The sequence below is a fragment of the Meleagris gallopavo genome, chromosome 11, assembly GCF_905368555.1.
Source record: "Meleagris gallopavo chromosome 11, MGAL_WU_HG_1.1, whole genome shotgun sequence".
NCBI lineage: Eukaryota > Metazoa > Chordata > Aves > Galliformes > Phasianidae > Meleagris > Meleagris gallopavo.
Genome location: NC_139414.1, coordinates 533,798 through 818,518, shown reverse-complemented (window position 1 = coordinate 818,518; position 284,721 = coordinate 533,798). Strand labels below are relative to the sequence as shown.

At 46.4% G+C, this 284,721-nt stretch overlaps 8 protein-coding genes and 1 long non-coding RNA gene across 25 annotated transcripts; 3 read left to right on the top strand and 6 right to left on the bottom strand.

Moving 5' to 3' along the window:
• The first annotated feature begins 4,197 nt into the window (after positions 1 to 4,197).
• On the top strand, positions 4,198 to 26,385 carry KLHL24 (kelch like family member 24). 3 transcript variants are annotated; one of them, XM_010716347.4, is made up of 7 exons: positions 4,198 to 4,280; positions 12,775 to 13,762; positions 17,593 to 17,777; positions 18,359 to 18,477; positions 19,533 to 19,721; positions 20,120 to 20,308; positions 21,419 to 26,385. In XM_010716347.4, the coding sequence occupies exons 2-7, from the start codon at positions 12,843 to 12,845 to the stop codon at positions 21,617 to 21,619; spliced, it is 1,803 nt and encodes a 600-aa protein (XP_010714649.1). In that variant the 5' UTR covers positions 4,198 to 4,280; positions 12,775 to 12,842; the 3' UTR covers positions 21,620 to 26,385. The 3 variants fall into 3 exon arrangements, with proteins under 3 accessions (XP_010714649.1, XP_085089443.1, XP_010714650.1); XM_085233317.1 differs by lacking the exon at positions 4,198 to 4,280 and adding an exon at positions 7,803 to 7,976; XM_010716348.4 differs by lacking the exon at positions 4,198 to 4,280 and adding an exon at positions 8,345 to 8,864.
• Positions 26,386 to 26,488: 103 nt separating this feature from the next.
• YEATS2 (YEATS domain containing 2) lies at positions 26,489 to 68,072 on the top strand. 8 transcript variants are annotated; one of them, XM_085233309.1, is made up of 30 exons: positions 26,489 to 26,887; positions 28,532 to 28,629; positions 28,735 to 28,827; positions 31,664 to 31,906; positions 33,595 to 33,710; positions 34,808 to 34,969; positions 36,622 to 36,733; positions 37,742 to 37,786; positions 38,752 to 38,938; positions 40,533 to 40,772; positions 42,614 to 42,772; positions 44,985 to 45,088; positions 47,348 to 47,455; positions 48,568 to 48,726; positions 49,928 to 50,186; positions 50,963 to 51,124; positions 52,651 to 52,763; positions 53,952 to 54,107; positions 54,789 to 54,962; positions 56,676 to 56,874; positions 59,185 to 59,316; positions 59,551 to 59,649; positions 60,621 to 60,732; positions 61,663 to 61,736; positions 62,498 to 62,577; positions 63,478 to 63,679; positions 64,830 to 65,056; positions 65,284 to 65,358; positions 66,758 to 66,831; positions 67,634 to 68,072. In XM_085233309.1, exons 1-30 carry the CDS (start codon positions 26,788 to 26,790, stop codon positions 67,740 to 67,742), a joined length of 4,173 nt encoding a protein of 1,390 aa, XP_085089435.1. In that variant the 5' UTR covers positions 26,489 to 26,787; the 3' UTR covers positions 67,743 to 68,072. The 8 variants fall into 8 exon arrangements, with proteins under 8 accessions (XP_085089435.1, XP_031410952.2, XP_085089438.1 ...); XM_031555092.2 differs by having other exon boundaries at positions 48,553 to 48,726; XM_085233312.1 differs by lacking the exon at positions 42,614 to 42,772 and having other exon boundaries at positions 48,553 to 48,726.
• LOC146543586 (uncharacterized) lies at positions 26,900 to 28,135 on the bottom strand. The gene is made up of 2 exons (XR_014885653.1): positions 27,715 to 28,135; positions 26,900 to 27,250 (listed from the first exon to the last, which is right to left on the bottom strand). It is a non-coding gene; the product is annotated as an uncharacterized LOC146543586 (long non-coding RNA).
• Positions 68,073 to 72,038: 3,966 nt separating the features above from the next.
• Positions 72,039 to 79,087, bottom strand: MAP6D1 (MAP6 domain containing 1). 5 transcript variants are annotated; one of them, XR_014885425.1, is made up of 4 exons: positions 78,180 to 79,087; positions 75,742 to 75,859; positions 75,471 to 75,663; positions 72,039 to 73,885 (listed from the first exon to the last, which is right to left on the bottom strand). XR_014885425.1 is itself a non-coding variant. In XM_085232681.1 (3 exons), the coding sequence occupies exons 1-3, from the start codon at positions 78,593 to 78,595 to the stop codon at positions 73,859 to 73,861; spliced, it is 615 nt and encodes a 204-aa protein (XP_085088807.1). In that variant the 5' UTR covers positions 78,596 to 79,083; the 3' UTR covers positions 72,039 to 73,858. The 5 variants fall into 5 exon arrangements, 4 of the variants coding, with proteins under 4 accessions (XP_085088807.1, XP_085088808.1, XP_085088809.1 ...); XM_085232681.1 differs by lacking the exon at positions 75,471 to 75,663 and having other exon boundaries at positions 72,039 to 73,939; positions 78,180 to 79,083; XM_085232682.1 differs by lacking the exon at positions 75,471 to 75,663 and having other exon boundaries at positions 72,039 to 73,936; positions 78,180 to 79,083.
• Positions 79,088 to 80,409: 1,322 nt separating this feature from the next.
• PARL (presenilin associated rhomboid like) lies at positions 80,410 to 91,860 on the bottom strand. 3 transcript variants are annotated; one of them, XM_085232676.1, is made up of 10 exons: positions 91,735 to 91,860; positions 91,464 to 91,662; positions 91,263 to 91,403; positions 89,564 to 89,612; positions 87,722 to 87,817; positions 86,024 to 86,173; positions 85,531 to 85,601; positions 84,286 to 84,387; positions 82,704 to 82,801; positions 80,410 to 80,713 (listed from the first exon to the last, which is right to left on the bottom strand). In XM_085232676.1, the coding sequence occupies exons 1-10, from the start codon at positions 91,779 to 91,781 to the stop codon at positions 80,599 to 80,601; spliced, it is 1,068 nt and encodes a 355-aa protein (XP_085088802.1). In that variant the 5' UTR covers positions 91,782 to 91,860; the 3' UTR covers positions 80,410 to 80,598. The 3 variants fall into 3 exon arrangements, with proteins under 3 accessions (XP_085088802.1, XP_085088803.1, XP_085088804.1); XM_085232677.1 differs by lacking the exon at positions 86,024 to 86,173; XM_085232678.1 differs by lacking the exon at positions 91,464 to 91,662 and having other exon boundaries at positions 91,735 to 91,858.
• A 2,415-nt stretch (positions 91,861 to 94,275) lies between these two features.
• LOC100544298 (claudin-15-like) lies at positions 94,276 to 110,577 on the top strand. Of its 2 annotated transcripts, XM_085232679.1 has the most exons (6): positions 94,276 to 94,404; positions 94,810 to 95,085; positions 104,442 to 104,606; positions 104,749 to 104,830; positions 107,981 to 108,091; positions 109,390 to 110,577. In XM_085232679.1, the coding sequence occupies exons 2-6, from the start codon at positions 94,866 to 94,868 to the stop codon at positions 109,487 to 109,489; spliced, it is 678 nt and encodes a 225-aa protein (XP_085088805.1). In that variant the 5' UTR covers positions 94,276 to 94,404; positions 94,810 to 94,865; the 3' UTR covers positions 109,490 to 110,577. The 2 variants fall into 2 exon arrangements, with proteins under 2 accessions (XP_085088805.1, XP_019474450.1); XM_019618905.3 differs by lacking the exons at positions 94,276 to 94,404; positions 94,810 to 95,085 and adding an exon at positions 101,502 to 101,811.
• A 737-nt stretch (positions 110,578 to 111,314) lies between these two features.
• DUSP28 (dual specificity phosphatase 28) lies at positions 111,315 to 113,093 on the bottom strand. The gene is made up of 2 exons (XM_019618849.2): positions 112,609 to 113,093; positions 111,315 to 111,543 (listed from the first exon to the last, which is right to left on the bottom strand). Exons 1-2 carry the CDS (start codon positions 113,017 to 113,019, stop codon positions 111,415 to 111,417), a joined length of 540 nt encoding a protein of 179 aa, XP_019474394.2. The 5' UTR covers positions 113,020 to 113,093; the 3' UTR covers positions 111,315 to 111,414.
• A 579-nt stretch (positions 113,094 to 113,672) lies between these two features.
• Positions 113,673 to 116,594, bottom strand: LOC100544144 (dual specificity phosphatase 28). Its single transcript, XM_085232684.1, has 8 exons — positions 116,422 to 116,594; positions 116,123 to 116,237; positions 115,712 to 115,865; positions 115,096 to 115,352; positions 114,727 to 114,812; positions 114,328 to 114,419; positions 114,095 to 114,213; positions 113,673 to 113,980 (listed from the first exon to the last, which is right to left on the bottom strand). The coding sequence occupies exons 1-8, from the start codon at positions 116,583 to 116,585 to the stop codon at positions 113,909 to 113,911; spliced, it is 1,059 nt and encodes a 352-aa protein (XP_085088810.1). The 5' UTR covers positions 116,586 to 116,594; the 3' UTR covers positions 113,673 to 113,908.
• Positions 116,595 to 120,275: 3,681 nt separating this feature from the next.
• GPC1 (glypican 1) lies at positions 120,276 to 280,944 on the bottom strand. The gene is given in 9 exon segments (NM_001303227.1): positions 120,276 to 120,592; positions 121,029 to 121,204; positions 122,320 to 122,453; positions 122,991 to 123,110; positions 125,314 to 125,444; positions 129,129 to 129,294; positions 140,034 to 140,425; positions 199,474 to 199,632; positions 280,759 to 280,944. Coding segments are annotated over 9 exon segments (1,653 nt in total). The 5' UTR covers positions 280,916 to 280,944; the 3' UTR covers positions 120,276 to 120,374.
• Between the last annotated feature and the right edge of the window lie 3,777 nt (positions 280,945 to 284,721).

The following is a 284,721-nucleotide window of genomic DNA, read 5'->3' as shown; positions in this document are numbered from 1 at the left end:
TCCTAATGCTTGTAGGAGGGAGCACTCATTTGTCTGAGGTTGCCTGTTTCCAGGTACCAGCATCCAACGGCAGCAGAAGAGGAAGTTTGAGAGTTCTACCTGAAGTCTCAACACTGCAGTCACTTCCCGATGCTGCTACCTGATGCTGCGGAAAAAAGAAGACCCTGCTGGGAGCACACAGCCACTGGCAATACTGACTGCTTAATGCAGACGGTCCCTGTGTGTGGAAGCAGATTTGAGGACTGCACACTATCGGGGCTCATCAAATCAGGACCCATTTTCTTGCTCAGTGCAAAGATCACTGAGGCCTGAGATAACCTGACCAACCCTGGGAAGTTTCTAGATTCCTTGTCTGTGTTTTCAGTACCTCAGTACTAATGTTCACTAGCTTAAAATAGCATGTCCTTATTTTAGCTGCAGGGAAACTTGATTTTTGTTTTTGAAAATATATTCAGAATTTATGAACCCAGTATTCTACAAACTGCAAGCTGGCATCTTTGTATCATCACAGTCATACTCCCTCTTCTGCACCACTGTCACCTTCCATTTCAAAACCCACTCCTTGAGTTTTCTCACATCCCTGCTTCTGGGCAGGTGCAGTTTGTTCAGAGTTAGCAAATCAGCCTTAATTTTGGGTCTGCCCAACGAGAGGTAAAAAGCGCCTCCTATTTCAAGTTTATTGCAATGTTATTCTGCTAGCACTGCATTCATTATATTTCCAACTTCTGCTCTCAGGCTGGTTTTGCTGGGATGTTTCTGCAATAACAACTGCCTCCATTTATTGTTTTCTTAGGTACCCTGTGACAGATATGCGTTGTGCTAAGGCTGAGTGACTCCAAACCGAGCTTTCACCTTGTGTGGAAGAGAGGTGCCAGCAGATCAAAGAGTAAATACCAGTTTATATGGGTGTAGTAGCCAAAGTCTGGCTGTTGTCCTAATCATATTGTTCCCCTGTGCTGTTGGCTGTAGAGGTCAGGATGTTTAACCCTCACGTGTCGATGGGCCAGTTAAACTTGAGAAATCTTTTATCCCCTTCTCACAGGCTTTTGAGGGAGTGGTGGAAGGAAGCTACTACTTAAATAAAGTGTTTATTCTACTTGAAGAAGTTGAATTGTAGTCTGGGGGTGCATTACGGCCACTCCCAAAGCTGCAGGCACAACAAGCTGAGGCATCTCTTAACTGGAGACTAGGGATGGAGCAAAAGGTAAGACTCATAAGAAATGCAGTAGGTCTGGGCTGTGGTTGCTGGTGAGTGCCATAACCATCCTTCCCCATTCACAGTAGTCTTTTCCTTCTCTCTGGAAGAAGGACCTTCTTTCCTCAACAAGTAGCTGACACTACTGCAGGTTTTTAATGAGAACAGGCAAGAGCTTCCTCTTTTCACTCTCAGGATACCCAGCCTTTGAAACAGAATTGCAGCTGTTATTTCCAGTCCCTGTAGTTTCTCTTGAAAAAAGAAGTGTCCCATTTTCTTATAACTTAGTCCTGTATTTATCTCAAAAATGTTCTGCCGGTGTTACTCACAAAGAGGTTTTGTCATCAGCATCAGACTCCCTCGTGCTTTAGTTTATGTAAGTAGCAAGATGCTTGGGACACTTGCCTAGTGCTGCCTGCTATGCTGCCCATTGGAATTTAAGAGCATCTTCTCTGTGTTATTAGTTAATGGCCATTTATGCACGTATAATTCTCCCTCTAAGTAAATTACGCCTTTGATCTCTGCAAGAGGACAAAAGAAACTGTGGTCACACTAGAAGAAGTAGAAGCCTGCTGTCTTTAGTGATATTTTCATCTCATATTTCTTGATGCCCTCCATCTGCTGCTGCAAACAGGCCCTGATGTCCGGAGTGCCAAGGTAAGAACCAGCCCCCAAACAAAGCAACACTGCTGTAGTTCAGGATCTTGTGTTACAGCTTGATAAAAACACATCCACCAAAGTAGCACTTGAGATGAAGGAGAGCAGTCCTGCATAGGAAGGGCTGGGAAATGTAGGAAACTGCCATTTATAGTGAATTATATGGAGCACTGTGTTACAGTGTGTGTTTGATGCTATATTGGGCAGGAAGGACATCGGTGGGACCGAAACTTCAGTTCTTGGATCCATTCAGACAATATGGTAAGCGGCCCTGTGAAATGGTGACAGCATGGTCCCAAAGCAAGGAAAACAAGTCCAGTTTCAGGTTTTGTTGAAGTGTGAAGCAGTGCTGACTTTTTTTTCATGAAGGCTTGTCAACCTCAGACACTTCTGTGCACACATACCTAACTGATGAGCTCACACTGTGAGTGAAGCTCCAGAACTGTGACTGAATTTTGCTTTGGGTTTTGGACTGCCCGAAGCTTAGAAATCCTGGCCCCACAGTCAGCACGGTCCTTACATTCCTTGTGATGGATTTTTGCTGGTTTGTAACATGGATTTCCTCCTCAGGTTGTAAAAACTCTCGGCGTGTTATTTGGGAGGGCCTTAAGAAGAAAAGCCAGCGCAGTGATCTGCGTGCTCTGCAGGCACAGAACTGCAGCCTGCCCTTCTGACCACGTCCAGCCCAGCCTTGGGCTCCTTCTGCACTCCTGGCAGGGCCAGGAGTGTCAGACTGGAATCCCCCACGGACACAAAGCAAAAAACAATGTGCAGGTGAAGCCAAAACTAAACATGATGAAGCCAAATGAGATTTCTCACCACAAACAATGACAGGGGAAAGGAGCTGCTAGCTGACAAGGGCCAAAAATAAGGATGCCGTTACCAATTATTACTACTGTTGGAACATGAGTGCTTTTCACTGGAGAAACAAAATTTGTGTAATTAATCATCGGGTCTCCTTCTCTGACGTAATCACTCTGGCATAATCACTCTGCTGCCTGTCAGCCACCTGCTGCAGAAAGCAGAAATTTACATATTTTCAGTAAGTAAATATGTAATCTTTTGTCAAAGTTCAACGTAGTACAGCCCACACGTGCTCTCCTGTATAAGAGCAGAATATACATCTGTCTCGTTTCCAGCTATGATTTTCCCCCAGAGCAGTTCCGTTTAGCTTACAGCTGTGGTTTAAACTTTCAGCCTGATGGTGAGGAGAACAGTGAATGCCTGATGAACTCTCATATTCATATAAAAATATCAATTATAATGCTCTGCCTGTTCTGCATCATTGTTACAGCAGTTGAAGCTTCATGCTCATTTTGAGTTGGCTTTTTTGTTTTTTGGTTTTTTTTCAACTTTTCATCATGATGTCTTCACTGTCTCTTCTGCAAGAAATCTCAGCTTATGTGATATCATTCTTTAGGTTGCTGGGCAGCTTTCAGCACCAGTCACACATGGAGGGGTCTCAGCCTTAGCTGTGCATGGTGTAAGCAGAGCTCAGGAGCACGGCTGTGCCTTGCTTCACTGCTTCCTGCTGCCTGCACGGGGATTGAGGTGTTGGGTTGCTAGCAGAATAGTCGAGGGATGGAAAAATTACCACTCTGAGCACAAATTATGTTATGGAAATGCACATCTTCCTAATTATTACCAGTAGTAAAAACTATTACTGCATTTTAATTAATTGAATTATGAATGACCTAAATTTAGAAGCAGTAAAGGTGAATTGTTCATGTCCTTATGCAAATAAAGACACTGCACGAAGTGCAGTGATGTGAAAAATAAGAAGTGGAAGTGCTGAAGGAGCTGCTGTGTTTCCTGAGGTGGGCAGGAAATTGTCCAAGTGTGCTTCAGCTGCCTGCAGAATGGATCTGAAGGCATACACTTAGGAGCACGCTTGTGGCTAGGTTTTGAAGCTGGTGAGAGCAGTCTTGGCATAACAGAGCTGTGCTTTCTGCCCATGAGTGCAGCAGATTCCCAGCAGCAGAATGCTCCCAGCACCCGGAGCAGCACGGCTGGAGCACCATGGCTGGGCCTCTCTCAGCCAATGCAACCTCACAGGATGCTCACGCAGGCTGAGGAGCACGGTGGCAGCCCGAGGCCTGCAGCCCTGCCGTGCCCCAAGCCTGGCACGCCGTGCTGCAGGCTGCCAGGAGCCGTGGGGCTGCTGCAAAAGCTCCTCGAGAGCTGTCACGTCGGGGCTGTGCGACGCATCAGAGCAGCTGTCTGGAATGTAGGGCATTGGGACAGCAGCGCAAGGCTGGGCGAGCAACAGCGCTTCAGGTTTGGAAATAGTGACAGGTCCTTGGGCAGGCCGGTGCCGGGCCAGGAGGAGGAGCCAGGCAGAGCTGCGAGCGGCTGGAGCGAGTGGCAGCGGGCGAGGGGCTGCGGGCAGGGCGAGGGGCCGCCGGCTGCCTGGGGCTGCGGAGAACAGGTAATGGGAGCGTCTGTCGCTGCTAATTGTACCGCTTTAGCCTTAGGAATGCTACTGTAGGTTGTTTGGTTGTTTGGTTGTTTGTCTCTGCCAATCAATAATTACTTTAAAAAAATGTGATTTTCCCATTAAAAGAAAATGGAGAATTCTCAGTATGCATTTTTCCGCTTCTGTGATTCCTGTCCCAGGGAAAGACAGAGCCAGAGGAACTCATATTCTTGTCAGTGGACTTCAGTGCTAGAGGAAAGATGGACGTTAGGTTTGTTGTAGGAAAAAATACATAAATAGCATGAATATAACAAGCCTCTAAAGAAATGAGACGAATTTGCCTTTTTATTGCTTCCTGTCTACCATAACAACCTGTTCCTCATTTAACTTCTCCTCCCCTTTTAAAAAAAAAAATAGCATCTCCTACATAAGAGTGTTTAATCCAGAAGGCTCAGAAGGCATTTGTACCACATGGACCACAGTGGTAGTTTACACCTTCCACTCTTTCAAGATCCAGCAGCATGTTGGCCCTGCAACGTGACCAAGCAATGTTTATTACTGGCAGCTCCCAACTGGCCGATCTGAGTTTTATGGTCATTTCTGTCTAATGATCATGCTCACAAATAGGTGGGTAGGGAAGGCTTGGGATCAAAGCATAAGCCACAGATTTCACAACGTTTTCTTGGCAAAACAAGGTGTTGATTTAGCTGCTGGCTGCAATCTGCAGACCTTCATTAAGGTGTTCTCCTTATGATGACTCTGATAGCATCTTCCCTCCTGTTTCCATGGGACAGCCCTCAGCCCAGCAGCACAGCCTCGGCTGGCACAGCGCTGTGAGCAGGTGGGAGCCATGGTGGAGCGGCGCACGGCTGTCTCCTTTAGGGGTATCTCAGGCCCAGCAGCACCCCTATTTTCGGCCTCAGAACAGGTGCCCAGAGCCTTGTTTACAAAGGACGGGCAAGCAGGCGTTGATCCTGGGGGGATTTCACGTGCCGTTCTGAAGCAGCTGCCTCCACACAGCAGCTGTTTCCACATCCCCCTGCCCATCCCAGCAGGGCGGCCGCTGTTTTCCAACTGAGCATGCGGGCCTCCAAAATCATGTTTGCTTGAGGCCTGTCTTATCTTCTGCTTCACTGGCAGACAAAGATTTTTGCAGTTACTTGGGCTGGAGAAGGGATTTATTCAACTTGTGAAGTGCCTGAAGGACTCAGATGAATTGGCGCCCTGCCTATTAACTGGTCCTGGTATTGGCAAATGGTTTAAAAGAGAGCGGCTAAGTGTGGCTGGAGGGCAAAGCTGGAGCTCTGCTGTCTGGTGTCTGCAGCAGCACAGCACGAGGGAAGGCGTGTGGTGCAGAAATGAGTGCACAAGAACAGCTGGCCTTGGTGGGGGTGTGAGGGCTGCAGTCGGGCCGTGGTGGTCCAGCAGGCACTGCAGCACTGCCATGTGAGCTCGGGCGCTGTGCTGCAGGTACTGCCTCGTGCCTGTGTTTGGTTGGTGGTTATAGCTGCTATCTGTCTGCCTCTTCTGCAACAACAGCCCCTCAGGTCTTGCCCTGTGCCGCTAAAAAGAGCTCAGACAACGCTGTTTCTTTGTTTCTCCCTAAAGGGAAGCTCCAGACAAACGCCAGCAAGTCCCTGTCTTGCCAGGTTAGGCATTGTTTTCATGCTCTCTTGGTGCTGTAATGGCTGTAAAAAGGAAATAGTTCAGTGTTTATAGCAGCAGTGATGCAATGCTTGTTCTTTTCAGCTTTGGGATTCCACTCCCATAGCCTTCTCCCAGGCCTGGGAGATGGGAGATACTGGGTGGAAAAAGCAGACACCTGCTTTCTGCATGGGAAGACTGTTCCCATGCGCCTTGTTTTGAGGCTCTTAGAAGGGGTGAGTGGCTGCTGTGAGGAGAGGTAAAGCAGGGCTGGCGTGGGCCAGGAGCCTCCAGCTTTCCTGTCTGCCTTCACTCCTCATTCCCGTAGAACCCCAGGCTGCCCGTGGGCTCTCTGATGCCCGTTGCTGCCCGCTGTTCCCTGGGCAGACTCTCCTTCAGCCCTGCCTGCTCCTAGGTCACAGGTCTCAGGCTGCCCATGTAAACAGCTGTCCCTCATGGCCAATACTGACCAAAAGAAAACATGGATTTTCTTTGGTCTTTGTGTTCCATGTGCATTAATCACCTGAGAGTTGTCTGGGCTTTGCTTAATTTTCTGAATACCTGGTAGGGAGCAAAGGCACTCACACAGCAGCGGAAAATTCTCAGGGCCATGCCGGCACATGGCTTCTTAAAATAGTGAACGCCTTCAGCGGGAGGAATGCGCTGACCCGTTTAGGTGGCATTGCTGAGCTGTGTGTGAGAGCGCCTGCCGATGCTGGGACTCAGACTCAGCACCACCAGAAAAACACAGGGATGCTGCTGGGCGTGCGCTTCTAATTTTAGCTGAGAGCCTTCCTATGGCCGGCTGGAGACAGCAACATCCCTGACCTCTTCCGAAAATACTGAATGCTGAACAACCGATCTACCCTGCTAAGAAAGTATTAACAGAGCTTTACAGAAATGAGCCATCTTTAATAATTGGCTTCAGCCTCCCCGCAGCAGCTGCTGTGCCTGCAGCAGCGGAGGTCCAGCCCTGTGGGTGACCCGCTCAGCACAGCCCCCTGCTCTCCATCCCTGCTGGTGCCAGCCCTCGGGGCTGGAAGCGCTCGGGCGCATTATGAGCGAGTTATGAAGCCACCGATTGCCCAACCAAAGTTTTTAATTATTATTTTCATTCTAAGCACTCCATTTGCCCTTTTCACACATGGTACCCTTGCCACGTGCGGTTTAGTCGTAGCTCCTTGGGCCATCCCAGGACACCTGCTCCTCCCTGCCCACCATAGCCCCTTAATCTCTCCTGTTTCTGAGTCGAGCCGGGCAGGGCCGTCAGAAGGGCACACGGGGCAGGAGGGTCTATTTTAAGCAAAACATTTGCTTCAGGCCATGCGCTTTTTAGAGCCACATTTTTCCTTAGGCCATATGCTTTTAAGATCTGATGTCGCCTTTGTAATAAGAACTTTAGCTTGTTACTATTTCTGTCTTTGGTTACGGTGGTGCACCTGGACGGAGACGTGGGGGGGGTGGCAGCCTCCGCCGATTCTGTTTTGCTGCTGATGCGGTCCCAGCGTCCCGGCAGCAGGCAGCACTGCTGGGTGGGAGCAGCGGGCAGCCTTCGAGGAAGCAGCGACCGGCCGCATCGCTCCTGGCGTTGCGCAGGGCCTCGCTCGGTGCCCGATAACGAGCTTCATTTAGCTCCGCACGTCCCTGCCCTCGCCTCACCGCCGGGCGCCGCGGCTTTGCGAGAGTTCTTTCGCTGAAGGGCGGAGCAAAAATAGCGCACATCCCGCAAACAGCCTGGGCCGCGGGGCGAGGAAGGCCCAGGCGGCTCAGCGGCGCTGCGGGGCACAGCGCGCCTCCGTGCGGGGAGCAGCCGCTCCGAGGGCCGCGCAGCGAGCGCCGTTCCGGGCAGTGAGCGCCGCGCCGCGCCGAACTACAGCTCCCAGCGCCGCCGTCACGTGCCGCAGGTCACGTGCCCGCCCGGCCCCTTTGTTTTGAGCGGCGCTGGCAGCGGCCGGCGGCACCCGAGAGCTCCGCACCGAGCCGGGCCAGCGGACGGCGGCACCGCGGCGCGCGGAGATCCCGGCCCGGCCCTGCTCGGCTGCGGGTGGCACCGAAACCCGGAGGGTGAGGAGAGCGGCGGGAGGGCGCGCGGCGGGACGGCCGGGGCTGGAGACGGGCGGGACCGCGGGGAAGCGCGCGGTAGAGCTCCGCTGCCGGGTCCCGCCGGGAGCTTCGTGACCCCGCTACGCCTGCGGGCGGCGGGGCCGGCCGGCAGCTCGCAGCGGTCCGGGGTCGCCGCCGCCGCCGTTTTGTAACCCCGCGTCTCCCCGCGCCCCTCCGTGCCCCCGGGCGGCGGCGCGTTGGAGCCCCGCGGCGCGGATTGGGCTGCGGGCGGGGGGGGCGGGGCCGTGCGTAGCGGGGTGAAGGTGAGCTGGAGGGCGCGCGTGCGCGTGGCGGCCTCGGGACGGGGGGGCGGCGCGCGTGTGCGCGCAGGGGGCTGTGGGGCGGCTGAGGGGCGCACGCCTCGGCCCCGCTCCGGGCTCTGCAGTCACGGCCCCGCGCGGGGACGAAGGGCGGCGGCTCGGCCGTGTAAACAGGAAGGTGGCGGCGTGCGCTGGGAGCGGCCCGCGCTTCCGGGCCTGTTCGTGCCCGCGCTCCCCGGCTGCGGGCGCCGCGTGCCCGCGTTGGCGCCGCTACGCGCGGTCCGCCCGCGGCCGGCCGGGCTGAACTACCCCGCGCAGGGCGCGCCCGAACGCCGTGCACGTGCTGAAGAGTTTTGTTTGTTTTTGTTTTTGCCGCTCGGTTTGGGGTATTTCGGGCCTCAATTAATCGTGAGTCTCACGTCCAAATCAGTTCCTGTTTTTGCCGGGTGATTTTTGAGGGCGCTCGGGCTCGCTATGTGTCACAGCCTTGTTTATTGCTGAATCTTGGCGTTGCTGACATTTGTAACAAAGGACTTCTGCAGTGCCGCTAACTGTACCTGTTGGTCAGCTTTGGATTCTTATTGCCGAGGTATTGCTATTTATCGGGAGGCTTCCATCGTTCTGACACTCCTGTTAAACCAACCACAAATGCTCCCTTAAAACGAACAGCTTTATTTTGCTGTGTCGTGAAGAAGGAAGAAAAGACGCCGTGTTTGGTATTGGTGGAAGGAAAGCCTCTGCCTCTTCCTCCATCCTGCGCTGTGGGTTAGGCGGCGTGCCATCCCTGGGGCTGTGCCGGCCCTCGGTGTGTCCCAGCCGTGCCGAGGGACCCGGCCTGGAGGTGACTGGGCGTGGGGTGGGAGCTGCCTCCGTGTGCAGCAGCACTCGGCCTCAGCAGCTCCCAGGACTGCACCCCGTGGCAGCATGGTGGTGCCGCTGCTGGAAGCCTCACTGGCTGCACGGAGCTGCTGCTGCTCTCTGTCCCTTCTGCGCATGGAGCATCTTAGTTCTGTGAGAAAAGGAAACCCTAACCTGCCAGCAAGCTGGTAGTTGTTAGAGCTGGGCTGAAAGGGGGCATAATGCTTCAAAGGGTGGTGAGTCACTGAAACAGGTTGCCCAAGGAGATTGTGGATACCCCATCCCTGGAGGCATTCAAGGCCAGGCTGGATGTGTCTCTGGGCAGCCTGGTCTGCTGGTTGGTGACCCTGCACATAGTTGGAACTACATGGTCACTGCAGTCCTTTTCAACCCAGGCCATTCTATGATAATGCAGCAGGGGAAGGACAAGTTTGGTGCAATGTGAAGTTGTTTGTACAGGAGCCTCACTGATACAAGGTGTCAGGGCAGAGGTTCTATGGACCTGGTGGCCTCTGAATTAGGGCTTCAGCTATGGGATGTTTTTGAGGAACCTCTGGTGCAGCTGAGCCTCCAGGCAGCACTGGCTGTGAGGAGGCAGAGGAACTGCCTGTTGGTGAACCAGCTGAACTTGGAGGTGTGTGTGGGAGCATCTGTGTCAGAGGCAGTTCGTTTGAATACACGGTCTCTGTGGCTTGTTTAAGGTCCTTCCTGGCTTGTTTAAGGTCCTTCCTGGCTTGTTTAAGGTCCTTCCTGGCTTGTTTAAGGTCCTTCCTGGCTTGTTTAAGGTCCTTCCTTGCTGCCATTTACTCAGGCAAGCTGTCCAGTGCATTTTGTCCATTTAAGACATACAGAGCAAGGAGTGCAAGAAAAGCATACATGTGTCTGATGGAGCTCCACAAATGACAGTGTCGCGGAGTCATAGAATGACTTAGGTCAGAAGGGACATTAAAGATCACGTAGTTTAAACCCCCCTGCCATGGGCAGGAACACCTCCCACCTCAGGCTGCCTAGAGCATCATCAGCCCCGAACATCTCCAGGGATGGGACACCTACAGAACTTCTGTGCACAGCAATGCCAGCACACCAGTGCCCTCTGGGTTAGGAAGAAATTCTTAACATCTAACCTAGATTTCCCCTCTTTTTTTCAAAGCCATTTGTCCTTGTCCTGTCACTATTGGGCTGTGTAAAAAGTCAGTCCCCTTTCTGCTCGTAAGCTCCCTACAAGTACTGGTGATGGTCTTATGTAAATATTTGCTTCAGCAAATGTACAGAAGTGACTGGACAGAAATTAAATCTTATATTCAAAGCAGAAATTTCTTCATTGGAGTTCAGTTATTTTTTTCTTCGTTGTGTCTTGTTTGTGACATTACAGTATTTAGCCCCTGGAGTAGGTTTTGCTCTGTGGATTTTTCTTTAGTCTCCTGTTTCTTTAAACCGTCAGGGCATTAAAAAAAAATACACAAATCATTTGGTGACCAATAATTTGGTGCTATTCCTAGTTTCAAGTATAAGGAAGGCAGTGCTTCCTCCAGTGAGCTGTCTTAGCCCAAAGGCCTTATTTTCATTTGTTGGTGATTGCATCATGCAGTATCTTTGTAAGTCTTTAACTCCTCACAGAAGAAAAAGCCCAGCTCTTTTTTAACAGTCATAGTTTCCTTCCCTCTCATGCAGTCTGCTGGTGTCCCAGTTCTAACTAAAGACCTGCTTTGTTTTGGAGACTCTCCATTAACTTGAACAAAACAGTGATTTAAAGCCGTGCCACCAGAATCAATCTTTTAGGGTTTATATTTAGATTTTCTTTGTTACATTTCCCTTTTCTACTGCAAATGCTTCACTTCTGCCCACGTTCCCGTGCTGAGTAGTATGGAATTGACTGCGGACTGCTGGGTGCTGGCAGCACAGCCGTGGAGGTGGTGATGGCGGTGGCAGAGGCTGTTGTTGTTCTTGGTTTTTATGTGGGCTGTGTCATTCCGGGCAGAATGGTTGGGAAATAAATTCCTCGGACAGAATATCTGTTACAGATCAGGCTGCCTTAATGATGCCTCGTTAGCTGGTTGCCTCAGAGAGATTTTGCTAGATGTGCTCACTGCAGCAGTGTTTGTCAGGCAGTGCAGTGACAACTGAGCCCGTTTTAATTCGGATTAAATGAACTATTCTGTAGGATAAAGGAGTCCACTGACAATCTGCCTTGTAAATGTGTGTGAAGGAGTTTATATGGAAGGTTTAGAAAAACCTTTCTCAGTGAGTAGATAAATGTACAGCACACCTCCCTGGTCCTTGTAGAGATGGTGCCTTTGACAGGTGCTGTGTTTATGTAAGGTAGGAAGGAATGGTTGGTTGTGTTCTGTATTAAGCAACGGTGCAGGCAGACTTGGATGGGGTAATGCAGCTCTGAACATGCTAACGTGTCAGGAAATCTAATCTGTGTTAGGAACTGATGTTTACTGACTCTCTACATTGGGAACAAGGGAAACCAAAGCACCTCCTCAAGTATTTGCAGGAAAAAAAAATCCATGAGTTTTAAAATAATTCAGGGCAGGTTCTCCTAGACATGCACATAGGAAGTACCTGCGTGTGGAATGGTATCCGTGTGAGAGCTGGGAAGAGCAGCCCTCTGCTGGCCCGGAGTTCTGCTGGACCAGTTCAGTTCTGAGTTCAGGAGTGCTGGTGAGCCGTATTGCTGCCTGACCCACTGACCACATCGCCTCTAATATCCAGGATCTGCACAGTCTGTTGTGTTTTCTTCACCTAAAAATTTTAGTTTTGGTGTTACTGGCATTTGAGCAATTTTTGCTACTCCAGCACTTTGATAATCTGTACTGGGAGGGATGTTGTGCACTGTGTACTTAAAACTGAAAAGAAAGCAATGTTTTTGCTAGTAATTGTAGTTCTTTGGAGAACAGAAGATTTCTTTCCTCAGTAAACTTCCCTTGATTTTTAGCTTCAGTAGCTTTATATAATGTCATTCTCTATCCTGTTTTGCAGTTCTGTTTTAACAGTTTACATTTATTATTAATTCCAGCTTAGGTTATTAGTGAGCTAATTTCTAGATATGGGGAGTGGAAAAGTGAAAACAGTGGTCAAGGCTGTTCATGGAGATAACTGATGGCTGTTAACCACTGGCAGTGCGTTATAGTATTTGCGATAACAGGTAAAGGAGTGATTTATCTCAACTCAATTTGTATATTGCAAGTTTCTTTTTTTTTTTCTCCCCCACCTTTTTATTAGTTTGATGACAGTGTTACACGAAGGCTCCAAAAGCCAGAAGAGCCCAAGCTCTGGAGCTTTGTGCAGGAGAGTCCTTGGTTTGTGTCAGTAAAGCAGTCTGCTGAAGCTGAGCTCCCATTTCACTTGTGTTGAGCTCTAGTCCTATGCTAGCAATGCTGGGATGTTCAGAATTTGTCAGCCCTGACAGCTGTTCCATGTATAGTATACAGATAGTATACGGAGTACGCTTTGTGTTTAACATGGAACAGATGGCGCTGCCTTGCCCTGCCAAGGTCACTTGCTGTGAGATATGGGTCAGCCCCGGTAAAGGTGGGAAGCTGTACTGACTGTGTGCCCCACGGGTGTCTCGGCTGTTTGTCGTGATGGAGCGAAGAAGATACCAGACTGACTGCTAAGTGTTTTTAATTTTTCAGACCGTAGCACTGCGGAGAAGAAACTCGGCCAGCTTTTCTCAATGACTCTATAGCCAACTGATGTAACAATGGTACTAATATTGGGACGCAGACTGAATAGAGAGGATAGTGGGATACGAGATTCCCCTGCAACCAAGCGGAAAGTTTTTGAAATGGACCCAAAGTCGTTGTCAGGCCCTGAGTTTTTTGACTTCTCCTCGGGATCATCGCACGCTGAAAGCATTCTGCAGATCTTCAATGAGTTCCGAGACAGCCGGCTGTTCACGGACGTCATTATCTGTGTGGAGGGCCGGGAGTTTCCCTGCCACCGCGCGGTGCTCTCAGCCTGCAGCAGCTACTTCAGAGCCATGTTTTGCAACGATCACCGAGAAAGCAGGGAGATGCTGGTGGAGATCAATGGCATTTTAGCTGAAGCTATGGATTGCTTCTTGCAGTACGTGTACACCGGCAAGGTGAAAATCACTACGGAGAACGTGCAGTATCTGTTTGAAACATCAAGCCTCTTTCAGATCAGCGTTCTGCGCGATGCCTGTGCCAAGTTCCTGGAAGAACAGCTGGACCCCTGCAACTGCCTGGGCATCCAGCGCTTCGCAGACACGCACTCGCTCAAGACGCTGTTCACCAAGTGCAGGAATTTTGCGCTGCAGACGTTTGAGGACGTGTCCCAGCACGAAGAGTTCCTCGAGCTGGGCAAAGATGAGCTTATTGATTACATCTGCAGCGATGAGCTGGTGATCACGAAGGAAGAGATGGTGTTTGAGGCTGTCATGCGCTGGGTGTACCGGGCGGTTGAGCTGCGAAGGCCGGTGCTCCACGAGCTGCTGACACACGTCAGGCTCCCGCTGTTACACCCCAACTACTTCGTTCAGACTGTGGAAGTGGACCAGCTGATACAGAATTCCCCAGAGTGCTACCAGCTGCTGCACGAGGCCAGGAGGTACCATATCCTTGGCAATGAGATGATGTCTCCCAGGACTCGGCCACGCAGGTGAGGGAGTTTTGTATTTGTTTTTTTATTTTGTACACACTCTCCTAGAAAAGAGTTATTTGCATTTGATCTTGGTTTGCATTCTGGAGCACTGCATTTATACCTGTGTACTTCCCCACACTGCCTAGATAGAAATAAGGCAAGTTTTTACAGATAAATGAAGGTATTCTACGTCGCAAGTGAAATATTTTTCATATTTTTAATGTTTGCTTGATGTTATCTTAATTCATGCAGTGGCAGCATCTTGAAATCAACTTGCTATGCTACAGCAAGTAAGCCGTTCCATTTTCTGACATCCTTTCTTTTTTTTGCAATAGTCACATAAGCATGCACTGTGTTGCAAACAATATGGATGGGGATACATATACAGAGGATTTACTTGTTACGTTGTAAAATGCTTTAAAAAATTGCAGTAGACAACAGAACAACAGGTTGTTAACTACAAAGAAATAATATCTTTCATTTTTAAAGAATTATGAAACAGTTCATGAAATATTTCATGCTTATTCCATGACGTTTTAATAATCCAGAATTACTGCTACTTAATGATGTGTTACAAAAATACAAACGGTGACTGAATTTGTGAGAGGAACGCAATTAATGGCCGATGGTGGTTATGGTCTTTCCTCCCACCCCAAGTATTTTCCCAGAAAAAGCCTTACTTCTCCACATAGTTGACACAAAGGTTTATTAGCTGATTTAAGCTGCAGTTTTAAAATCAGGTGCTCTGTGAAGGCGATGCTCTTTATGAGCCCCTTGCAGCCCCGCTGTCGGCTTTTTAAAGCTGTGCAGTGCTGTGGAGCGTCTGGGAGCTTTTGGTTTGCTGAAGTTCAGGAGCTGGGAACGCTGGTTTGTGAGGAGTTCCCTGAGCCGGCTCTGAGGGAGCTGTAGCAGTGTCTTTGTAGCATTCCAGCTTGTAAATGCCATACCTTGCCTAATGCAGGTGATTTCAGGCTGTCTTGTGTTTCTTCGTGCTAGGCCTAATAAGCAGCAGCATGAAACTGAGTAGGCAGGAGTGAGAGAAGTCATTAAAAGAGAAAAAGCTGGCTGGCCTCCCAGCAGGAATTATTTCCCCTTTTCTAGATTACATTCGTGGAATAGTTCTTTGTCATTTGTTTCTGCCTATTTGTTTGCCTATTTGTTTCAGTTGCCTATAGCAAAAAGAGGTGATGTTTTAAAACAGTTACCAGGTCTCCCCTTGCCCATGTTTTCATCGCAGCTTTTCTGGGCATTTCTTCGAGGTTTGGGGAGCGGAGGACATTGGAGAGATCTTTTCTTTCTTGACTTCTTCCGATTCCTTTTTTAATATAAACTCTTTCTAAAAGGAAATAGGCAGTAGCATCAGAATCTCCCAAGCGAGTGTTTTGTCTGAAACTTACGGAAACAGCATACGATTCCTTGTATGGACATGTATGCAGTTAAAGTGTAGTCTACTCATTTTTAAAAAAACAGCGTGGATTTTTTTCACAGTTTTTTTTTCTTTTTTCTTTTAATCTTTTTTTTGGAGGCTAGTGAGGAGGTACCTGAGGCACACAGTGTAAAACATGGGGTGACCAGCTCGTTTCAGTGCTGTGTGCCTCTAGACTCTGCTGACAGACACAGAAGGTCTCACTGAGGATCCTGTGCAGTTGTGTACCTGCAGTGACGTACTCACATATTAAGGCTGGATTTCTCTTGTCCCCTGCTGGCTGTGTTGCACAGCAGGTCAGTGAGCACTGCTCAAGCAGTGAGCAGTAGCAAATTTCCATATGCAAAAAAAAAAAACAAAAAACAAAAAAAGCTGCCAACCGGGCTCTTGCTGTGCTGTGGTTCAAATTATCTTTAGATTTTCGTGTTCCCATGAATTCCTTTATCACTCAGTTCCTCTAAAGCTGTCCGATAACTGAATGCTCTCTTTAACTGGTAAGAAGCTGCTCCAGTTACAAACGTTTTGGCGCATCTTCTTTGGCTACTTGCAGACGTGTTCAAAGAAGGTGGGTGGCTCAAAAGAGGTGACTTTTGATTCCACTTGACATTTCTGTCTTCCTGTTCGCTACACAAGTCAGTACCCAGGAGAAGCTATACTGACAGGAGGCATGTAGTCTCCCAGACCTAAGATGGTTTTGAATGGAATCTCTTTAGATTACTGGAGGTTCTTCAGTGCAGCTGACGTGGTGGTGCTTGGCTCTGTCCCCTAGGCCAAAGGGCTGCATGCAGCTCAGGACCCCTTGGAAAGCTGCTTTAGCAGTGCTCTGGATAATGTGATGCTGGCAGCTGTCTCCCGTTCCCCTTTGTCCATTCTCTCACCTCCTCACAACTGGAGGGTCTCCCTTGGAACTTCCAGCTCACCTCTGTTCCTCCCCTCATGCTGTTTCCTTTGAGGGCTGTCAGGAGGACCCCCTGTACCCCTGCTTCACATCTTATCTGGAGCTGCAGCTTCTTCTAACCTCCATTCACAGATATCATTAGTTCATTTGGAACTAACTTTAAAACCTCTACAGTGCAAGACTTGTTCAAGGAAATGGAACAGAGCAAGTATTTCTTAATTGAGGAAAGCGTATGGCTACATAAGCACTACACCTACGTAGGATATTTCTTTTTCTTTGGATTTAAAACGTTGTGCTAAACTAACATCCCCTTTAAGGAGCACAGCTCTCATAACAAGCCCTCTTCAATCCCACATTTTTTGTTCAGCTAATTTGAAAGTAAATGTTGACACTTCAGTACAGTAAGCTTTTCAGTAAATAGAGGGCTTGGTTCTAATCTAAAAAGTAATCTGCAGACAAACACTTTTTCAGCATGCAGTTAGTTGATATCTAGGCTTGCCTCTGGGCAGGTTGTGAGATTAATAACTTGCTCTTAAGAAAACTTTTCTTTCCGTGGGTACTGCCTTAGAGGTACAGAAAGTTTTCCTCTCCTGCCTTTTGAGAGATTCCTTTCAGAGCTCTCTCTTTCATTTCTCTTAAAAATGAATACTTCAAATAAATACACAGAAACGGAGAATCAACATCACTTCAAAGCTGAGCAGCAGAAAAGACTGTTCTCCTGTCCAGTTCAGGTGTGTAAAGTGCCTCCACAGATGCAAATCTTCACTGTGTAATCTTTCTTACAGTGCCTTTTCAGTACCTTTGCCTTTGTGTAAGACAGAAGGGTGTATTTTATGTGTGGTGACAAGGAGGTAGAGGAGTGAAATGGTTTTGTTCGTGATGTTTCAAAGCAGGGAAATTGTCATCAGGATTTATAAGCTAATATATGTATGCATGAGTTCAAGTATTAGGAAATCTGGGCGCAGATCATACGAGTTTTAGCTCAAATGCAGTCATAAAGCAGGGTGGGTTTTTTTGTTTTGAGACAGTGGGATACTCAGCAGTGTTGTGAATGGGATCTCTATTCATGAGGATCAAAGTTAAAGCACAAAACAACAACGAGGCTTACTAAAAGTAAATCTTGCATTATTTTATGATTACTACACAGCAGACCTTGAAATAACCTCAAAACGTTCTCTCAAATGGAGAGAAGGGATGAAATTCATTCCTAATTTGATTTGCTTGTAGAAGATGGTTGACTCTCTGCATTCAAACATGGACTAAAATATAGTAGATTTTTCTACTGTTTTTCTGTGAACACAGAGTACATATAATGCAGAAGCATTGGGTCAGAAGGAGAATGAGGGTGGAGCAATATGAAAGCTTTGCAGACTATCTCATGCTTACTTTCAGAGTTCTTGATTTCTTTTTTGGCTTGAATTTTCTAACTTTTCTTTTTCCAAACAGTTTTTGAAGGCATTGTTATTTGGCCTCCATATATTGATAAGTACCTCTTACATCTGAGTTTTGTTTTCCCTTTTTTAGGTCAACTGGTTATTCTGAGGTGATAGTTGTTGTTGGAGGCTGTGAAAGAGTTGGAGGGTTTAACTTGCCGTACACCGAGTGCTACGATCCTGTAACAGGAGAATGGAAATCACTGGCCAAACTTCCAGAGTTTACCAAATCTGAGTATGCAGTGTGCGCCCTACGAAATGATATCCTTGTTTCAGGTGAATAATCCTTCCAATTCCTTCCAATTTGAGCATCTGAGTTGGTAATCCACGTATGCCAGCCCTTTTTAGATACCCCTCACTTAGTCCTTCTAGGAAGGATTGATCGTATGGTACAGCACACGTTAGTTTAAGCAAAGAATCTGTCTCCTCAGGTTTGTAGTACCTTTGTCATTTGAACAGTGTGTAAAAAGCAGGAGATGGTACATGGATCAAAGAGAGGGAAGCAGCTCATGTTAGCAGTGTTCCCCAGGGCACAGCAGCAGTTAAGATTCCCATTTTGAGAGTCTTGTCCAGGTAGTTACACTCGAGGAAGTCCAAAAAGCATGAGCAGAAGCCATTAAGGTGCATTCTGATCTCAAGAAATAATCTGATGTGATAGCAGCATGTTGCTGAGAGAGGGAGGTTTACAGAAGTAAAACAACTTATCTCTGTTTTCATGTTTTGAAATCTTCTGAAACTGACTTCAGTCAAGTATGAAAAGAGTATAATTCCACTGCCCCTGTAGAGGGGCATGACAGTAGCTGACACTTCTCATTCTGGCATTAATTTATTCAGACTGGCATATTTTTGTTTTAAAGGTGGAAGAATCAATAGTCGGGATGTATGGATTTATAACTCTCAGCTTAACATTTGGATCAGAGTTGCCTCCTTAAATAAAGGCAGATGGCGTCATAAAATGGCTGTTCTTCTTGGTAAAGTAAGAGAAGTACATTTATAATTCCTTCAGCTGGGATGTTTCATATGTGTAAGAAAGTAGTGGAGAAGACATACGTACACGCTTAGTACTACCTTGTTGCACGTCCCATTAAATCATATTTCATATTTTCAAATAAGGTAATATTTAAAATAATTGTGCTCTTGATCAGTCATTCACTGTCCTTGGAACTGAAAATCCTCAAAGTTTTTTTTGTGAGCTGTCATCAAAATGTCTCAGCTCCAAGTTCTGGGGATTTTTTTGCAGGCAAAGAAATGTATCAGAACTTGCCCACGTTTAAAAAGTGCTCTCAAAATCTAAATGATCTATGCTGTTTTTAAGAAAAAGCAGTACTGCTTTGTCTTCTCTCCGTTCTTTTATTTGGTGTTTTATAGTGAAATTAACCTGCCATGTTACTGTAAGGAAATGGAGATTTATTTGTGCCTTAATGTGAAACTAGTACTTGGGATCAGCTGACTCCATTAATGAAAGTCAGGGAGGGGCTGTGTGGGTTCCCTTGCAGTAAGTTTTAGAGATGGAGGAAGGAGGGCAGGCACAATTAATAATGAGATCTGCTTCTTATGTATGAGAGATGCCACAGGAAAGAAAAGGGGAATTTACAAACTGAGAGGAAGTACTTTGTAAGCAAGTAGAAAAAAGTAAAACAGAAAAGCAGAGGTGTGTTCAGGTGCACTTCTGCAGCTGCCCCTGCTGAATGTGGCCTTTCACTTGCGAAATGCTGAGAAATGCCTTCTTTTGTAAGTGTCATTCAAATAGTGAAGTTCTGTTTCTGTTTTATTATAGTATGTTTTCAATGTCTGTTTGCATCGTCTTTCTCTGTGTGACTAAATGGAAACTCTCCTGGAACTATTACTTTTAGGCCACATTCTTCTATCCATATGATATACATATATCTTTTTACAGAAGTATCCCCTCAAGTGAAAGCCTAAAAATAAAAAGTAAAAAAAAAATGAGCATTTCTGCAGCATTACTTTCATAATTGAATGCTGTAAGGACTCTAAAAAGGAAATGATGGTCGTTTTCACCATTTTGCCTAGGTGTATGTTGTTGGAGGATACGATGGGCAAAACCGCCTGAGCAGCGTGGAGTGCTACGATTCCTTTTCCAATCGATGGACAGAGGTGGCTCCCCTCAAGGAAGCTGTGAGCTCTCCTGCAGTCACCAGCTGTGTTGGCAAACTGTTTGTGATCGGCGGCGGTCCTGATGACAACACGTGTTCTGACAAGGTCACTTAACTGCTCGCACCTCTTATATCCACAGTAAAGAGAAATGCTGGTTTGAAAATGATCTGTTTTAATTGGCTTTGGATGGAGCATGGAATTGGGAAATTACAAAAATACGTAGCAGGAAACAGTAACTTATTAGCATGCTGTTACTTTGGTTTCTGTCGTGGACATTAAATGTGCTGTGTGAGGCTTAAACCAAACTGTCTGGACAAAGGTGTTGAATACAGACCACACAAAAAGACTCATACGCACGCCTGTATTTGTATGGACTTAATTTTCTTGGTGAGGTACTGCCCACCAAGCATTGCTTCCTTCTCTGTCCATGTTACAAATTGTGGGTGTGCCACGCTATAATTTCAGGTGGGCCTTTAATCTCAAATGCATGTGTTTGTTTTCAGGTTCAGTCTTACGATCCTGACACTAATTCTTGGCTGCTCCGTGCAACTATCCCTATTGCAAAAAGATGCATTACGGCTGTGTCTTTAAACAATCTGATCTATGTTGCTGGTGGACTCACCAAGGCAATATACTGCTATGACCCAGTTGAGGACTACTGGATGCACGTACAGAACACGTTCAGCAGACAGGTAATTAAACACAACAAGGCCTGTAAACGTCTGAAAGGTATTGATTTACATGAATATCTTGGGAGGAAATTAATAGAAGCTTATTTAAATCTCTTAAAATTGCATCTCTTGATTCCATCCCTGCTTTACTTCTTCATCTATATAGTAGACAACCTCAGAGAAGAGACTAAACTAGTAGGTTTTAAGCTGAGAGCCAGTGTTAGCCAGCCCAGTCTTTGAGAGAAGTTACTGTTGGACAAGAGGGTAACAGTAGACTGGATAACATTTCAAGTGCCTAGAAATAGATCTCTGTCAAGCCCTGTTACATTTTTTTTTATATAAATTGAAGACAGTAATTTTCTTATAATTGATTCTAGACATCTGTCAGTATTTTTTGTTGCATTGAAAAGCTTTGAAATGTGGATAGGAATACTGTACAGCACAGAAAGTATCTGACTTGAGCAGTGAGAGCCATGTCACTTCAGTATGTGGAACACTTAACAGCATGTGTCCCCCTCACTAATAAAGTGTATTTGTGTGTTTTATCACTTTTCCCTGTTTTTTTAAAAAATATCTGTTAATCACATCCGCATCTGAAATTTGTACTTTTTCCAGTCCTTCCCTATTTTCTCACTACTTTCTGTTCTGGTCCCTATTTTACTTTCTTTGTTGCAAGTAAGACATAGTGTTGTCATTTCTCTATTTTCTTAGTCGTGACCTGTTTTTTTTTTTCTTTCTCCCTTGTTTACTCCTCCAAAGTGCTTCTACTTGTTCCTTTTTTTTTTTTTTTTTTTTTTTTTCCTGCTTACTGCAGTCCTTCTGAAATCCTCTGCTTCCCTCCTGCCTTTCCTTACCTCAGATATGTAAACGGTCAGCTGTACTCCACTGCATCCTTTGTGCAAGCTATGCAAAGTAAAGGCTTGGACCTGAAAAAGCCCTTTCAGTAGGATTGTGTCACTGCTTTCTTCACACCCTGTGCTTTCTGCATTGGCCCTTTGAGAAGGGAATGGTATGGACCAGTCTGTTTACAAACAGTAGTCACAATGCTGTCCTTTCACTGGGGTGGACGTGCATGAATTGAAATTTCTCTTTTTCAAATAATCACGTATTCCTTTGTGTATTTTGGAACAGGAGAATTGCGGCATGTCTGTGTGTAATGGAAAAATCTATATCCTTGGTGGAAGACGAGAAAACGGTGAAGCCACAGACACTATTCTTTGCTATGATCCTGCAACGGGCATTATTACAGGAGTAGCAGCCATGCCCAGGCCAGTATCGTATCACGGCTGTGTGACCATTCATAGGTATAATGAAAAGGGCTTTAAACTGTAATTTTTTTTGGAGAAGAAGAAAAGGAGAAGATGATGGCATGAACAAATCCAGTAGTCTGCTGCAAGACTGATTTATAAATCCAAAATTGGGAAAATGCCCTTTCCCTACCTAAGTGTCATAAAAAAATTGTATCCTGTGCCTTTTTGGGGGGAGGAAAAAAAAAAAGGCGGGTTAATTTAAGTTAAACTAGTCTCTTGTCTACAAATCTATCTAGTAACCAGACTGTGATCAGATGGTTGTCCTATGTGTGTTTAGTAATTAAATCTTGGAAGCTTTGTAGGGAAAGTGCCTTCACAAGCACTTGTGCCTGTGTCCTAAATAGGGATACCTACAAGCTATTTCAGATTCTGCTAATTGGAAAAGTACATAGACAAGTAAATCTCAAAGAATTATCCAGGATAATTACCTTCAGTTAAGAAACAAACAAACAAACAAACTTGTATGATTACAATTTATATGCAGTGCATTCTCACAAGCAGATTACATGGCTTAACCAAATAGATTTTATTTCAGATCATGCATGGTTTGAGATTTAAAGGAAAAGCAAAAACATACAAAAAAAAAAAAAGACTATTTAAGCTCCATAGGACAAATATTAGATAAATGTTTTTCTCTGAAGAAGAACAGCAACATCTTGGTTGTTTAGTGAGCGAGGACTGTGTACCTTAACGCTATGGACCTCATTCGTAGTGTTGTTAAATGCCTACCAGAAGTGCACAGCTACATAACATGGAAAACCAGTGACTACCAGAGTGTAGGTATGCTCTGTGAAACAAACTTGGAATCCTGGTTTTTAACTTCCTGAATAGTATAGATGAAGCCTGAAAGTTGCTGGGTTCACTCCCTGCTCGGTGTGAAGCATCTCTAAACTGCTCACGGGATAAAGAAGAATGAGCTTTGGGTTCTGCTGCTGTTCGTAATGGCGCCATGAATGGCCTGGTAGTGGAGCTGGGGACTCAGTCTGTGTCCGACAGCAAACAGATGTGTCTTCAAGATCTGTCATCTGAAGAGATGATTCAGTTACCCACCAAGTATTGGTCTTTCTTCAGACAATCACTTCAGCGCAATTCAACTAGTGCAAAAGCTGCTTGGCCACAGATCAGGAGTTCTGAAGGCCCTTCATGTCACTAGAAAAATAGCTGTGGAGCTGTTCATGTAGCCATGAGAGGATAACTCCCACATAACATGTTTTGGCTCATTTTGTAGCCAGCAAAGCACGTGTATTTCAACCTGGATTTCCTTAGTAAGGGTATTTCTTTTAAGTCCTCTTTATATTTCTGCACTTGGTCTCTTTATTCCCATTATTCAGCTGTACAGCTGAGGCACACAAGGTCTCGAAAACTGAAATAGCACTTGAGAGCTGGAAAATGAGTAGGATTTTCTATCTTCTGATTTCCTATTAGTCAGCAGAAAACTCGGGAACTCCCTTTCAAAGGAATTCTGACAGCAGCCAGTAGGGAAGTTGGTCAGTGCCAGGGCAGAGAAAAGCATACGGTTTGTGCAGAGGTGAGCTGGCTTCAGCATTCTGGTGTCCATGCTTACTCAGGAGGGTAAAACAAGCACCATCTCCAGAACGCCGTTTGCTCTGCTGGACTTTCTTCACCATCTCTGTTTCTTCTCGAGATGGAAATTCTGACCCTCAGTGAAGCTGTGCCAAATCGGGAGTCATCGTTTTCAGTGCCACGCGGTCATGACTTTTAAAGAGCACTGGGAGCTGCACTTTGTGATGCATTAACTTGCAACCTCAGGAAAGGACACATTTCAGTTTCTGGCTGAATACCAAACACTGCTTTGTATATGTAAAGAATATTGATAAAATACAAAATTCTGCATATCAATGATGTAATTAGGAATGAGCCCCATGTACATTCACATTGCCCTACATAGGAAGCCATTTGGTAACCTAAGACAGAACTTAGATACAAATGGAATCTTTTTCTAAGTTTCTTGTGTGTCTGCTCGCTGAGTGTTGTTCAAAAAGGTTATTTTAGTGCCTGTGAATAAGGTCCACTGATAGCAATGGTAATTGCCCAGTAACTGATACGATATACTAATACTGTATATAACTCGTGCCATCATTGTAAATGAAAATGTAAAAAATGATAGGAGCACTTCATTAGAGACGCAGTTTGAAAAATATTCTTCCTTCCTCTGACTTCCTTCATGTTTATATTAAGATTTGTGATGTTGATTGTCATGCTAAACTGTTTTTAAGCGTTCTTGATTCAGTGTCATTTATGTATAGGTATCCTTTAGTCTGTTTACAATACTGCACTACCCTGTAAATAGTGAAATACTGCTTTTCATGGTTTTGAAAATTCAGTTTAGAGTTGCATTGTATTTTCTTAACAAATTATGTACCGTTACCTATTATTTTTGAAATTGCAAGTGTTGAATGAACAAGTAAATGCAGAAATGTAGATGTAGAAAAAAACTTTCAGTTGCAGTTCTTGGGAACCTGTATGCAAAGCCAGGCAGTTAGGTGTGGAGCATTGCTAGAGTGGCAGTTATTCATGTAGTCATTTCCTTAGAGCAAGCAGACACTTTCTTCTTGCTTTTTGAGTCTGATTTGCACTTAAGAATTGCTCTCATAAGAACTGTATTTTTAGATGTGGTAGAAAAGAACGATTGAACCATGTTTGCAGAAGGATACGTTATTTAGGAGGCTGCCTTCCTGAGGCACCTGTTCTCTGATGTGTTTCACCTGGGTGTAGATGGAGTCAAAGTTTAAACCTCTCTGCTCTCTGGCTGACTGCAGTTTGTGATTGAGCCAGTTGATTTTTTTTTGTTGTTTGTTTTTCCTCCCTCAGCCAGGGGAGAAAGTTTTGAATGTCTTCCACCATAATCAAAAGATTTGCATCATAAATGGTTATAGGTTTAGCATCTCCAAAGCAAAGCAGTGCTGTCAGTCTAACTCTGTGCAGGCACAGGGATCAGGTCTCCCCAAAGTGCAAATACGTGCAAATATTAAGTGCTGTCTAATATCTCCTTCTGTTAAACAATTAATTATCCATTATGTATTCCACACTTAAAAAGAAATTAGAGTAAATATTTTCCTTCTGTATTTTGATATCCGCTACATCCTGTTCCAAAGTTCATGAGATACGTCCTTCCATTCTTAGCAATGTGATGTAAACTCAGAAGAAAGTTAATGTTAATTTCATCCTGGCTTTGGGCAGGTTCTGTATGGGAAACGTGGGTGCGGGTGGTGCCTTTCTGCTTGTAGCTAGCCCGTGTGCCCTGTTGTTCCTCGACTGCCAAGCATACGGCGTGGCCTGGTAGTCAGCCAGTTTGACTGTAGGCTCCCTTCTTGCTTGTGCTTATATAGGCATCATTTGTGGATTCTCTCCTGTTTGTACCATTATACAGCTCATTTCCCAGGGTGGGCCTGGTACCTTTTGTGAATTGAGCTCTGTGCTTCCTTATTTATAGCATTGTAAGTCCTGAGTTGTACTGACTTATTTTTTTTTAATTGGCACCAGTGCAGCTCTCACTAAAGACTGCTTATTTTCACTGTGAAGCACAGATATGTTTAATGTGAATGATGCTGATATGGATCCCTTGACTCAGTTGACTCAAGCTTTTTAAACAGGATTTGTAATCCTCAGCGTCTGAGAGGCTGATAGTCTAGGAACAGGAGGTGCTCACTTTGACAGAGAAGTCAGGCAGGACCACGCTGGCTGCTCCAGCTTCTCAGGTAGTTGACATCCCCTATGGTAGCAGCTACAGTTGCAGTCTCCAGTTTCCTTTTGCAAGCACTTCCAAGCACTGCTTGGAGCTCTCCCTCATGGGTAGGTGAAGCTGTGAGCTCAGCCCCACAGAGACCAGGTTGAAGCTTATGGGCTGAGGGACGGCAGAAGGAAGGGCAGGGCTGTGCCTTACACTGGCTTTGCTGAATGCAGGCTGTTCTGCATGGCCACAGTTTGCAATTCCTGAAACTCAGTTGGTAAAACTGTTTTTGTGCTCGTTAGCTTCCCTAACTTGGAAGGGTGCATGCTTGGGTGACGTCTGCTGGGGGCAGCGCTCAGGAAAGGCAAAGGTTTGTTTTTCTGAACTTTTTATGCCAGCACTGAGGATGGCAAAAGCCACTTTTAGAACATTTAGGACTCAATCACAGGGAGGTGACGTGAATGTTTTCATCTGAACGTGGGCCCACCGTCAAGAAAGAGCAAATAAAGCAGTCAGTGAACACGTGCCCCGTGTGCGCTGCTGGCTGTCCCACATGCACGGCCCTGAGCGCCGTACTGCCCAAACAGCAGCAGGTCTTTTTTCTGCTCAGGTGCCCGTGTGTGAGCAGCCTGATTTTACTGGTTTTACTGTGACGCTGTTACGAGTGATGCAGTACAGTACTGTAACTATGGCTTCCTTCATACTGAGTTCCAAAGAAAGCGTTGTTAATTTTGAAAATCTCTGTGCCTTGAATTCATGTCTGTTTGTCTATCATGGAGAAGATGGCCTTGGTCAGGGCCAGCTGCTGCTGTTCTTCTGAGAGAGAGAGAAACGCTGCCGCCGCCAACAAGAAGCGCAGCACGGCCTGCGTTTGGAGCACAGACAGAAAATGCTTCCGCAGCACGGCAGCGCTGTGCCGGGTTTGTTCCTCTGCCGTCTGCTTCTCCTGGTTGTGCTGATAGCGGGAAGGCGGTTCTGTAACGTAGCACCACTGCAATAACAGCTACCTATTGCATTTAAGCATATTTCTTGCATAAGTTGTTGTTTGTTTGTTTTTTTTAAAGTTCGATGTACCTAATAAACATTTGCCTTTGGAACGGCTGCCTGTGCCGCGTTGGGGCTGCGGGGGAAGGGCACTGAGGGCGGGGCTGGAGGCGCCGTGTCCCCGCTCCGCCCGTCGCTCCGTGTCCGCCTGCGCGGGCTCCTCCCCCTGAGACGCGGCGCGCGGTGATGGCGGCGCTGCGGCGGGCGGCGGGACGGGGCGCGGGGCGGCGCTGAGTGCGGGGCGGGGCGGGTGAGAGAGCGGGAGGAAGGCGCGAAGGAGCGCGGCAGCGGCTTTGTGCGTGCGGCGGGGGGAGGGGAGCGGCGTGCATGTGGGCTCCGCACCGCCCCGCCCCGCACCGCCCGCGGCCTGAGGGGAGCGGCGGCGCCCGGAGCTCCGCGCGAGGCGGAACAAAGACCGCGCCCCTCCGCGGGGCGGCGCCGGCACCGGCAGCACCATGTCCGGCGTGAGGAGAGCCCTCGCCGAGAAGGACCCCGACTATGAGGAGATCGCGGTGGCGCCGCCCAGCAAACGGCACCGCGCCGCTGAGCAGTCAGGTGCGGGGCGGGGAGCGGGGCTGCGGGAACGGGGCTGCCTCGCGGCCCGCAGCGCGCCCTGCGTCTGCACGCACGCGTCTGTTGGCTGCGTGGCTGTATCCTAATCACGGCGCGTCTCGTGGTTTCTTTCGGGTCCCCTCGGGCTGCGCTGCTCGCTGCAGGCACCTGGGGCTGCGCCGGGTTTGGGTTTCTCGTTTCTTCGCTCTTCTCCTCGCTGGGGCATCGCTAACCCCCGCAGCAGGCACGTGCCGCTCCGCCGGGCGGGGCCTCGGCCTGAAGCTCTGCGGGAGGACGGGCTGAGCGGGGCGGAGCGGCGCGGGGAGGAGGAGAAGAGCTGAGGGCGGCCCGGCAGTGCATGCAGGGCTGTAAGGAAGGAGGGGACGGGTCTGTGGTGGTTAATAGGGCAAGGGGAAATGGCTTCTAACTAAAAGAGGGGAGATCTCGATTGGATATGGTTTTTACGAAATGGGTGGTGAGGCGCTGCATGGGCTGCCCAGAGATGCGGTGGGTGCCCCATCCCTGCAGACACCCGGGGTCAAGCTGGACGGGGCTCTGAGCGCTGTGGGTGTCACTGTGCATTGCGGAGGAGTTGGACGAAATGACCTTTATAGGTTCCTTCCAACTCCAACAACTCCATCACTGAATTCAGAACAAGCCCTGAGCGCTGCTGCCTCCTGCTCTGCTCAGAGGCAGCCTGGATGTGACAGGGATGTGACAGGGATGTGGCTGTTCCTGGCCTGCCCTGCGGTGCGTGGCTGTGCACCAGCAGGTCGGATGGCCATCCCCAGAGGTCCCTCTGGCAGCAGCGCTGCTCTTCCAGGCCTTACCTGGGCCAACAGGCTTGGGTGTCTTGATTCCCTCTGGTTCAGCAGGAGGGGCTGCACGAGGCTGCCAGCAGCGGGCTTTTCTCCATGGCCCATAAGAGGTGTGTGGTCACTTGCCTCGTGCCGATGCTAAGCTCAGTAAGTAAGTGTGCGTTATTGCTGCTGCACGATGTGGTGTAAACTTCCTGGATATGAACTGGGCTGGAGACAATGTGTACAGCACTCCCAGGCGCACAGCAGAATGGACCTGCATGTGGTGACAACACACCAGGCTTTTCCTTTTGCTGCTCACGGCTTTAGTGAGACAAAAGTAAACAAACCAGTCCTGTTCTGCTCGCCTCAGGCCTGGAGAGGGACAACCTGCCTTCTGCGTAGGCCAGCTAGTAGAGATGCATATGTGTCTTATGAAGACAAATTACTTTTTTTTTTTTTTTTTTTTTTTTTTTTCAGAAAAAAATATCTTTAATACTGTTTTACAGAGAGAGTGGTGAGGCACTGGAACCAGGCTGCCCAGAGAGGTTGTGGATACCTCATCCCTAGAGGTGTTCAAGGCCAGGTTGGATGGGGTCCTGGGCAGCCTGGTCTAGTATGAAATGGGGAGGTTAGTGGTCCTGTATGTGGCAGGGGGGTTGGAGATTCATGATCCTTGAGGTCTCTTCTAACATGGGCCATTCTGTGATTTTGTGGTTTTAGTGCTGAAATTATCAGTCCAGTTTTTGCTCAGTGACAATTTATCTGTGTGTTTTTTGTTTTATTTTCAAGTGAGGCCTCAGAAATAGAACAATTTCCTTCTTTGTTTTCCATGTGTGGCCTCATGCAGCTCGAGATATTGCTGTGCAGAAGATTGAGACAATTATAAAAGAACAGTTTGCCGTGGAAATGAAGAATAAAGAACATGAAATTGAAGTTATAGATCAGGTACAAAAGATTTGTCTTACAAAGTAGTTGTAAATCGATGCGCTGGGCTTTTGGAGGTCAGTGCAGCAGGCGCTCCACGTTGTGTGTTCTCTCTTCTTTCCACAGCGCCTGATTGAAGCAAGGCGGATGATGGACAAGCTGCGTGCCTGCATTGTGGCCAACTACTACGCATCTGCTGGGCTTCTGAAACCTGGAGAGGTAAACACCACGTGGGGAGCAAAAAGACTTTGGGCAGTATTTGCAAAGACTGATGTGTGGTCTGCTGGTTATGGAACTGATGTTGGGTTTTAAGGTGCAGTTCATGTTCTGCTACTTCAGAAAACTGCAGCTGGGATGTCAGTGGGAGGGACAAGCAGTGTCCCTGGCTGCCCCCAGGTGCTTGGCCAGCACAGATTTCCCTAATGGCCAAGGTGTCTGCTAGCTGCTTCCTGAAATCCTCCGTGTGTTTTGCGGGTTGTGGCAAGAGAGCACCGCACTCCTCCTCTGCCTCGCAGCTCATCCTTGCTTATCAACCTGCAGGGATCTGCAAGCTTCCTCATCTCACCAAAGGAAAGTGGAAGTTGATGTATTTGGAACTTGTCAGGGAAAAAAAATAAAATTCTGGAGTCACGAGCAGTGACATGAAAGCATCCTCCCTGTTCCCAGGCAACTGTTCTGGTAGTGGTGTGGTTAACAGCCTGAAAGCAGCAGTAAGACAGGAGTGAACCAAGAAGCTATCACAAAAAGATAACAGCTGCATTAAGAAATACAGCAACAAAACTCCTCCTGGTTAACCCTCTGGTTAAAGGCTGTAGCACCTCTCCTATGAAGACAGGCTGAAGGAGCTGGGCTTGTTCAGCCTGCAAAAGAGAAAGCTGTGGGGAGGTCTCATTGCGGCCTTCCAGTATTTAAAGGGAGTTTATAAATATGAAAGAAATCAGCTTTTTTATACAGGTAGATACAGACAGGACAGTGGGGAGTGGTCTTAAACCAAAGGAGGGGAGATTTAGGTTAGATGTCAGGGAGAAATTCTTTACTGAGAGTGGTGAGGCATTGGCACAGGCTGCCCAGAGAGGCCGTGGCTGCCTCATCCCTGGAGGTGATTAAGGCCAGGCTGGATGGGGCCCTGGGCAACGTGCTCTAGTGCTTCATCTAGCAACTGGCAGCCTGCCTGTGGCAAGGGGCAGGGAATTGATGATCCTTGGGTTCCCTTCCAACCCAAGCCATCCTGTGGTTCTCAGCAGTGTGTCCTTAGTGCCTGGTGTTGTGGCTGACATAGAGTTGCACTGCCAGTTTACTTATTTATTTCAATTGCCATTGTTTCAATCAGGGAGTTACCTGTTTTCCAATAAAAACCTGTGCTGATATTGAAAACTGTAGATGTGTGCTGAAAGCTCAGGTTTTGCTTGAGTGCCTTCAAAATTTCTGTACCAAACAAAGGCTCTGAGCTTCAGCTCTAAGCTGAGTTTGCAGCAGCACTGGGCAGCTCAGGCATCCCTCCTCTGCCTTTGGTTTTTGTGTGGGTGGCTGAAGAATTTGATCTAGGTTCTGCTCTTTTGAAGTACTTATATCCAGTGTCATCGCATGTCAGCAAGAGCCCGTTCTGCCCCCTGTTCCTTGCTTGCTCTGCCATGCAGGGTGTTTGTCTCTTTCCTTACTGAGTTTCAGACTTTCCTTTAAAAAAAAAAAAAAAAAAAAAGTTTTATCATGTAAAGTGTTCCTAAAGCTCGCTGTGTAACCTTGTTGTGTTTCTTCTCCATAGTTGTTACAGGCTCCTGCCTAGTGTAACTTGTGCGATTGCATTTTAATTTATTTCTAAAACTCCTCGTTTACATCCAAGCTAAATCAATTCTCTATTTTTAACTTGTTACTAGCTTCTTTTTGTGGTTTTTAATGTGGCATTAACTTCTTTTTGATTCTGTTGTCAGTTATTTCTGCCTTTGGGAATCTTTGCAATTTAACTCTGTGTGGTTGTTACATAAATACTTTGCAGATCACCTTCTTGCAAGCTCCCAGTTTCTGATCTGTTTTCCTAAATATAAGCAGTCCCTCAGCCCGGTGCAGCTGTGTGCTGGGGTGTATGATTAGTGAACGAGGCCTTGGTCAGTTCACTGGATGAAACGAGCAAAGTGGGTTGGTTACTGATTTATTTTGCCCATGCCTGGAAAACTGATAGGATTTCTATTCTCCATGCTCCAAAGCCCAGGTTCTGGTTTCAGAACTGCTAAGTTCTGAAGTTGTCTAAGTTCTGGTTGCTCATGCCATGTGCCTGATGGGCACCTGGGAGGATGGCTCTCTGATGAACACCAAAGCCCTGGGTGCAGGCAGTCCTGCTCAGGGCTGGTGTCTGTTTGCATGCCACCTCCCGTCAGGATGGCAGAAGTTGGATCAGGGACTGTTAGGGATTAAAAATAATCCTACAAAGGGGAAAAAAAGAGATCAAGCCAAGTCCCTTTTTTTTTTTTTTCTTTTTTCTTTTCCCTCTGTTTGTGACCAGCCCTCGGTGTTGGGCTGTGTTGTGCAGGCAGGGAAGAAGAGAACTTGTCCTGGCCAGGGCTGCAAGGAGAGCTACCAGTACATCCATTGTGACAGCCTTTGGCTTCATGGGCTGAGTCTGCCTGCTGCTGGCAGAGGGCTGCCCCTGCTCACTTAATTGGTTCTGCATCAAGTGGAGGTGACAGGGAAGTAGGGCTGGCTGCTATGAGCGCAGGGGGAGTTGTGCAGCTGTGTGGAGCAGGGCGGTTGGGCCACAGAGGAGGGAAGTTGTTATGTCCTGGGCACACTGCAGGTGTTCAGGTGGCTGCAGCCCTCCTTGCTGCCACCAAGTGCATTTCTGGGAGCAGAAGGTCTGCAGGAGCAGATTCAGTCTGGGATCCTGTTTCTGAAGAGCTGCTGTAAGCTTTTCTCTTCAGTTACACACTTTTTTTTCCTGTGAGGCAGGTGATGAGGTTGTTGCTGTTTACGTGTACGTTGACTTTTTCCTTTTTAGCTTAGCCTTGTTTGATTTGGGCTGCAGGGAAATAATGGCTGGTTTTGTGCCTGGCCTCTGTTGCAGGGAACCAGATCATGTGATGCCACCATTCTTAATCACCCTTCCATCAAGAAGTTTCTGGAGTCACCCTCTCGCTCATCATCCCCTGCTCACCAGGGCTCGGACGCACCGTCAGCCAACCACTCTGAGAGCGACTCTCTGTCGCAGCACAACGACTTCTTCCTGGACAAGGACAATGGCAGCCTGGACGCAGACGAGCGGCTGGCAAACAGCCTGGACCAGAGGCAGAGCAGAAGTGCTGGCCGGGTAAAGTAAAGTGCGAGTGGTGGTCATGTTACTGTAGGGCCGTCTGGACTCGATGCTGGCACCAGAAGCTGCTCATGTTTTTACCTGCCTTGCTGAACGTTTGTTTCTTACCCCCTCCAACTACTTGCTCCCATTTCAGCTTGCCCTTGCTGTGAGGCTCACCCAAGTGCATGTGTCTGAGCTAACCTTACACAGCAGGAAGGTTGAATGGGCGGCAGGTCAGCATTGGTGTTGGTGCTGCTGCCTACTGCAGCCTTGGGGCAGGAGGTGTTGTGCAGCTCAAGCCAAGGGCTTTATGCAAGTGGAAGTCAGACTGGGAGGGGCAGAGCCCGCAGAAAAGAGCAAGACGTGTCATTTCCTGCAGTGTTCTTAAGAATCTGGTGTGGCTGCATGCAGTGGTGCTGTTGCCTGTCCCTGGAGGGACAGAGTGGCTGTATCCCAGGTGACTGAGTTGAAACTGCTCAGTGCTGTGTATCACACTGTCACAAATGGCTAGCATTCCTGCAACTGAAAATCTTGTGATAATGTGGCAGAAAAAGAATTGACTCTGCATCCAGCGAGGAGTGTGTGACACCTTGCAAACAGAGCAGCAGCCTGCTGAAGCCCTTCTTAGGGTTCATAGCAGAAAGTGGATACACTCTATGTGGACCCTCCTGCATTGTGAGCTTCCAGACCAGTGTAGGTTGTTTCTACACAGGGGGCTTTGGTGAAGTAGTTGTGTTGTGTGGGTGTAGCATGTGGCATTGCATCTTTGATGGACACAGCACAGAGGCAAAGGGGTGATGAGGAACAGAAGCCATGTTAGGCTTCCATCCTGCTCTTGCTCCAGTCTGGGGCATCGCCAATGTAATGAGGTAAGGTCATCCCTCTCAAATCCTCTGTTTCCCATGTCACGCCTGTGGGACAGGTGCTCAGGGCAGGGCACTGCTCTGAGCTGCATAGGCAGCAGTCCTTGGTCTATATAAGCTGCTTTATCCAGCAGGCACAGAAAAACCTCTCTTTTTCATGCTGTGCAGCCCGGGTGATCATGGCATCACATCAGGCATTCCAAGCACTGCGTAAGAGCTGAGATTGTGCTGCAAGTTTGCTGGTGCTAGTTTTATGATGCCCAGGTGTTGGGGTGGATCTGTAGGCTCTTGTGGGTATCAGTGACATATTACAGCTGGTTCCATGTTTATTTATGTGGAGCTGATTCTTTTCCCAAACTTGGCCTTGATTCTTCACTGTGGAGCAATGCTGAAGGCCCTCAAGGCAGCATGAACTGGGAATTGGAAAGGTTCAGGTTTTCAGCAGCTGCCTGTGGGAGACTGCCTTGATTTCTGATGAGAGACACAAATGGTGATTCCTTGGCAGTGCTTAATTTCATTTGTCAGGTAATGGTGCATGATTTTTCAGACAGCGCAGAAGTGTTGCTTTGAAACCCAGACTGGAGTCATAGTTCAGATCCATGGCACTTTGCATAACTTGCACCAGACTAAGCCATGCAGATCCACATTACTGGACACAATGTCCTTGTTGTGTGCTGAATTGCTTAAATGTGCCTGAAGAGCAGTGTAAGTGCAATTTAGGGATGACTCATTGTTGGCCTCTCATCTACAAAATTTAACAAAATCTTACTTTTCTAGTGCCAAACAGAATAATGTTTAAGAGGAACGTGTGTTTGCCTTACTCTTTTCTTCTACCCCCAGGACAGTTTGGGTGTTTCTAGCTCCCAAAAACCAGGACAACGAACTGCTGGGCTGTCAAACGATGAGACGTCACGGCTCTACGTGAAGAAAACAATTGTGGTGGGCAACGTCTCCAAGTTAGTATCCAGAGGCTTTGTGGTGGCCTTCGTTTCAGGATCAAGCAAAATAACAGGTTAAAACTAGGAGACAAATAAGTTGATGGGCTGTGGCAGTGTGAGGTGTTGCCCTGCAGTGATTGTACCCAAGGTTGCCGTCCCTGAGCTGTTTGGCTGGGGAGAGAGGTGTTCTAGTAGCTCACATGAATAGAGATTTTAAAGTCTGTTTCTTTCAAGGGGAGTCTTTCAGCTTTGCTATCCAGTTAAAAATCTCATGTTTTCCCATGAAAATTTTGAAGAACTGGTTGTCTTAATTGCTGTTTCAGTGTGTCTGTGGGGATAATGTATGTAACAACAACAAAAGGAACAAAACCAACCTCCCACCACCGTCCAAAAAATCCAACTCAAACACACAAAATTATCAGAATGAGAAAAATTTTATGAACATATAATGTAGTTTGAAGAAATAATTTTGTTTTTATTTATTTCTCCCCAAAATTTAAGACAAGTAAACATACAGTTAAAAAAAAGGCATTGATTTTTAGGAAGCTGAAGGCAGGTCAGGGTTTTAACTCTCTGTCCTTGCACTGCTGATCAGTCTCACAGCAATTAGCAAATGTTGGCTGATTTGACTTACTGTTAGGATTGTGTCTTGAAAAATCTACCTAATCCTGGGACTGGAATCAAGTATGGATCAAATGCTAAATAATAACATTTTAATATTTATGATAGCAGAGTTGCTGATGTTCTGGACCAGCTTAACTTCTCGATACCTCACAAAAGGGGTTTAATGGTGATACAGTATTAAAATTAAGCTTTCCTAATTAAGAAGCACGTTTTTAAACAGATGAACTTCATATGACAGTTGTGCACTAGAATTGAGGAGAAATACTGAAAGTATGGAGTAAATTGAGGGGTTTCTCTTTTTTTTTTTTTTTTTTTTCTGTAGGAGTTTTCTCTGCAGAATCTGAATGGTCAGAATATAGAATAGGAAGCAGAGGTATACAGGGACAAGGAACACATAGGCATTTTACCTTGCCTAATTTTTTTTGCCTGATCTTTGCCAAAGTACTTCTGTCCATTTGAGATTTTTGTATTGTGTTTGATTGCTTTGCCAGGTACATTCCCCCTGACAAGAGAGAAGAAAATGATCAGTCGACCCATAAATGGATGGTGTACGTTCGAGGCTCTCGGAGAGAACCCAGCATAAATCATTTTGTCAAGAAAGTTTGGTTCTTCCTACATCCCAGTTACAAACCCAATGACCTGGTGGAAGTAAGGTAATAAGGAGTTCTTTCTGTTATTACTCTAGTCTTCATGTTTGCCAAGCTTACATTGCCATGTTTCTTAGATCAAACTTCCCCTTTTTTCCTGATTTTTCTCTTGCATATCTTACTTGGGCCTCCAGTTTGTCTTGATTTGCTCTTAGCATAACAGTAAAAATAAATCAGCTTTTGCGTAAAATATACTAAACACTTGTTGGATTTCCCTAGTGTCAAAAGCATTTATCAGTTTCATTGCACTCTCTCCTTGTGAGGTGGGTATCTGTATGCATTGGGCTGTCCTCTGTGCAGGTTGTGCTTGTCAGAGCACAAAGAGGGGTCCTCTGCCTGCCTCCCAGCACAGCGTGGGGGAGAAAGAGAAGTCTCAGAAAGCTGTCTGACCGGTAGCTTTTGTGCCAAACATACATAGATCATTAAGTTTTGTCCTTTTCCCAAGTATTTCTCTTCCATACTGAGATCCGTGACGCTGACTTCATGCTTTGAAGAACCAGTATCCCATCAGTATAAAGGTATTGGTGCTGCAGAAACAGGGCAGCTTCTCTGTCCTTTCCCAAGCTATAGTCAGAATTGTGATCTGTAGAGATCAGCGAGCTTGGTTCTGTGTCCACTAATGCAGAAAAATGCCCTGTCTATTCTTCATTCTTGTTGCTTTGGACAAGACAGTGGGAGAATACCTTCAACCTACTTGGTGTTATTCTAAAGAAATTATTCTCCGAAGGATGGTCAGCTGCCTGTCTGGAGGAAAATGGGCAGACAGATAGCATGGCTACAGGATGGCAGCTTAATGCTGGCAGAATAGGGAGCTGCCTTTCAGCTTCAAAGACATAGCTGAGCTGAGAAGTGTTGGAAAGGCTCAGTAATGATTCTGAGGAGGCGATGCTGAGCAGCATGAAAACAATCTCCTGTATATTTCTGGTATAAAGCACTAAATGACACTTGGCTGCTATCTTTTTGTGCCTTTCTCAGTTCCCAGTATCTAATGTCAGTGCAATTTCTCTTCTATTTTAGTTTCCTCTAGTGGATTGATTTCTTCTTGTCACATAATCCCACTCATTTCAATGAACATTCATGTTCTGGACTAAAAATAGCATTTAAACCTCTTGTTTCATTGCAAAGATGCATTTGAATTTACAAAAGCAATATATTTTTTAAAAAGTCATGGTGAATTCCCTTTCTTTTCAGATTGGAGAATGACCCTGGTGGAGCTGGCTTTTCCTTGCAATCCACGTATTGTTTCATTGGCTTTAGATCTTTTTCCTGCTAGATAGGGAAGAGCAAGAAGAGATTGCAAAATGTTGCACTGAAAACTCAGCTTGCAGCAGTGTCTTAGGAGCTGACTTTGGTTGTTTCATTTGTTTCTGAAATAAGTATTTTTTACTTGTCGTTATGCAGCTTTTTTTAACGTTTGTGTTCAATATTCTCTCATCCACCCATTACAGGATCTTCTCTGTCCTGTTGTGCAAAATAAAAGTAGGTTTTCAGCTGTCCACAGACATGAGAATTTGTGGTTGGATTGCATTCTCTCTGGCAAACAGCAGGCCTGAAGGTAGCTTTAGCTGTCAATTAGCCAAGCAGTCTTTGTTTTCTGAGAAAGAGGCTTTTGGAGGCTGAACCCTCTGTGCATGCATCATGTGAATCATTGTTTGCAGGGAACCTCCGTTCCACCTGACCAGGAGAGGCTGGGGAGAATTCCCTGTGAGAGTCCAGATACACTTCAAGGATAGCCAGAACAAGAGGATTGATATCATACACAATTTGAAGGTATTTGACCTGAATGCTTCAGAGAAAGGCAATGAAGTGAGCTCCTGCATAATCTAGAGTGTCTGCTTGTGTGCGTGTTCATGCTTCTGCCTCTCTCTGTGTTTGTCCTGCTGCTCTTTTGCATATAAATGGTTGTACTGGAGAATCAGAAGAGGTCCAGGAAGGCCTCTCACCCTGCCTGTATTAGAGGCCATGCTGTAGCCAAGAATCCCAGCTTTGCAGACAGACAGTATTTACCTCTTGGTTCCCCCCAGTATGAGATTTTTAGCATATTCTCACTGGCTTTAGCCTGACAAGTTGTTGCAGGGTCATCTATCTTTGGTAAAGTAACTCCTGTGTCCTTTCTGTTCCTTCTGCACTGGCTTGTATCAGCCACAGATTCTGTCTGTTGGTAGAGTAGGCAGGGAGGGGCAGGGATTCCTGTCCATTCCTTGTCTCCAGTCATTCACCTGTCCTGTGACATTCAGTAGGATTTGGAGTATGCAGCAGTCCTGGAAAACTAGGCCATTGCTTTTGTTTTACTTGTAATTAGCAGTGCCTGGCATTAGAGGCATTAAGTCCTGAGCTTGTTTATTTTGACGTGAGCCGCATGATTAGTTTCATTTAAACCCTACTTGCAATCATGAATTTGCTGCTGCTGTAAATTCCTTGTTCCAGCCATGTGTCTGAGTTTCTTTTCTTATTATTTACTCATATTTACCTCAGGAATGAAAAAGGGTGCCCTCAAATGCTACCCTTGGATTAAACGGGTTGTCTCCCAACAAATGCCGTTTCCCTCAGCTTTTCTGCTCCCTACTCTGTCAGTGCAGGCCCTGGGTTGTGGTTGGCTGCTTTGCAGGAGAGGGTCCTTAGCAGCACGTGCATTTCTGACTCTGTGGTTTAAAAAAATAATGTATTTCTGCTCAACTTCTGTAGTTCCAATTTCTTTTCGAGCTGCTTTGCTGTAATTTACAGTGCAGTGTATTGCTTTGCCCTTGTTAATCTGAGCCTCTTGCATTGTTTCCCCAGTTGGACAGGACTTACACCGGCCTGCAGACGCTGGGCGCAGAAACGGTGAGCCAGCAGGCGGTGGGATGGGTGTGATAGCTGGTTCCATTCAGGGTGTTTAAAAGGAAATAAGATGCAGAGGACTAAGCACTGAGTCCAACTCATCTGTTTTCACAATTTCTGGAATGAAGATTTTGATCTGTTCTATGAAATGCTTGCGACACCCTGTTCGACATGACAGCGGTCATTTTCCCATTTCTAGTCCAGGGAAAAGAATTTAACATGTACTTCACCTTGAGATCTTGTTTCTTTGCGGGGCCTCTGGTACCAGGCGTCTCCCTTTCCCTTCTGATGTGCGCGGGTCTCATACGTCAGGATTTAAATTTAAGATTTTGCCTAGCTGTCCTGCTGACATCTTCCAGTAGCTTAGGTACAGCTTCTGCCTGTGCCATCTTTCAGTAACTTTGTGAAAAAACAGCTCTCAAAGCTGTAAATAAAATAAATGAATAACTCAGTCTGTTATACCCCTAAAGTTTTTCTGTTATTTTTCCCCTGTGCTGTAGTAAATGGAAAATTTTTAATGTGGAACTACATTGTTTTAGCTTTTCAATTTGGAGTAAACATTAATGTGAGATGACCACATTATTCTTCAAAAATGTTTTTAGATTTGACAGTGTAGTAGTGGTGTTACTAAAAAGGCAGAAGGCAAGCTGAGCTCTGGGCCGGCCCCGAGGGATTGCCTGGGGATGGGCTCTGTGCTCTCACAGTGTTTGCTGCTCAGATTTCCCCATGGATGCTGTTTTACCAGGGCAGTGTAGTGATGTGGGATTCTTGTCCTGCACCAGGTGCTCCTGGACCTCTGGGAAGCTTTACTGAGATGAATGGGAGTTTTGTGCAGAGCTGGGGGGAGGTAGAGATAGGATTCCAGCCATTATAAAGTAGTTGCAGTGAAAACGAAAGACGTGGCTGTTTTTGCTCTCTTTACCTAACTACCAAATACCAATGTCACTGGTTTCACCTGTTTCTGGAAGGTTGTGGACGTGGAGCTACACAGGCATTCCCTTGGTGAGGAGTATCTCTTCTCCCAGTCTTCGGAATCGGACCTTTCTGATGCTCCAGCATCTTTACCACTGCCATTGAGTATCCCAGCACCAGTTAAAGCTTCTTCACCAATTAAACAGTTGCGGGACTCCAGCCCAGATGCTTCTGTTGACAAAGGTAAAGCAAATGGGTACTGGTGAGATATGAGTCCTTGGAACTTCATCTCTTCTGGATACCTTCTCCTAGTTGTTTTCTTGGCTTAAAGGGTATTCCCTGCTCCTTGCTTGTCCCAGGTGGTTATTTTATTAGTGCACAAGGAAACACAATTCAGAAATTGTAACTGTTTGTTCTCAGTTTGTTTTTCAACTTGTAGTTTGCATAGTGGGCTGTTTTTCTAAAATCAATGGATGTAGGTATGTGTGCAGCACATGGAGTTGGACAAAGGCTGTTTAAGATAACTTGTACTTTTGCATACTGTTTTCAGAGAGCTGCTAGGTTTCTGAATGTTCTGCAGACTGTGTTATGTTTGATAGTCTAGTGGTGTGTTCAGTTATTTATGTTTGTTCCTAACATGAGATGAGCTTGAAAAAAAAATCTTCTAATGTAACTGAGGTGTTGAAAGGACAGAGCAAAAAAGATGCTGTGTTTGTTTGCCTGAAGGATAGCATCTGCGCATCAGTCTGGTTCTCACCTTCCCCTATAAGGTCTGGCAGGCAGTGCCCTGCAGTGTGCCAGTAGTTGATGCTGCAGCATCATGTGAATTGCCTGAAGCAAGCTGGGTGCTGTCCAGGTGGAAGCACTATTCTGTTTTTAAATATACGTGAAATAGGAAAAACTGCATCTCTGTTGGCATTTAACTTATTTTTCTGGAATGTACAGTGTTAAGATAGGCTTCAGTTCTCTGGGCTGGGAAAAAAGAGTCTTTGATGGTTCACATGTTTTGATATGAGAAATTTGCTGGAAACAGCAGCTTTGTATTTCTAAATATGATCAGATAACATGACTATATTCCTTTTGTGATCTATCCTGATTCCTGTATTAAAGGAATGACTGCAGTGCTCATGGTTTGCATGATGCATTCTGTCAGGGGCATTGTTGTGGCTCAGCAAGAACTTCTGTTGTTTAAGTGCAGTGTTTTCTCATGGAGGCACAGCCAAAAAAAAAAAAAAGGGGGGGGCGGAAAGGAAACAAATGTTAAATGCACAGGATTTTATCAAAGCATGAAGATATGCAGTAGCTGTAGAAGAGGGAGGAAGTAAACTTGCCTCTTATGCTGACTGGCATCAGATTAATTGATCTCCTTTTACCTCAGGTAAGTCAGGTAAGACTTTATCCCAGGTCAAAGACAGTAGTTGGACTCCTTGTACTTTTACTCCAACAGATGTACTGAGGGATTTCCTGTGAAGGAAATTTGCCTTAGCTGTGTGGAACCCTAACTGTGGTCATGGAACTACCAGCAGATTTTGGTCAGTGGAGGGGCCTTTTCATAAAACGTGTGCACACTGGCTGACGACCTACCAAAGCTGAACAGGCTGTGTATGATAGTGTTTTATTCTTTGGTTCAGGGACAGATCCGCCAGGCTTGCTTAGGAGGAAATCCATTATCACCCTTTCTCCCTTTTCAGCACCTCCCACCAGCTGCTGTCTCCTTCTTTCCTTCCTTTGTGAAGGTATTTGTTGAATCCTAGTTATGTTTATGTAGAGAATCACAGTAAGGCATTAGGCCTCTCAACCTAAGAATTATTTTTCTTCTTTTCCCTGTTTTAATCAGGATTCCCTGGGAATGCTGAAACTGAAAGACATGCCACGTTTTATTCCCTGCCATCTTCGATAGAACGGACTCCCACCAAATTAGCCACACAGAAAGTTCCCTTTGGCTCTCATGGAAATTCAGCCTTTCAGCCTATTGCAGCTAGCTGTAAAATAGTGCCTCAAGGTCAGATTCCAAGCCCTGCAGAGTCGCCAGGAAAATCCTTCCAGCCTATCACCATGAGTTGCAAGATTGTATCAGGTGAATGTTAGTTTACATATCTGAGTGCTTCACTCTGGAAAACCAGAGATTGAACCAGTTGGACTTGTTTTATGTCCTTTCCCTGCCTGCCTGTGTTTGAACATCAGGCGGTCTAAGAATTAGAATGAGGAGCTAAACACACTTAGTAAGTGTGAAATGCTTCACATCAGATCAAAAAAGGGATGAGAACTTTTCTTTCCCTGATAATGAATGATTTTAGGTATGAAGATCATAGTCTTTAACTGGCCTGCTACCCACAGACAGGCCTAGGCAAGGATGCTTCTTCCATATGTGCTGTTTGTATGTGGGAAGAAGCCATTCTTCTTCCTCCTTCTTCTGGACAACAGGGATTGATTAGAAAGAACTTAGTTCTGATTATTGAGTGAAGAATTTTCAACCTTGTTTGCACAAATGGTCCATCTTGTACTTGTGATATCTCCTCAAATGGAGCGACTTTGGTTTTCCTCTTCCAGAGGTGCACCCTCTGGATTAAATTTCCAGCTTGCTGGAATAGGGTGCTCTTTGGATAACTTCTCAACCAGTGGTGGCCAAGGTGCTGTTTATTCACTTAGCTTATAGAGCTTTCCCTGCCTGGGCATGATGCCATCCACTGGAAGATACTTTGCATCAGAAAGTTTTTACGTACAGCTCACTGTGTCATGTGTGAAGGTGAGAGATGACCTGCTACATTCCTTCATCCTCTCTAACCTGAATGTCAGAAAATGAAGCACCAGCTATCACTGTATGTTTTCTGATCTGCTCCCACATAATTTTTCTCAAGTATCAGGATGGGTTTTTTTGTTTTTAAATTTCAATATTTCTCTGTGACATCTTTTGAGTAGTAGTGATTTATATTTGAACCTATGCCTTGTGCTTTCTTCTTTCTCAATAAACTACTACTAATCTTCTAATAAGCTCTGCTACTAATCTTCACTCTACTAATTCTTCTTTTTCCAAACCTGTCCAGAAAGCAAGAAGTATAGTGCATTCTATCTTTCTTAATATCCTTGGATTATTCTCTGTTGGCTTTTGCTATTTAAATGTTTCTCTAAGCATTTCTCCGAGACTGCTGTCTGCTGAGAAGCATCACCCTTCCAGGTTCCAACAGCAGCTTATAAAACATAGGGATTATTCATGCTCCATTTTAATAGTCAATCACTGCCAAGAAAGCAGGTTAACAAGCAGCTGAAGTTTAGTGTACTTGCTGCCATCTTGTCACTTTCTTGCCTGTCCTTTTCTCTGCATTTCTCGTTTACCCCCTTGTGCATTTTTTTTTTCTTCTGTTTTTCTCTCTCTCCTGGCCCTCTTACCCCAAAGTTGCACATTTGTCTTCAAGGGCATCTGCTGTCATGAGAGCAGTGAAGAGACAGGATTGGCTTGGCCTGCCTGCTGGCTGCTGTTTCACGCAGCCTTTTTACATGAACTGCTTGGTCCTTGGTCTGGATGCCCGCATTCTGGGCTCCTTGAGGGAAAGAGAGCGCATATCAAAGAGCTCAGCTCTCTTCCTCTATTTTCTTGGGTGGTCTCGACTTAACAGTGAGAATGTTGTTAACCCACCTCAGAATTCAAGGATGGACTAGGTGGCTTTCTAAGATCCCTTCGAACCCTGTATGGCTTGATGGATAAAGAATGCCCAGGATAGGTACCAGCTCTTGTGCTTTACACTCCTTTAACTTTCGTTTTATTCTGTCTCTTCTCCAAGCTCTGTGATCTGGATTAGTCTTGGAAATGCATCCTCAAAGACATTCCTTCTCTAATCGTTTGTTAACGCACTACCACTGCTGTATTTTTGTGTTCTTATAACATTGATGAGATAGAAGCATTGGACTTTTTTTCTGAAGGTTCTCCAATATCGACCCCTAGTCCATCTCCGTTACCTCGTACCCCAACCTCCACTCCGGTGCACATGAAGCAAGGCTCTACTAGCTCAGTCATTAATAATCCATATGTTATTGTGGACAAGCCTGGACAGATGGTTGGAGCAGCAGCCACAAACACAGGTGTGTAGTGTGACCCCAGAAGGCAGAGTGACTTAGTCCTACACATTCTAGTTTACTGTCCCTTTCAAATGACTAGTGTAATCGTGGCATTTCAGTCTGGAAGTTTGGAACGGTACTCAGCAAAGAGAGGATGTTGTTTTGCTTAAGTGTCCTGTAACACAGCTGAGAGTATGTCGGAGTTGACTTCAGTTTCATTCAGGAAACAGCGCATAGTGTAAAAATTCTTAACAACCATAAAAGAAAGGAGAGAAAGTAATAAAGACTGTGTGGTGAGTAGAGACTGAAACAGACAGTGCACAGGTGGTTGGGTAAGGGCTGTGTCTTGGGTACGGGCAAAGAACATGGGGAGCATTGAGCAGCTTACAGATGTGGTTCTGAGTCCAACGCAGGAGATGTGAGCCATAGCTCTGCGTTACCGGAGCAGGTGTGGTGACCAGTGGTCAGGAACTGCTGTGTTTCAAAGCACGTGTGTTTGTGTAGGTGTCTACTTACTGGCATCTCAGGATAGTTCTTAGAACCAGGTGCTGAACTGCAGTGTCCACGTAATGCTAACTGTTCTTTGGACGTGGCTGGAAAATGCCAAAAAATCCCTTAACACTGCTGATAACACAGCTGTCTCATTGTGTCCAGTGTCCTCACAAAAGGAACTAGTAGGGAAAACATAGCAGTAGCTGAATGTTTTCAGTGTATTTGAGGGCTTTCCTGATATGTTGGTTTCACTAATAGGATTTTTGTTTTTCTTTTGCTATTTTTTCCTGTTTCTTCCTTACCTACAGCCTGACTCTGTTCTGCTTACATGGTTTGTTGTGGCTTGGTGACTGTCTTGTTCTCCTAGTAGGGAATTTTACATGGAGAATAGGATTGTAGAAGCACCAGAGGGTGTGAATATTGAAGTCCAAATGCCACTGAAGGTGCAGTTTCCCACTACATCAGTGTGATCCAAGTACAGACTGGCCTGAAAAAACTGCCTGCTGCCTGTCCCTTCCCTTGTGTTCCTGTCACTTCACCCTGTCCTACACAAACCAAATCAGATGGGTGGCAGAGCAGAAAATTAGTGCCCTCCCCTCCCCTTATTTTTTGTTGTTGGCACAAGCCCTGTGTGGAACTGGCTTTCTGGCAGTAGCAGCTAGATAGGATTGAGTAGAAAGTGATATTACAGACAAAATAGTTATTTTCTATACAACTTTTGATCATATCTAAGAGGGTAACACCTGAAACTTCATGTTTTGTGGAAGCCAGCCTTTATGTATCCCATTGTTTTGAGAAATGGCTGCACAGTTTACTTTTAAATGTAGGTGCAGGTTGTAATGCAACCGTGTGAGAGTCTGTGAACTTGTTTTTACTGTGGTTTTGGCATCTCTTTAACAAAAGAAGCTACAAAACCAGGCTAGTAGCAGTAACAGAATTGCTGCAGGTTGTATACAATGCTGCTAATACAGGGCAAGTTTGTCACTGGCTTTTACACTCAGACCCTCACCTGCATAAGGCAGCAGCTGGGTACTGTGGCACACCTTTCCAGGAGCAGATCCAGGAACTTGTCTTCATCTCTCACTTCCAGTTCTTCGTCTTCCCTCCCTTCCTCTCATTACTCCTCACCCAGTGTGTCCTTTTCTGACCTTCCTCTTTCTTCCCATGCCATCTTCCTCCACATCCTTCTCAGTGCCATGTCTAAGGCTAGAGCAGGTTCAGAGGTTTTCAGGGCAGTAGAGGGAGCTACATTTGTGGCAGCAAATTCTAACTTGGGAGCTTGTTTACTGTTCTATTTCTTGTAGTTCACCTGTAGCCAATACGGGCAGTCATCCAGGAGTATCTTCCAATTTGCAACAGACAGCTCTGAGTGAAGGGAGAGTCTGAAGAGAGGGTCTGGGCTGCAGACCCTCCACGTGGAAGCTGTGCTAACCTCCTGGAGCTCCAGAACCATGTGGGGTTTGGGGTCCAACTGGAGGAAAGTAGAAATGGGAGACCTCCAGTACTGAAAAATAGTCTCCTTTTTCATTCCTACAGGTGATGGGAGACAAGGACCTAGTGTATTTGTAATGAAAAGTAGTTTGTTTTGTGCCCATGCCAGCACCCACTGATGTCCCTGATTATGTTCACCTCATGGACAATAGAGAGTTGAGATGAAATGCCTCCTTTCTGGTTAGAAGGTGTCACGATGGGTGGCACTGCTGCCTGCCCTGCCCTGAAGTCTGCCTTGTTTCCCAACACGCAGGGAGCCCCACCAGCAAGCTGAGCAACGTTTGTCAGGCCTCTCATGGGGCTGGATCTCCTGTACCGAAGAGCCACGGGAGCAGCTTTGTGACCTCAGCTGTCAAGGTAATGTTCTTATTGGGGCATGCTTCCCATTAAGGGCACAGCTTTCAAAATGTCTCATCTGCTAAAAGAGCTCTTTTTTTGGCAGACTAGGATCTGTTTCGCTCTGTTAATGACAATATATAATTAAACCAGATGTGCCTACTTCAAAAGCTCTACTTGGTTTATTATTTTATGCTGCAGCTGTTCCTAGCAGTCTGAAAATAGGTAATTTCCTGACTTTACAACTGCCTACGTTTAGAAAAATAATCATGCAAATAGTGGAGTAACTGAACCTGTAACCAGTGATGAATAGGGTTCACATTCTGTTCTGCAGAGCTCAAATGTACAAAGCTGATCTATCAGATAAAATCCTTCCCTGCACAAGACACGGGAGAGGTATTTCTGACAGGCAAGCAGCACCAGTGAGCCTCTGTCTGAAAGCAGCTGCTGCTCATGGGAGCTATTCCCTGTCGTCATGACTCAGGAACCTTAATGTTGGTTGTGGAGAGGAAGGTTTTCCAGTCAGCTTGCAGAGAGCAGATTGTTTCACATTTGGAACTGAAGTGCTTCCCACATCTGTTAAGAAAAATGTGTTGAAGATTGCTCTCTGAAGCGATTGGTTTGGAGCACTTTAAATGTCAGGTGCTGGCTGGCTGTTCTGTTTCCAAAATCTGTCAGCTGGGTTTTACTTAACTGTTAAAAGTCACTTGTTTTATACTGGTTTGGGGCTGTTCTTTTTTGTAAGGTTTTAAATGAGTCAGAATGGGCACGTATTGTTGTAACAGTTGAATTCTGTTGGATTCCGTTAAAATCTGAAGGTATTTAAAACAAAAGAAATCGTAACTCTGTGAGTAGATGTATTTATGTCCATATGTCTTCTGGTTAGTGGGAAGTTGTAATTTTGTGGTTTGTTTAAGGGGGGGGGATGTCTGGTAGTTCAGTGTGATGTTATAGGTTGTGTTTCACTTAATGCTTTTTATCTCTTCACTGCGTGCTAGTTTCCTCTGTATTTTTTTTTTAATGACTTAAACCTGCATTTCTTCAGTCACTTTAAAATGATCAGTATGCATGCTGCTCTTGTTAAGGGCTGGCCATGCCTCTAACTTTGTCTTCACACCTCTTCCTGTTTGCTGGCAGTGGTTTGCTCTTGCTCACCATGTAGCTACACAACTGATCTGGTTGAAAGCTCATCTGTTTTCACCTGTCTGCACTGGCACAAGGAAGGCAGGAATATTGATTTAGTGTCTTGAGGATCTTTTGGCTGTGTTCCAACCCAAGGATGGACTAAGCAATCATGAAACCACAGCCATAGATTTCACACTGATCATAAAATAGTGCAATTATTTTAATTAAACAAAATATAACCATGCCATAATTCCTCAAATGCATTTGACTCTCTACAGCCACAGATTCAAGAATGAAAGATGCACCATTTTGCAGGTGTGAAAATGTGGTTTATTCCACTAGATACCCTCTCTGTTAGTGCCAGTTCATGACTGGGAAGACTATGCTGTCATCATCTGAGATGATTTTGCTTGCAGATGTAAATTGAACATTTTTTCCCCCTTCATGACCTGTTTCTTTTTGGATACTCATCTCTGAGGTTGCACACAGAACTGTACAGTAGCTGAGTTTGGCAGGGACCTCTGGAGATTGTCTGTCCAACTCCCTTGCCCAGATTGCTCAGGAACGTGTCCAGTTGGATGTTGAGTATCTCCAGTGTTGAAGAATCCCCAGCCTCTCTAGGCAGCCTGATCCAGAATTCAATCACTACTTTAAAAAAAAAAAAAAAAACTTATGTTTAACAGAATGTGTTGTATTTTAGTTTGTGCCCACTGATTCTTGTCCTTTCATTGTATACTATTGAACATTGTCTGACTCAGTCAAGTTCTCACCCTCCCATCAGTATTTGTGTCCATTGATTAGATGCCCACTCAGACTTTGACTTGAGCGTATGCCAGCCTGCCTCAGTGTTACAGGTCAGAAATGCTTTGTCTAGGAAGCTGGTAGGGTACCTGTCTGTTTCTTTCATTTGTGTATGATGTGGTAAGAAACAGTTACTACTGTTGGAGGTGTAAATTGACAATTTGCTTCATATGTTGTGTTAAGTATGTTACATTCCTGTTCCTTAAGTGTTGCTTGATTTTTGGAAATGGTTTATTTGTACGGGTAATTCGGAATTGCCCAAATTGTCCATGCCACCCACTGTTAGTAATTTCTTCTTTTATTGCTTTTGTTGGACATTTCACCAATTTTTGTGCCACATCTTCCTATTTGCAGCAGGAGGATTCCCTGTTTGCCACCATGCCACCTCTTTGTCCCATTGGGAGTCATTCCAAGGTGCAAAGCCCCAAATCAGTCACTGGAGGACTTGGAGCTTTTACAAAGGTATTCCTCTTGGCATCTGTGCCTGGACAAGGAGCCTAGTTTTACCATTTCATGCTGACGTGTGCCACAAACTGTGTAACTTCCAGTGCATGTAGAGCTTACTGGAGCCAGTGTGTCTGGCTGCCGAGAGCTCTCTAGCCCCTCTCTAAAGATGAATCTTAATTTCTTTTCCTGTGGCTCCGCTGTTCCTGTGATCTTTCCTTTCATTATCTCTTTCATCCTTTCTTGTTCTCCTTTGAGTCACTGTCCTATTGAAGCTGCTATTTTTAAAGGCTTTATTTGGTGAGATACAATATAAGTAAACAGTAGTACATCTATCTACTCTTACGTTTTGTAACAGTTTCTTACAAAATGCTGTGGTGATTTCTGAGTGTCAGATGTTGCCATTTGTGAGTAAGTTTCCTTAGAAGTTACCATCTTAAATTTGTTCCCAGTAATACTGGATGATCAAACTGAAAGGTGAAAGAGTGTTTCCTTCCAGTTACAGAACCCACAGCAATCTGGTGGGGGAAAAAAACACCTGCCAACCCAACAGCCTTTCTTAAGTTGCTGATCTTGATGATTAGATTTATGGCTTGTCCCAGATAAAATCATAACGTCTTGAAATGTTACACACAAGAGAATAATCTATATCTGGTTACGATATCTACAGCTATAATATCAATTATGATTTTGCAAGGTGGAAAAAAAGGACATTTGGAGCAGGGAGGTGCTTAAGTATTTGAAACCTTACAGTATTCTGTCTTCTTTCTAAGATGCAGGATACCATTAGTAGGACTAGTAGTTATAATGCTACTAGAAATGTCTGTGATTCTTTAATTTCTGTGAGCATCTTTCAAAGTGGGAACGCTGGCTTAAGTACAGGCCCCCTCACATGCTTGTGTGTTGGGAGTAGCCCTCACAATAGGCTTGGGGGATGAGTTAGGGTTCACCTGGTGCTGTGTGAGAGCCATGTCTGAGTTGCTGACTGTTGTGTGCCTGTTCCTGCAGGCAGGCTGTTCCAGAAATGATTCCCGGTGACTTGGTGACTTAGTTGTTTGCTTTTTGCTCTTTGTTTGGTTTTTGTTTTGTGTCAACTTTATTATGTTACTTAAAAGGTGATAATAAAACAGGAGCCAGGAGAGCTGCCCCAGCAACCCCAGGTGTCAGCAGCAGGGCCGACCACGCAGACCTCTGTGCAGCAGTATGTCACAGTAAAAGGAAGCCACATGTTGGCCTTGTCACCGCAGAAGCCAGCTGTGAGCACGAGTGAGGGGACAGCACAGTCCAAGGTATGAGGCACTTGGGCATCTTTGGCTGTCAGCCTTCTGTCTTGCCTTGTAACACCTCGTGTTTCTCTTGTGGCCATAGGGTTGGTTGTGCCTTAGGCACAGGCAGCAGCACTCTGGGTAGCTAGTTTCCCACGCGCAGAGATAGCTCATATGTGCTTACCTCTTGCCCTTGTGAAGGGAGCAACGTACACAGACACTACTGCATTTCATTGCTTACAGAAAACATTTCCTACTCCTCTCTAGCCCTTTGCAGCAGTGAGGAGGAGGCTTGTTTTGAACTGGATCCTGACAACCCAGAAAGTTGGCTGCCGTTATCAGCTTTTGCTGAAGCTCATCCAGGTCTCTCCATAAAAGGAAGTAAATTCTTTCCTTGGACAGCAGGCCTGCAGCAAAAAAAAAAACCAAAACAAAGCAAAAAAAAAAAAAAAAAAAAAAAAAAAACAACACAACAAGACAAACAAACAGGGAGTAGGGGTGAAGGCTGGTCCACAGCTAGCATAAGGTTTAAGTGGTGCTACGCAAGTGGTTACAGAACTGATTTGATAGGGATGATACAACTTCTTGGGAGGCATAGTAAATGTGCACTGACAAGATGACAGGCATGTCAGAATTTCTCTCCTTTCTTGCCTGTTTCCATTGTGGAGATTGTGAAATTGTGTGCTGACCACAATGGACTGCATATGGAGGGTTGAATTTTTCGTAAGAAAGTACATATTTGCATTGTGCTTTTTACTGCCTTATTTGCCTGTTGGAGCAGGTATGCAAACTCTGTGTTTGCCTGTGGATATATTTCAACACAGAAAATTAAAGCGCTCTGCAGATTCTAATTTGAGGCCATGGTTTGCCCAGGGAGTCTGTTCCCATGAACGAGTTGAAATTAAATCTCTGGATTTCCACTAAGGCAAGCTTTATCCTTAGTTGGAATTAATCCATTGCTTGTATATCAGAGAAAAATAAAGTCGCCCTTTGATTTGAACGTATTTAATCTTTTGTGGGTACTTGAAATCCTGGCTGTGTTTAATAGCTTATTGCTCTTTACCTGGGGTTGGCCTCTTGCCAGCCCAGTTTTGTTTCAGGATAAAGAACCTTATACACAAGTAGACCTATACAGATTATCCTGAAATACTTAGAGGTGAAGGCAGCGTACCAGTTAGAACTTGAGTGGTTGAATGGCACATCATGCAGTACTTCTTTGTTGCAGGTTGTTGGTGTTCCAGTTGGTTCTGCTTTACAGTCAACAGTGAAGCAGGCAGTGGCTATCAGCGGTGGCCAGATACTTGTGGCAAAGTCTGGTTCTTCAGTGGCAAAGGCTGTTGGTCCAAAACAGGTTGTGACTCAAGGTGTAGCCAAAGCCATTGTGAGTGGAGGTGGAGGAACAATTGTAGCTCAGCCTGTGCAGGCTATAACAAAGGCGCAAGTTACTTCCACAGGTGCTCAGAAAAGTACATCACAAGGATCAGGTAGGGTAATTTTGCACCTTGTTAATGGCTCACTGGGGTTCTGTAATGATTCCTTCACATCTAAAATAATTGTGTGATGGAAAAACTTGAATAGAAAAATCTGTAGTGTGGTAAATGTTAACTCGTTATCTGCAAGAGGGGAAGAATGCACAAGTACATTACAGTATGCTCTCTTTAAGGAGGAGAGTACTTGTTTCTGTGAGACCTGCAGTTACATGGGCAGTGGGTGTTTGGGGTGCCCTGGGATGTGGAGATCAGCAGGATGTGCTGGGGAATGGGCTAGAGACCTGATGAACTTTCACAAAGCCAGATCTTGTACTCCTGTTCTGCCCACCACTGCGGTCCTTAGACGCTCAGGGGGCCCCAGCCAACAAAAGCCCAACTGTTCTTACTACATCTCCCATCTTGCTCAGTGCCTGCAGTTAAGGGAATTTGGGCAGAAGCATCCAGCCTGGTTCTGCAAGCAGCTGGCTTTAGCTGCATGTTAGCTCAGACTGGACTGTTTGAAATGTGCTGTGTGGCCTGTAAACTTAAGCCTGCAGATTCCACCACTGTATTTCTTTGGCCTGTGACCTGCAGAGGTTTCACTTATTCTTTTTTTTCCTAGACCTATTCAAAGTGTCTGCATCACTGGTGGATTTTATCTGCTGTTACAGCAGCTAAACATGGTTTATTGAAGGCTAGATACGTGCGACTTCCAGTGCTTTCATTCTGTGCAGATTTTAATGCATGCTGGCCTCTTCAAGGAGTAATTTTGTTTTATTCCTTCTTTCTAGTGATGGCTACACTGCAGTTACCAGCCACCAACCTGGCAAACTTGGCAAACTTACCACCGGGCACCAAACTGTACCTCACCACCAACAGCAAGAATCCTTCTGGCAAAGGAAAACTGCTTCTCATACCCCAGGGAGCCATACTGCGAGCCACAAATAATGCTAGTTAGTCTTGCAGGGAAATCTAATGAGTTAAATAATGTAATCACCACATAATTAATGTTTGCTGTTCTTGCTATAACGCGTCCTCATTCTGTGAAAGCAGTAACAGAAGGAGGTTTCTTTGTTCACAACAACACAGAACATGGAGCTTGTTAGGCCCGGATTGTCAAAAGTGCCTTCTGTTTTAGATGGTACTGCTTTACATGTAGAGCTCCCAATATCTGTCTTTCTGTGCTGAAAGTAGTGCAGATTTTCTCTGAGCTCACAAAGAACGATTGTCTTTCACTCTAGTTTGATATACAGGGAGAGATGCCTGCATTTTTATAATGTTGAACTGATGCTGGTTTGAATGCAGTTTTGAAAGCTATTAGTAAGTAATGGAACGAGACCCTGGAAAACAAGAAACATAAACTAGAAGGACAAGATAACTATATCTGGAATAAGAGAAAGAAATAGATTTCAATATTGATAAAAGGTTTGATTTCAAGCTATTGACACCAGCAGAAATAATTTGTTGTTAATAGAGTGAAAGCAAGTTTGGTTCAGAACAAGTTTCATGCTTGCAAGTATTGTGAAATACCTGGAGAACAGCGTTGCTAAAATTGTCCTGAGGGCTGATACTTTTTTTTTTTTTTAATAGTGTGCTGTTGCTATAGGAAATGTTTTATGAGTCTTCTCTAGAATGCTCATCTTTGAGGCTGGGGTAGATGGACTGGGTGCCAAGTGTTTGCTTGCAAGTCTCCATCTCTGATGTGAGAGATAATCAGCTTATTATGTACGAAGGTAAACACCAGCAGCATAGTCACAGAGTGTCACTGAAAACATGGGTACTGTTGATGGTATTCTGGGCTGTAGAACTCATGATGGGAGCCTCTTTGCTTAAGATCTAGATGGCAGTCCAATCTTGACAAGTAAACGCTCTCTCAAGCCTTGAGGAAGAGCAAATAGTTGTGATTTATGACAGAGCCATAGTGTTTTTCAACCTTTGTTTCCTAATGGGAGACTACAACATGTCTGTGTCCACTCTCTCCCTCCTGGAGGCAGAGCAATATCAAAATGTTGTGATTCACCACCAGTTAGAGTCCATGATCCAATACTCTGTGGTAACAAAACTGCATTGGAACAGCAAGCAAAAGTAAAATTAAGAAGCTGATGGGATTTATTGTGTTTTCAGGGCTTTTGCTGTAGATTCAGTACCTGCAAAAGACTGACAGAAACATGTATATCTGTTGTACAGCATTTTCTTTGATAGAAATTTTACAACAGCCCTGAATGAGCTTTCTATGTCCTCATTCTCCCCATGTCTCCCTTTATTCATTGCATTTGCTGAGCTTTCAGAGAGCACAGCAGCACATCTGAACTGTGCTGTACTGAGCAATTATGGCATTTATTTCTGTGTATATTCAGCTATATAACATGCTGCAGCAAGCATCTTGCAGGCTGTTTTCAGGTACTTGTATGTACAGGAGTACTTCAGCAACTGACATTGTCTGGTTGCAGAAGAGCAAAGCCTTCTGTTCTGGTTGCAGGTCTCCAATCTGGTGGTTCTACAAATAGTGGAGGAGGAGGAACCCAAAGTACAAGCAGTAACTTGTCACAGCACCTCACCTATACATCCTACATCCTGAAGCAGACACCCCAGGTCAGTGACACAAGCGCTCTAGCTGGAGCAGATGGACATTTCAGGCTGCTCTCTAGCAAGCCGTGCTGTTTTCTCCTCTGTCAGCACAAGTTACTATTGCTACTTGTGCACCTCTGCCCCTTGCCTCCCATTACAGAGTAGCACCCCTCATTGTTCGGCTCCTTACAGACTGAGAAAGTAGCATGGAAGGGTTTTTCATGGCAAGCAGTGGGTGGTGTTGAGAGAAGAATAAAGAGCCTCTGGTGGAGCAAGGGAGGGGGAGCAAAGGTCTCCAAAATAACAGAGGTGACTTGACAAAGATAATATAGAAGAGATATCTTAAGTGGTAGGTTGTGTAGGAGCTGTAGGAAAGCTGTGCAGACAGGAGAATGAAGGAGTTGTTTGAGAGAAACAGCAAGGGTGAGAAAGGAAGAGACGTGACTAAAGAGAAGATCACATGAAGGGATCTGTGCATGACAGCGAGTGAATGAAGGCTTTGAAGAGGAGCAACTAAATAATAATGTAAAACAGGAAAGGAGGCAAGGCCTCAGATTGTTAGGAGCGTGTGCCTCCAGTTCTAGCTGTGATTTCTGCATGCTGAGTTCTGAATGTGTATTGCCTATGGCAGAAGTAAATACATTTTGAAGTGAAAAGATAGCACTGTTTTGATTTCTGCTTTTTGCCTAACCCAACAGTAGTCTTTCTGATCTTGCAAGTTAAGTAGTATTTGTCACAAAGAATAAACCTGAAGAGCATGAAGTGTGTTAAATTATGGTGCTGTGTAGCTGCCTCTGAGGATAGCTTTTTCACCCTTACCCTTTTCATCAGAAGGTGTTCTGCACTGGGAAGGCTATGCCCAGGTCTGGTTGCGGAATCCTCCATTGCAATTAACAGTGCAGCAGAAAAAATGCTTTGTGGCAATGGAGTGTTTCCTGTCTTTGGAGGTGGAAACTCTCTTTCAGACCTCATGCAAAGATACCAGGATGCCAGACTTCTTTAATTCCAAGTATTTGTGTAGAGAGAGAATGTCAATTAACTTCTGCTTCAAGTAGTATTTTTGCATCACAGAGCAGTTGCAGATGTTGCTGTTCTGCTTAAGCTGCAGGCTTGTAGGTGTACTGACAGTCTGTATTGACACTCCTAACTTGTCCTGTATTGACTCTTAACTGTGGTTTCCAAGTGCTGAATTGTGCCTTATTTCTGGAGCAGGGCACGTTTCTGGTTGGTCAGCCTTCACCTCAGAGTTCTGGGAAGCAGCTCACTCCAGCATCGGTTGTTCAGGGCAATGTAGGAGTTGGAGCATCTTCAACGCAAGGACAAGCATTAAAAGTGATAACTGGACAGAAAACTGCTTTATTTACACAGGTAACCTGCAAATGATGTGTTTTTCTTGCCATACAGCATTTTGTTGGCTAAAGGGTAGGAATCACAATTGCACAATATGGGAGCTTTATCCCTTTGGTTCTTCTCTGTACAGTTACGATGGTGGCTGTGGTACAAAAGCATATGAAGTATATATGAAGATGTTCTTGTAAGTAAAGATGTTAGACCAGGCTTTGTCAGCTTTGTAGGTGTTCTCAAAGTGGGTCATGTCTGAGCTTAGGTTGCTAGCTTGTAAACATGCTCTAGGATTTTGTAATGGTAGGGTATTAGAGGAGTGAATATGGGCAGATGCAAAAATGTGCTTAAATATTTGAATCTAGGAATGAGTCCTCTGCTTAATCTCTTAGATGTATTTTACCTTGGTCATTTTCAGATTCCTCGAAGGCCCTTTTTTAAAAAAAGTCCTCAATCTCACCAGGAGTGCCCGAGATTGACCATCCAACACTCAAAAGCAGTAGTCACATTTTGTTTGTTATTTTTTTCAAGACAACAGTTTGATAAAGATGAATCTGAATTTAGTAATTTTGTTGCAGTTATTCTTGTTGCAGAAAAGTATAAGAAGATGTTTTCCAGTAATATAAATGCCATTTGTTTGAAAAACAAAGAAAACCCAACAGAAACAGTGTTGCAGCTTTTTACCTTGTGCTGAACTTCTTTCCAAAGGCTACAGCCAGCGGACAGACATCACTGATGAAAATATCAGACGGGTCTCTGAAGTCAGTGTCTGCCTCATCCCAGCTCTCCAAACCTGGCACCACGGTGCTGAGGGTATCAGGCGGTGTTATCACCACAGCTGCTGCTCCTGCTGTGGCCCTTCCCACAAATGGGGTGGCCCAGGTGAGATACAGTATTGCCAGTGTGCTGTAATACAGCATCTGCACCTCTTAGTTTATGTGTATTCTTCTTTCCAGCACTGTTGGTTGATCTGCCTTATAATTGTGTTCCGGTGCAGAATGCGGAAACTCTGTTGCTGTTCAACTGCTTGCTGTTCTGCCTAAAATACCTGTAAAGGAAGAAGAATAGCTTAAAGCTTGTGCTGTTTTTAATGCTGCTAAAGTTCTTTTAGGCAGGAAATGCTTTATCTGAAACACCTTTTGCAATAATACAGATTTTTGGCCCTTTAAGCTCCGAATCTGTCCCTGACAGGAGAATGTAAAATGCACATCTGCCTCCAAGTAGGGCAGTGAAAGCAAGCAGTAATTTGACTGTAGGCCACTACTCTGAGATCAGACTTCTCACAGTGCTTAAAGCCCAGTCTGTCATGAACACACTTCACAGTGGCCAAGGTTCACTGTCCTTTTGGTTCTGACTGCATTCAGGGGATGTTGCTCCTCTCTGCCTTGGGAAGTTATACAGTCCAGAAGGAACAGAGATGCTCTGTCCTGGAGTGAGGTTGAAAGTAAAACATCTGTGTTCCTAGGGTGAGTGGGGATACAACCATTCGGTGCAGGTTGCCCACCTGGATGGGAGATGGAGTTCATGAGGTGGAGAGGAGACAGGATAGAGGAAAGTGTAGTTCACAAGAAGGGTTTCCCAGAAACTTCCTGCTTCTCCTGTGTGGGGAGCAAAGATTCACTAAGCTGCCGGTTGAGACCATGGTGCCTTGGAGAACTGAACCCTGGCATCTATCAGGGTTGTATTGGTTATATCAGTGTATCTCACTTTAAAGGCTGACATTGACTTTAAATGCTACTCACTGTTCTTACAGCTGTCAGTGAAGCTGCAAAGATTGGAATTTTCATCCACCTTCTTTATCTCAAGCTCCCCTCCCCTCCTGGTAGTTACAACTGTTACTGTTGTTACTACCACTGATCTGCCCACCTGTCCCTGTGTGGGTCACAGAGCAGCCAGGATACCAGGATCTGCCTGAGGACTGGATTCTGAGTGTCCAACAGCCTTTCCAGCTCTGGTGAGCAGATGTGGAAAGTCTCACATCTGTCTAACCAAAACAATAACACTCCGTGTGTCAGCCATACTCATTTAGATGAATTTTGTTAACTGAAGAGCAGAAGAGCTATAGTCTCTGTGAAGTTAAGGTGTTTTACTCGCCAGTAAATGGCAAAAACCATGGCAGTGCGTAATGTGCAAATTATCTTAAAGATCAATGTTATTCCTGTTCAAACTTCTTTCAGTGAGAGGAAGTATATAGAGGATTTAGGCAGTGTTTGACATTGTAACAAAAACGTGACTTCCTGTGTGAGTCAGTGGAGACACCTGCATTAACAGGTTAGCTCCATTTCTCTCCTGGACTTTTGAGCAGTGGGGAAATATTCCTGGGCCAGATTGCTCATCTGGAGGTTTACCTGCTTGCTGGTAAGGGGGCTGGCTCCAGGTACCATCAAAGCAGTTCTGGGGTGCACGACATAATGTTATTTGTTCCTATTCTACACTTACCATCATTGTGTATGGACTTTTGGATAGGTGCTTGTGAATTTGTTTCTTAATGGTGAAGGCTTTTGCCTTTGCTATTTCTAGATATTCCTTCTTCTTGCTTATTGTTGAATCATCTATGAGATGAGAAGGAACATTACTGCTTTCTTCCTTATGCAGCAAATAGATAATGCAGGTTCCAGTTCATCATCTTCTGGAGCTCCTGCAGCAAAGACATCTGGACAGCAACACCAAGTCTGTATAAACCAGACCCAGTCTGCTTCATCAGTAGCGAGCAAAGCTGCTACTTCTGCTGTTGTAAGTGTTGCTTCTCTGGTGACTGCATCAACGCCTGTGACTGGAAAAGCTGCAGTATCAGGTATTAAGCTCCATTTGTGCCTTGCCTTTATAAAATTAGAATTGAGTATAAGTTCTTTGGGTGTCTACAGTGTAAAAAGAAGTATGTAGAGGCATCTGCATTTGTGAATGGGTGAAACTAGAGCCACACTTTCTAAGCTGTATCTTGTCTTAGCCAAAGAGTTGGCATCCTAATAAAGTGCACTGACTGCATCTGATGCAAATAGCAGTGCAAGATGCCCATCAGTATTGGAGGCAAATTTTAGCTTTCATTCCAAATACTCTGTAGGTGGTGCCTTTCATGTGTTCAAGAATACAGTGTACCATGATGTTGAAACTGTCAGGTTATCAGAGATGCTGCAGTCTCAATTCAAGTTGTGAAAGTGAACCTCCACTGAAGCTGAAGGAGCTGCTTAAGCAGATCTTGGCTCTGAGGCTTTGCATCCATTCTGTTTGGGTTGGAAAGGAGAGAGTTTTTGATTAAGAGGGGAAGTGAATATTTTAAAGTAAAAAAAAAATCAGTTGAGTCCAATGAGGTAGATCTGAGCTGGAATGTGTCAAATTAATAAAGATGAGGCAATAAAGACGGACTGCCTGTATGTAGGGTGTTGTTTTCCTTTAGTTTTATTGTCTTGCAGTATCTTCTGCATTATGGAGAGCAAATATAGCAGGTTTAATTTGATCATCATGAGTTAAAATCAGAACATTTTATTTTACCTTCTGATTTACCTCCTGGAGTGTTCCTTCGAAGTTGCTTCTTACTGAAGGAGAAGAGTAGAAAAAATAGAAATAATAGAAAAAAGGGAGAGGCCCTTCACGTCACTTACTATGTGACAGTGTCTTTAAAACAGCCCTTCTCATTTCCTTTGTACACAGACTTCCAAAGTCATCCTTCTTTCATCACTCTGTGTTTTCCAAAGCTTGGGAATAAATAACGGAAGCTGCAATTCTGCAACAAGCAGTTGAACATTTTCCTTTTTCCAAACAAAGTAGAAAGGCTTTTTGTTGGAAATGTGCCATTTTAAATAGCTTTCAGATTAAGGCTGCTGTATAGGTCCAAGAGTGTATCATCTGGATTCCCATCTGTCAGAGGTAGAAGAAAAGGTTTTGCCAAAATGCGTAGCATTATAGATTTCATTCTAAAAACATAGGCTTGTATTTAAGTGAGTCTTACGTTGGACTGTAATGTGTAAAACTGAATTGGCAGTGCTAGGTTAACCCAGTGTTCAATGTCTCAACTATGTGTCTTTCAAAACCAAGGGATGTCTTCACCGTCCCTTGCACGTCTGCTAACTGGAATGCAGTTACACTTCTTAAGCAATAGTGAGATATTAAAAGGGGAATAGAAACTTTCTTGAAGCAATTTATGAGTATAAATTACTACTGTGAAATATGGTGTTCACAAATGTCTAAAATAGCAGCCTGTTAAATGCCCATAATCTGAATAGAAGTTTAATTAATCAGAACGTTAAATAAAATTGTACAGAAAATAGCTAGTTTACTAGTGGAAATGATGGATTTAGGCCCATACACAATATTAGTGTGGAGGAGAGAGCTAGGGAGCAGGAGCTGAGTGCTCTTCACTCGTTGCCCTATGGCACAGTCTGGAGCTGTGCTGGTTTCCACCAAGGTGATGGGATGCTGTTGATACCAGAATGTCCTGCCTGTTGTTTTAGCCCTGGCTAAAATCAGTGCTTTGTTCACTCCTCCCCTTGATATGCTTCATAGCTTGGTCAGCCATCCGTACAGATGTACTCAGTGCCCGTAGCAAAGACACGGGACACTCAGTTCAGGTATCTTCTTCATCAGGCCCTCTGCAGAGGCTTGGGTTCATCATTTCATGGAAGTGTGGTTGGTTGTGCTCCACTACCTGCAGCTGAACTGCAGAGGTGTGTGTGGCACTGGCAAAGCACAGCAAGGGGCTGAGTACAGCAGAGCTGTTGGTCGCTGGCTCACCGGGCACTTGAGCACAAGGAAAGGAGAGGAGAGCTGCAAGTCATGCTCAACTAATTTTGTCTTGTTCTGATAAGAGTGTTCAGCTCTGTGCTGAGCCTGCTTCGTTCGAAAAGTTTGTGTTACATCAGCATTTGTTTAAGATTCATTCAATAATGAGGAAACTGCCTTCACAAATATCGGTGCTGTGCAGCATATAAGGCAACCCAGCACTTCAGCAATCATCCATGTCAGCAGAAATTTGTCAGGCAGACAGTTCACTGAACTGTGGCTTATTAATTGAGTGCCATCCTAGTTCAGGCAGAAAGGGAGAGAAATAACTGGAGATAAGCAAAATGGTGTGTTTTATTTAACATTTTGTCTTCCATTCTTCTTACAGGGTTGCTAAAAATCCACTCAAATCAGTCTAGTCCACAGCAGGCTGTTCTGACAGTTCCCAGCCAGCTTAAACAGCTCGGTGTTAACACAGCTTCTGGAGGTGTTCAGACAATACTCATGCCTATGAACAAAGGTAAAGGGCAGAGGAGGATGACAGATGGTGTTTGAAAATCCCCTTTGACACAGAGTAGCTCTTGGTCACTGTTGGCCAAAGTGGTCCGAGGTTACAGATAGAAGAAAACGTAGCAAGGAGGCTCATCCCTAAAATTTGCATTGCAAATATTTTGTTGATTCTCAGTATGGTTTTTTGTCAGAGCTTCCTTTTTTTCTTCCTTTATTGTCCTAACTGTTTCCTGTTCCTCTCCAGTGATACAGTCACTTTCTACCAGCAAAGTTTCAGCTGTGACAGCTGTCACATCAGCAAGTATGGCTGTCTCTAGTCCCTCTGTGGCATCCATCACTAAAGGTAACACAGAGTTTCTCAGTAAGATAAGCAGTGGAAATGTTCACTGCTGCTTTGTGTGGGAGGCCTGGCTCTGAAAGCAGACCCTGTGACTGTGGTTTCTTGTATTTCTGTTGTTAGCAGGGTTTAAATGAAGTGTAAAATGGCATCTGGGGGCTGGGAAATTAACAGTTACTTCCTCCTTGACAAAACCCATAAATACATGGAGGAAAGATGATGATGTTCTGTAAGGCTACTGTGAGTGCAGTAAACATTCATTCTTTCAATCTGTCACTGCAGAAATGCACTGAGCAAACACGTTCTTTATTCTGAGGACAGCAGTGACTGTGATAGTGACTGTGCTCAAACTTACTGGAGAATGTAAACAGCAGTGCTATTTCTGCCTCGTGCCAATGCATTAGGCTGAGTGGACAGTCACATCCACACACCTGCACAACGTTCCAGCATCACGCATTGCCAGAGCTGAAAGTTCTCTTATTGCAGAACTGTTGTGTGTCCCATCCCAGGTGAATACCAGGCTGTCTGGCTGTTCTGAGCTGAACATCTCTCTTCTGCTGCTCCTGAGTTCTGTTGTAGATGTGAGAAAATTCACTGGTGCCACTTGAAAGTGCCACTTCTTGCTATAACCATTAGCAGATTTCTGTCAGCTACTTGCTTACCGGAAGACTGGCATACATCTGTAAGCAGTTCAGTCAGTCGTGTGCAAAACATCAATGACTTATTGTGCACATGCATGTATTCTAAAAGGGATGAGATATGAAAATGTTGAGATTTGGAGGGGGAGCTGGTCCTGCTGTGGTGGTTTTCTGTTAGCACAGCTGAAGGGTATATATTCTTCATGTGTAGCAAGTAGAATGCAAACAAGAAATGATGTTACTTAATGTAAGACATCTGGTATTATTGAGTCTCGCTCAACACATTTATTAAGCTGATGGCTGCTTTTGTCTTCTGAAACATGTTCTGTTTCTTTAAAGTTAAGATGGAGCCTGATTCAACGGGACAAAACTGTACTTCTGTGGGTACTCAGGAAGGGCAAGCAGCAGTGAAAACAGAAGAGAATTCAGAACTTGGGAACTACATTATCAAGTAATTGTTTGTCTGCATGGATTTCTGATCTTAGAAATTCCAGGGGAGATGGAGGTGTCCCTAGGAATTCATGCAGCATTGTTAGAAGCTTGACACTGACGTGAAATCTTCTGTCACGTGTGCTGTTTTATCGGTACTAATCCTGTTGGCCAGCATTTGTTTCAGAGAGTTGAAACAATTTCTTTGTTAGTGGATTTGTATTCAGGGCTTCTGGAAAGGGAAAAAAAAATACAATTAAAGATTTGCCGTTCTTATGGGGTTTGCTAAATCTCAAGCTGCTAAAACCTCTTTTATCATCCCCTGCTTATACAATTCCCATTGCTGTTCTGTGCTCTTACCGAGGTCAAACTGTGCCCGGTAAAATGCAGATTAACAAGGGAGCAGCTGAAATAAGTAGAACGGTCTCTCTTCTTGCTGCTCTAGTCTTGATAAGGTCATATATTTCTGTAATTACCCAGTATGCCAGCTGCCTTGGTTCAGAATTGGAATTAGATAAATATAATGGGACTATTTTGTTTCACTGATGAAATCCAATGCTGTATTCGTGGAAGTACTCCTGAGTGGTCTTTCAGTACAAAGCAGAATCCCATGCACTATCCCACATTCCTCATGGGACAGCTTGTACTAACAATAAGCTGCTGCTTATCCCTCAAAATACTGTTGCATCTTACGAGATGCAGGGATTTCTTCCAAGCCTGCCCAAAAAAGGCTGTCTTAAGTTTCTTCAGCTTGACAAATGAAGCTGCAGGTGTGGATGCTTAAGAAAGAGGAAGGGCTGCTTGGAATACCCTCTTCGAACATAAGTTTACCCTCACGTTAGTACTGTTCAATGCCTTGGGACCATGGACTTGCAGTGATTTTGGAACATTTTGCGTATGTTTCATTACTTCCAACAGCGTTCTTCATTGTGATTCTCTTTATCCCTTGCAGCATAGAATATTTGGAGAACACCCAGCAGCTTTTAACAGCCATAGTGAAGAAGGTTCCATTAATTGCTGAAAAAAGTAAGTGGTGGATGAGAAGGCTTTGCTTTTTATTTTCAGAGTTTTTTTTTTATTGCCAGGGTTTCAGAAATACTTTCAAATGTGGCAACAGCTCAAAATTCAACACTGGAATTTATTTATTTTATGTTTTTTCTTTGTTTTAACAGAAGGTGGTAGCTTACACTGAAACATTCAATGTTTATAACTGTATTCCTCTTCCTCACATACGTAACTGAAAAGCTCCTTCTTTCCTGGTAATTAATGCACTTTGAACAGTGTTCCTGGACCCCAGGTATGCAGACTCTCTCAAGATGAGTGCAGACAGCAAAGTAGAAGCAGGCAGTGCAATGTGGCTTTCATTACAGGGGATTTGAGCCCCATCCTTTTCTGTTTGCCATGAAGTGTTTTAAATGTTTTGTGTTTATTGTAAATTGTTGGCCAATAGATGTCTGTGTATTTTCCAGTGGAACACAGAGTCTGACCAATAAGACAGACTTACAGGTCTATACTGTTACATCTTGGGGGGAGTGGAGAAGAAGCTTAACCACATATAGCATAGCCACAGATATCTGTGTATCCTGACCAGAATTATGCTGTTTCTACATCCAGAGAACTGTGTGTGCTGCACACATCTGTGCTGGTCTCAGAGCAGCATTTGTAAGTTAGTCCTTGGTCCTGAAGCAGAGTCATGCTCCTTCTTGCCACTAAACAGCATCGAAAGTAGAACTTACTTTACTGAACTTAGTAAAACCTAATTCTGTTTTTGGTTTTGTGTTTTCTAGGTGAAGATGTAAGCTCTTATTGTGCCGGTTCAGTGGAACAGTATTACAGCTGGAATATTGGGAAGAGGAGGGCAGCCGAGGTAATCCTCTTCTCTGTTGTTTTGTAAGCAGTCATTAGTGAAACAAGAGGGATTTCTGAGTTACAGAACCTTCCTTACTGCTGGCTGCCCTTGTTTTCTGAAGCAATTTGTTGCGTTTGAAGTGGATGCACTCCTTACTGATCTTTGGGTAGTGCTCCAGTTTGTTGTTCAGAGCCTTCCTCAGGCAGAAGGGACTCTGAAGGTTATCTTCCAGTTAATTCAAAGTTAGATGTTTCTGAAATATTTTAAAAAACATAATTTTTGCAAATTTGCATGTATTGCTACTTTATCCTCATCATTCCTTCGTGGCACGTTATGGGCATGGGAGTTTTCGCCATGTAATTTGTCCACTTTTTTGTGAGACTGTGGCTGCTTTCCATCAGAAGAGAATCTGAGAATACTAGTACTGAAATGCTTTGTCACAAATTGTTCAACAGCAATAGATAGTTAATCTGGATCCGTCTGTATTCTGGCTGTTTCCTCCTGTTTTGTAGTAGTTTTATCCTTTTGCTGTGGACCTACAAGGAAGGTGGTAAAACTGGTAAGATCATGTGCTGTAGCAAACGTAAGTCAACAAAGTTAAACCAAAATTTTGGGAAGCATTGTTTGCTCTAGTGGATTGCTTTCATTATGCATCTTAAAATGTTATTTAGGAGAGGAGACAATTCAAGTCAAGGCAAGTATGTCTGGGCCCCCGTAAATGTATGTCACTCTTCCTTGTTTAGGTTGGATGAGGAAGAGTTTCAGTGACCTGCCCAGAACTGGCAAAGATTAGGATAGTCTCTTGCATTTGCTTTTGGTCTTTCTTTGTCACCCTTACTTTCGAGAAAATCATGTTTCAGGTCATAATCCAGCCATAAACGTTTCAGCTAGTATAAGTTTCCCCTTGGTTTGTCACAGTGGCAACGAGCAATGACTGTGAGAAAGATTCTGCAGGAAATCATAGAGAAGCACCCCAGGTTTCACAGCATTACACCCCTGAAGACAAAGCACGTGGTGCAGTGGTGTCGATGCCATGGCTACACTCCTCCTGACCCTGAGACCTTGCGAAACGATGAGGACTCCATTGAAGATGTGCTGACACAGATAGACAGCGAGCCAGGTGAGCATGCAGGCACAGAGAACTCCTTTTTGCCACAGGCACTGTTGGTGAAATCGGCCCAAGAATGGGTGTGCTCACCTACAGGCTGCCTTTTCAGGAGAAGAGATTTCTTACTTTGAGTTTGATTTGTTTTGTTGTTGTTGTTTTTGTTTTGTGTTTTTGGCTTTTTTTTTTTTTTTAAATTCACTCTGGAATAACATAAATTGGAGGTTGAAATGGCAAGCAAGTGTGTAAGTGAAGCTGTCCCTTCTGCCTACCAAACCTTATGTTCTGTAGAACCTCTTCTGGATTTCACTGTGTTTGGGTGCCCTTTGAGACCCAGTGTGCAGAAAAACATTAAGAGAGATAATTCCAGACCTGCAGTGTAATCATTTGCATGTTATTGGCAAGTGGCCTCTGTTCAAAGACTTGCTGTGCAAACTGTGTATTAGCTTCAGGTACAAAAGATTGTCTGACAGCAGCAGTGTGAAGCACAGGTGGGGGTTAGTCTAACTCCAGAAGTGTGGTGAATTGGCCTGTGTGAAGCTTCACATGGTGCTACTGCAGCCTGTATAGCTCTACAGGTATAGCACTAGAGTTCTGGGATCTCAGTACTCAGCTGTAGTCTGTGTTAAGCATACATCTGTGGTTTCGGCCATTCTCTCAGTGAAGCTTCCTTGTTTCACCTGTAATCCCTTTCTCAAAGCTCAGTGTTCTTAACCTTCTGTAATTTCATTGGGAATCTGTCTTCTAAATTATCTTCAAACAAAAATGCATATATATGACTGTACTTGTCACAGTGTAAAAAGTGATGTAGTGCTGTGTGGTGCCTACACTGTACAAATCCAGGTCTCTGAGCAGGTTGAGGAGCATCAGGCTGTCTGGACAGCTGTCAGAAAGCTTCTTTGAGAATGCTTCAGGGGTTGTCTTGTTAGAAGTGCAGCCTTCTTGATTGGTGTGGGGCAGATGAGAGGGAGCACCGAGAGCGTAATGAGGGCGTAATGAGAAAGTTCTCAATGGCATTTTGCTTTTTTGTTCATCCGTATGTTTGACAGGAATTACAAAAATAACTGTTAATTATCAGAATTTCTTATCATACTTTGCACGTGCATCTGTTTGTAAGCAGCTTTCCATAATATATCATTTGTCTAATTGATTGCTTCTTTTTCAGAATACCCTTCATCTTACAGCAGTGGTGAGGATCTGTGCCGAAAACTAGAGCAACTGCAGCAGTTTCTGAAACAAGAACCCGAGCATGAAGAGGAAGTAGATGTTCTCAACTTCAGTGAGCCTTTAAAAATAAACATTAAAAAAGAACAGGAGGAGAAACAAGAGGAGATGAAGTTCTATTTGGCTTCCTTGCCTGCATCAGAGTTTGTGAGAGACACAGCAGAGAAGGTAATAAGTGAATCCTAAAGCTAATAAGGACTGCTTAGTTGTGGCTTATTTTTTTTTTTTAATTAAATGAGATTATGATACTACTGGAAAGCAGTGGGGAGCCTGCTCACTTGGGCTTTAAATACCCTTTATCATAGATTGTTTCTGTTATATCATTGTCATCTGTTCTGTAGCAAAATGTGAGTTGTGTTATTTGATGTGCTCTCTTTTTTTCTTCTGTTTTATAGATAGGAATTTCCTTTCAGCCTGCTGAGGTACAAAGGAATGTTTATGCATCAGTCATAGAAGATATGATTTTAAAGGTAAGAAGTTACTTCACAATAAAACTTTCTATGACTGTGTTAACCCAGCAGTGTAGGAAGAAAAATGGACTGTCCAAAGTAATATGCAGAAGAGATGCAGAGTCTGATGTCAGTGTGTGTGCACATATAGAAAGATACGTAGCTGGACAAAGAGAATTGTGTATTTCTGTGTGTGTGTTTCCAGATTCCTAACTGATCTATTGACTTGGACACAAGATAGTGATTTGCAGATTCTGACCTCCAGTAAGATACTGGCTTCTCTTTAACTTTGGAATTATCTCCTTATTTGTCCTACCTTTCAGAACTGTAAGGGGAAAAATCTGCCAGCGTTATTTAAGACTTGAGTATTTTATAAGAGGATTAGCTGTTTTTTCCTAAATACTGTTGAGGTTTTTTTTGCCTGTGTTGTCTCTACTGGGAGACCACTGAATGCCTGAAGTCGGCAGCAATTCTCCCATGTATGAGAAGCCTGTCATACTCAATTTCAGAGAAACATTCTGTTCAAAGTTTTGGTAAAAAACAGTCTCTGGAGTTAGAGTTCTCAGGGTTGGGCTGAAGGCTAAAGCAGATTATTTTTAGAAGTGCTCTGTTGTATTTCAAGCCTAAGATGACTTTTGATGTTTATGCAGACTGTTGCTGATCAGCAGATTGGTTTTCTAAAAGCTCACTGATTCCGGGTTACCTCGTATGTATGTGTGTATGCACACTTCTACTCATACTGTTTCTTACTACAGTTGAAGTCAGTTATGGATATATCTGGGTTTAGACACAGCTTTAACCATCAGAATGCTCCAGTATAATTGTTGAGTTATACTTCAGCTTTTCTGCGTGAAAAATCCCAGAAACTTCTGCTTTGATCTTGAGACAGGCTCAGAAAAGCCAGTAGCCCAGATTAATGTTGCCTGAGCCAAGTATGCAGTGCATACAGTCGCTGTGTGTCTGCAGTCTGCAGTCCAGGGTGGGCAGTTCTTGTGTAAGTGTCCTGAAGCAAACCTGGTGGGCAAAGGGAAGAGCTAACAAGCAATGCTGAGTCCCAAGAGAAGATCTGTTGTCCGCCGTGTATGGAGCTTTGGTGTGTGAGTGGCCTTTGAAATGCAGACCAGATCTGGCATTCATCCGTCCTGCAGTGCACAGGTGCTCTGTGGGTGCAGAGAGAACCAGGCTGGGCAGTCGCAGTCATGAGCTGCGTGCAGCTATAGGCCTCTTTCTGTTGAATACCCAGTCCTTAGTGCTGTGCTAATGAAAGCCTCCTGGGTGTCCTGACCTGCTCCCTGCTGGCTTCAAGCAGGACTGAAGCGAGCCACATCTTTAGATGTTTGGTTATACTGATGCTCTAGCAAAAAGCATGTTGCTTTCTTCTTTGCCTAATGCTGTCGCCTAATGTTGCCTTTTGTCACAGGCCACTGAACAGCTGATGAGTGACATTCTGCGGCAGGCACTGGCAGTGGCATATCAGACAGCTCCTCACAACAGGTACAGCACTTGGGCCACTTAATGCCAGCACAAAACATGGAGCTGCGTGAGGAATTGGGTCAGATTTTGTATGGCTCAGACCACACGAGCGAGGGATTTCCATGCTGTGGGACTGTGTGTGTGCGTGAGCTGGGTTCTGGGAAGATGCAGGCCTTAGGAGGGGTTGGGTGTCATCAAGTTCATAGTGGCAAAGGAGTAGACATTAAAAACTGAGGCAGGATTCTCTGGTATTGCCACGCTCAGAGGCAGATAACTTGTTTTAGCTGAGCCATAATGGAAGGATCGTCCCCTATCCAGCTGAGGTTACCATGAACTTTCCCATGGTCTGCTAGGACTTTAACAACCCAGATACTGTTGATCTTGATGAAAAACACTCTAGAGTGTATTTCATGGATATGCTCTTCTATGGCTCAGATACTGAGTGATTTTTATGATAACCATTGGATTGCATTTGATTCATGTTTGGCAACATGGAATTAGAAGAATTAGGTCAGTGAGAAAGTGCTTAGTTTAACTATCACTGTATAGAATATAAAAACTTTATTAATATGTGCTTCAATATATATAATGTAAATTGGCACTTCATTTTACTGTGCCAGTGCCCAAGATGTTTCCCACAGCCACTTGGGAGTGGTTCTTCTGTGCCATGAGATTTTAATGTCTTGTTTTGGTCTGTTCCTCTGGCACCTGATTTTTTTTATCCTGTTTCTGATTTGCATTTTTTTCTTCCCCATTAGTAAATGTAGTGACTTGCTGCTTTATGTCTTTGTGTTACAAAAAAATTGTGATGCATTCCCTGCAGGACTCCTAGAGAGATCACAGTGATGAATATTCACAAAGCCATCTGTAATATTCCCTTTCTTGACTTCCTCACAAACAAACACATGAAGATACTAAATGAGGAACAATGAAACAGAGCAGCGAAGATGCTACAGGAAAGGTGAATTTATGACTGAAGCTGGGAAGACAAATCCAGTAGGACACTTGTATACATTTATAGCATCGGGCTACTATCTTTTACCTCCAATTAAAGATGCACCTTAATGCAACAAAATGATGCTCTGTTCCAAATCACATTGTTAAATGTCAGTGTTTACTTGGTGAGTGTATGTTCAGTGGCTGAACAAACATTGTCAGTTTGCATCAAGTTGCTAGCTATGAGAGGCTCCACGGTCCTGGGCCCTCTGACAAGAACTGTACTGATGAGATTAAACTTTTTTTTTTTTTCTTTACAAAAGAAATTATGCTTTTTGATGCATACTACGTGCCAGTTGGTTCCCCATGCAGTGGGCAGAACAGTTACTCTGTCACTTGGAATGTGAGAGAATTCCACGTCAGCTTTTAAAGGTGGGTCATTTGAGCAAGTGGATGGATTGGTTGCTCAGGGTTGAGGTGGGGGAGCAGAAGGCTGATGGTCCCACCAAGTTCTGCCAGTCCTCCCTGAGTATCGTGTGTGTGACTGGGAATACAGCTGGGTGGGCTTGTTGTCTGCTTATTCAGCTGGGTGCAACCTAAGCAGGTAACTCCCAGCCCCTTCAGAGCAGCTGTCCCATCTGACAGTTCTCAGTCTCCTCAGAGAGGAGGGTGGACTGGCACATGCTCAGTCAATATGAGTGAATCGTGGTCAGGCTTGGTAAGATGGGTACGGCTGCTTCTGCATGAGAAAGGTGAAGAGTGTGTACAGTATTCAGTGTCTGTGGGCTTGGATCGGCTGAAACCTTTGTTAGCCCAGCAAGTGCCTCCCCAGGCTGCTGTGAATTTTGGAAGGCATGTGCCCAGCTTGCCGTGCTGATCTGACGACATTCACTAAGAGCCAGCTTGGATTCTCAAGTGTCACTTTGACTGAAGTTCTGAATTCACAGAAGCCTGATGAGGTCAAAGAAATCAGAGGTTTATTGTTTATGGGGACCTCCTCTGATAGCCTGACTGCAAGGAAGTTCTGCTACTCGTGCTAGGACTTCTGTGTCTCAGGAATGTCACTGCTGCAGGAGATGTGTCTGCAGGCTGGCTTGTGACACCTTTCTCAAGGAAGCTTTGATGACAACACCCAGACTGCTCTCTCCCACTGCCAGCCCCTGGATGCTTGCTCATAGTGTGAGTAAGCCATTGCAAGTTGGTGGGACTCCTGTTGGACCATCATGCTCTCAGATGCGTGAGGCAGCATTGTCAGGTGGGTGGAGCGTGGGTCGAGCAGCCGGAGACTCCAGTGCTCTGATCTATGCTGGGTCTGCTGCGTGGCCTTTGATTTAATCACTCCGTGCCTCAGTTTCCCCATCTCTGAGCATGGGGAGCAGGATAACCTACCTCACAGGGATGTACTGAGGCTTCTTGCTCCTGTTGGTGCTGTGCTTTGACAGCACAAAACCTTTTATAAACATTAAACTGCAATTATCTTCTCTGGCCTGAAGTGGGAATAAATCTTCAAAATGTTACCTTTTGGTGCTTTTTTGGGGCTGGAAGATGTGGTAATGCCAGCTGTATGCAGGATCTGTGGAAGATGGGTGGTGATCTCAGGCTGCCAAGGAGAGCTGACAGCTGGGTGCAGTTCTTGATCTGCAGAAGGTGCTGTGTACCTCAGAAGAGATGCTGTTGTTTCCTCCAACGCGGATAAAGCCAAGGTCTGCAGACAGGCCCCTTCCTAGTTCATGAGAGCCGATGGGGCAGCTGAGTCTGCTTGAATGCAAGTGGCAGAGCCTGGCCTTTGAATCTAGGAAACTGACGGATGAAATCCAAAGAGCGTTCAAAGAAGGATTTGGGTTCCCTGGAAATGTTATTTTTGGATGCTCTGGATTCAGCGGACAATCCTGGCTTGTTGGGGTGAGCCCAGCACAGGAAGTGCACAGCTTAGCCCTTGGTGTTGGTTTTTGCAGGGATCAGTGCGAAGGGGCTGAGCGGTTGTGATTATGTCTGAGCTGTGCAGGGGGGAGTGCGGGGAACTGGGGCTGCTGGCCCTGTGCTGTTCATAAGATGTGAGCTCCAAGTCCGTGCTGCGCCCAGCCTCCTTGGATACAACTTTTACAAAAGGGTGTTTTGGAGCTATCTGTCACTGTTGCTGTGACGGGGTGTGTAGGAAACAGCCTTTGTGCAAATGCAGCCATGCTAGGATCTGCTGCAATGACGCATGCGTTCCCAGCCCCCGGCTCCTGTGGGCTTTGCTCTGAGATTTCAGTGCCCAGAGCAGCGCTTGAGAAGCCTCAGTGTGGGCATCTACAAATCGTGGTGTCCTCGCCCATGTCCTGCTGTTCTGCAAAGAACAGTTTCAGTGTGGGAGGCGTGGGGCAGCTCTGCAGCAGAGTGCCGCTACCGCAGATTGCTACTGAGGCGTTTCAGAGCAACTACGGGCTATTCTGCTGCATTAATAATTGATAGCATTTGTTGAAGAGAAATAAAATCTGTTAGAAAATAACACATTTGTCGTAGTGCTTCGGATGTAGGAGATGTTTGCAGTATGTCTTTTGAAAAGTGGTGGGAGGAAAATCTCGTTGGCGAGAAGTGCCTGTGCGAATGGCTTGGGATAGGGGCACAAGTGAGAGACCTCTCTACAAACGTGGCCCCTTTGTAATGCTGAGTGTTTGAATCCTTCATGTTATCTGTATTATACTGTATAATTGTGTAAGATACATATGTTTACAATAAATTCTTTTATTAGCTGTGATGGGTTTGTCTGACTGGTACCTGTCACTCCGAGTAAGTTGCTCCGAGCCCACAGAATAAGGGGTTTTGTAATGCCCTGCCCTCATGTTCATAAACATATCTGCAGCAAAAGGGCAGCCTTGTGGAGGTGGTGGAAATGTGATGATGATGGTTGAGCTCTACCCACTGACACGCGCTTCTCCTGCTTTCCCTATGCTCCCTTATTAGCCATCCCTTCTGGCAAGAAGGGCCTCTGCCGATGGCTGCCAGCTGGCTCCAATCCGTGGGCATATCTGTGTCCTGCTCTGCTCCTTCCCTGTTAGCAAGGGCCTGGAAGCATCGGGCTGAGCTGGAATGCGTGCCTGGGAGACACTGGGCCATCTGCCTACGGAGGTGAAGTCCTTTGCACTCATGGTCCCTGCGTGCTGCCCTGGTGCTGCGAGAGGCTGCGCTGTGCTGACTGCACTGTGCTGACTGCATTGAGCGCAGCTCTGGCCTGAACAGCTGCGGCCTTCTGCCGTGCACCGGGCTGCTCCTCCGCATTGAATGGTGCTCTGAGGGCCAGAAAAGGGCAAGTCAGGATGAATAAGGCAGAGGTAGGAAGCTTGCAGCTTCCAAGAAATTTGTGTAAAGAGAAATGCAGTTTTATAAAAGGAAATGTGGAGTGGGACCAGAGGAGGGCCTGCTGAGCACTAAGGTGCTCTGAGGGCTGGAGCACCTCTCCTATGAAGAAAGGCTGAGGGAGCTGTGCTTGTTCAGCTTGGAGAAGAGAAGGCTCTGGGGAGACCTCATTGCAGCCTTCCCGTGTTTAAAAGGAGCTTATAACCAGGAGAGGAACTCACTTTCTTTTCAGAGGCTGATAGTGACAGGACAAGGGGCGATGGCTTTAAACTAAAAGGGGGGAAATTTAGGTTGGGTGTTAGGAAGACATTTTTTATTCCGAGTGGGCAAGGTGCTGCTGGCACTGCTGCCCAGAGCTGTGGGTGCCCCATACCTTGAGGAGCTCAGGGCCAGGCTGGGTGGGACCCTGGGCAGCCTGAGCTGGGGGGGGGAGTAGTGGGGGATGGAACTGGATGATATTTGAGGTCCTCCAACCTAAGCTGTTCTGTGTTAAACACAGACCAGTCATTAGTGTGCTGCCTGGGACCTTTCCAAGCTCAGGCAATGAGTGTTGTTCTGAGGCATGGGGTATAGTAGAGCTTCACCCCAGCACACAGCCATGCAGGAGTTCTGACCTCACAGCAGCTGTCCCTGCACAGCAGCATGAAACCAGAAACCACGGTCCGGAGGTGGTAAGTTACAGAGCTCCAGGTATAAAACTTCTCTTTTAAAGAACATCTCTCCATGCATCAGATAACCAACCATTGCCTGAAGTGTAACTCAGAGTTGAAAAACTTTGCTGGATGTGAATATGAACCCAGAGCAGCTGGGAAGGCAAACAGCAGTGTGAGAGGGGTGCTGGGAGGTGCCAAGGGCCATGGAAGTGCTGCAGGTGGGGGATGCAGGGCCACACTATCCTGCGGAGGCTGAGTGCTCATGTCTTACAGTGTAAAGAAGCATTAGGAAGGAGCCAGTAGCCAAAATATGTCTTAATTTATTAAATTAAATCCAGTCCCTTTGATAAAATACAAGCTCATTATATTCTGGTTTACAACCAGGTTGATGTTTTTAGAAATAGGTGAATTAACAAGATAGATGGGATAGGCAATTTTTTTTTTTTTTTTTTTTTTACTTTTTCTGATAATAAAATCCAAGATTGAAATGAACCAAAACTGAACAAAACAACAAAACAGTTGAAAACGTTACAAAGAGATTAATCGAGCAGATTCACTTCTTCTTAGAAACGTGCCATGCAAAACCTTTAGCTGAGTTTGAATGCTTTGAGTGCAATTTCTTGAAAAAATGAGCCTCCTGAAAAATGGTTTCGGCAAGCACTGCTGTTACTGTACATCCTGAGGCCCAAAAACAAGGGCTAGAGGCCAACACCAACCTCTTCACTTTCACTGCTGCCAGGAAAGCCAGATTCTCACCTAATGCACTGAGAAGATGCTTTCTGCATGAATCCTGTGTAACATCCACACTCTAATGCTTCCAGTGCTCTTCTTATCAGTTACCAGCACCTGTTGCATGTTTGCAGAGTCCTCAGACCTCATTAAATCTGCCATTGGCCTCAGCTGGGGGAACGTGAAGAGAGAATCCCTGTAATGAGCCCGTGTGCTCACAGATTAATGCCTTTCTCATCATTCTGTCTGAGGCGTTGCCTTTCATTTTAGCCAACGTATTGGTATCTTTTGAATGTAGAAAGGAAAAGTTTTGCATCCTTTTTTCCAAAATAATCGGTAAAAACAGGAACTAAGGAGCAGACTCGTCATATTGCAGTAAGTCTCTGAGATAGCAACTAAAACCATGGGGGTCTGGATGAACAGAGGCTAAAAAGGATGGTTTCTTAAAACACACCTCCAATATCTCAGCAAAAGCTAGATCCACACTGACCTAAAAAAATGAGCTTTAGAGTAATGCCACTGAAAACGGCCTATCTTAGCAATGAGGGATGTCATACATTCTATGCTAACATTTTTCTTTAAGAAGAGTTTCTAAGTAACATTCACTTCTGGTTGCTCCTAGCACTAAGATTAACATCACCAATAGGCAGGCAGAAACGTAGGCATTTCAAGGCAAAACTTTCTACCTTGCATATGCAAAGAGTTAACATTTATTAAAAGTAGAAGCACGTCCTCTTCCTTAAAGGATCACAAACTGCTTTAGGTAAAATCCAGGTGCAATATTTACATCCACCCCACAAGTATTCTACACCCACCGAAGCTCAGTGCGCTCACTGCCCTGCACACACAGCTGCCCTGCACACACAGCCCCCCAGCACAGCAGTGCGGAGCTGCCAGCGGTTCCAGCAACCCCGGGGGTTCAGAACAGCCCTCCTTGTGCTGGGGTCCGGTGCCGAGGTGTGTGCAGGAGGCAGCTCCACGAGCTGAGAAGTCAGGCAGGTGCTCCCTGCCCCGCGCTGCTCTGGGGTTTGGTTTTAGTTCTTGCTCCTGTTTGTGACTTCTCCCTCCCGCTGCACACAGCAGAGCAGAGGGTTGCTGCACGCCTTGCTGGCTGTGCTGCCCCGTCAGCCTCCCATCGTGCCGCCGGCTGGCACGGCGAGGAACCCGCTCCCTAAGGAACCGGGTCACGCCTTGCCGCGTGCTTTGCCGGCTCTGAATGGAGCGCTTTACAATCTGCGCACTCACAGAAGGACAGTGCCCATCCCCGATCGCTGGAGCCGCTCCTGCTGACGTCGGTTCTCTGATCCCAGCGCTCCTCGTGCAAATTGCATAGTGACGCATCCAGTCGGAAGCAGCGCCGTGCCGCTGCCCGGTGCGAGGAAGGCCCTGCGTCACACGTTGAGGATCCGCGACGGCGCCTGGAAAACAGCAGAAGGATTGGGGGAGAACCTGGTCTTCACCTCTGGGATCTGCTGAGATGAGAGGAGAGCAGCATTAGAGCAATGCAGGGTGCAGTTTTCCGCACAGCTCGGGGGCTCTGAGCATCCTGCCCACCTCTGCCCCCTCCCCACAGATGCCCACAGGCAAACACCATGCCGTGCCACTGCAGGACCGGTGCTGGATGGAGGCAAGGAGCTGAGCAGCACGTCTGGATGTCAGCTCTTGGGAGAAGGCTGCCAGGGCTCTCAGTGCCCAAAAACAGAGCCCTACAAATGCTGGCTGTGCCAGCTATAGACCTGCAAGGACCCTCGTGGGGTATGAGCACTTCGGCTCTGGAAGCGTGCAGAGATAATGGAAGTGATCAAAACTCTTGTGTCTCTGGAGTCAAAATTTCACCCTAGTGGGTGCACCTGTTGTATTAAGAATGAAGAACAGGTGGGTGCTCTGTGTCTGCATTAGAACCCAAAAGATTTGAGACAGGAGCTGCGTGCTCAGCCCAGGACTGGGGGTATCTGCCCATAAAGAATGAAAACCCTGCTGGCTGCTGAGGATTCTGACAGCACCATCCTGCCAAAAATGATGAGGCCACGGGGAAAAAGCCATTGATCTGTTTGTTGTTGTTGAGCTGCTTTGCGTTTTCCATTCCTCCGGGGATGCATCTGACGTGCTAAGGAACAGAAGCGGCATCCCAGCCAACCTGTCCTCCGCTCAGCAGCAGGGCAGCCAGCGCTCCGAGTCCTGCAGGCAGCTTGACAGCAAAGCCAACCTGGTCGGCAAAGCCATGGGCTTCAGGCAAGAGGGGAAGTCCAAAAGGCCAAGAGTAAACCAAGGGGAGTCTCACTGTCTCACTCCTATCAGAAATGGTGGTTCCTTGTCACCTACTCAATTTTGTATGCCCCTCCTTAGCTGCCTGTGCCCAAGATGCTGTGAGGATCTCCAGCTCCAGCACGTGGGGTCTTTACACAGCCTGTAGCACAGTGCCCTAGGTGACATGTGTTTCCGTCTGGGATTTCACTTTTCACTCTCTCTTCCTTAAGAAGTGGTAGAGACTGTGGGGTTCCTCTGGGACCCCATCTTTGGGATCCTGTCGGTAGGCTGCAAGCACAGGAGGGCTGCATGCCTTAGAATCACAGAATCACCAAGGTTGGAAAAGACCTCCACGATCATCTACTCCCACCATCCACCCACCACCAGTATCTCCCACTAAAACATGTTTTGCTGCCCCTCTCCTGACTTCACCAAGAATAGAGAACTGCCATTTCATGGCAGCTCTGCCCAGGACAGCTGCCAGCCTCCACATCTCCCACCAGTCCTTCTCTGTTTGTGACCAGCGGGGATGGCAGGGCAGCTCTGCTGGCTGTCTTACAGCTGCCTGATGCACAATATCACACTGCAGCACAGCACAGAGGTGCTCCTCCAGAGGCAGTGCCCCTGCAGCCCCTGCTGCCAACACCCCCTCAGCCCACGCTGCTCAGAGCACAGGGGAAGCATCGGTGAGGTTTGCAAATGCTCTCTTTTGCCTGAGGTAAGTGTCCCACTTTCCGTGGGTATCGCTGCACATACCCATCCTCTGCGGAGGCCGTACTTTGCCATCTGCTGATTAAACATTTCTTCCTCGCGTTCTCCAAGGCAAAGATTTGCTTTATGCACGCCTCGCTCTCAGGCTGGGTGCGGGCGGGCTGCAGGCTGTCCCTCTGGAAGCCAGGGCTGGGCACCCAGCAGTGGGGCACGGCTTTATTCTGCACACCTCACTCCCCTAACAGATGAGACATTCCAGATGTGCATTTTTGGGCTTTACCCACACTGACTTTGGGATTAAAAACGTGTTAATTACCTTATAGTCTGCCTTGTAACTTGTCTCCTGAACAAAATGGTCATCTGGGATAATGAAGCCTTGCTTTGTCTTTATGGGCTTGGATGGTTTTGCTCCAGTCCAAGGGCGATACTCTTGCCTGAAACAAGATGGTTGAGACAAAAGAGCCCATAAAACACAACAGATTCATTGACTGCCTCAGCTCAGAGCGGCTGCAAACCCAGAAGGCAGATTAGATATTGCTCACAGTGCTGAGCTTATCTAAACCAGGAATAAAAGAATGGAGCCTAGAGGCCTGAAGCTCAAAAAGCCCAGAGATGCGCGGGGCTGATGGGCTGCCCTGACTTCTCTGTTATTCCTGGCTCACTGCCTGGCCTACGCTTCATTCCTAAGCACAGTTCCAGCCTCACAGTGCTGCCCCTCGGCTAATTCATAGCTGTGCAGTGCAGCCCGGGGTGCACCTCACCTGGGGACAGAGCAGCAAATCAACTAAATTATTGCTAGAAGATGAAGTTAGCATCTCTGCAGCAGGTGCTCCGGGCCAACCAGTGCCCTGGGAGCACAGCCTTTCTGCAAGCAGCACCTGGCAGCACACCTGGGATGCTCTGAGCAGCAGCAGCAGGGTGAGTCCTGCCACGCTGGGCATTGCAGAGAGACAGTGTGTGCTGTGAAGCCCTTCACTCTGTGCTGGCCTGCCTCCATGCCCTGCAGCCCAGCACTTACAGCACTCTTCCATCGCAGTCGGCATTTCAGTACCTCGTCTTTATGGCATGGTTTATTTGCCCAGTTAGTAACCAGTGGAGGTCTGAGTGACCACATTATGGTCCCACTCCTTTTTAAGAAACAGAGGAGACAGCTCAGTTAGCAGAGCAGAGGTAGCTCCATGAGCTGGCCTTTCCTCCTCCACTGCACTCATCTGCTGACACCAGGGAAAGCTCAGCAGCACTTCTGAACATTTCTCACCTTTTCCCCCGTCAGACTCAAAGCCGTGTGTGCAGCCCGGGATCCCTGCCAGCAAGGCAATGAGCTGTGGGATCCTGCCGGATGAGAGCTGGGATGGGAGTGGGAAAGGAAGAGAGGGGGTGGGAGAGATGGAGCCGGAGGGTACGACCCGCATGTGGGAGTGAGGAGGAGGAAAGCTGAAGATGTGGCTGCTTCTGTCTCAGCCATCGCCATAGTGATGTCAGGCAGTGCTCATGCCTCAGGAAAAGGTGGCTCAGGGAGGTGGTTCTCCCATCTTCCCTTCCTTCCCTTTTTCCTCAAATGTAGGTTTGGGTTCCTCCTCACTTAATGCAGCAGCCCATGCTAGCACAGCCTCTCCCCACCGCATGCTGTCCTCACATGGCTCTGCCTCATTCTCCTGACTGGGGCCTGCAGTGTGTAGTCAGCCCAGCACCCAGCCCTACAGCGAGTCCTACAGCCAGCCCAGCCCAGCACCCAGCCCAGCCCCTGCACTCCCCAAACAGCATGGCAGACCAGGGTCTGCAGGACTAACTTTCCCAGGCAGCAAGATACTTAAGGGCATAAAAAGAACACTGAGCCTTGGCTAGAAGCGCTTTACTTCTGTTATTTGGGCTGTGTTTCAATATCTTGCTGGATGAGGGACGAAGCTCTGCAGGGGTGCCCACAGTTCTTCACAGTGGGAGCACATCGCACTGTGCAGCCCCATCCCTCTGCCTATCCTGTGTGCCCCAGCTCCCCTTGCAGAGCACTGACTCATCTCGAGCCTGTAGAGCTCCATGCGAAAAGCTGGGGTCGCACGGAATGCTCTGGAGAGCAGGCTGCTACGCTGTCCTTCCACCCTTCGGGTAGATTTCCTCGTTCATAATTAAAAATATCCACTTTTACCTTTCTTTTGGCTCTGGGAAGACTCCCACAAACGTCCCAGGAAAGGTTATCAGGGTGTTTGCCTTCTGCTAAATGCCCTGTAAGCCCGGTGGGTCAACCCAACGGATCAGCACGATGGGTCGGTGCGATGGGCACGATGGGTTGATGCGATGGGTTAGCCCGATGACCGCACCGCATAAGGGAAACACACAGGTGTGTTTGCGGCTCAGCTTCCTCCCGTTCCGGACAAGGAGCGCAGAGCAAGCTGCAGCAGGACTCGCAGAGCGAAGTCTCACCGACGCATCGACGCCGCCCGAACGCCACAGGGCTTCACCGCCGTACCCGCGCGCCCCACCACAGCTTCCCCCTCCCGCAGGATCCCGCTTCTGCCACGAAGGGGGAACCCGGCGGAGCCCGGCCGCACCGCAGCCAACCAACACCAACGACCTACGGGCGGTGCGGAGCGATTTCTCCCCGCTCCCCTCCGAGAGCGCGGCGCGGCCCCGGCCCGACCGCCGCGGAGAGGCCGCCCAGGGCTCCGGCAGCTCCGAGGGCATCGCCACGGCCGCTTCCCCGGCGCGGTGCCCGCCCGCAGTGCCCGCGCTCCGCCCCGCCGCCCCCGCGTGCCGTACCTGTAGGACGTGGTGGGGCCGCCGTCCGCCCGCGGGCGCCGCTCCGGGCGGCCGATGCCGGGCAGGGCACGGACAGCGCGGGTCGGGGCGGGCGGAGGCGCCGTCGCTCGGTGGCCGCCGCTGCCGGCGCTGACCCAGGGGCGGGCGGCGCGGCGCGGGAGGGGCCAGGCACGGAAGTCCCGGCGGTACTGCGTCTCGGCCGCGAAGGGCTCCGGCGGGGAGCCGCGCGCGGGGCCGGGCCGCGGGCGGGGAGCGGCGGCGGGCGGACGCGGCGGCGACGGCGGGGCGGGCGCGTCCTCCTGCTCCTCGATGTCCGAGTAGTTGCGGATGGTGAGCGGCACGGCCAGGTCCGACCTGTCCAGCTGGCTCCAGAAGCGCGCCAGGCAGCACACGCGGCTTATGCACGGCCAGGCCATGGCCGCCCGCGGCCGCCCCTCCTCCCGCCGCCCCCTCCCCGCTCCGCCGCCCCCGCGCCGGGATCGCGGCCGCACACGTGACCCCGGGGGTGCCGGGCCGGGGGGGGGTTTGTGCGGAGCTCGGGGCAGCGGCGGGACGGCCGGAGGGGCGGGCGGTGCGGCGGGACGCGCTGCTGCCCAGCTCCCCCTCCCGCCCCGCGCGGAGCTGCCCCGGCACCGCGCCGCCCCGCAGCCTGCCTGCGCTGCGCGGAAGGCGAACAATTGCGGCTTTTCACGCTGAGCCGTGACTCGATGCTCTTGTTTTTCCCCCCGCACAAACGCTGCCCGCTGTCTCTGCCAAGCAGCTGCGCGATTACCGCGTTGCGTTTCTCATCGCAACAACGAGCTCTTTGAAGAGGAGGGAAGAAAGCCTTCCCCGCACCGTGGGCCTCTCCCCTCCTGCCCGCCCGCTGCTTACTGCCCCGTTCCCGTGCCCCGCCATCCCGTGCCGGGTGCCCCACCGCACTCTCCAGCACCCACCTTCCCCTCGCACTCTGAACGCTGCGGAGCAGAGAAGGCTGCCGGGCTCTGGCGGACGACGCCGCGTAAAGGCTCAGGTGCAAAATGACACCAAACTCGCTGCTCGGCAGTCGGAGCGCTTCTGTAGCGTCCCGCAAGCGCTACGTGCTCCCGCACCACAAGCACAGCGAACCCAGACGCTGAACAGCCTCTAAAAGGGGAACGGCGGCATCGCGAGCCGCGGCTTCTGCGCTGCGCCCTCCCGCACCGCCCGCCCGGTGCCATCTGCTGCTGCCGGCGCTGAGCACCGAGCTGTGCCGGCTCACAGCCTGCAAAGCAGCGTGCTCAGTCCTCAGTGTCAGAGGGAGGTACACAGGAGGGAGAAGCGAAAGATCAGAGCTCGCTCACTCCTGTTTAGCAGTGTTTATCCATGCAAGAGTGTTGTAATGTACAAAAAGATTTTGTAGTCTGGTTTTGTAGACTGGCTTGCAGTCGGAGATGCAGTGTGCATCAGCACACCTGGAAGGATGGTGCAGCCTGGGGAAAGCTCAGCCCCCACCTGCTCCTATCCGAGTGGGCTTTCGCCCCTTGCAAACATACCCAAAATCCAATTTTTGCTTTCATTTGTATCTGCGGAACATTGCCCACAAACCATTCTCCTCAGGCAGCTGCTTCTGCTTACAGCTGTACTGATCTTGTGCTCCTCCATTTTTGCTGAAGCTTAACAGCAGATTCTGAATCAAATATTACTCCTCCAAAGTTCTTACAGAAAACGAGCAAGACTTAAAACAGAGGAAAAGCAGTGAAATATCTAAAACCATACTGTAAGTCATTTTTCCACTGTACGTAATTATGAAACAGATAAAAGATCCTGTCAGTAAAGTCTAACAATATACAGCAGCATCTTGGAAGCAGACAAATTAAGACAAGCTGAATGAGCCGAGGAATAAACCAGCATGGAGGCCTTGGCTATCTGTACAAACCATTCAGTATTGTTTCAACGACTTCAGGTTCAGCCCAGAGGAGACCGCTGGCTTTCCCACTCAGCAGGCAATATTTCAGCAATGGAAGTTCAGCAATAAAGCACATGGAAGTCCAAGTCCTGCCATGCCGCATCTAACCCACACCTTCTAGAAAAACAGCCAGCAATGGGCACCAGGGGATGATCTGTCAGGGAAGATCCCTCAGATTTGCAAACATTTATCTTCCCAAGTATTAACCAACTGTACAAACATCAGAATTCTTTTTGGCAGAACTTTCATCCACTTTATGGCTTTTTCATTGCTCCTTAAAAAAAAGTAAGACAGAATGCTGGCTCAGAGAAATAGGGTAAAAAACTTTATTGTTCCACCTTTGTCAGAGGTCCTTTTCTAGTGATAGGCATTTCTATAACTGAAGTTAATGTCAGGCCTCTAAGAAGCTGAGGTTTCTAATGTGGAGTAGCAAAAAACCCTCCCAGATCAATCTCATGCCTTCAGTACGGCAGTTGCACAGTGGGATTAGGGTCAGTTAGATCTTCCACCTCCTTTTCCTGCATTCCTTGTCCTCATTTCGTGCCAAGCTTTCACCAGCGGCTCTCTGTTCTTCCATATGAGCTCATGGCCGTAAGTCACGTACCACCTGAGAAGGAAAATGCCAGTCAGAACTAATTGCAACTTCTCTCTGCAGCCGAGGAACAGACCTACTGCTAAAGGCAAGTAACTGCTTGCAATAGCAGACAAGATAAACCAAGGCAGAAGTAGCATTTTTGGAAGGTGGCAATGTTAGCTAAGCCACTTGTCCTCTTAACTCCAAGAAAACTTCCTAACGTTCTTGTGTATCACAGTCTTCAGCATGAATGCCTTTCATGCCTTTAATTTCAAGCCTTAGTGACATAATTTAAAGAGATACAAAAAACTACTTTCATGTAACACTTAAATGTAAAGTTACTTGTGTTAATCCTCCGTAAACACTAAGTAAAAGGTATTCTTGTACATAAGCACAATGCAAACTCCCCCATTATAACTGCTCACACTCCATTCAAATAGCTTTTTCTTCAATGAAATAAATAACTGATCTGCTGGAGTGCTCTGGATTGATTTATACTCATGCGGATACTTATGTGGTTTTGTATAAGTGATTACACAAGGGAGGTTATGGAGGATAGGATGGGGGAGAGGTTGAACCACATAACAAAATAATCACTGAATAGAATGTATACATAAGAGAGAAGGAAAGATGCTTGTAAAACTTGAGTGCAACTGCTACTCTGAAAAAAGCATCGAATTTTTGGTATATTTGTGACTGCATTTTTAGCTGACATAAATACATTACCTGCAAATTTTCAAATGCAATGTACAGAGTTGCAACAGATATTCATCTCAAAGAAAAATCTGATCACATCTCTTTACCAGACTCTTCTAAGACCTTCCCTTACCAGAGAGGAATATGAAAAATAGTGTTTTGTAGCTGAGAATCTGCTCCATCAAACAGCATTACTGTGCTTTGTATCTGTTGTAGTTTCCATGGAAATGAAGAGGAGGCATTACTTTTGGAGTGACCTGCTTATACGCAGCCCAAGGCAGTTCCTCTTCGCTCAGTGCCACCCAGGCAAGCCAAAAAGCTGGACAGCCAACCATTCAGTAAATGAATCTGTATTACTATGAGAAACTGAGAAGGGAAGGAAAGCAGGCTGTGCAGGGTGAAACTTTCCGCCAAGCAGCAGCAAAGGCAAACCTGCCTGCAGACCAAACTAAGCACCCTCCAACCAGACTATAGCTTTCAGACACACTGTGAGAACAAACATTTAGTAATCACTGTGCTCTCTGACCTCAGGGAAAGTGGAAGGAACAATGTTCTACACATTTCCACAGGAGCCCGGGTTCCCTGATAACCTAGGGAATGCTGCAGAATAAACCCACTGGACACACTTCTACAACAAGCTATAAACTCATTCTTTATCTGGTCTCGTTAGACATCAGGTAGGCTTTCAGCCTATGTTTAAAAACACTACTAGCAATGTTAAGACAACAGTGAGTGCAATAAGGGGAAAAACTCATTAGTTAATGTGGTTCAAACATGGAACAATGCAGAACTGTTTGCTACAAACTCGCTTCTAGTAGTTCTTCACAATTAGGCTACAAATACAAAAGCAGCAACACTGAAACACAGCACTAGGGGCTGCTTGAAGAATGTGGCCTCAGTTCATACTCATTCAACTCTAAACTGGTAATCAGAAATAAACATTTCAGACTCAAGAATTTTCTCAACTGTTCAACTCCAGAAGCATTTTAATTTGTTATACCATGTTTTGTGAGAATCTGTTCTGCCCTGTGACTCTTCAGTGTGCCAGGGAGAGCAGGACAGAGAAAGCCAGCCCAGCTCACAGCGACAGGGCAGTCGGACGTCCAACCAAGGACAGCTCAGCTCAACTTCCTTCAGTTCTAAGAATCTGAGAACAGTACTTTTCCACACAATTTTAAGACATTCTAAGAATAACACTGACTCCTCTTCAGTGCTATTCAAGACAACTTACAAAAATAAATAATAATAATCCCCAAAACTTCAGAGATAAGCTATGTATGTGGGGGGGTGAAAATCTGCCTAGGAGGGATTTAAATGTGACACTTACATTCCGAATAGAGCTCCCCCTAGATGTGCAGCATGGTCAAAAAATCTCCAGCCCAGAGCAAGCCCTGCAGTGTCAAATGCAATTATGGCTTTTAAAGCCTGCAAAGGAAGAGAACATGGAACAGACAGGATCAGACACAGTACGTAATGGCCACTGCAAACCTTCATATTCTAGCAGAGACTAAAGATCTGGATTAAAAAGCATCTCATAACCTTCATATCAAAGCAATCACTGTAAAAATGTGTTTTACGAATGGATGTAAGCTGCTAGCTGTATTGTGCTTTTAAAATACAGTCATGAGGAAGTGAGGAATAATGCTGAGGAGGAACATGGTCTTCCCAAATAACAGCTCATTCCAAGAGACCAACAGGAAGAAAATGAATGTTAGGACAATGCGTTCTTTAATTAGAATTTCTTTCCTGGATGACATGTGACAAGTTAGAATAGCAGCTTTGTTGCTGTATCAGCTCTGTTATTTTATTACAATATACATGAGTTAGGCTACAAGAGCACTTACAATTTAGAAATTAAATGGTAGAAGTTCTTAGTAAAGGCTGAAAATGTTCTGTGGTTTACACCATAACAGCTGGTGCTGTTCTTGTTTTACTGCTGTAATGCAAACTTCCTCATGGCAGTGCTGGCTGTGGCTCTGTCAGCAATTCTACCCTGGTGATCTTTTTCAGGAAAGATGCAATTAAAGACTAGCATGCAAAAAAAAACAAAAAAAAAACAAAACAAAAAAAAAAACTCACATCCACCCAAACAGAAGCACAAGAAAAACATAGGCTGCATTTACCACACAAACACAGCTGACAGAGTTCAACAAAATATTACAATCACAAATCTTGAAATGACAAAGCTTAACTGCTCTAAGTAACATAAGAAAACAACTTTAAGTAGTGGACTAAAGAGGATTAACTTATTCTCCCTGTTCACTGCAGGGCAGTTGGACTAGACGGCCTTTAAAAGGTCCCTTCCAACTCAAATTATTCCATGATTCTGTGATTCAAGCAAGTCAAGCAGACACAAAAACCTTCTCCTAAATGGTGCAGTGGCTGTGTCTAAAAGCATTTAATCAAAGAAGGTCCTTCACTGAAGGAAAGCCCCAGTAGTTAATTTCAAATCCCAAAAGTGTTCTTTTAAGTATCAACAGGAAGCGTCCAAACAAGGAGGCAGGTGTTCCTAGACTGGAGTGTTATTGCCCTTGAAGTGAAACTCTGCCTTCCCAATCTTGAAGAATTTTTCTCCAAAAAGAGAGTCTAGATATTAGGTTAAGTTAACCTTGTTAACAAGGTTAACTCTATTAACAAGTGCTGCCACACAAAGTACCACTCACCAGAAAGACATCAGAACAGTATGTGTGCACACATCCCTCCAACAGATACACCTGAGTCCTTCTTAGCTTCCTTCACCATGGAGGATGGAACCTAGGATAACTCTAAACTGACTGCACACGTGTATGTGACTGCTAGGCCTTTTTCAAAGCCAATTTAACATCTTAGAGACATGAATGAAGAAGATGCTTTGAGGTGAAGGGCAGTTAGAGGAAAAATATTTTTCTTTGAGGTTCAAAGGTACTTACGTTTCCTGCTGTAAACGTGAACATGGGAAGAAATATGATGGCTAATTTTGCTTCTGGCATCTTTGTACAGACAGCTGCAAGGACAGTCATTATAGCTCCTGACTGTAAATACATTAAAACACATAGCAGTAAGCTGAGATGTTACATGTGGGAAAAAAAGAATTCTGCACCTGAATCTTTTTCCTTTTGATTTTAGTTTTTCTAAATGCTACACCACATAAATACCACAGCAAATCTGAGAAAAAAATCAGGCTATTTAAAGACAACTAACATTAATGTGCTTTCAGCAGGAAACTCTAGAAATCTGTATACACACATTAATCAGACACAGACATCTTAGATAATGGAAAACAAAGCAAGGAAAGTAACAGAGGGACAGGAACAAGAAATCTTTTGTCAATGAAACAGGTCTCTGGTCTGTACTAAACTGACTGCAGGCTTTTGTATCCATGGAAATGTTCAAAGCAAAAGATGTGAATACCACAAACTGATGCAACATTGCAATTTCAGTAAGCTAAGATTAATAAACCTAACAGAAATTGTTCTAGATATAATTTATTCACAAGATAAAGGGAAAACACACAGCACTAACAAAAATTCTAATTTAGAAACTGCTCATTAAATTATTCCTTCCCATTGAAAGCAAGAACCCAACTTCTGTCTGTTTTTCAAAATTTAGGAAAATAAGAGAAGTGTGTAAAACTCACAAAGGGCCATATTGACTTCAACATTATAGCTCATTAAGTGTTCTAAAACACTACACTACTGAAAACACCTGTACAGAACAGACCTCCTCAGCCCACCTCATACCTTTCAAACGGTGAGACTTCTGCCCGGACGGCTGCTCTTTCCGCACTGTACTCCCTAGAGGTTGCACTAGCAGCACATGCCAATTCTGAATACATGATCTCTTTCAAAAGTATTGTTTTTCAATTAGAGAAGATCATGACACACAACTATGTAATAACACAAGTTACAGAACTGGACTATCTGCTCAGTGCCAAGACCTGCTGTCAGGTACTCATTTACAATCCACTATGATTACTGTTAGTTCTGGGCTGTCACTGCAAGAGAGCTTAAATAACTGAAGAATATCCAAGCTTCTATCTGGTTACCTGGGCTTTGGTAACCCTTCCTAGTTAGTTTTCATGATCCAGAATATATTCTTTTAAGCAGATTAAAGAATATAACATGCCACATAGCTTCACAGAGTACACAAGATCTCTTATATTCTGAGATACTCACAGCTCCAAGGGATGGTTCAAACTTCCCCGTAGCCATTTTAGCAACATAACTGACAAAAGTGGAGATAACCCCTAGAAAGGAAAAATGCCCATTAGAAACAACATCACCACTGACAAGAATCACAAAGCTCAACAATGTTCTCTCTAAATTTTGCTAAAGAAAGTAGCTTTTTGTTTTGTTTTTGAACTTGAATGAACAGTCAACTTTTCCCAGGTAAACCCCATGAGTCCACACTGCAAGTATTTTGGTTTGGTAACCAAGATGACTGAAAAAAGAGAAACTTGTATCTCATAGTAGAACAGTAGAAGCCCAATACATTACAGCCATCAGCCCTTTGTGTGACAGCAAGTAAGCAGTGTAGTTAGTACAGAGCAACGTGTGGCACTGCACAGTTGCCATCTGTCACTGCACACTTATTAACCATGCACACTTTACTTGCACAAATATGTATTTATGTTTTCAAAATGTTGCAAATGTATGTATTTCACATTACCAGCGGAAAGATACACTGCAATGAACTGCTCACATCCCAGAAGAGAGACAACACTGCTGGAAAAGCTCCATAAAACATACATATTTGCTGCCATGTGGAAAAGAGAGAAGTGACTAAACGTAGAGAGCAGCATGGGAGAACACAGGGCTTCTACAAAAGAGAGAAACAATTAATGAAAAACAAAGTTAGTGTTCTAATTTGTTTCAGCATGCATGTCACACAGACTAAGAATTTATCAAGAGGCACTACAGGTTAATTGTACTTTGAATCCTCAAACACAAACTATGTAATAAACCCACGAATGTAACAAGTTTCAAATTCCAAAACCTTCTGAACAGCAGAACATATGCCTGAGATACGCACAGCTACTTTAGGTACCTATTAGGGAACGTTTCACATAAAACCTCAATCTTAAAACACTTTTTGTGTGCTTTGGAAAGACTTATATATACACACATAATAGTGAAAGATTATTAGTATCTTAAGATGAACATCTATATGAAATTATTTTGCTAGGGAAATTGATTAGTAAGAAGTACCAGCTCTTCTCACTGCAACAATAGCCTTGAAAATATAAAAAGGCCAAACAGCATGTTTAAAGATCAACACTGTTTCAAACGGAGTGTTTGGACTGACTGATCTGGATTAAAGCTGTCTTTGGTGCTAGAGACTATGCAGGGAATTCACTGAGTTTCCACCTCAGTAAAAATAAAGAGGACAGCAGAAACTACTTTCCCAATGCATATTTGTTTGTATGGGGCTGCTGAATCACGGCCTGAACCTCTGATTGATCACCTGAGGTGAGCAGTGAGTCAGCCACAGGAGCACAGGTGAAGACAATTCAGCTGTGCTGCAGGAAGGGGTGGAGAGAGAGGCTGCACCTCTCCTAGAGTCATGTAAGAGCTGACTGCTAGTGGGGAAGGATCTCTTCTGGAGATCTGCTCCACTGGAGTTCATCTCACAAGCCCAGGATAGGGTGAGTGACTTTCTCTCATTACTTCAATATAAATTATATTAGCTAAGCTCCTGGAGACACACACAAACATACACACACACACCACACCATACACCACACACACACACACACACACACACACACCATCTGTATATCCATTGATTATACATTGTTTCATACTTTCAATTCTTTTCTCTACAGTGAAAAAGAAAGCTAATTGCTGTGTTATTTAATACTAGTAGCTTCTTTTCCTGAGCTCAAAACACTTCACACATATAGGAAGCTGAGGGTATTTGTTTAGTTTATGTGGTTGGTTGTTTTTGTTATCCAAAGCCCAGCTTTGAAATCAGGAGACTGTACATAACATACAGACTAATGTCTGTATGAATACTGAGATGATCAGCATTCTGTGCAGGGAAGCAGTAGGGCTTGGTGTCACTAACTTCAGTGTCTCTTCACCTTTAGAAAGGCAAGAACTTCAGCCCACTGAATGCAGGAGAAGGCCAGACATCAGATAACTATTCTGACACTGCAATACTTAGAAAAGCACCAATGGTGGGGTTTATTTTTGACTAAAATAAAAAATCAGATGAATTCAGACAACATGATATGTTTGGGCATGACTGAGCTTACTTGCAGCTTCATCACCAGCAAGCACAGTGTCATCCCAAGCTTTTACACTATGTTCAAAGGCCCTGATACACACCAGTACAGAAAAGTCACTCAAATTAGTGTTTACTTACTGGAGGATGGATCTGAGGTGAAATATGTAAACATAATCCGTCGCATACCAGGCAGCCTCCATAGGCAGAATATGAAGACATTTGCAGCTATAATACCTAGCAAGAAGATAAACAGTATAGAAACAGACTATGAATATAACATGCTGTAATACTGTAATCAAGAGTATGCTCATAGTAACCATTCCTCCCCTCACTATTTCTTACTTTATAAAGTTTAGAAAAAGCAGTGAGAAATATGGAAAGTTCTAATTACAAACCTTATAAACAGAACACATAACTTCAGCTGGCATATTTTAACATACAGTTTAGCAAATGCAATGATGCAGAAAATCTGTACTGAAGACACTCACTCAGCACACCTCCACTGCGCTGTAGAATCAGTGAATGAAGAACCAGCTGTTTCTTGCCTCTCTAGCTACTTCTTCCCAAATACCTCCAGCTGGCTGACAGATACATCCAACCATGCACGGAGAGAAGGCTACAGGAACCACATCAATACTGCATGGTAACTGTTGAGTCATGGCCTGACCCACTGATTGAGCACCTGGGGAAAGGACCCAGTCAGCCCTGGGAGTATGGTTTTCAGGGAATTGTAATGATACTGGTTAGGCATCAAGTATAAAAAGCTGACTTGGTATTGCTAAGGTACAGTCCTCTTTGTGAGATAGCAAATGTACAGCTTTTTACTTCATAGATGTTTACTGTGATCTTATTTAAGAACATGAATGATTAAAAACAATAATGAAGCAAATTTACTGTTTCTTGTTTAGAGTGCTTTCTCTATTACTATTGAAGCACATTGGCTTTACTGTTCTGAAATTGTTGATAGTTCTCTAACACCCCGATGCAGCATACAAGGAAAGTGTTTCCTCTAGTAAGAAAGCCTATCTTGCTACAGCAAATATCTAAATGGCTGACCGGCTAGAATTTAGCATGTTAGATTATCTAAGTGATGAGAGATGATCTAGAGACTGCAGAATATGAGTCGTCATTCCCCAGACACAATATCATACTTCCATCTGAACCATCACCTGGCATGCTTATTGAAGAATAATTAAAAGCACTCTATAATGTAAGTAAGTGACACAGCATAGTGTTACTTAAAAGCTATTTCTAGCAGCCTGTTAATACAAACTGTAAGACATCTAACACTGGATATGGTTCAGCTATTTTATTTGCATCAATTTCTCCCCAAACATTACCTCTGCTTTGGGGATTTCAGGTAATGTTAACCTAACCAATCAAAACCACATCCCAACCAAAGGGAGGAACACTGCATAGCTGCTGCTTGTTTACAATGCTATATCTGTAAAACAGCAAAAAATTATCACAGAATTATCACATCCATCCATTGGTGAAATAATAAAACAAATACAAAGTATTCCTCCCTGTGGTGGCAAACAGTCATGTTACTTAACAGACGACGTAACTCCAGTCAACTTCAGTTGGATGAGAAAGCCCCACAGTTTAGGGGCATCTCATGTCTACCTAATATTTAAGATAACTCTTACAGAATTGCATGTAGAAAGAGAAAAGCACAGAATTAGCTCATACTCCTTCTAAAAGTATTTGCTGTTTCTCACAGTTCCTCAGAGATGTGTTGTGGGGGAGGATTCTAGCTAACTTCATAATTTACTTACAGTGGTGCAATATTTTTATGCACATAAAATACATTGTGAGAAGGAAGTGTAGCAGAAATAGTGTAAGTGCAAGCGTAAGTTCACACATGCTTGGTGCCTAACAACCTAAATGCAGTAAGAAAGCCATCTGTTTCAACATACTGTACCTGTTTGCCATATTTCTCTTCCTGTCAATGTCTAATACTTGTAAGCTAACACAAACCTGTCACAGTCCGCTGACCCTCAGTCAGGTTATTCCACCAGCTGTTAACCTGAAACAGAATTGGTATTTATCAGTGCTGCTGCAGAGCATCTGCAATTTCAAAAACAGTTGCAGAAGTCTATGAATGGAAGGTGTATGTTTGAAAGATGTCTAGTAAATCAGTTGCAGATTTCTGTACTTCTTCCTGGTTCAGCTATTTAAGTTGGCATTTCCTTACTAGGAAATCTAGGTTATCTATCCTCCTTCCTGACAAATCTACAGGTGGATCACAAATTTTTTCAAAAAAGAGAACAGGATAATATCACTTTGTACAACTCCACAGGTTACCTCTGCTTGTACTGAAGAAGGATCTACTCCATAATGCTTACTTTAGCAGATGAGCCAAAGTTAGCATAAATCCATCCCTAAGCCTCACTCTAACAACACACCACCCACCTTTCAGAGATTCCACTTTTGTGCCAGGGTCGCTTTTGCAGAGGTGGCTCACAAGATGTGGATACCATTCCCCCTTGCGTCCAGCTCACCCAGCCCTCCTTCCAGTTTAAAACCCCTGAAAAAGTTTATTTTGAGCTCAGTCAGCCCACACACAAATTCCCTCCCCTTTTCCCTTTGTGTGCTTTCAGAATGACTTTGGACAAATATTTAACTGACTGCTCAATGACTTTCCAGCTGTATTAATGAGTACATAGTCAGAGAAATCAGCTATAGGCTGGGAAACAGGTGCAATAATGCTATTAAACTATTCTCTATCTGATACCAGAGTTACAGCATTGTGGTTTTGGTTTAATGCTCTGGCCCAGGACACAGATGATACTGGTACATCCAACCAACTCCTCTGTTATGAAGACACTAGACTAACATCACTTCTAGTATTATAACAAAGTAGAATGCCCTCGGAATCTATGGGGACAACACAAATCTTTGAAAGTGGAACTCATCTACTGAGGAGAGAGGTTGGGAATTCAAACCTATGAATAGGATAGTTTTGTTTTACTTCTAGAAAGCTAATCAGCAGGTCTTCCTCCCCAGATTTTGAAGGAAAACAAAAGTATAAAGCTGAAATGATTTAAGACAAAGGTGTATGTGCTGAGCAGATCGTGTCCATTGGGTGCTTTTCACTGCGCACCACAACGTGCACAGTGCATGTGGCAAAGCTGGCACTGTCAAATGCTATCCAGGATCCTTTGCTGTTCCAGCGCACAGCCATGCCTCCCAGAGAAAGAAGAATGAGTGAGCAGGTGTGGGCTGCCACCAGCCACAGCAGGGACCTCAGCAATACTGGTGTTATTTTAGATTTAAATGCACCTAGCTGAAAATAAAAGGGGCTGGTAACTTTTGGGATGCCAACTAACTGCATGAGTATTGCACTACTTATGCTGCTGCTTACAGCCCAATTCAAAGCAATGCACGTGGAAGAGTAAGCTTTCCTTACAAATATCTCCTGAATCCTCATATTTGTAGGGTAGAATTAAAAATATCAATGCAATTCAGAAGCCAGAAGATTAAATAACTCATGCTCAAGGTTCAGAACGTGAGCCAGCTCTGTCATCTTTGGGAGTTGACATCTGGAATGCTTAGGAATGGCAGCTGTTGTAGTTTTTCCAGCGCCGGAGAAGCAGAATGTAGCTACGTTAGATATTTACAAGCTACTACCGTGGCTCTCTTCTCCCTTTGCCGGCCCCGCACCGCGGCCCCGCACCTGCTTCCTGAAGCTCCCCCTCTTCTGCGGCCGAATCTTATCCAGCCAGTCGGCCCGCGCCTCCTCGAAGTAGCTCTGGACCCGGGACTTGAGCGCCTCGTACTGCCAGATGGCCGCCGTGCCGAAGGCCGTGCCTGTGAACTGTGCCAGCGGTCAGCAAGCGGGGCCCCGCGCCCGGCCCCTCCCCCGGCCGCCACTCACCCCCACCGCGAAGAGCAGCGGCTTCACCAGGCGGCGCGGCGAGGGGCGGCCCCCGCGGGCGGGCGGCGGCGGGCACAGGCTGCGGCGGGGCGGCGGCGGGACGGGCCGCGCCTCGGCGCTGCCGGCGGGAGTCTGGGGCTCCTCGCTCCGCGGCCGCACCCGCCGGAAGCCCCGCCGCTGCCCCAGCAACACCGTCAGCCTGCGGAGAGAGAGCGGACAGTCACCGGACCGCCCCGCCGCCGCGTCCGCCGCCCGTCCCTCCCGGCCGTACCCGTGCGCCCGCGGGTCCCAGGCGCGGGCCCAGCACCGCCACGCCATGTTGGGGCCTCCCCGCGCCGAGCGCTTCCGGGGCGGCCGCCGCCATCTTGGGGGCGTGGCACCGGCCCTACCCGCCGCCACGTTGGGAAGGTCGGCCCCGGCCGCCATGTTGGGTGCGGCGGCCCCTCCGGCGTGCCCGGGCGTTACGATCTGTGCACGTGACGTCAGCGCTCCGTATTTGTAACAAAATCAAAATAATTTTTTTTTTAATGTAAAGTTTGTGTTAGCTTTGCAATTCAGAGTATCTTATTACTTTTTTTTCCCTTTTTTTCCCCAGAGACCTTATCAGGAGCCTGTTGTTCATGTGGCTGTCACAGCTCTCTATTAGCCCCGTTCAGTCCATGTGCGGCTTGGCAGTGGGAGCCGTGGGGCCGCCGCCTCAGGTGCCCACACAGCACGCCTGGCCTTCTGCTAGCAGAGGTTTTCTTTGCATGCCTGAGAAGAACAGGCACAGAAAATACTCAGTAGGACTGCCACACACCGTGCCTCCAGGGGTTGTCTTTCGTCGTGTATTTTTCTTGTCAGCTGGTGAGCCCTTGTGAACCTAATGAGGCTCAACAAAGCAAAGTGCAAGGTTTTGCACATGGGTCATGGTCATCCCTTGTATGTATACAGACTGGGAGAAGAACTCCTTGAGAGCAGCCCTGCTGAGAAGGACTTGGGCGTCCTGCTGATGAAAAACTGAGCACACACCAGCAGAGTGTGCCTTGCAGCCTGGGAGGGCAGTGGTATCCTGGGCTCCAGGTGAGAGGTGGCAGCAGGGACAGGAGGGGATTGTCCCTCTGCTCTGCCCTTGTGAGGCCCTACCTGCAGTACTGTGTGCAGGTCTGGAGCTCCAGTGCAAGAAAGACACAGCTGTTGGAGAGGGTCCAGAGGAGCCACAAAGATGATCAGGGGGCTGCAGCACCTCTTCTATGAAGACAGACTGAGGGAGCTGGGCTTGTTCAGCCTGGAGAAAAGAAGGCTGCGGGGTGACCTCACTGCAGCCTTCAGTACCTAAAGGGAGCCTATAAACAAGAGGGGAGTTAACTCTTTGAAAGGGTAGATAACAGCAGGACAAGGGGAAATGGTTTTAAGTTGAGGGAGGGAAGATTTAGGTTGGATGTCAGGGGGAAGTTGTTTGCTGTGAGAGTGGTGAGGTGCTGGAACAGCTGTTCAGAGAGGCTGTGGATGCCCCGTCCATCCCTGGAGGTGTTCAAGGCCAGGTTTGATGGGGCCCTGGGCAGCCTGGTCTGGTATTAAATGGGGAGGTTGGTTGCCCTGCATGTGGCAGGGGGGTTGGAGATTCATAATCCTTGAGGTTCTCTTCCAATTGGGCCATTCTGTGATTCTGTGATCCTTGGGATCCCTTCCAACCCAAGCCAACCTATGACTCTATGAATTGAATTGAAATGTCACCTAGTTTTGGTCCCCATATGCCTTTTACTATTGAGGAATGCTTGCATCCAGCATGGAGCTTGTGGATGTTATGTTACCTCTGGTAGGCACATTAGGACTGGGCTGTCATTTTAAGAGTGGGGGAAGGACTCCTACAGTGGTATCCCTAGTCCTTCTAAAGAGTCGTAGAATTTAGGTGCTGGCTCAAGGATGGTTGCTCATTTGTTTTTTTCTTTTTTGTGAATCTAGCTTCTAAGTTTCCTCACTTTGAAGCATACAGTATTTTAAATTGCAGTATTTTAATGAGTACTTTGTGTTAACAGCTATGTGCTACCCACCATTGTAGGTTAATAGTTTCATCTGCTTACTGTCAGGAGTAAATTGTGACCACATGGGTCATACCAACATGACAGGCAGAAACAATCACTTGAACTGTGGTATAAAGTCTGCTTGAGTTTACTCCTTAATTTAAATTTATGATTTATTTTGCATATTTTCTGTTGTCAGTTGTGTGTGCTTTGAAGAAGTTACGCAGTCACTTAGGAGAAAATTATGCCCTCCCCAGTGGCAGATTAAACTTTTATGGTGGAATACACATGCTTTTAAGAGCAGAATGTAATCCTGCTTTCCTTGCACAAACAAATTTCCATTGTGTTACAAACATTTAAAAGGAATGATTATGGGAGGAGGCTTGAATTCTTTTTTTTTTTTTTCCCCCATCATGCTGGAACGCTGTATTCCATTGCAGTGGGGGCTTCATCCCAAAACAAATGCTTTCTGTGATTGTTTGCCTGTTTTATCATAAATGCAGGGCTCTTTCTGAGAGGACAGCATTTTGGTGGCAGGTGCAACAAAGGTGTAAATAAGTTATCATGGAAATTGTAATAATATTTTTCTTGGAGACTGTTGATGCATCGGCAGCTCAGTGGCACTGACAAAGCAAATTATATACCAGTGATTGCTTGTTTTATCTGGGCACCTTTGATAGCAACTTTCATGATTTTGTTATGATTTTCTTAGTTGAGTTGTCCATTTCACTGAGACGTTGTAGCAAAAAGGTGCATCTGGGCCTTTGTGCAACGGTTAGGCAATGCTTCGGCCACAGGTCCTTGATTTTTAGAATGGGGGGAAAGGTCCCAAAGAGTACAAAACTTACCTTTCTGTTTGATCAAGCTGATCCACACAGACTGCTGACATTACTGTCTAGCAGGAAGGTAAATGTGGAGATTAGAAGCGTATCATAAACGTAAGTATCAAAATTCATTTCACTTAAATTTGTATTGATAGGCATTGTAATCGGGAGACAATTTATGAAAGCATTTGGTATCTTTAATTTTAAAAGAAGTTTGAGTTAGCAAACAAGTGAAGAATTGATGACGCATTGCAGATGTAAAATAGAGAATTCCTCATGTTGATCTTCTGGTTTGGTTTTGTTGGTATTTTCTGAAATATGCATGTATGGTAATAAAAGTTCTCCTAAAAAAATACTCAGATGTCATAGAATATTTGAGTATCCCAGTTATTTAATGAGATTTAGATATCAGTTCTACGTTTTTCTTATACAGTAAGTTAGTTTGTATATACATCTTTCTGATGTTTTCCTAAAGAAAGGTAAATCCACTTTCTGTACGTGTCTAAACTGTTTCAACAGGTTTATAATACCAGAAATTGTGGGAGGCTTCTTTAAAAACAGCTTCTGTCAGAGGAATGGCTTCGTCTTCTCTTCAGATAAGTTCACTGCTGCTGGCTTTAGCCGGATTCACCGTTTTACTTCTCACTACCATGTCCAACAGATGGAAAATTTCTGGCACCACAGCAGTGCTGGTTCCTTCAGAGTGGATTTCCGAAGGTCTCTGGATGGACTGTGGAGTCACTGATTTTGGAGCAATACAGTGCATGAAGTTTCCTCACATGTTGAGTTCAGAGAGTAAGTGTGTATATGTATATAAAATCCAGAGATGCATTTTTGTTCTTTCTTTTTGCGCAGCATATTAGTGCAGTTGGACTGCAGGTTGTCACGGAGATTCTAGTATGGAGAGGATTTGTCCTTCAGTACTTTCAGACAGGCTGAAGGACCCTTGAGAAATCCATATGCTTTGCCCCACCGTTCAGCCCAGTAACTGCTGTGCCTTTGTTACCATGTCTATTTTGGTTTTACTTGGTCTCATTCTTAACTACAAGCAGACAATATGTCAGTAAGCGCTTTAGTGTGAGACAGGACTTGGATATTGCACCACTAATTTGACTTTGTGCTAAATCTGTGTGTTTGTTCTAGAAACTTTCAGAGGTGGCTAGCTTCAATAAAATATATCTGTGCAAGTAGTGCTTTTGCGTTTTCTGAGCTAAAATGTTCTGGTGTAGTTGGACTGCAAACAGAATTGTTTTCCTAGGAACTGAAAATGGTTTGTTTGGATTATTCTGGATTTTTAAAATATTTTTCTATAAACACCCTTTTTATGGTAAAAGATTAGGAAGGATTGACAGTCTTCCCCAGAAAATGGAGGTTGGGAATAGTTATGGTATAAACTTGGACAACATGTGTCTTGGTAGGATTTGAGCAGAACTTTCCATTTATTTGTTTTCAGTATTGTGCGGTCACTTTGTCAGTTATATTACTGAATCATTTCTTATGTCGTTCCCCATTTTGTGGATCTCTAATCATTGCCATCACTGTTTTTCTAGATTCTTTCCAGTTCATCTGTTCTCAATGCACAATGTTCAAACTGGAAGCAGGTCTTACAGATAGCACAGACTATGAAATCTTGCCTTTCCTTACGCAGACATGGACTCCACCACAGTCAGAACTGCCTAGCAGTGTAAGGCAGATCTCAAAAACGCGGCTGCCTGGAAACTGTCAGGATTCAGGATTTTTGTGATTCTTCCTCAGGCCCCTGAATACAGTGACCTCATTTAGTTCCAGTTTAAGTATTTAGCGTGTTGTATTGAGGCCAGAATTTGTAGCCTCAAAAGAAAGGAAATCATATCCTAAGGATTTAAAAATCTCTGCTCATTGAGTCAGAGACAGTGTCAGCTTTTCCTGCCTTTCTGCTACCCAGAGTCGGAGTATTCCTCTCCAAGACTTCCTCTGTGTAGATATCAGTTTGCCCAAAATTCATCTGGAAACTGAGGTGTGTTTTCTGGAAAGCAGAATGATGGGATGGGACCAATGGTTCTTCTGTCCCCGTGTGGGGTAGCAAGCTGTAACAGATGCTTACGACGACATCACAGCTTTGCCTCACCTAACAAGCAGGAGCAGATGTCTCAGCCCTGTTAGAGAGGCAAGCAGAGTCTATATCAGACAGTCTCTTTGTTTTTATTTTAATGCAGTTTAATTATACTCAAGATGGAAAGAAAATATTCACCAGGAACAGACAACTTCCTGGTGGATTAAGCAGCCACCTGCCCTGGGGCATGTCTTCCCTCCTCCCTCCCAGAACTGTAGGAGAGGAGTCCTGGCTGGCAGGGCTCAGGGATCACCTTCAGCTGTCACCTAAAAACAGCACAGGGTTCCTTGTGCCAGCTGACAGATGCGTTGTATGGCTGTCTGGAAGAGTTACTGCTGTCTGTCATATGACAGTTTCTCTTCTTACAGTCAGTGGGTAAGTCAGCAATACATATATATGTTTTATTATATATTTGTTTATATTTGTTTATATATGTGTATTATATATATGTATATTATATAAACAAATATATAATAAAACATATATATTCATATATATATATATAAACATGAAACAAATATAAACAAATATATAATAATATATATATATGAAACAAATATACAGAAGTGATCAAAAAGGTACAAGCTATTGTTGGTCAAACATTTAAAGTGTTAACATTTTCAGGTTTTTTTTTTTTTTCTGTATTGGTTGATATTAAAAAAAAAAGACACAATTTCTGCCTGTAGATGCTATCTCAATCATATTGCATGCTAATATGCCCTGTTATAAGAACATTGTATACTGCCTATACCTTGGTAGGACTGTTAGCATTTCACTTGCAACAAGTTTATACTATTGTAAGGAACTTTCCAGTTATTTCCATTTGCTGCACTTGGTTTTCATTGCAGAATGGTTTTGGAGAGCACAAAAATAATGTAGAAACCCAGATACCTACTCAAAAACATAGCTGTTCAAGTCTCCAGCTGCAGAAAATGCCTGAGTGTGTTGCTGCAATGGGAGAGTGGCAGATACTACTGCGTAAGGTGTGAGCAGGTGGATGATCTGCTCAGCCTGATGGCATAGCCCAAGGAGAAGGTGGAGAGATTAAGGAGCATCAAAGAGTGGTGAGCAAGAGGTAGACTGGTGGAGCAACTTCCTGCCTTACCTACAAGAAAGGCACTGGGGTGATACACCCAAGTAGTGGTGGATCTCCTGCCTTGTCACTGTCAGGCAAAGGAAAGGGTCTAAGAGATGGGGAGAAATGGAAGCAGGTCTCAGCCTGGCATCGCAGGCAAACTCCCTCCCTCCCTATCCTGCCTTTCCAGGTGCCCCTACGTAATAGGTTTGAGGCTCTGGAACTCGAGGGACAGGTAAATGAGGAACAGTGGAAGGTCCACCCTGGATATTGTGTAGGAAAAGGCAATTCACTCCATGCCTCAAGACTGCCTCCACCGAGAAGAAAACAATGGTAACTGCTGTAGGTGGCACCTTTCTGAGGGGAATGGAGTGCCCCATATGTAGGTCAGACCCTACCTGTAGGGGAGTGTGCTGCTTCCCTGAGGCCTGGGTCAGAGATCTTACCAGAAAAACTTCCTGCTCTGGTTTGCCCCTCTAGTTATTATCCTTAACAGACTGTTCACGCTGACAGCAATGAAATCACTGAGAGAAGCCTGGGAGCTGTCAAAAGGGGCTTCAGTGAATTAGGGTGGTTAGCGGGTGGAGTGGGAGTACGGGTGGTGGTCTCCTCTATCCCGTCATGTGGCAGGCTAACTATGACTTAGTTGCCTTTACTGAAGCATGGTGGGATCATTGCCACAACTGGAGTGCTGCAGTGAATGGTTATAAGCTCTTCAGAAGGGATAGGCAAGGAACGAGGGTGGCTGTCTTTGTTGGAGAATGTTTCAGTGTTGTTGAGCTTGCAGCTGGCAATGATAAGGTTGAGTCCCTATGGGCAAGGATCAAGGAGAAGGGAAATAGGAATGACATCCTGGTGGGGATCTGTTACAGACAACCTAGCCAGGATGAGGAGACAGACGAGATGTTCTCTGAGCAGCTGGCAAAAGTTGTGCGATCATCAGCCCTTGTTCTCATGGGGGACTTCAACTTCCCTGACAGATGCTGGAAATATAATAGAGCCCAGAGGAAGCAGGCTAGAAGGTTTGTGGAATCTGTGGAAGATACAGTTTCCTGATGAGCAGGTTCATGACCTGCTGGTCATGAACAGAGAAGGACTGGGAGATGTGGAGGTCAGGAACTGTCTGAGGCAGAGCCACCATGAAATGGCAGAGTTCTCTATTCTTGGTGAAGCTGGGGGGGTGGGGAAGGGGCAAAAAAACTGCTACCCTGGACTTTGAGGGTGGACTTCGAACTATTCAGGACACTGATAGGGAAAACCCCTTGAAAGTCCATCCTGAAGGGTAAATGAGTCCAGGAAGGCTGTATACTCCTCAGGAAGGAAGTCTTACAGGTGCAGGAGCAGGCTGTCCCCTGTGCTGTAAGATGACCCGGAGGGGAAGAAGACTGGCATGGATGAATGGGGAGCTTTTGGTGAGACTCTGGGAAAATAAGAGTTTACCTCCTATGGCAACTCAGGGAGGGTACCTGGAAGTTGCTAGCATATGCAGGGGACTGAAAGAGCTGATGGAGGTGATTGTCAGGCCTCTTTTCACAATCTGTCAGTGCTCAACCAGAGAAGTCTCAGATAACTGAAGACTTGCTAATGTGACATGCATCTGTAAGTAGGATCATAAGGAGGATCTGGGGATCTACAGACCTGTCAGGTCGACCTCAGTGCCAGGGAAGGTTATGGAACAGATCATCTCGAGGGCGATCATGTGGCATGTGTAGGACGACCAGGGGATCAGGCCCAACCAGCATGAGTTCATGAAAGGTGAAGAGGAGACTCGAGAGACTTTATAGCTCTCTACAACGCCCTGAAAGGAGATTGTGGTGAGGTAGGGGTCGACCTCTGCTCCCAGGTAACAGCAATAATTCAAGAAGGAATGGCCTCAGGTTGCACCAAGGGAGGTTCAGATTGGATAATAGGAAGAATGTTTTCTCTGAAAGAATGGTCAAGCATTGGAACAGGCTGCCCAGAGTCAGATGGAGTCAGTGTCCGTGGAGGTGTAGTACTTAGGGCACAGGTTAGTGGGCAACATTGGTGGTAGGTGGATGGTTGGACTAGATGATCTTGGAGGTCTTTTCCAATCTTAATGATTCTATGATTCTGTGATTCCTCATGGATGAAACTGAGCAGGGAAATGTGCTCTAGGAATGCACCTTATTACTTAAGCCATTGGGGGCATTCAGTTCATCCAACCAGCTGAACCTAGTCTGAGGTAAAACTCCTGTCCTGCATAGTGTAGATGTGAAGCTATCCATGCCAGTTCTAGTCTGCTGATGCACGTGCTACAGCACTGTGCCATTGGTAAGCTCACTGCTAGCCACTGGAATTTAGTGAACAGTCCTGTATTCTACAGCACTTCTTTTTTCTTTCGAGAAGAGTGGCTTCCTTAAGGGAATGATTAAAATGCCTGGTGCCATGTATGAAAAACTTGTGCATTCTAAATCTATGCTTTAATCTGTTCCTCTTATATGTGTGCTTTACAAGTGCATGTCAAAATCGCCTTTTTAATAGCCACTAGGAAGAGATAACTTCTTTAATTATTTTTTTAATTATTATTTTTTAATTCTTGACAACAGTATGAAATTGGAGGGACACTTGATTCAAATTCCTAACTAAATTCAACTTTAGAAGTCATATGAATAGAAGTGATTGCTGAGGTCACCAGAATAACTTCTGTTTGTGAATAAATTAATCTGAAACTCTTTGAAGGGTATTTAACAGGATGCAGATACTCCAATATACTGGCACAATGCATTCATTTTAATATGCTATCATTTTCAAATTGCAATGATTGAGCAGAAAGAGGGGATTTTGGAAAAACCTCCTGAAAAGATCAATTCTCAACACATCGCCATCTGATTTCTTTGAAAGATTGCAAGCTGCTCAGGGTCATTCTGGCTGTGCTGCCAAATCTGTTCTTATTTAAAATAATGGTAAAGATGTTTTTGGCTGCCGAGGAAGGAAGATTATCACTGTGGCATGGTAGTATCCTTTTGCAGCCAAACCTGCTGACTTACAGCATCAGCTCGAAGTGACCACTGAATTTTGGAAAAATAGATATATTTGCTTTAGGCAGGTTGTGGCTCTCTCAACAGCAAATCGTTTTGGGAGTCTTTGTGTAGTACTGTGACTTTTTGTTACCACGTTGTGTGATAGTAAAATGGTTTTATGAATAAACTGTGACTCCATTTCCTGGAGATAAGAGCAGGTTATCACTGCAAGAAATGGTTAACCCTACTTGGATAGACGGACAGTTTAAGTTATAAACATTAGTGGGTGATGTGAATTGAGTCTAGAAGTTTGTCTGATCAAGAGCAGAAGCAAATAAACCAAGTTTAGCATACTTTCCTTTGTCTAGAATAGATTTTTAATACTTTAATGTTCTGACAGATGCAATTAACTGGTATGTATTATTCTCATATAGCTATTTTCCTTCATCATTTTACTCCTTTTGAAATAGGTCTGTCACAGTGGTACATCCTTATATTTCATTTCCATGGACTGTACATTATCACTGTTTTATTCCAGTGTAAATCGGTCTATTTAAACTGTATAGTTTAACAATAGATCAATAAATTGTGAAATATTAATGAAAATCAATCAACCACAGTCTTAACATTCCTGAAAGAAGCTGGCAGTATAGTTGCTGTTGCTCACTGATGACCATAATTCCAAAAATATGCTAAATTCTCTAGCAACAGAAATAAGTTCATATTCTCAAGCTCTCTATCATAAAGAAGATAACACAAGAAAGCTTTTTTTAAAATCTGAGGTCATTAAGCAAATTAAATTACAATCAATTTTAGTCATATGTACACCATAGTTTATGGCAGAGAAGGAGAGACTTTCTTAAAATACTCTCTAGAAATAATGGCTAGAATTTCTAGGCTGAGACTAAGACTAGACTTTATCACTTCCTATTTGAAAATTAACATTTTTAGTAGTTTTTTAATGTTAATATCTCTACCATGAACAACTCCCAGTTACTGCCATAGACTGTAAGCCTTATCTCTGGGGTTGAGCAAAGAGCAAAGGTAGTCTCATTTTGGAATGAAACCCAGAGATGAAACAGCAAGGAGGCTTCTGAAATGCTTCACTTGATGCTGATCTAGTTATAAGGATATCCAACAGTTACTACTCACAAGCATGTCTGCTGCGCTGGAAATTGTTGGTTTCCTTTTGTGTTTGGTTGGATGGGCCTTTATTGGAGGTACCTTGCCACATAGTTACTGGAGAGTCTCCAGTTTACACGGCAGTGTGATCACAGCATCTACGTTGTATGAAAACCTGTGGAAGAGCTGCGCAGAAGACAGCACCGGAGTATCCAACTGCAAGCAGTTTGGCTCTCTGTTTGCTCTGCCTGGTATGTGACTTTGCATGGTCTTGTTACGCTGCTTAAGAATTGCTGGGAAAAAGTAGCAAGATTTTCGTTTTGGTAATCTGGTTGTAATGGAAAATAACACTGACTTCCTGAACAGAACAGATTTTGCAGGTTAAAGCAATACAAAGCTTTGAGTGGCACTATATATGGAACACGTAAAGAAAGGCTGTAAAAAAAAATAAAGACAAGCACACATCTGACAGCTTCATATCTATATGGAATTACTGCATGGGCATTCTTTTGCAATAGTTGATAGCCAATGTTATCTGGAGGTTTTTTTTTTCATAAAGTAGCTGTCAGTACTATTTTTTTTTATCTAAAAAGTGCGTTGTGGTTTTTCACTGCTGAGATTGAAAACTGTGTACAATGGAACAAGTACAGCAAGTATATGGTTTAAATTAACTTACATGTTAGAAATTGGTAACTACTTGTTGGATGTGGTTCTAAATATCAGGAAATTCAGGTCTGCTGTCTCCTGTACTGCCTATCAGCCTGCAGCAGAATCGTAGCATGTCCTCAGGTGTTGAATTAAGGCACTATCTGCAGATAGTGAGCATGCTTATAGACAGTGAAGTTAGCTGTTATCCATCTTGAATACTTCAGATTTATCCCAGATAAAAATGTCTTCCTAACTAGTTGAATCTACACTGAGAGGGGGGTAGTCTAAATAGAAAGGAAGATACTCCTGATGTGGAACATGGGATCAGTGGAAATATGGCACTGAACTTTTTTCTCAGTCTGAAATTATTGACCAACTCTGAAACAAGCATAGCAGTCCTGTGAAGCTGTCTGTGCCCATTCATAGGGAATCTTATGTTTTTCTAATAATTCTAATAGTTACCTAACAACCCTTCTAACAAATTGTTATCTGAGAATAGGCTCTAAAATGCATGTGTGTATTAAGAGGAATGTAACATCCTACATAACTCATTAGAATCACCAGTAGCAGAATAATGGCTTTCTCAGCAGAATGCTTATGTGCTTGGTTCATTTATAACCCTTTTAAAGGGCTGGTTCTTAACTGACTGTCCCTGAGTCTGTACAGCATCTCATCATGGATGTGTTTACACGGGTTGTTGTCTCTCTGTAGAGCTCCCTTGTGTGGGTGTGGGCAGCAGGGCCACATCAGGTCAGGATCTGGAGTTACTGATGACAAAGTAGGTTTTAAAGCCATCTGAGGGAAGCAGAAAAGAGCAGAAAAGAGCATTGTGAGTGCTAACGCCAAAGAGAAAGACAGGAAGAAAGCTCTTGGAGAATTACCAAGAACAACATGGTATCAGCAAGAGAGAAAATAGGGTGAGGTGGAAAGTAAATCAATAGGCCAGGCTCTGAAAATGAGGTTGTGAAGATCAGATTTGATCCACTGAAGAGATCAGTTACTCTGTTGAGGAGATGACAGTATACCTGAGGAGTAAGTATGGGGAGAGGGAGAAGACAAAGCAGCTTGCAGAACTGAGATAAACTGAGAAGAAAAGGCTTAAGGGGAGGACAACTGAAAAAACAAGAAGACACAGAATGGCACAAAAGGATGAGAGGACAGTTGGGCAAAGAAAATGGGGTTGGTGTCAGTAAGGGCAAATAGTGGGACCTTCAAGAAAGGCTTGTAGCTCTCATGGGTATGAGCCAGGGCATGGTTAGTTTAGGTGTGTATGAGAAACTTATCCAGTTCAGACCCTAATTATGCACTGTTAGAGCCAAGACCCATCAGACTTGTGACACTCGGCACGTTTATCTCATTAAAAAGGTGCTGAAGTGTCATTTGAACCAGAACCTACTAAATTCAGGCTGCCGTTCCAAGAGCCTGAAGTCCCTGTCTGTCCTTCCTTGTTAGGCTGGTTAATAACTGATCCCAGTTATTTAGTGATACCTAAGTGCAAAAACTGGGAGCTTAAATGATGCAGAGTTGTCAGCAGAAACAGAAAGAAAGCTTTGAATATGTTTCAGTAGCTGGTCACAGACTCTGTAACATACTCTCACCAGCTAAACGTTCTCTGCAAAAAACAGCAGGAGAGGCAAGCTGCAGATCTTGGACCAGCTCATCCCCTGCTCATTACCCATTCAATTTAAAGTATCAGAAAGTACACTGCTAACGCCAGCACCTGCTTTTTCCATCTCTTACTGGAAGTAGCAAAGCAGACTCTGTCCAGGATATTTTCCCAGTCTTCCATAGTGTCACCTTGGTTGGGATCTGGAGTTCAGAGGTGTCCTGTGCACTCAGGTCTGTAGGTAAAAGGAAATGACCAGAACCAACAGGCTGGAGATGTGTACCTGCACCTGCAAGTGACCTGTCTACTGCAACGTGTTTTCACAGGACTGAAGGATGTGAGCTGTGAAGTGTTTGCTATGCTTTTGGGGGTTTACTCAAGCTCCTAAGAGGATTTACTGAGCCTTAAAGTGTAAGCGTAGTTCAGCTCTGAATTCTGATCGACTGTATACAGCCCTCTACGTTTTTGATATTTCTCAGAACTGAATGACAAGGTTGGACAAGATTCATTCATTACTACTTCTATTAATTTTGTCACTGTCTCTGATCTGTTACATTTTGTCAGTATAGGGTTAATTTAATTTCTGTATAGTTCCTTATTTGTTCTCTCTTTATCTGTCTCGCTCAGTCCATGTTCAGGCATGCCGTGCCTTGATGATCATTTCCATTCTTCTGGGATTCGTTGCTGCCGTGGTCTCACTGCTTGGTTTAAAGTGCACAAACGTTGGGCTGAGTGATGAGGATGAAAAAATGAAGGTTGCTGTCACGGGAGGATTTCTTTTTATTTTAGGAGGTAATGCTGAGGCTGAAATAAAAATGCTGTCAGTACTTTGTATTGCTGTCAAATGAGACTAAATGAATTGAACACTACTGTTGGATTAAAGACATTGAAGGACTCACTCAGCTCTGCACTTTTTAATGTTTTTTTCTGGCAGGTCTCTGTTCGATGGTGGCCGTTTCTTGGTATGCTGCAATGATTACTGCTCAGTTCTTTAACCCATTATATGCTGGAACCAAGTAAGTTAATAGTCATACCAGACTCCAGTATGCGTTAGGTGGCAGGATTAGCCTCGGCTGCTCCAGGGTTTCAAAACCTGGATGGATCCCAGTGTGCAGCCTTAAAGAAGGAAAAAATTGTCTTCAGGGGAATTTTTCACCTCAGAGATGTTTGCTGTTGGATGGAAGGGTGGAGAGGTCTCCTTTGGAAGCTTTAGTGAATGTGTGGGGTCTGTCAACTCCAAATTTGCCTTGGATTATTGGCACAGAGTACTCTCTCGTGCTGGCAACTCGTGACATTCAGTTTGCAAAATACAGAACTGAAGTTAATAACACTGAAGTTCCTATCAAGAAGTGTCTTTTATCTACTTGAGCCAAAATAATTCCTTTCTTCTTGTATCTTTGTCTGCACCCTTGTCTGTTCCCGTGATGACCTGTTTCCTCTGCACATGTACTCTGATATTACAAAGAAAATTCAAACTCAGATTTAGTGAACAATGGTAGACTTACTATCATTTTTGAAGGCATTCTTACACCTATATGAAATCCCTTTTTCTTGTTGTTTTTTTTTTTTCCCCACAATCCTACCTGTTGAAAAAAAAACAAAAGTATTCTTAATCCTCAGGTTTTGCATTTAATCCACAATGCAAAACATAAATCTCTTTTGTCATCAATGCATGCAGCATCACAGTGCTGTCATTATTGGCCCATGATCTTGGACCTCATCAAGGTTTGTGGCACTGTCATCCCAGGTTGCACACAAACAGCTTTTGAGATATAAAAGCCCTTGGTCTGTTACAGAAGCAGCAACTTTCAAAACTAAATGTCTGAGGATAACTTATCTTGTTCAAAACTAAACATCCACTGAGGATGGCTTATCTTGGTAAATAGACCTATAAATGAAGAGCAAGTGTGGGGGTGGTGACTGGGCACCATTAGTTCCTGAGATAATATTTGAAGTGCTTCATAGCTTTTCCTCTTGAGGATCAGTTCAGGGATAGTAGGATGTGAAGTGCTTCCTGGTGAATCATAGTACTTGAAGCAATTGCTCTCCTTATGCTTCCAAACAAGCACTTCCAAAGAAATCGCCCTTGTAAGATTTTTTTGCTTTATGTGCCCTTGAGAGCATTATCTGAAAAGTAATAAATATGTGAGAGGACCAAAAAAAAAAAAAGGAATGGTTAGGAATTGCAGAACAATTTGTAGAACAATTTGTAGAACAGCCATCGAGTTTTGTAGTTACGCTATAGTTGCTGGGCTTCCACATCAGTTTTGTTAATCATTACTAGATTGTTTGCATTTGGTTGCTGAAGATTTTTTTTTTTTTTAATCTAAACTTCCTATTTAAGACTATCAGTTTATTGAAGAGTTCTTAGGGAATTAACTTTGAATGTTGGTAAAGCTCTGTTTACCCACGCTCTGTTCTCTTCAGAAAGTTCATCCTCCTTGGGCTGTGTGAAATGGGTTTAATTTCAATTACAGGGCAGTATTAATCTTCAGTCTTAAGAAGGTGGAAAATCTGCTTTTTGGATTGCTTTTTTTGGTCTGACTTCAGGCAGTTAGTAAAATTAACCTCTGTTGATTCTTAGAGGAATTTCTCATATAACTGTGAAAGGAAACCTGAGTCATCCCCTGGATACATCCTATATATGCTTTCCTTTGTATGATGTGTGCAACATTCCTGACTTCAGACAGTTAGTGATCAGAGACCATTGCTTCCACAAGTCAGTACTCTCCTATTCTTCCTTAGTATTCCAGCTTCCTCCCCAAACTTTTGTTTGTTTGTTTGTTTGTTTGCTTGTTTTGAGATGATGATCATCTCTCTCTTCTGTTGCATAGTCTCTGAAACACTGGGGACCAGAGCTCTGCTTGGGGTTCCAGTGTGCAATGGGAACACCGCAGAACTTCCTGGTTCTGGAGTCAGAAACAAACACTTAAATAACGATTTGATACTTACAAACAGAAAGGATTTCCGCATACCTGGTTTCAGTATACCTTCCGTGTGGCCCATGACAGTTATTTTGCCTTATACTGGCCATGCCACTGACATTACTTTGCCATTGCTGTCTGTCATAAGAAGCAGCTAGCCAGAGAAATCAGTTTTCTATGGACACAACACTGGACCACCTGTAGGCAGCTGTTTGTATAGAATTTGTTCTTCTTTTTTAGTAGGACAGCTGGGAAAAGGCTATTGTTTATTAGGCAGTCTCATAACAAACTTACATGTCCCAAAGAATATTCAGCACTCTCTGCAGTTCTGTGTGTCTGAGCTGCATTTAGGAGCAGTCTCAGAATGAAAAAGGATAGCTCTCCATTTTACTGCACAGGAAGAGACTCTTCAGAAAATCCCTCCATCCAGCCCTGGAAATTCATGGATAAAGAGTTTGACTCAAAGACTAGACGTGTCTGAGCCTGGGAAAGGCAGTCAGGAGTTTCCGTAAGAAAGAAGTTTTTATAACACAATGCACAACACACTGGTACCTCTGTCATCTGAGATCATAGAATGATAGAATGGTTTGGGTTTGAAGGGACCTTTAAGATCACGTAGTTCCAATCCCCTGCTATAGGCAGGGACACCTCCCTCTAGGTACCTAATATATGACAGAATTTCTTTCTTGGCTACGTCTGTCACATTTGTGCACTGCACCCAAATACCAGCTAGGGGGTAATTCTTAGTGTTCTTCAGTATTTGGGCACCCTCATCCAAGTGGAGACTGAAGAGGAAGGTCTGATGGAGAAAGCTGATGAGTCACATGAATGACCAGACCGCCAATATGGAATTCAGCAAATGTAAAGGAGCATGTAACTTTTCTTTTTCCATCTCAAATTATTCATACCCATTGCTCTATTGGATTCAGTGTTAAGATTCAGCATCTCTCTTTATTATCAGAAACTTATTCAATGTTTGCAACTATTTATTGCTACTTATTATATTGCTTAGCACTTTTTGTTGTGCACTGATTTGGCAGAGCACTTGAATATGCTTGTAAGAGTTCTACTGAACAGGCACAAAAATAGGTCTGTTCTCCTCTGTAATCTGCTGAGGTACCTTTCAGATAGCTGACATCTATCCAGAATGGAATTTGCTTGGATGATTTGTGTGCTTTATGTCTCATTCTAAAGTAATGGCTTCGTGATCTTGTTATATGCATAAAATCTTTTGTGTTTCAGATATGAACTGGGAGATGCTCTGTACTTAGGCTGGGCTGGATCTGTTCTTTGTATGCTTGGTGGGATCTTCCTAACCTGTTCATGCAAAGGGAAGGAAAAACAGAAATACAGGTAATCTTGAACTTGGCAGTTCAAATAGTAACTGTCTGTTATATATCATTTTCTGTTCTCTCTTTCGCCCTGGTTTGAATCTGCAGCAAAATAAACAGGAAAATCTACCTATTGAGTCAGTGCTCTGGAATGTCACAGACTTGTGGTGGGTGGTGATGCCGTACCAGGCACTGATGTCTCCCAAACACTGAATTTGTTGGTAATTGGCTGCAGTCAGCAGTCACCTATAACTAGGCTTTGGTAATTCTGATGGTGCTTCTGAGATCTATATGTGACGACAGTGTGCAGTGAAAGAGCCAAAAGAAAAGTGTGTCAAAGAATATAGTGTACTGTAATTAAGATCTCCTGTAATACTCACCACTATTAAAATGCTCAAACCCCATTTATTATGAAGAAAATGTAGTGGCATTTTCTTCCCCAAATTGACTGCTAGAAGCATGTGATGTTTCCTTGTTTCTTGTGGAACATTTTACATCCAGTATGTTGAGCGTGCATCAAAACAGAAAAATCAAAGTTCCTGGCCTCTATATTTAACCTTGCCTGCATTTTCCCCCAGTCCTTAATTTTTTACACATACCGAAGGTCCCTTTTCAAGGAGAGGGATCGGATTGCCAGAAATAGCAGAGGTCCTTGTCTAGATAGAAGATCCCAAACAGTCTGAAGGAAAGCTACTGTCAGGCTTGAGAGGATCTTAAGACAGAAGAGAGAAGCATGCTGAATTCACTCTTAGGAAAGTTATGTCAAAGCACCTAGTAATTGAGAGAGTTCTTCTGATATTCCCTTGCTTAATCTGAAGCCACTGAACTTTCATGGCAATATTTTATCAGCCAAGTTGGAATTTAGATTTGATTTTGTATCTTATTGATACAAAGTACCACATAACCTGAAATATCCTGAAAAATCAGGGAAACTGATGGAGGCAAGAGAAGTTCAACACGATGGATGACAGCTGAATGTGTTAAGCTGAAGATGGTTTTGTTTTCTCATAATTCTGATTCCTGTATTAAAAACTGCAACTTGCACGAAGGCATTAAAATCTATATTCTATTGTGCTTTAGATGCTTGACCTAAGTGCCTCCAAGAAAGGCACAGGTGAGTAAGAAACCCAGAGCTGGTTCCTGGCTAAGAGAAAGGTGGTTGTGCCACCTGGTGAGAACAATAGGCCTTTAATAGCTGCACCTTGGGAAGCACATGCTATCAGTGCATTGGATACTCTAAATGAGTAATGTCCTAAGTGCCTAAAGCTATGGCTGTGTGTGTAATGCCTATTTTTTAAATCTTTTTTTCTTAATTTACAGTGCCAACAAATACAGGTATTCAGCAGGCCAGGCAGCTGGTCAGCAGCAAATTTACACCACGAATGCTGAGATGGCCACAAGTTCCAAGGAGTATGTCTAAACTTACATTTTCACATTAGTTGTTTGTACGAGGTTTTGAACTTACATTAAAAAAAAAAAAAAAAAGAAAAAAAAAAAGGTCTCCTTCCAGGGATTCATTCATTCTATGTCGCAATCTTTCATCTTAATTTGGAGATGATCTACATCTGAACGCCTCCTTCTGGAAATGGCTTTGAAGTAGAAATAGGTTTCTGCAGATGGGATGTGAAATCCTGCAGCATGGAGGCCGTCTGCGTGCTGAGAAGTCTGGTAAAATTTAAGCACAGAGCATGGAATACCCTGATAACTGAGACCACCTTTTTCTATTTCAGCTAACCAAACAATGTGGAACTGGTATGCTGTAGCTGCCTGTGGGTTTGTACAGCTCACTGTTAAAAATGGTTCTGTTTTCATAGTGTTGGGAACTTTAGCTTGTAACAGTAAATAAGCTTTATTCTGCTGACTAAATCAGACTTTCTGATGCGTAGTATCCTGGCCATTAATGAAGAGAGAGTCTATAAACTGGGGGTTTGAAATCCAAGTTTCGTGGTGTACTGAAATATATATTATGTATGTAGTCAAGATTTGTAAAAGCTTCAGAAGTCTCTTAAAAACAACCCCTCACCTGCGTATCTGTGGATGTGCAACAAGTACCTGGTTGGTTGGGTTGTAGCTATGAAAAGTAAATGCTACAGAACAAACCAAACACAGTTGGGAGCAAGGAAAGCAAAGGTCAGACTACGCCTCAAGGTAACTAGAAGATAGCACCAGTTTTTACTTTTTCTTTCTATCTTTCCAGCTTCTAAAATAACTGTATTTTAATTTTTGGCAGTCTTTAACTTCTGGAGCTTCTATTGCATCTGAATTGCCTAATTCAAGTAATTCCACAGTGGCTTTGTTCTCTGTCATGGTTCCAGCGTTAGAATTGATGCCATAAACTGCTCCACTACTGGGAGCATATGTTAGCTTATGTAATCACTTAAGACACTGAATATGAGCTAAGCTTCCTTAATATTGATGTCTTGAGCAACATGAAATGTAATTTCACACTGCAGGTTCACAGTTCTTTGTCATTAAATCATGAATTTGTTAATATAGTTCAACAAAATACTTCTGTATTTCTCTACTTTCTTGTGTCAAACCATGACTGTAGCCTGAATGAGAAACCTCGTGCATCTTCCTTAGCTTGTCCTTCCTTGTCTATCCAAACAGATGCATTCATTGGGGCGATCTGCAAACACTCGGAGAGTTTAGTCATTTTGTTTGCTGACTTGTGAAGTGACACTTTAAGGAATGAATTTGGCCACTGACAGATCTTAATAAATTAAATCAAAAGGAGTGACAATGGTTTTTAGGTTGCCACTGTCATCTTTGTTCCTCAACAACCAAGTCTTTCTCGCAAAGTCACTCCTTTGGAATATTAGAGAATAATTTCAGAAGCAGAGGAGCCATTTAGCTTGCATAGTGGGAGCTGAGCTCCTTATAATCACCTGAATATTCTGTCCAGTATCTTTTTGTGTAAACCTGTGCTGTTTTTTTGATCTAGTTGAAAGTAAGAACAACTCAGTTTATGCAGAGCAGTTGGTGTGTCAGAACTCAGAGCTTCTATAGTCTTGCATCAGCTCTTCCAGCAACATCACTGGGAAACGAAGTGTAAAATCTCTTGTTTGTTCATTCAATGCATCAGTGCCACATTCAGCACTACTGAGGGGATACAAGTGCTGTTTACCTGTTTGTTTGTGGTCCTTCTGACAATTGGGTGTTTCTACTGTTTTTCCCCGATTATCTGCACCTTTCCCAAGCACCATCATCAGCCATCTTCAGAATGAATGTAAGGAGCCATCCACTCAGTGTAGCAAGTTAGGTATTTTATTGGTGATACATACATTTTTTTTTCTACTTCAGCCTATAGCAAGCTGCTTAAAAACAGCAGTGTGTGGAGGTGTTTTAAAGTGAGTTCAGTCCTTTGCTCAGCAGATCAGACTGCTTTGGTATTTTCAGATCTTCTTCGTATCTCTGTAGCTGAGACCAAAACCCTGGGTTGGGTTCTGCTACTGGTCTGGCAGCCTTCACCATCTAGAAAAAAAGGAGAGATGTTACAGAAGCAATGGAAGTTATCATGCAAACTGATTTCTTCTTCTTAGCTTTTGAGAAGATTTATTTTGGTTTTGATTTTGTTATGGAATAATAAATGGGTATTTTTGATGACCTCACTCTGTGCTTGCATATGTTCCTTGTTATGTAGTGGATTCGTGGACAAGACATGAAAAGGAGATGTTGGGTTTGCTGGAAATGTGGATGTCTTACAAAGACGGTGAAACTTTGTCACATGTCTGAAAGCAAAACAGTTATCTGTATTAGAGACATCACAATGTATGGATATATACCAAGTGGGTGAAGGCTGAAAGATTGTGAAGCATCTGTTTATTTTTCCTATTTATTAGACAGGCATCCTAATGAAGGTGAGATGCTATTATTTGTAGCTAGCTAGCCTCTAGCTGTTTAGCAGGCCAAACAGATGGTGTTTCTTTGCTACATTAGGCTGTCACACAGATGATATGCATGCAACAGCTTTAGAGCAAATCCTGCAACGTGACTTCTCCAAATGCTCCTTTTATTTTCACTGATCTGCTTCCCATCTCTGTCTTTAGCTCCATGTCTCATGAATAAGCAAGTGGTAGGGAAAATGTTCATAAACAACCCTGAATGCATCTGTTGCTACCAGCGCTTAAAACCTATTTGGATCTGTAAGTCAGTTTGTCCCATAAAGCTGATATTGCAGATTTATTTTTCCAAGTGGGGAGTGAAAAAAAATGTATGGTTGAAATTTACTTAAATATCGAGCATCTAAATAACCGATCATAAACAGGGGAGAGCACCAAGACACCTGCGAGATGCATTTCCGTGAGGAATCCTAGCATCACTGAGGTTGGAAAAGACCCGTAAGATCACCAAGCCCAACAGCTGACCAAGTGCCAGGTCCGCACAGACCGTAACACCCCACGAACGGTGACTCCACCACCTCCCCGTGCCATGCTGCCCGTTCTTTACCCTGATATCCACCCAGAGCCATCGCTCCTGTAAGCATCGCAGCAGTGCCCAAAAGCCGTCTGAGCATCGCTGCGAGTGTAAATGCAGTACCTCAAAGGCGTCCTGGAGCGGGAGGTGTCGGTGTCTCATCAGGTACGCCGTACAGATAGCGGCGGATCTGCTGCGCCCGTTCTTGCAGTACACCAAGCACTTCCCGCCGCTCCCGACAGCTTCTTCTATGGCATCGCCGCACTGCTCAAAATAGCGGTACAGGTCCTCAGCCGGGTCGTCGAACACGGGCACGCGCATGGCTCGGGCCTGCTGGAAGCTGGGGAAGGGCTGCTGCCTGCTGACGTTCACGCAGAAGGTGACCCCCTCTCGCGCGAGCAGCTCCGCGTTGCAGGCCGCCCTGGCGTTGCTGATGAGCAGCGAGGCGGTGACTTTGCCCACCGCAGTGCTGCTGGCCCGGGGCGCGGTGTGCCCGGCACCGGCAGCGCTCTGCCGGCCGCCTCCCAGCAGCATGGACGGGCGCTCGCGCGGCTTCAGCCCGCAGCCCCGCTGAGCTATATTTAGTCCCTCCGTGCAGCCTCGGGGTGAGGACGCAGGCGGGTCCTAGTGCCCGCTGCGCTGCAAGAGCTGCGTTCCTACAGAGCTAAAACCGGCCTCAGGTTGAGTTCAAAAGAATTGGATGCGTGCGGCCCCTATTCCTGTAACAGTTCCTTACAAAAAGGTATGCCCTCCTAGCAGGGAATGCTGCTGCCACCAGCGGTGCCTCGTGGGGCTGAGACCAGCATCCCTCGGCCCTCGCCAGCACCACACTGAGCACCCAAACTGCCCCGGGGTGGCTGGGTGCGGCAGCACAGCTCTTGCTGCACATCAGCACAGGTGCGGCTGTGGGGCTGTGGAGGTGATGTTACCCCCTGGTGGAGGTGATGTTACCCCCTGGTGGAGGTGTTGCCTCCTGGTGCAGAGTCAGGGCTTCCATGCACAGCCAAGCACTGGTGGGCACAGGAGGTGCCAGGGTTGATCTGTCCCCGTGTCCCCACACTGAGCGTTGCCTTGCCTTGTGAGCACATCCCTGCCTAGTGGTGAGGCAGCCAGGAGCCCGAGGCTGAAATCTGCTGATGGCGCAAAGATGAGCCTGGATCACGGCAGTGGGACGACACAGGCTGGTAGGACGAGCATGAAGTAGAAAACCAGAAAGTAAGACTGCATGGCTGCATGCATGGTGCAAAGGCATATTTTTATTTCATAGCAGAGAGCTAAGAAGCCGACCTGCACACACGTGCCATCACACAGCCAACAGCAGCATGCCAGTGACCCCAGCCCCACTGTGAGAGCAGCAGCTGGCACGGGCACAGGGCTGAGCATCCCACCTGCCTGCTGGCATCACCTCATCCTGTCACTGCCTTCATCCCAGGCTCTGGGTGCCTGGCTGCAGGAAGGCCCTCATGGCCAGGGAGGCACCTTTCAGCCTGGGGGCCTGGGTTGGGGAGGAAAAAATGTGTCAGGAGGGTGCAGCCATGACACTGCCCAGCCCAGTGACAGCTGAGAGAGCCATAGTGCTGCCCAGACATCCCAGGCACACAGCACCCACCTGGCGGCCAGCAATGCCCCCTGGGACTGTGCTCCTGGCTGCGCCATGCTGAGCTGGAGGAGGCTCTGCTGCTTGAGGGTTCTTCCCTTCAGGCCTCTGGCCTTGCTTCCTGGCACACCCTGGGCACGGCAGGTTGGTTAGGAGCCTTCATGTGAACACTGCCAGGGCTCTACCTATCACATGGGAACTGGTTGGTTCCCCCTAGCATGGAAGGGCACTGGCTGCCACATTACCGTCCTTGTCCCGTGCTGCCTTCTTTTGCCTGCCTTTCATGGGTTTCCTTGTGTCCCCAAGTGCCATGTGATGAACACACTGCAGTTCAAACCTGCATGCAAGAAGGCACTGGTGTGACGTGAAGTAGCACAGCTCCTTTCCAGAACTCATTTACTCCCAGTGCCACTTCAGCCACTCTTCAAACAGCTCCAGGGCCACCCTGGGCCTGGCAGCACACAGCAGCACAGCCAGTAGCCCTGTATGCGTCCCATGAGCTCTGCCCCAGTGGTGGCTGTGTGCCAGGGGTGTGTGAAGCAGCCCCCTCCCACAGCCTAGTGTGAAGTGGGCACTGGGAGCAGCGCCTTCCAATGAGGCTGCCCCAAGCAGGGTCAGTGCAGGCTGTGGGCACCCACACTCACTCTGGAAAGATGATGACGCAGCCCGAGCGTGTCAGGGAAGCAGGAGCTGCTGAGTGAGGGATCGCTGAGCTCGGCACCCCTGGGACCTGCAAGAAGGGCACAGAGCTGGGGGGTGGCAGGGCTGGAGAGGTGAGCTCTGTGATGAGCAGCACAGCCAGCTGCCACGGGACTGCGCTGCTTCGCACAAACACTCCTGTCCACATCAGCCCATCCTAATGAGTGGGCACTGTGTGAGCACAGAGCGGTGTTTGCTGAGCTGGAGCCCAGCCTGAGGGGCTGCCCAGGTCAGGGCTGGCCCAAAACAAGGGCTGGTAGCAGATGCCAGCATGCAAAGGGAGTGGCACCGCTGTGGAGAACCAGAACACTTACTCTCAACAGAGCTTCTTTCAGGGTGTCTTCCCCTGCCATCACTTCCAGGAAGTCACAGTAGTATTTCATTTGCACTTGGGCACCTTCGATGAGGAGCATACCAATGTCCCTCAGGATGAGTGCGACGTTCCTTCCCTGCGCGATGCAGCGAGAGAAGAGGGACATGGTGGCCTGGATACACCCCACCACTCTTTTTGGAGACACGAAGGTGGCTGCGGCTATCTGAGTGTACCGCAGGGGCTGCAGTACTTTGTCGCCTGGAAAACCACACAGAAGGGATGGAGCAGCTCCATAGCCACTCGCCAGCAGGCTGCAGCCATGCAGCAGCCTCCGGGCCCTCAGGATGCTTTGCTGCAGCAGGCACAGGGCTGAGCAGTGTCTGGGGCCAAAGGTCCTGCAGGTCCCGGGGCCTGGCCCTTTCTGGCCAGGTTTCCAGGAGTGTTGGCTGCTGCTGGTATGGCACACAAGCCTGCTCTGCAGTGAGCAGTTTGGTTGTGAGCAGCATCAGTTACTCTCCAACCTGGGAGAGGAAAGTGAGAGGTCTGCTCACCCAGCCACACGGTGGGGAATGTGCACCACCCAGCACTGCAAGGAACACGTCCAGAGGACAGCTCACCTGGCACGTATGCCTTGTCATCCGTCAGGTGGTGACTTTCAGCGAGGTTCCTGGCCAGGTGGAAGACAGGTCTCTGCACAGCCAGGTGGCCATCTCCAACCTGCACCCGCTCGAGGATGGTGTCAAAGGAGCCAAGGGTGGGGATGCGGATGCCCTATGGGCAGATGAGACCAACAGAGCAGCGAAGTGAGGACAGAGGCTGCCCTCTTGGAAGCGGGGGGGCAAGGAGCTGCCAAGTCCCTTGCTCCCCAGGGGATGCCACGGGACTCAGCATCCAAAGGGGCTTCCAACAACTTGGAGATGTGGCCACACTTGCATAAGGCTTTATTCTTCCTTGGCCGGGTTTCCTGTGCTAAGGACCCTGGTGGCAGGGGCAGATCCTGGTTGGGGGAGAGAAGGGTGCAAGCCCACCTTGCGCTGCAGGAGCTGCTGGCGAACATGGGCAGCCACGGTGTTCCAGACGGCGGCTCTCACTGGGCAGCAAGTGAAGGCCGGGTCATGACTTGCACCCGCAGCCCCGCAGCCCACCCTGGCCATGTGTGGGGACACAGCCGTCCCTCACAAAGAGACATCCCAGTGCGAGGTGCAGCACTGAGTCGTGCCCTTGTGGCACTGGGCTGCGTGGGAAGTCTGCGGGGAGCCTGACATGGCAACACAGTGCCAGCAGCTTACAGCCACGCTCCTGCAGGTGCCTGCAGAGAGCCTTACCTGCGGCAGTGAAAGGTGGCAACATAGGGCCCCCCCAGCCAGTGTCCCAGAAGACTTTCCATGGCCACGTTCCCCTGGCACGGTGTTTGCCCACAGGGAGAGACAGTGGGGAGCGCACTCGAGAACCACAGCAGTAGCACCCTGCCTTCCTGTGTCCAGTCCCCATGGTGCAGCACTGTGCTGTGAGGGTCTGCCCGGGCTGGTGCGGAAGCCGTGACACAACAGGGCCCCTTGTTGCCTTGGCAGGGCCCGGTCCCCTTCCATCTGGGGGCACCACACGTCCCCCGCCCTGTGCCTGTCTGGTGGGAGCGGTGTGCCTGTGATGGCTGCTGCTGGACGTGGGGGGCCATGCTGCTCACCCAGGTACAGAGCAGCCCGGTGCTGTGCCCCGCAGCTCGCAGAGCCTCTGCAGCTCTTGTGCTGCTGCTGGGTTTTCTTCCCACCCTTCTCACCTTTCCCACCAAGCTGTGGCTGCTCGGTACCAAAGCTGTGACCTTTCCTTGAGGATTAAGAACTCTCCACCGAGCCAATGGTAGCAGCAGCCCGGTGGTTGCTCTGTGTTTGTGGGGCTGACAGTGCGGGGCTGGGACCGCTCACCTTCAGTATCAGCAGGTGGCACGGCTCCTGCACCGGGGGTACCTCACTGTGGGGCTGCGGATGGTTAGCAGGGCTCCAGGGGATGATATCTGCAGGCAGTTGCCCTGCAGTGCGTCTGTCATGGCAGGAATGCTATCCCTTCCCACTGCACGCTTTGCAATGTTGTAGAGTTAGTTTGGAGGTGTATGGTGTTCAGTATTTACAGACCAACAGAGGTGTTTGCAGATGGTTTTAATCCATGCAGAGCTGCAAGTCACTGTTATTTAAAGTTACCATCAGGCACAGAGGAGGCGAAGGACATGATTGCTCTGCAAATAACTCCAGCAGAAGAGCACTATCTCCACATTTGCCCATATTTATAAAATCTGTGCACATTGCACCTAGACAGCCGTAACTGCAGGACATTGAGCTGAATAAATACCTACTCAGTTAGAGAGATCACTCACTGTATTAGATGGAGGTGATATTTGCATCCAGGCAGGTAGATTTTGTAGTTTTCATTTACCAAGTCTCGCTCTGACACTTCAATAGCTGCTTTTGACACGTTGCCTTGACCCTGCATCCATCCACTTCTAGGAGGGGAAGTGCAGAGCAGAAGCACAGATCTTTCTGCTAAATCATTCAGACTCCAGCACTCGCTTGGGATGGCACATCCACACCCCTGTGGCAGCCCTGTGTTCAGCTCCACCTCTGTGCTCTGCCAACAGCTGCACTGGTACACGGCCGCTGTAGATAATGAGCCCAACACTTGGCTGTGACATACCAAGGGCATTTCTGATTCTGTGTGTTGTTATGCAGTGACTTTTTGTGCCTTTGTATGAGGATGTTCAGAATACTTGCTTTGATGACCTGCAATCACTTTGTCTGGTTTGCAAATACACTGCACCCATAAAGCCCTAGCTCTTGTTTTACCAAGTTACATGGGATTGCTGGTGAGGGAAACCCATGACAAACTGGGTGGTTAAAAGCAGGGTTCATCCCTCAGGACTACTGAACTGGCCTTTACCTGTGCCTTAAAAGGGAGGAAGAAACCAAACTCAGCATAAATGGAGAAGTAATCAAAGTGCCCCGTAAATACAGATTTGTCTCCAGCCTTTTTATTTATACAAGGATTCAAAGAACATGTTTTAACTTTAGATAAACAGTGCAAGAGAGTTACAAGTACCTTGGTAACAGAAAGAAATAGGTAACTGTCCAGCTATGCCAGTAAGTGAAATAATTCTGACTCCTGCAGATAGAAATGCGTCTGTTTAAAGCAAAGGTGGCCGTGAGATATTTGCTCTGCCTTAGCCCCTCCCAACCCACTGGAAAACACAGGCAGTTTGTCATCTGCAAATGGTGAGCGGCTGCACTCAGCCCGTGGGGACCTCACCCTAAGTTCGAATGTAACATACGTGTTATGGCACAGAAAAGCAGGCTGAAGGACACGGACCCTCGGGAATCTATTTCTGCTTCTCCCTTTTACACAGACAGGAGACTTCATTGATACACTTCTCTAGACCACAGCTCCGCACCCTGAGGACGAGGCCCTTCCAAACCGACCCACCACCACTCTCACCCCGCTGGCCCCAAAGGGTTAACCGCTCCTGCTATGTTATTGTTGTGCCAGAGCTGATAGTGTGGACTATTTAACTGTTAAAGCATTAACGGGACACACTGAATCTTTGGATAAAGTGTGCTCCTCTCAGAGCCCAGAGGGAGCTGGTTAGTGTGGGAAGCTGACAGCAAACACTCATTTCATGGAGCTGGAAATGATGAATACTCCTTCCGAAGCTCCACTACACAAAGCACAGATCTCAGCAGTTGTTTTTAAAGCTCCAGCACTACCTTTCTTTGAAGCAGCTGCAATGTTTTAGTGCCCTTTCCCCTTTTGCTTTGCTTTGCAACTTTCTGCAGTTGTGGAAATCTACGTAACTGAAGGCTACATTTGTATTGGCAATTCTAGTTAAAAGAAAAAAAAAAAGACAGGAGCTCTTCTGCACTTCCAGAGTAAACCTGTGTAAGCCCATGACTATTGTTTATCCACGGCTGTACATGGCTGAGCCTCACAGCACTGCCAGGAGCACTGGGCAGGGAGGGCACAGCAGCCCACACCCCACACTGCCACCCAGCACCAGGCACCCCCTGCCCAGTCCCGGATCTGCAGCTCTGCCTGCAAAGGGACGAGCTCTGCACCAGCTGTTAGCACTGCCTTGTTTATGTTCCGATCCTCTCTTTACAAACTGCTACATGTTAAAAACAAGTTTTGGGCACAGCCAACTGCCACAGGCTGACTGCCAGCAGAGTGCAGCCCTAAGGTAGGGGGTGATGCTCCGTGTGCCTGTGTGAGCTCTCACAACCAGTCACAGTGCTCTCATCAGTACACAGCCCCCTGTCTTTCTAATTATAAAAAGAAAAAAAAAAAAAGGCATTCACACCCATGGCTGGAGCCAGAGGAGGCAGAGGCAGCACAACTATCTGTCCAGTAAGAAATCCTACTGGGCATACTTTCATCTCTCTGTTACCTTTTATGGTACTGCACTGCAGGTAGAAATTGGACCATTATTACTTGGGTAAAAAATGGCTTTCCAACTAGCATGCAAAGAAAAAATACCCCAAACCCCAACCCCTAACACTCATTCCCAGTCACTTAGATGTAGGAGGCCTACATTTAAAAACGTCATCAGCTACGAGCTCTAGTCAAGAAACCCATTTGTGACCTTTCCAAAGAAAAAGAGAGTTCTACATTTTTGGGTCCAACAGTCACTGCCAAATCGTTTCAGTTCAACCCACCACATCTGCTCACACTCCCGTGCACACAGATGGAAGTGAAGGGCCGCCTCTGCCTGGTTCACCAGTACAGAGGGAAACCTCGGAGGAGCCCCTGAATGCAGTGCCTGCACAGTGCAGGCGCGCTCGGTCTCCCCACGTTGCTCTCAGCCCGGCATGTTAGGCAGCAGCACGTTCGGCAGCGCTCTGGCCGGCGGCTGGGTAACAAGATCAGGGGAATTGCATATTCCGCTGCAGGCGGCACAAGAGCTGCCCCTGGAGGGGCCGCCAGGAAGCCTCTCTGCGGGGGCTCAGTTCAACCCCACAAGCCGGTTTTGTGGCAATAACAAAAGTAAAACAATGAGGTATGGAAAGAAGGGCCCAGCACTGGGGAAGAGACCAAGAAAGAAGAAAACAGCTCGAGCACTGCCAGAAATAGCGAACAACCGAAACCTTTATCTCCTCCTTCTATTTTTTTTTTCCTTTTTCCCTTTTTTTTTCTTTTTTTTTCTTTTTTTTTGCCAAGGTGAAGTACGTCTGTCCTTTTGTTGGATGGTTTTGGCAAAGTGAAGCCCTCGGCCGCAGTCTCTTTCCTGGCTGTCCTGCTGAGTTACCGCCACAAGTGCTGCACGGCAATGGAAGCCCCCAAAAGGAAAAGGAGGAAGGCAGAAGGCAAAGATCTGCTGCTGGCCCCAATGACGCCGTGTCCGGACTGCTTTGGGATAGCATGCGTTTCTGGCTGTCTGGTGCTGGGGCTCTTAGAAAGTCTTTTGCCACAGACGTCGTCAGGACAGCTGTCACCACTGCCTGAGCCGCTCATGTCGTCACCTGTGCGGAGACAAGAGGGGTGAGCACAGCCTGCCTTGGGGTGCCCACCCTGCCTTCTTCTTGTGCCCTGGCAGGGACAGAGGATGCAGCTACTGAGAGCAGACGGTGCCACAACCCTGGGGAGCCTGGCCATCAGTTATGTACCCCACTATGGAATGCAGGCCTGGAGCTGATCCCCAACAAACTCAACCACCTGCTGCTGCAGCAGCCAGAAGGCCATAGGAACAGCTGCCCCATCAGCCAGGCTGGGATGGGGCTGGGGAAAGCACTTGTGTTTTCAGCACTAGGCCAAAAGCAGAGAAGCCTCTGAGCATCCTGCAGCAGGTTGGGTGCACCTGAACAGAGCCTCTACAGCCTGTAGCCAAAAGCCAGATGGCCACGGCCCCACCGTGGTGCAAGGCCAAAGGCACAGCCCCAGCTCAGCTCTGCTACTCACTCGCATCTTGGAAATCCACATCATTCCCCATGTTGGCGTTGCCCAGCCGGTTTGTCATGATCTTCAGCTGCATGATTTGCTGGCGAATGGTCATATCTGGCTTGGTGATGTCCACCTCCACCTCTGGGTTGTTAATCTGATTAGCTAAGCCATCCCCCATCACTTCAGGCAGGTAACTGTGAAGAAAGGTAACAGGCTTACACATCTGCCCCCAGCTTACTTCAGTGCTCCCCAGTACAGATACCAGTGACAGTGCAGACTCTCTGAAGCACAGAGAAGCATGGTCAGTGGTGTTGGGTTGTTGAATAGCCCCAGGCAGGGAAGGAGTGCCCGTGCCTGCAAGGTGCCGAGCAGCAGGGGCTCTGCAGATGGCCACACTAAGGCTGCAGGGGGCACAGCCTGTGCAGGAAGGCTCTTGTGTTGACATAGCTGGCTCTAGGGATAGCCAAGCTCTGCTGTCATGGTCAGCATCCATTGGAGTCTGGGGCTCATCCTCAGGCCACCTCAGCTTCTGGGAGGTGCAGCATCACTGTCCCAATGTGGGAAGAGGTTTGCTGCTCAAGGGCCATGTATAGGGCTGAGAGATTTCTCTCAGACCCACAGAGCTACACCCATAGAGCTACAGTGATGCTCCACTCACTGTGGAAAAACTCTCTCCATACAGGAGGCTGAGGAGCACCTACTGCTGTTACTGCTGCTCTGGTTATGTGCTGCAGGGACTGGCACCCTGTACTGGCTGAATTCCCCTGTCCCAGTAAGACCAGAACCCATCCCTTAAATGGGTTCTCAGGGAAGCTCCAGTGCACTAAGAAGCTGTTATCCCGTGCTGTGCTGCCCCTCCTGCAGTGCCCTGTCCATCTCTCCTCACTGCCACCCTTTAACATCAGTCAGGTGTGGAAGGTTTCTGCTGGTGCTGGATGTCACCCAGGCATGGTTTCAAGGACCTACATGCAATTCGCAGCAGCAGTTCTGGAGTCAGGGTGGTGAATCCAGCTCTTCTGCCTTCCGAATGCATGCAGTATTGCAAAATTGCTTAATTAATACAAAACTACACAGCCGTTTCATGGCAAATGCATCCTGATTCTTAACCATACAGCAGAAGAACAACAGGACTGAAATTCCCAGGCACCAGTTTCAGAGGAAAAGCAACATTTCTCTGAACAGGGGCAGACCGTTCCCCTCAGTCTGAGTGAGCAGAGGTGGCTGATGAAGCGTAACTGCCTTTTATTAAGCCTTACCACTCTCACCACCCTACAACAGTGCTGTCCCGGCACCATGACCCTCTCCATACCTGCCCTTGGTCATCCCATTCCAACACTTGTCGTCTGCTGCTGCGCTGGCCATTACTTTTTTGCTGCACAGGACTCCGGGCAGGGTGACCCAGTAAGACTTGAGAGCTGTCAGATTCCCTTTGGCATCCAAAACCTATAAACAAAGAGGATGCTCAGGGCCAGGACAGCTCTGGGGCTTCCCAAGGATGTGGCTCTGACTTTTTCATCTTACCATCATACAGTCTGGATTTATGCAGACAAGGAAGCATCACCAACTGTCCCCTGAAGACCAACCCTCAACCCAAGCACCCAGGGCTGAAGAGTACGTGCTAATGATTGTTCTGATACTGTGGAGATGACCAGTAGAAGATCCTTTTCTGGAGCATAAGGGCAGTGCTGGGAAGCAACCTCAGTGGGAGCCAGCAGAGGTCTGTCAGGGTGGAACAGAGGACTGCAGGGCCTCTGAAATGCGGGGCCATGAGCACATCATACAGTCCATCATCTACAGAGTCCAAAACCTCCACAGAAGAACAGGTGCTCATGGAACAACAAAGTCTCAGGTCCAGGAACACAGAGGGGTTGCCCACCCCAGAGACAGGGACCTCATGTCCCACTCCCCAGGCTGGATGCACTGTGCACACATGGCCAGCCTGGTGCACCAGCGGCAGAGCAGCTGTAGAGGCAAACTCACCAGCATCTCCAGTGCCACTGCGGAGGATTTGGCTTCTAACGTGACCTTCCCCCGCCTCTTCTTGTCCTCACTGCTGGAGCCTTTTGTGCTGATTTTGGGATTTCCACAGCCTTGGAAAACCTGAAAAACAAACCAAATTCTCTACCCTATGCTTTGATACTATTTCCTTAATTCATTTGGACTCCACAAGTAATTTTTTTCTTAATATGTGTATCTTTCCTAATTGCAGGATCTCTGAGAGTCTGGTTTAGTTTCTGGTCAGGTTACTCTTGTTCTAAGACTTGTTTTCAACATACTGTAACTGTTTTTGATTACTGCTACCATGCAAAATGCTCAGCACAAACACAAAATTAGAATGTTTTTGGATGAGTCACTAATGTTGATGTTAAATTACAGCCAACAATTTTATCTGCTCCTATTATGATTTAAAAATAAAATTCTGTGAAGTGTGAGAAGAATAAGATGGAGTTGCTCACAGTCTCTACATCAGTGATGGGGGCTTTGTAAATACAGCTTCCCTGATAAGGACAATAAACCACCCCAATGACTCCCGTGATGGGCAAACACACTCCAGCAAATGACCACCCTCTGACCAGGAGAGCACTAAGTGAGTGGATTTCTCAAAAGCTGTCAGGTTGGATGTTTCAAGGCCAAATGAGGATGCTAGGCAGATTTATCTTCTAACTTTGGGTACTTCCTGTTCCTGTCACCTACCTATCAATCAGGCAGCCTTTGTAGCTGAGGGAAGACAGCAGTCTGGGCTAGGCCTGGGCTTCGAGAGTATGCCCTACGAGGAGCTACTAAGGGAACTGGGGCTTTTTAGTCTGGGGAAGAGGAGGCTGAGGGGAGACCTTATTGCTCTCTTCAAATACCTGAAAGGTGACTGCAGCGAGAGGGATTGGTCTCTTCTCACTGGTGACAGGTGACAGGAAGAGAGGAAATGGCCTTAAGTTGTGCCAGGGGAGATTTAGTTTGGATATCAGGAAAAACTTATTTACAGAAAGAGTTGTTAAGCACTGGAATAGGCTCCCCAGGGAGGTGGTTGAGTCACCATTTCTGGATGTGTTTAAAAACCGTTTGGATGTGGTGCTCAGGGACATGATTTAGGCTGTTAGAGTTAGGGTAGTGTGGTCAGGTTGTGGTTGGACTTGATGATCTTTAAGGTCTTTTCCAACCTGAGCAATTCTATGATTCTGTGATTCATCTGACAGTGATATTCCACCAGATCATTGTGCTGTGCTCTAACCAGAGCTTGCAGCTGTAGTAATATGCAGCTCCAAACATCCGCTACCAGTGCCACGTTCTCCTGGCCACCAGATCTTACTGAGAACTTTATCAATTAAGTTTTGTTTTTCCAGTCAAACACTGACTACACTAGACTATTTAATCTCTTGATTTTACCAGCCATTCTATGTCCCTTGGAAACATCCTTCTTTTCAGATGACGCAATCATGTGCTTACTTTTATGTATACAATTTCTTCCAACCTAACACTGAGAGAAAGAATATGGTCTTTCATGTTAGGAAATAAACCTAATGAGTACTTGGATACATACTCCCATTAGTGCTGTGACTTATGCTAGTGAATTCCTGCTTGGTTAAGCAATACTTTTCTTCCTTCTCCTTTCCAAGATCCAGTTAGGGCCTGTCACACATCTTTCATCTGCATCTTAGCCCTAACTGTGGGATAGCTGCAGGGCTCAGGGAATGCCTGGGCAGAATCAGAAACCCCAGAGGTTCTCTCACCTGCAGCTGTAGAAAGGATTGTGATTAATTGGATAAATACAGAAAAAAATAGAAGACCAACAGAAAAAAAATAATCTTCATAGTACATTTCTTGAAAGACAGGTGGGTATCAGGAGAGCCCCTCCAGATGGACTGCTGAACTGCAGCTCTGTCCCACAGATAGTCTGATAGAATGGTGTTTCTATCACAGATCATCATCCCAAGGCAGGCTGAAGCTGCCTTCTGTTGCTAGTGTAAGAAGGACTGTGCACTTCCTCTAAATGCCCCAGCTCAGTCAGAATACTTCAAGGCTATTCAGAGACACCTGACAACAAATACACCGTGTCGCCCACAGTCATTGCACATGCAGTCCCACTGCGTGTCCGTACCTAAGGAAAGCTGACTGTGGCAGAGGGGCAGAGGAAATATCTGAGAAGGTTTTTGTCTGCCTAAGACACTGCTTTCCTATCATTAAAAGAGTGTGCATCGTCTCTCTTCTTTCATCTCCTTTACTCAATTCAACAGTGAGAACAAAAAACATTTGATCTAGGCAATTACACATGATATATCCTCAGCCAGGCCTAGGCACATGCTCTTACCTTGGCTGTGATTGAATCTTTGTTTTCTTGCAAGTTAGAAATAGCTTCAGAGATCCTCATGTGAATAGTCCCTATTACTGTGTCTACATTGTATGGCCCGTCAATCCGATCTGCCACAGCGACAAGGGCATCTGGTAAAATAACAGAGACATCCTTTCATCAGACAAACCATGTTAAAACTCATGCTCATGCTGGCTGGGATACACAGTTGGCCTCTTGGAAGACCTGCTGGAGGATCTCTCTCCATTTTCACTGCTGTTCAAACCTATGCTCATTTTCCTCCAGAATGGCACAGCTGTCTAAAGGGTGGATGGGGTGCCGAAGGTACCGGATGGGAGCAACAGCTTCTGTGGCAGTGAAAGAGCAAGAAAAAGGAAATACCATGTACTAAAGGCAAAAGAGCAGACTGTGAAGCCCACAACTAAACTGATCAGTGGGACTGAGTGTGACTGAGGGCATGCCTGTTGCTCTCAGCTCCCCTTATCTTGCAAAGCTCTGTTCTCCAAGTGCTCCTGCCTGACCTGGAGGTGCCTGCCAGCATGAGTGTTTTGGGTCTATGCTTGGCTTACAAAAAAAATAACCAGCCTCTGCCTATGGAGAAGATTTTCAGCATTCTGTGGGTCTGAAGCAAAGACAGACTTCTGCACACAAATCATGGGGCACTGGAAAATGCTCCACAGAGGAAGGCTCGGTGTCCAGCCAGAGTTAAGCAGGAGCTTTGGACAGGTCTCAAACACCTAAATTAGGATCATAACCAGGGCTGACTTTGTCAGTCAAAAAAGCTACTGCTGAGCTGCTGCTGCCTCAGTTTTCTACCATTTCTGTTCCAGTATCCTGAAGGCCAGGCCACGTGTAAGCCTCATCAGGACTTGGCAGCTCCTTGCGACCTCAGATGGCTCCCATGTGGTCTTGCATCCCCCAGGACACACCAAATGCTTCCTGGCAGGACAAGAGATGTGGCAGAGAGCAGGGGTGGCCCTCACTCATCTAGAACAGAAAGTACTTCATGTCCCTGCAGCTTCTCCATATGGAAGAAAACACCTGTGATGGCTTCATGTTGATTTTCCTTCTCTGCACAAAGAGGGTCAAATCCCAGGGTCTAGGCTGAAAAACCACATGGTTCGTAAATGAACTCATTCTTTAGCAGTGATTTTCATCCTAGATCCTAATACCTTCCCCGTCAGGCTGGCAGGAGATTGTCATAGCAGATGGTGTGATGTTGCAGAAAGCTTATTCAGCATACGTTCGTTCTGCTGATATTCATAAGCAAGGAAACCACCAAGTCAGTTGTGCCCAGCAGTTCAACAGGGCGTCAGTAGAACACGTCCTTCTTCCTTCTTCCTACACCATCCCATAGCATGTAGAGTCACCTGTGATACTGCTTTAAAGCACTGAGCTGCACAGATTTCCTGTGAGCAGGGGTCCAGCCAGCCAGGGCACAAATGGGGACCACCATCACTTCAAACGTGCATTCAATCCCTTGTCTGTGCAAAGCAGCAGGACTCGGCAGAAGGGCCCCGAATGTATTCCATGAGGTCCTGTAGATGTTGTGCAGAGGCTCTAGGTCCACAGTGGAAGCATTATATTAACAAGGATGGCCTGATCCTGAATGAATGGGCAAGTACTAGAGAGGGGATAGCACAAATCCACAGAAGATACCAGATCATGTTCACACAGCTCACAGTCTGTGCTCTGTCTGTAATATAGGATTTAACAACATGCACAATCACAGCCTGGAAATGTTATGTATTTACTTTCAGCACTTAAAAAAATATAAAGGTTTTGCTCATTAGCTTGAGCAAGAATGGAAACAGGGGCCTATGTTTCTGAGTTCATGTGCTCTTTTTTCCTGCAACGCAGTCCTGATTTAATACCATTAGAAAGTGCTACTGGGCAGGCTAACAGAGGGTTAGCACTGATTTCTAAAGCTAAACATGCCATATGAGTTGATAATGTTTTTGTTTTCTGGGAAATAACATCTGCTGTAACATCAGAGAGCTTGCAGTTCAACTTTGCTGCCACTGAGGGGTTGCAGTGTCATCTACAAGACTATATTTTCAGGCAATTATAGTCTGCAGATGCACTAATGTTGAGATAGAGATATTTAAATCAAAGTCTGCATCCCCAAATTAGTGATAAATTATATTTGACCATTTTCTATAGATATCTTTAGTTTGACTTACTCTAATTTGTCAAACTGAAAGAGAAACACTGTTGTCGTCAGGTCCTCTCCAGCTACATGGAAGGGCTTAAAGGTAAAGCATGGACAATGCCAGGGAACTTCTGCCTCTTTCTGCATGTTTTGCTCCAGCCCTTGATCAAACGATGACCTCTGGCAGTAAAACATACAGCCACAATTTAAAGAAAGCTCCAGTTTCCTCCCAGCCAACACCTCCTGACAAGATCAGTGACTCTTGGCCAAGAGGAGCCCTCAATAACTGCAAAATGCATTCCTGTCAAGCTGTGGGAGCGGCGTGCTGACCTTTCAGGAGCTGGGCAGTCACCCTGCCAGGAGAGCAGCGACAGCTAACAGTTGGCTTGCTGTGGTCAGAGAGGACAAAGCTTCATCAAAACCCTGGTGTAAACCCTTGGGGAAGGGAATATTCCCTCCCCTCTTCTGTAGCAGGCTGCCAATGGCAAGTACATCCAATTAGCCACAGCACAGTGCCACTCGGTTCGTTAGCTCCTGGCAAGAGGCAGGCAGCTGGCCAATGCACCCTCTGAGCCCAGCCTCTGAGAGCAGCAGTGGGATCCTTATTTGGCAGCATCCCCTGAGAGGGAGGCTACTCTGCAGTGGGGTTTTTGATGTTAGCACTCCAAACAAAATGCACAACCTAGGAGAGAAACAGGAACTTTCTGGGCATGGAAAGAGGAGTGAGAGCTTTCCTAAAGCAAGCAGCCTCCCCTGGCAGACTGCAGCAGGGGAAAGGCTGAGCTGTAACACCGTCACACTATTTTCTAAATGCTGGCCCTCACCAGCCTTACACCACACTCTCAGTCACACTGCAAGCCACTTGCAGCAGCTGTGGCCACAGCCTCTGGAAAAACAGTGGAATGATACACAAGGGGTCCTACATGAGATGCCCAGGTCTGACTGGGTGATGCAGAACTGCCTACAGAACTGCCTGGTAGAAGCTCTCTGCTTTGTGTTGCAGAGGGTATCAGAGCACATCACTGCAGTGATACTTCTGGCTTTCAGCTCAAGGAAACGGACACCTCTACACACATACAGCCCACTTCAAGAAGTACCCATCGTCTTAGCTGAGTGACAAAAATGAAATGAGCTCTCTTCTCAGTTTAAATACAAGCCTAATTTTCTCATTGCTCATGTGACCCGTAACCTTTCCCTCCCATGTATTATTTTCCATTCAGAAGTATGCAATTCTGATCCCTTTGCTCTCCACCCATGGAAAAAGTTTATGGCTTCATGTCTCTAGACCACGTCCCAGGGAGGGCTGCCAGGGATTCCCATGTGCTCACACATGCTGCAGTATAGATGAAGGAGCAGAACCTGTCCCTAAGCCTCAGCCTTTGGGAGGAGAGGACAGATAACCCAAATGCAATGTGTGGGCAGCATCAGGTGAGAATGAGGAAGATGGAAACACCTGAACCCTCTGTTAGCCTGCCTAGTAGCACTTTCTAGTGGTATTAAAGCCCAGAAGAACATCCTGCAAAAGATTCTAGACTTCGGATTGCAGGCAGAGCAATAGTGATGTAAAAGAGCCTCCTTCAGCTCTTCCAGTGGCCCCTTCTGTACCCTGCAAAGGACTCAGAGAGTTTGAAAGGTGCCACAAGGCAGTGAGGAGCCACCTTACCCATCAGGTACTTCCACTCAGTGTTTAGGTCAGCTTGGTTGGCCAGGCAGCCCTTCACCACGTTCAGGCAGTAGTTGCTGCACGGCTTCACGCTGGCCATGCCCCGGCAGTGCGGGCAGTACATCAGCTTCATGACAGCGCGGGTGCATTCGTGGCTGAGGGACACCTGGGGAGACAAAGCAGAGTCAGAAACATGGGCAGTTGAGGGGGCCTGGTCCCTCGGCATGCCCTGGAAGGCAGGTGGCTGTGCCACCTTAAACCAAACCATCCCACGAGGCAGAGCACAGGACCCCAGACAGGGCCCCAGCCTCTGCAGCCAGAGGTCCCCATGGAGGTGCTGATGGAGCTCGCTGCTCCCCTGTCTTATCACTAAGTGCATCCTCCCCTCTCCTTCTTTGCTTGCACCCATTTCCAATTCTCTAATCATTCTTTTAAAATCATTTACAAAAAGAAATATCAAGTATCTGCATGCAAGCCTTGCCTACTACCAGATAGGTGTTACTCCTCCAGAGGGAAACAAACCAAAAATGCTTGACCCTCCAGCTGCTGCTGCAGTCCTGAGACTTGCCCCTCATCTCTTCACTGATAGTGAAAAATACCTTGAATACTGTCTTGTACACTTCTTCTGGGGGAAGAAGAAATTCTGAAAAGAAAGATTCACTTCTGGCCTTGAGACAGCAAATCCCTCAGATAGAGCCACGCACACCCCTAGCCTGGTGACCGGTGGCACTGTGTGGCCTTCTGGAGTGCTGGAAGCCGGGCTACTTTGCTTTGAAAGCAGGAGCGTGGAGTTGCCATGATGCCACGCTGTGACTCTTGCTGGTGGCTCTCCCTGCAAGCAGACAGCCGTGGGATGCTCAGTGCCCAGTGAGATGGCAATCACTGCTTGCTCCTGCTCTGCAGCCTGCCCTTGGACCTGCAGGTGGCATCTCCATGCACCAACCTGAGCCTGGCAGGAGCCAAGCATTCAGTCTCCCAGCAGAGAGGATAAATATTGATTTTCTCTAGGGAAGAGAGCAGGCTCCTCTCCTTTTCTCCAAGGAATTATCCACACCACCTGTTTGCAGCAGTGCTCCCTTTGCATGGGCAGACTGCAGAGACAAGCAGAAAGCAGAGGAACAAGAGGGCGAAGGAGCGATGTCAGAGAGCATTCTATGCTCGTTTTACTTGGCAGAGCTCAGCTCCCCACTGTCCCACCCAGCCTGGCCCTGGGCTTCTGCTCCCACAGCACAGAACAGAGGGAAGGCCCCTAGAGCTCCTCCCTGCGGGGCACTGATCCTGCACTGTCCTGCTGGGGGTCTGGGAGCACATGCAGGAACAGAGTCCTTCCAACACCTCCTTAATCCCTGCTGAAGTGAACACTTCATGCTTACCAAGCATCGCACAGTTTGGAACACAGGTACCAGAGCTCACCTTACAAAGATGCAATTTTCAGCTGCATCGGCTGTGTAATGCCCTTGATTCCTCATGCTGACACGGAGACTTGACTTTAGCTTTAATGGCACCTACAGTCCTGCCTTAGCTCAGTGACATAGAAACTGCATAAAGATGTCAAGAAGAAATGCACGATACATTGGAGAAGCCGTTTACCCAGGACCCGAAAAAAGAATGTTACTGAGAGATATGGCTCAGAGCCAAGGCACTCCTCATTCAGCTTCCAGGGGTATAAATAAACATGCCAAACTAAGCCAAGCCCAACCTAAAAATACATTATTTCTATGTCACTGCTCAGTTAAAATCTGCGTACTCTGTTCTGATCCCAGCAACATCAGTGGGAGCAGTCCTTGAAAGTGCAAATCCAGTGATGAAGTGATAAGGAAAAAATGTTATCTTCTAAAAAATACCCCAAATGGGGGACAACTTGGTCTTGAGCAATGAATCATTTTAATTAAAGCTACTTTGCAGCTGGAGATGCAGTAGCTGATTGGAGTAGCAATGAGCTAATGTAATGGAAACAGGTGGCTGCGGCACACAAAGCCACCAGCACTGGCACTGCAAGCAGGCTGTCGTCAGGTATTGTCCCGTGACTGCACCTTGCATCAGCAGCCCAGCTCTGTGCTTTTCCATGGCTGCTTTCCAAAGCCTGATGTGCCCATGCACGGCTGATGGAGACACACAGCCAGATGCCAATTGCTGGAGGCAAGCACTCGGCCAGAGCAGAAAACAGCCTCCTGTGTGCATGTCTGGAGCGGGAGGGGAGCTCACGGGTCTGCGGGGCTCAGGGCACCACGGTGCGGAGCTGGGACTGATGGCGTGCTGAGATCCCAGCGGCTGCAGAGGGGCCAGTGGGGAATGAGCACACGTGGAGATAATACGAGAGAGAATTGAGAACACACGTAGTTCTCGGCATTCAAACCGGCATTTGTTTCCCTCAATTTTCCCCCTCCTGAGCAATGTTTAAATCAATTACAGTAAAATTAATGACTTTTGCAAGCGATTTGCTGAGAGGATGGGCTGGGGGATTAGTCCCAAGCTGGGTTCCTTGCAACCACCCCAGACACTCATTCAGCCTACAAGGTTTCTAACCAAGAAGGCTCCTGCCAAGCAGCTTATTAATATGCTTCCAAAGCAGAGACTCACAGAAATGCAGGAGTTGAGGGATAAACAGTCACCAATTCCGTCTGCCTGCATTAAGACATTTGCAGGGAGAACAAAGCTATCTGACTACCTGAAGCATGAGTTCAGAATGAACTTCTGAAATGAAGACGGGGGGAGGCAGAGCTGCTCATGGAATGGGAAAAGCAGCTCGGGCACACGAAGCTGTCCTTCCCACACACGTGGGGACTGAAGGCACCTGAGTGTGGACATGCCGGGGGCTCCAGTCTCCATAGTGCAAGCCAATTATTTTTGATAGAATTGGCTGGAAAGACCAAAGAACTAAGTTTGGGATACGGCTGTGGGGACTAGTGACAAAGAGGCGCTGGTACTGCGATAAGCTCTGCATCATAACATCCAGGGGGTTGAGGGTTTCTTTGATAGAGCAACGACCCTCCTCCCCTTCCCAGCATCCCAGCTCTGGAGGAAGGCTGAGCTGTAGGAAGCCACAGGCATCTGGCAGAGCAGCACCGAACTGCTATAGGGCAGTGTGTGCAGCAGGTCCAGCCCCACAGCACAGCTGTGTCTGCCTGCTCAGAGGTCCCTGGCTGCTCCGCACCCACACCCTGCAGCCAAGCTGCAGATGCTGCCTTTGAAATGTTGCCTTAGATCAAGGGAAGGAAAAAAACAAAAACCACTCCACCCAAATCCTTTCTCCTTTTGAAGCCTCCCTTGAAAGCAAATGAGAACCTGCAGCTTAGCTGCAATGTGATGGGGCTCCTTGGCCTTCGGGGGCCTTTAAGTGCATCTGAAAGGCATTTAACACCAAGAGAACAAGTGGAGCTCTCGCTGCTCTGTTCCTATCCCTGCTCCTCCCGCAAGTTCATCCCCAGGCTGCTGTGAGCCATCTGTGCTTTGTGCCCCTGGGAGCCAGGGGAGGTGCAGGGAGGGCTCTGGGAGGAGGAAGAGGCCAGCTATGGAAGGGGAAGGCCAGGCCAGCCCGTAAGGCCCGTGGCCGAGGCACTGCAGTTCTGCAGGCTGTCTCTGCTCTGGAGTTTCCCAAGAGCTCCCTGCTTGGAGCAGCTCAGGCCCTGCCTCCTGCCACCCCTCCAGCTGGCACAAGGACAGCAGGGCACTGCAGGACCTGATAGCGCGGGGATCCCTGAGGTGAGCACAAAATGCCTGTGTCAAATGTACATCAGATGGGGCCTGCATATATTCACCGGTATATTTTTCCACTCTGAACATCTTACTGTCTGGATGGCCGTTTTAAGTCCCAGCATCACCAGTTAAACCAGCGCTGTCACACAGCTCACACTTCTGAGCCATCTGATCTTACTCAAAGCCTGCAGGTCAGGGGCAGCTCTTTGCACCGCCGCTGTGAGAAAACACATCTGCAGTTTGCTGCTATCCTTGTGCACCTTTTATTTTCACATTTCATCTTCACGGTCTCTCTGAGGAAGGATCCTCAAAGCGCTGTGATCAAAGGAACAGGGGGTGCTGTGATTTCCACCCCCAGGTGTGAACTGCACATCACGGCCCTGGCTTCGAGCACAGATGGGGCTGTGAGCACCCGGACCGTGTGGCCAGCAGCTGCCTCGTGCACATTTGTGCCAGTCCTGCTGCAATTAGCACCGTGGTGTGTGTTAAACAAACCAAGACCTCCCATCTTTCCAAGTAAAACTCTAAAAGAAACAGCTGCGGGGCTGATGGAAATATGATGCTTTCAAAGTCTAATGAATTGTATAATCACTGCAGTCATTATTTTGCATATTCCTTATAGAAATGCATGGCAGTGAGTTCATGGAGCATGGTGGGTTTTAAGCCTCACCAAGCCCATCATTTAAGATGCATCAGTCATGTTTCCACAATCTCTTTTGAGTGTCCTGAAAGCAAGCCACAGCTTTTGGATGCAGCGGTAGGCACAGATGGCCTGCAGCCAGCAGCCCTCCTGCTTCTTCCTCACTGCACTCAGCTCAGTGCAGGGTGAGGTACAGAGGACAAAGGCTGATGCCAAAGATGTGTCCTTCGTGCTCCAGTGGTCCAGAGCTGGTGCTAAGCCTGAGGACAGACAGACTGCCTGGCTCCATCCCTGCTTGGGACAGATGCGAGGCCAGCCCAGCGGCCAAATGAGCATTTTGCAGACTCAGAAAAAAATAAAAGAAATAAATGAAAGCTGGTGCACCCCAACCAACCCCAGGCAGCACAGTGGGCAGCAGCGACAGCCCGACAGCCAGCAGCACAATGCCTGCAGTGGGCAGTGCCAATGTCAGAGGAAGCACAGCCTGCAAGGATAGCAGAGAACAGGGCCTTGGGAGGTCGTGGGACTTTGTGTCCTTGTCCAGTGCCATCTGCTTCCAGATAATAAAGGCAGACTGATGTATGGATGTATAGATGGGTAGCCCTCACACTGCTCTCCCTCTGTGGGGAGATGTTGCCAGACACCATTGTCCCTCCTCTGTTCATCTGATCCACTGATTTCCAGCTGGCACAATTTTCAATCCCTTGAAAACCTGATTCAATTGCCTTTTAACCAGCAGGTAAATATATGAGATAAGTATCTATTTGCACACACTATTTATATTATGTTCTGAATACTTACAGGTTTTTTTTGTGGACAGAAATACTAGAAAGAAATACCTGAAAAAAAAACCATAAAGAGCCATACAGCTCACTCGGAATCCATCCGACTCAGACCTCATTGCCTAACTCTGCCCAGCTTTACTCAGTGCTGTAAAGGAGCAGAGGGCTCAGAGAGGTGTCCACAGGGGACACAGCAACAGCTGGGCTGGGTGCTGCCTAGCGCGGCCACTCTCTGCTCAGCCCTGGGAAACAGCTCTGGGAAAGGGACATCAGAATTCTGGGTCTGAGGAGGCAATCAGGCTGACTGCAACTTCCATTTGAAACATTTCCAGCCACACAATTCCAGGTATGATCTGCACAGGGACAGCTCTCCAAGAGGACAGGAGACATCACCAAAGGCAGCCCTGACCTAGCAGCCTGACGTGGTGGGAGGTGTCCCTGCCCACAGCAGGCAGTTGGGGTGAGTGGGATTTATGTTCCCTTCCAACCCAAGCCACTGTATGATTCTGTGATTCTGTATCTATGGTATTTAGGGAGAGGCTGAGGCTGAGGCTGAACTTCTGGATGAATGTTCTCTTATCCAGACCTGCAGAGCTGCCTCTAGGTGAAGGTGCTTCTGCCTGAACTTGCTTGATGAGCCCCAGAGGAGCACTCAGATGATCTCTCTGAAGGAAATGCCGCCTCCTGGTGAGCACAGGTGCCAGGGGAGAGCTTCTGACCCTGTGAAGCAGCATGTCAACTCAAGAGAGATTTTACTTCGGCATTTTTACAGCTCCCTGGGGCTAAGGCAGTCTCTGCAGAACACAGTCCTGCTGTCAAGTGCTGTAGCACAGAAACACACCTCTGTCAAGCAATGAAAAGCCCCAGAGTGAAAGCTAGGCATTCAGGGAAAAGGAAATTGCAAAAAATGCTGCTTGCCAGTTCTCCTCCATGAAGCAACATTCTCATTGCATTTATTTACGAACATTAAGCCAACTGGACTTCACTGACATTTCAGGATCAAGGAGAGGGCAATTTTTATGAATACAAAGCTTCATTACAAAAGTGAAAGTCTTTAGGTGAAATAAAATGTATTTTATGGTTGCGTGCACTTGTTACTGATGCTCTGAATAAAGATAATACTCTGAGAGGATGGAGATGTGTCACATGTGAACACGGGACAGGAATTCATTGCGCTTGAGCTATTTAACAGTGATTTCCTAACTGTGAGAAAAGAGACTGTATTCTTCACTTAATTTTATTCAATCAATTTTACAGATAGTTCACCCAAGACAGAAGTCAGCTGTACATCCTTCCAAGCTATGAAAAACCCTGGGGCATGAGCGACAGCCACAGCTTTAAGGAAGATGAGGGCTGGGGATGATCATACTGCCTTTGTTAAATTCTTGTCTTGCTGGAAATGTAAATGATGCTAAGATAATCATTATTTTCCATATGTATCCAGCATGCTCATTTAACTACTAAAAGCACTGCTACAAGTACTATTTTGGGGCCTTTTTAATTGGAATTCAGTTTCAATCCAAATGTTGCTTGACCCACCATGTGTTTAAAAATTACTCATATGCTAAATGGCAGAAAAGCTCTCATTTACCTTATCCTAACCAAAAAGTTTAAAAAAGAAGACTGAACTGTATTGTAAAAGACAGTATTGCTTAAATACAAATGTACTGGTAGACAACCTTCGTCAATAAAACGAAACAGAGGGTTTAGTAAAAAGGCTTATAATTAGTGATGAAAATCACCATATTTTGTTTCAGCCTTGAAATTGATAACCAGTCTTCTTTAAGAACATCTTCTTAGAAAAAGAAATGCACACAACTATTAAAATTGATGATTTAAATAAGTGTTTCTTGCTCACAAAGCTGCTGCTGATCCACATTGATCCCTACCACTGTGGGGAAACAGAGTTCTGGAGCAAGCAGTAGCAGAGATGCAGCAAAAGAAAGACCGTTCCAATCATTCACTTTTTGCCAGAACCTATTTAACACACCCCCTACCTTTAGAAATGGAGCATTACTTCTTCACTTTTTCCATGCCCTCACTGGGATTTGCAGGTTGTTCAGTCCTGGGGAAAGCAGAGGGCTGTGAACCCAGCGGGTGTGGGCAGCCCTCCTCCCACCCATCAGCTCAGCCAGCTCCACACTGGGATGCAGGAGGCAGCAGTGTTGGACCGTGTGGTCTCACTGCAGCTTGGGGTGCCTGGTGCAGCCAAGATCACCTCTGCTGCCTGCCCTTCGTGTTAAAGTTCCAACTAACACTTGGATACTTGGGCTGAATCATAATGAGAGCGATAAAGAAGAAAAGCAGTCAGGATGTTCCTGTTCATCATGTTGCATCTCTAATGAAGACTTTCTTTCCTTTTTATAAGGGGTTATCCCTCAACCCTTGCCATTCTTGCCATCTTAGTTTTCTTTCCCATCCCACAGCACCCCAACCACACCACAGGGTCACATTCCTGCTCTCATCACCGAACATAGCGATTGCTCAGGCCCCACGTGGGGCCCCGAGCAGCAGCTGGAAGCCAGCAAGCCCCCAGCACAGGCCTTCACCTGTTCAGATGAAGCTCTGAGTCACAGCAAATGCTATTTTTGGACAGCTGCCAACTGCACAGTAAAGCAAAAGAATCCTAAACAGCCAGCATGGCTTCACCAAGGGGTGGCAGCAGGGAGAGAGAGGGGACTTCTACCCAAACCCTTCTGCTCTGCCTTGTGCGGCCCCACCTGCAGAACTGCGCCCAGGACTGGGGCTCCAGCACAGGAGGGATGCAGAGCTGTTGGAGCAGGTCCAAAGGAGGGCCATGCAGATGATCAGAGGGCTGGAGCACCTCTCCTGTGAGGAAAGGCTGAGGGAGCTCTGCTTGTTCAGCTTGGAGAACCCCTCAGGGAGACCTCATTGCAGCCTTCTGGTGCTTGAAGGGAGCTTACGTGCAGGAGGCAGACTGACTTTTTCACAGGCTGACAGTGACAGGACAAGAGGGAGTGGCTGTACACTAAAAGAGTGGAGATTTAGGTTAGATCTTAGGGAGAACTTTTTTTACTTAGAGGGTGGTGAGGCACTGGAACACTGGAGCCCACAGAAGCTGCAGGTGTCCCACCCCTCCTTGGAGGCTTTCAAGGCCAGGTCAGACGGGTTCCTGAACAGCTTGATCTAGTGGGTGGCAACTAGCCCATGACAGGGGGTTGAGCCTGATGATATTAACATACTATCCAAGTTAGGCCATTCTATGATTCCAACCAAAATAGGGTTAGAATCACTGGATGCAGTGAGAGGTGTGTGTCACTGGGGGATCCCCTCGCTTTGTGTGCCCTGGAGTGCACAAGGGTGACTTTGCCTGAAGAGCAGGACAGCAGCAAAGGTGAAATGTTCTTGCCATTTCTCTCCTGCTGCCCTTCATCTCTTTATGTCCCACAGGATGCCTGCTCCCTTTGCCCCATCCCTGTGCAGTTGGCCACATGCCAGCGATGCCAGTGAATAGAAATGAGGAGCTCTTCTGAGATTTGCAGCTACATATGCAAAGAAAAACAAATTAATCTAATTTTTCAGAAGCTCAGGCCTGGACGATTTATCTCTGTATGCCACCTTCAGTGGGCTGTCCCCACACTTCCTGATCAAAACATCACTGCTCTGTGAGCAATTTCAGCTCCAAGAATTACTTTTGGATAATGCTATTAGCTGCCAGGAAAGTCTGATCCCAGCCTCTGATCTTAATAAAGTCTTTCAAGCTTTTTCCTAATGTCATAAATATGAAGCCAGATGAGAAGTGAATGGCACCAAAGCTGCAGTTGTGAACCCTGTCCAGATGAGGAAGAAGCTCTATGTGGTGGGTTGTGGACCAGGACAGCCTCTGCATTTAGTGAGAACTACTATTGGCTGGGGAGGGGCTGTCAAGAGGGCAATGAGACAAACAGCTCTGGGGTAGAACTTGGAACTTGTCAGCAGGACACATAGGAGGAAGATTCATACCTGCTCACCTTTCAGCTTTTGCTGAAAATCCCTCAGAAGACAATACTTGTCTTTTCCTGCTCCTGACCACATGCTCTGTAATGCTCTGCATCACGTGCAGTCACAGTCACCAGCACATCATTGAGAGCACTTCATATGAGACCAGGTGTAAGTAGATAAACCAGGCTTTTTGTTTTGGATATGGCTGAGGGTTACCAGGGCATCCACAAAACACATACTGCATTCCTATACCCTTTGCTTTAAGCAAACCCACTCGTGATGATGGGGAAAATGGGCTGGTTTTGGTCTTTGTTTCAAAATGAGCTCTCACAGAGGTCTGGCTGAGCTGTCCTGACTCAGTTTCTGCAGGCTGTGTGTCAATAGCAGTGAGCCAGGCTAACTGTGAGCCCAGGGAGTGCCCTGGGGAGAGGAGCATCTGAGGACATGGGGTGGGATGGATGCCTCAGAGGGTGGGAAGGCAGAGGGCGGGAAGGCAGAGGGCAGAGGAGTACCTGCCCTATGCTCCAAGTCCAGAGACAGGTCACTTTTCCTCATGTGCCATGCAATAAGCAACCAAGAGTAAGGAGAATTCAGGAAAGGGGTATCAGAACTGAAATCGCATGGGAGGAAGCCCACGTGAAGGTGAAGGAACACTGCATGTTCTCAGGTCCTCTCCCACTGACAACAGGACTGCAGCTGTCCCCCAAGTCTGATTCACCCACCACACTTGGCAGAAGGTAGAACCATGGCATGCTGGCACACTCTGCCAGTCAAAGGAGTTATGAAAGATGTTTTACTTTGATCTGCCTGAAAATACACCATTCTCTTCTTTTATCTGTCTTAAGTGCCAGAAGAGCGTGATGTTAATGAGATGTACAAAGGCTTTTGGGTAGTGGAACATTTTTATGGCCCCACATCGATAAATTAAGGCATTTGTCACTGTTACCACATTAATGTTTCTTCCTGAGATCAAAGTCTGAATTTGCTGTCTCAAATAGTACCATCCTCTGCTACACATTATTTTCCAAGGAAATTAACTGTGATTCCATATTTTACATTCAGTTTAATCACACCCTGATTCTCATGCCTGATGATTGCCATCTCCACATGCAGTGTGCAAGCCATATTTTAGCAGGGATTTTCTCTTTGCTACCTGTGTGAAATGCCTGATTATCTTGTTTCACCACCTCCTTGCTTTGAAAGGCTGCTTCTTCAGTAAAGAATATAGACAGTTTCCTCCTGAAATCCTGGATTCAGCCACATTAATTTAGGTTTATATAGCACCTTTCATCCCTGAAGATTCCAACACACTCTTCAAACTCACCTCCCTGTACACAGAAGTGGTACAAATACACACAGCTACAGAAACAGACACAGGAATCCTTTCAGCAACCACCAAAATGCATCTCCCTGCACTCTTGGCCAGCCAGTCCTGCCCACCCTACATCCTATCTCCATCAAGTAGGAAACCAAGCAGTGTGTCTTAGAGGCATGTCATTTCCTTGCCAGAGAAATGTGAGGAATCCGGGCAAGCAACAAAACAGCTTTGCAGCCTGCGTAACGGACATCTCCTTGGCACTCTGCCACACAGGTTGAAATGAGGTAAGGTCTGGTCTGTGGTGAATAATGCTTTGCTTCTCTGGCAGGCACTCCCAAAGCTTGCAGAAGTCCATGCCTGTTGCTTCTACTGATGGGTTACCTTCAAGCAGTTTGCTTTACAAAACCAAAAATGCCTGCCTGCTTTGTCATGAAAACTCAAGGGCAAATAAATCTTCTTCCTGAACAAAAGTAGTTGACTGGCTCTGGCCAACTGGGGGCTGAGAGGAAGGGTGAACTCCCACATACCTGAGAAACCTTTTTGACCACGTCACTGCCCACGAGGAAGCCCTGTGCATAGGAGCGTGCCACGATGAAGGCTCGTGTTGCCTTCACCTTCAGGTCCCTGGGAACTTCCCCGAAGGGCTTGTGCTGCTCTGCGTGTTTCACCATGCAGTCCAGGTACTCATCAGTGATGTGGTACTGGGCATTCATCAGCTTGAAAAGTCGCTCCAGCAAGCGTGTCCAGAATTCATTCAGGGCCTCTTCCAAGTTGATGTTGGAGCCCCTGTAGTAGCGGCGTAGCTCACTGTACAAGTCCTTGAAGACTTTTGTGTTCTGAGTGTATAGTTCTCCATACAGGCTTGGAAAAGTATCGTAAAGGGCTTTTTCTGACTTGTTCAACAAATCCTGGAAATAATCTGAAGAGAGAAGAAAAAAAGAGGTCAGTTGGATAAGAAGAAACGTAGTGGGCTGTGCCTTCTGGCAGCACAACTGCCCTGACATGAGCAGGCCCTAACAGCTTTTCCTCTATCTAGCCTTACCCAGCCGCTCAGCCTCTAGCTTCAGATGAGAAGAGTAAAGGGGGAACCCCAATGCAGCCCCAGAGCATCACGGCCTGATCCCATCTGTCTCCCCAGAGGCCATGACTGAGGATATTCTCTGAGCATGCTCACCAAGGACTCCTGCCCTGCTGTAGCAGCAAAAGGCCCCGCTGCTTCCCCAGTCAGTCGGCAGCCAGGCACCACACCAGCCAAAGCTCATGGCCAGGGGCATTGTGTAGGCATGCCTAGTGCAGCCTGCAGAAATCTTACAGCAGCTGTGCATTGTCATCATGTGTGCCATTCTGCAGCCTGATTTCTGCTGGCTAACCTTGGCAAGCCTCATCTGTAAACTGCCATGAGAATCATTCTGACATGGACTTGTCAGCATGGCAGGTGCTAAACGCTTTTCTTCTGCACCCCAGGGCACAGAGAGCTCACACGCACAAGGTAGCAAAGAATAGCCGGGGGCAGAACTCCGGCATATAGCAGGTGAGCAAACAACTCCTGAGCTTGAATCTCTGCCCCTTAGAGAGGTGCAAGACAATTATTTGATTCAGCATAAAATCCACAGAAGAATCGTGCTCATGTTCACCAGGAGCAGCCATGCAGGAGCCACACTGAGAAGCACCCAACTGCACAGACTCCCACAGCCTTGCAGAAGGCTTCAGCAACCTACTCATCACACCAGCAATTTTCAGGCAAGCGCACAAAACTCCAACTATTCAGTGAAGACAAGAACTTAGTGTTACTCATCTGAGGAATTGCTTATATAGCTGAGGAGAAAAAGGAATATGCTATACTGTTACTTCCACATTTTCCTTTCAAAATGCACAGCTGGAACTGCTCCCCTGCCCTGTACTATGCCAGAGCTGCCAGCTAGCGCTGCAGGAGTGCTCAGCCTGAGGCAGGAATTGGATGCAGCCAGGTGCTTTCGGAGAGAGGCTTGTGCTGCTGTGTTGGAGGTTCTCATCACATTTGCTAATTTGCACCACGTTTTTATTTAGGTACAAGCAGAGAGGTGGTTCCACGGCCCAGGCTCACTGGACACAGCCGTGACAGAAGTGTGACTGCAGAGCAGGGAGATGACACAGCACCTGTGCGTGCTCCCATTCCCATCCTCCTGGCTCCTTCAGGCTGCACCACAGGGAACTCACAGCAGCACAGACCCGATTTAATTTATTGATTGACATCAGCAACTTGAGCCATCATTCAAGTCAGTGAGAGGAGAAAAATGATTTGAATGATATCTTTCATTTCAATTACGCTCATACCTTTTAAGGCTTTTTGAAGCAAGCCTTATACTATTTTTTAAATCTAAGCTTTTTTTTTGGTGATGTACGATAAGCTCTAGTTGAAGGGAAACCATTATTCAGTTAAAATGCACTAGCAGTCAAACAGCGTGTGTTTAAGGTATATAAATGAAGTTCACTGTGCCAAAGCATAGAAGAAAAGAAAGGCTTCTGAAAAATGCATAGTGCAGATACAAAGTTTTTAAACAAAGTATTTTTTGAGGGAACACCAACTATAAACAGCTCTGAAATTGTATAGCTAGTAAAAGCTCATTTCTACCAGCCTGATTTCTGGGGCAGTCTTTCCTATAGTACGATTTTCAACTCAGTTTTTCAGATTTGAATGAAGCCAGAACTCAACGAGAGGACAGAACAAACGAGAACACCTGCAGCTGCCCATGGCTGCTAACGCAGGAACTCCTGCTATGTGAGCAAACTGCTTCCAAGGATGAGCAGCCTGACTCCTCCAGCCACATCACCTACTGCTTAATAACATCTTCCTTTAAGTACTTTTGATGGTTTGTAAGCAAAATAAGCCTTAGCACAAAGAAAACAAAAATGTGTTGATCTGAATTAAAACACTGAATAAAAACTGGTTTTCAGATTTAGTTCTCAAAGCAATCCACTCTCACTGGATCCGACCCAGGTGGCAGTTCATGGCTGTGCTGGGATCCCCCCCTTCCCCAGAGGACTGATTTGTATTTGTTTGCTCATCTTCCTGTTTAAAGCTGATGGCTTGGCACTCACCATCCGGAGGAAGAAAATACCAGCAAACTCAATAGCCTCATTTGTCTGTTTAAGGCAAAATGACTTTTTCTGTTACATGGAAACAGCAGAAACAAAAAATTAGAAATTGCTCTCAAACAATCCAGCCTAATTAAGAGTTGATGAACTATTACTTCTCACCTAAGTGAGAGAACGCCAATTACTATCAATTCATTTGAGGCTGGTTCTCAGAAAGTTCTTCTAGATTTCACACAGTGAGAAAAAAAATATATCTACATCATCTAGGGAAAATTAATTGGCAATTAAACCTAAATGTGCTTGTGATGCACAGCTGATCTGGCAGGGAATTGAGATGCACTCCTGGCAGCACTGGCAGGCCCTCGGAAGAGGGCTGTGCCAAGAGGGCTGCACGGAGCTCCACAGCTCAGCAGAAGCTCAGCCTGCACTGCTGAGGGCCCCGCAGCCACCTGCAACCTGCACAGCATCACCTCCTTGGTGCCCCTGCTCTGTCATTAGCTGCGTGGCACGGATGAAGGCTGTGCACGGCATCGAGGCTAAGCAAGCTGCTGGAGCACACCTCAGGACAGCATGCTTACTGATGTTGGGTAGGAGAGATGGCTCAGCCCAGGTGACAGCCCACTGCCTGCACCCTGAGGTGGGAAGCAGTTGTAATGAGCGCTCGCAGTACTTGTACAAAAGACAGCCCTATGGGCCCTTCTGGGCTCCCTCACTCTCACTGGATTCACCACTTCTGGGTCTGCCCAGGCTCCTAAGGGACAACACGGCAAGCAGGCCACGGGCACACAGACATTACCCAGGGCTCCATCCAAGGGCATATCCTCACCACATCCCTGCCATACCCCACCATCCCATGGCCCTGAGCTCTGCCACCACCTCCACGTCCTCCCGGCCAGCAGCAGTGCTCTCACACTGCCCCTGCAGGCCCTGCAGCTCGCACCTTCCCTGCATCACCACTGCTCCCACTGGGAACGGCCCACAGCCAGGGGGTGACTGCACAGCCAGCTGCTCTGGAAGTGATGCGCCCACTTCTGCTCTGCAACGCAAGGAAGTGGGGATAGATTGTCTAGACCCATGCTGGAAAAAAGCCGGCTTTCCTAGCTTCTGCCAGACTTACAAATTTTGCAACAGAGGCATAGAAAGCAGAGATCCCTTCCTTACAGGCACCCACCAAATCCTGGCTGGACTCCTGCTCCTCCAGGAGCACACATTGCCAGAAGTCAGGCGGGTCCTTCCTCACTGCTGCTGCGAGGTTTGGAGCTCTGCACTTCCCAGCAGCCGCTTTTGGAAAGGCGGCCATTGGACCACACCAGCCACAACTCTCCCCGGGCAAAGAAAGGCACAGCTCCTTGGTCAAGGCTGTTCTGATGTGAAACACCCCCTTTCACACACCAGTTGCAAAACTAACCAAAATAAAAACCACAGCACAGCGCTCTGTTGTTACTGTTATTATTATTATTACTTCTTTTTTACTTCCAGGTTCAGAAAGAGGACAACCAGTTGTACTCAAATGAAGTTTGCCTTTTGGCAGCGGCTAGGTCTGAAAAACTCTCTGAAATTCAAAGATGCCAGAAAGCTCTGAGCAGAGAAACAGAAGGGCTTTACAAGGGATGCAACTCTGCAGCTCTGGCCACTGTTTCTCCTTCTGTGGTAGTGACAAAAAGTTGAGGATTAAGTTTTCAACCAGAATCTATTACGTTCACATTTGGGAGCAATCAGAAATCCCCACCCTTTCCACTTCACAGCTTTCCAGTGTTTACAGCCCATATTTTCACAGTTTCCACATTTTCACAACTCTGGATTCAAACTGGGAAGCTGTGAAGGGTGAAGCAGGGCCTGGCCGTTCCCTTTGTGGAGATGGCAAATTCTTAGCTCCCCTCTCCACCACAAAATGCTTTTTCCAAGCTCTTTGATACCATTTGATCACTCCACAGCTGGAGCACACTGGAGTTTCTTCAACTAACACGATGATGGAGTGGGAATGAACGCAGGGGGAAACGAAGAGGCCATGAAGGGCATCCAAATGCTCTTTGGGCATGCATCACATTTGGCTTTCTTCAAAACTCACTACATTTTAGAGGTCAGACTAGGAAAAATAAGAAAATTGGAGAAAGGTGACTGAATTAATTTCAATCTGAATATTATTAAAGCCTTAAGCAGAAAACCAAAGAGCAAAAGCTCATCTGCACAAGTGGAAAGAGTACATCCAGATTAGAAGAGACAAGGGAGGAAAACACATTGCTCAGATGATGACATTATGCCAGGTTTTAAGGAGAAGCCCTTCCTGAGGGCAGTGGATGACTGGATTTGGTCAAGACCACGTGACCACCCCCAGGTACCGCCACTCAGTCCTGCGGGGTTGGGGAATCCCACTGCCAGCAACTCCTCCACTGCTTCGCCTCCCCTGGCAGCCCCACGCTCTCCAGTTTCCTCCTTTCTCAAGACAAGAGCAAACTGCTCCAGGACTGCAAGATTCAATTTTGCTTATGTTTCTGAAAAGCATTGAGTAGTTCCTGCAAGAGCTTCCAGCAACATACCCTGAAAACACGTGGTGCAGCAGAGCTGTATGGCAGCAGAAATGCTAGCTCCGTGCAAATACTATGGAAGCTCTGGCACAGCAAAGCAAGCTCTCCTTCTAACCTGACAGTTTTGCATAGCAAGTTAGGCTTGCAGTCAGAAGAGGAAGAGGCATCAAATATCATACTGTGATTTCTCATGTTTGAGCAAATATGCGAGTCTGTGAAGGCCTTCACAGGGGCCAAGGAAGGGTGGCTGAAGGAAATATGCACACCATTAACACTGCTATCATGTTTCAAAAAGAAAAGAAATAAGCTGACTCTGAGACGTCCTCCACATCAGCAGAAGCAGGGGAAGAAAAAGCCTGGAGACTCTTACTAGAGCAGACCTCCTGCTCTGAGCTAGCCGTGCCATTTTCTTGGGCCGAGTTCCCATTTAATATACTGCTGCACATCCCAATGCCAATTTACTCTTCCAGTTAGTTTTAATGCTGTCCTTGAAATCAAACTAATATTAGAAGAGAATAATTTAGCAACAGATTTAAGCCATTAAAATCCAAATCTAATGCATTCATATCTGCTCTATTCACTTCAGTAGGATGGTAATCTTTTATTCATAACATTGTTATTACTCATTATTAATTGAAGTACTACCCAGGCGGCTGATATGGTACATCAGCGCTGACATGCTCTGCCTTGTACCTTAGCTGAGTGCTGTCAAAGAGGGAACAATGGGCAGGCCAAGGAGCTTAGGTTCTGTGCGTGGAAAGCTGTACCAACACCAGTGACATTTTCCTTGGGGTCACCTCTTCCTCACCATCTCACACTCCTGTGAAGCAGCTGCTCTCGTGCTGCCACTTTCCCAGTCCCCAGCCACTCTGGGAAATGCAGTCCCTCCCTGCTTCACTCCTCCCTACAATGGCTGAGACACAAAAGGGATAATAGCAAATGAAGAAGACTGCAAAAAGCCCAAACAAATGGAGGTAAAATTGGCTTCTATCTACAAACCAGAGGATTAACAGAATGAACAAGTGTTTCAGGATGCACAAATTTTGATACTTGTAGGTAAAACAAATGCTAACTTTCAGGATTCTCTCCAAAGAGCCTCTTCGCATTTAATGGGAAGACACCTGGGGGAGGTAGGACAGAGCAGGAACACAGGACTGCAGAGATGCCGTGGGTCAGTGGGCAGTCATCCTGCTTAGTCCAAATCCAGTCTTTCCACAGCAGCCCTGCTGCTTCGCCACACAGCTTCTGTCCCCTCTCCACATTCTGCACGCCCTCTGTGTCACCTCTGCTGAGTGGCATTAACTTTCCCCAGCTGCGGGTTATCAGAACTATGAAGAACACCATCTCCTTTTCTCCACCAGAAACAGCACTGTGAATACTGCAGGCAAGGTGTGTAGCTTTTTTAGGAGCGCAGCACATTAGCATTCCACAGCCTTCCTGCCACTGACCGGTATGTACCCAACCCACTCCTTTGCTCTTTCCAACCAATTAGTCCCCAGCTTCACGCTTGCACAGGAATAATGAATATCATCTGATTTCTACTATTTTAGCCTATGCACTGCCTTTTTTCCAGCAATGACATTGTCAGAACTGTGTCATGAAGGAATTCCATGAGCACATTTCTCTTAATTCGTTCCAGTTTTTACTGGAGCTTTGAGAACCATGACTAGGATCTCACTCCAGCACAAGAGCGCTTCTTTCAACACATCTTGCTGTCTCTCCTTTAGCTAGGTCTTCACTTATTAGTTCCTCTACTAATTTCCATCTTCTGCAGCTTAATGAACTACTCAGGCACAGATGTAAATGCCTTTGAAGCCTCCTAAGATGAGAGTAATTGATGGAACAGACATCATATGGTAAAAAGCATTATACAGGATAGATTCCTGGCTTTAGGTAAGGACTAAAGATGGCCTCGCTTAAACTGGTCTTAGACTGGCATACACAGCAGACAGCTGGTTTCTTCTGTTAGGGAATAAATGAGTTTTTTTGAAAAACAAACTTAAAAAAAAAAAAACAACTGTGGCATGAAAATCCATTTTCAAACATGGCTCTCCTAGTGACAGCACAGGGAATAAGCACCTCCAATTACATCAAAGAGAAAGTGCTGTCTTTCTGCCAGCACCTGGATAACACTTCCACACTTCATAGCGTATGCCTCATGCTGCTTGGTGCAGTCAGAGAGAGGTAATTATCTGCACCAGTTTTTAATTCCACATTCTCCCCATCCCCTGTTGTTGCAACTTGCTGAGATAGTGTGTGTGCACCCATGGCTGGGCAGACGTGGGTCCCAGCACTGAAGAAAGGAGCCCACTGGCTAGGAGGCTCCTGGAGGAAGAGGTGGTGGTCATTGCAGAACAGCAGCAGGCAGGGGCTCTGCTCATTCCCCAGTGCCTGGGGACCAAGGAAAGCAACCGCAGTGACAGCAACATGCTGCCACCAGCACAGCCTGCCCAGCCCCACTTCCTCCAAAGCCTGCCAAGGAAGGAAATCACTTCATGGACATTGCTGATCCTGCAATCCAGCAATCACCTTCCTGATGTCCCTCAGAAACACCTTTGTGCAAATCTTAAGGCTTCCCCAGACTCAAGTTCATGTGACTGCCCTACAAAGATAAGAATCACTTGAGGTGAAGACTAATGAGCCCATATGAGCAGGGCATGAAAGCAAAGCAGAATGGACAGGACGAGCATCCCCACAGGGTAGATTCCCTTCTGCCTGGAGGGGCAATAGCCCAGAGGGAGCAGCAGTGCAGGATGCACACACCTGCTCAGACAGCGATCCCCAGTTCCACATAGCACACTCACACCCCATGGGATAGGAAATGCTGTGAAACATAATGCAGCTGACACCCACAGCATCTGCCAGGAATGCTCCTCCATTGTGTGGGCCTGAAATCTCCATTTTAGGAAATGTGCTGTGATGCGGGAGGCAGGGGCTGCAGCGTGCACACACAGCTGGAAATGCTCAGGTTGCACCAGCTGTGGTGTGTGCGCGAGGTGGTAGCATGAACCACCCGTGTCCTGGATTTCTCCCATATTTCCACATTGATTGCCACCCTGTGCATCTCTCTAACACTCTTTTGTGTGAAGCCTCCAATCCAGTGCAGCGCAGTGTGCCACAGAAGCTTGTGCCCTCTCTGGGTATGCTGAATATTTGTGGAAAGCACCAAACACGATGAGGGGGCCTGCCCCTCAGAACCTTCTCACAGGCCATGTCCTTGGATATCTAACATCTTGAGTATCTGACATATGGGTTTTCCCAGAACAAGGAGGACAGAAATTGTCACCTGTGGGGATTATATTCTGGGTGGACAAAGGTGCCACATTATTCTTGCAGGAGTTCATCTAAATCTATGTAAAGCACGTTATCTTTACATTTCCCCCTTCCAGCGCCGTCAGAAAGGAACCCTCTCGGCTCTTTGGAAAAACAATTTCCTTATGACATTCCTACCCATGGATCTTGTACGAAAAGAAGAAATTGGTAAAGATGAGAAAAGACAGCTACTGCTTGCAGCCAAACAAAAATATGCAAATATCTATGTGTATCTGACATCTAAAGTACAAAAGTCGTGTACGTACACAAAAACATGCATGGCCATTATGTGAATATCACTTGGTATTTTGCTATAGCTGAAATAAAAGCCCTATGAAGAGGTCCAGGTCACACCTTGAAGGACTCAAAACACCAAGCCAGAAGCTCGGGCACCAGAGGTGTCGAGACATCAGTGCTACTTCCATGGCACAGCATGGAGATTCACAGAAGCTAGACACCCTGTCCAGAATATAGACCCTTTCCAACTACATCTCAATATATTTTCTAATACAGGCATAAATGGGTATAATACATACCTCTCTTTGTTTGTGGATACACGTTACATTACTATTGCTTTGGTTTATTGCTTGTGTATAAATCTTTAAAGTGAAACCCCACCAAGACTGTGACCAGCATGGAAAGCCTGCCACAAAATCTATTTGCTTTGGAAAATCATACAGTGGAGGAAGCTGCCATTCAATCCTAGCTCCAGCCTGAGAAACCATCAGCTACAATGAACACAGCACAATCCTTATTTAGAGGCCACAGCAAAGCAAAGCAGGAAGCAACCCCCGCTCAGTGTGTGCCTCCTCCCAGGCAGTGTGCTCCCCTGACCAGGGAGGGCTGGCAGCCTCCTCCACACCATCTGCAGGCACTGACACCTCAACGGGACCTCATCTGGAGGAAACAGAACTTTAAGAGTTGGGAAAGAGCCTGGGAGAAATTCAGAAATGTCTCAGGTCTCCCAGACTCAGTAATTCCATTCTATGATAATATATATATTACATGTTTTTATAATTTATATTAATTGTACAACCAATGAATATACAGATGATATAGTATATCCAGGAGTTTGGCTAATGCAATTATACTAGAGTAGGAAAAAAAGTATACTCATCCTATCCTGGGCTCACATGATAGACTCCAGTGGAGCAGATCTCCAGAAGAGATCCTTCCCCTCTGGCAGTCAGCTCTTACATGGCTCTAGGAGAGGTGGAGCCAGGCTCCATCCCTTCCTGCAGCACAGCTGAATTGCCTTCACCTGTGCTCCCGTGGCTGACTCATTGCTCACCTCAGGTGATCAATCAGAGGTTCAGGCTGTGATTCAGCAGTTCCCATACATTAATCAAATTAAAATTGCCCTAGAGTTTGAAATTATCACAGAACCTTGGAAGCTGACCTGCCTGGACGCATTGTGCCCATCAGAACTATCAGCTGGATACAACAGTGACTAAAAACATCTGCATCCACCCTGGGCTGTCATCGTGTTCACACAACAGAGATCAAAAACGCCTGCTAAAGAAAATATTAGTTGAGAATGCTAACCACAGTCTGACTGCAGTTATGCTTAACAAAAAGAAAAAACAAAGAGGAAACGACATGTGCTCCTTCTTTTAAAAAATTCATTTAGGACAACCAAAGAAAAGCACTGGCTGCCCCCAGACACTGGCAATATCCTCCTGCTGGCATTAGGGTTTCTGCTGCTTTTGAAACATCTCTGGCTCATGCCCAAATCTGAGGGATGAGAGAAGCTGAGCTTTTTTGAAAGCACGTGCTTGTTCCACTTTACCCAACTTACAACTCCTTTTTTATCCCCCAATTTTTTTTTTCCCCCGGTCAGGTTTTATCTCAAGTACAATGCACCAATGAACTGTACATGAGCAATCAGTTCTGACCTCTTTTAAATGTTATCTCACAAACTTAGGATGAAATCTTCTTTAAACCACTAGATAAACTAATGCATTTAGCATTCAAGTTCAATAAAGAAAGAGAGGGAGGTGGATGATGACGAGCAATAGTCATTCATTCTTTCCTCTTAACACAGGACCTTGGGGACAACCAGAGAAATCTCGGATCCGACAGAAGATTTAAAACAGACAAAAGGAAATCCTATGTCAAACGGATGGATTACGGACCCTGTTCTCGCAAGAAAATGTCCTGGATACTGGAGGCTAAAATGAATTCAAAAGATGATCAAATCAGAGCAAGGGAAGCCCACGGCTGAAACATGAATGAAGAATGCATGCAAGGTGGCAGAGGGCTGCAGAATCTTTGTGGGGCAGGAGGCACATTAGACACGTCTGGTCCTTGCTCCCTACCCAGGGCATACCTCAGCAATCGCCTGGTTACCCAGCAGCTACCCTACCTACCTTGGGACGCTGTCAGCATTGAGACAAAGAAACCACGTGAGTTTGATTCCCTTAGGACGCTCCATCTGTTCACTTCATTGGCCCGCTCAGCTCTTCAGCTGCTTTTAACAGGAGTACTACGTAGCAGCTGTACACTTTGGTATGTTCAGGTGGTCCAGTGATATACATTCTCCAACAAATTTGAGTAATTTGTGTCTGGATCAGGCAATTCTGGGTCATGTTCTGTGAGTTTTCCAAAGGGCCACTTAATATGTTTCTGCACAGTTTGGACCTGGACAAAGTGAAGCAAAGACCATTCCTGATTTGGAGGAAGCTGAAAATTCCCTTCCAGGACTGAAGCACGGATGTGGATGCTGCTGGCTGCAGGGGCCCCGCAGGGCTGGGTCACACTCTCACCATCCCTTCATCCTAAATCCCTGCTTGCACCATCTAACAGCTGCACACTGCCGTCAGCCTACATGGCAGGCTTCCTATCTCAGCTGCATGCTTGGTTGCTTGCTGTTTTCATAGCTCCATCATATTTAAAGATGGAAAAGCATCTCAACTCTGCTAACGAGTTAAAGATTATTTAGAGCTTTATTTAGAGCTTTCATGCAGAAAATAATAAGGACCATGAGGAATGGGTAGCATGTGTGTTCTACTACCAGTTAGTTAAAGAGAAAAAAAAGCAAACCTTCAGCCTTTGAAGCCCTCGATGGTGCTGTCTTGATCTTGAGGTGTTATTTTCTCTTCCTTAATGAACAAAAGGATTGCTCTGCACATTCCCTATCTCCCCAGGCCCTCCTCTAGCACTCAAGCAGCTTTGCCAGCAGTAGACATCCCTTTCCACTGACTCTGGGGGAAGTTCAGGCAGTTGCTTAGATAAGACACCTAGAGACCTCAGCCAAGGTGCAGTGTAACTCACCCTCAGTGCTCAGACTCCTAGCCAATCAATTAAATTAATGTGCTGTACTCCTGGGGACTAGCTTGCTGCCCTTCATTATAGCTGTCTCAAGAAGGAAAACCTTGGCATTTGCAAGCCTATTCCTGCTTCACTTTCTTCAATCAGCATCTTACAGTGGGAGAACACTGCTTCTTTGTGGTGCTGACAAAATGGGTTAGGCCATTTAAGATCTTTGCAGCTGTTTGTTTTCTAACACAGGCTTTGCTTCCTATTTGTGAGGTTTCTTTGTGCAATCCTACGTAGCTGACAGCATGCAATGTGTCTTCAGCATCTCTCAAACAAGGTGAAGTGTCACAGAAGCCTGCACATGGAAGTCACTGCACATGAGCAGAGCAGGTAGAAGCAGGATGGGTCTATCCTCTTGGATGGAGCTGGGACTCACTGGCAGAATGTAACCAATGGATAGGAGTGAGCGGGTGATAATGCAGCCCCCACCAGGTTTCTGACCGAGCAGCCGGGAGGAGGAGGACCATAGCACAGGTATGGGAGCAGCCAGCACACGTCCTCAGGGCAGGGACACTTCCCTGGGTCCTGCACCTTCTCATACATACAAGTCAATGGTGCATGAAACACAAACCCCTTGAAATAAAGGCCTCATTAATTCTAATGCTCATAGAACTACTTGCACAATACGTTAAAAAATAACAGAAAAACTAGTCATAAAATATTGACAGAATGGACCCACGTGTCCAGAAGCTAAAATGAACCAGAACAAGAAAGAGAAGCTTATTTATTAGGGATCTACAGAGTAAACGGCCCTGGGAAATCCTGTACCGATTCATCCTCAATAAATGAGAGCAAAAGTTCCTTAAATAACTGCCTTACAGTCAAATAACTGGCAGGAATATTAAACAAAAGCATATTTGTGATGATGATTATTTTTTAATTATGCAGTACAACTTCCAGTATAATAACGAACCCACATGGCTGGGCAGGAGCTGTTAGAGTCTTAGTGACGTACTTTTAATTCAGCAAACTGCATAGGAAAGCACCCTGAATAAAACTCAGCTGTGCGCTCCTGTATGCACACTGAGGTGGCACGAGGAGCAGCTGTGGTGCAGCAGGGTCCTGTCAGACCTCTGGCACAACTCGGCTCCAGCCGGTGGGTGCTGAGCACCCCCCTGCCCCAGCAGCCCCACATGAATGCTGTACATGAGCCCCACATCCAGTGCTGTACAGGGCTAACCTGTGGGCAGATGCTTGGCTGGACAGTGGGTGAGGCAGGGGAGGCTGCCAGCAGAAGGCAACTAACTTTCAGCTACGCTTCTGGAAGCTTTAACCAAGTCCAATTAATATTTTTAGTCCGTGGCATATCTATCACTTGGTTTGATCTAACCTCAGCACTCCTTTTTCTAATCCTTTTCGCATAGGCTGTTTAAAAGCTTTACTCAAGCTGATGCTTAGAGCGTGCTGAAGTATTGTTATTACTAGCAAAGCTATTTGGTGCTCATTAGCAGGATGACAATTAGCTTGAAAACTTTCCCTCCCCAGCCTATCACAATTTTATTTTCCTGCTGTGGCTTTGAATGGATCTGAAGAGCTTTTGCTGTCCAGCAAATACCCCAGAATAGGACCCCCTGAACCAACGCCAGATTTATTTTTGCCTGTTTGTGTGTGCTATGTGAGGTTTGAATGGGTTTCTAAAATACCGTCACGGTAGTAGACATTGGGAGTAATGATACCAATTTTGGTCTTCTACCAGCTGTCTTCTCAAATATAATCAAGCTACTGTATTCTTTTTCACCCCCACAGTGAGCACAATTGGCTTGTACTTGAACATTTCTGTCTTTGAGAACATGTTTACCACTGCATCCGTGAAGGACGTTGGATCTCGTACACTTGGATCTCCTCTGCTCTGTTCTTGTTGAGAAGAAAAGCCCATTATGTTCATGTGATGCTATAAAAATCCATAATCATAAAGCTAAAAATAAAATCCCCCATCAGCTGAATACACTGAATAGCTTTCTAAAGTGGTGGTGTTTGGTTCCGCCCTGCGCTTTTATGTTTGACTTCAATTAAACCCGTTTTCCTTAGCAATTCAGAGGTCTTTAAATAACCATATGTCACTGGATGTAAAATCGCAGTGTATTTAGTGCATAAACAGGAGCACACCACCCTACAAGCCTTTCCCCAGCTCAGACCTGCCCTGCACCTCGCAGCCCAACGTCTGCAGCCCTGCAGTGGGTACTGGCCTTGCTGGGGCTTGTCCTGGGGCCCATCTGGGTGAGGGATTGCTGCTGCCCCGCACTGCTTTCTGCCTATTTAGCCTACAAAACCCATGATACTGAGGAAGCGTTTGGCAGATAAAAGGAATGGACAAAGAGCACACAGTAGAATTCTTTGTCCAGAGAATTTATTGCAAGCTCGAGCCATCAGCTGCTGCAGCGAGGTTGGTCCTCCAGTAACGTCACACTATATAAAAATCGAATCGGTGATAATTTAGGTGGGGGTTTCAAGCACTGCTGATCTCGCCCATAAACAAAGCAAAGCCAGTAATTGCTCTTACTTAGAGTTATGTGTGGTTTTAACACTGGTGTGTCCCAGAGGAAGGAGAGGAGGATTGGAGAGAGTTGGTTTTGACAGACATGAAATTTCACAAATCGCAGCAAAATCAGATGACACTGAATTTCTACAGACAGAAGCAAATGAAAACTCTGTAACACTGTTCGCTTCAACTTAATGCAATCAGCTTTTAGGATTTGGTAAGAAGAACATCAATTCATGGTAATAGTGAATTCTCCAATTACTCTGTTGTTTGTTAGTTTAGTTTTGTTTGTTTTAATAACAAAAAGCTATGGATTAAATCAATGCATAGACAACCATGGCTTTCAAAACCAGCATTCGCACTCTCCTTAAAGGTTTTCTTTTCAGTCAGCTGTTAACTGTTGGAGCTCAGCAGCACAGAACCAAATTCCACGCCCAAGCAGCAGACTGTGCAGCCCTGGGCCACATCTGCATGTGTGGATGATGCCATGACCACCCAACGGGCACAAGCTCTGTGTGCAGCCCCTGGCAGACACTGTGCTTAGGACAAAACAATGGCTACGAGAACAAATGTGCAGTCCTGCAGCTCGCAATGGCAGTGCAGAACTCACAGTATGTTGCAAAATACAGCATGAAGGCTTGTGACCTCTGAAAGCACGGGAGTCATCTGCAGAGGACTGTTTTATTTAAAGACCTTAAATCTTTTTAAAACATGAAACTTCTCTTCATGTACTGCCATAGTTCTACTCCTTCTTTGCTGTTCCATTGTATCAAAAGGCTGAGTTGGGTGCTGTTTGTGCCCACGACAATTTCAGGGCTATCATGCAGATGATCTACTTGTACATTTTGGATGCTGCTGACAGCTGGAGAAGGAAGCCCAGGGCTGCAGAGTGCGCTGAGCCCTCACACTGAACACAAAGGGAGGGACAAGGCAGCAGTGTGACTGTGTGCATCCTGGGGCACACAGCGGGGACGCTGCAGGTGGGAGCTCAGCTCCACTCCACTGCTTTAGGTAGCCATTATCCTCCCTTGGTACATGGATAGCTCTTCTTACATTAACGGAAATTATAATTTGTTTCTCAAATACATATTTTCAGGAATGGCACCTGTGACTGTGCTCACCTGAGGCATGCTGGCTGTGCACGGGAGGCAGTGGGAAAGGTCACCTCAGTCGCACCAGCTGGGAGATCTGCGCTTCATAGGATTGGGCCTTGACTTGTAGCTTGCTTTTGTTCTGCCACTGCCTGCCGGTGAGAAACACTCACTGCACTCCTCTCCTGCTGCCCTGGACTGTCCCTGTGCCATGTCCCACCCTGGCAGGGTACTGCTCCGGGGCTGGGCCACCCCACCACGTGGGTCGGGACCCTCTGCACCGCGCAGCCGTGCTCTGGGGCTCACCCTGCAGAGCTCCGTGGCAGTGCCACACCTCTGTGCATCCGCACAGGCATTAACGAACCATGTCTGCAGCAGTTAATTGCTGCGTGGCTTTGACCAACACGAATGAAAGGTTTTCCGCTGAAAGTACAGAAGAGATCTCGAGTCACTGAAAGGGCACACTGCTGCTTTCATACAGCAAATAACAACATGTTTCCAGGAATATACACTATATGCGTAACATCAGCAGATTTTACAAACTATTCTTCCCTCCTTCTTCAATATTCTCCCCACTCGTGATCTATAATTTCACATCTGGTATGGATCTGATGGATTGGGGCACTGTTGATATACTGCAATAACGAATAAGCAGTTATTATTAATAGCACTATAAATCTAATGATCGAACCAGCTAATCACAGAATCACAGAATCACAGAATTGTAGGGGTTGGAAGGGACCTCCCTGGGCAGCCTGTTCCAGTGCTCCGTCACCCTCACCGTGAAGAAGTTCTTACGCACATTCGTGCGAAACTTCCTATGCTGCAGCTGATGTCCGTTTCCCCTCGTCCTGTCTCCACGTACCACTGAAAAGAGACTGGCCTCACCACTATGTCTGCCACACCTCAGATATTTATAAACCTGGATCAGGTCCCCTCTCAGTCTTCTTTTCTCAAGGCTAAACAGACCCAGTTTACTTAGCCTTTCTTCATAGGGGAGATGCTCCAGGCCCTTCACCAACTTTGTGGCCCTCCGCTGGACTCTTTCCAAGAGATCCCTGTCTTTTTTGTACTGGGGAGCCCAGAACTGGACACAGTACTCCAGATGAGGCCTTACCAGGGCAGAGTAGAGGGGGAGGATCACCTCCCTCGACCTGCTGGACACGCTCTTCTTAATGCACCCCAGAATGCCATTGGCCTTTTTGGCCACGAGGGCACACTGCTGGCTCATGGCCAACCTGTCGTCCACCAGGACGCCCAGGTCCCTCTCTGCAGAGCTCCTCTCCAGCAGCTCATCCCCCAGCCTGTATTGGTGCATGCAATTATTCCTCCCTAGGTGTAAGACCCTACACTTGCTTGTGTTGAACCTCATCCGGTTTCTTACTGCCCAGCTCTCCAGCCTGTCCAGGTCTCGCTGAATGGCAGCACAGCCTTCAGGCGTGTCAGCCAATCCTCCCAACTTCGTATCATCAGCAAACTTGCTGAGGGTGGCCACTATCCCCTCATCAAGGTCATTGATGAAGATGTTGAACAAGACCGGACCCAGCACAGACCCCTGGGGGACACCACTGGTTACAGGTCTCCAGCCAGACTCTGCACCAATTGCTGTCATTTGCATTCCACTTGTGGCACTGCTGTGACTGCAGCTGAAAGCGGCACTTCTGCGCTACCCAGCCACGCACTCAAAGTGGTTGCTGCCTGGGCAGGAGTGAAGGGGAGCCTGGTGCAGCATGATGGCTGCGTGAAAGAGGATTCTGACGTAAGATGAATCTATGTGGGTTTTCACCTCTGGAGTGCTTATGATGTGCATGGAAAGCTGATGCTAACTGAGACAGTATGCCAGGGCACTCCCATTTCTCATTGTGGCAGTTGCTCACGCTGCACCAAGGACAGTGCCCACTGCAGCTCCTCAGACACTAGTCCCAGCACTTGGCTGGAGCTGCAGGCTGCCAGCCCCAGCGGTGAGTAGCCCCAGTGGTTCTCATCTTACCTTCACCTTGCACACCCTTTGATATGTGCTGTCAGCACTTTACTGGGTTTTCACTCAGGATATCAAGATTTTTAGGCATCCCTTGGGCACTCACTCTGACAAGTAGCAGGGCTGTTATTTTTATGCATTTGCCAGACGAGTCAGACATTACACTCTAAAGGCCAGTGAACTCTGTGTTTCTGAAAAATAACTGGAATCTTTTGCTGCCAGTTCTGGTGCCATGGCTGCGTGCGGTCCCCATGAACCTGGACTGCCTGGACAGGCAGGGCAGTTGGTTGATCCTGCAGCACCATGCTGGCCTACTCTGGGCCTGTTTCCCCACTTCAGGCTCCTTCTGCAAGGAGAAAGGCACTGTGCTCCCTCACCACCCCTTTCTGTTACCCTCCATTAACTAGCTGAATGGAATGGGTGCAGAACATCAGGTGCCACCTGTCGTCCCCCTCCCCACCTGCTGGAAGCAATGCCTTATTTCCATGAAACATCTAGCTTGCCTCGCCTTTTGTCCTGAGGCAATATGGTGAGCCGTATCCCTTCACTTTTAATTTCTTCACATCACTGCATGATGCAAAAAAGCCCTTTGTCATTGTGAGCAGGGGAAGAGGTTGGTGTGCTGGTGGCATCCTGCAGTGGAATGGTTGCATGATGACATGCAACAGCACTGCACCACCAGGCAGCAGCATTTGCATGGGAGGACAGCGAGCAGGTGAGCTGGCAGGAGATGCTGGGTGGCACACAGCTGGAATGGGCCTGTGCTGGTAACAGAAACATAACTGCTTCCTCTCAAACTTGTTCTCATAAAAAGGCAATAACAAGCACTTGTCAGCAGAAGAGGCAGAAGTGCCTCACAACAGCTCTCAGACAGGAGCAGAGACACACGAGATGCCATCCCACTGCTGCCTCAGCCCTGCCTGTGGCGAGGAAAACTCCCAGCCTCCCTTCCAGGACACGGTCCTCGCCCAGAGCTGCTCCTCCCAGTGCTTAATGTGTTTTCATGGCTGAAAGAATGCATCTGCTACCAGACTCCTGTTGACTTTTGGCGGTGCTTGGCTAGCCTCTTGACTTGGAAACGCATGGAATTAGTTTGGGCTGAGCAAATACAGACAAGAAAACAGAGTGCAGGGTTTACTCTGCATTATTCTATTTAAAAGAAAACATAATGCTTGGCCATCTGAGGACACCTCCTTTCCCCAGGGGATGGTTTCCAAACAGCCCTAAGCATGAAAGAGGTCAGGCCAACATCCAGCAGAGATAGACATGGCCAGAGCCATCACACACAGCCAGCCTCCCCTGCCCAGGTGGGAGGTTCTCAGCACCCAGCTGCCCCTGCACCGCTCCTCTGCCCCTTCCAGCTGTGTCTGACCAGGCATGAACCTTGCTGACAGTCGGAGACAGGAGACAGTCAGGCAGCAGGGATGGTTTGTGGGAGCAGGAGAGTGGTGTGAGATGGGGCAGGCAGAAAGGAGAGTGGGGAGATGATCTCAGAGACTGGCTGAAGGGAAAGGCTGTAAGAAAGCAGGACTGTGAGCAGGAAGATGGGAAGAAAACAGAAACGAAAGGGAGAAGTTGCTGGAGTCATGATGGGTGTTTGCACTGCAGATGCACACTGCAGGGAGACACTGTGCGTTCGCCTGTCTGGGCAACTGTGCTGAGCAGCTGGTGGGAACATCAGGGAGGAGAAGGAAAGCACAGGCTGCAGTCAGGCATACGTACAGAAGGGGTTAAGAGCTCCCCTTGGCACAGCTGCATGTTCCCTGGCAGTAATCTCTTCTGTTTTTGAGGGATTAAAAGCTAAGAAAGTACAGTGTCGTCTGGCCCCTAAATTTGCAGAAATAACACATCAAATGCCTTAAAATTTGTAATTTGGTAGATTAAATTATCAAAGCCTGGCCTGTCGGTGTCCGCATCTGATAGCACTTTCATCTTATTTATATCTTAGAAATCATTTGTGGACTAACTTTGTTGATTGCCTTCAAACCACAGCAGGTTTTGTTCCCTCAGCAGCACCCAGCACTCTCTTTGAAGTGCAGATGAGGAGCAGGGAAGGGAAGAAAGGAACGAGCAGTTTGAAGGAGCTGTTGGATGTCAGGAGAGGTCAGGCCTTGGCTTTAGTTCTGTGCACAGATGAGGTGCAGGAGCCATGCTCCCAGGGCTCCCTTCGGCCCTCCCCAACTCCCATGGCACTCAGCAAGGCCTGCAGCACCCAGTGAGGCCTGCAGCACCCAGAGCACTTGGCATCCTGACGGTTACGCCTTCACTTTAACAAGATTATTACAGTTTCCTAGGCAATCCAGTGCATACAAACAAGCAGTGGGACTAAGGAAAAATCGCATGAAGATGAATCGCTTCAGTTCCCACTGCAAAGTATTGCTTGCCCTAGGAAAACTCCATGGGGAAGATGAGAACATTTCAAGAAGGTTATCCCTGAAGAACCGAGTTGGAAAGTTCAAATCTGAACACAAACATCTGGGAACTGTACATCTGCAGCAAACCTCCAGCCTCACTGGGTAAGGCCTTGGCCTCTGAGCCAAGAGTTTGCACAAACCATATGGAACCTTCCTGACAGACAATATGGAGACAATTTACATGGAACCTGCTGATAGCCAGTAGACAATTTACATGTGCACATCTTTATCTTAAGAAATGTGACTCTGCACCTGAGGCTGTGCTTTATGACTTTTAAAGAAGCTTGATGTTTAACTTTAATTCCGTTATTATTTGTGTTACTGTGCTTCAGCTTTCATCAGCAATTGCCTGAGCCAGCTTCAAACAAGCAATCCCACAAGCACAAGCAGAGGGCAGCACACCAGCTGCCAGCAGGCAGGAGCTGTTCAGGAACGCAGTACGGGTGTGTCCAGAGTTGAAATTCCAAACAGGTTTGCTTTTTCACAAAACTGAGACAACTCCACCATCCCAGACTTCTCATGAGCTGGCCGAATGGATTAAAAATATCTGACTAGAGCTCTGCCAATCCCCAGATGGCAAGTGTCCAATCTTCTTGACCCTCTGCATCTTTTATTCAACCCGTGGCCAGCGCTCCCAGGGACAGCCTACAAGCTGGAGTCACTGTCTGGTAATGCAGCTCTGCAACAGAACCAGTAAAGCATGGCCTGCAGCATGGCTTTCCAAACCTCCTCACTGTCTTTGCGTCAGTCAAGAAGATTCTTCTGCAGAAATACTTACGTATACCCAAGAAATGCTCAAGTAATCAAGAAAATCTGAGCATAGGTTGCTGAGACAACTCCTCATTATATTACTAATCACCCATCAGCTCCTGGGAACTTTGGTCCCACCTAATTCTTGAGATGCACCAAGCAATCTGGCTGGGTCACGTTCTGGAATGACAAACACAGCAAACAGCTGCAAGATTCTTCAGAGGGCTCCTCCCTCAGAGACATGAATCTAGCTCACAGAGCTCAGCCTACAGCTCCACAGGACTTGGGGCAGAACCAGTTCCAGCCTGCACTGCTCCTCTCAGAGCAAAGAGCCTGGGGCTCAGACACAGTGCCCACTGCTGCCTGCTGCACAGCTGCAGAACAACCTGAAGACTGTCCTGGTGAACTCAGTGTACTCATCACACTTAGTGCCACCAGCTTGTCCATAAGCTGGTTATGAAGAATCCACATAGCTAGAGGAGACTGCTCATCAGTTTAATGGCTTCATGCAAATTTTGTAATAAACCTCAGGAGATAGCTGCTTTCTTTAGCTGACCTAATCTATGGGGTCCCAAGCTAAGCAATAAGCTGATGGCAGCAATAAATTGCATTTCCTCAACTGAAATGAATGCATCGCAGAAACATACTGCAAAGGCTGCTCTAAGAAGGAAAGCCTAAAACAACACCTCACAGAAACCTAGCTCCACCGGTCTCCACAGCTGTTGAAAGGAGAAGCACCTGTTTTCCTCCTGGCCAGGTCTGCCTCCATGTGTTTCCTTTACATAGAAGCTGGCATGGTAGTAGCTGAGGGTCCTAGGATGTATCTCCTTAAGAGCACGGAGGTGTTATTCAGGGCCAGCAGCCAGCCCTCTCCACTGCACTGATAGTGTAGGTCTAAATGCTCCAGATTGTCTTGCCTCCAAAGCTGTAACACCAGCATCTCTCAGAGCACTGTGCTGCCCTCAACACTACTCCCTGCTGGGAAATGCTCACTCAGAAGTACAGCAGGAAGCAGAGTTTCTCTGTCTTCAGGGCACGGGGGAACATTTCAGACACCAGGGACAGGGGAGGGGCACGACTGCACTCTGAAGAAATCAGGAATCCATGACCAACTGGCGTAAGGCATATTCTGCACAAGCACCCATGGAATTCCTCTCATGCATAAAAGAAGAGTTTTCTAAATCATACAAACCTGCAAAAATACCAGTGATGCTGTGATAGCATCTGTCTGATGAGCATTTACACCTTGTTCCCCATGCATTTTCCATGAGGGCCATTAAGGCCAAGGACCACGTCTGTCCTTATTTACACAGTACCTACCAAACCAGAATTGAAGCTTGAAAAGTGCAGCCTCTCTCTCTAGGCATGTATTCAGTGCTGTTACAGTATCACTCAGTAACAGTTTTGCTATAGGATATTAATAGGGAAGATACATTTATTTCTCTTAAACTGTGTGCTTGCAGTTCCACAGTAAACAGTGCCAAGGACTGGCCAAACTGCACTTCATCACCCTGCACCTCTCCAGCAGCACTTTGCTCCACAACAAGCCCTCTTCTTCTCCAGGATCTGAGCACGGGTGCCATCACAGAACTGCTCAGGGTGCCTACAGGCTGATGACAGCTCTAGGTGCAACAGGACACACTGCCATGCTGAGCTCAGCTGCTTTGTGCTGGAGGTCTCAGCATGGCATGCGTGCTCACTGATGTAATCCCCCATGTTTTGTCTGAAAAGCATGGCTTTTTGGCAAACTCCCCTGGAGCCCGATGAAAGAAGCCTGTGTTTTTCAGGCCCTCCCTGGTGAGCAGCAGTAGTTGCATGTAATTCAGAACTCAGCCCCATCCCAGGCGGCACATGGAGCATTGCCCACAGGAAGCTGAATTCAACTATAAGCAACCCCAATAGCTGTCTGGTTGCTTCAAAAAGAGATGCAGCCATTTAGAAGCAAGAGAGGTTTGCCAACCAAAACCAAGTCCCTCTAACTCTCAGTTGTTAGAGAACATTCATCACTTTGCAATAACATGACAAATTTAAATGTACCATATTGGAGAAAGCTGCCCCTACTGTTTGCTGGGAAAGGCTGGCAGGCAGACTGCAACTGCACGGAGAGCACGGGGCCACCACCTCCAACACATGTTCTGTAAGGTCGATCCTCCGGCCACCACCAGCCTTCGCAATCTGCAGCTGTGGATCTTGTGCCCCTTTCATCCCGCAGGCCCTGTAGTGCCCTAGGCCATTGTTAGGTTTCTGTGCTATTCTGCCTGCAGGCAGGGAGAGCAGCCAGAGCTGTTTATCCAGCTGTGCCTAGCCCTGCTCCACTAGTCAGGGTGAAAGCTTTTTAGGAGGAATTTGCTGCCACGGGCACTGCCAAGTTCTCAGTGTCTGCTGAGGAGCAGTGTCCAACACCTGTGTGGAGCAATAGCAGTGGCTTGGGACCGTCTCATGGCTTCCCTGCATGGAAAAGGGGAGCAGAGGGCCTCACCTGTCATACTGGCAGAAGTCTCAGTAACCAAGTCCTGAACAAGGTAGCAGGGTTCTTTGTAATTAACTGCTACTGTATGCAGAGCAGCAAACAAGCCACTTCATGTATGAGGGCTGTGGGTGTCAGCACACTGAGGGGGATGGTGCATTTCAGCAGCAGTGACAGAAGCACTGGGCACCTCTGCGGGTGCAGATTTTTACAAGCATGGCATGCAGACTCGTGTTCATCGCTGGTGAAAATGCATGGCTAATGGTGGTGACTACGCTGAAAAAACAGTGTTCTGTAGCTCTGAATTTTCTCTATCAAATAGTGTTACTATGCTCCCCGTATCTGTTGTAGTTTCCATGGAAATAAATAGGAGGCATTACTTTCAGAGCAACTGACATAAATTTAGAGTTGGCTTTCTGGGCAACTGTACTGGAAATTTGTTATTCCTTTTCCCTACTTTTTAAAGGTACCTTTATACAATTTTAGAACTCAGCTACAATTTTTCCACATAACATTGGATAACTGATGCGAATTCCCACCTTACTGATGCTGCATTACCAGCAACCAGCTCATAAATCACAGAGACTTGTTTTTTTCTTACCAGGTCATTACTAGGGAAGCAGTTACAGAAGGCACGTAGTGCAGCCTGTACCAAGCACTTTTTTAGGATGTCTTTAAGACCCAGAAAACAAAAATCAGGGATATCAGTAGCTAAAGGCAGGTAGCAAACTTGCCCTGCATCTTTCTCACTCCAGGCAGATGACTGAAAATACAGCACATAGCACAGCCCTGTAACGGAGCCTCCCCTACATCTTGGCCACTGATGCTGCAATGCTTCTCAGGCTCTGCCCTTCCAGACCTGCTCACCCCACATCTCACAGCCTAACCAAGTATGAAAGCTAAAAAAAAAGAACAGTTGAAAGTGACCTCTGAAAAGAGTGAAATGTTAATGTAGATATTGTTTTATGTATCGGCAGTAATTTATCCATAGTCTGACGTATCTTTTAGGAGATCTTCAGCCTACCAGTCTGTGGCCATGCATGTGCAGTGTGTAACACGTGTCGCACCTCTGCCCGACCCACCAAGCAGAGCTTGATGCTTTTGACAGGCCTGTAGCAGCCAGCTATGCAGGGCAGAGACTGGTAAGACTGGAAGAAAAGCTGCTAGGTGAAGGGGAAAAAATGAGTGAGAACCTGCCAAAAAATCCCTTACATAAAAAGCTGCAAGTGTAGGCTGGCCAAGGCGAGTTTTAGGGCGGAGGCAGGGGTGAAATTATAGCCTTGTTGATAATGCTCAGTAAGTTTCGTGCAAATACAGCATGACTGGCACATATTGGTAATACATTTTGAGTTTTATTTCCAAGAAAAACTTTCAGAATATATTTTATATTTGTGTTTTTGGTGATGGTGGTTTGTTTTATTTCTAAACTACATATACATCGTGCTGTTTCATATACATATACATATACATAAGATATAAAGAGATGATAATCATAGAGTCATAGGATGGTTTGGTTTGGAAGGGACCTTTCAGATCACCTGGTTCCAACCCCTGCTGTAGGCAGGAACACCTCCCATAGCCCAGGCTGCTCACAGCCCCATCCAGCCTGGCCTGGAGTGCTCCCAGGGAGGGAGCATCAACAGCCTCACTGGGCAACCTGTTCCAGTGTCTCACCACCCTCACTGGAAAGAATGTCTTCCTGATACCTAGTCTAAAATAAAAATATTTGGGCTTTAACAACCAGGACTTGGAGCCACTTTCATTATGTGATACTGTGATAACCTCATGGGGAGCCTCCAGGTGAAGCTGTCTAATTAAGAGGCTCACTAAGCCCAAAGCCACTGAGAAAACCAAAGTGGAGTACAAAAAAAGCCCTGTTGTACTTAAACCTGATATTAGACACCTGTTGTGGGGGATTTACAGAAAGCCACTAAGATAAGTGACTCATAAGATGCAGGTAAGGGACTGACACAAGAAACAGAACAAAGTAAGCCGACGTGAATCTCACACCAAGTACAAGCCTGCTGCCCTGAACACCTTCCACTTTCCTCAAGCATGGCAAGACTCAAAAATCAGACTACAAAAACATGTTTCATAAGAAATAATGTATGATGGCATGTTGCCTACAGCAACATTTAGTATTTTTTCTTCTTCTGCAGGAAATCTGGGATTTGCTGCTTTGCCAGATGAACAGTGTCCACACTGAAAGCCAAGGGCATGGAGGGCTCTGCGGTAGGGAATAACACTTCTTGGTTGTTTTCATTTCAATTATTTACTTTTCACAGTCCTTAATGTAACTCAGCTTGTGCATCAGACTTCTCTTCATAATGCCATCCCCGCACCCAGTTGAGAAAACTAATTATATCCAAATGTTTCAGGAGCTTCCTGGGAGTGAAACAGTTGAGCGGTGAGGTCTGAACATCAGGAGCACTTCTGTGCACGTGGGCGCTGCCATGATGGCTCAGATCTTTTAATTTTTTGGTGGTGTTCTGAGAGCTGAACCCGTACTTAAGTCAATATTTTCCATTCTCAACTGCTCAAAGCATTTTTTTATAATTAAACCCATGTGATGCCACAGCAGGAACTGCATGGCTAATGAGCTGCTGCACAAGTCAGCCTGTTGGGATGGATCAGCTTGCTATATTTCAGCTCAGAAGAATGAACTCTATTCATGGCAGAACCCATTTTTAAGTTAACAGCAGATAATGGACACTTCCCTTCGCACAATGCTCTTCAAGATACAGCCATATTTTGCAGCAAAATCTGACTATTGCACAGGGAAAAGGATAAAAAAAAGCCAAAGAGAACTGCTTGTGCTACCCTTAGAATGGAACAAATCCCACACCTAAATCCAAACGCCACTGTGCGTGGTGTCTGCTGAATGGGCTCTAATTGTATCTGTGCTGCACAGTGCTTTGCATAAAGGCAGTAAAAGAAAACTTTAACTGAATCATGAAGAAGGTACATAAATGCATGCTGAGCAAAGAAATGCAACAGATACAAACCCCAGTGTATGCTGAGCTGAAGGAGCCACAGGCAGCTACTCAGCAGGTTTGGTGAGCAGGCAGGCAGTGTTCACAGCTGGAGAAAAGAGAAACGTCCCTGCTATGTTCATCAGGATTTGGGGTCACATCCTGCAGATCCTAAGCATCATCCATCACCACATGATGGACATAAATATATACAATGATTAATACTTGGAACAGCACCTATAAAAACATTCTAAGTAGGAAAATACAGGAGAGAGAAATACTGAAGAAAAAAAATCAAGATTAAAAAAACGCAAAAGAAGTTCATTAACTCTCTTAAGACTGATTAGGTAATTTGGTGATGGGGAACCCAACTCAGAAAGAAAGGAAAACAAGAAAACTCAACTACTGGCTTCCCAGTTTGCACACAAATCTGTTCAAGTCCGGGTTCAGAGAAATAGGCAGAAAATTCACTGCTTATCCCCCACTTATCCAAATGCATCAGCATTGCTTTGCTTATGCTGCTTGTACTTGTCCTTCCTGCCTGCTCTACTTCCACATCCAGCTGTGGCAGGCAGCCACAGGCAACAGCCCTAAGAAGAGTGATCTGATTTCTAACTCCCAAAATGTGCTTTGTTTGGTTCAAGAGAGGATAGAGAACTTGGGCTGGATTCTGATTTTGTTCAAATTATGTTTCTTTTTTCTTACTTAAAGTTTTCTCTCAAGATTGCAAACAGTGTTACATGCAGTTAGCTAATCAAATGCTTATTAAAATAGCTAATTAGTGTAGCACTGAAAAATACGAGATTTTTATTCCCTGCATTAAGGATTAAGGTCTTCTGAGGGGAAAACAAAAGTTGATTTGAGCCAGAGAACTGACAGAAAATCACAGCTTTTAACAGAGTCTCAATGCTGCAATTAATGCACCAGAATTAAAACATCTTCTGTGGTCAGCAGCAGACGTTACTGCACAGCATCAAAGCTAAACACTAAGTACAGAAGAAAATATTCTTCTGTACTAAGAAAGGGATTAGCACATCACAGCTCAGTCTGCAAAATAGATGTCTAACTTCTAATTGTAGCTCTCAGCACTGTAATCACTTACTTGCTCGCCACACACGCTCACCCCTTTGCTGAATGCTGCGAGGTGGGTCTGTGCTCACTGAGCTGCTCCGCACACAGCATGCAGCCTCTGGCATGGGCACTGCTCCCAGCTCCCAGCAGCACAGCGGAGGGCAGAGATGCTGCTTACGGAACGTGTTTGGTTCTCACTGCAGATGGGTGGGATGGGCAGACACACAAGCAATCCTTACTTAAAAATTTAAAAAGAATGCTGAGCTTTGACCTTTGTGTAAAAGATAAGACTTACTCCGTCAGACATTTTTCAACATAATTTGAGAATAAGTGCTTTTACAAAACTGCAGAGACTGAATTTATGATCTGATAAAAAAAATAACACATGACGTTAAGTTATGATAATGAAGAACTTGTTTGATGGGATTCCATTCATCATTTTAAGTGATTTACATCCTATAAATCACTTCTTTGGGGATTTACTTTAATTTTCCTTTGGCTGGCGGTGCTACTCATTCTGTTACTGCTGTTCTGGAGATGAAAGTTTGGAACATCTTACATTTGTAGAAGGCATAAATATTACCAGGCAGGCTGAGAAAAGCCTTCTTGTTTGTTGAATGCCTTTGGCTAAAGGAAACTGGGAGCTTCCTGCACCATCTGTGACCGTACCACATGCGCTCAGCGTATCCACACCAGTGCAGCTGCAGCCCCAGAGCTGGGCATCCTCACTGCTGCCTGGCAGGTCTCGGCATCGCCAGGTGCACCCTGCCTGGTGAGCATCTCAGGTCTTATGCCTGCAACACGTCTGTAACTTTATTCAGAAGGTGCAGTGCTGGAAGAAGAATCAAAGAGATCTGAAGACAATTCACTGCTGCATCAATGGAGGTAAGGAAATACACTAGATAAAGGCCAACCTGGAGCAGAGCAAGGATGGGTTTCACGTGCCATGAGCTTCCTTCCTGCAGAGCCAGACAGGGGAAATCCAGGCTGGACTTGAAGTCAGGGGGAAGCATGACAAGAGTCAAGTTTGATTTACAACCAGGCTAAAAGGAGAAAAGTACCCTTAAAGTCTGGATAAACACAGTTTGATGTGATGTAGAACGTGGAATCAAAGTCATGTGCAAAACACTAACAAGTAAATGTCTAGAAATGGAATGGAAGGAAAGGCAAAACACCATCACGGTGCTGACGGCTCCATGCAGGTCTGTAATTAAAGCTTATCTCTGATTGAAGTAATCTTCGGTCTACAGAGCCAATGGGAGGATACGAATGAGTGAAAACTACTGAATGTGTGGAAAGCTGTGAGGCTGAGTCCAGCTGCTGAGCTCTGAAAGCTACAGGAGAACCACGCTGCTCAACAGCTCCGGGCTGCTCTGTGCTTCTTACCAGGAATGTCAGGAGCAATGCTGACCTGCGTTTGGATTCTTGCTGAAGGCTTTTCTTTGCCCTCACCCCTTTCACCGTGTTTTGGATTTCAGTAAAATCTTCGTGCAATCAGATGCAAAGGCATCTGATTTTGAGTGGTATCTCTATTCTGCTCCTGAAAGTCTTTCCCTGTCCCGAGCATACAAAACAGACTATTAGCCAATTTGGACGCAAAGAGTGATGTAAGTGTGTATCAACACTGCATATTAGAAAAGGTATAGTCACACTTTGAAATGAAAAACTTCAGAGGCAAATACTGAAAGTACGGGAGCAGGTACCAAGCTCTAAGGAAGTTCAACCTTGCCATTAGCCCTTTGGGAACCATAAGGACGAACCAGGATCAAGCTGCACTATTTCAGTGACTGAGCAGCCTGAGATGATCAAGGCAGGCTTGCAAATGCCCCTGGGCCCTGTGTGCCAGGTCAGGTCCGGATGGGACCTACCGACTCACTACATCACAAATCGTGCCACAAGCAGCATCTAGAAAAGATCTCCAGAACTTTATTCTTTCTTTTTTTTCCTTTTTTTTTTTTCTTCTCTGCTTTTTCTGGCTCAGGAGAGCCAGCAAAAATACCGTGCCTCCAAAAATTGCTCACCTCAGCAGGGGTTTGGAGGCCAGGCACACAATGAGCCCTGTGTGCAGCCATTTTTAACAAGGCAGTCCTGCCAACCCGGTGATGCTCCGAGCTCTTGGTGGGGACAGCGGGAGTCAGAGGCTGCACAGGCATCTCGCAGCAGCAGCACTGTGCCATGGGGCACCTGGGGGAGCTCTGCTGTCCCTGTGTCCGTCCTTCCGCAGGGGCTGCAGCTGCTCCTCTCCTCCTGCTGCAGGAGCAGTGGGGGGTAACATGCCAAAGGGAAAAAAAACACCACCAGCAAAAATAAAGGTCTCTCAATGAGACTATTTCTATGCTAGGAAATGTTACCAATCCAAATCAGGGTCTTAAAGAGTAGTGATTTAATTATTGAAATATCTTTCAAATGTTCAGTTTTTCCCTCTGACGGATAGGCCAGTGACCAGCAGGCCCTGTAGGGAAGGGAATGCCTGTGTGGTTTTTACGTTCCACTCCCTTCCTTTCCCCTCCCTGTTAAACAACTTTCCTCTGCTCCACAAGCACTTATTTTGTCCCTCAGACCTCCTTGCATACAAGCAACTCTTTTCTAAAGACAGGCACACTGCACGTGGCAGGAGCTGTGATCTGGCGCTGTGACCTGGGGCTGTGACTTGGGATTCTGACCAGGTTTCTTGACCTTGCACTCTCTGCTCCCCACCAGTCTCATGCCCCATCATTGCACCCCTGCTCGACCACTGGTGCTGTGCCACCTCCAGCTGTCCACAGCAGTTTTTTTTCTGGTGCAATAACAGCCAAGAATACCCTCCATGATGGGAAAGAACAGCTGGCCACCAAACAGAACCAGCTCTTAAGCCACAAGGCTGACAAGATCGATCTTGTGTCAAGGGGCTGCATTACTCCCTTCTTAAAAACCTGTAGCCAAGGCTTATTTTGGGAAGTTTACTCTTAAAATGAACAATCAGCCCTATATCTCTCCTGGAAATGTGTGCTGTTATCTCTAGCAAAAAAAACCCATGAGCCATACAGGGAGAATTTCCTCACAGGCCATGCTGCTCCTTCCAGCTACAGGCTGCACACTGAGCAATGCTTTACTTATGTGGAAGTTGCCCAGGAGCAGCCTAAGTGCCCTCTGAGCACAGTGCTTGGGACCACGCTTGTCCTTGCTCATGCTCAGCCTGTGCACACTGTACTGGTTGTGCTCCTGCAAGTTTACAACTTCTTGCCTTGTAAACCAAGCCAAAGGAACCAAACTCAGTTCCTGATGATGCCACCTCAACCACATGAGCTCTGACAGGGAGCGGCGTGATGGGGACCCACCTGATGGCTCTGTGTGAGCCATTGTAGAAATCAGCTTCCCCTTCAATGAGCAAGGGCAGTACAAATCTTCTTCCATCAAACCCGGACTTGTCAGAATCCACTGCAAACTCTTTTGAATTATTTTCTGGATGTGTTGCTTTTATTTGCATAAACATGCCTGCTCCATCTGCTTAGCTTCAGGCACATTGCTGATGCGGTGGCAGCCTGAACAGCCTCCACTGCCTGCACAAAGAGCAACGTGACTGCAGGGATGAGGCTTCTGCAGGGAGTGCTGCCAGAAGGGGAAATGAGGAGTTCCCCATTGCTGTGGTGTGAGCTAAAGCACTACCTGACAGTGGAATGGTACCAAGGAGGCATCAAAGAGAGCCCCCACCTCTGGAAATAAAGGCTTTAGACAACACAGCAGGAGCAGTTGCTAACGTGGCAGTTTGCCAACTGAAGTTCTGAAAGTATAAATGAAAGTAGGATGACAAATACAGGAGGTTACAGGGACAAATGCCTCAATAAACTTGGGATCCTGAAACTGAAATATGTATCCCAAACCAAACGCTTATATTGCCATTGTTATTGTGCCCATAATAAATACTTAGGAGCCCCTCTGAGGCTCACAGTGCTGACAGGCAGTTTCCATGGCTGGCATGGCTCGCTTGCTGGGATCACACTGACACAAATGGTCCCAGTCTTCTGCTGACCTTTTGAGAGCCCATCTTCTGAGGATGGGCCCATAGCAGTACGGCATCCTCTACACCCTCTGAGCGGCATGCCAGAGTTAGGAGGCACAGCCCTCTGCCAAGGGCACCACAGCTAATGATGCTCTGAGCACCCGGGCAACAGTGAAGGCTCTCGGGTGACCATCTGCAGCACTGCGTCCAGGACTGGAGCCCCCAGTACAAGAAGGACAGGGAGCTGTTGGAGAGGGTCCAGAGGAGAGCTGCAGAGATGATCAGGGGAATGGAGCACCTCCCCTACGAAGACAGGCTGAGGGAGCTGGGCTTGTTCAGCCTGGAGAAGAGAAGGCTGCGGGGTGACCTCATTGCAGCCTTTCAGGACCTAAAGGGAGCCTACAGACAGGAGGGGAATCAACCCTTGAAAGGGTAGATAACAGCAGGACAAGGGGAAATGGTTTCAAGTTGAGGGAGGAAGATTTAGGTTGGATGTCAGGGGGAAATTCTTTACAGAGAGAGTGGTGAGGTGCTGGAACAGCTGTTCAGAGAGGCTGTGGATGCCCCATCCATCATTGGAGGTGTTCAAGGCCAGGTTTGATGGGGCCCTGGGCAGCCTGGTCTGGTATTAAATGGGGAGGTTGGTGGCCCTGCATGTGGCAGGGGGTTGGAGATTCATGATCCTTGAGGTCCCCTCCAACCCAGGCCATTTAGTGATTCTGTGACCATGGGAGAGAAAGAACAGAAATATGCCCACGGTACCTCTGGCTGGCCAAAGGTTCCTTGCTTTATTGTTGCATTATCATTTAACCTTTCTTGTTTTGAGAAAGTTGGAGCAAAATCAGTGTAGCTGATGCTCAGCTGGACAAGTCTAAAAATACGCCTCTTCATCTATAGTTGGAGCAGATATTTTTGCAGCTGTATTCAACTCCTTAGATCAGAGGAATACAGCTTCAGATAGCTTTGCTGATGTCCAGCACCTTTGCCATCATACCTCAGCAATAGGGTTGGTAGAACACAGGTCAGACTGCTAAATGCACAGTAAAATCCTACAAAGTCAACACAAATACACCAAAACAAATCAGCAAAACCAATAGAAATACCACATCTTGGATTGATTTCTCCTTTCATGTGCACTAAAAGCAAAGCAAGGCCTTTGACATGATCCGCCACCACATTTTTATCTCTAAATTCAAGAGATATGGATTTGAAAGGTGGACTGTTCAATGCATAAAGAATTGGCTGGACAGTCACAGACAGAAGTTTGTGGTCGATGGCTCTAAGGTCAGTCATGACTGTCTTGGGACTGGTGCTTTTCAACATCTTTATCAGTGACATAGCGGGATCGAGTGCACCCTCAGCAAGTTTGCTTGATGACATCAAGCTGAGCGGTGCAATTGACACAATAGAAGGAAGGGACACCATCCAGAGGGAGCTGGACGTGCTCAGAATGTGGGCACAAGAGAACCTGATGAGGTTTCACAAGGTCAGGTACAAGGTGTTAAACTCGGGTTGTGGCAATTCCAGATATGAGTACACACTGGAGAAACTCATTCAGAGCAGCCCTGCTGAGAAGGACTTGGGGGTCCTGATGGACAAAAAAAAAGCTGATCATGAGGCAGCAGTGTGCTCTTGGAGTCTGGAAGTACTCTGGGCTGCATCAACAGAGGGGTGGCAACAGGGAGAGGGAGGGGACTTCTACCCTAACCCTTCTGCTCTGCCTTGTGCGGCCCCACCTGCAGAACTGCGCCCAGGACTGGGGCTCCAGCACAGGAGGGATGCAGAGCTGTTGGAGCAGGTCCAAAGGAGGGCCATGCAGATGATCAGAGGGCTGGAGCACCTCTCCTGTGAGGAAAGGCTGAGGGAGCTCTGCTTGTTCAGCTTGGAGAACCCCTCAGGGAGACCTCATTGCAGCCTTCTGGTGCTTGAAGGGAGCTTACGTGCAGGAGTGGGATCGACTTTTTCACAGGCTGACAGTGACAGGACAAGGGAGAATGGCTTCAAACTAAAAGAGTGGAGATTTAGGTTAGATGTTAGGAAGAAACATGAGCACTGGAACAGGCTGCCCAGAGAAGCTGTGGTGCCCCATCTCTGGAGGCATTCAAATGGGTTCCTGGGCAGCCTGATTTAGAGGGGGGCAACTCTGCCCATGGCAAGGGGCTGCAACTGGATGATCTGTAAGGTCCCCTCCAAACTAAGCCACTGTATGGTTCAGTCATTACTGATTGATGACTCTTGTAGTGCACTGCTAAAGACATTGCTACCAAAGACATTCATTAAAAAGCCTGAGTGCCCAAATGCTTTCTCTATCTAGCAAGAAGTGGTTTAAAAAGACAGCAAGTCCTTGTTGTTGCAGCAGCCTTACAGTAAGATAACAACTTTCTTTTTTGAAGGAGTTTAAGCCTGTAACAGGTCATGCTATTAGCCAAACCTTCATCAAATTCCAGTACCAAACAGGCATACTAACCTAATTACCACATCTTATAACTGAAATAGACAAGTACACATAAAACATTAAGAAAACTGACAGTCTTAAGGTTTCCTCTGTGTGTTTCTAGGCTCACTTTTACTGTTAAATGTCCATGTTTGTATTTCTCTTCTGAATTCTGGTTGCAACACTGCAAGGAAGGCCATACTAGCTGGGAATATGCATTTTCAATAGCAGTAGCTATGGGAAGAGGTTGAGGTCCAAGTGACTGAACAGAATATAGCCTTGGGAGTACAAAGCCTGGCTGTGGTAAGCAGCAGTCCAAATGCTCTGATGGAAGTGCATTACTGGTGTGTGGTGTGCCTGTGTTTTATTTTAGCAGTTCCCCAGCAAGACAGCCCAAAGAGAAATCAGGAACAGCAGAATTACAACATGTGCTCGGACTGAAAGAAGAGGAAAAATGTGACAAAGAAAGCTTAGTGGGTGGGGAGAAATAAAGACAAGCAGGCCAACAAATAGGAGGGTACAGAAGGCAGAAGTGCTGCCAGCACTAATATAGGAGGAGATGATGGAGAAGACAAGGAAGGCTGTTTGTGGTGAAAGGTAGGACTTTAATATCACATTTCTGGCACATTCCTGAATATTCCTGAGGGCACCAGTTCCAAAAAGAACTAAATGTAGAACACATTCAAAGCCATTTGTGTCCTGCTTGCTGCCTGGCTGCTGATACCAAGTTTTCCACTCTTTGTGCTCAGCTCCTGTTTGCTGCTTCACCCCGTTTGCTGGGTTTCAGACAGCACACGTGCTCCCCGCAAACCGACATGCTTGGCACCGACAGCACAGCGCGGCAGCTCCCTCCGGGAGCACCAAGCAGCAACCTGCATTCCCAGCTCCTCTGGCACAGATGTGCATGGCAGAGAAGTTTGTGCACCACATCTAGAACAGAACACCACTGGTTGCTGAGGTCCCAGTGGATTCATAAGAAATTCCTTCTGCCCTTCCCTACTGCTGCTAAAATAAAACAAAGTCAGGCAGGAAGCCTAGAGAGAGAGCAAACCCTTACAACAACAGCCTCAAACATCAGGCAGGTCTCAATCATCAGCCTTCTGTGCTGTGCTGATGAAGCAGTGTCTCTTTGTGCAGTCAATGCTGCAGGCAGTGGCAGCGCGCTCTGCCCAGCCCTGCGCTGTGCCATCACAACCTGAGCTCCACGCCGCTTCAGGCGCTACGCGCAGCTGCCGGCCAAGCTCCAGACCCAAACAAACGCCAGTTAAAAATGAAACAAATCACCGCTCTGTTTTCTACAGGTACCACGGCAGCAGCACTTCCGCACAGCCTCCCAGAAGCCCCGAGGATCCGACATGGGAGGGGAACCCATGAGACAAAGCTGGCCCAGGCCCGCAGGCTGAGGCTGGGCACTGACACAGTGCCATGGGCTTCCACACTTGGACTGTTCTCCTGTAAATATTGAGTCCGTTGCTAAGGGATTTCACCGGACAACATGCTATCACTCTGTTATTGCACCAGTGATTATGTATCATCCCTTGAGATCAGAACAGCTTGTATAAACCCCAAATTCATTTACTGTCAATACAGCTGTGGTGGGAAAGTCTCAAGAATCCATTTTGTGAGCCAGATCCCTTCATCCTGCCCAGGGCACGGTCCGCAGCAGGAACACCACCTCCCTGCTGCCATGGGAGACCCCAGAACAGCCTGGACAGCAACAGATTCCCAACAGCAAACACAGGATGCCTCCGCACAAATAAACCAAAGCTGATGGCAAAAGGCTTGTTGTAATAACGCATCACCTCCCAAGAACTGGAGCACGTTCCCAGGAAAAACTAAAAAATGGGTTTTATTCCCATGATGTGCCTGCAGACTCCTCCTCACATTGCTGGTGCTGGCCAGGATGGCCTGGGAGGAGCAGCTTACAAGCATGGATATGGCAGGCACAGATGAAGGATACATAATTAGTGATAAATAACTTTCTAACTTGACTGGCACATTTGTTCTTAATTAGCCTCTGTTCACACGAAGTAAATTTATGTTACTACTGTTATTAAAAATCTTTGCAGAGGACAATCAATATGAAGTTATGACAGCAGAGTGCTAGCAGGCAATGAGTTATACATGGATGCGTTTTGGTCGTCTGCATGCAGTGTGAAAATGACCTTCAAATTGTAGGAAAACAATATTTACAATATAGTCTCTCTTCCCAGCAGAATGGATTTCAGTGTACGTTTGGGCAGATCCTTCCTCAGCACTCCTCCCTCTAAATTATTGAATGGGATGGAGATGATCAGGATCACTAATTGGCTCTGGCAGCTATGATTTATTCTGTCATCATCCTAACGAAACAAAACAGCACAGACCAAGCAAGCCCTGATGCAGTGCTTTAGGCCAGGAGTTCTTCTTAGGCAAACCAAGCCAACTAAATAGCATCTTCCTTTCTGACGTGCCAAGGGCAGCATAGCAGAATACAGGTGGGCGTAGAGAAGTAATGTGCATAAACTGGCTCAAAAAAAATCAATAAAAATTTAATCACGGAAGAATAAAAGTGCCGTATATCTAATCCACAGAGACTTTCACAGGGGAATTTCAGTTTCAGCAATAAACCAAACTCATTTCACATTAAACTAATATGGACATCTTGAATTTATTAGTGAAAATGAAAGCGATGTGAACTTTAAGTTTCCAAAAGCAAGAAGACATTTAAGAAAACTTCTCTCTTTTTGCGATAGGAATAAGAGAAAATTCAGTAACCCATGTAAGTTATGGATTATTACTTACAACATGTTTTAGCATTGTTTTATCTTAACATTATGCAATGATTTGCTGTCACGAGTGAATTTTTTCTTATTGTTAATCATTGAATGAAACAAAGAAAAAATATTTAGTTTATAACTTAGAGAATACAGCTACTAAAGGCAGCCTGTGGGTCCGCTGCCTGGGGTTGCCACGACCACTGCTTTCCGTAAAACAACCAGGATGAATTACTTCCTGTGCTGGTTGTTTTAAAACAGGAAATGATTGTAAAATTTTTCTGCAGAAACTTGTGCTGATGAAAGAATGTTTTTGATAAAGGCATTTTGAGGAAATTGGCTTTTTCCCAGGAAGGTGGCAAAGCAGGGCCGGGTCAGCAGGACGGCAGTGAGAGGGGCTGCAGCTCAGCCCTGTCCTGCCTTGAGGTAGCACGGACAGCAGGGGAGCTGCCTGCACCTCCTGGCACTGCTTCCAAGCAGCAGCGCTCCAGGGTTTGGCCCAAATGTTTCACATTTGGAATGTTCAATTTGCAGCTGAAAACACAAGTATGTTTGCAGAAATCTCCGATGTCGTTTTTTCCCCTGGGTTCACCAAAATATGACATAAATTCAGCCCTGCTGACAAATGATCTCTAAAAAGCAGCGCTTAGCAGGCTCTGATCTGCTTGCTTCTGCGTGGGGGCAGCTCCCTCCTGACACCCAGCCGTGTGTTGTGCCCACAGGCAGCATGTGAGGCTTGACCAAGCTGCTTCCAGCCAGCTGATGGCGGCCAGGGTTATCACAGCTAGCCAGGAGGACTGTAGCATGGCATCAGCACAAAATTCCACAGGGAGTAACTACTTGGACTTTTAAACTTGCCAGCTGTATGGTAACACCATACCTGTTTGCTTCGAGTCACAGCACAGCCCCAGGATGGGGCTGGGATGGTGCTGGAGTGCATCACTGCAGTGCAGGGAGCTGCAGGGCAGTGCGGAAGGGCAGATCCTGCAGGAACGTGTGTTGCAGGGTGGGTGCTGCAGGGCAGGCACTGCAGGGTGTTTGCTGCACCCTGTGATGTGTCACTGTATGTATGGCAGGGTGTTGTGCCAGCCACTCTGGCCTCTGCCCCTGGTTCAGGGCTGCTCTGTCCCTGCCTCCAAGGCCCAGTGCTGCCCCAAAGACACCCACTGTCCCACAGAGCCAGCCTTTCCAGGCCTTGTTCCCAAGTTGTTTGCTTACTTAGACCACATCTTTATCCTTTAGTGAAAATAACAAGAAACCGAAAAAGCAAAAAACGCCATGAAAAAATGCCTTTTCTTTGTCTCCCAGAAGAGCCTGGTGTGAGCAGGACCACCAGCCATGCACGCAGCAGGCTGCACACCTGGCTCTCCCCCTCGAGCACACAGGCCACGCTTTGCAATGGAGGAAGCCAAGTGAGGGCTTTTTCTCAGCCCCTTCTGATCTCCTCTCTCCTCCTGCATATCCGGCACTGCCTGGAGGCAGCTCTGAAATCCCTGCAGAAGGCATAAGGTAAATCCTCAGATCTATGCTTGTTCCTCTCACAGCCGTCTGGCGCTTCTTCCTGCAACGCTCCCTTCCTCCTCCCTCTTCTCCCTACGCTCTGCAATTAATTTTGCCTCTTCAGAATCACGCTCTCTGGTGCGTGCACAGCTGTGCAGAGCCCCAATTACCCGACAGCTATTTTCCTGCTCTGCACCTCGCACCGCTTGGGCTCCTGTGCTGCCAGGGGAGGCTGGATGCATCCCTTCCATCCGTGCAGCACTGGCACACAGCTGGGGGCTGTGAGAAAGAAGTGCTCTTAAATGCAACACAGCTGTGAGACAAACACTGTCCCAAACGCCTCATTTTCTCATCCACAGTGTCCCAGTACCTTGAGATGAACCACGTGTGCATGGCTGTGCTGCACTGAGGAGCTGGATTTCCAGTGACACTTCTGGGATGTTCTGGGGCTGTTCAGTCCCGGAGGCTTTGGCAGACTCTTGTCTTTCCTTCTGACACCAGGAGAGCAGCAAACCTTAATATTTAGGCAAGCTTCCAAAGTGAGCAGCACCTCCCTCTATCCCTCATCCCGTGCCCTCAGCCGGCCCCATTGAGGCCAGTCGCAGCTCTGCTCCCAGGGAGTGCCTCCCTGCCAGGGCTGCAGCCTGCCTGCACCGCAGCACCGAGCTCTGAGGTCCCACACCTCTGATGGACAGACCTCAATGCTCCTGTTGCAGTGCAGCAGCACCTCAGTGTAGGCAGACCGTAAGGAACCATTTCCTCCCGCTGTCCTGAAAGCTGACAGCGAGAGGTCTCCTCACTTCTCTCTCCTGTGCAGCTGCCTACCGCAAGCAGTAATTACAGTGGACTTCAGAAGAATGAAAGCGTGACCTGAATGAAGCAGATGTCCCAAAGAGGCCTTTTGCCAGGCCTGCTGAGGAAGACTTTGGGGACTTTCATAGCCCCAGCTGGCTTATGCTCCAGTGCAGAGGAAAGCAAAGAGAAATCCATAGCCAGAAGCAAGGAGGACGAGGATCCTGAAAGGAGTCTTCACTATCAGATGTGATTGCGTAGAACGAGCACAATTACCAAGGCTACTGCAAAGGACAGAGCGATTAAATTTGCTCCCTCTATAGAAAAATTTCAGATGAACGCATTGCTGTCATTGGATGATGACCAAATATTTCTCATTCCTGCAGTAAAGGTAAAACAGTAAAAACTGTAACAGCATGCTTTAAAAAAAACCCAAACCTCCAGCTACCCAGTATCTTTGATGCCTAAAACTGCTGTAGCTTTTATCTTTTACGGTTACTGTCAGTTACCCACATGGCTGCAAGCACTGCAGCACAGAGCTGTGTTTGCTGAGGAGGCTGTGAGCAGCGGCCATGGTGCTGTGGGTAAGGAGTGACAGGATGAACCTTGTGTGGAGCCCACGGGTGACCCAGTAGGGTTGGCTGCCTACAGAAAGCCCTTCTGCCAGAGGAAAAGGCTGTGGCTGTCACCAGAGACTGGGAGCTTAAACCATGCATCAATTGTGAGGGTAAAAACCTGTACTTCTTTTTTAAACCTAGATTTCATCCTAGAAAACTGCTCCCACTTCTTTACAGACGTGTTCTTGCATGCCCGCCATGTTCTTGCTGTTCCCAGAGGTCGATGGCACTGCTAATGAGTATGTATTACATACAGGCAGGAATCGATGCTGTCTGCTGTCCACCTGGATCGATAGCATGAAATAAAAATGGATCCTGGACATATGCATACAAAAATACGTATGACAAAAAAGAAACCAGAAAATCTTTAAAGAAACCCTTGAAATGAAAGGCAGAAGAAGCAATCCCACCCCACATGTACCACCTCACTCACAGCGCCTATTTTTGGGTTCAGCCACTGACCTGCTTTTACACAACGCTGTGGGTTTCGGTGGTTTTTCCTCCAACTGCCTGCGGAGGCGTTTGGTCAGATATAGTAACGAGCAGTCACTGCAGCAATTTTAATTAGCAAGCTCTAATAAATTTGCACATGTTGCAATACGCAGCTCTAAAAATACAGCACAAACCCCAGGAGTGCGGCCAGACACGGCTCCCACTGACCCAGCCCTGCCCACACAGCACAGAGCCGGGCAGCCCAGGCACCCACAGCCCCCTGCACAGACTGCAGGCGGCTCCTTTCTGGGTTCAGCAGCAGCAGGGCATGCAGGAGCACCGAAGAGCCCGGCCCAGGAGCGGGAGCTAAACGGGATGAGGCAAACCTAACCATGGCACGGCCGTGAGAAATTACACAGACCAGTTTTCCTGGGACAGCACTTCCAGCCCGGGCTTCTTGCAGCCAGGCCCTGCCACTGCACACTGCCGAAGCTGCAAGCTCACAGAGGTGTCTGAGCCATCCATACGAGCGGCAGCGGATCTGGCTGCGCTCCTGAGAAACACGCAGCCCACAATGGGGCTGGAGCTGCAAATCTGACAGCTGGGGTGCAGCACACGCAGCAGGGGTGCGAGTGCCTCCCAGGAAACACATGTTGCTGAGGGAGAGGGGGGTTCTTCAACAACACCTGTGTGGAATAAAGTTGCCTGTGATACGCAGATGGTCAGATGAGATCAGATAATGAAAGCATGCGTGATCTCCGCTGCATGTGGCACACAGACAGCTGGGCAGCGTGACAGCCTGTGCTTTGCTGGGACTTCTTTTGTTCAGAGAAGAGAAGAAATAGTTGCAGGCGGATATTATTTCTTATATATACATCCCTCACATCACAGATATTTTAGAGATGGTACACATCAATTATTTTTCCTCCCTCAGTGACCTGTTTCTAATTTGATCAAAAACATGCAAAGTAAGTTATAGCGGACTCATTACCTATCAGAAATATCCAGCTTTGTCATCACAATCAAGTATCTAGAAGAACTGAGCTACAAATGAGGGAGCACCAATACGTACGTAAGAGAAAGAGCAGAGCTGCTGCAGCTTGTGTGGATCTTTGGTGCTTTGGAGAACTCCAGTGAACTATACCCTACACAGACACAGCAACACATTCACAAATGCTTCTTCAGTGCTGCACGTTGTGCTGGCATATGGGAATGCTGTGCCCATGCTGTTAGCCAGGACTCTTCCGACATGATGTAAAGCATCTAATAATTATACAGCAAATATGATGAGATGGAATTGAACCTGATCTCAATTAGCAACCAGAAGTATCCTTCCAACTGAGATTAATATTGATTAAACCATAACAAGACTAGTACTTGCCAATAAGAGCTCTATAAAATCAGGGAAAGGTGAGGCCAACCTCTAAGTTAGGAGCAGTTTGTCATCAGCTGAAAAGACAAGCGATTCTCCTACAGCATAATTTGTCCTTTTGGAAGTGGAAGTTTGGCTCTGGATAATTCAGGAAATTACAATCATTTCAGAAGACAGCGAGGCTGGCCAGGTGCCCAGAGAGGAGCAGCCTTCAGGAGATGGCTCTGCTTTCTCTTCAGCTCGCCCTGTCCCTGGTATAGAACTCATCACGCCAAACCCCGTTTCTGAGCAGTGCAGCCTGACACCTGGCTCCTGTTACTGACATACTGCATGGCATAAATAGGCTTGGTTTTTTTAATTCCCCCCCAAGCACCAGATTAAGTTGGGTATTTCGGGACTGAACAAATATATTGGATTTATTGGCTCATTCCCCGAGTGAGGTGTAAGAGCTCTCCCAGTCCAATCTTCCATTTCCTTTACATGGAAATGATTGGATTTATTACTAGCCATTTTTAGATCATATTAAGTCAAACCACAACAACTAAGTACCCTTCAGGGCTTACTGCAGATTATGAAATGCTGCTTGACAAACAGACATGCAAGGGTATGAGAGGCAACAATGCAAAGCTTACAGCAGATCCTATTTCCAAGATTCTCGATCCGATTTAAACAATGTTTTAAAGTTTTCTGGCCAACTTCGGAGAGATCTTATGCATCTCAGAAAGGACTGACTGCTGACGTTCTTCAAAATGTAACAATACATGCACACAAAGCTAACTGGCATGTACCTGTAAAGCAAATGTCTTCTAATAAACTTCTGTTAATACTTTTTTTGATAAAGAGCTACTTTCAAACAGAAAAGATCAAATGTGACGATGATTGGTTTTCTTAAAATGAGGGCAGAAAGCAAGTAAAGCCTGGGAACCTCTATATGCTATCACATCTTGCCTTGAAGGGACCACCTCCAAACGTGAAGTGTTAAGAATTAATGCAGAGATAGAGCACGCCAGTGAGCTACGGGTGCAGCCAATGGCTATTATTTCCTCAGTGAACTCTTTTGGACACCTGAAATTTCACTTGCACACAAAATCACAATCCCTCACAACCAGGAGCAGGCAAAAATCAGCAGAACACAGTGAGTATAACAAAAAATAATACAGTAGCTTATTAGGAAGTAAGCAAGTCTGTCTCCAGTGGGTCATGGGAGAAGAGGATGAAAAAGCCAGCAACAACCAAGATGCTCTTTTCTTTTGGTGCAGCCACTGGGACTGCTGCAGGTGCCTTGGGAGAGCAGCACGATACCAGTACAGCAACACCCAAGTGCAGCAGGGTTGTAAGAGAACAGTAGCTGCTCAAGTATGCACTCAGGCTTGCTAAGCCTCTAATCCCAGCTTTGATTCCTTCTTCCTTCCATAATCAGTTCAAACACAGCTAGAATTAATCACTGCTTGCATATTTAAAGCTTGCTTTTCTTCTCCCCTCTGCCCAGCTCTGCCTTAGGTCATGCACAGGGCTAGGCTGGCTGTAGGGGATGAGCCGCAGAGGTGAGGATGGGGGCCAGGACCTCTAAAGAGTCTGGTATTCCCCTGGCACGCCCTAACATCAGTAACAACCACAACTGTAGTAATGCTACAGGGACACAAACTGCCACACCTACTGAGGGGTGACTGACCCAGGGGCTCCCTTCTCTCCTGCCTGTTTCCCAGCTTTGCCCATGACTAGCCTCTTCCACCACCACCCCGTCTGCCCTCTGGGCTCTGCTCTATCACCTCTGCTGTCTGCTCTCACTCACCTCTTCCCCATTCTGATCAGCTTCCCCCAGCAACCCTTCTACCCTCATTACCAGGTGTGATGCCTCCTCAAGGGGAGATCCTGGCCAGTTCACCATGTGCCAGGACTGGACCTTCTCCTGAATGCTGGTCAACTTGATACTCATTCCCATCAAGATCCTCGTACCTTGGTTTGGAGTTCAAATGGACATTTTCGCAAGCACAACTGCAACTGGTTTTCAATTCAGGTCACCTTTGCAACAAAATAAGGAGCTGGCTTCAGTCCTTAGGTCAGCCTGCACTAACAAGCCCTCTGCTACTCTTCTCAATGCTCTTACACTGCACGTGCCTTTGGATTATCCCAAATCATCCCATTTTCTGTTATCTTGGGAAGTCAAGAAACGTAACATGATCAGGGCTCCTAAAAATGAGATTTATGCCCAGCTGCACACTGCAAGCAGAGTTATGGCACAGAGAATATCACCAGCAGTAAACAAATGTGTACAGAGATAAGGGATGTCTTTTAATATATATCTGCAAAGTGTTCTTTGGAATGCTTAATGAGAAACCAATTTCTGGTCCTCTAAAACCCTTTTAAGACTTGGTGCGCTCTGTGCTTAACTAGGGTTAGTGGGCCAGTAAACACTGTATTTTTCATTTCCACTTCAAAGGATTCCAGCAGAGGCAGATATTTGCAGACATCGCATATTGCTGCCACGAAGCCCCTCAGACAAACTAATTGCATCATCTCCTGTAGAAAAGCTCAGTGTCATTTGGTATGCTACTGGAAACGCAGAGTATGAAGGACAGGGAATGACAGCACGAGGAAGAGTAAGAGCTGAGGACGCAGCATCACACTCATTTCACAGCTAAACCACGTAACCAATAAACAATGACATTTTTAGGTTGAAGATGCAATCACGAGAAGCCTAAGGACTCTCAGTGTATCAAGAAAATGAGCTTGGAAAGGCAGTGGCCACTTGCACCAGTACTTTATCAGCTTCCAGCTGCTGAGATTGTAAATGGTGGCACTTCGTAATCTTATAGGGAAAGCAGCTCCAATGCCATCTGGTCAAATATTTCTAGCCAAGATCATTTAGCAGAGCCTAGAATGAAAGGTTGCACAACTTCCTAAAAATCGGAACCATGCCAGCTGTGCACCAGTGCCACCTGTGTTTTCAGGGAAGGGACAGCTGTCCATCCCCTTCCTGAAGACAGAGGCAGCTGCCTTGCCTAAGAGACCGGATTTTCCTGGGACTGCCCAGCTGCCTTACCTGCTCCAGGAAAAGAAGGGGTGAAATCCTCATTGACATTTTTGGTTTGAGTTCTGCTGACACATACACACCTGGTGAAGCCAATGGGAAGAAAGCGAGGTCTGGGCATTGACTTCAAACAGAACTGGAGCCAGTATGAAGAGAGCACGGGCTCCAAAACCCCAGCAGCCCTGCTTGGCAAAAACCAGTCTGAAGAAAGGAGCAGTTAAGCTTTTTGTCTTACCTCTCCTAAAAAATGAGACATTTCACATTTTATCTCAGCAATTTACTGCCAGTTTTAAATTGCTCTGTCATCTCAGATTAGCACTCATCATTCCTGCTAATGTAAAGTAAACAATATCTCTCCTAAAGTATGTGAAAAATAGATGGGATTAAAATGAGTGTTGGAGGGCACGGCATTTCTAATCTGTGAGCAACTAACTGCTGTAGGTACTTCTTGGTACTTTCATCCACTTGAGCCATCAATTCAAACCTGTAAACTTGCTGTTTTGTTATATTAAGAGCAAACTTTGTTTGCCTTAAGCACACAACTACTCCCAGTGGCTCCAATGGACTATTTGCAAAAGCAAAGAGCAGGATATATAACCTCAAACCAACAGCAAAGGAGACAGCACCACCTCACACCAGCTGAGCTCCATACGGCAAACCTATACACCTGTGGGACATGGCTAAGAGTCCTCCTTCCAAACCACAGCCTGTCTAGAGCCCTCCACCTGCTCACAGAAGCAGTGGGGAGAATTATAGCCCAATACTCAGTGTGACAGGAAGGAAATAGCATTGGGAAATGCTTATTTTAATGACAGAAAAATATTTGCCAGGCTTGGGCTCAGCAGCGGTAGAGCTGTTATTACTTTCCAACCTGGAAGTGGAAATATTTCAAGGACTATTTTTTGACACTTTCACTGTGGCTTGATTTCTGCATCTATTACAAAAAAAAAAAAAGTCTATATAGCTTGTGCTGTGGACGCTTTGCAAATCTTTGCATACAATTCCACTTCATAAGGCTATAGCGTGATAGAATTGCATATAATTTACTGCAGTTTGAACGGCTAAAAAAAGTGAGTGCAAATGAAAATATTAAGATCACCCCAGTCTTGTTTCCAGAATTAAAGCTGAATTCATTGTCTCCTTCATTTTATTATTTCTCAGAGTATAGGGAAACAAGACAGAAAAATGCCCCATGAAGCACTGGTGCGTACAGAGACCTGACTGCACATGGTTTCCTTCCTAGCACAGGCATTTGACAGCTCTTAACCCAAAACATCCTCAGAATGTAAAGAATACAGAAAGCTTTGCTTCCTAGAGACTTTCAGTTTCATCTTCCCAGCATGCCTGCGTCGAGTGAAATCCACTTACAAATGCCATCAATGCCAGCACTTCAAAGCTTAGGAAATGCCTTTTAATTGCAATTACTGTGCCTGCCTTGGGCCACCCCGAGCATCCCTTGGTGCACATGGTTCTGGCAGGCTGCAGAGCTCCAAACGAGGATGCTGCTGAGCACATGAGCTGTGCTACACAGCTCTGATGTGAGGCAGAGAAGCACTGAGCTGATCTTTCCGTGCGTTCCAGTGACCCAGGCAATGACAGACAGTGCAGTAAATGAACGGCTCCGAAGGATGAACATTTACAAATGTGGGACCACTTAGCTCTGGAAATTACCTCTCAGGGCAATGATGATGTACTTCAGCTTCTCCCTCATTATGTACAGGCAGGTTGTTAGCCTGATTTCTGGGTTCACAGCCTTCTGCAAGGAAACAGTCACTTCATTTTGGAATACAGAGAAATGAGAGACAAAAAAAATAAAGCAGAGGCATGTCTACAGCAATGCCTCTACGTGATTTCTCCTGGCTGTTGCTTAATTCTCGATGGCCCCTTTTTAACAGAGCTGATCTCTATTTTTAACACATAATGTTATCCTTCCTCCCTCCCACTTCTTCCGTGCATAATAAAGCGCACCTGAGGTTCTTACATAGCTGCTGTTCCTAACGGATGTGCGCTCTTTTTTAGTCTGTCTGTCTTCATAATGCCTGTGGGAGCTGGGAAAGTCCTATTACAGTCCTGGGCTCAGAACATCAGGGATATTTAGGGACCTGCCAGTGAGATAAATGGGATTAGCTGCCCCATGACTTTTCTGGCACTGAGCCTGCACTGTGTCCCTAAAATCACAAAGGACATCTTCAGTGAAGCAGGGAAGCAGTCCTGAGGGTCCCACAGCTGTGGCCTGGGGGCTGATTTCTGGACCACCTCTTCCCTTTTGATTTAGTCTCATGCTGCTCAAGGGTGAGGAAATGAGATATGGTAAAAATCACATCCTCATTCCCTTCAGTCTGCGCAGCTCTTTCAGCAGCTTTCAGCTGCAGCTCCAGGATACGAGTCCTTCGGCATGCTCTGCTTTACTTCAGCTCAGTTTACTCTCAAAAGGCTCTGCAAATGAATCTACCAAATCTCCATGCTCCCGATTGCTTTTCCCACAGAGCAGCACATAAACTTCTGCCCTCTGCACCTCACTGAGCACCTGGCTGGGGCTGGACAGCTGTGCTGTACTGCACACAGTGCCCACACCCACACAGCCTGTCTACCACAGGAGGGAAAATTCCATCCTCCTTGGGGCTCTCCCAGCTCTCTGCCCAACCCTGACTTCAGACACGTCCACAGCCTCCTGCCCACGGAGCACCAGGAGCAGCGGGCTGCAGTCGTCTGCGCTTGGCATCTGTCTGAACACTGCCTACAAACAGCGATGTCTGTTTGGAACACCAAGCTTCCCAAAAGCAAACAGAGCCAGCCTGCCGTGAGGCAGCAGTATCCCACTTGCCTAAGAAACAACAGCTCGCTGTCCCAACCCTGCCTGTGAGCCAGGCATCTCGCCGCAGGCAGAGCAGCTGCTGACACCTGGCACCAGCAGCCCGCGCTGCGCAGCCGGGATGCTCCTCCTGCACCCAGGGTGAGATGAGAGCTTTTCCTGCACGGCCACTGAAGGGCCCGGGTAACCCCAAAATGGTATTCCACCCTATTAGCCCAGGCACACGCTTTGGATGAAGAAGAGATGGTATTTTCCACTTCCTCAAAGCAATTACCTCTTAGGATATATGCATTAGTTCAGTCTTTACAGGATTTAAATTACGCCAAGTATTATATCATCTAAAGCTAACTACCTGAACATTTTCAATGTCTTTTCAACATCTTAAAACCAGACAATCTTTGATGCTCGTTGCTTAAAAGCCACATCGTTTTGTCTGGGAATTGACCACTTAGCATCCCTAAAGCAGGAGCTGAAAAAAAAAATAATCTATTTTCAGATTCAGATTAATATTTTATTATTTATTGCATATGTGAAATGCGTCTTGATCCTGTTAGGTGGATTTTTGTAATAACTGGAGGTACTCCAGTTATTGATGTTAAAAAACAGGAGGCTTACATCTGGTGTCCAAATTCAGCATTGTGTTTCCATGCTGGGAGTGTGAGGGATGGAGCTGCCTGTGTGGAATCACATAGGTTGTCTGGCCTTGCACTGTCCACTTTGTCTGCAACATCTTGCTGGTGTGTCTGCAATGAGGGGTTCCTGGAATATGAGCATGGCTCCTGCACATCAGATCTGCAATTACTGTACAGAAGAAATCACTATTTGTTTCTTCGATATTAGTTTTTCTAATTTACAGTGTTGCAAAGTAATTTTGTTCTTAAAACAAAATTCAGAGTTCAAAGAGCAACTCCTTCCCCCTGAATAGCCAGTTAGCAGCAATCTGAAATCGAGGTATTTTATCAGCTGAGCTTGACCCAGTGAATTCCTATTATCAGTAGAAAAAGAACTTCCAGCATTTGATTTTAGGTTCCAGATTGTTTCATTTCATTGCAAATCTCTGAAAGTACAAAGAAAATGTACTCTATTTCTAGTTTAATGCTGCTATGAAATACCCGAATCTGCAGCTCTAGAGATAAATGTCTGGGTTTACACACAAAACTTGAATGAAATAATTAGAAAGATTTACTGCAGCATTTTGACTGCGGGGGAGACTGAAAAGATTGAAATGTGCTGCTGGTGGCTGCTGGCCTCCTGGGTGGCTTGGAAAGCTTTTGGTGCAGAACACACAAACATCAGACAGCCAATTACAGCGACAGCTCCACCAGCACACTGCGACCCGGCCCTCAGCCATGTGGACTGCACGGATAGCTCTGCTATCAGGAATGCCTGTCCTTTCAAACTGCACTGTGAAGTAGAGACCTGCAAGTTCTACGGCAGCACAGACTCCAAACCCTTTTGTCCTTTTAAAGAAAATTAATCACTGCACTTTTTTTTAATGGAAACAGATCAAATCTAAACTATGCTTGGGGAGTTCTGGATATCAGTCCTTTAAATATGCCTTTATGTTTGCAAGAAATATCTCTTTGCTCTCTTTGCCTACATACTCTGGTCCCATGGATGCCCATGACTGATGCTTACCAAGTGGACTGCTGGCTGCGAGCGTCTTCCCTCTGATGCCCAGGATTTTGCCTCTAAAGAGCTGGAATTGAGCTTGTGCAAGTGTGACTGGCTATGGGCTGTTTATACTTTCTCCTGGTGTTAAGCTAACCCCCATCTTCAAAGCGCAGTAACCTTGCACAGAATTTGTAAATGAGAAGCCTGCAAAGCAGCAAAATTCCCAACCCTGGTGCCCAGGAGGCACTGTCTGTTAACACTCTGCCTTTCCAGCTTCTTTACTACGGGTCTCAAGGTGGTTCTCCCCTTTCCCACCTGTGCCCACTCCAGCAGCCAAGGAAGCACCCCTCCAGCTATTTCAGAAGCCTGTGTACCAAATCCCTGCAATGTGCCATGCTGACGTCCCAGCAGAGAGGCTTTGCCCTCCGTAGGAAGGACCGTGGGCCCAGCAGCATGCCCGCTCATTTAGGAACACACAGAGCTGTTGGGAGGCCCAGCCAATTTGTTTCCAGAGCCTCTACTTGGGGTGCTCATTTCTGCCTACTGCAGGCAGCGCTTACCTCTGGAGTAACAGACATTGATTCCCACTGCCACATTTCAGCTGGAACTGGTCCCTCAGCAGTGGGCTGGATGAGGTACATCCTCGGGCTGGCTCTGCTCCCATGGGCACGCTCCTAAAGCAGCAGGTTTATCCCAGGCACGGGGCCTGCTGCTCACGCCATGCCTTCAGAGCTCCCGGGGAACCTCCCCCACCAACAGCCCAGCACAGGTGCTTTGAGGTGCCACTGCTCTGCAGGCAACAACTGGGCAGGAAATGGCCCAGAGGAAGCCTTACAGTAGTGGTCAGAGCAACGAGAGCACTGCGAGCCCTACGGGCATGCTTTGAGCTCAGTAGCGATGGGCTCGGATAACAAGGATTGGTACCTTGTAAGGTTGACTCCCCATGCTGTGATACATGTGCTTTCCTTGGCCAGAAATAAACCAGAAATGCTTCAGACACAACATTTCTCCATTAGCATTTTGTTTTGTTTTGTTGTCAGAAAATGGAAATAACTCCAAACCTCTCTCCTGTTCATACTGTCCTATGTAACTAAAGGTACTGTTAGATTCCAGCTTGGAATTTTCCACTGCACCTTCTAGACAAGAAAAAAAGCCCTGACAGTAGAAGTACTGAATTGTGAGTGCTCCTCCAGCACACCCAGTAGGTGCTTTTCTCTTGTGTTTAAGCGAGAGCAGTAAGTAATGCAGGCATTAAGCATAGAGAACAACTGCTTGCTGCTGAGCAAAGGTAAGAAAGGTCAAACGTTTATTTCCTATGTTGTTCCTATGCTTGCAGTGCCCAGAATCTTTTAATTATATTTCATGGTACTCTGAACATGCAGAAGCACATAACCTATATTTACAGTTCACTTAAACTCTTGGTAATGAAAGAGCCCTCCCACACAGGACCTCTGCTGATCAGCTGAAGAATTTCTGGGCATTAGCGTAAAAACACAAAAAAGCACTTCTTAATTCTCTGGCAGAAACACTTATCCAGTATAAAGAGAACTATGGAGAAAAGCTATTTTTGGGGGTAGTGGTTTGAGTCTGTATAGTTCACCTGCGACATCTCAAGTACAAAAATACAATCCCACCAGCAAGGCACATTTGTTTACAGGTGCTTTGCCATTATGATAGCACTGCAAACTCTCAAGCGCACTGTGCCAAACACCAAAGGAACACACAATAAAAACATCAGCCTCTTCCAAAGCTTTTCCTCTATAAATACGTCACTTTCTCTCTTTGAGACAACAATAAAGGGGTGATCAAATAAGGAGATCTTTAAAGATTCCACTAAACTCGTCCCACTTGACGCAAATTTCCGACAAGCAGACTGCAAAGCACCTGTAAGTACACAGCTACAGCAAATGTCCCACGCACGCATGCTGTGCGCCAATCTTCCACCTGGGAGATCTGCTGAAGGCTGAATTTTGGGGGGAAGAACACAGAAAAAACTTCTTAATCATCCTGAGGCTGAGAAAAAGCCAAGGATGGTGCTCTGCAGGATGGCCCACTGGCCGCCTGTGCTCTGCTTGCCCCACAGCTGCAGGCACTGCCTCATGCTGCCTCCATACCACAAGGCAGAGCCTCTGTGAAGGAGATATGTGAGGGAATGAGAATACCCAGGTCTCTCCCATACCCTTAATTCAGCTCCCTGTTGTGTGTGCATTGTGATACAATCTTTAATTAGCCGACGAGGAAATTAATAATTATGTACTGAGTGCAGGATGTGGCTGCTATACAGTAAATAATGCAGCGTGCTACAAAACAACTGCTGATGATTCAGCAGGCACCATCTATCATACGCCCTGCAAGAGGCCAGGGGACTGGGAAAAGAAGAGCCTCGGATCACATCATTAAAGAGGAGGCATCGCTGCACAGCGGTGTAGAGCGGGAGGTGTGGGCTGAGGCTGCACAAGAAATCTGTTCAGTCTTTTGTCTTGTAGAGTTTTCGTGATGGACTGTGCAAACAGGGATCTACAGCAAACCAGGACAAACTGGAGGCTTCTGCCCTCAGATGTCACCAGTGCAACACAGAGCAAGTAGATGTGCATCGCCGTGTGTTATTCTTGGCAATTTCCATGTAGGGAGGACAGTCTGCATGGAAACATATGTAAATGTGTTACTCCTGACCCACAACAGCCCCGTCCAAGCTGGCAGCTCCTGCCTCTGCCCCCTGTCAGCCCAGGCAGACCGGCTGCTGACGTGGGGAGTGTTGCTGGCAGTGATCACCAGCTGGGAGCTCGTGGTCCCCGGCTGCCCAGTCCCACCACATGCTGCCTGTGCCAGCCAGTGCCCACAGCCTGCTGTCCCCCAAGCCTACATGCTGCCCTGCAATACTTCTACTGGCATTTGTTAGTCCTCGAGGACTTTTGTTCATTTTTAGCAGTATAAAGCAGAGGTTGCATTTCACAAGCAAATCGCTCCACTGCTGGGGCTGCAGGAAGCTGCTCAGTTACCCCGGAGTGTTAGCAGGAGAACCCTGACCCTGTGCCCACCCTAAGCATGGTTCCTGCAGCCCAGGTCAGCCAGCTGACCCGCTGAGCTGCTGACCACAGCCAGCTCCGGGCCAGGAGGAAGCTGGGCGTGTCTGCACTGAAGAGCAGAGGTGGTCTCCCCATGTTGCCTACTTATGCATTACTTGGAAAACATCACCAGGAATGAAAAGCAGAAAGTCAAAGCCCCCAGTATTCAGAGCTAAACAGTTTAGCTCTATATCCAACTTCCCCTTCATTCAGAGCTTCACTTATGCTTAAAAACAGCTGGAGATTGCTATGCAGCATCCACTTTAACTAGAAACTTGTGGCACTCTCAAGCCAAGTGAACAAGCTGTTTACCTCTCAGCATACAAGTATACCATCATATTCGGCTCCAGCAACATCTCTGTAGAATACAGCCCTTACTTTTGCATAAAAATGAAAATCCAAGCAAATTTCATGCTCTCTTTATGATCATTTTTCCTATTAATTTTGTTTCACAGTATCATCTGGCAGTTCTCAGAGGCTGATCCAGGGAAAGAGATTATAGCTGTTGTTTTAAGCAGCAGGTGTAGCAATCAATGCCAAAATATATGCATCGCTCTTGGAGATGTAGATACAGCAAGCAGAGGCAACATTTCCAGCTCTACATGAGAAAACAAAGTGGAGTAATTGATAAAAATGTGCTTCTGAGGAAGAAAAAGAATCCTTATTTCTTTTCCCTACTAACCTGGCTAATTTCAGGAAACATAAGAAATGGAATCAAGACGTTCTGGTGCAGCCTGGAAGGGAAGTGAGGCACTGGAAAAAGCTCAGCACCCATTACAGCGTGCAAACTGAGCTTTTCAAGCTGAGAAACTGCTGGACTGAAGGGAGGAAATTAAGTAAGAACAGAAAAGAGGGGAGAAGGGAAGCATTTGCGAGCAGCCACAGCAGATGTAGAAATGGAATGCTTGTCAGTGAAGGCATCTCGTCTCTTTTTACCCCCAGGTGGGATTACCTCCGACTCTCTCTACATATAAATCAATTCTCAGCTCAGTTTCCTAGGCACAGAGCACCTTCAAGCTCCCACTAGTACTGCTGTCAGCCATGCTGATCTCTAAAAGTCTAAAAGTCTGAGCACCTCTAATCACACAGCATGTCGTGCCAAAAATCTGTTACATCCTTGCACCCATTTGTACAGGTTGGCTGCAGACTTCCTGCAGGGTTTTGATCACTGCCTCCACTTTGGAAAGGGCCTTGCACAGAGCTCACTCCCACCAATGACCAAAGGAGCCTTCAGAGCCTTTCAGTGCCTGTTTCTTCTTAGAGTGAAGGCACTGAGAACAAACACATGGAAATATGAGGAACCCCTGTAAGAGTTGAGATGACTGGATGTGTTTTGCTCTCTTACAAGAAGAGGATAGTGGCATTTAATGGACTAGAAGGACTGCCGGTACTCCAGAACCTTACCAGAAGTCATGGGGCTCAGGCTCTGTTCCCATCTCTAGGGCAAACCTATTGCATGATGCACATTCTCCACGGTCCACTCACCTAAATCTGATTTTTCTTTAAGCAAAGTCATTGGCCCTCGTGTCGAGCCTTACAGAAACAAGAAGCTTCTTGGTTGTATCCATGTGTCAGTAACTTGTAAAGCAGAATCAACAATTTGCTGCAAGCATTTCCCGTTAAGAGAGAACAAAGTACTTCTATCAACTCAGATGAGAACAGATATCTTGAAGCACTCAAAATAGCACAACCTTCTGTGTCACGACATGCCACATATTTCAGTATTGTAGTTTCAAGCTTATTGTGTGTGCTGATGTGTAAGCTGGGACAGCACCTTGCCTCTGCAGCCCTCAGTGCTCCCATAGTACCAGCAACAGAGAAGTGCATCACGCCAAGCTGTGGGGAATCAGCCTTAGCACTCACTTCCCCCCCCCGCTGCCTCCAGCCCCTGTGGGACAATGCCTGATTGCGAGGGCCTCAGCCAGCACCTGCCATAAATGCTTGGCTGACTGACTGCTCACTGGCTAAAATCAGAGGTTTTCAGAGAGATTTGTGCATTGATCAATGGTGAAATAAACTCCACCAACGATTTTTCTGGAATTCTACCTGGACATTACTAATTTCTCACAAAATACATCTGTGTCATCCTGTATCTTGGAAGAGCAGGTGCTTTCTTTCATGTCCCCCCAGGGATGTGCATTTCCCTGTTTCCAGTGCAGCAGCAGCTTTCTCTGGTGTGTGACAAAATACGGTGACAGCTGTTGAAACTGAGATGCCTGATCTACCTTTTCTACTCTCTGACTTATGCAGGGACGAAAACAGCTCTTCGCTTTGTGGTGTGCATGTCGCTGCAGCAGGCAGCACAGTACTGCGCTCCTGTCCCAGCCAGCACCACTGGCTCGTGTTGTTCTTATCCTTTTTTAAAGGAGAATACTGTGCCTGTGCCATCTGTTAAGCGAAGTGCTGCACGTACATTGCAATATGCCCAGCAGCACGCAACGGAGCCTTGCAGATTAGATGTGAAGTGGCGGTAAGGGGAGAGAAAGGCCCAGGTGCTGGAGCTGCTACAGGTGAGCCTAAGTGTTTGCCTCCCCAAGGCACTGAGCTGTCAGGATTAATCTCACCGAGCCCAGGAATGTGCCTCGATAGACACCGCGCCCCATTCCAGCAAACCATAAACACCCAATGGGAGCCTCAGCACCACACATGAAAGCATCTTCCTTCAGTGGGCATGATGGCAGAACTACCAACCGTCCTGCCTCGTGCTAGGGCTTTCTTAAGGTGGCTCCTTGATGGAAACAAAGGAGGAGGTAAATGTGGGCACCTGCTGCCTTCCTCCTAGGGAGGCAGCCAAGGGAACCCTCTCTATCCATTCCTCCATCCTTGACCCACCTAGGGACCCCACTTTTTTATTTCCAGGTCAAGGAATATTCCCCTCACTTTCTACCTCCTCCCCAAACCAGCCCCAAGGCCAGGAAGTTTAAGGGAGCCAAAGGGATCACCTTGTGTAGCCCCTTTTCCAAGGACTTTCAGTAAATCCTGCAGGGAGAGCTGGGGAGAACTGAGCTTCTGCAGACTGATGTTGCCCAAGTGCCATGCAGCAGTGGGAACAGAACAGCTACTGGGCTCTGAGCTGAGCAGCTTTAGCAAACCCTGCACCCCAGCAAAATTCAGTGGTGAGCATGTACATAGCAAAGGTGAAGACTGGCTGCTGGCTCAGATGTTCAGCCACGAGGATGACAGCAGGTCGATGCGAGGCCCGTGTTTGGAACGACTGCTGGCATGTCAGCAAATATTATGAGCTGCTGCCCATGGGGATGCCCAGCCACCTCCTGTCTGCTGGGGATGTGGGCATTGGCTGTCCCGCACAGCTGAGCCCACACGCACAAACCACAAAGGCAAGGCCGCGACATGGGGAAAATACCACAAAAAGAGCAATTAGTGCTCTTTCACAAAGAGCAATCTGGCTAATTAGGGGCTTACAGGTCAAAAGAAATGGATTTGAGTCCCAGTTGTGGTTCCAGGGAGCAGCTGGTGCTACTGTCAGGGGTGAGGGCGACATGCCTGGCTCCTTTGGGTGACAAATGCCAGACCAGGCAGTGATGGAGGTGCAGAAAACACTCCCTGCTGCAAGCACTCTGGGTCCCTGTGGTCCAGCTGTGCACTGCTTCAATTGATTGTCACCCATTTCCTGCACAAAGCAGTCCTGCATCTCTTGGTGTGTGAGCCATTGAATTTAGATGCCTTCACAAAATTTTTGGGCTGGCAAGGTTTGGTTCTCATCAAGTGAGTAAAACATCCCCCACATTCAGATTCCAGCCTGGATTCTGAAGTGCTGCTTTAGCAGCCAGCAGCAGAAGTCAGCTGCACATCCTCCCAGCCACTGCCCTCAAGCATTCCTAGCCCTGATAAATAAATGTACCTTACAAACTCTGTCAAAGACACATTTAGCTGAATTTTAAAAAAGAAGCCTTCCAGTAATCTCTAGGATTTTAGCCACCAGCGCATAACAGCCTCTAGGATGCTCCCTACCTTGTAACATTTCAAACAATGATTATTTTCAGAGAAAGAATGTAACCATCAAAAAGTAACTCTCAAGCCATGTTAATTAGCTGCACAGCCTGCACTTCAATATAGGTGATTTCCAGCTACCAACTTTCAAATGATGGAAGTTTCTATGTGCTATCAGCTTTCCAATGGGCACCTGCATATAAAATTCATACATTTTAATTCGTGACTGATCGCTACAGCTTAAAAATCCCAGAATTTATGACAAACAGCTTTTAGACTGCGCAATGCAAAGAAAAGCAGAGATTTTGGTTCAGCTTGTTGATATTTCCTAAAAATACGAAGCAACTCCGAAAGGCGAGATTTCCTGGCTCGCAGCTAAAGGTCAGCAGTCACACAGGGACTGCTACACACACCAAAACGAGGAAGAAGAAAAGACTGGCACAGTATCACAATATAATTAAAAAGTGACTTAACTGGGGAAAAATGGAGAGGACAGAGACAGGCAAGGACTGCATCCCAACAAGAGAGCTTTCACAGAGGGCAGAGAAACAACCCTGTTTCCTGCAGCCCCTGTGTCACAGGATAAAAAGCTCATTTTCCTATGGAAGTTCCCCCAAACCCTCTCGATGTTTGTAACTCACTCTGGGCACAACACAAGATGTGATGGCACTGGAGAGGTGAGCTCTGTCTCTGCAGCCAGCAGAGGGGGCCTGGTGCAGCTCTCAGCTGCCTCCTGAAATCCCTGCCAGAACAAAGCTGCTTGCCCAAGTATCTTGCTTTATAATATCACATTCTGAAAGTTTCCAATATTGAGACTGACAGGACTATGAAACATTTCCCAAACTCTGTCCCAAACCCAACTGAGCCCCCTGCTGAGCCCCAGGACATCAGCACCAACAGAGCAGCCATGCACCTCGCCCTGCCAATGAAATGTCCTGCTCGGACCTCCATGTTTGCCCTAGCACTTGCTCACAGAAAGCATACGCCTCCAACACTTTGGATCTGAGTTTTTTACTCTTTTTTTTCTTATTAAATTAAAAACAATTGGCTGTAGAGCAAAGCAGTGCTTTCAACTAAAAGTTTAACAGCAAGCCAAAAACTGTATGCAGAGCTCAAATTGGATGCCCCAGAACCTGCTAACCAAACGAAAGCAAAGCAACGCTCCGGTAAGCAGACAAGCAAAACTGTAGGCTGTTCAACTTTAAATTTAGCTCTGGCAGATCCTGGGGGAAGGGCATCCCAGCAGGCATGTGTCCTCTGCTTTACAGGGAGAGCAGTCAAACCACAGATCTGTTTTACATGCATGTCTATACCTATCATCTGCATTTCATGCGTACAATTTCCTAAAAGTACTTTGTATGAGATAAAGGAGACCTCACTCTCAGACACAAAGTGGCTGTCCCAAAAGCAGCCAAAACTACAGATGATAATTGTGCAACAAAAATAAAGCTCTGAAAAGAAGCCTGCTGCTAACCTGGAGCTTTGCAGATCCCCATCTGCAGGACGAATTATCTTCTGAAGCCAAATGTTGAATACCAGCACAGAGAACACTACTTCAGAAGCATATTGCTGTAGACTTGATATTTTGTTAGCTGGAGCTTAAGGGCAATTTGCAAGTAGAGACTATTGCCATGATCAGCAGTGAGATTACAGAAGTAAGATCTGCTCTGGTGAATCTGAAGAAGATAGCTCCAGGCCTACAGTTCAGTGTGCCACACCTGCTAGCAAAGAATATATAAATAATTAGGCCTCTAGGATGCAAATACTACAAGGAGGGGATATCCCCATTCAAGGGCCAGTTTGGTTTGGCAACCTTTTGCAGCCAAACCAAATTGCAAACATAAAGACAAGCCATGCATCGATACCTCTGCAATCTCACAAGCTGCACTCTCTCCTAAAAGGCCAAAGACAGACATGGGGAAAGTGGAAAGGAAAAACCCTTTCTAGAGTACAAGCACACAAGCACTGTGAGAATCACATCATCATCAGATTTAGGAATAAATCAAAAACAAAGGCAGTGAAAGGTCTCTGCTTTAATCACTTGGCCGCAGAAGCTGCTGATAAGGAAATGCAACAAAACCTAGCGTGAAGTGCCTAGAAAGTCTACTTCTAGTCTAGAAAGACTAGAACTCGTGAGTTGAACATTAAAATAAATTCTCTACAGCTTTATACAGCACTACTTGCAAAACGCCTCAGTTAAGTGTAAGGTTAACATCAGCTGGAAAATAGGTGGTTTCTACTACGTTGCTGCAGCAGTTACTGTGATTTCATTGACCCATCAGCAGAATTACCTTAATTTTAAACCAGCTATCCAGCAGCTAAAGAAAACAAAACAAAGAACCGTGTATAGGTAAACTCATGCTTAAAACAAAGACACAGCATGATGAATGCTTTTTAAAAAATGGTGTCTTGCATAAATCATAAGCTCTATATTGATTGCAAGCAAAGTTAATCAAACTGAAAAAGGTATAATGGGAGCAGGAAACATCTTCCTGGCCTTGAGGGCTCAAGTGAGGTTATTTCCACTGCCAAACACTAATGATCTGTGCATTATGGTCTGTTACAGCAATGCTTTGCTTATTGAACACTTACGTTGTTGGGTGCTTTAAAAAAAACAGGAACAAGAACAACATACTTGGCTATGCACAAGAATTAATGTCTGTTTTTCTAAAATACTATTAATGAGAAAAGCTCTCACAGCTTTAATTGGCATTCAACACAGGCATCTCTCTCTGAGATGCCTCTTTTTGAATACCATTATTCTTATTGCTGTTATTACTATTGATCCACCAAAGCATCACACTTAAGTGTCTTTCACTAGATAACATAACCTTCAAAGCTTTCCATCAAGACTTACACCCTCTTTCATGACACAGGAAGAAGCCTGTTCTTTTGAGTATTTGGGGCAAAAATAAAGACCAGATGAACCAGCCAAAATTCACAAGAGGCAGAAAAGGAAAAGGACTCTGAAGCTGGTGGATTTTCTGCATTAACGTCTGCGAGAGGCTGGAGGGGCAAGTGTGCTCAGCAGGGGCTCCCATTCAGCTGACAGCCTGAGCAACCATCACTGGAAGGCTCTTCTGAAAATCTTGGCTATCACTTTTTAAGGCAGGTGAAAATCAATTAATTTTGAGCTTTTAAAAGAACGCCTTTGCCGTGGTCAACCCTGGCCACACAGCTACAGTACATTTTGCAGAGACGCACTGCCTTTTCTTTCTATTCGGTGCAAAAGCACTTAATCTTGGTTATCAGCTCCCTGAAGGTCAGGTTTATTTCTTTAGATCTATTATGTACTGTTTGAAATTTCCAGTTCCACCTTTCTGGCTATTATAGCTTATTTCTCCAACTCCTTTTCATGGTAACTCCATATGATGACTGCTGATAAAGTTAGGAGGACCGTGATTTTAAATGCCTGACCTTCTTCAAAATCTGATAATGGATACAGTCTCTGAATCATAGGTCATCTCAATTTTGCTAATAAACCATTTATTTCTAGTGGCCTTCAAGGCCTTGAGGCTTTCTGTGCACTACAAAATGTATTCTTCAGGGAACAATAAAAGTAAGAGAGCATCCTTTGCCATTGCTTAGAACACTACAGAGGATGCTGTGGTCTGGAGAGCGTGTCTGCCTACCACTACTTAAGTGCAGAGGCCTCTAAGTTCTTTGCTCCCATATACCATTTTCATATGTTCATGCAAAACTTAAAGGTACAAACATCTAACAAGAGCTGAACTCTTTAATTGCAATTTACATGGAGAAAATAAGAAAAATCCAAGCCTCCTTAGACTCTCCACATCTACTGAGGACCATTCAGCCACCTCTACTGTAGTCTGCAGCTTCCCAAGCCAAGTCTTACATCAGTATCTCCAACATTATGCTGTTGTGGTAAGACCCGATTACGTTATGCTTGTAAAAGCTGCATCTGTGCCAAAGGACACAATTTGATGGCACAAATGCCTGCCAGCCTCCTGCAATGGCCTCACTGAAACAGAGTTCTCAAAATGACTTGTTCTTTCAAAAACACAGCCTGAGGTATAATTGCTATTGAAGGTCAACACTTAGGACAAACTATTGAACAAGATGCAGAGGAATTCATATCGAACATGAATACTGCAGTGACTGGGACGTGAGTAGGAGGTGAACAGAGCAGTTTTACTTACTGTCAAAGCTTCTGTACTGCGCCGTTAGGATCGTCTGCACTGAGCGGCCGGCCTCTTTCATCATGGCTTCAAATTCACTTCGGCTTTTGTTTGCAAAGTTCTCCTCCATCTCGCTGGTGCAGCAGGTGTAGCCTTGTGGACAGATTCGCAGGTGCTCCCCTAAAGTGAGAGAAAGCACAGCTGAGTGGCCAGCTCTGGAAAGGGAAGGATTTCACCCCAGATGACCTCAGCATAAAAACATTCCGACTCCCTGATAACCTGGCATGCATTACGCATTATGTATCTGCTTGCTAACTGCAGTTATCTTACATTAGTTTAGCAGTTGGTCTGAATGCAGGTAGAGGTTTTCTCATTCTGAACTGTGATGGAAGGAAAAGTGAAAGCAATAAAATGCATGCACTGGGAAGGAAATAAGAAATACAAGTATCTCCCACCCTGTCTGCCTTAGACAGAGCCCAGAAGACATGAAAGTCTCTAATGAAATGACACACTAATTGTCCTCATTAGACTTCACACATCTCTTAGGATGTGTGAAACTACTTTGCCAAAAAACAAAACCCAAAAAACCACTAGGAATAACCCCTCAAGTCCTATCCCTATCATGAGAAGGGATTTCTAGAACCAGAGAGATAAGATTAGGGAGAAGTTTTCAAAATACAGAGGTGTGCTGAAAACCGGTGGAATCTGGGTGGCTAATTATCCTCCCCACATTTTGAAATGTGCCTGTTTACTCTTTTTGCAATGAAAAATCTTATCTTCCAGAAAGAAACACAACTACCCCCCAAAAAGAGTTGCTATGACAAGCACTGATTGAATATACCCTTTATAAGGGTATAAGGAACCATACAGCTATAAAGAACTATAAAACTATAAGGATGAACAGGAAAGGTAAAATGACACGGATGTTAAATTGAAATATTCTTCAGAATGGAAGTTCCTTCTGACCCCCCTCAATCTCTTTATTCTGGAGAAGCAACCATTTGCACAGGCAGACTCAGCAACATTTTGAAAACAATTGCAGAAGCTCTTGAGAGTCCTCACAAACAAAAAGACATCCACCTGAAAACACACCTCACACTTCTTGCCCAGCAACAAGGTTTCATTTGAACAAAATCAAACATCATGGTTATTTCTTTTAAAGAATATAAAAAAAACTTTTTACATTACAACTTAAGTTGAGATAAACCAATTGCAAAGAACAAAATTTATTGGGACTGCCAGTGATTTTGCTGGCAGTTTTATAGGACTGCTGTCTTAATGTCCTTAAGCTTAGACAAATACTTAAAATCATGTTTTACCTTATGTACATCAACAGCTGAACCTGCACAGTCCCAGATTTTCCCACTGAAGTCCTGAGTTATTTCCAGCCCAGAGCTCTTAGCAAATGCATGCCTCAGTTTAAAGGGTCTTTAAAATTGGGCACATGTCAAAAATTGGCAGTCAATGCCACATAATTAGCAGCCCAGAAGTCATTCTGATGGGAGAGCTCTGTAGCTGATGCATTTGAGGCAGAAGCCTTTCAGAAGTGTGCATTGGCTGGCACTGGGTTCCTTGCTGGCAGACAGCACTGGAATGACCTGCAAGCAGGTGAGGTGAGAGTGCTCAGGAACACTGAGGTTCCAAAGGAATGGGAGCAGGACAGGACCTGCCGCTGCCCAGCTGTGGGGGAGAGCAGTCCCCAGGATGCGCCCAGAGCCGCACTGCTGTGCTGCGCTGCCTGCGGGTCGCACTGGCTGCAGGCCCAGTGCCATTGCTGCAGCTCTGCACGGGTCAAGCAGGCTCACGTAGGAGCCAAGAGGCAAACACCAGCAGTGTGTGCTGCTGGGCTAAGCCTTCCTCTCATGTATTTCCTTCCAGACAGCTGGAATTATTTTACAAGGTGCAGCTTTGTTTCACGTCACAGCAAATTAATATCTTCTTACCCAGACTCTTCTGCCTGATTTCTGCTTCCACAGTATTTCTGAGGAGAATCGACGTTTTATTCACTGTTGTTTTACCACTGCAAACATTCTCCCACACTCCCATTACTGTCCCAAGGATGGAACGATCCCTGTCAGTGAAGGCTCTGCCAGGCCTGCTGGCCAGCAGCACCGAGGCTGGAAGGCTCAGCCTCAGCCACCAACAACCCCTTAAGGTTTGGCAAGCCAAGGCCAGGCGGTGGGAATGGCCCTCCTGAGAGCCCCTTCTCCTGACCAGCTGCCAGCACATTGCACCCGGCCTCAGCAAGGCTTCCTGCCCCTCTTCTCCAGGCTGCAGCGAACTCCAGCAGGAGCACGGGGCACCTGGAACAGAGCCCCACTCAGAACTGTGCCACCAAGCCTGGAACCGCAGGGAGCAAACACTGGGCTCCAGAGACAAAGGGAGAAAGCACGAGGCCAGCAGCCTGGGGCAGGCCTGCAGCCTAGGCCCTGACTCCTGGGGGCTGCAGTCTGGGCAGGACCACGCCTGCCTGGAGAAGGAGGCAGGTGCCCAAGAGGATGGGCTCTGTGCTGCACCTCAGCTGCCCACTGCACCTCAGTAAGGAGGAGCAGCAAGATTTTGAGGTGTGCTAATTACAGCGTGACATGATTACAGTGTGACATGAGCAGACAAAATCCTCCCTGCTCCCACCCCACCCTGAAGCGCTGGGTGTGTTTCAGCAGTGGCAGCGGTCCAGCACTGCTCTGCTAACAGAGCAGCACACAACCTGCAGCCATGGAGAGCAGAGAAAGAGGGGGGAAAGACCGAAAGGGAAAAGGCAAACTCGTAGCTAAAATTGCTTAATTTTACACAACTTAGAGAATCAAACTGAGATTTTTTTTTTTAATGCTTAAATTCAGAGCAGCCTTAATTCCTTTTGATGCAACATTTATATTAGCTTTCTACAGGAGGTATTTGTAGGGTACTCAGCACCACAGCATTTTATCTCAGTGGGAAGCTAAGTTTTCCTCATTTGTCTTTGTATGCTTAACTTGGTGTGTACAAGAAAGTCTTACAGCTCTGCTAGAATGCTTCTCTTGCTTTGCTTTTTAACCTGACCCACCCTGGATTTGCTACTATTATTTCAACATTTCTTTAAATTGATTTCAAAATAAACATACTCTAGACTGTATTTTTGTTTTCCCTGTATTTCAAAGTTCATTTGTTTGCTATCTCAACATTATGTCATTGCTGACAGTGCACTATAAATACCTCTGAGTTCACTTGGCTGGAGATTATTTGCAGATATCTATGGAGAGCTGAGATGTTCTGCAAGCAATAAATCTGCAAGACACAGTGCACTCTTCCTCTCTACTGCTGCATCAGAGAAATTTCCTGCTGTCTGCAGCTGACATGCTGCTCACCATTTGCTCCATAGCATGTGCTCCCAGGCTGGAAAAGCTTTGCAGAAAGCAAAAGAACACAGTAGAAGCCGAACTGGCAGCAAACAGAAAGTGGCTGAAATCTTGAAGATAATAGATATACTCCACATATACTCAGACTAACTTAGTCAGGGCATGAGTGCCTGTAACTTAAAACCCAGACTTCTCTCATGGCTCCAGCCTTCAAATCGTGGCCCACCACTATGCAGCATGGCACAGAGGCACCCAGCTTGCATTGGATGCCTCAGCTCATACCAGTTCTGCTCTGCTTTACGTGCTCCACATTTAAGACATGGCTGACTAAGTACAAGAAGAAGTACTTTGGGATGCCCAGCTTCCTCCTTGCAGAGCTACCTGTTTGCCCAAACCTTTAGCAACCAAAAATGTGTGGTTCAGTAAATGTCTCATGAAGAGTGGGCTGCCAAACCAGGCTGGGATGTAACCCATGGACTTCACTGTCTCCTTGAAAAGGAGACGGGGCAGAGCATGCATGAAAACAACACCAAATTCCTCACTTACAATGAGCAGTCCTGGAGTGGAGTAGAAAGAAATAGGCAGAAGGCTGAGGACAAGAAAATATTACACTGCTTGTCTACAGGCTTTGACTGTCTTTCAGATACCCTCTCAGCTGGCAGTGTTAGCAGAACACTTTGGCTTTCATTCATGACTCCGTTTGAGAGTGCCAACTATCAGATCACTTCACCACTTGTGTCAGAGCCCCCAGGAAGAGCCCTGCACACACACCACTGACTCAGTGGGGCTCAGCTCCAGGCAGGCTGCGCTGCAGGAAGAACGGCAGGTCCACGGGTCTAAAGGCAACACCAAGAGCTCTCAGCTCCCTTTAGCCATGGAAATAGTGCTATTTCTATTGTGCTCACATGATGCAGGAGATTGAATTTATCACAATTTTTGCAGAAGGTTGGGGGTTATTTGGATGTGTTAGAGTATCTAAATGCAAATTATTACAAAAATAAATTCTGGGAGGAATAATTTATTCCTGGCTGCGATAAATCCATCATGAGTCTTATTTGTAATGCTCATCCCACCCATTCTCCAAACTGCTCCAGAAATTCCTCTCATGCTCCTAGACCCAAATCGACCCCTACTCCTCCATTCTGGCCTTCAGCACCTGCAACCCAAAGCGCATTCTCAGGGGCTCCTTGGGGTCAGGTCGCAGACAGCTGTGCTTGCTGAAATCCCACGCTGCTAAGAGCCCTCCTTCACGCAGCCTGAGGAAGGCAGGGCACAGCCCTGGGGCCGGTGCAGCCAGAGAACACAGGAACACCTGGTGAGCTCTACTTCTCTCCTGCTGGCCTTGCTAGGCACCTAACAAACAGGCAGCGCAATGAAAGCAAATCCCTTCCTTGTGCCTCCCTGCTTGTCCTGCTTCAGGTGCTCCTGTCCTCACCTCTCTTCAAATACGATCCGCCCCCAGATTGATTGAGAGCATACTGGTAAGTCACTGACAGCACAGCCTTTCACACTGGTACCCTGAAACCCACTACCCATAGTACCTTTGAAACCCAGTCTTGTGACATGTAACTCGTAGACGAAAAGGGGAAACCCAGAAACATGTGACTAGGACACAGCCTTGCGGCTGATCCTCCTAGGACAAGCTCCTCATGCAGTTCTCATTCCAGATGTGCTGAGAAACATTAGCTGCCAAGCTTCTTCCCAACACCTCTGCACCCCAGCATCTCTGTAAGGTAGACAGGGAGCAGCTGCTCTCAAAGCAGCTGCCAGCATCAGACTGAACTGAAAGCCATTCTGCTCTGTTAAGGGGAACACGACTCAGGAAGTCTCCTGCTTTGCAAAGGCTGGTGTCAGCTTGGCGCCATGCAGCCCATTTCCTTGCTGTGCAGTTAGCTGTGGGCAAAATGGGAGATCTATATTCTGGTTGTGAGCTAGGAGTAGTGGTCTGTTTGGCTTCCCTTTGCACGTAATGTCAGCAGAGTCATGGGAGGCCCAAATATGAAATGTTGTATAGCAAGCCTTCCAAATTTGATCAAAAGGCACTGAGCCGTGTTCCGCCCTGCTCTGAGCAATAACAGTGGACAAGGATGAACCACTTTCATAATGCTTTACCATCCAATGGTTGATCACATAGCCTGTGCTACTCGAGATGAACTCGAGTTTTTGTGCCAGATAAAGAAAACATCGGCGATAAAAACAGCCTTAAGACAACATAACAGCAAAACATGAATGCATGTTCACACAGCCCATCAGTCTGGCCAGGATTATACCCAAACTGAAAATGCAAGGACAGATAATCCATAAGATTCGCTCATTCCACTCTTTACCTTTCAACTCCCACCAAGATTTAATAAACTATCAAAACACTGTTAACCAAATAAGACAACTCAATCTGGCTGCTGCGGGGAGCTGGCTCCGTACCAGGTCAGCACTGCTCCTTAACTGCATTACAATGAAGCTCTGACCCAGTGAAGAGATGCAGATATTTCTGAGAAATAACACAGCTGGCATCCTCAGAGCAAAGGACCCCAGGCAGGCGTAGGCTCTGCCTTGCAGCCGCTCGGTCCAGGAGTGTGGTTTTCAGGGAGAGGTTGGGTAAGACTGGATGGGAATTTCCTCCTATCCGTTCTGTTCATGCGTTTAAATTCTTCAGACTCCAAGCTGTCAGCTCAGTGTCATGCTCACACACTGGAAGTGTGGTATCAATTTGTTTAATCCCAGACCCCGATGTCAGAACAATTTATAAGGCAGGCAAACATGGGCAAAAAAAAGTTAATTAACAGAGGAGAAAGAGCCACCTTCATGTCCTGGAAAAATATTAAGTACAGAGTAGATAAGAATGCCTTCAGAAATGACAGTTTGAGAATCCTAATGTCATCAGTGCATGTTTCTGTGGCAAACTGCCCAAAGGAAGGGAACAGAGAAAATGTCACAAACGCTGACAACAGACTTGATTCTTACTGAAAAGCTCTGCACGAAAGCAGTTTACCCACTCACTGCTCCTTTGGGGTTGGGGAGTGTCACTCTGAATGAACGAACTGCTCCCGGTTTCTCATTCAGGGCTTGGATGTGCCCTTCACCACAGGGGCTTAGCTCTCCATCTGACTCGCAGCCATGCACACGCAGCACAAATCAGTGCAGGGTGCAGTGATCCAAGCCTATGTTTAAGGACAAAGTAGGAAAGGCCTTATAATTTGCAGTAGAAAATATCTTTTTTGGTGGTTGGAGAGAGGAATGAAAGAATTTGGCTCTAGGGCCAAATCCCCATGTACCACAAGTGAGGACCTCCGCATCGCTGCACTGACGGAGCACCACAACCCGGCGCTCCCAGAGCCTCACCCAAGCTCTGGAGCTGGCAGGGAGCAGCCCTGCTGCAGGAGGGAACTGATCCACCCTGAGAGGCTTCATCAGGGGAGCCACACAGGGTCTGCAATTAGCACTCTCCAAATAAATCAGTCTTCAAAGAAGCTCTCAGTTCAGATCAGAACAGTTGCAGGGATCAGGGAGGAATGCACAGGGAGCCAACTGTTGCACTCCTTCCCTTTCTCTGAAAAGCAGGAAACCCTTTAAAAGAATCTCAGACAAGGGAAGAATTATCCTGTCTCTTCGCATAACGCTTGTGGGGACGAACTGAAGTTGTTTGTCATAATCCATCACTGACAACCTCTTTCAGAGTAGTCCTGAGCACATCAGCTTCTTGCCAGATGTTCTGCTTTATTTTTTTTTCTTCTTGGAACAAAGAGTCTTTTTATCCTCAGTTTGCTGCAAACTAAAATAAGATCAAACTGGAAACCTATTGCTCTTATCAGATGCAGTTTCATTCGTAACAATGTAGATATGTTAGAACATAAGAGGCAAAGCAATTCATTAACCAATGTTTTCAATTTCCTCCCAGAAAATGTTCTGCTAGCTTTTCTCCCAGTTTGCTGCAGGAGGGAGCAGTCCAGGAGAGCAATCTAAGAGGTACTAAACTAAAATTAAAGATACAGTTCTTTAAGAGATGATAGTTTTTGGCTTATTCCTGAGTAATTTAAAAAAACCCAGCAGCAACAGCTTTCAGGCCTTATAATCCAGGACAGGAACTTGAGAAAGGGTTTTCCAGTCCTGCTGCTGAAGAAAAATGGTGACACTGCACTTTGGGATAAGGAGGTAGGAGAGCTTCAGCACGGCTTCAGGCATGTTGCTCACGAGTAGGGAGCGCTCATAGCCAGTCCCTGTTATTTCAGTGGAAAGAAGAGGAAAACCTGGATTCCTCTTTCATGCCAGTCAGCATTCAGAGAACGCGTCCCTCTAGCCCCAGCTGAGCTGCGTGACCGGTAGATGCTGATGTGAAGACACTGGCAACAAACACCCCGGGCTTCAGACCCGTGCTAAGTGCTGAGCTCCTGTGATGCAGCCCTGTTTCTTAGCCCTGACACCTCCATGGGACACAGTGATGGGATGCACCCACAGAGGAAGAGGATGGCACACCTGGGGCAGGCTGCGCAGCGCTGCCTCCCTCCCACCACGCTGTGGGCAGCGTGCTCTGCCCTGCAGGAAGGCCGCAGCCATGGGCATAGCGCTCCCAGCCCACACCGCTGTCTGCTAAAAGCACAGATCTGCCCGGTGAAAAGGGACAAATTAAAAACCCCAATTGCTCTGTCTGCTGGTAGGAATGAAAATGACTCCCTAGTGTGCAAAAAAACTTGCCTCTAAATAGTTATTAAACAAATGAAACTATTAGATCTAAACCTAATTTAGCTTGAATGAATTTGCAAAAACAAAATGCCTGTGCCCAAAACCTAAAAAAATTAGGTTTAATGACATTCAATCTTGAATTCCATAAATATGTGTCTTTTTAATTAAAAGGCGCATGTAACGAATTGTCTGAACCATGCAAATTCAAAATCATCCTTTTCAGATCTCTGTGAAAATCTGAGTTTTCCTATGTCATAAAAGAGGAGTGCTTATCTTTGCTTTACGTGTTGGTGGGGATGTAGGAAGGTGCAGGGTTGCAGGGGCAGTTCTGGTTGCTGTGGGCTTTTTCATGTTGCATCTCAAAGCTTTCTCAGGTCCAGAAATGCTCAGTTTCCCCCCAGGTATTGCTTCATCTTCTGAAGATTTTGACGGGCAGCAAAACAGGAGAGGCCTTTCCTACTGTGACAGGAAACACGAGCTACAGGGTCATCTCGTGGGAACATGAATTGCAGACTTCTGGCTGGAAAAATCACACAGTTGATGCAGAACTTAGGAGAATGAGTCTGGAGCCTGCAGAAGCCTCTGGTCTCTGCATGCAAGAGATCTGCAGCAGAAGGAATTCAATATGCTCCTTCCACTCCTGCACAGGTGAAGCTTGAGCCATCGCTCTTCCTTTTGTGCCTCCATCTGATCCTCCCAGCTGTCAAGACACAGTGGATATCCCCAAGGAGCTCCTCATCTATCCCCAGGGCTCATGCAGGGCTACCGAGAGCCGAGGGCTCAGTTTTGGCCCCACTGCCATGTTGTGAGCAGCCTTCTGCAACAGCCACATCATCCCCTGCCACTCCATGCAGTAACACAGGGACCGTGGTGAAACGGGCTCAGCACTGCAATCCCAACACCCTGCTTGATCTCAATGTGGCTCATCCAAAATCTTACCAGAGAAATTTATTTTGGGCAACTCCTATTTGAAAACTTAATGGAAGTGTAGTTGTTCTCCCCTGAGCGCCAGGAACAGATGACTAAGAAACGTTGCCAGTATCTGTCTTTCAGCAAGATTAGTGCTGGGTTTGTGTGGTATCCTATTTATAACCTTGACAAACAGCTCACCCAATCATTTCATACTTAATCATAGCTGTCTGCCTGGCTCCCTTCAGAGAAATGCTTTTCAAAAAGTATCTGCCAACAACATAGGAACAAAAGGAAGCAGACCACAGTCAAAAAAAACTTGCTTCCCAAACCAGCAAACAGCACATGCTCACAAGCAGTGCAGAAACCAGGTCCTGGTAAATCACGAGGCATAATTATAGCGTCATGATTCATGGTACTGCACAGCTACAGTTAGTCAGCGTTTCCACTGTAAACCCCTATTTTCAGAGAGGTCTGCAGCTCAGCTGCAAGAAATTAGTCCATGATGAAATTTGGCAGTAGAAATTCTAGAGTAAGGATTTTTATTTTCCTTAACCATTTAGAAATCACAGAATCACCAAGGTTGGAAAAGACGTCTAAGACCATCCAGTCCAACCATCCACCTATCAGGACTTCACCACTAACCCACATCCCTCAGTATCACATCTACACATTTCTTGAACGCTTCCAGGGACAGTGACCCTTGGCAGCCCATTCCAGCACTGACCACTTTTTCAGAGAAGTTTTTTTTCCTGATATCCAATCTGAACCTCCCCTGCTGCAACTGAAGGCCATTCTCTCTTGTCCTATCACTGTTACATGGGAGCAGAGGCCAACTCCCACCTCGCCACAATCTCCTTTCCTCCTTCAGGATCTTGTAAAGAGCAGTAAGGTCTCCCGAGTCTCCTCTTCTCCAGACTGACCCATCCCGGTTCCCTCAGCCGCTGTTTCCCCCCTTATTTCTGAGGCTGCAGCAGTAGTCTTTAAAAAAAAAAAAAAAGAGAGAGAAGAACACTTCTAGGTGCTTTTTGGTGGCTGGTTTCTGTGTCTGTCTGTCTCTCTCTTTGTGGATAATAGGACCAAAACGTAAATTTAGCTGGGATGTTCAGCTACAGAAGTCTTAAGAGTTTGAAGTTATGACTTCCACAGTTAGAACCCAATTTTCCATCGGACACATTGGTGTTAGTATCCATGGAGTTGATTGCTATGCGTTAAGGCACCTTTACCCTCAGAGTAAACATGCCTATTTATCTAGTTTATCTAATTTACACTTGATGGGATTGAGCTGGTAATTTACATGTCTTTGTGTCTTTCTTGAAACACCATCTTCCAGGATTATCAGAGATTGCTTCCTGCTCTCACCCCCCAAACCCTGCACTACCCCTGCTGCTCCCCATGCACCCAGCTCCCAGCAGGGCTCCCACTGGCACACACACAAGCATGGCTGCGACCACTGCGGAAGAAGTGTGGTGAAGGGAAAGGAGCAATACCTGGTGGGACAATATTAAATAGAGCCTTTCGCAATATTTTCACCTGCACTGAGATACTGACTGCTGTTTGCATGCCTGGGAACGTCAGAAAAATACTTTTGCTCTTTTCCAAGTAGCTCTGGGCTCTGCCTCCTAAGAATTCAGTATTCGAGGTAGCAGTTAGGAATTAAGAGCTAAATGAACTCAGTAAGATTACTCATGTGCCTTCGATCATTTACAGGACTGTCCGCCAGATCTCGGCTTCAGAAGACTGGATTGCAGCTCCTGCTGCAGCCGTTACCCTGACACAGCACATCCGCAGAGGAGCAGCTGATAGCAGTGCTGCAATGTCTCCACAGAGCACGGTTATGGTTAGGAATATCTCACAGAAACTGTCATTCATTCAGTACTCAGCTAAATGCGTAAGGAGGGGTGAAAGAAGAGCTCAACAATTTCAGGCATTTGTAACCTGAAAGAGACCCATTCTTGACATTTTGGTTCCTGGGTCTTTTTCACCTGAGTGTCATTAAGAAATGGCAGGTTCAGTTAGAATGCAGACTGTACCGTTTTCTTTTCTTTACCCCTCTTCCCCAGAACGCAAGCTTTCAATATTCTGCAGCTATCTTGAAAGGCTTTATGAACCAGTCAGTAGAAGATACCACTTTTAAAACATGAATTTAATTCTCTGACACTGTATATTCAAGTAGGTACATTATTCCCATTTGGGAAAATCTCTGTATCTTCTGCATCAGGTCCCAGGAACTTAAGGAGCTCTAAATCCAGGATCCCAGCAAAAGCCACAAGCACTCCTTCTAATCCCATGCTTTCTGAGCTCCCTGATATGCCCTGTTCTTGTACGACCACATTCTTTTGCATCATGCCACAGTACCATCACCAATAAACCTGAAAGCAGGTTTATCAAGTCCACACATTCAGTTAAGCCAATGGGAAATGTTTTTGGCACTCTTAAAGACACAGCACACCATCTCCACACATTCACCAGTCTGGCCACTACTGCAATTCATGAGTGTAATTCAAAGGCACCTTCTCTTTTTGCAAGATCTCAGGAGAAGTGTAATTCCAGTCCAACCAGTGAATGACAATACAGCTACCCTGCAATCAGTATGTTTCTCAGCACTACCCCGCAGCATTCCTTATCCGGGCTTGTTCCAGAGCTACAAAACCAAATGTCTGCAGAGAAGCAAAGGCTCTGAGAGCAGCACGCTGTCCTCTGCAGAGCTCTCCTGCTTGTGTGCAGATTGCCTGCCTCCCAGCAGCAAATTCTATAGCCTTTACTGACTGGAGAGCAAATCGGGCAGGATTTGGTTCTATGAGCACCCACATAAGTAAACACTAGCAATCCTCTTGGTCTGCTGTCAGTAAGCAAGTCATGTTCCAGCCTTCAGGCTTCCCCAGGGTGCCGCTAAGGGACTGCTCCTCTCCTACCACATGTGGTCACACAGCTTGAATGCCAGTCAAGGTGAGCCGCGGCAAACCTGGGAGGGAGAAAATCCACGTGAAAATCTCACGGAAACAGATGCTGTCACTGGGGATGCTCAGAATCAGGCTGGGAAACAGCTCTAAATATTCTCTGCTGAGCAGCTCTGCATTTGCTGAGACTCTCATCCTCCATTTCCCAGGATGTTATGACTGTCCATCTCCTGGCTAGAGTGCCAGGCACAGGCAGACCATAAGGGATACTCCCACACCTGGGCTGGGAATGCAAACAGCAGATCCAGCGTTAGAAATAAAGGGTGCAATAAGATCTGCACCTTTAGTTGCATCTTCATTGCTTGTGGCAGCTGAAAAAGCCTTCATTAATTCACACACTATTCACACATTACTTCACACACTATTTTTGATCCAGTTCAAAACCCAGTCATCAGCAGAACACAAACCTCCCATTCCTGTTTGTGATGTGCATCACCTGGCCCCACTTGAGCAGCCAGAGGGCAGTGGGTGCCCCCAGCTAGGGAGTACTCTTCCCCTCCAGAGCTGTGCCTCCCTGCCCCAGTGCTGGGACATGAACATGCATAAGCTCCTCAGCTCTGTAAGCCCATGCCTGGGACTCCCGAAAGCCCTCTCAGTGTGTGTTGCCATCGCCTGGCTTGTGGGGACATGGGGCAGACATCCCCACTTCCAGCACCACCAACAACCAGCTGCTCCTCTGTTTCCTCAGCTCTGCAGCTGCCCCAGCGAAGTGTTACTCAGGGTGCACAAACCACACAACCCACACTGTTAGCTGCCTTCCACTAGCTGAGACTCAGAGCTACTGATTTCCAAGGCATCACCTGACATGGGGAACAACTGGGAATGAATCAGATCAACTTACAGAGAACCTGCTATTAAAAACCCCGTGCTTTTTCAAAGTGATGCAAAGCACTCGCTACAACTTCAGGCTGTTGCCCACCTGAAGATCCTCCCATTTGAGTTGATGGCACAACTCCTCAAAGGTAGAGGGACTGGCCCCCCAGTGCTTCTTAACTCTTGCGACACACTGGTGCGTACAACAGCAGGTTAGCCAAAGGGGAAAGAGCCGTCATGTCCATCAACCCTTTTCTGAACAGCAGGGAGAGTTTGCAAAAACAAAGGGAGAGCCTTTTGCTCTATGGTTTTAATCACAGCTGTTGCACAGCAATTTGCCCTGATGCTCGGAGCATGAGCAAACTGCCACGTTTCAGAAGCGAAGTGTGCTGCAAGTGAGATGCCCTACGAACACTGCTGGCCAAGCCCAACATTTCTTCCAAGATGGACTTGGCATTCCCTGTGTCAAACAGCTAACTTGTTCCTAACTACAGCCCCTGCAATATAAGAAACTAGGAAAGACGAGTTTCTGCCACAAGTTCTGGATGTATTTTGATTTCATCTTTTTGCCTGCCAAAAGACAGGGCTTTCTAGATGGATTTTAGATTATTTTCTCAGCCTGAAACATGATAGTTTAATAAAGTGATGCAAGGCTCACAAGAACAAGTTATCATATACTTCCTCAGGCAGTTCAAAGCTACTAAGATTTCACGTGAAAGCAAAAATAGTAAAAAAAAAAACCACCAACCAAAAACAAAACAGCTTCAGGGCAGGAAAATAATCTCAAAGCCTTATCACTCCCTGACACTCAGTTTTAATTGTGTCTTTTCCACAAAGCAAAGCAAAGACTAAGTCCGAAGATCGTCTGCCTGTCTGATCCCTGTGCTGTCAGCCTTGGCTCCCTCTCCCTACCCTTCAGATTATTCATTTCCCTAGCACCCTCTAACAAGCCCTCACTCTGCCCATGGCAGTGAGTCCAGTTCCTTTCGAGCAGGAATTTTCTCCCTGCTCTCTTGTGTGGGGCTGAGAATGGATGCCAGCAGGGAGGATTTGCTTTAGCAAGGCTTTAATGCCTAGCAATCCTGTGGTTCAGACCATGCAGGAAGGCATCCCAAAGATCAGAGTCCCTTCCAGCTTTGCCACAAGAGACCAGCCCTTAGCTTACATCTGGGACATTTCTGTATTATAGCCTGCAGCATTCAGTCAGCCTTGCCTCTTTCTTCTTTCTTTCTTTCTCTTGCCCCTCTACCTCCACTTTCACCCATTCCAACTTTGCTGCCATCATCTGTCCTTTTTCCTCATCTCATAAATACGCAGTGTGCCAAGGGCATACTGGTAACTTCTACTACCTGAATGCAACACTGAGGTCATCTGCTTACTAGGAAGAAGTAAAATCCATCAACTGCACCGCTATGAATTCATTGTCTCTGTAAGGCAGAATGGGCACTCCTGCAGTGCTCCTGTTAAAAGAGAACAAACTTCTTATAAGAAAGCTCTCAGTGTCTCAGGAAAGAAACACCGAATGGGGTGGCCGTGGATGGGGTGGATGAAAGTGCATGTTGCACTGAGGTTTACAGTTAAGTGGTACATAGCAGTACACTGCGCTTATTTTCACACAAAAGGCAATGCAAAGGCATTATTTCCCTCTTTTGAGCTGTGACCTGAGGTGCCATCAGCCCTGGCAGACTCAGTGAAGTCAAGTGAATGGCTGCCTGCTTGGCACCTGACCACAGAGCTTTGGGTGAAGTGAGCAATGCTGGTTAAGGACTTAGATGCCACATCCATCTTGGAGGTGTGCAGCAAAATAGCTGAAAAAGATGCTCCAGGACTAGGAAGAGAATAAAACACCTCATCCTCTGAAACAGTTCACTCATGGAACTCCTCCACCGATTTGGTCAGGGCATCAGCACAGCAGTCCATCCACATGCAATGCACTTCGGCACACACACCCATGCCATCGATTCGTGCAACAATTCCCCAACAGAAACAAGCCCAACAGTTCCCATGTGAATGCCAGTCTGCTTACATGAGGAGGCTGTGGGTGGCGAAGCTGGAGCATGTGTAGCCCACTGCACTCTTGACATAATGAAGAAAATATCCTCCCATAAGAGGAGTGAAAATATTACTTCCCTGAGGGATGCGGTATTAAATTACCAGCCTAGGCAGTTTTAGCAATGTCTGCAAGGTTTATTTTGATCCTCACTTCCACACACATGCAAACACCAACATCAGCTTTCCTCGGGAGCATTAAACATTACAATGTCGCTTAAGAAAACAGATACTGCCAACAGGCCGTCAGAAAGATAAGAAAGAACCTGACTGTGCTACAGGCTGTAATTGTTTCAGGATTTAGCCATCGAAAATACACTTTTTGCACCTTGGTAGGGCCAGGAGATAGCATCTATTTTAATCATCATTGCTCAAATCCCTCAGATGCTGCTAACAGCTCTATTCAGACTCAGAAAGCACAATGCTGGGCTGGCTGTCACTCCTGCTTGCAATCACTATTTGTTTCCTGCACGGCAGAGGGTTGCTGTCAGCTAGGCTGTATTTTTTCTTTATCCTAAGTGATGAAAGTAAGGTTCCGGGAGGCCCTTAGTAGAGCTCACACTCTTCCCAGCAGCACAGCCACTGCTGTACTTTTGGTTCAGTTCCCTGATCAAGAGTCTCTGTGCCTGGTGATTTGCATCTCCCACTGGTTAGTGATATATTTCACCTACAGCCTTACTAACACCAAATTCAAGCCTAGCTCCAGAGTCTAGCCTTTCCAGCTTATCCCTTATGTCTTCCAGTCTCTGCAGACACAGTCCAGTCAGCTGAAGTGGAAACAATACCAGAGCTGAAGCCAGGCAAAGCCATTGCACTCAGGCACCAGAGCCGTGGCAGCAGCCCAGCCCAGCCCAAGGATGCTGTGGGGACACCACCTGGTCTCCCTTGCCTTGTCTGCTCTTCCTGCCTCCTGCCTCTCCTGATGGAACTTAGGTTCCTTAGGCACTCCACGTGGTCACTGTGGCAAGCCTGCACCGGGCTGGCCTGAAACATATCCTGAGGTCAGGGTAGGTGACAAATAAGGGAACCCCTTAGTAAGGATATTTTCCTGTCATCTATTACAACCCTGAATACTTATCTGTTAAAATAATTTGATCAATACTTTCAAGAATGTTTTGTTATTTGGAGTGATCAATTTCGGGCATCTTAAAGAGGCCTTGTTTTTAGAAAGCTGAAGCTTGCCTTCCAAAATTCAGTCTCCTTTGTTGCTTGGCATCTTCAGAAACCCAGCGGATAGCAGTACCCACGGACATACCTTCCTTGCTCACCTCAGGGCCCAGCAGTGAGCAGCCCTGCTGAGAAAGCAACATGAAGTTCTCGCAGGAGGTAGAAAGGCAGCAGGCTGTGTGTGAGGAGGCCACAGGTGCTTACAGCCAAGCAGATCGGCCGTGGCTCCTCAGCACAGGCAGATCCATGCTGACGGGCATCAGCGCAGGCCACAGGGCAGGCTATAGCTCGCTGGTGAGCAGGGCTTTGGGCCCAGGTGGATTCAGAACAGCAGATATTGCTCGGAGATGGGAGAGAAATCACTGTGTGAAGCCTTTTTGAAACACCGGGGAGCTAAGTGCTGTCTTTAAGGACAGCGGTAGGTTTATAAGGAATGCTGCTGAGCCCAAATCACATAGCTTGAGCTGCAGGATTAAAGAAGCCATCACCCACCACACGGAAACAAACCCAGCAGACAGAAGTATGATTCCCCCTCGTCTGCCCTCTTCTCCCAGCTCCCTAGACAGGCCCAGCCGAGCCAGCAGCAGGCTGCCTGCAGAGCTGTGTGAGCGATGCTGCTGCTGCATCGTCAAGCACCCAACCTTTGTCCTTGGCCTTCACTCAGCCCCTGCCTCACCGTGGTGCTGCAGGGCCAACATGAATGTCCCCTACTGCAAGGCTGGCTTCCAGCCCTGCGCAGAGCCCTCCTCCTAGGCTGCTCCACCTGAGTACCGCTATGTCCCCAGTTGACATTCTCTGTTCCTTGGGGTACAAAAAATCCCAAGCACTTCTGGCCTCTACTGCCTGGGCCCAAACCCATCAACGTATTCTGCTACCTACCAGCCTATGGGTGCTCTCTGCATGCACAGAGCTGAGGTGCTTTGTGGGGCTTGGCCTCAGGCACCTGAGTGCAGCTCTCACGGCAGCATTAAGTGCGCAAAGTGAGCAAGCAGCCATAACCAAAGAAGAGTGAGAGCAAAATCTTGCCAGTGAAGTGCCCCCAGCTTCACCATCCAAGTTCCTTAATTCAGCTGAAATGGGTCTTCTTGTTCCAAGGAGCGCTTCACACAGAATTCTTGTAAGGTGTCAACTGAGTGTGAATGGCATGGGAAAGAAAGGTGCGAAGTCTGCATTTCTCAGATACTAATTTTATGCTGTTTAAAATATGTTGATGGATGATAGACTGATATCACCAACTACAGTAGGCATTACATCATGTTGCAGAGAGTACATATGGTGTCCAGTGGCTGCCAGCTAGACCTGGCTTGGTTAAAGCAACCATAAAAGCTACATTGTTGACATTACAGTAGTAGACTGTTTCTTGAGCTCGAGTTGTTTCTAAGGTATCATCCACCATCTGCAATAAAAAATACTAAAGTGTCCTTCTAAAATATCTTTTCGGAAAATGTGCCCCAGGACACAGAAGGGCTAGGCTAGTCCGCTCTTTGCTGTTTAATAGCAGCTCTGAGAACAGGCATCCACTTGGCCATAGGTTCTTGTGCTTGGCATGCAGCACTGGATACCAAAATGTTTTTATCAGCTCTTTGTTCAGGCTGTACAAAAACAATGAATTCACATGAGATCACTTAAATCAGTAAATGGACTTTAAATATATCTGAAGCTTCAACAATCCAAGAGCAAGATCAATCTGCAGAACCCATAGAACCAAATGCAGTCCTGACCTGCTTCATTTCTGCAGCCTGGTTCTGCCCCAAAACTCCTTCCCACGTGCCAACAGTACCTGCAATTCCTTTTTCATTTCCTGTCCAAGCTCTGGACAGCACTGGAAATATTTTGCTAGCAAGATTAGACAAAATCCCATGTATTCAGCCCAGCATGGGTACTGCAGATCAAATATACAACCCATTTCCAAAACCATTGCCTCCCCCCGCTTCTTTTTCCCCCGTGTCTCTTTTAACACTGCTATTGATGAGATTAAATCCTCTTCAGATGAGCTGCCCAGCAGCTCGCACACACCAAGAACCTTTTCAGAACGCCTTTCCAATTCCCTGCAATGACGTGACAGAAGTTTAAAACCCAGCACTTCATCTCTCTGCCTTCAGTATGCAGCCGCCTGCTGCATGAGCAACAGCACAGCTCTGTTCAGTTCTCAGGGAGCTAAGCCTGGATGCTTTCATGTTTCATCCAAGTCACTCAAGCAGCAACAAGAGAAAACCCTCCTGCCAAGTTCCCAGTGCCCCAGTGCCCCCTGGGCACCACAAAAGCTGTCACTTGCATTCTCCAATTCCCAAGTGTTCAGCAGAGTTCATCCATGCTGAATGCATCCCTACACTGTCTTCCTTTCAAGGCCAGTCTGATCAGGCCCTGTGCAACCTGATCCAGCTGTGGTGTCCCTGTGCATTGCAGGGGAGTTGTACTACATTGCCCTCAGAGGTCCCTTCCAGCTCTAAGGATTCTATGATTCCGCCACTGCTGTCCTCAGCAGCAGTTCCACCTGCAATGAATGTACTGTGGTCTGCAGCCTCACCTTGCTGCATTTCAGTGATTTGTTTCACTGGCATGGCAGCTCACAAGCAGTCCGGGGCTCAGCCCCCTCCCCACCACAGCTGGCCCCACGCCTGCAGCAGGCTCAGGCAGAGAGCACCTATGTGTCTACTGTGCATGCATGCAGGTGCTGGCATTTGCATTCCCTCCCTGACCAATCAGCTTGCAAACTGGAGAGTCCTAGGAGACAGCTTGAGATGTTTCTTCTCCTCCAGCACACTCAAACACTTGCAGTTATAGAATATAGTATAGAATATTATATTATTCTTCATAATATAAATATATAAAGGAATAAGTAAAACAGATATGCAACAGGCTTACAGGCTTAGTGCAGCAGTTCCTGGCTGACACTAGGTAAAATATGTATTGAAGATAGCTGCAGAGGGCTTTGCACATAGCATATAAACAGTAACACCTGCTTATTTTACCTTCTCGAAGCCTGACTCTTTGTGCAGCCTACCTGGACATCTATAATGTGCACAGCTGTTTTCAGATCAGAGACACTTTTCAAGATCAAAAGATTCACTGAACTGCAACTTATCATTTTTTTTTTGTTTAAACTACATCACGTAAGAGCGCCCTACAGAACACATGGGCAGTTACTCCAGGTCTACTGCGGACAAATGGTTTCAGCTCCACCAAGGCTCCAGGACTGTGACACTAAATGATCTCCATGAACCTGCCCAAAGGCCCAATTCTTCCAAGTTTTCCAGAGGAAAAAGACCATGTCGAAGAGCATTACAACCCAACAGCAGAGAAGGCACAGCAGGCAGGCTGCTCGCACAAGCTTAGACACAGAAGGGTAAATGTTTCCGATTTAAATTCAGTCCTATGAGCCCCACATCCACTGCTTTTTGCAAGCAGCAGTTCTAACAGCACAGCTTGAAATTGGTGTATATCCTGTAGTCCCCAAGCACTGATGGTGATGATGAATTCTTGCTATGCTGCTGTTTCTTCCGAATTTATTGTTCCTCTTTCAATACAGCCCTTCCTGAAGGACCACAAAGGACACGTCCCCACTAAACTGCAGGTTTTGTGTTCTGTTTATTACCCCCTGAACGACAATGACAGTTGATATATGATTATGGTTACTCCTGACCATTAAACACTTCATTGGAAACCACCAAATGCTTCACCATTTGGAAAACAACATTTGAGAAGTGGATCTTTTTGTTTTTTGAAATTACTGGGTTACTTGCACTGTAACGTGACACACAGCATAGGGAAACGCCAAGATTCGCAGTCCACTGCAAAGGGAATGGCTTCCTCCTGCCTTCAGCAACTTCTGTGTCCGACACTTCTTGGAAGACTTCAGTGTGCTTCATGCAGGCCCTGACTCCTTTGCATGCACCTCCCAGCTAGAAGCAGCAGATCCATAGCTGGCACACCACTGACCCTATGGAAATCCCTCTTACTTCCAGGAAAAGTCTGCCCCAGACTCCCAGCTGAGCTCTACTTTCTGTTCACTCTTGGCAAGTAGACTTTCAGATTCCCATCATGACTTCCTGTCTCATGCCCACCTGCTCCATTCCTTTAAGCCAATGGACTGCTGAAGGGGAATAAAACTCAGCTCCTGCATGTACCCACAGCCCACCTGCTCCAGGGACCTGGCAGGCTCACCCAGTGACCATCACGTGCGTGCTCTGGATGAGAAGTAAGCTCAGCACAGATTTACTGGATATGGGAAATCCGGTCCCATTAGCAGTGTATGCATCGTTGCTTTAAAAATCCAGTCTTGTATACCTGGATTGCGAAGATTTTTTTCTTTTTTCTTTTTAGAATAACCATCAAGGATGGCCAGCTGAGTTGTGCTGGATGTCAGGCCAAAACCTAACCTTCATTTCCAATGATAAAAGTAACACCCCAATATTAATAGATAAAGTTCTGACACAAGGAATTGGCTGGTCTAAGCCAGAGCAATTCAGTTGGCTTCCGTTTGCTAATAGCCAGCATCCATTAATTATCCTTATTGCCGAGGAGGATAAAGGCTGCTCAAACACACAGACTGCACTGCATCCTTTTCCACTGTCAGACTTCCATAGCAAAAGCTAATCCCAAGCAAATCTCCATGCAGCTGCCATGGAAGAGCTTTTGATCTCCCTGTACTGGAGAGAAAAGGGAAAGAGAAAAGATGGATTGGATGGAGCTGGCTGCTGTCTGGCCCTTGCCAGACTTTCTCCAAGGGAGCCTTGGGAATGGAAGTGATGGGGAAGAGCTTGCTCCTCACCAGCAACTATTTCACAACTGCCAGAAGCTACCAGCCTAAGATGGGCTCTGATTGGATGCTTATGTCAACACACAGAAATGCTTTCTTAGCTCTGAAAAAAGTCCTTCCACATGGCAAAGAATTTACAGCCTAACTGGACACGACAGGAAAAGAATAGATGAAGGTAGCTCTGCGTAGAAGGGCTACTGACTTGCTCAAGTTTATGCAAAAATTCTGCAACAGAGCCAAAAACTGCACCTACTGCTCCTGCATCTTGTATCTGTCCTTTAACAGCCAGGCTGTTCTTCCTTGCGGGTGCCTGTGCTATGACTGACAGGTGTGTATCATCTGCACAAGCCAGGAAAATGCAGTATATTCAGCTCTAGAATCTCAGAACTCCATCTTTATACAGAATTTTTGTGACAGAAAAAGGTTCTCTGAATGTCAGCATTTCCATATTATCACGTCTGTATACTGATTGCCATGGCAGTGGGAATTCAAAAGATAAAAAAAAAAGAAGCAATTTAAAGATTAAAAAACTGTTTAGAGTTGATAGTCGTGAGCAGTTTCAGTCTATTAAATCTCTCATCAGTTTACATTCATCTAATGTTTTATTTTAAATACATCCAACAAAATCAGATGCTCAGAAGGGAAGTGCTGTACCAAAGAGTGCATATCTGCACGTTCTCCAGTGGCACACCCAGCACAGGGAAGGCTATCTCCTTTATGCAGCACTTACTGCTCTGCACTACAAACCATAACCTGTGTTTAGCTTTCCATCCATTGCACTCACCCAGGTGCAGCAGCCTTAGCAGATGTAAGGGCTACAACAGCCAAATGCCAGCAAGTAGCAGCTGAGCCCTGCTGGCAGGGCACACTTGTCTTGCCGGAGCAGAACATCCCGGACAGCACAGAGGTGTACTCAAATTTTGAGTAAATTGACATCAGTAAAGGGGCAAGGACATGTTACCAAAAATGCTTGCCTACCTCCCTCCTTTATTGCCATTTTGTGGATTCAACCCACAAGAGCCTTTTTTTAGTTTTTCATCTGCCAGCAAAAAACAAAAGGCCAGGAATACAGCAAGGCAAGTAAAATGATCATAGTAGTTATGACAATAGCTGCCTTCATAAAACCATCTTACAGTACTTTATGATAAGATAAAGAACCAGAAATCTGAGAGCAGTGACAGATTGATACTGTCCCTTGTCCAAGGAAAACACTGATTCCTGATACGCGGAAAGAAGAGCTGAAAGTTTAGCTGTTGAGACAGAAACAGTCTTGTACCTTCAATATGGCTCTCCTGGCACAAGCCAAAGTATTTCCTTGTTTGACTCACACTGAACTCTCAACTAAATTACAAACAAGACATGAGCAAAAGGCAGCCAGGACCAATATGCCTCCTGAAATAGCCTTTCCTCAGCTGTACTTGGAGCTGTAAGATCAATATTCTTGCTTTGTAAGAGGCTGTGTTTACCAGAAGCACTGTCGATTCCTAGTTCCAAGATTTTTTAGGGCTTGTTCATACCTGAGACAAACTGCTTCTTACATGCTTTCCTATGTGCTTTTAGGCAATCTAGAATATTTGAGAGGTGTTTCATTTGAGAAAATACCTGGCCATATTCTGAGATTTTGTCTCAGTCTTTGACAGAGATCACTTCTTGACTTGAAGCCTTCATTTCAAGGAATAAAATAAAAATAAAAGCAAACACATACCACACCCTCAAGCTGTGCATCCTTTAGTCTTTTGATGAGATGCCAAGAGAGAAATGGAATGGCTGTGAAGAGAAATCACCTGTTTGTTGCGGTATCCACAATGTTAACAAACAAACTCAGAGCCCACCAAACACACAAGTCTTGCAGACTGTGAATCTCAGGGGTAAATCTCTGGAGGTTGGGAAATAAAGGATTTTTCATGGCTCATGTCAGCATTGAGATTTTACAGAAACTGCCACCTGTCTTGCACATCTGCCTCTCACATGTGAGGAAACTTCAATAAAATCCAGGTGCTGCAATGAGAGAGGGAATCCACTTGGCCTCAGCTTGAGTTGTTCAGTTTTGGGAAGGAAGCGGCAGGTTCCATTACTGCTGAGCATATTTCAGATTAAGGGAACACAAATACCACATAAGGCTGTCCCTACATTATAAAGTGGTATGTCATATTTCTATGGATAGATGATGCATTAGTGAAAGGCAGTAGAAAGCTCAAGCTTCCACTATATACCATGAGACAGACCTTTATGGGTTTTAATTCAGGACAGACCCACTGCTGTGCCAATTTAAACTAACCAAAACCCCTATGTTCCTGAATCAAAGTGGTCAAATGAGGAGCATTTCGGCATCGTATCTAGATGCTGAATGATCAGAAATGAAGAGGCACAGGTAAGGAGAAATTGTAAAACAACAATGTAAGTCACTGAATAAAAAAAGGGGAAAACTTCTCACTATTTGTACCCCATCTGCCCTGAAATGCAATGGTGTTTTATTCCTTTTTGTACAGGAGGATTTGCATAAAACATAAGCGAAGACGTACAAACCCTTGAGGTTTAATTTGATTCTAGTTTATCTTTTGATCAGCACATCAAACAATTGTGCAGTATTTTCTTCTCCCATCTTCCTCCCAGTTTCTAAATCTGCCTGAAATACCCGTTTGCTCTCTCACCAGTGAGCAGTCTTCAGGGTAATGCCATTAGATCTCAAGTACAACCTCTGCCCCAACACTCCAGAGAGGACAGCCTAATGCCTGCAAGGTCTTTCAAAAAGCCAATTAAACAAGCCTGTTGGTTTCTGAGCCTCTCAACTCATGAGCAGACAGACTATTCCTAAATGGAAAAAGGGAGAAGGCAGCAGTTAGAAACTCACACAGCAACTGCAAGAGGCCAGCCTCCTACCACCTGCAACACTGGGACCTGTAGAGCCGGGGACAACCAGCTGTAAGCATCTGTGAGCATCAGTCCCCATTGCCTGCAGGCAAATCACTGGTAGAGTCCAGTTCTGTCCACACTTTTGGTGGCAGCCAACATTATTTCAGTGGCTCCTTCAGAGCAGCAAGTCTTTGGCCTCTGAGTGAAAGCAGACATTCCAGTCTGCCATATGAGACAGGAGGCAGTTCAGCAGGGAGCCATGTACAGAAGCCAAGGCCTGAACCCCATTTGAGAAAGGTAGCCAACTCAACAGTGAGATCACAGCTCTTAGAAAACAGTGAGCCTGGCTCACTCTACATGTCCAGACAGACCTCACAGGTCACGAGAAAATAATGACGAAATCAGAATAGAGGATTACATTTTCTAACCGAGCCTCCCAGGGAGGGAGCACCCACAGCCTCACTGGGCAACCTGTTCCAGTGTCTCACCACCCTCACAGGAAAGAATGTCTTCCCGATATCTAGTTCCTAATAGCTAGAATTCCTGAGGGAAAAAAGCCTGCAAAAAAAGGAGATGTGTGAGCAGGGACAGCACTACCTCACTTGGGGCAGCAGGATATATACCTGGTCAGTCCATATCACAGGCTAAGCTAAGTACTAGTGCACACCAGGCTCCCATCAGTGGTTGCACTGAAGATACAGCTTTCTGACATGTAAGGCCAAGCTGTTTCAAAACAGATCACTTTGTGCAGAAACCTGGTGTATATGTTTCAGATTTTTTCTCGTTGCTAATTCATCTTCAGTTTAAATTACCTCAGCAACAGCATTACTGATATTCCTCACTCAGCCTCAGAGACAGGCTGCGCACGCACACCACTGTCAATACTCTTTAACTTTACCAACGATTTCCTAAAAAATTCAATTCATAGTTAAGTCCCACAAGAGAACATTAACGTTGCCAGCCCACAAACCAAAGGCCAGAGTCTTCTCTCACCTACACTGTGTAAGTGGACACAATGAGTACCATCAGCTGTAGGATTCCCAATCTCAGAGCACGACAGCAGTCAACCCGTGGTTGCCTCTAACACGTCCTGCACTTTTACCACATGCCATGGGGTGGATTCCCTCAGCCCCGAGCACAGTGCTGCAGTCCCACCAGAACAGATGATTGAGCGGGGCCCAGGGCACTGCTGGTACCACAGGCCTGGACCTGTGGCACTCTGTGTGAGCTGCAGGGAAGCCCAGCTGCACAGAGGCCTGGCCACGAGCCTGCTTCTGGTTATGCTGAACACAGACCAGCAGGCCATGGTGCCCTATGAGCACAGCAGCCTCCTGTCCCTGGGCTGACCAGGCCTTGTGGCACCGCACGCAGACCCACCTCGCGTGGGAGAGCAGCACAGTGATGCTGTGCCCTGCGAGGCGTGGAGCCGTCTGCTGCGCTTTGTGTTGTGGGGGGCCTGACAATGTATTACACCGATTTAGCTCTTGCGTGCTGAGGATGGGCTCATTTTAAGACGTGCTTTGTTTCCTGTTTTCATTCTCTTCCTCCTTCTCATAATCTGGTACAAAACTCCGGGTTCTGCTTTCTGCACCTTCTATAACTTGATATAAAAGAGAACAAAGAGCTCAGTGCGTATTTTACATTCGAGGATAATGGGGAAAAAAATTCAACATTTTTATGACCAGAAGGGGGCCACTGGATCATTTAATGTGACCACCTGTAAAGTGCTATTTCCCTCTGCGGAGCCCAGTAACTGCCTTCAACTCAATTAGGGTTTGAAGCATTGACAGTGCCGGTATTCCATATAAAGATCAAACACAATATAAGGCAACTTTAGAATAATAAAAAAGAAGTTCTGAAAGCCTCCTGGGCGTTCCCCACAGGAACTTAAAAATCCCTTAACAGTCCTTGCAATGTTTTTTCATGCTCCAGTCACAGCTTCTCTGAATAAAAGCAGGCATTCTTTATTGACCCAGATAAGGTCCTGTAATTGTTTAAGTATATAGATAGATAGATAGATCATCCTTGTGCAGCTCACTGCTCCTGATATTTAAGAGATTTTCATAGGTAAGTCACTTTTTAAACTTTTGTACATAAACATTCACATCCTCTTGTGTGCTTAATCGAAAGCTCTGAGAAGTCACAAGCATTGCAAATTGGATAAACTGAAGAGTTATGCAGACAGAAGCAGAACTCCTGTTTCTGCACTTAAATTTCGATGATGAACCCTCTGATGAGGCCACTTCTAACTCCCTTGTATCAATTTCATTGTCTCTGGTCAGAAAAAATAATAATCACAGAATAGCTCAACAAAATAAGCATACTGAGGCGGGTGCCAGGCTGCATGCAGACTCTGCCCTCTCTGACAGCACCCAAACAAGCGTTGCTGCCTCCTGGCCTGGTGTTTGCCCCAGTCGAGGCTGCTGGGGAATGTGCTGACCCCTTCCCAGGTTCCCCAGACACCTGGACAGAGTATGTCCACGTGGGCATACTGTGGGGTCCTGACAGCTAGGAACGTGCCTGCAAACTGTAAGAACACTGATTAGAGAAGATTTACTTTCCAGATGTCCACTCCACAGAAATTTAAATTATCTTTCAATAAATTCCTTTGTAAGTATCTCTCTTTCCGTCCTCTGCCACCAGAACCACTCTCTCCACTCTGCCTTTTCCTACCCTGGTTGTCCCTGCAGCTCCAGGAGGAGAACAAGTGTCCTAGGACCTGTTGTGGGCTGACAGCAACCACTACTCACCCATGCTCACCTTCTGCAAACATTTCAAATATGAGACAAAAGCAGAGTTTGTTCCGCAATACTCTTCATCAATATCACTCTTCTGGAAAAAGCCGTTGTTAAGTCTTTCCAGGAAAATTATCACTAAAAATTTATTTTTGTTTAGGACTGTAAGTCATGCACTGCCCCATTGCTATTTTAGCATCAGCTGAGCAAATTGGCATGCCTCAGTTTCACCTCTTGCAACAACAGCTGGGTACTACTCCCCTGGAAGCTCACTTTGCACACTCCTGCTCTTGCAGCTCCATCAACCACCACAGGCATGGTTCCAAGCCCATCAGGGACAGGAATTGTTCCAGTGCCTCCAACTTCAGTGAGCCGCAAAAGAAACTGAATACACACATAAGTAAGAGCAGATAAGGCACAAGAGCAGGAGGAGGTAGATGGTGGAGATTATAAACAAGGAAGTTAAAGTAAAGGGAATGGTGGCCATAGCAGAAAGATATTGCTGAAATACACTCCCAAAAACATAAGTCAGCCTGCCGTATGGAGGTAACAGCTCGGCTTTCCAGACATGCTGAAAGGAGTCAGCTACACAGCTACACAACACCGTAAGGCATGCAGCTCACAGTTTTAAACTGTTTGAAGGCTACCTACCTACAAAACTGCACAAATGTTAACAAAGAGCAGTTATACACAAGTCAGAAAACACAAATATTTTCTTTGCATGTGGCTATGTCATGTGGAGGTGGCTTCAGGCACATTATGAAGTGCCCATGCTGTTCCAACAGCAAGCAGAAAGGACGGAGAAAAGAAGAAAAGCCCACAGTAGTTTCCACTCACTGTCCTGCCTCATTTGGCAGGAGACACAGGGATCCCAGACCCTGAGACCTACCTGTAATGCACTGTCACATGCACTTCAGACCTGCAGAACCCTCTTTTTTTTTCCTGCACTAGAGGAAATCCAAAGTAGGGAATCCCTCACTTGTACACTTCTAGATCTTTGCAGCAGAGGGGTCAGACTAAGCAATGCTCTAATTGCTAATCCAAGCTTTATGCAGAGAATAATATTAAGTTACCTTGATGAATAAATAAGAAAGAAGTTATTCTTCATTTTATTGCAGCTACTAGGATGCACAGAATTATTTTCCTCCTAAAAACTGTATTTACCACAGGAAGCTTTTATCATAAACTTTCCTACCAGGACTAAAACATCCTAATATTCTGTGCTTGAAACCATACCATAAAGCAGCAGTCACCTCTGACCCTGCAATCATTTGGAAGAGTTAAACCGTGTTGTAAATCCTAATTTATATGCCAGAAGAGTACAGCCATGAAGCATGCTATCAGATCTAGCACTCTCAAGCACAAGCCTATAAAAGAGGGGAAATGCGCCATTACCATTTACCTCATTGGCAGGAGGACCGGGCAGGGGAGTTTTGGGGGAGGGGGGCACAACTGTAATTTCTCCACCATAGCTTGTGAAACTGGACGATGATGCCAAGGCTAAGATAACATTCTGAAAATAAAAATCTCTTTAAATGCACAATGCTAATTTAGCTCTGCCTTGCTGAGGCCAATTAAAGGTTAAATATAGATTTGAAATCTTGTTTAAGCTTCTTACTGCCTTCATTTCCAACGCTGGAAACCAGAGGGTTTTCTTAACAGTGAACTTGTTTTGAAAGTATTTTAATCAAACACATTATTTCCACTATCTTGATACATCAGTTATTAACTGGGAGGTATATTTGCCTGCCATGACCGCAAGTACAAAATTAAAACATATTCCACTGAGCAGGGCTCACAATGCCCTCTTAGTACCCGGTCAGCAGAGTTAATGAAGTGAAGGAAAATAATTTATTGGGAAAAACTTTTGACACAATAATCAATTATGCATTTTATTTGCTTATTGTGATAAAAGTGACTGCGTGCTGCTCATCCCAACTAGCAGAAACAGCACCCTTTGCACTGCAGAGAAACACAGGGAAGTATGTTAATTGATACCTTGATTAAATTGTTTAATTAAGCAAAAAAAGCAGCAAGCATTGCTCAGACATGCACCCACCTGCAAGTGCAATGTTTGGCACGAGGGCAGGCAACTCAGCAGCCCAGGAAGCAAGAGCTACATATCCAGCACTGGTGGCAGTGGGAAAGGTGCCCTGGCACTGCAAGTGCTTAGTGCTGCTGCCAGGGACCAGCAGCAGACAAAAGGCAGCCCTACAATACTCCTGAATTCAGGCTCCCATCTGAATTCCTCTGCCTGGGGACAGGTAAAGCTGTTCCTTGCTCTGCTGTTCCACACCCATGTCCCCATGCAGGAGCAGATCCAGGAGCTTGGCACACCCCAGCCAACCTCAAAGGACACAGGGAATCCAGCAACTTGCTGAGAAATCCAGGAATGGAAACAACAGATGAAGTTTAAAGTTCTGCTGCTGCTGGCAGATTGTGACTTGCGTGCTGCATGCGTGACAGATTCAATTTGTATCAAACTATGAGAATTGTTGGGAACAAAGTCAGATATCAATCTGACCAGATATTCAAGATACACAGTACTGTACAAGAGTGCCTGGGTGATCCACCGGGTTAAGGCCACACCGCATGCTGCCTGCTTTCCAGAGACGGCCGAAAAGCAGAGAGCACAGGAGGATCTAGATCTGCTCCTCTTCATCGCTCTCCCTGCCATACAGAAGGGGCTTTGATATTCTAGGTGACCAAAGTAGACGTGACAGTGAATTAACTCTAGGGCCTCATAACCTCAAAAGGGTCAAAGGATGGCTAATACATTTTGCTTTTGACATCAGTGGGCTGCAGTGACTTTGAGCGCAGGAAATGGTGGACATTACCTAAGTCATTAATTTTAATAGCAGTTGTATCCGTTGAATCCTGTGACCAGGATCACACCCATTCTTGGTTCTGGCTGTTCTGCAGCATAGTCAGAGAATCTGCAAGGATAAATGAGTGTAGAAAAAACAACCCCAGAAAGTTCTAAGTGATATAAATGCTTAGGGAGAGAAAAAGAGTATCTGGATAGAAGCACAGATCCAAGTACTGCCTGCGATGCAACAGCCCATCCGTTCAGGGATGTTGAAGCAGGGTCCTCTGGTGCTGCAGTAAGAAGATGCAGTGCTGCTCTGGGGAGGCTGCAGAAGGCTCATGGAAGCACACACCACCCAACAGCAGAAGGAAAGAAGTGGAACCCCAGCCATGCACAGGCTGCTTTGGAAGTGCCCATCTGTCATTCCTATCCAAGTCAGCAGGGCATACCTTGACACCTGCCAAAGATCTCAAAGAAGAATACATGTTTGTTTGCCTAACTTTATTTGGTCAGTCAGCAGTACCTTTTAATTATGTCTATCCTTTATTATGCTGACAAATGGCTGGAGTGGCCAGCCATAATTATTCATCCTTATTAAAATAGATCTTGCTTGACACCAACAAAACATAAACACGGGATTTATTAGAGTCAGGAGGAATTGTCCATAGTATTAATTAGTCTCATTTAAAATTGTATTTTAGTAGTGGATAAAATTAAGTGAATTCTCTAAATTATATAAAGTGCATATGGTGAGCTGAGCTCTATCATACAATTACGCATAGCTTTGGGATTTAAGGAATTGCTCAGTACCACAAAGCCTTCAGCAGGAAGAAGCCTGGGGGTGATATTAGTCAAACTGCTTATATAACCTGCTCTTTTATTAACATGAAAACACAGACTATGATTAAAAGCTGGAAGTCTCAGAAAGAAACTATCTGGACCAGTTTAGTAGACTAATGCTGTTTATTAAATTCTTAAAATACTCAAACATGTAGGGGTTAAGAAAGGAGAGAATTTAGAAAATTCAGATGCACCATTTCCCTCCAGCAGCTGTCTAGGTTGTACCATCTGCACTGCACTTAGTATGTACTGTGCATGTTATTTGAAGTCAAATGGAAGCATAATATTTGATTTTACGGCAATATTTTCATAAAAATAAAGATTGAAAAAGCCAGTACTGCCATTTTTGCTATACATTAAAAGGTTGAATAAGACCTGGCGATCCCACTGTGCAGCTGAACAGAAAGAACAAGACATGTGGCCACATAAATCAGACGGATGCATGGGGCTGTATTCTGGCCTCAGCATCACAAGCACCCTTCCAGAGCCTCTCCTCCAGGATCAGCGTGCTTGCACAGCTGGTACCTTGGCTTCACTTGCAGCACACATGAGGGCACGTGTCTGTCTTAATAAACCAGACGTTTCCCATCCACACATAGGTTAACTAAGTGATCTTCTTCCGGAAGACATACGTGCTCCAAGGAGTGACTAGCTTTCTGTGCATTCACATTTGGGGCAGCTGGAATTTTCCAGCTAACTGCTCAGCACAGTAAACATCAGAGGACAGCCTTAGTCTCCTTAGTCTGCAGATAATTTCCTTTAGCTTATACTGAAAGGTCTCCCTGTTTTTTCTCAGGATTTCCTTGTGAAATGGAAAGAGAATTTAACAGGAGTTTTGAAACAGATGTTTGAGGAATCTGATATTCGGTCTAAGACAACTGCTTTGTAAAACCATTCCTTATTTTTGCATAAGCCACTTTATGAACCCAAATAAATAAAACTCTATTCCAAAGTTGCCCTTGTTGACTGCTGCTGCACTGAACACTGCAACTTGAGCTTGCATTGAACCAAAAAAAGAACTTTCCACAGTGTTACCAAGTGGCACCATATAATTAGATCAAAATTATATCCACTGCGTTGTCATCTTGCTACAAAGGCACTGAAGGTCAGCTGTTGACAGAGAAATGTGGTACAGATCAACATCCATTCTTTTTGCACAAAATCTCGTACTGATAATGAGCTACTTACAGCAACTAGCAAATACATTTGCTTACCTGATATCTTACCAAGTACTGATCTGCAGAACTACAAGCTGACTGACATCCAGAATCTGAACACAGAGACTTCCTTCAGCAGTATGAATTCAAAATTAACGTCATTCATATTTTGGAACATGCTTCAGAGGACAGCTCTTCTGCCACAATGCAAAGTCCTCTGCTATCTCTGGAGATTTTGGAAACCCAAGCACTGATACAGAGCTCCAGTGTGAGCTCATGTTGTTAGAAATGTAGAAAGGGCAGACAAAAGACTTGCAGAGGTTAACGCAAAGTTAATTCCCCAAACAAAGACCTCTTTGAACTCCTCAAAGTTTCAGAAATAAACAACAAAACCTTTGAGTGCAGAAGTCTAAAATCAGAGTCATACCAAAAGATTTAAAGTATTCTGGAGCATACTGAGTAGTCTGCTCTACTGAAATTGGGAGGAATAGCTGAAGTTCGGTCAAATGAGCCCAGTCTTTGTTTCCACAGAATCACAGAACGATTTGGGTTGGAGGGGAACTTAAAGCACATCCAAGTGTCAACTCCTGCCATTGGCAGGAACGCCTCCCAGCCCAGCAGGCTGCCCAGGCCCCATCCAGCCTGGCCCTGAGTGCCTCCAAGGATGGGGCACCCACAGCTTCTTTGGGCAGCAGTGCCAGGGCCTCACCACCTTTTTGAGTGAAGAATTCCTTCATAATGTCTAACCTAAACAGCCTTTCAGTATCTAAGGGGGGGCTGTAAGAAAGAAGGGGACGGACTCTTTATCATGGCCTGCTGTGACAGGACAAGGGAAAATTGTTTCAAACTAAAAGAGGAGAGACTTAGACTGGACATAAGGAAGACTTTTACAGTAAGAGCGATGAGGCACTGGCATAGGTTGCCCAGAAATGTGTTGGTGCCCCAGCCCTGGAGACATTCAAGGTCAGGCTGACCTGGCTCTGAGCACTGACCAAGTTGCAGATGTCCCTATCATTGCAGGGGAGTTGGACTAGATGACCTTTAAGGGTTCTTTCAACTCAATTTTACGATTCTCTGTGATTCTAAATCTCCTTTTAGTTTAAAATCAACTTTGAACTTCTGACATAACATCAGCAAACCACGCATGCTTTAACCAGCCATAAGAACAAGCAGTTTGTTAGGTGTGAACTTACACCCTTTATCTCACCAGAAAACAGGTAGTTCCCTATCCTATTTTCCCCCCTTGTGGAAAGACCCCACACACACACCCACAGTAACTAAATCTCCCCTCCCAGGCAGTACAGCCCATGGTGAAAGCCTCATCTCCCCAGGGCAGCTGCAGCTGGGATCAGGGTTGGGGGCCCAAGCAGCACTGGAAGACAGCGAAGTGCCAGGCTCCAAGCCTCTCAGCTCAGTATCCAGAAACGTGGTGAGAAAGAAGCTTTCTGCTTTTATCTTCTGTTAGGCTTTTCAATTAATGTTTTTAAATGTGATTGCTTTTTTTTTTTTTTTAATCTCATAAAGAGGCAACACCACCTCTGACCAATGATTGAGAGCATACTCTTCGTTTCTTTAGCAAAGAACTTTAAGATATTCAAAAGGTTTTTTCAAGCATGGCAGATGCATTTATTTTCCACTTAAGTGCGACTTTAATCACATCTGGTTGAACAAGGAAATTCATTAAAACACATTCTGATCTTGCTTCATGTTTTAACTGACTCTCCCACCACCCACTCCATCTCTTAATATCACATAGGCAGGTTTATCAAAGTACTAAGGCTCACAAATATACTGTATACTGTATATTGTATACTGTAGAAAACCCAACCATGAAAAGGAATCTTAATGCGTTCCAGGATATAGGAGCAACCCCTGGAGCCACTGGGTCATAGCAGAAGGCAAAGGAGATGGCTTCTAACCGTACTGTCCAAACGTAACAGTTTTTTTCCAAACTGCCAGCTGCTTCACATGTCACATCTTGGAATTGGAAAGCACAGTGCATCTGCAGAAGAACCAAAATAAAGGCATCAACACAAAAAGAGGTTGACTGCATTTTCAATGCTGGAGAATAAAAAGAGAATAAATAGTCCACGTAGCCTCATGCTTCTATCAAAGATGGATTGACCCTCAATATTCTAGAGGACGGAGCCATAGGCACGCTGGGGGAGACAGAATGCTGCAGGAACAAGGCTTTTTTTTTTTTTTTTTTTTTTTTTAATATGGAACAGTAATGAAAACACCAACAGGTAATCATAGAATTCCATAACTGCAGGATTGGAAGTGACCTCTAGAGATCATCTAGTCCAACCCCACCTGCTAAAGCAGCTTCCTTAGAGCAGGTTACACAGGAAAGCATCCAAATGGTACACTTCAGATATTTCTAAGCATTGATAAGATCCCCTCTCAGTCTTCTCTTCTCCAGACAGAACAGCCCCAGGTCTCTCAGCCTTTCCCCATAAGGGAGATGCCCCAAGCCGCAACTATCTTTGCAGCTCTTTGCTGGACTGTCTCCAACAGTTCCCTGTTTTTCCTGAACTGGGGAGCCCAGAACTGGACTCGCATGTGGCCTCACCAGGGCAGAGTAGCGGGAAAGGAGAATATCCCTTGACCTGCTGGCCAAGCTCTTTGTAATTCACTGCAGAATACCACTGGCCTTCTTGGCCATGAGGGCACACTGCTGGCCATGGCCAACCTGCTGTCCACCCAGACACCCGTGTCTTTATCCTCAGAGCTCCTCTCCAGTAGGTCAGCTCCCAACCTGTGCTGAAACATGCAGTTATTCTTTCCCAGGTGCAGGACCCTACACTTTCTCTTGTTGAATCTCATCAGGTTCCCCTCTGCCCAGCTCACCAGCCTGTCCGAATCTCACTGAATGGCAGCACGGCCTTCTGGTGTGTCAGCTACCCCTCTACCTCCTGATCACTGATTGAGATGTCCAACAAGACTGGACCCAGTTCCAACCGCCTAGGAAGCAGCTTCAGCTATGGCCTCCGCCCAGATGTGCCACTGACCCTGCTCTCTGAGCTCTGCCAGCCAGCCAGTTCTCAGGAAGAGAAGCCTGTCCCTTCCCCCCAGTAGGAGCCTAATCCTTCAGCTGTGCTCATCACTCTACCCAGCGGCTGATCTGGACACCTAATGAGCTGCCCCTCCCATGCCTGACAGCACATCCTAGCCTCTTAAAAATTTCTATTTTTTTATGGGCTATCTGTAAGAGAGCAGCAAAATACTGCGCCAAGCTGAGGCTACAGGTGAGGGTAATGGAAGAGCGCATACACCATGCTTCCTGCACAGCACATAAAAGCACGTTTCACCTGGGAAATAATAAGCTCTCACATCCAGCTCATCCCTCTGCAGGCCAGGGTACTCAGCCACAGATCAGAATCACAGAAACAACCTAACAGAGCAGAGAGGCTCCTCAGCTTGGAAAGACGCCCGCCACTTTCTCCAGAAAAAACTCAAAGCCCTCCAGCTGGGGTTGTTTTTCAGCAAAGCCTCTGTAACAAAGCTGTGTGGGAGAAGAAGGAATGAATGCCCCCGAGGCTGTTGTGAAGAGCACACTTAGAGCAGCTGCCCCCTCTGTTACCTAATCTCAACTTGAACTGGGGTTCCTCTTGCTTTGTCTGCAGTGCCCAGATCCCTCTGTTCCTGCCCACACGTGCTGCGGCCATAGGCACTGCGCCTGGGCGCTCCTCGGCTTCACACACATCGTGTGAGCTGTCCCTTAATGCCATCCCACCAGGACTGTCCCTCACCGTCATCCCTTCAGCCATTAAATGCCTATGAACTGCCAAATCCGTCTGGCATTTGAAATATTAATTGAAAAGGGTTATTACAATACACCCAGCATTAGAAACTGGGGGGAAGCTGAAAGTCTGAACTGGAGTTAATTAATACATTCTCACTCAGATTTTTTTTCCCTGTTTTGATAAAAGGCAATTTATAGTTGGCATAACTGTCACAAGACCCCATGACCCCGAGTCTAATTATAAAATATAATGTGGAACCATAAACAGAGGATCCCAGAGAAGAAAATCCCTGACTTGTGCAGCTTTCACCTTTTCCCATTTCAGCTTTCCTTTCCCGGGGTGTAGCTGTGGCTCCAAGTGCATGACAAGCACCGAACATTAATGTGTGTTTATTTAGAGACACCTCTAATGTGTTTGTGTTGTGTGTTTCTAGAGCTACAGACCAAAACAGGCACGGCAGCCACCAGGAACCGCAGAGCAAATAAATCCCCAGAGGGGAAGATGAGAAGAGTTAGTTAGCTGCTGCATGCATCTTCGTCAGGGAGAAGCTGGAGCTGTTTTAATTGTTCATCAATCAATTAACGGCACTCTCAAATGTCTAATTAAGCAGACAACTGGAATTAAGCAAAGGGCATCTTCAAAGTGCCAGCCCTCTTAGCTCAGGCACTTCTTACATTCAAGTGAGTGCTTGATTAAGGTGTGCTTGTGCAGAAAGACGTGCAGAGAAATCCTCAGCCATACAAGTGATTCATCTCTCCAGTGAGCCTATGAAAACCCAACTGCTTGGCAATGCAGTGTAACCTTCACAGCCAAGTGAGCACTCAAGATGGGCGGCACAGCGTGGAGCAGAAGGGCCTCAGCACACAGGACTGCAGTGCAGACGCTGCAGTGCTTCCATAGGCAGGCTGGGCCCTAGTGGGGGGAGGTTGCAGGGACGAGGCTCACACCACAGCAGCGGGAGCTGGGCTGCCTGGGAGGGCGGCAGGGCTCAGCTTTGGGCAGGTCCTCCTGCAGCTGACCCTTGAGTTTTCCTACTGTGGGAGGAGGCTGCTCCTGTTACCCAAAAAGCAGCCTAACCAAGGGAGAAGACAACAACAGAAGCCAACCCAAAACCAAACCCCAAAGCCATTCTTTGAAAAGAGGACAAAATACGCCAGAGGTCCCTTTGGCCTCACAGGCACATTTACCTGCACAAGGTCAGATGGACCTCAGAATAACGCAGTGACACTGACAGAGCTATCCTCAAAATCTCTCCCCTGGGTTTAGTCCCAAAGTGTGATACTTTGATACCAGTTCTGACCTCAAGTTGAACTTACCAGCACACACACACCAACCTGGGCAGATCATTTTTCTTTCATCCATGTCAGCTTTTTTCCTGCCCTGGTAAATACTCCATCTTCTCTTCTGCTTCTCCACTTCATCCAGCAGCACAAATTACCATCAATACCTCAAGCTGCTTGCTTTCCAAACACGTAAGCTGATAAGACAACAACTGCCAGCTTTCCTCCACTTTGCAGCAAGGGAACTGTGACACTGGAATTCGTATTTCTAAACAGACCTGGGCACTTCAAAACAAAACAGAAGCACAACAAACAACACAAAAAGCCAGAAGCCATCCTCACTGCCACTCTTGCAATGGGCATCAAAGGGAAAGAACAAATGCCCAACATTTACAGCAGTGGAAATTATCTTAGTACAACAGTCTCCTCACACATACAATCAGAGTGGAAAGGCCTGAAATGTGAGCATATTTCTTGCTTTCCTTAAATATTTTCAGAGCATTCTGGTTATCATTTGTGCTGTTGTCTCTGTACTTAAGTACTCTTATGAGGGAAACAAAAAAGCAATAAAGACAAGCAGTTATGACAGCACTTTCCTGGAGCTCCGCATCAGTGAACTAATATTGACATGTTGCAATATTGATAGATTTTTAAGAAGTTTCAGATTTCGAAACTTTTAGTAGAAAGAGTCTAGAGGGAACAAAACCATACCTAAACAAGAAGAAATCAAGCAAGCTCTTCCACAAAGAAAATTACTATCAGAATTGATGCTTCCTGCCATGCTAAAATTCCAATAAGCATTTATCTCAGCAAATTCTCAGCAGCCTCTGACATTTCTATTATTGGGGCTGACTGGGCTCATCCTGCCCTTATGAGAATAAATAGCAGAACAGAGCCTGGGCAGGGAGCTGCCGCAGTAATGTGCCCATCAGTCTTCAACTCAAAGCCCTATCCCAGCAAGCGAGAAAGCTGCCTTCTCCCAGACGTGGAGCAGAAGGTCATGGGGCAGAGAGGGCAGACCCAGCAGCTGCATCCCACTGGGCTTCTGGCTGCAGTGAGCAAAAGAGCCTTTGGGAGCCTGGGCCCCTGCAGGGCTGATGGTGAAACCTCTGAGCTCCTGGCTGCTGTGGAACAACACTTCTTCCTGTAATGCATCTTCACAGCCAAGGAACACAGCAGCTTTGCTCTGCCAGCAGAGAGGGAACACCCTCCTCCATCCCACACCTTGAAGCTTCCTTGTCTACACTTAAATTAAAAAAAAAAAAAAAAAAAAGTAGTACCTTTTGTTCTCTTTTTTCTCATCTTTCTCCCACCTGACAGGACAGACTCCTGGTCTCTTAGCTGTGTGCCCAAACACCTGAAGGAAGGATGTAAGCTGGAGCCAGGCTCCTTCCAGAGGCGCCCCACAGCAGGACAACAGGCAGCTGGCATAGCTGAGACCCGGAGGCTCTGGCTGACAAGAACAAACCACTTTTTTCCCCAGTGTGAGTGCGACTAAGCACTGATATAGGTTGCCCAGGAAGCTTGTGGAGGCTCCTTCCTTCCCTATGCCCAAACACTGGTCCTGATGCCGGCTCCAGGTGACCTTGCTTGGACAGGTGACCTCCTGAGGTCCCCTCCAGCCTCAGAGCACTGATGGCCTGTCTGCACAGCCAGCAAACCCAGCTTTTAGAGCACAGCTATGCTTTCAACATGAAAGCACACGTACTGCTCTGCACACCAAAGCGCACTGCTGACACTGTAGTGTCAGCAAAGCCTGCTACTATTCCACAGTACATTTTTTCACTATACTAAGTGACAGAAAGGGAGAAAAGTGAAAAGCTTATTTTTAAAATACTTTGCAAACCGAGGCTACAGTCGGGAAGCAGTTCCAGTGAGCTAGGAGAGCTGTTTGCCCTGCAAAGCCATGGCAGAGCACAAGCTCCAGCTGTACTGGACGGAGGTCAGCACCCAGCAGTGGCGGCAGAGCTGTTACCAGAACACCATACCTGCTGTACTTCCACTGTACAGCTTTCTGTCATTTGGTAAGCCAGGTCCAAACCTTTTACTATGCCAAAGCACTCCTTGACAAGGTTCATTTTCAACTTGTGTCAGTGGAGTAAACTTGGGGTAATCTGGCAGTGGCTGCACTCTGTTCCTCAGAAGCAGCAGGATTCGGGTGTCCTCTCCACTACCACGGCTTCAGGACAGGGATGGCTCCTTTCCCACACCAAGCTAGAGCAGCAAGGAATTCCCCTCTGCAAACTGACTTACTCAGCACACCTTTTCAGTGTACTTCAGTGTTGAGGACACGTGTTCAGACATCTGCTCTGACACATTTTATACAGAACTCCTATTTTTCTCCTATCACAGAATCTCAGCAAAAGGGGAAAATATATTCCTGTAACACACTGGCTTTACTTCTGCTTATCCGCTCTGATCCAACACCTCCAGGCTTTCCATATCTGTTTGAAGATGGTTACAGAACTCAACAAGCCTGTACCCTTCTATTTTCACATTCGTTTTTCTTCTTCACTGATACCACAAAGCAATCTGTAATTCACAATCACATCCGTGTCAGGTTCCCAATCTTAAGAGCACAAGGCACTTTAATCTTCAAGCAGATTACACATTTCCTGTTAGGACTTGAAATCTAACTTTGCGCATGCTTGTGAGGGCCTGCACATTTCTTAAAATTTGCTACAATAAATATATAGGTAAAAGAGAAGAACTAAAAAAAGGGTTGAGAGATCTCGTTTGGGGCCTGGAATTACCTTACTAATAATGAGAAAACAAAGCAGAAGGGCCCGCTCTTCCCCCACTCTACTGCTGTGGGATCAGGGACACATCCTGCACTAACTCACCAGCCCTGTCCTCTCTCCTCATGGACCCACCAGCCCTGGCCCCTCAGAGCTCCCTCAGCACTGTAATTACACAGAACACAGCCATGTCCGAAATAAGGCAGGCTACACAACATGAAAAAGCTAACCAGGAAGAAAAAGCAAAACGGCACCAATTTGACCGTGTAATACTCTACCACTGAGGGGCTGATAAAGTAAGCTTAGTTTCAGCAGTCTCTGCTGGAAGGAGCTGGAGCTCACAGCGCTGCAGAGCCAAAAGCATCTGGCCAGGGGCTGGGAAGATAAAATTCCATCTCTCCTGGCCGCGGTGCAGGAAAGACCTAGAGATGAGATGTGACTCGGGTTACCTAAAAGCTGGTGTGAGCTCTGCTAAAGGAAAACACAGAAAGATGAGCGATATCAGAATTACAACAGAAAGTTCTGAATGCTTTTAAAAATAGATTCTCTTTAAGCTTATACTGGCAGCACACTGCCAGCAGGTATTGATACACAGGGTGCACATCTCATAGGGTGCACAAACCAGAGCCCTCTGCACTGCTCTGCTTTACCCTTGCCCAAAGGGAATGCTGCCGGCACCCAGAAGGCTCCACTCCCCGGGCTCCTCCATCCCCTCACCAGCACGCACCGTGGGGTGCAGGCACCCACCAGGCCCTGGGCAGGGTCACTCAGCAGAGCACAGACTGGATGCAGTCAAACAGCTGCTCCTGCACTGATCATCACCAAGAGTCTGCTTCCAATTCAAACCAGAAACTGTAATTGTTGTACACAAGCAGCACTTTTACAGCCAAGCAATGGAATGACCAACTTCTTCCATGTCAGACCAGAACAAAGCAGCTTTTAGTAAGGGAAGAAAGTACCTTATATTAGAATTTTGAGCACATATATCTTTCAACTCCCCATACACCCATGGAAAAGAACAGGACAAACGTCTCTGTTCTTTCCAGTGCACTTTGCCAGGAGCCAAGTGTGTTTCCTACAGCCTCAACAGTGCTGTGGGTTTGCCATTCCCCAGCGTGACAGCAGGACTGTGCTTATGGTTGAAGAACATTGCCTCTTTCAGGGGAGGAGCAGAGGGCTGTCAAGGAAGGGAGGCTTTGACTGAAGCTGTGTGTGGCAGCAAGTCTGATGGGAAAAACTTGGTGGGATGTCAAAGCTAGCAGATATGGCATGCAAGACTCCTGTCCACAGTCACTTTCTGAACTATGATAACCACAGAGCGCCCTAAGCAGCTTGCTTTGCTGTACATGAATGGGGGACAGGCCAGTGGAGTGTTCTGCAGGTAATCACACAGCACAGTGCATAACAGTAGCCAGTGAGCTGCCCCCACCAATACCAATTAAAGAAAATGCTGCAGAAGTGGCAGCGCACACCCTCACTAGCTCAGCCCACCTCAGCGTGGCACTTGTGCCCCTAATCACACCTGAATAGAACAGTCTCTTGTTAAGCCTCCAGCCCCAGCATCACGCCCAGCACGCATCCAAAAGAGGCGGGCAGCAGCCTGGTGCAGAGCCTTGCCACGGCAGCTCCCAGAGGGAAACCAGGCTGCCCAACAGCTCGGGTGAGGTACTGGGTATGAGGAGAACAACCAATGGAAATGAGTTCTGACTGAGTATCAGGGCAATGTAGTGCTGAGATACTTTAGAAAACACATTGGTGTCCCAAACATACTGCTAACAGACAGCCGGTTAGAAACGGACTGGAAGACAATACAGTCTTGCTCCAAATCAATATGCTCTGCAGACTTTATTACATCTTTTCACCTTTCGAGGCCAACAAAATATGCAATCATCTTGCTGTTTGCTCCCTGACCTCTCCATCAGGCCAAGCACCATGACAATGCAGGATGAGCTGTGCTCTCCTCTGCCTGGGGACAACCCCCTGCTCCTCTATGCTGTACCTCGAACATCTGCATTTATAAGAGCAGAATGGGACACAGGAATTGCTCACCGGAGGTCAGTAGTTTGGAGGCTCTTTTCCATTCCTGCACATGGGCAGACATCCTGTGCTTGGCATAAACAGTCAAATGTGATCCAAACCCCAGTGTAACAAGCAAACACATCACACACAGAACAGGCTAACAGACTGCAGAGAAGGGCACTTTGAAGAGGCAATGGGACATGACACCCAAGACTTCTACGTGCTGACTCTCACCAACCAATACACAGAGAACCGCGTGCATCCAGTGCTGCCCAGGGATGTGCCGCACTGCAGCGCAGGCAGGGGAGCAAGCTGCATGCAGCCACCACGCCTCCTGGGCTGGAACAGACTGACTCAGGCCCATCAGAAAGAAACAAACCAGGACTGTGTGATCTGACTTGCAATAAGCTTTAAGAAGTGAAGCCAGAGTTGGACAGGAAATGAAGTTTGGCAGAGCCCGGGACTCTCACACAAACAGAGCACACCACACTGACCCTTCGCTTCTTATTTGGATTCTGAAAGAAAAAAAAACAAACAAGCACACCAAAAAATATCCCCGCATATACAAAAAATAGTATCAGTGATCTTCAAGGACTAGGAATCAAGCAGAACAATTCTCCACACAAAGATTCATGAATAATCAGGCATATTAGTGCCTCTGATCCCTTGCTCCACACCCACAGAAAGAAAAACAAGCCTTCATTCCAGAGAATTTTTTACACAACAGCGTTATTTGTCGGCTTGTTTTCACACATGCATTTCCTAAGATAAGTCCATGTCAAACTGAAGAGCAGGCAACAAGTCTGGAGCTGTATCAGTACAGCAACTCTCAAAGTATGGAGCTCTTACTTGGAAAGAAAACATTCCTGCAAGGCACAAATGGCTGCGACCTTCATCTGCTGCCACATCACAAATATTAATAAAATAATTTTCCACTGTCCTAAATACCACTTTTATGCCATCTTTCCTCATCTAAGACAGTATTAATCAAAAAGCTGGATTCTTCAGCACTGGTTTTGCTGGGTGTGAACACCACAGAGAGTGCTCTTTAGTAAGGAACTCACACAGCCCACAGCAGGGCCACTGCTGAACCTCCACCACTCGAGAAGAGCAGATTTCTGGACTCAATATTACAGCTCCAATGAAAGATGTTTCAATTCCCGGGGGAACCTCCCAAGACTGCAACCTAAATCACTGGGCTGTGAGAAAGTGCAGGGAGATTCATGCTACATGTTCATTATTCAGTCCTATCTGATGCTATCTGGTGTGTTCCACCATCCCTGAACTTACCTAGAGCAGGTCCTTGACTCTGCAACAGACAAAACCCATCTATTCTGCACTAATGCAGTGGTTTAATACCAAAGCATCATGCTCAGCACACACAGGGTCCTCAGTCCTACAAGATGAAGAGAAATCCAATACGTGTTTGCTCAAGTCCAGTTGCTCCATCCACACGAGCTAAGGAAAAGGACAGGTCCCTGCACTAGAGGAGCACTCTGCAGGACAGCATGCTTTCAGCACAGCATCCCCACAGTGCTGAGTGCTGAACCAAGAGGAAGCATTCAGCTTATTCCTCTTCAAGGACTTTACTCTCCCCACAGCAGCCACAGCAACAGCTGGATCAGAGCAGGGCACTGAGATCTCCTTCCACAGCTCAGGGAGAAATCAGGCTGCTTTAAGCCAAGCAGATTTTGAGGCTGAAGGCCAGCCAGAAACCTATGGGTATTGAGGTTAGTCCTCACTCTCAACCTTTAACGCTAAGCACTTTAAATAGGGAAAATACTCCAGTATTTCCATAACCACCCAAAGGCACTGGACTTACAGGAAAGGGCAGAGCATTACGGCTGCCCCTGAGAAAACAGGTGTTTGCTCTCCACATTTATTTTAATTCCTTTGACCTTGCTGCAATCCACTAGGGTTGGAACAAAATTTATTGCTGTGTTACCAATGGTGTATGAGAGTTTCACTGTTTCTGCTTCCACAGAGAGGAGGGACAGTGCAAATAAGATGGAAAATAAATAGAAAAAACAAACAAGCAAGCTCTAAAAACTAATACTGAGGGAAGGCTTAGCAAGTACAGTGACAAGAAGATTCATAAAGGTGTGTAAGAGCATACTGTTCGAGATTATTGCAGTACATTCACCAGAGACAATCTGAAAACAAGCTGATGCCTGATGAATAAATACCCAATGAAACCAGCTGTTTGGAAGACCTTTATTTCTTGTTATTCACCAATAACCAAAAACACTCCCTTGGTAAAACAGTACCACAAACTTACACTGACCTCTGATATCTGAACTTGGACAGAAGGAATCGGAGCCCAAGTGAATGGTGCCATTCATGGTGGTGCTCCCTGCTCACAGCCGCTCCGAGCAGAGCAGCCCTCCCCCCCCCATGCATCTGTAGCGCTCACAGAGCAGCAGCACTCACTGGAGCCACACAGCGTGCCACAGCCACCACCTTCTTTAATACAGACATCCACAATGACTACTTCACTTTGCCCTTTTTTCCCCCCCTCAGAGGACAATTTGCACATCAGCTTTACAAAGCCATCTCCCGTGTGATTTAGAGTGCATGGCCTTGGCACTACGGCTGGGCAGCACACAGGTACCAATACTGCCACTGGTTAGATCACTCAAAGGACTTGTGTGACAGCATTAACTTCATGGGTGAGGGACAAAGGTAAATTTGACCCTGCATTCCACCTGCACCAAAAAAACCCTACAGCAGCATGTGATCTATCTGTTGACTTTAGGCTTTCAACCAACTAATTTTTTCTGCAGGTACCTCATATGAACATGCAAGAGAAACTCTTAAAACGATTCTTAAGAGGACAACTTGTCTAATTTAAACTGAAGGTAAGAAGATCTCAAGAGGAGATATCAGTCAAACTCACTTTCATATCTGATCACACTCATGTCGCACCAAGAGCCCTTACTACAAATGTATTTGAAGTTTTAAGGAGGCTGCCAACTTCCTAGGAGCTGAAACCAAAAAGGCAGCCAGGGGAGATGCCCCGAGTCGAAGTTAACTGTTAGGGGGAAATTATAAATGATCTTCTGAATAAGACCATAGAACGAGAACTGTGCCAAAAGATGCTCAGAATTTTCCTTCATAACCTTGTAAAACACAAGAGACAACTGTCAGGACCAAGACAATTTCTTCTTTTAAAAAGGAAATTTATTCCATTGTAATTCAAAATGCAAGCCTCGTTAAATTTATAAACTTAACATTTTACTCTGTTGTAAAACTCTGGTCCTTTTGTGCCAGACCTTGTCTGAGACCTCAGCCCACATCCCAGCACTGCCGCAGTGCCGGTGCTCTGCCAGAGGGAGCTGTAGACAGGCACCACCGCACAGCAGCACCAGGGCTTCCGCCTGACCCTGCCGTGCAGAACAAAAATGGGTCAAACTATTTTACAGCTTCCGTTATCACATTCCCTCAAGCAACTCAATTCCCTTGCAACCCTACCTATCTCTCACTAGGAGAGGGCTCAGAAGCTGGCAGCCCCTCCTGCCCACTGTCGGAGAGAAGCAGAGGTAGGCTGCAGTTCTGCAGCTGCAAGAAGCTCACTTCAAGCAAAACTGGATTGCTTGCAGACAGAGGTTTCCCAGGGAGCATGGCTTGTGAGACAGGCTGCTCTGGACATCCAGTTCACTTACCTCAGGGTCCTTTTCCCTGGAGCCAGTGGGAGCTTGATGCTACGTATGATGTCTGAAGGCATATGCTAAGCTATAGCATGCCACCTGCAAGGCAATCTTCCCGAGCTGCTGAGCAACATCAGATGCCTGTAGTAACAGCACTGGAGATGAGGATGTACAACTCCTGGAAGTTTGTGCAGTAACGCTGCTACATGCTTTACTAAATACGTAATAGCATTAATCAGATCTAATGGCCAGTGAAAATATGAATGTTAAAAAGAGTGAGATAATCATCCAAAAACTGTTTTCCTTACAGTCCAGAAAGTCTGTTTTCTGTGTCTTAATCAAGTTCATAGAAAAATGTTTGACCCAATCTATTCATCACAAAAGCCAGTTCTGCAACTGAGGGCAGGCAAACACAATTCTATGAATCATGCTGTCACTCAAAAAACTGCACCGAAGCAGTTCATGTGCTTCTGCCACACTGAAGAAGCCAAGACACCAGTCTCTCCCTAGATTAATGTTGCTGTGTCTTTCTCTCCAATCTCCTAAGACGTCTTTCATTTTATTAGGTGCTGAATCTATTTGCTGCTTCTTGAAGGTGACACGTGCTGAGGGTGGACATACTAATTCCACACACCTCCTTTGTGATCCGAGCAGTTCCTTGCAGATAATTCAGTTTTCAAGTCAATCTAATTATAATCCAAAGTTACTGCAGCAAAGACTTTCAAGTACAAAGTGAGGAAAAAGGAGCAGGAGGGAAAGCCATTCATTAACACCGCTGCACCAGAGCTGTGCCTCACGCCCTGGGGCTCCGCTCCCCACCTCATTGCTCAGTCTTTATCTCACTATTATGGGAATCAGATGGCAAATATTTCACTTTCTTTAAACTATGGTAACCCTTAAGTGATCGCAAAGACACTTGTTTTTTGTATGGATTCCTTTCTTTCAATCTCAGATGTTCCAGCATGAGACTCCCAAACAGTATTAACCCACACTGTGGGGATGATTTATTGAGAAAATAGGAACGAGAAAGACTGTTTGGAAGAAGAATTTCATCCCCCATAATACCTTTAATAAAAAAACAATAATCCATTCACTCTCGTCTACTTTTCATCATCTCTACTGTATTTGAGGAAGCTACATCTGCCACATCAATTGCTGCTGAAATTTTAGTTCTAAAACTTCAAGTAGTTCGGATCACACCGTAATTCTCAGCCCAGCAGAGATAGAACCTCCTCACTTTGGGGTGTGATTTGGCACAGGAAAAAAATACTAACAATCCACTCACAGCCCGCAGGTACAAGTTCTGCCTTTTGCTTTGGGTTCCACAGCATGGAGAGAGATGCCCCCCATTCCTGATTCAGTTACAGCACGTCGCCACCTGCACCTCCGCACCCACAGAGCAGCTCCAGGGCCCTGCAGGGCTGTGGCAGGACCCCCCAGCACCCTGACCACACTCACTGCCCCTCTTAGTGTGCTGCCAGCCACAACGAAGCACGAGGAGCGAGGCCCAGACCCGGCAGGCAGGGCAGGACCAAGCAGCACCTCATCTCCCAGCACCTCCTGGGACTGAGGGCGAGAGCCAGCAACAAGCCCCGACCCCCACCACCCACAGCCACGACCACAAGCAGGGTGCAGTCTGCTCAGGCTGTGGCCACTCATTTACGGCTGGTCAGAACCCAAATTAGGCTCGTGGGATTGCAGCGGCGGTTCTTAGCACAGCCATAGCAGCAGCAGCAAGCGGTACTGTGCAAGGGTCGCACTGCTCCAGCACCAGCTCTGAGCTGCAGGGCTGCAGCCTTTTCCATCTGCTCTCATTGCCATCGGCGGTTACCAAGCAAGGCAGTGCTCCCATCTGCCAGCTGCCTGACAGGGACTGAGCCCCAGTGCCACGCACGGCCTGCCAACAGCCTGCAGGAGCAGCTCTGAAGATGGAAGTGTCCTGACCAAAGCACATACTGCAGAGGTGTTGTAATTGAGTGCAGAACTGAATGGAGATGGAGCAATCTGACACAGCACTTGTTGCTTGGTGAGCACAGGGCTGTGCTGCTGTTGCTCTCAGCAGTTTGTTTAAGGTCTCTACATTTACTTATTCTGTGCTTACAGGGGGAGCCCTTCCTTTGTGCTCTACACATGAGCACATGGAAGCAGAGCTCACTTCTGGGAGCTGCTCTTTGTGTATATATATATATATATATATATATATATATGCATATTACTCTCATCTGATTGCAATGATCAAAACCAGAAGAACACAACAAGAATTTATCTATTCAGCAAATTTGGTCAATCAGCAAGATATGCCAAAGAGGAGCATTTTCTAAAGGCTTTTCAAAAGGAACCCAAAGTCATCCCATCCAGAGCAGGTCTTGCAGAGAACCAGAGATGAGCACAACGAGAGGGGAGCAGCCACTCATCATCCTGTAGGGCAAGACAACGGCCGTGTGCCTGAGTGTGCTGGCAGTACAGTGACTTCAGCATCATGTGCTGCACTGCAGAGCTGTGCTGGGGTGAGGACACTGGCACCAACTTGAAGAGCATCAGGAAATCTCAACTGCAATATAAAGAAGTTACTCAATGGGAGGAAAAAAACAAAAACAAAACAAAAGACAACCAAGTTAAAAAAAAAAAAAGCAGCAGCACTGCAAGGTTTATACTTCTCTTTTGAATGTGCCTTGTGGAGTTTAATGCTTTGGGTTGTATCTTTTATCTCTTTATCATGAAAGTTTACTATTGTATAAGGTTTTGCTTTTCTTAATTTGAGTCAAACTTCTCACAAAGGCCTGTTGTTGGCATTGCGATAAAACCTCACAAGTTATCAGTCAGCACTGATAACTTGTTTACGTACAGCAGCAAAATGCAAATTCTCCCACTTGGCTGTGGCAAGGCTATCAATTGCACAGCTAAGCACAAACATAACACAAACCTGGCTGTTCTCGTATCTTGCACTCTTCCAGCCCCAACACACAAATACTCAGCCCAACAACTCCTCATCAGCACTCTTTGCTTAACAAGCAGGTTCTCTTCCTTTGGAAAGACCAAAGGCAGAACACTGTGGACCCACAGCACCACAAGTGGTATCCTGCTTAGCTGTCTGAGGATGCACTTAATTAAGGAGACGTCTCTAAGATTGGAACGTACAATTTCAGCTCCAAGGAGAGGATTTCCACCTCATAACAACAGGTCATTACAGATGAGGTGAGGTCTCACCAGAAGCACTGCGTCCAGACGTGGGGTCCTCAGCACAGGAGAGACATGGAGCTGCTGGAGCACGTCCAGAGGAGGGCCACAAAAATGATCCCAGGGATGGAACACCTCTCCTACAGTACAGGCTGAGAGCTGGGGCTGTGCAGACGGAGAAGAGAAGGCTGTGGGGAGAGCTGAGGGCAGCCTGTCAGAATCTGAAGGGGAGTGACAGGAAAGAAGGGGACAGACTCTTTAGCAGGGTCTGTGGTGACAAGACAAGGGGAAATGCCTTCACGCTCAAAGAGGGGAGATTTAGTTGGATATAAGGAAGAAGTCTTTTACAGTGAGGGTGATGAGGCACTGGCACAGGTTGCCCAGAGATGTGGTGGATGCCCCATCCATGGAGACTTTCAAGGCCAGGCTGATCAGGCCCTGGGCAACTTGATCCAGCTGTGGTGTCCCTGTGCACTGCAGGGCAGCTGGACTACGTGGCCTTCACAGGTCCCTTCCATCTCTAAGGATTCTACGATTTTCAAACCAGAACTTTGTCTTAGAGACAGTAGGAGCTAACCCTAACTATTTAAATATAAAACCTTCCAGTATAGAGTCTTGCTGTGCTTCACTTCTGTGAAGTGAGTACAGAGCATTTCTCTACCCACAGCCCAGCTTGTTCTGTGCCAGTAGAGACGGGCTCTGAGTACTCCAACATGTAAATTATGTGGCCATTCACAGAAAGTACCAGACCTCTCTATGCAACTAAGCATCATCTGCAGTCTTCAGAGGCCTTTTCATCAAGGCCTGATGTAGTTCACAAACAGGCAGGACAGTCACTGTAGCAGACTGAAATTCAGCATCTTCATGACGCTGTTTCTGGAGCTCTCCCTGGGTAAGCACTAAACTTGTGCTGGAACTAACCTGCCTCCAGAGAAAACCTACAATCTGTTTACATAGCTACACAGCCCAGAGAAAACACTCATGGCTTTGCATTATAACTAAGCTGTAAGTGAGCTTCTTATCACTGCAGTGCATCTGGCCAGCATCATTAGTGTTGTCCTTCCTTGCTTTGAGAGAAACGCAGCTGTGATGCAACTGCATCAAGGATCACACTCAATCTGTGTAACAACTGAGAGCTCAGAGATCTTCCTTAACAGTCTAAAAAACGACAACTTATAACCTACCATAATGCAACAGTGAACAACAGAAGTAGGGGGACCTACACACATTGAGGATCTCTCTTTCAACTCAGACGTGATTACAAACTTGCCTACAGAAAAATCAGGACCTCTATTTCCCTGCAATCTTCTATTTCAACCTGAGTACTAATGAGGCAACAAATTTTATCAGGAAGAAAATATTTCCCCCCCCCCAATACTGTCTATCTCAATACTGCACAACCATTTATCTTACTATTTAACCATTTATCTTAATATTATAATGTAAGCAGTTAAAACATAACTTCAAACTCTGCAATCTCCACTACTACAGGTTAAGGAAAAGCATTGCTCACCTGGCTGAGCAGAGTACATGTGCCTTTCTCTTTGTAAAAGTTCTCAACACTTAACTTTGAAAGCTGATGGAGCACCTGACTAAGGCAACACAAGCACACAGCTGAACTGAGGGATGTGCATAGGAAAAACAGCTTCTTAAGTATTTTCAAGCACTCAGTTGCAGTTCATTTTACAGCACTGTTTGCAAAATGAGGGAAGTACAATTCTACTAAAATTGATGAACAGGATATGCTGCCTAACAAGTCCTCCAGAGATAAAAATTCATAGGCAGTTTCATCTCAATGAACTGTAACAAGCCCTCAGAAAAACACGCAATTTCACATATCATGAATGCTGCACAATGCAAGCATCTCAGCAGATTGGCTGTGGGGTGGTACAAGGGTTGGGAGCTGAACTGGAGAGGCACTGAGCACCCAATCCCTGTTCTTAAAGGTAAGAAGGGTTGCAGGCACTCAGCATGTCTTAGGATTAACCTTTAGGAATAGTAACTCTACAAGTGCACAGTAAAGACTGGCATTCTTGAGGTAATTGGTCACATCTGTAGCTCATTAAAATAAAATAATAATAAAAAAGATTAACTAGCAAAATATATCTAAAACAGTTTCATCCCCAAGGACTGGAAAGAAATTAAATGAGCCATACACTAGTCATATTGCTTAACATGCAGTTGGAAGGTGCTCAGAAACCACAGTAATGGCAATATCAAAATCTGAACAGACCAGGAGAGACAGCTGAATGTCTCCAGGGAGCATTACAATACAGCTTATGCTCAATGTCAAAATAAATAAAGAACATCCCCAGTGACTGCATGTATCAGAAATTGAATAAAAGATCAATTCTGCTTTCAAGCAACAAAACTAGGAAGTCCCTTTGTTCTGCCACCAGCACCTTAGCAATTGACTTACTTATTTAATATACTGATTTACTTGCACAGGTTGCCCTCATAAATGCTAGTGCCTGACCTCTTGATCACTGAGCTACTTCAGGACTTCTGAAAGCCATAGCCAATGGTTACAATCTAGGTAGTAGCTGTTGCATGGGATCTTCACTCTAATGTCAGCTCCCAGTGTTTTATTACATGAATTTTCCATTCTCAGAAAGCATAAGTTATGTTGACAGCTACCACTCCAGCGCCCACAGGCAGCAGTGTGAAGCACAGAAGCAGCTGGGTCAAAAGGAGACATCTGAACAGCAGTGCTGCTCAGTTCAGATGTCTGAGGAGAGACTCTTGACACCATCTGCAAAGAACAATCTGACCTGACAGTTTGCCTTTATGGAATCTTGAACCAAACCTCACCCCTTAGACCTCACTTCCTGGGATAAGCAACTCTTTGATGATCATGATGATAAAAGACTGGAGCTCATGACTCCATTCTCACTGTGACAAAGTCTTCAGAAAATGCAATGTCAACCTGGTCTGACTAGGAGAAGTCCAACAGGAAGAGCCTCAGAGGCATGGAGACAACATTACTTCTATAGACAGCAGCATCCCATCAGTAATGTGACATACTCCAGCAAACATCTCACACAGAAGTTTGTAGGGAAGCCAACAAGAAGTGAATGAAGAAAAGCCAGTGTGTTGCTCATAGAAGTTTAATTACAAATTAGATACCCATGCAAAATAACACAAAGGGCCACCATTTCTAAAATATCTCAATCCACATTACTGTGTGAAAACAGTGAAATGCAGATGCCAGATGGCAGATCCAAGTCCCAGCCTGACAAACAGCACTGAGGCTAAGAAACATCCAACAGAAACCAACGCTCCTATAAAGGAAAGGAGGAAAGAGCACAAAAATGCCAAGAAACATCACTCATCTCGTCTTTTAAAAAGGAGGAGTTACAAATACTGTCGTACTCAGAACCAACACAGAAGATTGCAAAGATAAGACTGCAAAGATCAGTGACAACGGGAGAAAAGATAGCAGAAAAGCCTAACTCCAAGCAGCGCGTCTCAACAGAGCCCAACAGAGCAGTGCCACCTGAAACACTGCTACTGACAAGCAAGCACAACAGACAGAGCTGTCCTCAGTAGTAAGGACCAGACCCAGCAGCAGCATGAGCAGTGGCACGAGGGCATCATACACACGACGCAATGGAAGAAAGAAGGAAGCAGGACCGTCCCTTTAGCAGCCTGCTGCAGCTGAATTAGGTTGGGCAGAACATGCAAGCACACTTGCAGCCACCCTGCAGGAGTCGTGCAGCATAAAGCACGTACTGTCAAGTGCAGCTGAACATGAATGACAGCTACAAAGTAACAGAGAGTGACAGGAGAAGCTCGCAGCAGCTCCAGCAACCGCCTGAGGACACACCAGGAAATCTAGTGCATTAAAATAACACTTTCCAATAATGGTCTAGTTAATTGATGTAAAATTATAGCTGAATGCCTGTAGAAGTACTCATGACATCTGCACTAATACCATTTCAGTTCATCAGGATTAATATTATTCTAACACATACCCGAGAAATTAACAAGTATTGGTACTTCAAAGCCTTTAAAGTGGTGTTTTCAAATACTTTATCTTTCTTCTCCCTCCTCTCTGCCCTCACAAACAGTCTTCTGCAAAACCTTATTAAAAATAGAGGTGTTTTCACAAATCTCATCCACTTGAATGACGATAACTTTCTTATTTCTGCACCTGAGGAACACTTCAGTTCTTGCTAACACCAGAAAGAGGCAGGCCTGGCACAAAAATTAGTGTGTTTGCTTAGCAAGGTCGTAAAAAAAAAAAAAAAAAAATAGAAGGTGGTAAAATCTCACCTCTCCACCCCCATAAACAAGAACAAAACTGGAAATACAAGCTATTAGACAAGTTACGATTACAACAGTGGAAAATAACCTCAAAGCTTCACTCTGCCTTTCACCCACCTCCGGGTTCAGGGTGTCCATCCTGCACTGCTGAAGGGAACCTGGAACCAGAGATCAGGCAGAGGAGCTGCTCCCTGCCTTGCCCAGCTGATGCCCCTCACAGAGCAGCTCCAGCTCCCCAGCCCCACGTTGGGCTGCAGGTGTTAACTTGCTCTTATCAGTCTCAATTGCTGTTCCTCAAGCACTGACACACAGAGTTCTATCTCAAATCTCATTAAGATTTAACAGAATTTGACACCTTTAGCTTTCAGCTTCAGAAGTGAAGTTTCAACCTCTGACAGTCCCTGTTTTTATTTTCGTACCTTACCATGCTTCATGTGCTAGCAGAATAACTCAGAAGTTGACAGCCAGCCCTTCTTACCCTCCACCATTCATCACCTTTCATCAATTGCTAACAGCAGTTTCTTTCCCACCCTGTGTGTTTGTTTTCATGTCAGGGTTATCCTGTTCTCAGAGCCCACCTTCTTCTCCAGAGAGCCCTCTGACACGACTTGAAGTTTAACAAAAAGAGAAGAAAACAGCAACAATTGGAAAATGTTGACCTACAAGGGAGTATTTATGGTCTGTCTGGCATTTCTTACAACTATATCATTCAGGGAGCTGCACAGGCAAGGGGGAATAGTTTTAAACTAAAAGAGGGGAGATTTAGGTTAGATGCGAGGAGGAAATTCTTTACTCAGAGGGCAGTGAGGTGCTGCACTGCTGCCCAGAGACGTGTGGGTGCCCCAGCCCTGGAGGAGCCCAAGGCAGCCAGCCCATGGCAGGGCTGGGCAGCTGTAAGGTCCTTCCAACCCAACCATTCCAGGATTCTATGATTTGAGATTTGATAATAGCAAACTCATTATGGAAAGACAGGAATCCTGTTAACTCTGACGGGCTTGGGGTGAGACTGTAGAGACTGCAGCAACACCTACAGGGAATGTCAGTATCTGAAGGGAACCTACCTGCTAGATACTAAAAAACAAAACCAAGCCCCCCCCCAACATATCAGCCACGAAACAACCACACACAGCTTGAACAAATGTACGCCCCAAGCTGTATGTACCACATTCAGTGTCCCTTCTGCCCACCACAAAGACAGCAAATACAGATAAAAACATCAGAATGGTGGTACATGAGAAAAGCCTAGCACGTGTCCAGCAATCGAAAGCTATTCCATAGCCTCATAGTGGACAGAGAGGCTAATCTCCTTCAGAACAAGGCCAGAAGAGATGTAAGCTCTCCAGCAACACATCTGTCAGTAGGACTTTGCTTTATGGCCACAGGACAGCAGCCCACGTCCCACCTGCCCCCACCAAATGTGTGACTGGGAGGAGTCCTGCCTGTCTGCAGCTCCGCTTCCACTGACACATTATGCTCCAACGGAGCATTAATACAAACACTAATGCTTGTCCTGTGAACAACATGCCTCCTACTCCAGCATAGGAGAAGAGAAAAATATTAAAAACAGATGACAACTATGTCACCAAATGGAGCAAACACAAAGAAAAGCACGAGGCGCTGAAACAGTGCAACAACACCAGGGATAGCTGTAACTCAGCAGTGGCTGTCCTCCTGGAGGTCACATGCTGTTGTTGGTTTTATTTTTAAGAATGAAAAACCTCAATAGCTACAATCATCTCACTGCTTTCCTCCCCTCGCTTTTTCTCCATACAGGCAGATGCATTTTATCTGCATGGAAAAGAAAGGTTAAAAGCATTTTATGAAAAGCTAATAGATAAAACTGGGCCAAAAAATGCTTCAAATGAGTCCAACAGCATAACAAATGGCACAATGTGCGAGTGTGCTATAGAGATGGAAGGCAAGGCGATGCACTGCATAAGGCTTAGGGTACTCCTTATTATGTAGCAGTTACAAAACACTTCTATGACATCCAAGCACTACAATCGAGTCCCTTCCAGTTTACTCTCTGCAGGAGAGTATCAGCTACACATCACCTTAGCAGCAGGGTGCCCTGAGCCAGCAGTCAGCAAGCTGACATGCTGCACCCCACAATGCTGCGGCTGTTCTGGCAGCAGGACACATGGACAGGCACTCAGACTGAAGGACACTGCTGCCCCACCACCTGCAAGGAGATGCATCTCAGAGCCAGGAAAAGCTGGGCAGCAGCAAGCACGGAAATCCAGGAAGCACGTACTTGATTCACAGTCCTGGTGGTTTCAGTGCTGCTGTCTCTCAGCAAGCCAAAGGCTGAGCTCTGGGACTGAGTGCAAGCACACAACACAGAAGACCAAGTATTAAGCAGCCAGCTCTTGTCAGCCTATCTGCTCTGTGAGCTAAATGCAGATCAAAGGAAAGAACAAATACTCCTAGCAAAACCTCACATTAATTAAGGACCATAAGAAAAGAAAGCTTCAGAAGAGACCCTTTCCTCCCACTATAGGAGCCCTGCTACCCATGCCTGTGTGGGAGGCTCACCCTGCTGCTGGGGAGCACAGCACCCGCAGCCCCGCACAGAGCACATGGCCCTGCTGGGCCCTGATGCATGTGGATGTAAAGTTTAAAAAACTCAAATACAAAGTGGAATCTGTTTGTTATTAAAGGTGGGATTAAATGCTAAATCTGGGGCAATCAGTAGCGCTGCGAATGCTTGGGGCAAGACTTCCAGTTCCAGCCAACCCTCCTTTGCTTTGCCTTGAGACCACCATCCTTACCAGAGGGAAGATAATGCTCTGGAGGTGACTTCTGTCTCCCCTCATTCCTCAGCACCGCTGCACCAAGCACAGTGCCTGCCACGCTCCTGCCAACCTGCTGCCAAGCCCTGCAGGAAGCTCACATCCCACTGGCATCCCTAGGCTGTACCGTCTTTTCTCTGGAACAACAACAAAAAGTCATCTTAGAAGCTCTGCAGCTGTAAGCCCACTTGTAGGACTTGGCTCCACTGGCCTGGCTTCAGCTTGGTTCTCCTCTTCCACAGGCAGTGCTGAATCTAAGCACCGTGTTTACAGCCGTGAGGTGTTGCTAACCTCAGTCCTATTTTTAACTTACAGTAATCCATAACAGCAGCAATTAGTTCCTGTTAAGCAAAAGATCTGCACACTCACATTTCACAGGAACAGATTTTATTTCTTCTCTTCCATTTAAGTGTTTTTATTAGCCAGATGGATCATGAAATTATTACAAAACCTGGGATGTAAAGTCTTTGAAAGCACCCAACTATGAATGCTGCCTTCTAAAGCAATTAATACTGATTTATAAACATTCAGGATTAGAGAAAAATACTTAATTCTCCCCTAATCCTTCAGCCAGCACTGCTCTGTATTCAACATACAGGAACACAGATTAACTGGATTGAAGTTAATAGCATTTGGAGGACGGTGCTGGTCAGCCACACGTAGCCCTACGATACCAGTATCTTCTGCCACAAAGTCACTGTAACCTATGGGATTAAGACAAATCCAAGACTGCCATTTTCCTGCTCCATTTCCAGCCTCTGCTGTAACCTTACAAATATCAAGACTAAAGACACTGAATCTTTGAAGAGGACCAAAGCAAACACCTTAAACTATGAAACAGCACACTACAGTAGGACTAAGTCCAAAACTAGCACTTAGTATGCACCTTACCCATGTATTACACTTCCCTATGTATTATTTCTGTTGAGTATTTGTAAGAGCTAGGACTTTTTCCCAGCCCAGCTGATGACTGCCACTGCTGATGCCCTTCTGCTCCTGATAGCTCAGTGACAGCTTTAAAAACCAGCTGTCTGCTATGCAAACAAAGGCCTTACTTGCTTCAGTTCTGATTTTTTTTTCCAGATTAAAACTGCTACTGATAGGAACAAAATTCATCTAAAACCTGCTTTTGTACAAACCACATCAGAACTGCCTCCTGTTGCATTACATTCAAGAGATTATTACAAGAACAAATATGGCTAATGCCAGCTGGGCAGCCTGGCGAGGGGTAGGCTGCCAAGTCACTGCATGCTGCAGCCAGGTACGAAGAGCAAGAATAGAAGAAAAGTCACACAACAACCCGGACCACACAGCACTCTTACCTGTTGCCTCCTGCAGTTCATCTGAGAGCTGGCTGAGGTAGAAGCATTGGATGGAAACAGCCTAAATCAAGTGCTGTCCTCCCATAGAGCAACTGTGCACTGGCATTATCAAGAGCACATGCTTCAGTGAGCGCAATCATCAGCTCAAGGATTTCAGGTGTGTCACAGCACAACCCTGACCCACAGAACTAACCTCAAGGTCTCCTGCTACACTCCCCTGGGTGCCCGCTTTACCCTCGGGTGAGCAAGTATTCCTTAGAATTACTTTTCACATCATCTTCCCCCAAATAATCAGATCTCGCACTTACATTGCACTGAAATCTCAAAACCATCTCGGTGCTTTATTAACTTAACAGGATAAAGTACACATTTCTCTTTCGGGGTCACTTCACCCAGCACTGAGATGCAGGCAGCTCAGGGATGAAATGCTGCTGCAGTTCAGTGCTTCACTGCCAATTTTATAGCAGAAGAAAACTACCCTACTACACATCAGAAACATGTTCAAAACTGGCTTTTGTTCAGTGCTCCACATGTCTCATACTGGAAGAGAAAGGACAGTTGTTCACTCTGCCAGACCTCAAATACTATACAGACCTCTAAAACTATATAGGTTGCACCAAAAGTAACGCCTCTTACTTATTTCCATGGAAACTACAACAAATACAAAGAGCACAATAATCCCATTTGATAGAGCAAATTCTCATCTACACAACGCTATTTATTTCTCAATGTAATCATCACCATTCTTTCTGCATGGAGGTATTCAATCCCACACCTTTGCTCCATCCTCACTTCCGTGTCAGTTGCCATTCTATCAGACTGCTGCCATTTGTCACACAGCAACAACACACAGCGGAGTATTGAGCTAAGGTTCAACCTCTGCTGCCATCCACCAACATCCACCACTGATGCCATGGGCCAGCACCATAAATAGGAGGCTTTTCTTTTTGGAGAAGCCCTGGTATTTTGCATGTGCTACCATCACAGCTGCATACTGCTAACTGGTTAACAGTGGTGAAACTGCCCTTGAGCAAAGTTTATCACTACAGGCTCTTTGAAAGCTACCAAACATTCCCCATCCACATCAAGGTGGCTTGTTTGTTTGAAAGCAGCACAGTAAAGTGCTGCAGCTATCAGAATAACGGAATAACACGTTCTGCAGTGTTTTTTTCTCCCCAGCTGACCTACAGTTAATGGCAGCCACAAACCAGCTCCTGGACACATGCAGGAAGCTCCCATTTCTCAGCAGACATCTCCCCCAGAACGTGTATTTTAGACTGCCGATTGAAAGAACAGAGTTGCATTTCAAAATAATGCTATTTTATTTATAAGCTGAGAACAGCAATTCCCAACTCTTTTTCCAAGAATAGAGAAAAACTTCTCTATTTCTTAGGAAGTTTCCATTAGTGAACTTAACACACAACCACACTCCTCTGTTGCGAGGAGCTGATTTGGGCAGAAGTGCTAGAACAAGACATTCAGTCCAATGGCCTCTGGGCCTGTTTAGGGGCTGAAGACACTGCAGAGTACTCAGCAAAAGGAGTCCTCCTGTGTCATTTCGGGCAACGTGGGACTGAATACCGAAGCTGTGCTTCTTTACCACAGTAAGTTTCTTTATGGGAGACAGAATAAGGGTCTTTACAGGTCAGACTGGAGGTAAGTAACAAATTTCTGTATATGCTTGACATGGAGCCTCTGGGTAAACACCTCAAGGAATCTTCCCCAAACCAAGGGGTTTAGATTGTTAAGTGTTGGTAGAAATGCAGCACTTTCAGGACTTCAAAAGCCAATATGCCTGGAAGACCAAATTTATGCTTGTTTTAAAATTACTGTGCAAGCCACATTACAGACAACATATTGCAGGGGCTTAATGAAAAAGATTTCCATGTTATTTTTTTACCCCTGAGAATGAGGAGTTATGTGAAGCAAAAACATTATAGAAAAGTGTAGGAAGGAGATCCTTGCATTATTTCCATAAGTACCTATCCTGACAAATTTTCAGGCTCTATTTTAGGACATTAATCTCTTTGTAAATCCAGAGAGACAGAGCAGAAACAGGACAGCAGGAATATCCAACCACACGCTGGCCTGTGCAAAACACAGCAAGCTGGCCTTGTGATTCCCATTCTTTGCACTGTATGGCATTACATAGGAACTGTTTTAACTCCCATCAGCTGTCCAAGGTCACCAGGACTACCCTGCAGTTTCCACTTCTCTGGTAAGGCAGAATTTCTCCATGCCATCCACCTCTGGCATTATAGGTAATCTTGCTGTCTATTTCAAGAATTCCCTGTACAGAGTACGCTATAATTCACTTACATGGACACTAACTCCCAAAGCTCAATTTGCACGGGTGGAAAGAGGTGTGCACCAGTTGGTAGTTCTCTTCAGCCTGGAAAGGCCAGCTCATCACTCAGCCCTTCGCTCTGAGACTCAGCTCAGGGCTCTGACATGAAGCCCCGACAGACTTGGCGTTTATCACAGTCAGCAGCCCATCATAAACTATACTGAATGGGAGGGGAAGTTCCCATGCAAATTCAGTGCCCCTCATCTTTAGGTGAGTGACTTCCTTTTAATTGGTAATGAAGATGATGCTAACAAGTCCTGAAAGTACTGAGTGTTTAAAAAATGCAAACTTGCAGATTCTGTTTAAGCAGCAAGGAAATTCACTGTAGAATTCCACAACGTAATGGCAACAGAAAGTGAAGCCCAGGCACAGATCCCTGCAGTAAATCACTGTCCCAGCCATTGGCTAGCCCATGGCCAGAATGGGATGAGACAGGGGTCAGGGCAGCAACATAGGGGGCCACAAAAGAAGGCAGAAAGTGCTGTCTGTGCAGTTACCTCACCACAGCCCAGACCAGCATCGTGGTACAGCTGCTGCCAGCCTGTGGAGTGAGGTGGGCACCTCGTACTGGTCCTGAGCTCGGTGATGGACACGTGCTGCAGAGCACCTTGTTACGATCTAAGGAAAGGTGCCAGAAGAAATCAATCAGACAGAGTACTAACAGTGCCTTCTAAAATGAAAATCTGGAAAGCGTCCAGAGGGATCCATGCAAATGGTGTTTTTTCAACCACAGCGTTTCTGCAACAGTTTTCTATTAATCATCAATCGCTGGTTTAAATCTTGTCTGCCTTTGCTATAAATAGAAACAGACCACTGCAGCGGTCATTCCTGCTAAATATGTTTTGCCCCAAAGCTGCTGCTTACCTTACTCTTTAAATAACACTATTTCTCCCATTGCTTAATATAAAGAATAGTGCAAATACGGCAGTGCTATTATTTATTTGAAAGGGGAATGGAAAGGTTAAAGGCGAACACTATAGAAACAGTTACCTATAGACCACAGTGGTGTGCTTTCTACAGTAGAAATGGAGTAGATGATACCGTCTCTTCCCTCGAGAGATTTCATTTTGACTGCAGCAGAAGCGACACAGAATAGTCATAAATGGTACACACAGCGAAGGAGCACACTTTGAGCTGCCCTTATTTCTACACAGTGATTACGCCCAGACTTCAAGGCGCTCGTATTTTCTATCTGTGCCTGTGCACAGGGTTTTAGAGTTCAGAGCTGTACGAAGAAGGGTATTTTACACAGGCTGTGTACAACTCCGTACCGCCAACACCAATAGGTGGTGCTTGAGGTGAAACAGGGCTAGCAAAATCTAGCTCCTCATGTAAGAACTGTTTCAAATTCCTGGCTTACAAAAACAAGCAAAGCATGCAGAAAGGACCAAGAGCATTAGGAAGCTGCAGGAGTTGATGAAGTCTGTCCATTCACATCAGACTGACAGGCAGCACGGGCAGGGCCAGGAGCACCTGCACAAGGTAACCTGTGCATTTTCCTTCTTCGCTTCTGAAAGATACGCACATGGAGTAAAACAGCCAATTCAATAACTAGCGGCTGAAGATGAGGATTTTCTCAGGTATGTCTTGAAGTTAGGTGCCACAATCCCATGCTATGTGGTTGAAGCTGCAGGGATGCAACGTGGAGCCACTTGCATTTGCAGAGCTGTTCCTCTGAGGTTTACAGATAAGCAGGTGGGCATTCAAATGCAACAGCTACCAGCTGCACCAAATGGGGACAACCAAAGTATTTTCACAGCACAAATGTCTCTTCTGCTTTGTTTTCAATTGAGGATAATTTTTGGCTTTATTAAATGCCAAATGAGCAGCCTTGCACAGTTTTTGCTGTGTAGTCCTACTGAGGTACAGAATTTTTATTGAGATTTGTCTGTGCTTTTGGATGTGTTCAAGCCTGTCCTATGACAAAAAGCACCTTAGTGCTAAAGCAATTACACTAGTAATGAAAGGCACAAAAAGAGGCAAACCTCATGAGTAACAACCCCAAAACTATCCCAAGGCAGCACAAGACATTTACAAAAGACACAGTTGGATCTAAGCACCTTGTTTGCAATAGCTCTGTATCATCCCCACAAATCCAGGCAATTCTGCAAATGCAAGAAGGGAAGAAGATGGTCTCCTCTGAGTACCACTGCTGTGGCACCAAAGCACTGCCACTTGTTGCAGTTGCTGGAAGAGAACTGCAGGTTCATCGACCTCTTCCCTTTTGTTGGTACAGAACGTTCACGTCCAAAATAACCCAAGCAGCTTAAAAAACAGCAGGCAAATCTCATCCATCATTTCTCAACATGGGGATTCTAGAGATGGCATGGGACCGCCAGGCTTTGCTGTCCAAAAGATGAATGGGATTAACACAAGGAACAAAAAAGCAATGCTCTGGCAGAGCCTCATATGCATCACTGCATCGAGCAGGTTTGACAGATAACCAAGTGCTCCCCATGGCTACCTTCTAGACACACTTGAATACAGCAAGAAATCCAGGAGCTTTTCTAACTCACAGCACCAGCCATGCCTGGTGGCCTAGGGTAGGGGTGAAAGACGCTTTTTGCCACCCTGCCCCAGCATGGCACCCAGCTTTCTTCACTGTGTGCAACCACCCCCTTGGAAGTGGGTGTATGGAGTGTAACTAGCAGGAGGGATTCGGTGCATCACTGTTACTGGGCACCCCAGTGCACACCGCTCACAGGACAGACACAGCTCCCTGCCCAGGGTGTGCTCACAGCACAGCAGCTGGTGAAATGTTCCATTTTAGCTTCATGGTCCAAACTGACAGCACTGAGTTAAAGGCCACAGAACCAGCCCTTTATTTTCTCTCTCTTTCCTGCCATTTGTGTTCACAACTGGTATTTAAACTCCAGATACATCTGCCCGCAAACCAAATGATTTCCTGGTGTGCATAGGATTTAGTTGGAAGTCAAGCAAGCAAGCAAACCCCACCAAACAGATTCACAGACTGACAACAGCCATGTTCTGTGCCCCTCTATCAGCTGCCCTGTCTTTAAATGAGAACACAAAAGACAAACTTATGCACCCATCTCTGCCTTGGACTTAGTGTGTATTTTCTGTAGGACATCTAACAGCTCTCCTGGGCTTGCTGAGGAAAAATGATTCCTTAGTCCCTTAATCTACAAACTACTCCATGTAAATTTTACACACAGAGCTATGCAGGGTCATTAAAAAAAAAAAGCAGAATTAATCAAAATTCCTGAAATCTGGAATTGTTTCATGGCCCATCTGTCTTCATAAAACCCACTGATTGCTGAAACATCGGGTAGCACTTTGAGATCAGCCCTTAAGCAAAAATGCACTTAGAACCGCTTCACTCTATTCATTTTCATCTTATTTTCATGCTGACTCTCCACAGCCCTGCAGCACAGCACCCAGCAGCTCATCTCCAGGTGTGCTCCCCCCTGAAGCACTTCTACACTTAATGTTTGTGTCACCAGGAGATAGGCCCATATGTCACAGCAGATATTTCCCACCAAGATGCCGCCCTGGAGATCCATTGCTAGGACACTGTAATGGATATATGTGAGTATGGAAACATGCAGTCTTTTTTTGTTTTTAGGAGTGCTTCATAAAGTGTTGGTTCAGCAGCCAGAACCAGCTCAATGACCAGGCTGCACTGAAGAGGATATCCCATTAAGATACACGACAAATTGAGAATTTCTGCTGACATAAGACAGGCTTTTCTCACACTGTGGGAAAAAAACAGTATATTATCTCTTTGTCTGTAGATTGGGGTAACTGAAAAGAGGATTATGTGATTCTGACATGGACCTTTCCTCTCTCCTTTCATTACAGGCTTACATGCAGTTCTGAACAGCATTCCCAATGCTCAGCTCCACAGCAGCTGCAGACCAGCAGGGGTGTTTTGCACCCAAACACACTGCAGCCACGTGCCCACACTGACCAGCTGTGCACGGCTCAGGCTCGCAGGCTGCTTTGCTACTTGCACACTGGAAAGGATGTTGCTAGCAAAATACTCAGGTTCTGTCTGATCCTGGCCAGCAATGCAACCTAATTTCCCATATCCCCATCAGTGAGAAATCATTGCGTCTATTCACGGTCTGCACTGAGGGCCTGAAAAACAGAAAAGAATTTCATGCTAAACTACGAATCATGCAAAACTTAATTCTCAGTTAGCACCACCATAACTGTAAAGTCTCAGTTATTCAGCATTCCAGGATGTTCATTTGTAGCAGAGCACAGTTTTTAGCTTTTGAGGCTCTTTATGGCATCCCCGCACATTTTAACCTACCCAGCGTCTCCTGACTCACCGGTTTAGGAACAGCTGGATCCAGTTGGCAGACTTCACCTTTCAGGTGTAGGACAATGCTGCCCAAGACACAGCAGTGGGAAATGCAAGCCTAAATCTGACTGGCACAAGGGGAGAGTCCTGTTTTATTCAAGTTCTTCTTAATCTCCAACTTCTCTCTTAGCACCCTGCGTCACCAGTTTGTATCTGCAGAAACTCACAAAGCTGGAGAACTCTGAAGAGTGAAACCATACTAAGGAAAATGAAGGAAATTAGGAATTCTCAACACTGAGTTCTCAACATAACCTTGAGCAAATCATTTCACGTCGCAGCAACTTCATTTCCCAAACCATAAAACAGGCCAGCAAATAACTCTGCTGTTGACTTTATTTGAACAGGTATTGTTAAGTCTCTCTGGATATGTGTCACAGATGGAAAACTCAATGACGAGTTACATATATAAATAAAAAATAAAAATATATATGCATATATAAAGTATTTGAATCTCTCATTATGTTGAGGCTCCAACATGGCAAATAAGGAATCCTCAAATTAACATTTAATTCATAACAGTAGCTCTCAAGTGTAACACCAGGAGTTCCTTTCTTTCTTAGGAATAATTAAAGCCCAAAACAAGTCAGGGTCTTATTTAACCAGCAGTGACCAATCCAGCCTTAGTGCTGGTCACTGACAGTAGTCCCTTCCATTTTAGGGCCTAGAGGAAAAGGAGGAAACAAGTATCACATAAAGGCAGAAGATAGCAGATACTTCACAGTTGTAAAGGACCTGTGGGAATGCAGGTCCTAATAAGCCTGCAAAACATTGCATAAATGTCTTCAGCTAAATTTGTTAGCTCTGGCTGGAGCACATTTCCTAAATGCTTAATTTTGAAATTACCTCCCAGTAGACTTTCTCCAGCTTTTCTTAAACTATTAAAGGCGGGCAGCCCAGGCCCACACAGGAACCCCCAGCGAGGAAATATTTCGTTAATTCAGTTGCATAATGATGATGGATTTTGAAAGAGATGATATGTGGAGACTGCTGAGGAACAGCAAATAAGAGTGAGGGGCATGTCTTAACCAGGATTCCTGGGCACCAGGAAGGCCAGGCCAGCAGTGTTGCTGCAGCAGCCGTGCCAGCCAGGACAGCACACAAGGGATGCTCTTGCTCAGGTGCTCATGAACATGCCTGCAAGGTCAACGGGCGTGCACACCCCAGCAGACTGCTCACACCATGGGCAAGCTCAGCTGCCTGCACCACAGCCAGCTTGGCTCGTGCCACCACATGGCTTTGACACAGCTGGTTTGGGCAGGCTAATAGGCTGCTAATAGAAATCAACATGCTGAAAGTCAACAATGAAAATCAAAGCAATACTTCAGTACTGCTTGATAATGCGGACACAAAGCAGATGATACTTAAAATACTTTGTAGAAGTATCACAGCTAAGGATCCTCCTAGAGGCAGAGCCCTGACAATCGCCTGCCCACCTATCTTATGTCTTAGAGTAGTGGACTCACAGGGATTGCTTCAAACTAAATGAGCAATGGAAGTAATTAAAAAGGAAATTAATTCCAAGAAACTAGAGTCTCAGCAGCAGAAAGAGAATGAAGAAACCATAATTGCAGGCAAAGGGGCAAAATGACAACCTATCAATTTTCCTGATTAAAAAAAAAAACAAATTGTAAAACAAACAAACAAACAAACAAACAAACATCCCACAGTCAGCATGGGGCAAAGATGCCCTGAAGAGCTGATCATTACTGTCCCATTATATCCCCCTATGGGCTGCAGAAGCCTCACTTTTCACTTTCTCTGTAAGGAGGATGCCTGGCGTGATTCTGAAGGTGATGGCTGGGCCTGCTCCTGCCCTGCAGCACTCAGCAGCCCAGCATTCCTGCCACAGATTTATCTCCTGCAATGAAATTCAAGGAGATTGAAAATTGAAGAAGAGCACGTGAACTGCACTGTGATGTCGCATGCCCAGTTTGACAAAATGGGATCCGATATTTTAGGTGGACAGACCTCTTCATTTACTTACTCTGTGGCAGGATGAAAGAACTGGTATGGTAATTCATGTGCTATATTTCTCTGTGCTGAGGAAGGAGAGAAAAGGTGCTTGAAAACTTCCTTAATACATAGAGCAGTGTTCATTCTGCAGTCCTAAAGGGAAAGGACAAAAAGGCTGTTTAACCCTGACATACTTGTAGCCACAGATTCTTCAGTTTAGGAGGGCACTCCGGGGCAAGTAATCACAGTCTTTCTATAGTAAACAATTATAACATTCTCCCCCTATTCCCTCACTCTTTTTCCAGAAGCTCTGTCAGCCACAAAGGCTGCTGAGCCATGCGGGTGTTGGGTACCCCTTCTCTCAGGCTTTCCTCCCACCACTGATATCTGGCTCTGTACATGCACCGTGAAGGCAAGCACTGAGTTCAGTTTTAGCTCAGTTGTCAGCCTGCTGTCTGGATGCCAGGGCAGCTGTGTGCCTCAGAGCTGAGTGGCACAGGAAGGAAATATCCAGCAGCCCCACATGGCCCTCCAAGGCTCATGGAGATGGCTCCATCCCAAGCAGCAGAGGAGCATCTGTGCAGCTGCTGGGCACCTCAAAGGCTTGATCAGATGGAAGCCTTTAGGGGTGGACATGTGTACCCAGACAGGACACTTTTGTTTTGCTCGATCACTGATGAACCAGGCAGAGGAAACACACTCCAGAAGCACACACAAACCCAAGCCACAGGAGCTTTGCTGGGGAAGAGTTTGGTCCTACTACAGCAAGGTCTCTGGTCCCAGAAGCCTCTGATCCATGTTTTATAGCCTTGAGATAGTGCAACCTTCTGATGCACAACACAGTTGAAATTCAGGCAGGCAGCTGCTGCCAGAGGAAGCATAGGAATGGCCCCACAGGCTGAGTCCACCCGCACGTGCACCTGCACGTAGCCCACTCCCTCTTGAGTGACAGTTCAGGGGCTGCCCTCCCCTTCTCTGCACCAGGATGCTGTCCCAGGCAGGGCAGCTTGCAAAGAACAGTTTTCATTTGGTGAATCTTTCATTTCACTTTCTCTCAGCCCTCTACTGCTCACTTCCCCTTACACAAGCACAAAGTGCTCTTATCTCTTTCCACCATACACCCCCCATTAGAGAAAGAAGCCGTGAGCATGGGCAGATCCTACACACTTATCTTGCACAGGTGCAGAGCCACAAGCATGTGCCCACTGTGTCACCATGAGCAGCCCAGAGCCTGTGAAGCTGCTTTTATGTATGGGCCACGTATGCAAAAGGACATAGCAGAAGCACAAGGACTGACATTATGCTCTGCTCAAAGTTAGCAGGGAAACTGTAAACCCTTGGCTCAACTCTGTTGCAGAGATTTCTGCCTCCAGAACCATTAGCGCATATCCTAAACTCAGCAAAGCTCAAACCCAATCTTTGCGTGTGACAAGTTTCACCTTGTCAGTCCTGGGAAAAGTCCTTCACAGCTGTGAACCACAGTCAGCCCTGGTGGGGTTGAAAGCAGAGAAGCCCAGTCAGCCGGTTGGTTGGGAAGCCCTGTCCACTACCATCCAGACATGCACGAAGCAGCAGCACCCATTGGTCTAGACTTGTGGCTTCTTTGCATGAGATTGGTGTTTATGCCAGCAAAGTGACAGACAGCCCTGAGAGTTTGAGCAGAGGTTAGGATCTATGATCAGGTTGCATTTTAGAAGCACATTTTAAAAGGAACTGTTAAATCCCAGCCTGGAAAAGGTGGAGAGTTTTTCCTTATGAATTACAGATAAGCTTTCTGATGCAGCAAATGCCAAATATCCTGATGCTCAGCTAAATGTAAAGGAAGAGGTAGGAAAACCATGCAGAGACACCTCATTTTCCAATCTGATGTGAGTTGACAAAGATTGTTTAGAAGCCAAGGGCCAGACTTTCAAAAGTACTCCCACAAGAATCTTAACAAGTGGTTAGATCTTCAGACAGCTCCGCTCTGAATCAGGCACATAAATGAGGTGGACAGATTCAAACAAAACAAAGCAAAATTCATGCTGAGACAACAGCAGCTGTCCGTGTCCACAAGCAGCTGAGCACGACAGCTGAGAGGGAAAGGGGCCGCTGGGGAATGCTTGGGCTGCGGCGTGTTTGTCAGAGCTGCCCGGCTCCGTTGCTCCCACTTGCACAGCTCTAGTGACACCGCAGGGAAGCTTCGCCCTCCTCCTGAAAGGTGCTGCTGCCAGGAGCTTGGCACAATCTGCCACGGGAACATAGCTGGAAGAAGGCACCACAGACATGGCGCCAGAAAATACGGTATCGGGGCAGAAAGCTCAGAGATATCCAAGCAGCCTCAGGGATTAACCCCTGTTTTGGTGTGAAGGATGAAGAGCCTCATGAGATCTGACAACTCAAACATTACACTGCTGCAAACAAACATCCTAGCTTCTGCAGATGTCCACGAAGGGCTGTCAAACAGCTGTAGAGGAATATGAAGAAGCTGCCCATAAGAAAATACTTAATTCATACCAAAAAGGCAAGAGTGAAAGAGCTTGGCAGATCTTCTGAGAGTAAAGCTACATACTCCACTTATTGAATTTCCCAGACTTTCAGTTTGATAGAGTTGAAAGGCCCTGTGTTGGCCTGCCAGAGCCCCGAACCAGCCAAGCTCAGCCCAGCTGCTGCTGTTCACAGCTACAGCAGCACCTCTGAGAAGCAAACTGTGAGGGAAACACAACTTCCCTGGCACAGCAGAGGCTTTTGGGCAGTGCCACACAGCTGTACAACACCAGTCAAGGAAAAATTATACTTCAATATCTCATTTGAAAAAATAAAATGCCATTTAAAATCCATGTCAAGGATGGTGGTGTTGTAAAAGCTGTAAAAGCACAAGACAGAGAGAAAACCTCCCTGAGAGTGAACCAGTGTACCCTTCTGTCCATGGAGCACAGTGACAGCCTGCTAGAACTGCACGGCTGCTGTCTCACAAAGAAAGTCTGGGGAGTTCTTCTCCCTGGTTTCATTTCTAATCTGTACCAGGACACCAGCAACACTTCTGATCTCATCTGTCAGTTCTTCTGTTTTGGCCTTTGCAGCATCTCGTGGCTGGTGGTCTTGAGGACATGCGGAGCAGTTTATCAAGTCTCTGTGCACGAGGCTGAGTGGGATACTGCAGGACTGGGTTTCATGATCCAGCTGTCCTTTCCAACTCCATATCCTTATGAGCTAACCTCTCAGACGTAATTCTGCCTGTCTGAAGCACGAATGAAGTCGGTACTAACCAACCAACCATCAGCTACACTGCGGAAAACAAATTTAAAAGAGGCACAATTACATGGAGAATTAGTTTCTGTGTACATTCAACTCAACAGGACAGCTCAGTTCACTACTCTGCCTCTTGCCAGATGGGTTTTACAAAACAAATTTCTGAGCTGTTCCAATCATGTTTCCTTATCAAGCAGCAGCCTTGCTTGTTTCTGCAAAGCCTACTCCATAGAGAGTCCTGAAAATAAGAGATAGGCCCCGAACATCTGTCACCTGGGAGGTTAGCTTAGATTGTTTTTAATAGTTTGTGGTACTCATAACTGGTTTTAAACTGACAAGGGAAAACGATAAAAAGAATGAGATCTGTGTTTCTGAGCTCACATCAAAGAGCAGCTTTAAAGAATGAGTAAAAAGGCTGTCAAAATAGGAAGGCTTTACCCAGCAACCTAACAAAACAGGCTTCAAGCAGGCAAGAAAGAGGTTCTAAACAAATTAACCTGATAGGGAAAGTGCTGGCTGAAAAGTAAATATTTAGCAGGGCCCATTTCTACTAAAAGAAAGCTCAAAAAAAAAGAAAAATATATATATATATAAAAAAAAACCACACACAAAAAACAACCGTCACAAAAGAGATGTTTTTGCTGTAGAAAGGACAGCCGTAGGATTTGGAAGTACTTACAGTTCTTTTCTGCACTACTGACTGCGTTAAAGTCATCAGCCTCAGATTGGCTCTCCATTACACTGCACAGCGTACAGCCTATTCACTCCGTGACATGAATTTCTCCTGCAAGGCTTCTTTAAACTTCCCTTTGTAGCCCCAGCTTTTTAACTGCTATCACAAACCTTCAAGATTTAACCCCGGGGGACAAAGAAGTAGTCTCCTGATACAAAGATTAATGCCATTCCACAGAGAAGTGCAGACACATGAATTATCCCCGAGGCTTTCATTCTGCCGGAGCCTTTGCCCCAGCAGCCGGCAAGGCAGGTACCCACACACCCTGCCCGGAGCAGAGCTGCCTGCTTGCTGCCCTCTACACCAGCAGTGCACACAGCAGCAGCAGTTTGGAGACCTTCTCCTCCTCTGAGCTACGTCAGAGCAGATGGTGTTCAGTGCTTCTATCTGGAGCAGTACTCAGCAAACCCAGAAATACTTTCTCTAACTTGTCTCTGACATTTCCTAGACTAGCTCAGCCTCACGCAGAAGCATCTCCTCAATCACTGTGCTTGAAAGGAGCCCACCAGAAGCAAAAAGCTGCTGGCAGAGACCATTTCTGTGGCCAACCAACACCCCCAGATCCCCCAGGCATTCAGAGCAGCTCCATTTGTGTTTGTAAGCTGCACCACTACAGCCATCTGGTATCGTATCCTCTCCCTTGGGCATTTCTTTGGGGAGGGGAGGGTGTGAGCAGCTCCCCAAACCCTGAACTATCTCATGAATACAGCTCCTTACCATTTAAGGCAGATGATCCAACTGCAGAAGAGTCGTGCATGCTTGCATTCTTTTTCAGCTTAAGACAGACAAAAGAAAGTGTTTCTTTACACGGCGGGTGGTGCACTTCTGAGCTTGCTGCTTTGGGCTTTATGGAAGCAGACAGCATGCAGCTGGTGGGACTACAGACCAGACAGATCCATGGACAACAGGTCTATTAAAGGATTAGGAAGGGATGCGCTTGCTGATACTTCCCTTCAGAACCTGTAGGTGTTGGGGAGCACCAAGAGTACCCTTCCCCAAGAGAGACCTCAGAAAGGTGCCATGATCACACTCCCTCCCTAATGGTATCATGGTATCCCTATGAGAGCTTGTACAGCTGGGCAGACTGAGCTGGGACCAATCACCATCTGAGCCCTGCTGCTGTACCAGCGCTAGGCAAAATCCATAGCCCAAAGCACCACAAGTAAGACACTGAAGAAGAGCTAATTAGCCTTCTTCATTGTGCCTGAGCATCTTGCACACCCACCGAAAAACAATACTTGTCTCAGCAGCAGGTCCAGGCACACACAGGATGGTCACACAAGCATATTCACACACAACACAGGGGTGGGTGGGAAACAAATTGTCCCACACAACCATTTTTAAGCCGAACTTGATGTGTTGTGTGCGTGATTACTGCAGAAATCAACATGGGTAATTATGGCCATCTGTACCCGTTACTGCCATTTGTATGTGTGCTCATGGTAACTGCACGTTAGTTAGGCATGCCACTGCACAAACATATTAAATAGCTAATTAAAAAAACCACAAACCTTCACTGTTTGGGAGGAGCCCATCACCAACTAATTACCAGAACACATTTCCTCCATCTGCCCGGCAGTTGCCCCCTCCCCAAGGTGATCAGGGAATCTGCTGTGGCTGGGAGCTTCTTGTGCTCGGGCCTTCCTTTGTGTGGCAGTGCTTCCAACCATGGCCGCTTCTGAAAGCACAGCACTTCCACAGAACAGAGCAATGCTTTTGGATTACTGCAGGCGACCCCCAGATTAGCCACCCAACACGTCCACACACAGCAGAGCCTAAGTGCCTAACGGGACAGCAGAGTGAGCATCCCAAAAAGCGCCTCACCATACCGGTTTCTCTTCTGGCTCTTTTCTCTACAACAAGCTACTAATGCAACAGCAGATTATAAATACACAGAGGACGGCTGTGCCCCAGTGCTTCACTGACATATGGTTCTGTCTTCAGTCAGAAGCTGCGGATTTAAATTTAGGAATGGAGCAGGAGGTTGGGTTTCAAAATTCCAAGATAAATCCTCACAGAGGAGGCAGTGAGACCAGAATTTCCTCCCTCTGGTCTAGCCTTAAAGCAGATGGGAGCACGGAGTTGGTGCTGTTAAGCAGACCGCAGTGCTTGTGCAGCCCTACAATGCCTTGCCCCGCTTTGCAGCTGCCTGGGAGCTCTGCAGCTATGGCCCTTGGTGCCAGGTGCCGCTTCCCTGGCACCCACATGTCCAGGCTTTTACTGGAAGGGCAAAATTTATTGCAAGTCAATAGCTAGAGTAATTTCTTACATTACGGCAAAGGCTGCCAATACTCTCCCTTGGGTTGAATCAGCGTTTTCATTAGCTGCCCCTTCCTCTTCAGAACGAGTGTTGGTGTGAAAGGAAAATCAGCTACAGGCAGAACAGGTTTGCTCATTTTTCATGTCTTCTGACATTCCCTGACCAGTCCCTTGATTTCTACAGCGTTAAACACATCCTTTGCACACAGACACACATTCCTTACGCTCTCCTCTAAGCACTGTTTACCACTGTGTAAAGCACTGTGTGCAGTACCTTCTAAACCAAGAAAAATGCCTTTAAAGAAACTTAATTCAAATGTGTTCTGAGGAATGCTGTCTTCTCACACTCCTCTGACCATACTGGGGCAGGCTGCAGGAGCTGCTCCTGGCCCTGTTCTACTCCTCCAGCATTTTCCTCTCTTTGCACTGCTTGACCACCTCGGCCTTATTGAACCAAAGGGAAAAAATAAAATAATCATCCGAACTAAGCTCTCCATCCTCTGTCCTTCAATCATACGAGAGGTGACAAATACGCTGAATTAAATGCAAAGCAAGCAGTATTTTTATTTGGTTAATTAGAATTGCTCATCAAATGAAAACAAGGGAGTGCTTTACTGCAGGACTGGTACAGGTAGTTGTTGTACATTCCTGCATATTTGGCTACTTTAGGAGTGTTTTTTAATTAACAGTTTCTTCTTGGCTAAAGCGAACCACAGAGAACAAGGAAAGAGGAGTTTCACACAAGGACACTGCCGGATCCCTCCACTGCCAGCTATTTTTTTCTTCAGGGAGGATTTTAAATTAAAAGCAGATTGCCTTCATTAGCGTTTCCAGAAGCTGTGTAACTGCCAAAGCTGACAGAAACACAACTGCGATCTGCAAATTTGGCAAGTGGCGTTTTCTCTGTCTACAAATGGCGGGTAACGTCATCTGCATTAAGAGGGCTTTTGTGGGGGACACGGTGCGAAGAGAGCTCCTTCCCTGGGAGTGGGAGAACATCTCCAGAGCAGCAGCTCAGCGACGAGGGGAAGGCCCGGTAGTGCTTCTACTCTCCTTCAAACTGACAGAGCCACACGCATCTCAGCCAGCCCAGGCGCACAGCAGGCAGCAATTCTTACCTTGGCTTGCACGCTGCTCCACACGCACTGCAGAAGTACCAGCTCACACCAGCATTTGACCCTAACCTTGAGCTCAGCACTTGGCTACTCCACAGCACTGGCTTATATCCTCAGAAGAACTGCAGGACCTAGTCCAACTCTCTTCTACCTCATGGTGAACAGAATTCAATATCCTTTGAACTAAGCACTAAGTGATGAGTTGACAATAATTACACTGAAAGACAGAGGTTAAAGGAATTTATTGTTACTTGATATGCTAAGTAAATTGTTTAGAAACATGTAATCAATAAGTAATGATGAAGTAAAATTAAAAACAAACTCTCTTCCTTCAAAAAAAAAAAAAAAAAAGAAGCCAATGGGCTCATAAAAATCCATTCAGTGAGGCCCATGCATCTTGTTAAGTTGAACAGCACAGCATTTTAATAAACCAAAAAAAAATGACTTTATCCATAATGAGCATCGAAGGCAGAGTGTGGACCTAAATTATGCCGCTCCTGTTTATCATTCACGTACCGCAGGACTGATGAAGATTTATGGTCCCATTGTGCTAAGTACTGTATAGTGAAATATCATGAAATAGTGAGATGTAGTACTCCAAGAGTTTATAATTTAAAGACAAATTACAAAAGCAAGATACTATAATCTAAAGATGGTAATGCACAGATGGGGATTGGAGATACAGAGAGAATGAGCGATACGCCCAGGGTCATCTCAGATGTGTGCCAAAGCACAAAACTGAACTCACATCTCTGGAGTACCAGCATAGATCTTATATAGGAGAACATTTCTACTCCTCCTCAATTTCACTAGATGTCATATTTCATAAGCTAACAAGTAAATTCAAAAAATACAACCGCTGCAAGGGAGAATTGGAAGAGTTTCCTTTCACTCTTCCTTCTCTGAAGACCCTCGTTGATGGTGAAGCTTTACCTGTGCGTAATCCCAATCTATCTGCATGGCACAAATGAAGCATTTGCATAGAATCACAATTCAAGCTGAGAGGTGCTCTGTGGCCATCCAGCCCAAGCTCTGCTCAAGGCAGAACCAGTCAGAGCAGATGCCCCAGGGCTCTGCCCAGATAAACTCAGAATGTCTCCAGGGAGGAGGGATATCAGCACCCCACCACCTCTCTAGGTTCCTGGTCCAGCGTTCAACCAGCAAAGTTGAAAAAGTCTTCTGACTGATCAAATAAGAATTTCTCCAGCTCCAGTTTGTGCCAGCCACCTCCCATTCTGCCCCCATGCCTGGCTCCATTTTCTCTGTTCCAGTCTATTCAACAGTTAGAGATTCGCAGCACGATTTCCCCCAGACTTCTGTCTCCCAGACTTCACTCCCGAATGCTCTACAGACCTGGCTTTCACCACTTCCCCTTGTACTTCACATACTCTATCTAGCACCCCAGCCACCTCAGTGGTCTCTGCTGAGCTTCCCCCAGTACAGCTACATCTTTATTTTACGCATAGCCCAAAACCAGTCATTGTGCTCCACGTACCAGCCTTGGTGATGTGACATGCTCAAAGCAATCAGTGATAGCAGGATAACACAAGACATTGTGTTGCTGGACAAACAGACATCAGCGGGTATATTTAGGAATGCTGGTCCTAAACCCTGTCAAGTAGTGTATTGGTAACTGTGAAAAATATTTGATCTGTGACTGTGACAGGAGAAAATGCTTCAGTGCAACATGAACAATAGTGGCAGTGCTACTTATTAAAGCACAACTCAAGCCCCCAGACAGCTGGTCTGGGATACTGGGACAAACAATCCTGCAGTTAAACACAGTGGCTTTCTTTCTTGGCTTTCAATGGAAATGTGCCCAGTATCTGAAGGTATCTGCTCTCTATTCTAACTAGGGCTCAGTCACAGAGTACTCTTGGCTAGCACCTGTGAAGATTTATTCGTTAAAATTTCACTTTTATTTAGCCCTACAGAAGTGCTGTCATTTGTTGTCACTCATCAGTTTGTTTTAGGTTTCCCCTGGAAGTTTCATCCCATGGAGCAGCAAACTCATCAGTGCAGTGATCCTGACACAAGACGCCTGCATGGCACGGACATGTTTACCTAAACAAGGAATTTTCCAGCAAAACTCACCTCTCTCACACCGCAGCTAACCAAGTAGGATGCTCACCAGGCAAGCAGCCTAGAGGCCATTCACAGCACACTGCCCTTCCCTCCCACACTGAATTCCAACTCCCCATGCCTATCACGCACCGTCAGCAAACTGAGCTCTAGCTCACAGAAGAATTTAAGCTGCACTTCCCACATCCAAACCTTTCCTGCTCCCGAGATCAGTGCATTGCAGAGACAACTCAATCACTGTTTACTATCAACAGATCAAATAAAATCAAATGCAGCTTCTCGAGACACAGCAAGTCCAGCAGTCACTGAGCTCACCGCAGAGCCTCCAAGGAGGACAAAGGCAGACGCTCACCCAGGTGTGGCACAGCCTGTGACCACTGCCCTGGGGAAGCAGCTCCAAGGCAGTGCTGAGGAACGAGCAGCTTTCCCTGCTCCTGCTCCCCGTGCAGGGACTCCACTACCTGATGCACTACAGAGATTCATGCACGTATTTATGCAACATCATATTATCAATTTTGCTTATCTGGGCTTAATTGACGGCATATGCTAGCAGCAGTTGAAAGGGCAGAGGCCAACGGGAGCACTTCTCTGACCTCTGCAGCACACCCTCTGCCCCACAGTACAGCAGCCGCCCCCCCCTCAGCAGGACGGGGCACAAGTCCCAGGGGCTGCGGCTCTATCAGCGAGACTCCTACACACGGATTCCCAGCACTGTGCAGCCCTTCCCCAAATTCACAGCAGATGGGACCGCAGGATGGCCAGGCCTCAGAGAGCCTCTCTACAGAAACACCCCTCCTTCCCTTGACATCCGAGCCTCTGGGAGACCTCCCACAAATGAGAGGGGAGTGAGAGTTCTGCAGGGCGGGTTTGGTATTCTGTCACAGAGCCAAGCAGATGTTTGAGAAATACAAACTGTTATATGACTATTTTAAACTCATGCAGCTGTGCAGGGCCAAGGAGCTGCATCGGGAGACATCGCTGCTCTCTTGAGGTGCTCTCATACCTTGGGACCCCATCCACAGCTTAACAAACCAAACTCCCCAAGTCATTCACGCTATCACATCCCGTTTAAGAGTTTATAGTAGAGGAAACCACTGGAAAGAACTGGAGGGGCTTTTCCAGGTTCACACTGAAAACGTGCATCCAGATGGGGACCACCCCAGCCATCCTCACACCGCGCTGCACTGCTCAGCTTGGCTGCAAGGCAGCAGAAAGAGACCAGATGTGGTGTACAAAGCCCTGCCACCTGTGTGCCACCCTGTGCGTGCTCAGCCCTCACCCCGGGCTCTCACTGTACGGCCAGATCTCTTCAGGCTCCACTGAAGTACCATGAGCAGAGAGCAGAAGAGACTGATGGAAGAAGCTTCTTTCTGATCCGTATTAAAAATATAAGATTAATCTTTATTTCTTAAGGCACAACATTCTTATTTATGAACAAAAATTAGCAACCAATGGAATTTATGTAGCATTCCTATTTCAGAAATAGGCCAGCCTGCACCAGCTGAGAGGTAAGACTTGGGTAATGCCAGTGGAAACATGCCAACTAAATTACACCGCATGGTTTTACAGTCCCATAAAATACCAATCTTTTTGCAAGCCAAAACTGTTTGTCATAGAGAATTTCATTTTAGCCATATAAAAGATTGACTGAGTGTATAAGTACTATCGCATTGCTCTGAAAAACCACAGTAAAACTTATTTTCTTTTTTTAATACTTCAGAAGAATGCATAGCAATTTTAACAAGTGCTTTACTCATCTTGCTAGCAGAGGAGTTCGTAACAGCTGGGCAGCTCTGTACTTGTGATTCATGCTGCACCGCAGATGAAGAGACACAATTACATTAGTTTTATAATCTCTATATGGTCAACGCAATTGTGATTAATGTATTTTCTAGAACACAGAGCTAGGGCATCGCGGGTAACTTTTATAGCACAGCCCACTTCTTCCAATTGTATGGGGAAAAAACCCATGTCTGAAAAATCCCAAGTAAAAGAGGAGCCTGTTGCTGGACATGTCATTGACCCAGCTCACAGCCCTGGCATGAAGAACAGGCAATTTAGGTGCCTGCAGTCTCAAGCTTTGCTATTTTTTGCAAAACAATCTGGAGTGGAGGTAACCCGATTCCCTGGGAATCAAGTGTTACCTCAACATGGGTTTCACCTGCCAGAGATATAACATTCTGGGCAATAGAACATCACAGTGTATAGGCAACGCAACACAGGAGAGGGCATTCTGTCTTCCGCATGTCTAAATTTAAGAATTAAAAAAAAAAAAAAAAAAAAAGGAAAGGAAAATCTTGGCTTGCACAGAATTTTGTATTTTATTTCTGATGCAGTGGCATCTAAGGAACCTTCTGCAAATTACAAAGGACAGTGGAATAATCTTCAATCCTCTGCTGCTTCCTGCAGCCTTTAGGGTCCCACTCCTCCAGGTCTTGTCCCATCACAGTGAGACAGACCTACTCTCACGGCTGTGAGGAGGATGCTAACAGTTCTTGCTGAACAGATAGGAAAGCACAAATGCAACACTTTCGAGGAGGATTTGAGGACAACGAGTGTCAGCTCTGTCTTGTTTCGTGCTACCACACAAGTGGAGGTGCCTCTGCCCCCCAAGCCGCTACAAAATCACTCTTCCCTTCTTACACTGCAGTCAGGCAGTAAACACATAGAGCAGAAGTGCTGAAAAACAAGCACAACTCTGACGTAACTTACTTATTACTTGTTAGTCCATCCTGCCTTCGCCTTCCGTACCAGACCTGATACAGCGTGATGCTCCCCTCCCCAGTCCAGCAGGCAGCAACAGGCATGGTGCAGAGCCTGTGCCCAGCTGCTGCTAGTGGTAAGTGCTCCATGCCCCCTCCTTGCAGCATTGTGATCTGCAAAGGAAACAAAACCTCTGGCTCTAAACAGACATTTTTTATAATCAAGTTAGCAGCTCCCTCCCTTCTTTGGTTAAGTCAAAGCACACTTAATTATTGAAATTACCCGGTGGAATACATCTATCCTGTCCCCTCAATGTGAGAGGATTGTACCGAGAGCGACAGAACATTAAACCAACAGCTTCACAAGCCCTGCCAGAAGCCACGCATCTCCCACCAAATGCAGCCGGCGCAAAGAGACCGACTGGCATCTGCCAGGCACCAACAGGGCAAGAACAGGAAAGGCAGAGCCAAGGTGGGCACTGCAGCTTCACAGGTGCTGGTGTGTGGGCATCTCCAGCTATGCAGGCACACACATTTTCTGGGAAACATCAGTCTTAATCGTGTTCTGCTTCACCAACAAGAGAAGCTGCTGAAATAGTTTTGTCAGACAAGTGATAAGGATAATTACGTGATGAGAGTTTAGTCATTCATATTGCTGTGACAGAGAAGTAGATTCTCTGAAAAATAACATCACCAACAGAAAACCTTGGTGATTCTATGATTCATCAATATCTGAGCATAAAGCTTTCCAAATTTCAAACGTAGCTGCAGTGAGGTGTGCTGGCACGTGCTGCTCCGAGGCACAAGCCACCAGAGGGAGCCCATTTTTCTCCATAAATCTGATTTTCATAAATCGTTTTGTATGCACACATTCTCAACTGACAAATTAACGCAATTACAAAGTGTGTATGAATATGCATATTTTATTTTAAACCGATTTGTCCCTAAGTCCATTAGGGCACACAGGCTGGGACTGTGCCCAGAAGCTCCCCACACAGCAGCTAGCCTTGAGCTGCTGTTCCTGCCCTGTGTGATTACAAACCAAGCCCAACCACAACCTCAGAGAGGCTCTCCTTTCAAGCTTGTGGCACATATCCTTCCTTGGGAAAGGAGGAGCCCCGAATTTATTTTCTGTACCACAGGCACAGGTTTGTCCATCTTTGTATTTATGCCTTTCATACTGCAGCTGCCAGAATTTAAAACGCTACCAGTATTGGCTTCCATTACCATCTTCACATTCCAAAAGCCTTGTCAAGTCCAGCCTTGCAGCCAGACCTGTTCTTTATTCATCTAACATTCCTCCAAACAACTCTTTACACATGCACTTGACAATGTTTTCCTTACAAAACAGAATTATGCAGCCTAAAAGGACCTGAAGATGAAAACAAATTGTTTGACCTCCTTTCAGCAAAGGAACTGGGGAAGCACAATCCTGAGATACATAACTGGCTCGGAAGCAGTGCTGCCTGGGTTTCTTCTGTGCCCTCCTCTTTTGGTGCATTACATTCATCCCCAGGTAAGGCAGGCCCAAGGATTAATTACAGCAGTGAACAAGTCAAAGCGAGGGCCAAGCACATCCACATCAAATCACAATTCTCAAGTCTTCTCCGGGACAAAGTAGAACTACCTCAGCTTGAAACATTGCAGAGCATCACCCAACCTACATCAACAACGCTAAGAACTCCAGCAAGGCAGCAGTGACAGCTGGATGCTCTCCCCAAAGCCAGAACTCTTGCAGGGACTCTCTCGTCACAAACCTCACTGTGAGCCCAAGACAACCAGCCCTCCAGTATGGGCCCGAACGGGTACATCCAGGGGTACACCCTCAGTCACAACTCAGGCGACCTGCAATAGCACACATGTAGCAAGAATGGGAAAGCAGAAATAGATGTTGGCCAGAGGAATCAAGACAAAACAGAAGAATTGATAGATCTTGAACCATTTTCCTGTATTTTTCAGGAATCCCGGGAGGGGAATGTGGGTCACCCAGCCAGCGGGCAGGAACGATCCTGCACACAGGAAAACTTAGTTCAAGTTAGTCTGGTGTAGGGAAGTGCATGGGTAACTTTCCCAAACCCAAGCAGTAGGGAGCACTTCTCCAAGCACCAGAAACTTTCTCCTGCACAGATCTGCACCTGAGAATTGGGTGGATGTGGGCCTGTCAGGATTACTAATATGAGAAGATGCTTCTTTTGTGTTTGAGAGTTCTGCCATGGACTTCAACGTAATGAGATATAACATGTTCCCTAAACACACTAAAGAATGGTACCCAAAACATTTAAAGCACATAGATGTGTTAACATGTACAACATTACAGAAACATTAGCAGTGTTCCATGAGAAATGCGGTACACCAAGAGCCTATCCCTGAACCAGATGTCCATCTGCTACCCGTCTAATAACCATGTCAAGGTACAACTGACCAGTACCACCTTCTGCTGAGCTGTGGGGACTTTGTGCTACTCATCATGCTCTTAAATCATAATAAAGAATACAAGTTAGAAAGTGTAAAGCACGTAAATAAGCTAAACACAAACACGGCCATTCCAGCCTGGAACACACTAATCTCTTGGAACCCAAGTCCTGGAGCAGTGAGCAGGGCACAGCTGGGCTGGTAGGACAGCAGTGTGCGTGGTCCAGCTGAACAATACCACACTTACATGTGGGGACACCACAAGAAGGGCTTGAGATTCTTCCCTTTGGAGACAGCAAACCCAGCACTACCTCCTGCCCTATCTGCACAGCTGCTGCGAAGCACGGAGCTCACACAGCACTGTGCTCCAGTTCAGGCACTCCGAGGCTTTAAATGCACTGGTCAAGTACTACACCAACAGAAAAGGCCGTTCCTGGATATTTATCAGCGAGTAGGTACAGAAAACAATTACCTATGAAAATCATCAAGTCCATTAGCAAGATGGGCTAATAACAGAGACCTGCTGCTGTTGATATACGGAACCTTTTTCTCCCCTAGGTACTTCTTCATGTTACTTACCAGGAACATTCCTCATTTTTTTCACAGCATTTATCTCTAATTTCCCTGTAAAGCAACACCTAGGGATGCCCAGTTAGATGCTGCAGTCTTACATACTATTCCTTAAGGCGTTCCAAGCCCTTTAGAAATAAAACTCCTGGTTTCTATAAACCTTGGTGTCCTTGGTCACTTTCTGAATGGCAGTGGTTGGAGGGGACATGATGCTCCGCGCACTGCTAACATGGGACACCTGCAAGCACAGTGCTGGGATGCCGTGTGCCTGCCCATGTGGTGCTGCTACTGCATGCAGTGCCACTGCCATCCCAGTCAGCCTTCCAAGGACTTCCCATGTGAAATGTGACTGTAATAATTAGATGCAAATTTATAAGAAGCCACTTTCTTGCTTAACAGAATTACTGTTCCATTAATAGTGATGCTCAAATGATTTTGAAATTGTCCGCTGTTTCACCTCAAGGACTGCTCATGTTGTTTTGGAAATTCAGTCTCGGTTTCTTGACAAAGAAAGTATTAATTTGTTCATATTTGTGAGATATGTATATGGTTCAGCCTTATCCATTTGCGGGTCGGATACCTAATTTGTTTCCCTGGAAAACAACGCAATGAAATGCTCCACATAGGGCGTTCTGTAGCTTAAATGTGAACTACAAACTGCAATCTTCCTGGGGTGTCCCTGTGGGTCGGCTCCAGCACGTACGCCTGCATGTTTTATGCTTTGTCTGAAGAAGGAAGCTCCCACAAGTGGGGGGAAAGCTCTCAGATATGGGTCACGTGTCGGTGTATCAAAACTTGTACATGAATTAAAAAGAAAAGCAACAAAGCCTCAGTATCTGCCCTGAGCTTATATTTTTGTCTCTCAGAGGAAGAAAAATGAACAGAAGATTTGGGAAAAAAAAAAATCCAACAAAAAAAGAAACAAACCACCAACAAACCAGACTCAGAGTATTCTTTGCTAATTCATAAGTCTTCCGTAAGGAAGAGAAAATCATCCAGGATTTCTCAAAGCAGCCACAAAACCAAACGCACACCGATGCACGCTGCTCAGCCTTCCCTCAGCGCTGCACAAAGTTGACACACGGTCGTCTTTCTCCCGTTTCATTTTTACTGACAAACGCCCTTTCTGACTTTGCTGCCATCCAAAAGACTAAGTCAAGCGATCCTCCTCTCCCATAACCTTGTGGTATTTCCCAGCTCCCAGTCCCATTTCTATTTGACTATTCCGCTTTCTAAACCCAAATCCCGAAACCCTTTCAGCCGCGCTCAAAGCAGAAGAAAAGAGACAATGAAAGCGCCCCGCACGGCGCGGATCGCACGCTGCGCGCACCCCGTCCCCGCGCTCCGCCGCCGCAAATCCGCGCGCACCGCCCGACCCTCCGTGAGGGCAGAGGAGCACCGCAACGAGCCCGGCAGGAACCGCTCGGCTCCGACTCGTCGCTTCAAACTCCGGCCCGCCCCGAGCCGTGCCGTCCCCCACCCCCAGCCCCGGCCGCGGCCCCCTCCGCCCCGCGGGACTCACCGGAGATCTCGGCCTGGGGCACGCCGTTGAGGCTGAAGCCCTTGGCCCCATACAGCTGCCGGACCTCGGCGCAGCTCCTCGCCTTGCTGCCGCTGTCACCGCGAGCCGGGGCGGAGGCGACACACAGCAGCCAAAATCCCCACGGGAAGAAACGCATCCTTCTCCGCTGGCCCCGCCACCTGCCGTGCGAAGGGCAAAGCCAAGGTCCGTAGGAGGGGGCCCCGGCGCCGGGCGGAGCGGGGTCCGGGCAGCCCCGGCGGGACGGCCGGAGGCCGGGGGACGACGGGCTCTCGGGCGCTGCCCGCGGCGTGCGGGGAAGCTTCGTGCGGCTCGATCTGGACGCCGCGGAGAGTCCGAGGAGGGGGCGGCGATCCAAGTTTGCCCGGGCCGGGCCCCTTCCCCGCCGCGCTTCGAAACCCCGAAGCGTGACCGCGGAGAAGGCTTTTGTTCTTAGCGCGGCCGCATCCCCGGGCGGTCCCGCCGCGATGCCGCCGGCTGCGGCGGCCGCCGGGCCGAGCGGAGCGGGGCGCGCTGCCGGGCTGCTCCCGCGCCTGAGCCGAGCTGCGCCGAGCCGTGCCGGGCTGCGCCGCGCCGCTCCGTGCGCGCCGGCACCGCTCCACCTGCGCGCCGAGCCGGGCGGCGGGCGGGGAGGCTCCCGAGCGAGGCAGGGCTTCCCCCGCCGGACGTGGCATCACGCCGGGCCGCGCCAATCCCGCGCGGGGCGCTGCCCCGCCCCGGGCCCGCGCTCCGCCCCGCGCCACCGCCCCGAGCCCCCGCCGCGGGCACGGCGCCGCCGCCCGCCCGCCCCGGAGCGCGGCCCGGCCTTGGGAGCGGCCCGCGGGCGAGGAGCTGCTCCGCTCCGCCCGGCTCCCGAATGCGGCGTCTCGGCCGCGGGGCGAGCGGGCAACGCCGGCGGCGCCCGGTGAGCGGGTGGTCCGCTCTGCCCTTCGGGAAGGACGTCCTGAAAGCGGGCGGTGAGCCCCCGTCTGTCTGAGCCGCGGTCCGGCTCCGATTTCCCCCGGATGTGGTGGGAAAACGCAGAAAGACGAATCGTGAACCGCTTTGCCTGATCGTTGCGGGGGAAAAGTCTTAACTGGGAGCCCGAGAGTCCCAGCAGAGGCCTGGGAGGTGGAAATGCCCCTTCAGGAGAAGGGATTTTCAGCTGCGGGCTCTGCTTTTGGGTTTTCTTCCTACAGCAGCATACCCTGTCCTGAACCTGGCACCCCACGGCTCTGCCAGCTGGGTGCAGTCTGCTCCCCACGGAGATGGGGTGTCTGTCAGCACCCGAGTGAAGAGTAATGCTCCAGCTCTCCCACAGAGGAGTTTTTGCCCGGTATCTAACACATCTGACAACAGGCAGAGAACCGAAGATCAGTTCTATTAGGGCAGGTTTTTCTATGGAGAAAGGACAGGGAATCTGCTAGCACCTCAGCTTAAGCACTTGTGGGAGTTTACACGTTAACAGTTATCCAAAAGCCCACATCAAAAAACTGCCATGGCCATGGGCACCAAAATTCCTCAACAAGAATAGACTGGGGCAAATTGCTCAGACCTGAAAATTTGTACGAAGGCTGGGTCACCCAGTTTGCTTCTTCAGAACTGCTCGCTCTCAGAGAAATGATTAAGAAAGAAGTGACACAAATATATAGCTCCAGGGAGGGGAAAGATGGCAGTTGGGAAGGGAAAAGTCATTGCTTTCCTATGAAATCGCCTAATGATTTCCTAGGAAATCTCCCTAACTAAAGTCATCTGTGAAATACAGCATAGGGAATTAATAGAACCTTACTGTAGAGAAAGGGAGGGTTTTGTAATGAAGGCCATGACTGTGGTGAGCCCTCACTGTGACCTGAAGTTGAAACCTGTGCGTCAGTACAGCTCGTGCTGCTTCCCAGCTCTCAGTTCTTTCACAGACAGCACTGTGCTTTTAGGTCGTTGCTACATCTCTCTGATGCACACAGGTTAGAAACCCAAGGCTAGAAGCTTCCCAGCGCCTGGTACTCCTGAGCTGGAAGCTTGCTTTGTGGACTTTCTGGAGCATGGAAATAACATGCCATGGATAATATAAAGTCCAACCCACTCTGTCTTTAAAAAGGATTTCGACTGTAAGCAGAGGAGTATGACAAGTTAGCAAGTACAATGTATACCAGGTCACACAAGGTTACTTCAGCTCTTACTCCTATGTATCTGCTCTAATTTAGTAGCAGGAGGTACGTGGCAGGTCAGGTTGGTGGCTGGAGTTGATGAACTTTAGGGTTTTTTCCACCAATGATGATTCCACAGTCTGTAGCCCTTTTCCCATCCCAGACCTCGAACACAGCGCTTGGAGACCGATGGCAACCCAGCTACGGCGGTGGCAGAACGCAAGCACCAGAGGAATCCATATGGGAATCTGTTTTGCCAGGACTATGGAATGCCAGGGTTGTGGTTCCTCCTCGTGGTGCTGAAGCATATCTGTATGTTTCACTGATTATGTTTGGATGTATACCCAGGATTGTGGCTATGTACATTTAAAAAAAAACACTGAAACAAACATCTTCAAAGTGTCGTGATGAAAATATGGTTTTGGCACGTGTTATAAATCGTGTGGTTTTTTCAGGACCTGATCTACTTTGTGAGGACTCACTTAAAGGAATGGAGCTTGGCACAAGGCATACAGGGGATTATCTAAGGACTGGCAGGAGGAGCTGGAACCGGGGTAGAAAAGAAAGAGTGAAGTAAAACACAAGATGAGTAGACAAAATGCAGAGGAGGAGAATAGCACATGGCTGGCCAGCAAGAGTCAGGAAGACAGAAAATCCATCCTGCTGTGGAGATTGCCTCTTAATAGTCACAAGAAAAAAATGAAGTCCACTGAAAAGCTGATCCAAGCATTATGAAGAGACAAGAATGATGAAGAGCCAAATCATCTGGCACAAGTGTGGAAAGCTACAGTTTAAAAAACAATACCAACAATACAAACAGACCAAAGAGAGGCTTCTTATAACCTCAACTTTCACAGGATGTTTTCTATTCCTCTACAACTTTCCAAAAGTTTTGTATTTTAGTGGACGTACCTCTGTTTTTCATACTGAAGCAAATTAAGAGTTGTTCATGCAGCAAAGTATGTAGAACCAGATCTCCAGCTGGTTCTAAAATGGACCTATACTGAGGCATAGCAACCTAGAGTCTCGGAGCAAAACCAGAGCAGCAAAAAACCCGGATATCTTATCAAATTGTATTGTGTCTTCACTGCCACATTGAAAGAACAGAACATCCCCACTTGAATTCACAATGCTCAAAGTACACTGCTGCAGAGTAGGGAGGAAGGAGGGAAAGGAGATGGGCAAGAAGAGGTGGTCTATAACCTCCTCCTCACTGATGTCATGTAATAAAATCTTCAGCACCTTTCCCGTAGTTTTACACTACGTCTCATTCTGCAGAAACATCAGAAAACCCTGCATCTTTAGATTATAAATCTTCATCAAAGTATGAGTATATCAGTCACTTTTCTGCTGGTTTCTTTTCATCTCTACTGTATCTGTCTCCTACAGGAATTCATGAAAGCTCGTCCCCTGCTCTCCTCCCTCCCTCCCCAACACTGGCTGCTGTTCAGCAAAAGCTGGCCATGTGTTTTGCTCAATCAAATCTAATTAAGTTATCCAGAGGATTTTCTAGATAACGCTTTGCTATCTACAGCTGCTTACTTCTCCACTGGATCTTCCTTCATTAGGAACCCTCAGTTTCCCCACGACACATATAGGCAGAGTATCTTTTTGTTTTGGTCACTAAAAATATTGGATCGGCCCCTCTGAATTGCTGGGGATTGTCATGGACAGCTGACAAATCCAGCTGGATCTATGCAAGAAGCTGTTTGCCCTACAAAAATGCTAAGGCTTTGGGGATTTGCGTGTCCAAATAACTTAATCAGGAATATTCAGTAGGTATCATTCAGTTGGGGATCTTTCCCAGGTCTCAGGGAAGCCA

Excerpts from the sequence above, each read along its gene's own strand:
- KLHL24 (XM_010716347.4), top strand. The coding sequence starts at position 12,843 with ATGGTACTAATATTGGGACGCAGACTGAATAGAGAGGATAGTGGGATA. Across the intron at positions 17,778-18,358 it reads AAATGATATCCTTGTTTCAG|GTGGAAGAATCAATAGTCGG; the intron begins GTGAATAATCCT and ends TTTGTTTTAAAG. Across the intron at positions 20,309-21,418 it reads AGAACACGTTCAGCAGACAG|GAGAATTGCGGCATGTCTGT; the intron begins GTAATTAAACAC and ends ATTTTGGAACAG.
- DUSP28 (XM_019618849.2), bottom strand. The coding sequence starts at position 113,019 with ATGCTGCTGGGAGGCGGCCGGCAGAGCGCTGCCGGTGCCGGGCACACC. Across the intron at positions 111,544-112,608 it reads CGCTCCAGGACGCCTTTGAG|ATGGTGAAGGCTGCCAGACC; the intron begins GTACTGCATTTA and ends CTTTTTTTCTAG.
- LOC100544298 (XM_085232679.1), top strand. The coding sequence starts at position 94,866 with ATGGCTTCGTCTTCTCTTCAGATAAGTTCACTGCTGCTGGCTTTAGCC. Across the intron at positions 95,086-104,441 it reads TCACATGTTGAGTTCAGAGA|TCCATGTTCAGGCATGCCGT; the intron begins GTAAGTGTGTAT and ends TGTCTCGCTCAG. Across the intron at positions 104,607-104,748 it reads ATTTCTTTTTATTTTAGGAG|GTCTCTGTTCGATGGTGGCC; the intron begins GTAATGCTGAGG and ends TTTTTCTGGCAG.
- PARL (XM_085232676.1), bottom strand. The coding sequence starts at position 91,781 with ATGGCGTGGCGGTGCTGGGCCCGCGCCTGGGACCCGCGGGCGCACGG. Across the intron at positions 91,663-91,734 it reads TGGGACCCGCGGGCGCACGG|GCTGACGGTGTTGCTGGGGC; the intron begins GTACGGCCGGGA and ends CTCTCTCCGCAG. Across the intron at positions 91,404-91,463 it reads CGCTGCTCTTCGCGGTGGGG|TTCACAGGCACGGCCTTCGG; the intron begins GTGAGTGGCGGC and ends CCGCTGGCACAG.
- MAP6D1 (XM_085232680.1), bottom strand. The coding sequence starts at position 78,595 with ATGGCCTGGCCGTGCATAAGCCGCGTGTGCTGCCTGGCGCGCTTCTGG. Across the intron at positions 73,886-78,179 it reads GGCCCCACCACGTCCTACAG|GCGCCGTCGCGGATCCTCAA; the intron begins GTACGGCACGCG and ends GCTGTTTTCCAG.
- YEATS2 (XM_031555092.2), top strand. The coding sequence starts at position 26,788 with ATGTCCGGCGTGAGGAGAGCCCTCGCCGAGAAGGACCCCGACTATGAG. Across the intron at positions 42,773-44,984 it reads AGCAGCAGCCACAAACACAG|GGAGCCCCACCAGCAAGCTG; the intron begins GTGTGTAGTGTG and ends CCCAACACGCAG. Across the intron at positions 65,359-66,757 it reads TAGAAGATATGATTTTAAAG|GCCACTGAACAGCTGATGAG; the intron begins GTAAGAAGTTAC and ends CTTTTGTCACAG.
- LOC100544144 (XM_085232684.1), bottom strand. The coding sequence starts at position 116,585 with ATGGGGACTGGACACAGGAAGGCAGGGTGCTACTGCTGTGGTTCTCGA. Across the intron at positions 115,353-115,711 it reads TGACAAGGCATACGTGCCAG|GCGACAAAGTACTGCAGCCC; the intron begins GTGAGCTGTCCT and ends GTGGTTTTCCAG. Across the intron at positions 114,420-114,726 it reads TGCGTCATCATCTTTCCAGA|GTTTGAACTGCAGTGTGTTC; the intron begins GTGAGTGTGGGT and ends TCTTGCATGCAG.